The sequence below is a fragment of the Siphateles boraxobius genome, unplaced genomic scaffold (genome assembly GCF_051911475.1).
Source record: "Siphateles boraxobius isolate OS27281-9 unplaced genomic scaffold, OSU_SipBor_1 6, whole genome shotgun sequence".
Classification (NCBI taxonomy): domain Eukaryota; kingdom Metazoa; phylum Chordata; class Actinopteri; order Cypriniformes; family Leuciscidae; genus Siphateles; species Siphateles boraxobius.
In genome coordinates this window covers 18,136,213-18,424,570 of record NW_027509186.1, presented here as the reverse complement: position 1 = coordinate 18,424,570, position 288,358 = coordinate 18,136,213, and the positions used below count along the sequence as shown (strand labels likewise).

Here is a 288,358-nt window from a genome sequence, read left to right as displayed (position 1 = left end):
GGGGCAAACACAATAACGGAGTGTTTTTGCTCACACCCAAAAAAGGGCAAATTTGACAAGCTATAATAATGATCTGGGGGTATTCTGAGCTGAAATTTCACAGACATATTCTGAGGGCACCATAGATTTATATTACATCTTGTGAAAAGGGGCATAATATGTCACCTTTAAGTCTCTGAATGGATCCTTATTGCAGTGATTATTATGTTCCTAGCATGTCATATGTTTGGCAACAGTTCTTCTAACCCTAATTGATGGAGTGTAACTTTTCATTTCTTAAACAACCATGTAGGAAGACACATCATGTTCCTATTTTAAGGATGACAATGTCAAGATTCATCAGGCTCATATTATAAAAGAATGGTTGGCAGGGAGCATGAAGAATCATTTTCACATTTGAATTGGCACCTCTGAATCCAGACCCTAAATTTATTGTAAGTATTTGGAATGTGCTGGAGGAGACTTTACAGAGTGCTCGACTCTTGCATTGTCAATACAAGATCTTGACCAAACCATTTATTCACCTCTTGATGAAAATAAATATTGTGATGTTATTTCTGTCAAGAAGTGCATACATTTGTAGTCAAGATCCTTCATTCATAAAGAATATAAGCTATATAGAAGAGAAGATGCTATGAACACAATGACAAGGCTTGTCCAGTGGGAAAGCAGATAGCCTCACACAGACAGAAGGATACAAATAGTTCCTGACGCCATCAAGCATTCTGGGTAATATAATTTTCTCTATTGTTTCACAGCAATGTGATTTATGACATTTACCTATTGAAATGCATAATTATGGATTTGTAAGTTGTTGTGCCCAATTCATTAAAAAAATGTCTCAAAAGAGTCACACAAGGTCAGAAAATTACCATTGGGGTTAAATGTTCATATGTTTTGCATAAACAATGGCTGATGTAATCACCAAGATGAAAACAAAATCTCCAAAATGTTCATAAAAATGTGCACTCGAGGTGGAACCATATTTAATTAATTAAGAAAAGATTGACACACATTTATTCAATAAATGCCAACATGTAGATGTCTCCACCGTCAGCCATCGAAAATCCATCGAAATCAAAATCTATCCCAGACCAGAAGGCCATAGAGGAGTACATTGAGGAAGCTCCTCAACAAGAACACATCTATCCTTCGACGTACCCTACTGCTTCAAGCTTCTTTGTGGTTAAAAAGGACAAAGGCTTGCGGCCTTCTATTGACCACAGAGCTTTGAACATCATCACTGTCAAGTTCTGATACCCACTTCCCCTCGTCCCTGCAGCCCTGGAACAACTATGTGGAGCAACTGTGTTCACCAAGTTGGTGAAGTGGATGAGCGGAAGACTACCTTTGTGACTCCTACAGGGCACTATGAGTATCTCGTCATGCCGCATGGCCTGGTCCATATTCCAATAATTTATGCACTCCGAGACTTCCTCCACCAATTCGAACTAGTCTACATTACAGTTTTTCTCAATTGCTTAAAAACTATAACCAGGCTTTTGAACTAAAATGTCAAAAACATATGCCATTTATCAAAAAGCACACCCATTTCACTAAATTATAAACACTATTCCCTGTTTTGACACATGCGTCAGAATTGTTGAACTGTCACTGCAAAACTCTACACACAAATCCCTTAATATTTTATTGCCTAGACCATGTGGTCATTTAGAAAGCACTAGCATTCAATATTGTTCACTCAAGTCAGCATAGTTTCAGCTCAATTAGCACACAATTACCCAGGTGAAAACACTAAGAGTCACAATTCAACACACATCAATCAGAACTTTCAAGATACATAAAAGTGCCAGGGTCAGTCCATTTGAGTTTTGGAACAATGGATCCACAAAGAAATGAAGGAAGAGGTCGAGGAGGAGCGGAAGAGGACGTGGTGAAGGAGGAGGAAGAGGATGTGGTGAAGGAGGAGGGAGAGGACGTGGTGAAGGGGGAGGGAGAGGAAGAGGACGTGGTGAAGGAGGAGGAAGAGGACGTGATGAAGGAGGAGGGAGAGGACGTGGTGAAGGAGGAGGGAGAGGAAGAGGACGTGGTGAAGGAGGAGGAAGAGGACGTGGTGAAGGGGGAGGAATAGGACGTAGTGAAGGAGGAGGAATAGGACGTGGTGAAAGGGGAGGAATAGAACGTGGTGAAGGAGGAGGAATAGGATGTGGTGAAGGAGGAGGGAGAGGAAGAGGAGGTGGTGAAGGAGGAGGGAGAGGAGGAAGAAGAGGAAGAAAAGGACGTGGTGAAGGACGAGGTAGACGAGGTGGAGGTGGTGGTGGAGGAGGAGGAAGGGCAAGGAGACAAGCAGTCTCGGATGAAATTAGAACCACTTTAATTGATCATGTCCTTGTCCATGGCATGTTTATGAGGGAGGCTGGGCAACGAGTACAGCCTAATTTGAGTCGCTTCACTGTCGCCTCCATCATCAGAACTTTCAGGGAGGAAAACACATAGGTGTACTTACAGTAAGACTGCTCTGTACAGTAACTTGTACTGTACTCTGTGCTTTGACATCACATCTACTGTTGCACTATGTAATATGTACTAATGTAATAAAGAAATGCATCAAATTGCCTCGCATACAGATAGTTTCAGTATGTTTCCATTTTTCCTGTAAAAAGGATGTGTGAGAGTTACAGTAATGAGTGCTTCTATTTTTTTAGGACATAGAGACGACCACCTGGTGGAGACAGGCTAAGGCTTTTGTCGGAGGAGCAAGAGAGGGAGCTTGTAAACATGGTCATTGCCAATAATGTAATCCGCCTGCGAGAGATTCAAAGGAGAGTGATTGAGGGTAATAATAATTTTCGAGAAATAAATGCCATCAGCCTCTCCACAATTGACCGCATCCTCCGACAGCACCAGTTCCGGATGAAACAGGTATACCGCGTCCTTTTTGAACGAAACTCTGACAGAGTGAAAGACCAACGAGTGGAATATGTTCAGGTATGAATTTTGATATCGCATGAAGTATTGTGTACCATCAGAGTATAGCGGTTTATGCTGCCATTTGTGCGCTCTTGAACTGTGCTTCAGCATAGTGATTTACTCTACTGTGTTTCATGAGTTTTGCAGAGAATCTTTGAGATTGAAGGCTGGCCTGTTCCCCATGAAATTATCTTTGTGGATGAGGCTGGTTTCAACCTGACCAAAAGAAGGAGAAGGGGGATGAACATAATTGGCTATCGGGCTAATGTAAATGTTCCCTGGTCAGCGCGGAGGGAATGTCACTAAGTGCGCAGCCATCAGCCAACGAGGGGTACTCCACCGCCATGCCATTTTAGGACCCTATAACACTATGCTCCTCCTTGCTTTCCTTGATGGTCTAAGAGAGCATATGTTCCAGTTGGACCACAGGGAACCAGCACAACCAGACCACCCTACGTTGTTTTTTGGGATAACGTCAGCTTCCATCACGCTGCTCTGGTTCAAGACTGGTTTACCAATAACCCGAGATTTTCAAACATCTTTCTGCCTGCATACTCTCCCTTTCTAAACCCAATAGAGGAGTTTTTTTTCGGCATGGCGGTGGAAAGTGTATGATCGAGAACCTTATATGCGTGTTCACCTCCTCCAGGCCATGGAAGAAGCCTGCCTAGATGTATCAGTAGATGCGTGCCAGGGGTGGATCAGGCATGCAAGAGGATTTTACCCCCGCTGCCTGGCTAGGGCTAATATAGCCTGTGATCTGGAGGAGATTCTCTGGCCTGACCCAGACCAAAGACAGGAGGCTGAGGCGGAATAATCTTCTTTTTTTTCCTTTTTTTTGTATTGTACTGTGTAGTACATGAATGAATAAAAATGTGCCAATGTATCCATTGGTTGTGTCTTTTGTTCATCATGTGAAAAGGTTTGTGAGGAGGGGAACCACAAGTAACATAACCAGTTTTGGAAATGTTGTTTTGAATTTATTGCACCAGTGTGTTAGACTATGTTGTAGTGTATGTTCTTTTGAGGGCTTGTGTGTCCTGTCTGAGGGCAAAGTTTGGTTTCTCAGCAAGAGTGAATGGTTTTGAGTGTAGAGCTTCATTTTGACCTGAAAATAGGTTGTTTGGGAAACTGGGTGAGACGTTATGGATTTGTGTTTAATGTTTTGAGAATACAAGGCACAGTTTCAAGAAACATGTTTAAGCAATAGAGAAAAACTGTAATGACATTGTGTATTCCCAGAATATGGCCAAAAACCGCCAGCACGTAGCGGAGGTCCTCCAACTATTTCATCCAGAACTTCAGCTCCATCACCAGTCCACTGACTTATCTCCTCAAGAATTGGCCCATGTCTCAGTCCTGGACACCAGCAGCTACCCAGGCTTTCCAGAGCCTCAAGGAAGCTTTTACCAGTGCACCGCTTATGTTCCATCCAGACCTCAACAAACCCATCATAGTTGAAGTTGACGCCACCAGGGTAGGAGTGGTGCTGTTTAAGCCGCAGGGCAATCCAGGAACTCCATCCACGTACCTTCTTTTCCAAAACAATTATCCCCGGTGGAGAGAAACTACGACATTGGCAACAGAGAACTGCTCGCCATCAAGCTCGCCCTGGAAGAATGGAGGCATTGGTTGGAGGAGGCTCAAGAACACAAATCACAAGAATCTAGAATACCTCAGAGATACTAAGAGACTCAACCGCAGACAGTCAAGAAGTGCATTGTTCTTCGCACGCTTTAACTTTTCCATTCTCCTACCGTCCAGGCTCAAAGAATGCCAAAGTGGATGCTCTGTCATGTCTTCATGCTCCTAAGGAAAGGAGCAATGCCTCTGATACCTCTCCCCCAGGGTGCTCCCCAAGCCGCACCTATGTTCCCAGAGCACAACGCACCACTCTCATCCACTCTGTACACTCCTCATTGAGCACTGGGGCTGATGTTCCCTCTCATTGCTACAAGAACGCTTCTGGTGCTCAAGCATGGTCAGGGATGTGAGAAGGTGCTTTCAAGGATGTTCGGAATGTGCCATCTCCAAGAGCCGACGCCATCTTCCATCTGGCAAACTCAATCTGTTGCCGTTCCACAACACCCCTGGTCACACCTAGGAGTGGACTTCGTCACAAACCTGCCTCCTTCTGACGGTAACAAAATCATGTCGTCTGATTCCTCTCAAGGGCCTGCCAACTGTCATGGTCACCGCTGAACTCCTGTTCAACCATGTATTCCGTTACTACGGGATTCCAGAGGACATTGTATCTGACAGGACATCAGTTTATTTCCCATGAATGGAAGTCCTTTTTTACCCTCCTAGGTGTGTCCGTGAGTCTCTTGTCTGGCTACCATCCCGAGTCTAACGGACAAATGGAAAGAAAGGTCCAGGAGATTAGGCTTTCTTAAGAACCTTCTGACATGGGAACCAGAAATCTTGTAACAGAATGCGCAGAACTCCCTCTGCCAACCTACCACTGTACTCACTCCTGCCAAGTGCGTACTCTGTTATGAGCCTCCACTGTTTCCATGGTCCGGAGAACCATCAGATAGATCATTGGTTCAGAGAGGATGAGAGGATCTGGAACGCTGCACACCACCATCTGCAGAGAGCAGGCAAAGACTTCAAGCGGATGTCCGGAAGGCCGACACTCCCGTATTCCAAACAGGACAAAAAGTTTGGCTCTCCACCCATGACATCAAGATGTGCCTGGCCTGCAGAAAATTGAGTCTCAGTAACATTGGCCCCTTCACCATCATTGTTCAGATCATGTACCAACTCCAGTTACCTTCACACTACAGAATCCATCCTTCATTTTATGTTTCCCCGTTAAAACCATATTAGTAAACCATTTCTGTTTCTCCCACAAAGCCTGGTCCAACGGAGGAACCCCACCTTCCATTAATCTTGGAGGATGGAGCAGTCTACATTGTCCGTGAGATCTTGAGTATCTGGTGGACTGGGAGGTCTTTGGCTCTGAAGAACGTTCCTGGGTTCCCAAGGATGACATCCTAGATCCAGCCCTCCTTACACATTCCATGAAACTCACCCAGATCATCCTGCACCCAGTGGAAGAGGGTGGCCATCAATGTTGGGGAGGTGGGGGTACTGATATTGATCTGCTAGCTCCACAGTCAGACAATCACAGCAATCCCAATCACCAGAGTACTGATCACCCAAACCAGCTCATTCCCTCACCTATCACCCTCTGTATAAAAGCACACAGCTCAGATACACACATTGTCTGGTCTCTTTAGACCAATGGACTCCTTACCTTTTCTCTCCAAGTGACTTTGTGGATGTTGCACTTCTCTACAGTCTGCCTGTTCCCAGTGTTCCTGCAAAGCCATTACTTACCTGTTTAAGCAAACAAGGTGTGTGCTCCATCATTTCATCCATCCACGATCTCCAATCCATCAGCGAAAACAAAGACTGTCAGTATCATTTATCCTCGAACGGTGATTTATGTCTGCAAATACTCACCTGCATTACTATGTACAATACTCATCTCTGTAAATAAACCAACATCTCTTGATTTTATCCCTGTCTTGAGTCTGTATTCCATAACAGTAGGCCTATAATAAATAATACAATTATTTATACTTTCCTAAAGATTACATATCACTTCAGTGATGCAGAGTCCCAGTAAAGCATGCAAGATCTTCACAACCTATCGCTCAAAACAGACTGGAAAAATGGGAAATAGCACATGCAAATGTCATTCAGCACAATTCTTTTGGCTGTGTTTACATCGTTACCAGAATTGCATAATTTCTCTAGTGAGTCGGGTGTTAAAACACCAGTTTTTAACAAGCACAATTCATTCTTACTGAATTCAACTGAGTGATCTGTCTGCAGGAAAATGCAAAAAGAGCCAAACATAACGCAAACCATTGGTTGTATTATTTTTTTAAATGAAGCCCTAATGGAGAATTATTCCTCACACACTGACTTATCTACAGCTGTCAGCCATACAGACACATCCACCATGATCAATATGCCAACCCCCACAATCTGCCATAAAATATGACAGCACCTCAAGCAGGGTGCATCTCGTTAAATCTAAAAATATTTACATAACTCCATAAAGCACGGATCAGACCTGTTCCTCTTCAAAAAAGTACGCCTGAGTTGCCTTATTAGTCGTTGGTGAAATCTCTGCATTAGAATAAACTAGACAGGAAGTTAATATGGACCACAAATGCCTATAAAATGTTACATTGTACTATTTAAAATCCAGGTTTACATATTAGACTGTTGAATATAATAATAATGTTCTGATCACAACAAGCAAGAGAAAGAGACTTTAAACTCAAAAAAAGTCAAAACATTTGCTAAGTGGCATTCCATAGATTAATGTGAAAATGGTGCTATTGTGCCACTGTTTGCTCTTTTCTAAGAGAAGATTATGAAGCTTCACCCAACTAGTGTTAACAGAGAGACTAAAGAAAAGAGTGGAAACATGGAAAGGTATGTCTGAATATAGTTGGCAACATTGGAGTGTTGGAGCGTTTACATTAAGTCATGGGTGAAGAAAGGGACAGTCTGGCAAAACTCCAACAATGGGCTTTAACAATACTCTAACATCAGTCATGCTGAAAACAGGTGAGGGATTGGAATGTTTTGCCCAATATTTTCATGCTCAAATGGCATTTAACCTCCAGCACTTCTAACCAGCCTCATCCCACACTAAACCTTGAGATTCAGACACTTATGTAACATTAAACTGCCTCTAAAAAAGCACAAAAGACAAAGATGAATAGATAAAAACAGCCCGGCACCACAACTTGTTAAAACATTCCAGTGATGCCTTTATCTTTGACTCAATATTCCCATTCCGTTTCAATTTTCTGAAAGATTCCCAACATTCCAGAAAGGCAAGGCAGGTGTTCCGCATTATCTCCTCAAAACACACTTCAGTTCCATCTTCACCCTAAGACACTTGGCCTATCCTTATAAATCTAACCTAATGCCCTCAATGGCAACTAACTCCATCGGCCTTGGGTTTTGCATTTTGTGCTTCTGTCAGGCTCAAGAAGAGGCAATCGATCAGAGTTTACTTTGTTCTCCAAGCAGTTTACTAAAACATGTGGTTAAGGGTTGTTGTACATGAAAGGTGATGGTCTATTTGCTGATGAAAAAATATAATTTCAACAAGAGGAAATTACTGCACCCTTTCAGCCCTCTTTAGAAAACCACTACTTGGAATACCCTCATAGGAAGCAATCATTGAAACAATGTTGAGTCAATGTTGAGTTGACTCAACACTTTTACACCCTCAGTTACTTTTGAAACAATGTTGAGATTTCAACAAAAACAATCAATGATAAGATGATTGAACCAGCATTCACACTATGACTGATTCTACATCACTGATGTTGAATCAATATTGAAATTTAAAAAAAAAATTAATGTATAGAAAAATAAAGTAGGAACTAGATTTACATATAAATATATATACTCATAAAACGCTATTTAGGCTTCTGGAGTCATTTTTGTGAGAAAATTTTACTACCGCATCTGAAAACCGACAAACCGTAAGTGACGTAACAGGAGGGAGTGCGGTCAAAGTAAATAATAGGAAAGCAATGGATCGCAATGACAGTTTGGACACTGAGGAAATTGTAGCCTAAATGTTAATCGTATGACGGACACTAGCCATTTAATTATGAGCCTGCTATGCAGCCAAGATAACAGGGACAGGCCAGGATTAGACAAAACAACAGTCAGAGGAGAAAAATTTTGTTGTGGTGTGAGCAGTGTTAATTTCATTAACGAAAACTATGACAAAAAATGTTCTCTGACAACTTTTTTTTCCCTGACTAAAGCTGCCTTTCCACTGCACACAACAGCCGTCTGACCAGAAGTCATTAATTTCCAATGGAGAGTCGTACGGGAGCTGCAGGGAGTTCCGATCATATGCCTATGCGGAAAATTCGGATCCGATTTGAGCTTTGGATCCGTTGAAATATCTGAACTTCTGCGAATAGACCGTATGCGACCGGCCGACCAGATGTGATGTATTCCAATGTAGTCCAATCAAATCAGTCGGCGCAAGTTGAGAATTATTAATACTCTTTTTTTTAAACTTGATCCTTGATGAAAGTTCCGTGCGACTGCCACTAGGGGGCGAATTCCGACAGTCTTGTCCGAATGTGCAGTGGGAAGGGGGCTTAAAGACAAGACGATGAGAGACAACACCTACATCATTAAACGATAACTGTGAATATATCAACACATGAAATATCGTTGACGGTAAAAAAGACGAGACTGAAATGTGTTAAAAAAAACTTGACTAAAACTACTTGTTTTTGTCGAATAAAGGAGGACACAACACATTACAGACTGTGTTTACAAGTGCTCATGAGTGCTCTTACGTTTGACAGATTTCAATAATTTAAACCCCCAGTCTGAGCTTTTCTGTTAAAAGAACAAATGTTCTACCTGGTCTTTTCAATACGCTTATTTCACGCAGCCGTTATTTTGAAATCGAAAGCGAGGCTCCGTTGGGAAGACAACCGGAAGTGTCGGTTGTCATAGGAGTCTCGTGAATGCGATGGCATATTGTTGTGTTTAATGTAGAAATTAGTTATTCTAAAAATGTACATACATTTCTTTCATACTTTAGACTATACAGTGAAATTCATTTATAATTTTTTTTTTTCAGAAAGTAAAAAAATAAGGAGAACGAACTATATACATATTCTATATTGGATATTAACATCCAATAGTGTAAATCGCGGCAGCAGCTTCAGGTTGGTAGTCCAAGGCATTGTTGTTTATCTTTACTTCCGGGGTTCTTCCGTGAAATAAGCGTATAGTGTCTGGCAACCATGCGCTTTCTCTACACTGCTGAAGAAGCGTGGGGGATCTGAAAACAGAGAAGAGTTGCAATGCAATATTTCCCGAATATCCACATGATTTCAAATGTGACATTGATTTAACACAACAGTTCAAAGGGTAACATTAAGTGATGTGTTACATTTAAAACAGTATTGTCAGTCATTCTATTTTGCAACGAAAGCCACGGCTTTGAACGAATCGTGAGATTGACCCGTTCGTAAATACAGCCTCTTGCTTACTGAATAGATGAATTACTCGATGACTCACTCATAAAGACAGTGACTTACCGCCAACTACTGGCGATTTTAATTTAATATTTAAAAGTATCACTTCGTTTTTACCTTTATTGCATATTTATTGAACATTGGGTAACACTTTATTTTGATAGTCCACTTTAGACATTCAACTAACTATAAGTAACTTTGCAGCTACATGTCAACTAACTGTCATTAGAGTATTAGTAGTCTCTCTGCTTAATATCTACTAACACTTTATTTCGTTGGTCCCCCAACAGATATTCTACTGACTATAAGTAACTTAGCAACTACAAGTCAACTTGTTCTCCTAACCCGAACCCTAACACCTAACCATAACCTACCAGTCTACTGACAGTCTAATACAGTCTACTAATACTCTAATGAGAGTTAGTTGACATGTAGTTGAAAAGTTACTTATAGTTAGTAGAATGTCTAAAGTGACTATCGAAATAAAGTGTAACCGAACATTGTTCTATTTAAAGCATTATTTATTTTATAAAGGTAATTATAAAGGTAAAAAATGAACAGGAAACATCGATTAAAGGGGGCAAATACTTTCCCTTAATGGAAAAGGTGTGACTGCAGTCTAAGTGGAAGAGGGGTAACAGGGGGTAAGGCACTCTAAAAAAAATGGAGAACCACTGAACTAAGGAAAAGGGATATGTAGAATTGCACAAGTGCTACTGCTAAAGAGTGCAATGTCGATACAGCCTGTTATCTTGATTCTAATTTCATAAGCTTATAATTGAATTGGCCTAAAGAGTAAAATTATAATGACATTTTTAATAAAGACTAGCTACCAAAATTAATGTCGGTAACTGCAGTTTGACTAATATTAATGATTAATAGTTGACAAAAAATGCAATGACTTTTCGTCAACTAAAACTATGAAAGACAAAATGACTAAAATGTGACTAAAACCAATAAGCAATAAGCATAGATAGATAGAGATAGAGATAGATAGAGATAGAGATAGATAGATAGATAGATAGATAGATAGATAGATAGATAGATAGATAGATAGATAGATAGATAGATAGATAGATAGATAGATAGATAGATAGATAGATAGATCCACGTTAGCGACGATACGAACACTCAGGTCACAATATTGTACAGAATGTTAACATGTACAGTATCCGCCAATAGCAAAGCTAGTATTGGTGCCTTAACTGCATGTGTTGTGTCAGCCATTAGAAGTTTCCAGAGGAAGAGGGACTTTATAAAGGCTTTGAATGGTCCCATTTTGTTGGCAATGAATACAAAAATATTCACAATCACAACTGTCTTATTGTATAAAAACTGTATTATATGTAGAAACCAACACAAACATTAAAGTGTTTTTTTATAGATTGAAAATGAATTATAGAACATAATATATTATATAAATGACCAACAAAAATAATCAGGCAAACTATTAAACTTTTGACTTTATTTCACCATTTTGAATTGAAAATAGGCCAATACAATTTAAGTAACATTTATGTAATAATTTAAGTAACTGTAAATATTCGAGGAAAAGAAACCCTAATGAATGTGTAGCCTACATATTGTGAATAAATTTAATAAATTTAGTTAGCTTTCCTGGTAGACTTCAGTAAATTAACTTGTCCAAGAAAATTATTCATAAAACACATCATTATCAGTTGAGCCCATGTTTGCTTTCTACACTACCAAAGACGAAAATGAAAATACTAAAAATGAAAGCTCAGCTTTAAGAGGGGAAGAGATAGGACAAGATAAGGAGACAGAGAAAAACAAAGACTGATAGAGATGAGGAGGAGAGAGCAGGTATTGACAAAATAATCTACTGCCCACTGACACGGTTTTTATAGCTAGTCTTTATCCATTTTTTTGGCCTTCAGAAGTCTTAAATTGCACACATGTAGGTCAGAGAAATCAAAATGTTTGCGGGGGAGCATGCCCCCAAACCCCACTAATATTTGCGAGCTTAGAAAACCATGCCTATACTACAACTTTGGTAACATGGAAAAAAACATTTGGGGTGAGTTACAGTAAAAATACAATTTTTAAAATAATTTTGAGATATTGGATTTATGTGCCCTGGTGGAGGTTCTGGCTTTCTCGTGTTTTTCGAAGCAGATGCAGAAGTGAAGTCACGTCTCTTCACCTGCACAAAACATATCCAGGCACGGAAGATAGCACCGTCCTATTTCTTGTTCGGAAACCTGTGGACTAGATGTCCTGACAGGCCATAATTCCAAATAATTATATATTAAATATATATATATATATATATATATATATATATATATATATATATATATATATATATTCATTTTGAAGAAAAAAAAACTGCAGTATGCCCTTTAACAAAAATAATCAATTGTAATGTCAGGGGTTACTCTTTTACTGTAAGTCGACTTGCATAGGCCATCTGCCGGAAGCTATAGTTATTTTAGTTTTTTAAATTTTAAATATGGATTTTTTCTTTCACAAACACCTTGCTTCGCTCCAAAAGGCCTCAATTAACCACCCGGAGCCATATATGGAATACTTTTATGATGGACAAATGCACTTTTTTGGGCTTTAAAATTCCATCCTCCATTAACTGCCAGGACATTTTTTTTAATATATCTCCATTAGGATTTGTCTGAAATAAGAAAGTCATTTTTACCAAGGATGGCTTGAGGGTGAGTAAATCATAGGGTAATTAAAATTTTTGGGTAAACTATCCCTTTAAATAAGTCAAAACACCAGTCATTTGGTTACACTTTACAATAAGTTCCAATCAATTAACATTAGGTAATGCATTAACAAACAATAAGCCTACATTGGTTACAGTATCAGTATTTATGAATCTTTGCTAATGTTAATAATGTTAATTTTTGTTAGATATTAACAGATGTATTAGTAAATCTTGAAATTAACAACTAAGATTAATAAATGCTGTACATGTATTTTTATTGTTAGTTCATGTTAACTAGTGTAGTTTTATTACTTTTTAGAGGGTTGTTGGGGGCTACAAAAAATTGTGAGTAACCAGTTAAAAAGAGATCCAGATCAATGAAACAACAGCAGATGCATATGGCACTACAGATGACCTATCAGGAGAAATGCTGACTGATCAACCCCATGTCTTTAACTGGCATCTCTCAGTTTGAGTCCATCTGCTCAGTGGACCCAAAGTGTTCCCTGATGAGCAATGTTGGTAAATTATTAGTATTACAAGCATGTGTTGCTGACTTGTAAAAAGATAAGTTCACTTGAAAAAGCAAGCAATAACACTAATGCTACAAAACGTCCAGTAAGCATACCAGTTTGCTGATCTTACAAAGCTCCATTGTATCTATCAGTAGTTTTTCCTATTAGCAGTATTTCCGCATGACACATTTATTGCAGAAACATTTTTGAAATATCTCAGGTCTTAAATACTGGTTTTGGTTTACATTTACATTCCATCAAATCTCCAGCGTCCCATATTTTAAGCATTTCGCCCATATTTTAGGCCATGTGGCAATAGATGACAACATTCCACAGATTTATGAATAACCAGAGTGTCATTGCTCCGGCTGTGCGGCGGACTCACTCCTATTTTCATGACAACATGATTGGTTGGTGACTTCCCAAGAGGATTATAAGAAACCTCAGTGTTGATATTTTCCCTCATTTGTGCTTTTGGGGTTTACAGATTTCCAGATTAATTGCAAAACCAATAGCAGGGAACCGCTGGGGCCTCTAGACACCCCTCTGGCACCAGTTGAATTCACCAGTATTAAACTAAGCAACAGGAAAATGGCTCGGAACAAAAGGACTAAAAGAGCAAACGCTGCAGGAATAGATCAGACCACTAGTACTTTTATGGCTTTGTGTTAGAGGCGTTTTCTATGAGGAGGCAAGGAAGCAGTGCCGCCCCAAAAAAAATCAAGTGCAAAAATAAAATGAATATTACCAAAAAAATGAGTGACATTCACATCACTGCTACTGGCTATCAACACAGTAAGACCCATCTATTATGTTCAAAACTGTTTCACAGAAATGGACAGAAAAAATCAGTTACGTTCAAACTGAAATCAGCATGAAATGACTTGAAATAATGATATGTGAGCGAGGTGTTTTTACTGTGACCCTCATACCTACAATATTTCCCAATTTGTTGTTTTTCATGCACTGGTCAATTTTGACATACACAATTGGGATATTTGGCCTTTCATAACCTGTTGTTTCAGACTATTTGCATCTGTAGATTTCAATTACAATACATATTTTTAAAGACCGTTTTCTCAAATTGAGTTTCTAATGCACTGAACCAAAAAACTCCACTTCCGTAGCACTTACATACACCAAACTTTACAATATTCCTATCTTTATTAATTGCCGGTTTTTGCAGAGGGGTTTGTTCATACATAATTTTTTCCAGCTGTTGACAATATTTTCTGATTTATGGAGCGATAAAAGGAGATTTTAAAAAAATCCCTTCTGTAAAAACCTTTGACTCAATAAGACAACAAAATGAAGCAAGAGTTTGAACCTGGCTTCATCCAATTTTCAGATTTCTAATCTGGAAATGTATGCAAATTAGTAAACATTTAATTAGATAATGTATAATTTGCATATTTAAACATTTCATAAAACTTGTAAAAAAAAAAATTCCTTACGTAATCAACTGGGGCAGTATGGTGATATCTATTATTTAATGTTTTTTAGCTATTGCCTTTTTGAGAAATCTATTTTAAAAGGTATAAACCTGATGTCAACTAATAATTATCAAGAAAATATATTTAAAGTATTGTTATACTAATAAAAACTATTGGTTCCTTTAACTGGGAAACCATGTAAACATTAAATCAAACATGGATTTTATCCATGAAAATTTGGATTTTACTGAAAAACCCCAAAGAAACGGAGCAAACTTTCCCTCCTCATTTCAGACTTCCACCGCACGGCACTGCTTTGAGCATGTTTGTTTGTTGTACACAGCAGATGTCTTTTATGAGCAGATGACGGTGTGTGATGACGGACGTTCAAGTAGTGACTCTGATTATCAACACAAGAGTCATGATAGCAGAAACCTGTCAGAAACCTGTTATTTCAACCGTGTAAATTAGAGTCTCCCTGTGATTATCTAGCTATTGCTAGATATGGCGTGAGGAGTGGTTACGTGTGTTTATGTGACCTCTGCGGTGTTCATCTGAGAAAAACGCAGCATGTCAGGAATATTCAATGGAATGAGGAGCAAATTAATTCACCTTAAAAACACACTCCAGTCTCACCTGCCTTAACTTGCTCAGGCGGTGGGCAAAATCAGGGAGCAAATTCCTTCTACTGGAATAAAGTAGAAGTACGGCAGCAGCAGACGTGGGGAACATGGGCTGTGATGGCCAACAGAATCAAGCAGGTATAGTTTCCTAAAAAGTAGAGTTTAATGTTAATTTCATCATCACATGCACATGTACTTCTTTATAAGCAACAAAATATTTTTAAATTACAGTCCCCAATGACCACAACATCATAATTGTCAGGAATCAATCAAATTCATTCCCATCCACCACTCAAAGATCACTCTCCCCGGAATACTAACCACTCACACCTGTGCACCATCAATTACCTCATCACCCAGCTCTACAAAACACCCATGCACACTTCAGTCTTTGTCAAGCCTCCAACAGGAATAGACCATAACCCTCTGTCTCCTGAAGTCTCCAAGTCAACCTGAAAACCACCACGTAACGTATACTCACCTTTGAAATACTCACCTTTGTATCCTTGTCCCGCTGTTCCCAGAAGTCCTGCCTGGTCCCATGTTCCCCGAGTCCTGGAGATTCGTCTGAGTGTCCCACGTTCCCGCCGAGATCTCCGTGTCCGCTACTGTATCTGAAATAGAAAAGGAGACGTATCAATGAACAGTGTCTGCTCACGCCAAGCTAACTAAAGGAGGATCTGCTCACCTGGAATCCGCTCTGCACGTAGTGATCGTCACCGCACCTTCACCTGAACCTTGCCTATTCACCTTGTCACTTGAATCATTGTAAATAAACTCACGTTTAAATGCACTTACCTCCGCCTCTGTGCCTGTATCCTGACAGAAGGCTTGACCTACAAAGGAAAAGAAACAGCGCGATGGAGTCTACCCGCCATGGTGATAATCCTGTACAACCTACAACCGCTGTTGTGAATTCCAGTCAGCCGTCGCTCAGTCCTTCCGCAGGCCCCACTTCTTCTATGGTTTGCTTCGCCGATAATCTCATCCGAATTCGAGAAGGCGACGAATGGAAGACCGCGTTCATCACCCCAGCAGGCCATTACGAATATTTGGTTATGCCATATGGTCTGGTAAACGCTCCTTCCATCTTCCAAAGCTTCATGCATGAAGTCTTCCGAGATTACCTGAATCGGTTCGTAATAATCTACATTGACGACATTCTAATCTATTCCAAGGATCCAGTGGAACATCAACAACATTTCTCCCTAGTACTCCAACGGCTACGTGAATTCTCCCTGTTCCTTAAGGCAGAGAAATGTTCCTTCCACCAAACCTCAGTCGAGTTCCTCGGTTATCAACTCAGTGAAAAAGGAGTAGAGATGGACGATCGCAAGACCAAGGCGATAGCTTCCTGGCCAACCCCACAGACTGTTAAAGAATTGCTAAGGTTCCTTGGATTTGCCAATTTTTACCGGAGGTTCATTCACCAGTACAGCCTGTTAACTGCCCCTCTAACATCTCTCCTCAAAGGAAAGCCCAAGACACTGCTCTGGACCGGTGAGGCCGATCACGCATTCAAGTCTCTAAAGACAGCGTTCACCACAGCTCCTCTACTCCGACATCCTAATCCTGAGGAAATGTTCATTGTTGAAATTGATGCCTCCACTACTGGGGTAGGAGCTGTGTTATCCCAGTACTCCAACTCGTCCCCCAAACCTATGCCATGTGCGTTCTTCTCTCACAAGTTATCGCCTGCTGAGGTAAACTATAATATCGGCAATCGGGAACTCCTGGCGGTAAAGCTTGCTCTTGAAGAATGGCGACACAGGTTAGAGGGCGCCAAACACCCATTCCTGGTTCTCACTGACCACAAGAATCTCCAGTACTTAAAGGAAGCAAAGCGACTCAATCCACGCCAGGCCAGATGGGCACTCTTCTTTACTCGATTCCATTTCCAGATCTCCTATCGCCCTGGTTCAAAGAACGTCCGAGCGGATGCTCTGTCTCGTCTCCATGCCCCCGAAACTCACCACGAAGAACCAGAGAATATCTTGCCAGAAAGGATGTTTGTCAATCCCATTCAGTGGGATTTAAACGAGCAACTGATGGAGTTGTCCCGACACCAGCCCAGTCCTCCAGAGTGCCCAACCGGAAAGATTTACGTACCCGATGAATTTCGCATGTCACTAATCTCCTCAGCACACTCATCCGTTGGGACGGGTCACCCTGGAATAACCAAGACCTGCTCCACCCTCCAGACCCGCTACTGGTGGCCCAACATGCTCCGCGATGTCAAGACCTTCATCCAAGGATGCATCCTGTGCGCTATGAATAAGAATCCCCATCACTTACCCGCTGGAAAGCTTATGCCCCTATCTGTTCCACAAAGACCCTGGTCACACATTGGGGTTGATTTTGTGACTGACCTTCCACCCTCAAAGGAAAACACCTGTATCCTGGTGGCCATTGATCGCTTTTCTAAAGCGTGCAATTGATTCCCCTGAAGAACTTACCCACAGCATTTGTAACTGCAGAACTGTTAATGGAACATGTCTTCCGGAATTTCGGCCTTCCAGAGGACATTGTGTCAGACAGGGGGCCACAATTCATTTCAAAGGTGTGGAGAGCCTTCTTTGCATTAATGAACGTAACCGTAAGTCTAACTTCAGGGTATCACTCACAGGCGAATGGGCAGGCGGAACGTAAAATCCAGGATGTCAGCCGTTTCCTCCGTACCTTCTGCCATGCCAACCAGCATCTCTGGAGCCGCTATCTCGTATGGGCAGAGTATGCTCAAAATTCCCTTCGACAAACCTCCACCAACTTAACCCCGTTCCAATGCATTCTGGGTTACCAACCCCCACTGTTCCCGTGGTCCGGGGAGTCCTCAGAAGTCCCTGCAGTCAATGCCTGGTTCCGGAACAGTGAGAGGGTATAGAACCAAGCTCACCATCACCTCCAACAAGCCATAAACCGCCACAGTCACTTTGCAGACGCTCATCGTCGCAACGCCCCCGAATACCAACCTGGCCAACTGGTTTGGCTTTCGACCAAGGATATCCGGCTGAGACTACCTTGTCGCAAACTAAGTCCAAGATACATCGGTCCATTTCCCATAACGAGGCAAATTAATCCAGTTACCTACCAGCTCCGTCTGCCAAACCAGTATCGCATCCACCCCTCATTCCATGTCTCCCTTCTGAAGCCCCATCACTCACCTGTTCCAGTTCCCTCTACTGATCTGGCGCAAGATGAGAATCCTCCGGTACTCCCCATTGAAGCAGAATCCATCTTCGCTGTAAGAAGGATCCTGGACTCCCAACGTCGGGGTGGTCAACTCGAGTACCTGGTTGACTGGGAGAATTATGGATCAGAGGAGAGGTGTTGGGTGCCTCGTAAGGACGTCCTCGATCCCATGCTACTCACTGACTTCCATGAACAACATCCTGAAAAACCTGCTCCTCGACCTCGAGGTAGACCCCCGCGACTTCGGGGTCCTGGGTCCGCTGGCGCGGACGCTGGAGGAGGGGGTAGTGTCAGGAATCAATCAGATTCATTCCCATCCACCACTCAAAGATCACTCTCCCCGGAATACTAACCACTCACACCTGTGCACCATCAATTACCTCATCACCCAGCTCTACAAAACACCCATGCACACTTCAGTCTTTGTCAAGCCTCCAACAGGAATAGACCATAACCCTCTGTCTCCTGAAGTCTCCAAGTCAACCTGAAAACCACCACGTAACGTATACTCACCTTTGAAATACTCACCTTTGTATCCTTGTCCCGCTGTTCCCAGAAGTCCTGCCTGGTCCCATGTTCCCCGAGTCCTGGAGATTCGTCTGAGTGTCCCACGTTCCCGCCGAGATCTCCGTGTCCGCTACTGTATCTGAAATAGAAAAGGAGACGTATCAATGAACAGTGTCTGCTCACGCCAAGCTAACTAAAGGAGCATCTGCTCACCTGGAATCCGCTCTGCACGTAGTGATCGTCACCGCACCTTCACCTGAACCTTGCCTATTCACCTTGTCACTTGAATCATTGTAAATAAACTCACGTTTGAATTCACTTACCTCCACCTCTGTGCCTGTATCCTGACAATAATAAATCTAATTCCAACAGATTTTAATTTCCCAGTGCAAAATAACAAATACGCTCAAATTAACACAAAAGAAGCATTAACCATAGCATTAACCATTATTTACAAGCACTCCCTCTTAATGTTTTAGAAATGTATTCTGGTAATGAGTATGAAACTCATCTGTTTCTATACTCAAAAAGCATTTTGTTTGTATATAAAAAGCTACAGACAAATACAGCAGAGTTTCCAAATCCAACAAGGCAGCAATAGAGATTATCAAAATCCAGTAACTTTCTTTATTTCACACAGAATGGCTTTAACATTCTCCAAATTAACTTTGAAGACGTCTAAACTCTTTTACTAATATTTACAAATTTTTGGTGAAAATGTTTTTTCTCTTTACTCTTACACTTAATTGTAATGCAATGAAATCAATTACATATACCATATGAACTGAGTAAACGTAAGTAAAAAAGAAATTTAAGTAGATCTGTGTAACTGCATTTGGTAGGCTACATTAAAGGTCCCATATTGTCAAAACTGAAATTTCCTGGCTTTTTTCATGATAACAGCGGTCTAGGGGCTATGTAACTACCATATGAGTTTCAAACCATTCAATCCACAGACAAATGCACACAGCCTGGATAAAAAAGCTGTGCCTTTTCACAAGCCGTTGTGACTTCCGTATAAATGTGATGTCAGAACTACTCAGTCACCGCCTTCAGTCTCCAGCCCGAGCTCAGCCCACCGTCCACCCTCCTTTTGCCCAACCCCAGACAACATCGCGTCCATGCCGTTGCTCAGCAAAAACAACACGGTAACATGTCGAGAAAACGCTGTTCAGTCGAATGATTTCAGTAAACTACATCATTGCACAGGCTTCCGAACAGCATTAATATAAGAGACCAATGGCTATTGTTTATTTATTCGGAAATAACAGAGCAATTTAGTTCGACCTTAACCGTCTGTTCTGCACATTTCAAAAGTGACTGCTTCGTCAATCAAACACAGTTCAATGCCGTTTTTTCAAAGAAGCTTCTCATCAAAGTTGTAAACTTCTAACACATTTTACGTTATATTATGGAGCCAGCATAATCTGAAATTACAGTTTTTAAACGGATATGCAACACTAACATGTTGCTAAGTTGATGTTGAAGTTTTGTTTTGTACAGTCTATGGTTGCCACAAGCTTTGACAGAATATCTGTTGGAAACAAGACAAAACCTTGTTTGTTTTCCTAAGTTACAGACACACAGACCCTGTTGTTGTTGTTTTTTAGTAAAAAACCTAAGATCAAGATTTAAAAAAAAACATAAAATGACTTTTTACCGTCCACAAAATAAAAAGAACAACATAGAAAAGTAGTGATAAGACAGATACAACACACAACAATAAGTAACAAGCAACATCAGCACACAACATAGGCTAAAACATAATGAGAGATTTCAAAGTCTGACACAAGACAATCTGCTTGCAAACAACAATTCTCAGTAGGCAGTCAGTAGTCTAATGTGCACATATCTGATTATCAATTAGCCAGTTCTTAAGCTGACTAGTAAAAGAACGATAAGTGTTGGTTCCTCATATAAGCCTTGGCAATAGATTCCACTGTTTAGTTGCTGTTACAGAGAAGGCTGACTGACTAAAGCCACTTTTTCTAGTGGGAATGATACATTCCCCTCTTGTGATACCTCTGGTGACATAAGTACCTGCTCTCTGCATAACAAATCTCTTCAGTGGAGGTGGTGCCGCGCTATGCAATATCTTATAAACTAGACAAAGGTTACTGTAAGTGATCAAGTTCCCTTTCAAGGGAACTCGAGCTGCGTTTGAGACGCGGTGGGAACGCTCTGCGTGATTACGTCGTGAAGCACGTGTAAAATCAGTCCAATGGAAGCCCGCTACGACATAGGTGACGTCATATACCAGGAAACTATAAAGCAACCCTGAAATCAGACCGCGACAGCTTCTGCACCTTGAGCAAGCGCTCTCTGTATATCTGTCCTTGTCTATTTATTGTTGTCTGTCAAGCCCAATATATCTATCATTATTATGGCGAGCAAGCAAGATTATAGACGGTGTGTTGTTCCCTGCCCTCGTTATATACGGGTGGGGACACACACATCAGCTTTGTGTTGCTTGTTTGGGAGTGGAGCATGCCCAGTCAGTCCTCGAGAGGGCTGATTGTGAGCATTGTATGAGTCTATCTATGAAGACGCTCCGCTCTCGCCGATCGTTCCTTGAGGAGGACGGTACGGTTTGCGCTCCCCGCGCGGGTCCCGCTGTTGCCTAGACACGGCGGCGACTCGCATTGTGGGGTTCGAAATCGGATCTGACAGCGTGGGTTGGGACGGGCCCCGCCCTATCTCAGCTTTCACCTGCAGATCCAGTGTGCTGCGATTTCCAGTTCTGAGGAATTGGTATCGTTAGTGTTTTGTTAAGAAAAAGTGAACAAAACAAATAAAAATATTAAGAAAAAGGCAGATGTTTGATTTTTCAATAAATAGGCAGCTCATAACTCTGTTGAATAAAGAGGAGCTTTTAAAAGGAGGCTTTTCTAATGCTGTTGCTAGTTAAATATTTACTGGACAGCTGAACATTATGAGAGTGAAAATAAAAAGAGTTTATTAGATGAAATATATCTAAAAAAACAGGAAAACTCTGTATCTCAGCCTCCTCGTCGGGGACTACTGGTTTTTCCCTATCTTCACACTGAGGTGTCGAGATCGTGGAATAAACCGGTTTCTATTTTATGTGTTTAATACCCAAACGTCTAACTAGAGTAATGTTATGGGTATTAAGTATCATGGTATGACAGTGCCTTGGATTATAGAGACGCTTGCGAGCTTTCTCTCTCCCGAGTCGGCGTCATCATTTTTAACCCCGACGTTACCCACCAGCCATCTTTAATAATAAATAAATTTTATTAGGCAGTACTGGTGGGTAAAGTATTTAAGGACATAGATGAATGTGAGGATGTCAGCATTGACTCTATTCGAGAATATATATAGATATATAGATATATATATATATGTTTATATGTATACATTTTCTGATATAAAAATAAAGAAAAAGAAAGATGAAAATGTCTGTTCTTCTGGACGCTCCGCTTTCAAGAAAACTAAACCTTTCAGCAGCGTTCCAGAGGTTTCTTCCTCACCAATCTATGTTCCTGAAACTGGCATAGAGTACAAAGAAGAAGACCTGATGCCGAGGCTATCAGGCTTCTAAGGGTGGTCCCCTCCGGGGTAGGGACGGTTTTGAGAAATCGTTTCTCCTCGGCGCCCTCTGGGGTGCGACTCTCTGAGGAGGGTCGCAGCGCTGCCAGTTCGGTTGTTCCCTGCCGGTTCGCCGTTCAGGGCACCGAGGTGTCAGCATCCCCATACGATCCTCCGAGGAGGGTCGTAGAGCAGTCAGTTCGGTCTCCCTGCCGGTTCGCCGTTTCAGGGTGCCGAGGTGCCTGCTTTTTCCTAGGATCCTCCGAGGAGGGTCGTAGGAACTAAGCTAGTTAGAGGTAGGCAAGATCTGAGGACTGTCGTCATCTCTAATAAAGCTTAGAGAAGAAGTCCTGTCAAAAAAAAAAAAAAAAGAGGGACGGTTTTGAGAAATCGTTTCTCCTAACGGCGCCCTCTGGGGTGCGACTCTCTGAGGAGGGTCGCAGCGCTGCCAGTTCGGTTGTTCCCTGCCGGTTCGCCGCTTCAGGGCGCCGAGGTGTCAGCGTCCCCGTGCAATCCTCTGAGGAGGGTTGTAGAATGGTCAGTTCGGTTGTTCCCTTCCGGTTCGCCGCTTCAGGGCACCGAAATGGTTGTTCAATCAAATCCAGAGGCCAGTCTCGAGAGACTGGTTCCCTTATCGGAATTTCTGGCAGCGTGGAAACTTCTGCCAAATATTTCTCTATGGGTCCTGCACATAATAGAAAAGGGTTACAGAATTCAGCTCGGTTCTCGTCCGCCCAGATTTAAAGGAGTCCTCCCCACGGTGGTGGACTCACAGCAGGCTCTGGTAATGGAGCAAGAAGTACTGACACTTCTTCGAAAGGGAGCTATAGAAAGGGTTTCTCCTCCCAGCAGAGAGTCAGGGTTTTACAGCCGTTACTTCATTGTTCCAAAGAAGGATGGAGGGCTGCGTCCTATTCTAGACCTGCGCCAGTTAAACAGCAGGGTTCAGAAACCCAAGTTCAGAATGCTTACACTCAAACAGATTGTATCACAGATTCAGTCCGAGGACTGGTTTGTCACAATAGACTTGAAGGACGCGTACTTCCATGTATCTATCCATCCTCATCACAGGAGGTTCCTGAGGTTCGCTTTCGGGGGCGAAGCATACCAATATCGGGTTCTTCCATTTGGCCTAGGATTATCTCCCCGCACTTTTACAAAATGCGTGGATGCAGCTCTGGATCCGTTGAGACTCCAGGGCATCCGCATATTAAATTACATCGACGATTGGTTGATTTTAGCTCAGTCAGAGCAGGTGGCAGTTCAGCATCGAGATGCTGTTCTGTCCCACATAAAGAGTTTGGGGTTGCGGCTAAACACCAAAAAGAGTGTGCTCCTCCCTGCTCAGAGGACCACTTTTCTAGGTGTAATTTGGGATTCGACCACAATGCAGGCACGCCTGTCTCCTGCTCATATTTCTGCGATTCTCACAGCCGCAAAGAATGTGAAACTAGGCCAGTCACTCACTGTGAAACAGTTTCAGAGACTGTTGGGTCTCATGGCAGCTGCGTCCAACGTTATTACTTTTGGCCTTCTGTACATGAGACCCCTGCAGTGGTGGCTCGGGACCAAGGGGTTTTCTCCGAGGGAAAAAATCCGGAAGAAACCTTGGTTCCTCGCCCAGGGCCCAGTGTTGGGGGCTCCTTGTCGACGCGTCACGCTTTCGACGGATGCTTCCCTCACGGGATGGGGGGCGGTCATGAGTGGCCGCTCGGCGCAAGGTCTGTGGCAGGACCATCAATGTTCCTGGCACATAAATTGTTTAGAGTTGATGGCGGTATTTCTAGCACTCAAATATTTCCTGCCAGACCTGAGAGGCCATCACGTGTTGGTCCGCACAGACAACACTTCGGTGGTCTCCTATATCAACCATCAGGGGGGTCTGAGGTCACGTCACCTTTGCAAATTGGCCCATCAGATCCTCCTATGGGCCCAGGGGAAGTTACTGTCGCTCAAGGCGGTATATATTCCGGGGCGTCAGAATGTGGGAGCAGATATTCTGTCGAGACAGGGGCGGAGGCCCGGGGAGTGGAGACTTCACCCAGAATTGGTGGAGTTCCTGTGGGAAAAGTTCGGTCGTGCTCAGGTAGACCTTTTCGCATCATCAGATTCAACCCATTGTCCCATGTGGTTCTCTCTAACGCACCCAGCTCCTCTCGGACTGCATGCTATGGTGCAGGTTTGGCCGAGGCTGAACCTGTACGCCTTTCCCCCGATATCTTTGCTTCCGGGGGTTCTGGAGAGGGTTCGCCGAGAAGGGGCTCGTCTGCTTCTAGTAGCCCCTTATTGGCCGACCCGAGTTTGGTTCTCGGACTTGGTGTCTCTTCTGGACGGCTCCCCCTTGGAGATCCCAATCAGGGTGGACCTCCTGTCTCAGGCCGGGGGCACGATATTTCACCCTCGGCCGGAGTTGTGGAAACTGTGGGCCTGGCCTCTGAGGGGGCCAGGCTCAGGGAGACCGGTCTTTCGACATATGTTGTAGAAACCATTCTTCAATCCAGAGCTCCTTCCACGAGAAGGCTGTATGCGCTAAAATGGAAACTTTTCACCACGTGGTGTGTTGAACGTCAGTTAGATCCTGTTAACTGCCCTGTTGGTTCAGTTCTTGATTTTCTGCAAGACCGTTTCTCGGCCAGGTTATCTCCTTCCACCCTGAAGGTTTACGTGGCGGCTATATCTGCCTACCACACCCCTCTGGGGGGTACTTCTATTGGGATAAACCCTCTAATTACTCGCTTTCTCCGTGGTACATTGAGGTTGAGACTGCACTGCACGCTAGAGCACCGGCTTGGGACTTGGCCATTGTACTCGAGGGTCTGGCTTTAGCTCCCTTCGAGCCCATCGAGGAGGTTTCTGAAAAGTTCCTCACTCTAAAGACTTTATTTCTCCTTGCTATCTCATCTATCAAGAGAATTGGTGATTTACATGCTTTGTCGGTTGCTCCTTCATGTCTGGAATTTGCACCTGGTATGGTGAAGGCATTTCTCTACCACAGGCCGGGTTATATTCCTAAGGTCCCACTGAATGTTGGGGCCCCAATAGTGCTGCAGGCCTTCTATCCTCCACCCTTTAATACCCCTGACCAGGAACAGCTTAACCTGTTATGTCCAGTCCGGGCTTTAGATGCCTACGTTCACAGAGCTGCCCTGTGGCGTAAATCTGAGAAACTATTTGTTTGTTTTGGGTACTCAAGAGAGGATGCCCTGCATCTAAGCAGGTTATGAGTAAATGGATAGTCGAGGCTATTTCATTGGCTTATGAAGCGGCCGGACAGCCTTCACCTATGGCTGTGCGGGCCCATTCTACTCGGAGTATGGCGGCCTCTATGGCCTTAATTTCGGGAGTTTCCCTTCTTGACGTGTGTAATGCGGCAGGATGGTCCTCTCCGCATACATTTGTCAGGTTTTATGACCTTGACCTCTCCACTCCTGGGGCGAGGTTGCTTGCTTCTTAGTGTGCGCAGGACCTCACACAGAATGGGCATTTGTCACTATGGCATAGTGGGTATAGGGTTCTCACCGCGTCTCAAACGCAGCTCGAGTTCCCTTGAAAGGGAACGTCTCAGGTTACGTATGTAACCCTGGTTCCCTGATAGGGAACGAGACACTGCGTTTGCCTGCCATAATTCCTGCATGCCCTGATCGACTTGCTTCATGTTTTTCAGAAGCTGTCGCGGTCTGATTTCAGGGTTGCTTTATAGTTTCCTGGTCTATGACGACGCTTTAAAAAGAACAGGCTAACCGTTTTACAAACATTTAACGTTAGACATGATCTGTCAAGCCATGTTGTGATATAGTTCATTGCAGGTCGGGTGCCGACCTGGGGACCTTGCGGTTGTTCTAGAAGGTCTCTCTCTAGCACCGTTCGAGCCCATTGAAGAAGTTTCTGAGAAATTCATTACTCTAAAAACTATCTTTCTTCTTGCTATCTCTTCATTAAAGAGAATAGGAGATATTCAAGCTCTATCGGCCTCTCCCTCGTGCTTAGAATTTTCACCCGGCATGGTTAAGGCTTTCCTCCTCCCTAGACCGGGGTATGTTTCCAAGGTTCCAACTAATGTTGTCAGTCCTATTGTACTGCAGGCTTTCTGTCCTCCTCCCTTTTTGACGTCGGACCAAGAGAAACTAAATCTGCTCTGCCCAGTTAGGGCTCTAGATGCTTACGTCCACAGAGCTGCCCTGTGGAGAAAATGTGAACAATTGTTTGTTTGTTTTGGACCCCCTAGGAAGGGCTCTCCTGCATCTAAGCAGAGGTTGAGCAAGTGGGTGGTCGAGGCCATCTCACTTGCCTACGAGTCTGCCGGTCAGCCTTCTCCTTTGGCTGTCCGGGCTCATTCAACCAGAAGTATGGCTGCCTCTAAGGCTATTTTGTCAGGAGTATCAATTCAGGACGTTTGCGATGCAGCAGGCTGGTCCTCACCGCACACATTCGTAAAGTTTTACCATCTTGACTTCAGCTCCACTCCAGGGGCGCAGGTGCTTTCGTCCGAATGTGCGCCTTGACTACACACGACGGACACTTGCTCGTATGGCGACGTTGGTATTAGCGTTCCCACAGCGTTTCACGCAGCTCGAGTTCCCTGAAAGGGAACGTCTCTGGTTAAGTATGTAACCTTAGTTCCCTGAAGGAAACGAGACGCTGCGTGTCTGTGCCATACTCCCCAGCATGCCCGTGAGCACTTGCTTCAGTCTTATCAGAAGCTGATGTGCTTGTGTTTTGGGGGTGCTTATATAGTTTCCTGGTCGATGACGTCACCCGCCTATGACGTTCCGTCTTTTCATTGGACTGATTTCATAGATGCTTCATGACGCACTCACGCAGGGGCGTTCCCACAGCATTTCACGCAGCGTCTCGTTCCCTTCAGGGAACTACGGTTACATACGTAACCAGAGACGTTTTGAAGCAGCTTGCTGTTTTGTGCTGCTATGGACATAAATAACAGCATCATCAGCATATAATAGGATTTCAATATCAGGACAAACCAAAGGCAAATCATTAACATAAAGACTGAGCAACAATGGCCCAAGTATAGATCCTTGCAGAACACCAGTATTATTTGTATAAGCAGTGGATTTATGATTTTGAACCTTTACATAATTTGTTCTTCCCTATAGATATGAATCAATACACTAAATGGCATCATTGGAAAAATTAAAAGAAGCTAATTTGTTAATAAGTATTCCATGATTCACAGTGTCGAAGGCCTTTTTAAGTTCCAGGAAAATTGCCCCCACAATACCACCCGTATCCAACATTGATTTAATGTTTTCCAGAAAGAAAAGGGTAGCAGTCTCTGTTGAATGGTGATCTCTAAAACCAAATTGCATAGGATGCAGGCTAAAGTCACTGTTGTTCAAATAAAAGACTATTTTCTCTGAAACCCACTTCTCCATCACCTTGGATACAACAGGCAAAATACTGATAGGTCTATAGTTACTGATAATCTGGGGATCTCCTGCTTTAAAAATTGGTGACACAATAGCAGTTTTCCATGTGTTTGGAAAAATCCCTTAAAATCCCTTGAAATATTGAAAGGTTTATGATATTTGTAATGGATGGAGCTAAGCAGTCCTTTAACGACTTGAGCATTATAGAGTCCATTCTGTAACAGTCCTTAGCTTTGGAAGTCTTAAGTGTTTTAATTATCCTTAATACCTCTTGCTCGGAGATGTTACTTAAACAGAATTGGGGTTTAGAAGTTTGGAGCTGACAGTCCACTAAAATGTTATCCTTTGTTTCAGTGAAACTTTGACTAATCTCATTGTAGCAATCTTCAGGGAAGAAAGAGGCGGGAACCGGCAAACATTTAACAAACTTTATTTAAAATAAAATGAACAAACCAAAATACCGCCAGCAGCCCCTCGGGGATGACTGTTGGCTACCGAAAATAAACATAAAAGGAACTGCCAACAGCCCCTTGCGGACGACTGCTGGCTAAAATAAAATACAAAAAACAAAACACAACTAAAATACAGGCCTGTTCCCCCCTGTAATTTCTTAATATGCTCCCAGATTTGTGTAGTATTACCTCTAGACTCATGAATAATACTAATAAAAAATCTGTAATTCTTTTTAAAGAATACCTGTTTCTCTTGTCATCCCAATTTATGATAAAATCACCTAAGAGTAAGACTTCTTGTTTTGAATTACATTCTTTGAGTAACCTTTTATAGGGGTGGTTGATTGCGAATTCACTTTTTTCATTTTAAATAGTGTGTAATGTTGCTGTTGGTGCATGAACAGTATGTGCAAAGTTTCTACACTGAAATGTTCAACGTAAGCAGAGATATCGTCTTTTAAAAATAAGGAAGTTTAATGCCTACAAAAACGACTCGAATGGGACTACAACGAGATACTCCCGGGTTTTATACGTAACTAACCCATACATTTACATTAACCCTCCCTCCGGAATATTCAAAAAAGGGGGCGTGTCCAAATTTCTGCTGCTTTGTCGAAGAGGAAGAGTTATAGTGGAGAGCAGTAGCCATGCCGTCGAAAGTGTGTTATTTTCACCCAGCTGTCAGGTCTTCTGTGTTCGGGCTTCCTACGGACGCTGTAGTTTGTCAACAATGGCTACAATTTATGTTTGATTATGTTCCTGAAAATTACAATCGTAATTTAGCTCTCTGTGCTGAGCATTTTACGGAAAACAGCTTCCAGAATCTCCACAAATTCAATGCCGGATTCAACAACAAACTGTTACTAAAGCATGAAGCAGTTCCAACTTTAAAACCAGAGGCAGCAGTTGTTGGGCCACAGCCAGTAAGTAAGACTTAATCATTTTAAATGTATTTGCACGTATAATTTTAGTAATGCTTTAGTTTTTATCAAGGACGTAAACAAATGCCAGTGCTGGCTTTAGTAGCCACTTAGTTATGCTATTTCGTGTGTCTAAGACAAACGCGTACAAACATTTTGGACCTGAATTTGTAATTATGTACTAATTTTTGAAATGTATTTTCCATGTATAGCCTACTTTATGACGTAATTTTTCAATTTGATCAAGAACGTAAACCAATGCCAACGCTGTTTGTAGCTAGTTAGTTCTTTGCTATTTTGTGTGTATAGGACAAACGTGTATAAAGTTCAAAAAATGATATGTAATCGCAACAGCAAACTTCAGCTGCTTCAGTTGCCACATGTGCACCTAAAGAAAACGATACACAGAGTAAACTAAGTTTTGTGAATAGATAAACGGTTGTTCATTATATCTACAAAACAATTACTTTAAAAAACGGTATTACTCAATCATTTATTCAGTTATATTAAACATTTAATCAAGAGAAAACCCTATCTCAAAAGCTAACAAGCAGCAGTAGCATTTTCAAATAACAGCATATCGAAATTCTTATATAATAATAGCAGAATAGAATAATAATAATGATTCAAAAATGTACCATTCAGAAACGTTTTGTAAGAGCCGTGTTTGGGGAGGTTCTGCTTGACTCTCTTCATTGCCGCTTTCTGGGTCTGATTCTGGCTCAAGCTGATACGCAGTATTGACACCATTATTTACATTTGACCGGAGCACATGCAGCTTTCGACTGTAAAGGTAATGGGCGTGAAGTTTCCGCCACGCAGTTTAGCCAATTGCAACACAGCGGCCCAACTAACCAATCTGAGCCCATTGCCTGTTTATGAGGGAGTGGTTTCATAGAATCAGGAAGTCAACTGGTCGTTCAAATGACAGAGGAGAAAGCGACTTACAAACTTAAAAAAAAAAAAACACGAAGACATGTTATATTGCACCCCATAAACACAGTCATGCAAAGAAAAACAGCAGTAAACCACCCCTTTAAATTCATCATATCTTATAGGAGCTTATATCCTAAGAGCGTAGTGCTTCTGTGTTGTTGTACGTCTTTAATAACTTTTCGGGGCTGGCAAGTTTCAATCCCTTAGAAGCCTATGGAGGAGTGATCCAGCTCTCAGATTTAATCAAAAATATCTTAATTTGTGTTTATGAATTTATGAATGGCAGTGAAGCGAAGTAACTGACGCTGATAGGTCACATGATAAGGACACATGGTGTGTGTAGTACACCCAGATTACATTCATACTACACTTATACTATATAGAACGTAGGCTACTCAAGAGAGTATGCAATTTCGGATGTAGCCAACTTTTCCCAACACTGTTTATGACAAAGGTAGATTGCAGTGAAACAATGCGGATCCATCCATACTATAGACATCAGCCTGGACAGGAAATTCAATACATTCATGTTAGCCACTGAGATATGTTTGGCAACACATGCACATCTAGAGCCGGATCTCTCATTCCTAATGACTCAATAACAGTAGTGCAGGAGGTCATATAGAGGTGTCTGATTAGACAAGCAGCCGATAGCTTCTGCTTCTACTGAGTTCACAAAAGGCCAAGCTTGTTTCAACAGAGACCCAGGCACACGCAGCTCACAGCTGTGCACACTTGTAACACGCTTTTCAGTCCACAATGAATCTTTATTAAAGCATGAAGTAGTTGGCTGCTGATCAGCTGAGTCACATTTAACAGTCCAGTGATGCCCATAAAGACATCTGAATGAGGAGTCTGCATGACGGAATTTCATCCAGATTGTAGATTTCATTTTCAAGGCTAATTACTTACAAATTCATTTGTATCTGTGCCAGGCTGCAGTATGTGCAGCAACTACTCATACAATAAATTAATCAATCCATTCCTTCCAGGTGTATCAGAAAACGTCAATAAAAATCCTAATAATGGTAATGGCTTAAACATGAAACCAAAGGTCGCTGTTTCCACTTCATGTGGACATTTAGAGAGAAAAAAATGTTTTTTGTTAGAGGTTCAAGGTGATTTTCAAGGCTTTGTAAATATGTTGAGAAAAAGAGGACATAAATAGGGGCATTCATACCAGCTATTTATAATCTAAACATATATTCAAACATTATTGCATCAGTTTGTCACACTCTTTAAATTAATCGTTCACTGAAAAATGAAAATTCTCACTGAAATATTTTGTTTTCCACTTCATTGCTAGCTGTATGGTCTTGATTCTTCATAACACAAAAGGAAAATGTATTTATGCCCATGATGTCCGTTTCATGAACAAATGGTAACAGATTCACAAGAAAAACTTGTTAGTGAACTGGCCGTCTGAATCAGATTCAATCAATTAATTGTTCAGAGCACTACAGATTTTGCAACTGACTCCACCACTAAACTGCAACTTACTTTTAATTAAATATTTGTTCAAGAGAGTTTTGTTGTAATAAATGGTATTTTAAAGAAAATGTTGGGAGTAAAACTAGTTGAGTAATATGATGATCAACTAAATATTTGCACTTTTTGTTTTTGCCAAATATTTTTAGAAGTATGGAAAAGAAAAACATGTAGGCTACATTCTTTGAAAATTCTTGGAACAACATGAGGATGAGTTAACAAGATTTTTTTTTTTTTCAGGCAAAATTTTCCTTAAATCCATCATGTAATTGTGAGTGTTTCCCAATAGAAACATCTTTTTTTTTTTAAATGCAATCTTCCAGGCCACTAAAACAGCAGTACACAGTGCATGAACGGCACAGCTAGACTTGCTGATTCTGCTATAGACTGGCGGGGGAGGCATTGAGACGAAATGTGTGTGAGACTGAAGTGGAGCTGCCAGGCAATGAGTGCCAGGAGCGCAGTTGTACCAGCACCTGTCTGTTCTATTGTTCAATCCAGACCAACTGGACAAGACAGCTGCCTCTCTCGCATGTGTATCAAAGCAACGGCGTGACTCACCACTCCTAATGAGCGAATAGTTTGAAACCAAAACAAGATGCTGAGAATAAAAAGAAATAAAACGTGGATTACTTTTGTTAATTTGATTTGCAATAAGGTGGCACATCGATTGTATCACGCAGGGTTTCATTATGAGGCAAGTTCTCTGTGATTAAATAATTGGAGCATGCAAGGTGAACGTGAACGTGGCCATTGAATTTGCCGTTTTAGACGCAACTCCTCCACCTGAGACCATCTCAGGCATTTCACGCTTCAGAGGATTCACTTTCTGCACAAACAGTTTTTATCTTAGGCTAGAGCACACATACAGTATTGCAGGCACAATCAATTTCTCTCTGAATTCACAGAAGCAAGTTAAATATTATGCAGCATCTGTTTTTAAAAGAAGTAATAAGAAATGTTTCTTTAGCATTATATGGTTTTTCAAAGGATCATGTGACACTGAATACTGGAGAGTAAAGATGCTGAAAATTCAGCTTTCATTTTAAAACAGTAAACAATTATTTTCAAACATAATAATATTTCACACTATTATAAAAAAATGTAACCAAATAAATGCAACGTTGGTGAGCATAAAGCACTTCTTTTGAAAAATCTTACCAAACACCAACCCAAACTTTTGAATGCTATAGTAGGCTATAGTACAAATAGTAGAAACCCATTGCCTTAAAATTATTAAGTTAATAAATTTCATGCGTAATTGAAAAAAAAAAATAAGTTATCTGAACTTGACAATTCCAGATAACTTATATTATATTTTAAGTTTATTTACTTCATTTTAAGGCAGCGGTTTCCTCGCTTATTCAAAGTTAAGTCAACCGATTACGTTTTGCAGTGTTGAAATTAAGTTATTAAATGAGAATCTTCCCAGTTTGCTGTTAACCTCCACAACAGGATTTTTGAGTCACTTGGTCAAATCCAAGAACCGAATCACTCATATTTGGGAAAGTATCATTCATTTTTGTGAAACTGATTCTCAAAAAACAAACTCAAAAGAGTGATTTAATCCAATTGAGGGTCATGAGGCAGAAACTACACAGTATATTTACAAAATTAACATTAACCAAGATTAACGGTGGTGTAATAAAAAAAAATATTTGTTAATTCACGATAATGTGTTAACTAATGATAGCACAAACCATATTCTAAAGTGTCAAGCAGACTAATTAACCCTCAGTATAAGGAACAAAAATTGTCACTATACACTGAACATCAACCAGTTTTAACCAGATAAAGTGTCAAATTTCAAATAAAATATTCAGATTTACCACAACCACATTTGTTCAGTAACCTATCAGTTCCTCCAGTCTAACAAAGAAAATCCTACTGTGCCAAATTATACGGCTGTTTAAACATCACAACCTCCTTCCTCGATCCCTTATCACTTGCTGTATAACAATAATAATAATGCATGTTACTTACCACCATTTACTAAAGTGACGGTTTGATTTTGTCATCAATGTGTTCTCTTGGAAGAAATCTCTCCTCTTTTTAGTCACAATGAAGTGTTTAGACTGTTGTTATTGTGTCAGAAACAAGGCGACCACCCCCTTCAATCAAACCGATCCCTGATTAATGTGAAGACACAGAGGAGGGGAAAGCCATATGGAAGATAAAGGGAATTCACTTGGGACCGCTGTCACATGGTCAAAGCACACAGGCAAGGGGACAGATTCATCTGATTGTCCCTGTGGATACAGAAATGATGCTCAAATGAGAGCCTTTCACGGTTCTACAACATACAATGTTTTGGGAGTGAGACTGAAATGTTGAACTCTTTTAGATTCAAGAAGAATACTAACAAAAAGAGGTCATGGTCTCATTAGCCCATCACAGATTTAACAATACCAGCATGTGCACTGAAAGCAGACGGGTGCAGAAAGAGCCCTGTGGTGCATAGTAATGGATATATTATGCGAAGATGAAAACCTCAAGATCTGAAGACTTCTACATTATACATAAGTGCAGCATGGAAATGCAACACAAAATAAGTTGTGAAAAACTTTGTGGCGAACATCATAATTATAAGTAAACACAATTTTTATGTTGTAATACTATTACATTCTGCAATGTCGACTTAGCATGGAGAGACATCCATAAATCATTTATTGTTCTAAACCTAATATTTGTGACATCAGTATTACATTACAAAATGGTTTTGATTCAGTTCAGCGGTGGCTATTGTTCAATAAGCTTCTACTCAACAAATCAAAATCATTCTCAATGCTTTTTAAATCGAAACAGAATCCTTCTTTAGAAAATTCACTAAATATTATATCTATGGATCAAACTCCTATAAAACCTACTAGCCAGGTCAAGTATCTTGGCCTTTGGCTTGATTCTGATCTTTCTTTCAGCACTCAGGTGCATACTATAACTAATAAGCTCAACTGTTCTCTTAGAATTTTATACCAATCAATTAACTGTTTTAAATATCCTGTCAGAAAACGAATTGTTTCTCAACTTCTATTGCCAATTTTGGATTATGCTGACATTGTGTACCAAAATACTACTGCTTCCTGCCTTTCTGTCTCTTAATATAGTTTACAATAGACTGTGTAGATTTATACTTTGCTGCCCCTACAGAACACACCATTGTGAAATGTATCATCAACTGTCCTGGCTGACTGCACCAGATAGAAGGCGTTTTCATTGGTTACAATTTATTTTTAAATGTATTTATATGGATTACCCTGCTTATTTAAAACAGTATTTAATTCCGTTTAGGTCATCTTATAACTTGCGTCATAATAACCAAACTTATTTTTTCATTCCTCAGATTAAGAAAGAAATAGGAAGATATGCATTTCAATATAAAGCACCGTACGAATGGAATAACCTTCCAATTTCAATTCGTTCTTTAACTTCTTTTTCAATATTTAAGAATCACCTAGCTCAACATCTACTGAATATATGTAATTGCTTTTGACTTTTTTTATTTTTTTATTTTTTATTTATTTTTTACTGGTGTCATTGTAACCTATTTTGGCATGGCACATACATTTTTGTTTGTATATGAGTTTATTTGTGTCTAGATGTGTGTTTAGGTACATATTACATGTGTTTACTTTGTTTAGGGAGTAGTGCGTCACCTTTAGAGAGTCTTGGATGAGTGAATGTCTTGTTTGTATTGGTTTTAGTTATATATTTCTGTACTTACCATTATTGTAAAGAATGTTTTTTTTTCTTATTGTGTATTTGTTTTTTGTTTTGTTTTTTTGTTATGTCTTATTTGACAGCTGTTGTAAGGTCAGTTTTTGTATCTAGATTTGAGGACCCCCTCGAAAACGAGATGGTCCATCTCAAGGGGTTATTCCTCCTCAATAAAAATGTCAAATATAAATATAAGCCGTTTGGAAGTTGACTTGAGTGTAAACCAGTTTCAAAAGCTCTGACTGATGGCTCAACCAATGCCGTGAGTTTGGGGAGGAAATACCTGTTACAAACGAAGAGGGACAGGGTGTCCATTTTGCAATTTCATTTGGTGCCTCTAGTGGTACAGAAATTACACATTTTTACTTGTAAGTGTAACAATAAAATGTTATAATATACAATATACATATGTATATATAGAATTGTGACTTTGTATCTTAAATGTGTGGCTTTGTTATAAAATGTTATAATATTATAATATAATATTGTTTTCAATAAAATGTTATAATATATATGTATATATAGAATTGTGACTTTTTATCTTACATGTGTGACTTTGTTATAAAATTTTATAATGTTATAATAATATTCTTTTCAATAAAATGTTATAATATACAATATATATATATATATATATATATATATATATATATATATGCAAAAACGATGTGATCATCGCAACTGGCCCACCTTTACAGGTACTCTGCCCTGCCCCATCTGTGAGCCAGTGGGATCGCTCTCTCCTCTCCTTCTCCTTCCAAGCACCAACCTTCTCCCTGGGCCAGCTCAAGGCTTGGTTACATCTCTCAACACTACAAGAGTTAGGTGGTTACAGCCGGTCATCAGATGGGCACCCCCCTTCCTTGGTGTTTCGTCGATTTAAGCCCATAACACCTCAGAGCAACCCAGTCCAAGCCTACCCAGAGTTACTGTCCCAATGATGTCAGCATGATGCAGTCGATCCTCAGCCTCCGTCAATGCTCTACTGGCTGACCATTTACGACCTGTCCTGACCACAATACCTGCTTGGCGTACTCTTTCGTCTTTGCTGTCTCGCAGCATCATGGCCTGGCGTGTCTTTGTCGCCTTATACTCCTCGACCACTGATGTTACTGGCAGCTGCAGCTTGCTGCCTATGCTATAGAAGCCAATGGAGCAGAAGCTTCTTGGGACGCCCAGCCACCTCCTCAAATAGGTGTTAATCCTCCTCTCCAATCCCTCGACGGTAGAGACCGGTACCTCATAAACAAGCAATGGCCAGAGCAGCCTAGGAAGTACCCCGTGTTGGTAACCCCAGGCCTTATACTTGCCAGTTAGGCCACTCTTCTCTAGGGATGTCATCCAGGTATCTACTTGGATAATCATCTCCCTCACACTCTGCTTATCATTGAGGTCTGCCCTGTACCATTTCCCCAAGCTCTTCACCGGTCTCTCTTGGACCGTTGGGATGATGGTATCTTTGATCCTGAAGCGGAACCGGTCCTGGATACGCCCCTTCCTCAACACCAGGCTTCTGGACTTTTCTGGTTTGAAATCCATCCTTGCCCAATTGGTGAGTTCAACCAGATCCTCCAAGATCCATCTCCCTTCAGGTACCGATTTTGCCGTGATGGTGAGGTCGTCCATAAATGCTCTTACAGGTATCTGCTGGATGCCACTTGCCAACACTGCGCCTCGACGCAACTTCTCTGCTGATTTAACGAGAAGGTTCATCGCTGCTGAAAACAAAATCACTGAGATTGTGCATCCAGTGACAATGCCCACCTCTAGCCTCTGCCATTCTTTGGTAAAGTCTCCACAGGAGAAGCGCATGTTGAAGTTGTCATAGTAACGCTGCAAGAGCTTCTGGAATCGCTCTGGGACATGGTAGGTCTTCAACGTCAAATGCACCAGCTTGTGGGGTATCGTCCCAAATGCATTTGTTAAATCCAGCCACAGAACTGCGAGGTCACCACGGTTCTTCTTTGCATCTTCGATAATCTTGGTGATCATGCTGGTGTGCTCAAGACAGCCTGCCACCCCTGGAACTCCCCCTTTTTGGACGGACGTGTCCATGTACCCGTTTGTCCATCATAAAGGTGGTCAGTCTCTTCGCCAGAATCCCAAGAAAAATCTTGCCTTCAACATTAAGGAGTGAGATGGTACGGAATTGCTTAATCCCCATAGAGTTTTCTTCCTTAGGGATGAAGCATCCCTCAGCGACCAGCCAACTATCAGCAAGGAAGTCCTTCTTCCATGCAACTCTCAGTAGCTTCCAAAGTCGTCTCTTGAGCCTTTCACAATACTTGTACACCTTATATGGAATGCCATTCGGCCCTGGGGCTGATTTTGCTCTGGCCTTCCTGAGAAAGGTGTTCACCTCCTGCCAGCTCGGTTCCTCAGCTCTAAAGGGGGTAGCTGGTTCTGCTGGTTGTCTGAGTTTCTCCATCTCCTCCAGGCTGTCCTCCCTTCTGGGGTCACTGTGGATCTGATGAAGGTGCTCCTCCACCTCCTCCTTTGTTGCTTTCAACTCCCCTGATCTTACATCGCCCAGAAGTTTTGACATATATTTGAAAGGATTCTTGGTGAAATCTGTCCTCTCCTTCATTCGTCGCTTCCTGTCCCTACGGTGACATTCAGCTCTTCGCAAGATCTTAATGCGCTCCCTCAAGTTGTCACGGATTTCCTTGAGTGCTGGTCTCTCATCCCCTGCTGCTTCACGAAATGCCTTCCTCAGCCTCCGCAGATCCCCTCTAAGGATTGCTATTTCCTTCAAGCGTCTGCTTTCCTTTGGCTGGGTGTTTGTTTTAGCCTTCAGCTCTTTCTTTCCGAAGCGATCAGCGCCTATGCTCCAAATAATGGAAGCCATAGCTTTGAGCTTCTTGCCCACATCTCCTGCCAAGGCCGTTTCTAGCACGTCATCCACATCATGATCAAACCTCTCCCACTCCTTCCTTGCCACTGCAGCGGGCCAGTTCACTGATTCCTTTCGGGCCACTCCTACCCATATGTCCTGTCCAGGTCGTCTAATGTCCTGTGTACCCTCCATCTCTGTCTGGTGCTTTGTGTCCTCTGACACATCAGTGATGCCGTTCCTACTCCCGTCTTCATCGTGTGCCTGGAGATTCGGGGGACTGTGGTTTGCCTCCTGCCCCGGCCTCTCCTCCGTCTCACCAGGTTTCCCTGTGCGTTGCACATTATGTTCCGGTTGCAAGCACTTCATCTTTGACTGATGTATCTTCAGACCCCTCCCATTTTTACATATCTTACCACATCTGCAGACCCGGGATAAATCATTTACCTGTTCCATAGTCAAAAGTCCATCATGAGTGGTCATACCAAAGGTCTGTCCTGTGGGCCGATCATCCTCCCCCGCTCTCGCTCGACCCTGGGGGTATCTTATAATGTACCTTTCCATAGCGATTAGCAATGGGTCCCTCCTCGCGAAGGTTGTGCTTCGGCCTGCCAAACCTCCACACCCCCGCTTTGGTCTTTCCCAAATGTCAGCAGTCTTTCCTAGCTGTCACCGTTCTTCCTCGGTCGCCAACTTGTCTTTCCAAGTAGTCACCGGGTCAACATATATATGTATTTATAGAATTGTGACTTTTTATCTTACATGTGTGATAAACTTTATCTGACAATAGCCTAAATATTACAAAATAAGTTTGATTATTTTCTCATGTAACTTTATGGACTTTAATATTTGAATAAATGCATTGATCATTCATGATCATTCATAGATCCTGAATATAGTGTTGTGGAAACCAACGTCCTCTCGATTGGCAGTGAAAGACTCTAACATGGTGATGGAAATTAACATAACATTCATGATCTGTTCAATGGGCAACAATTCCAGAGCACGCTTTGAGCAAACAGGGCAACGTTTCAACATGTACAGTAGCTGATACATACCATGGCGGATGTGCTGGGGGGACTGAACTGTGACAGCTCATCCTCAACACATCTGAGGAGATTTCCAGCAAGCTTGACTTAGGGAACTAATGTACTTAAAATGCAATTTGTCATTGAGAAGACACCTTCTTATCTAAAGGAACCACTAGAACACTTAGAACAGGAACAGGCCCCGGGAAAAAAACTAAGGGTTAAGCATTTTGCTCAAGGACAGTAGCGAAACTCTTGGTTCATTCATTGCACTTGCAGGCTATGAACCTACAACCTTTGGGTTACCAGGTCAAATCTTTGAACATCAAGCTTTCACAAAACTCTTGTACTTTTGCTGAACTGAAAAGTCAAATAACTTTGACAAAAACTACATCATCTACTCACATCACCCCAAACCCATTCAACTTTTTTTCTTCAGTGGAACAGCATTTTCCTCACATGAAGGCTTCTGAAGACTTGGAATACTACTTATGAGTCATATCAAATTAATTACTTTTATGTTGCTTTTACTTTGCGTTTTTGTCGGTTTCGGAGCTTGGTCCCAATTCACTTTCATTGCATTTAAATGAGCAGCTTGAACATTATCCTAAACATCTCCTTAGGTGCTCCACGTATGAAAGACTAAACTATTTTTATTTTTTTATTAAAGCTGACTGTAGAACAGTTCACATATACTAAGCAAATCCTTAGCAACTCAATAATTTCACTGAGTGATGCTGCAGTAAGTTTACATTTACAGTATCTACATTTAGTGAATGAACCTGGTCTTCTCTCTCATCACACAGCTGCACTCATGTGTCGTTGTTGACTGGTTGTGCATGTGAAGAATCCTTTATGTAAGCGCAGTGTGGTGGTATACACTATTCCGCCAGCCTGCTTGAACAGATGCAAGACACAGACTGGCTGTATGATATAATGGCAGAAGTATCTGAAGAATGGTATTTTGGATTTAAATCAACAGCCTTAGGCAAGGCACAGGAAAATCTTGAGCTTCTTCTGAAAACAGAAGGCCCCCACTCCAGACAGAAAGCACTGCAGAGATAATGCCACAAGAAAAGCTGTAAAAAGAGGATGCACATTCATTTCATTTGTGGCTAGACTGAGAATGTCAATATTTTAGGTATGGTGAGAGCAGCGCATTATGGATCACACGCTTCTCAAACATTTCATTTCAGGGGAAATGATAAAATATGAGAATTTGAGACGAATGCCACCTTGAGAGTGGGTGGATGATTGACATTTAGGCCTGATGATACAAGAGATATATGTACAAATATGGACTGCACAGTTTATCAATGTAAATTCCTGTTTGCTCACCATACTTTTGATATAGATACGTATGTTAACAGACAACACCAAATAAGACACACAATTTTACATATTGCACTTACTGAAGAAAGCTAGCTAGGTTGTACTGTTTTTTTATTATTATTATTTTTTAATATTTTTTTTATTGAACAATATATCATGTAACATAAATATATATATATATATATATATATATATATATATAAATATATTTGTACATAAATATATACAAACAACATAAATATATAATAACACTATGACAGTAGGATCAGGTGCAAAAGTGCATTACAGAAAAGAAGAAAAGAAGAAAAGAAGGAAGAGGTTTACTTTTCAAGTCATATTCTTCTATTATAGCAAAATGGGTTACACTTTATTTTACAGTGTTCTTGTTACATATGTTTCATGTAACTACCATAATAATAACAGTAAATGATGCACAAATCCTAATCCTACCCTAACCCAATAGTAAGTACATGTAGTTAATTAATAATACACTTTACTTAAATATTTAATTACATGGTAACAATGACACCTTTAAATAAAGTGTAACCGCAAAATGTTTCATAAAATGTGGCATTTGTCAAAGAAAGGGCATTTGTATAAGAAAGAAACTCATTGTGAAATACACAGAACTTCGGTTCCCTTTCGTTGTCACTCCGAGTTATGTCGGATGACGACGAATGGGGTTTCGCTTAGAACACCTATCGACTTCGAGTATTACAAAACGAGCCAATGGCAAAGAAATGCCATGGGTCTGCGGAATTTGCATAGCGTATCTCCGCCCCACCTCGTGGGTATAAAAGGAGGACGCCGGCAACATGCAGATATGTTTTCGCTTCGGAGCCAAGAGTATTTCTTCACTCCACAGTCATCTCTGACTTCGCTCTACGAGACGAGCTTCTCTCTCCGGTGTTGGTGTGACGGCGATCTGCAGCGAGCTCACAGTGCCTGCTGATTTGTGCAGTGATCTGCCAGTGTGTGTGTGTGTCTCCCTGTGCGCTTCAACATCGCAGAGTTTTTTCTCTCCTCTAATAAAAGAGCTCGCACACTCTTTTTAAAGACGGCTCGCCCGTGCATTTCTGGTTGCAGCGGACTGGTATCGGACTCTGATGGGCACGAGCGCTGTCTAGTGTGTTTGGGCTTTGATCATGCTTGAACAGCGCTCGTGGGTGACTCATGTTCTCGCTGGGAACGTGATCATCGCGTCATATATAGGTCGAGACTCGGTGAACTCGCAAGAGTGAGAGTCCCCTCATCCACCTCCCGATCTTCGGCTGGTGGCCAGGGTGACCTGAGGGTTACGGTCTGGAACAAGGCGCCGACTATGTGTCCGCGACCCCAGCCCCCCTCTTCAATGACGGTGCCCGCTAGTGAACTGCTGATTCCCGCGAGTCTACCCTCTGGTGGCCCGCGTGTTTCAGTTGAAGCTACAGAGGAAGATGCCATGTCTGTTGCAGCATCACTAGGTGGGTTTGAGTCTTCTGGAAGTGAGGGCTCGTCACAGCTGCCACCTTCCGGTGTGCATACGGCTGTGCCTGAGTCTGATCCGGAGATGACGGCCATGCTTTCCTGGGACGATTGGTTTTGGGTAAGGTCGCCGACCCTCGTCCACGGCAAACCCCAATACCCATGAGCAGACTGACGTTGATTCTGTCCCGACGGCCCCGCCGTCCGCTCAGATCCCTCGGTCTGCCCACCGGCGAAGGCGCCCACCCAGAGACGGCCCGGGTGAACGGGCGGGGTGGGAGCCGCGGGCGGACGCCACAGCCCTCTCCAGCCCCGCCCCCCGCTACACGCCGGGTTAAGCGGGGCTCTTGAGACGGGCTCCTCGGGGATGGAGCAGGCTGAGGTTGACTCTGTCCCGACGGCCCCACCGTCCGCTCAGATCCCTCGGTCTGCCCACCGCCGAGGGCGCCCCCCCGAGGCTCCCACCCCGCCCGTTTACCCGGGCCGTCTCTGGAGGCCGCGGTCGGATGCCACAGTCCTCTCCAGCCCCGCCCCCCGATACACGCCGGGTTAAGCGGCGCTCTTGAGATGGGCTCCTCAGAGATGGGACTCAGTTCTTTCCAGGAGTTGGTAGCAGGACCACTCCTTTCCCCGGGGGAGGGCAGGGGAAGAGTCCTTATTCTCCAAAGAACTGACTCTCCCGTCTCTGAGCACAGAGAGTTCGGACGTCACAGAGCGCCGCCCACAAGCCGTGCTCTCCTCGTCCCCCTCTGTCCCGGAGGCGGTTGACACGGCGTGCCGTCCACGGGCCGCTTCGCCCCTGTCCCCCTCTGTCGCCAGACCCCTGACAGAGCAGGCCCCCGGGGAACGCTAGTCCTTCCCTGGCCTCCTCTGTCAGGGTGCGGTTTTGACCTTGCCCCCACACCGGGCCGCTATGCCGTCCACGTCTGGGCCGGTCATTCCGCTTCGCTGCACCACCGGGGGGACGTCTGTGGTTCTTGACGCCGCTGGCACAGTTGGGAGCCTGCCTAGAGCTTCCCTATCTGTTCCGCTGGGTCGCGCGAACCATCGGCTCGGCTATGCGATTCAGTTCGCATGGTCTCCTCCCCGCTTCAGGGGAGTCCGCTCCACTTTGGTCGATGGCTATGCCCCTATCATGAGAGCGGAGGTTGCTACCCTACTGGCGAAGGGTGCGATTGAGACTGTCCCTCCAGCCGAAATGAGGTCCGGGTTTACAGCCCCTACCTCATTGTCCCGGAGAAGTCTGGTGGGTTACGGCCAATCCTGGACCTACGCATTCGAACCGCTCCCTTCACAGGCTGCCGTTCAAGATGCTCCTGGCCAAACGCATTTCTGGATGTGTGCAGCCACAGGATTGGTTTGCAGCGATCGACCTGAAGGACGCCTACTTTTATGTCTCCGTTCTCCTTCGACTCAGACCATACCTACGGTTTGCTGTCAGGGCGCGCGCATATCAGTACGCTGTTTTCCCATTCGGGCTAGCCCTGTCTCCTCGCGCCTTCACAAGGTTGTTGAGGCAGCCCTTGTTCCTCCATGGAACACGGGGTTCGCATCCTGAACTATCTCGGTGACTGGCTGTCTTAAGCTCACTCCTGAGACCAGGTTTGCGAATACAGGGAACCAGTGCTCCGGCACCAAAGCTCGTCTGGGCCTTCGGGTCAACTGGGGAAGGAGTAAACTTTGCCCCGTGCAGAGGAGCTCTTTTCTCGGTATGAACTTGGTCGCCTTCTCCACTCAGCCATTCCTGACTTGCCTGAGACTATCAAGCGCAAGAGTGCGGTTCCACTGAAGTTCTTTCAGAGGCTCCTGGGGCATATGGCATCTGCAGCCGCGGTACGCCGCTCAGATTGCTTCATATGAGACCGCTTCAGCTTTGGCTCCGCGACCGAGTCCCGAGGTGGGCATGGCAACACGGCACCCTCCGAGTACCAGTTACTCCGACCTGCCGTCAGTACTCACCCCGTGGTCGAACCTCAGTTTTCTACGGGCCGGGGTGCCCCTGAAACGAGCTTCGCGGCATGTTGTTGTAACGACAGATGCCTCCTCCACGGGCTGGGGTGCCATGTGCAATGGACGTGCTGCTGCGGGCTCCTGGACAGGACCCCGACGCCTCTGGCATGTCAATTGCCTCGAGTTGCTGGCCGTACGTCTTGCTTTGCGCCGCTTCCGGGCCGTGCTCAAGAACCAACACGTACTAGTCCGTTCAGACAATACCGCCACTGTAGCGTACATCAACCATCAAGGTGGTCTACGCTCCCGCCGTTTGTCACAACTCGCCCGCCACCTACTCATATGGAGTCAGAAGCATCTGAGGTCGCTTCATGCCATTATGCCCTGAACTGTGCAGCCGACGAGCTCTCACGGCTTCAGCCCCTCCCGGGAGATTGGCGACCCCATCCCCAGTCAGTTCAGCTGATTTGGGACCAGTTCGGGGACGCACAGAGATCTGTTTGCCTCTCACGACTCGACCCATTGCGAACTGTATTATTCCATGACCGAGGGCACGCTCGGCACGGATGCACTGGCGCACAGCTGGCCGCGGGGCCGCAAATATGCGTTTCTCCCAGTGAGCCTTCTTGCGCAGACCCTGCGCAAGGTCAGGGAGGACGAGGAGCAGGTCATTCTGGTCGCGCCGTACCGGCCCGCCCGGACCTGGTTCTCCGAACTAGTACTCCTCGCGACAGCACCTCCTTGGCCGATTCCCCTGAGGAAGGACCTCCTTTCTCAGGGACGGGGCACCCTATGGCACCCTCGTCCCGATCTTTGGAACCTCCACGAGGCAGGTTTGAGTACCCTACCACCAGCGGTGGCGGCTACCATCACTTCCGCTAGAGCGTCGTCCACTAGACACGTCTATGCGTTGAAGTGGAACCACTTCGTCAACTGGTGCTCTTCTCACCGAGAAGATCCCCGGAGATGTTCGATTAGTGTCGTGCTTTCCTTCCTTCAAGATGGGTTGGAGTGGAGGCTGTCTCCCTCCACCCTGAAAGTCTACGTTGCCGCTATTGCCGCACACCATGACCCGGTCGAAGGTAGGTCTGTTGGGAAGCACGACCTGATCGTCAGGTTCCTGAGAGGAGCGAGGAGACTGAATCCTCCTCGCCCTCCTCTCGTTCCCTCTTGGGACCTCTCAGTGGTTCTAACTGCCCTGCAGAGTGCTCCCTTTGAGCTTTTGAAATCAGTGGAGCTTAAGTTCCTGTCTATGAAGACAGCGCTCCTGGTTGCATTGGCCTCCATCAAGAGGGTAGGGGACCTGCACGCATTCTCCGTTGACGAAGCGTGCCTGGAATTTGGGCCGGCTTACTCTCACGTGATCCTGAAACCCCGGCTCGGATATGTGCCCAAGGTTCCTACCACTCCCTTCCGGGACCAGGTGGTGAACCTGCAAGCGCTGCCCCTGGAGGAGGCAGACCCAGCCTTGGCACTGCTCTGTCCAGTACGCGCTCTCCGCGCCTATGTAGACAGAACGCAGTGTTTCAGGACCTCAGACCAGCTCTTTGTCTGCTATGGTGGGAAGCTGAAGGGGAAGGCTCTCTCCAATCAAAGGTTGTCTCACTGGATAGTGGACACCATTGCCTTGGCATACCAGCAGCAAGGTCGACCGTGCCCCCTTGGCGTGACTGCCCACTCCACCCGGAGTGTGGCGTCCTCTTGGGCTTTAGCGCATGGCGCCTCGCTAACAGACATCTGCAGAGCTGCAAGCTGGGCGACACCTAACACATTCGCCAGATTCTTCAATCTCCGAGTGGAGCCAGTGTCCTCTCATGTACTCGCTTCAACCAGCTAGTACTGGACCCGCTCAGGTGTCTTCGCTTGCTCGCCATTCCACTCCACGGACTGGATACGTGCGATATTCTCCTCAGGTGAGCTTCTCCGAAAGCCCTGAGTTCCTTCAACACTCCTGACGTCGGCGCCAGTGTCTATTGCCTGCGCGTCGGCTAGGTGCCTCCCGTGTGCATGGTCCCTCCTCTGAGCGACCCCCACATGTGTATTTCCACTGTAAGCCTCTCTGAGCATGTGTCTTTCCCTTGGCAAGCCACCTTGCCACCCCTGGGGTTGAAATATTCCACCTGCGGCTGGACACCCCAGTGTTCTCCATATGCATCCCTCAGGGTCATATGTGTACCATCTAAGTCCCCCCCTCTGGGTTGGCAATAATTGCATATTTCCTCTAAGCTATGGGATATGCTCCCAAGTGTACCTTGGTATTCCTGTGCTAAATAGGAGTCCTTCATCCGTGCCAGTCTCACGACAAGGATCTCAGATTTACGCAGGGCACTGGAAGACAGCCGAGAAGGTGGCGTGATTAGACTGGTAACCCCATTCGTCGTCATCCGACGTAACTCGGAGTGACAACGAAAGGGAACGTTTCGGTTACGTATGTAACCCTCGTTCCCTGAGTAGGGAACGGAGACGTTACGTCTGCCTGCCACTTTCCGCTGTACCGCGGGGATCGCCTGAGCTCAGTCTTGGCTCCTCAGCGAAGAAACATATCTGCATGTTGCCGGCGTCCTCCTTTTATACCCACGAGGTGGGGCGGAGATACGTTATGCAAATTCCGCAGACCCATGGCATTTCTTTGCCATTGGCTCGTTTTGTAATACTCGAAGTCGATAGGTGTTCTAAGCGAAACCCCATTCGTCGTCATCCGACGTAACGTCTCCGTTCCCTACTAAGGGAACGAGGGTTACAAACGTAACCGAGACGTTTCACTTTTAGAAATTTAGATTTGTGTTTATAAAATTTAACTAGAATATGGATGTTATTAACCAAAAAAATGTTTTCCATTACGAGTCCATAAATTTTGTCCTTTTGAGAGAAGACTTTGAGATGAGGAACCTTTGGGTAAAGCCAGTCATGAATATAATACCATAAAGCATCATACATACAATGAAAAAATAAATGGTCAGTAGTTCGAATATTATCTCAGAAAACACAATAACTAGTTTCAAATCTACTACTAGTTGTACAAATTCACTAGATGGATATACACCATTAATAATTTTAAAAATGGATCTAACTTTGGGAGTTAATGGGAATTTTAAGTAAGTTGTTTGTAACCAGTGAATAATTTTGTATTTTTTTTTTTTGGAAGAACTGAAATCAAGTTTCTACAGGATGCTATAGGGAGTAATGCTAGCGTTGCACTGTTTGGACATGATTTATAGTTTCCTGATTTGTGACATCACCCGCTTCTGACGTCTCATCACACCATTGGACAGGATTGACACAGTCAATCGAATTCCCTTGAAAGCGAATCAGGTTCCTCACTCAATTCAGTCATGTGTTTTTGGATTAAGATCATTTATAGAGGAAACTGGTTTAATACGTTTATAATGTGCTTTCATGTCTCGTACCTTTCTTTTTTAAATCTACTTCTTTCTTCTGAGACATAGCCTACTGTTGATTACCTGTAGAGCGTAGGGGAGACTGGGGACGGCTGCAACACTTTTTGCATTTCTCTCAGTTACTCAGAGACTATTTGGACTAGACCAACCAAATTTGTATATATTAAGCTCACATCTGTCTGCTAATTACCCATACCATTTAAAGATGATTACATATGACATATCGTTCACAGTATTTATTTGAATGGAAGAAGCCATATGTTACAACTGACCCCAACCCAGGGGACAGTTGCAACACAATCAGGGACGGTTGCAACGTGTTAAGAATACCTTAAATTTCACTAATTAACTTTAGCTTTTGAGCATAGAATTCTGAAAATATTAACTGTTTTACTATAATATTATAGTATTATTTATTTATTTAACAATAGTATTGTATTATTTATTTATTTAGTTTGTTTATGTGTAGAACATAGGCCTACATAGATTCGGTGTGCATGTGTTACAGATGCTATTCAATCTCTCCATATTTCAGTGTCAGACAGGAAGAATTGAACAATTTGCAATGCAACAAACTTTTATTAAACATGTATTTATCGTACAAAACTGCAACTGTTTGAGAACACTTTTCTGCTGGTCCAGTAGCCTGCTCTCGGTAACTTATCCGATCCCTCGCCTGTAAGTTTCTCTCTTTTTTTTTTGAATCGGAATAAGGTGGTGTGACAGATGGCGAAGTCCTTGGCCACTGCCCTGACTGTCCTGCCCTCATCCCTGATTACATCTGATGCTCGTTCCAAAATATTGAGGGGAACCCCTCTGTTAGTAAACCTCTTCCTCACTCTTGGTATACTGAAAACAAACAGAATAAAACTATCCTTCTTACTATCCTTTTATGTACCCCACAATGACTTGTTTATGTTGACTGGTTGCAACCGTCCACAACCCTATCAGCCATGACAGAACATCATGTGCTAGCTAGACACACAATGACCTTGACACATGCTAACCGTGTCACTTAGAAGTCAACAAAACAATAATTTAAAAAAATGTAGGCCTACTTTCATACCTCCAAAACAAGTTTTGTTCAATCAATGCAGCAGCAGATATTGAATATGTCTTCTGTCTTCTCGGTGGGGGGAGGGTCTAACTGTGCATGTGCAGTATGAGTGGCATCACTATAGCATGTTTCTGATTGGAGGAATAAGACTTGTTGCAACTGTCATCTGTTGCAACTGTCCCCAGTCTCCCCTACTTTGGACAGTAATGTTGGCATGCTGACGCCAAGTGTTTGGTTCGTGATCGAATGTGTTTTTGGATCCAAGAATCGATTCACTGATTCACTTCCATGTACTAACTCATATTTTTGCTCACTGAAATCGCCCACATTTCACAAATAACAAATTGGCTAAATAATTGTGCATGTGTAAAACTAACTGATGACCTTGCAGGCTATAAATAATATGAAGTACGTCATTAAAACTAGTTGAATAAAATAAAAATAAGTCTCAACCAATTTCCAAGGTAATCAAACCAACCATTGTTTCAAAATTTAGCAATGTCATATCTGACCAGAGGCATCACTAGATCCTTTTGAAATTCACACTGTGCCCCAGTATTACTGATAAATGCTTCTCTGATGTTGGAAATTACTTTATTCCAACCCGTGATTTTTTTCTGATCATGTCCTCCTTTGTGTTTTCTATTTCTAATTCCAGAATAGTGAATTAATCACTATTGATCTAATTAAACCGGTTTAGAAAATGGTCTGAAATTGTTCATTATTCAGTTTGATTCGTTCAAGCAGTTCACTCAATCACTGATTCGTTTCAAGAGGTTTCTAACATGAAATAATGGGATATACATGTATAAAACAGAAAACAAAAAGAGCCCTGGATGAGGTCCATATTTGCAATTCATTGAAGGAAACAAACATGCAAATGTCTTCTTGGTCAATGATGAAGCAGCTGTAGCATACCTAAACCCCTCCCTTGATGATGACATCATTTAATGCCATTCTAATAACCATATCCTCAAACCTTGCTACACAGTATTATATTTTTATATACATGAATTTGATTGTCCAAAATGCACATTATTTAATTTATAAATGATTTTATTAAAAGAGAAGAGTGTTTTAGAGAAGATATTAAAGTTTAGAAGAGATTTGATTTCAGAATAAAATTTAAAAAGAAAAAATGAAAAGATAAGATCAGAAAGTAAATGCAGTTAAATCAAAGTAACTGTGGAGCAGCGTGACTGCATATGGTCTCACATGTTCTTAACGCAAACATAGGACTTTGAGATTGAACAGGGCGCATCGTTCCAGCAACGGTTAAAGGCTGTGGGGTGAAATATTGAAATAAGTTATTCTGATCATTATAGAGGTGTTAGAATCAAAATAAAATAGAATGTTCAACTTAAGGCACTTTGTGAAAACCAAATGAGTCATTTCATGTTATGTATGATATGAAATTGTAGTACTGTAAATTATTACTGAAAGTATTCAAAAAAACAGAATCCATTCTTACAGGGAAAGTTGATCTCCAAACAGGTCTCAGGACCACGATGATTGTTTGGTTCTCCAGGGCACCAGTTGGTATACAAAAACTTAGTTCCATCACTCCACAACCACTGTCCTCCCTTAATGAGTGAAGAGAGTGAATACAAAGATTGCACTATGCTGTCAGACTTCAGGAAGAAGTCAAACCATCTTCTTTAGAAACTTCTTCATTCGTTAGAAACCATCTTCATCTTTACTAAAGCAGACATTTTTTATCAGACAAACAAATAGGAATCGTTAGGACACACAATTTGACTTACTTGTACACCTTCATGAGCACCAACCCAAGAATGTGTGGAAGAAGAAGGCAACAGTTTCAGCAGGAAATCATTTTCCAGTTTATTGTGCACAGATGCGAGATTGGCACCATGACTTTGACAGTTTCTCTAAAGAGACAGATTTTTTTATTGTCAATACAAAATCTAATCTTTTTAACATAAAGCATAAGTGACTTTTTAAACAACAGTTTAGTAATTTGCAAACAAAGTCTGTTCTTATTGATTATTTGCTTATAGCAGTCCTGTATAATTTATTTGCAGAAAAAAAATAGAGTCGTGCTCAAAAGTTTAAATTCTCCTTGCAGAATCTGCAAAATGTTAATTATTTTCACAAAATAAGAGCAATTACACAAAATGCATGTTCTTTTTTTATTAACCCCTTAAGCTGTGAAGGCATTTTTAGAGTTGTTTTTTTCTGAGTGACACACAAAAGTAAAGACTCGTAACTCCAAGACTATAGCAAGGAGAGTCAAAAGGTAGGTATCACATTTTTCAGATTTTTCCAAAATATAAATTACATAACATTTGAACATTCTCATGCTGAGAAACTGCTGAGATAAAATATATATTTTATTATTATTTTGTATATCGTTCTTATTTAACTCAGGAAAGAAATAAGGTAGGAGGGAAATTCTTTTTTTTTTTTTTTGGTGAAGTTCCCCTACATGTGAGCTGCATCTGGATAAAATTTTGTGGTGATAGCATAAAGTAATCAAAAGTTACAGCATTTGGAACCAAGATAACCTTTTTGTTTAGCCCTTGACGCCCCCTAATGGGCATTTTTTAAATTGTTCCTCCATGAGGAATATCTTGTGATCAACGCAATGGATTATCTTGATTTTGGGTTCATTTTAATTGTAAGAATTTGCTGTAAATAATGCTGTGCCATTTTCTACGATCTGGGCATGTCTCGTGCGATGTAGGCTATGATGTTTTTGGCACATTGCAGTACATAGTACAAAATTTGTTTTTATAAACTAGGGGGGAAAAAATCTATTTATCAGCAAATGACTCAGCACTACTTAGGAGTTCCGACTCAGCTTTCAGGTGACACCTGTTTTGGGTTGATCAAGTCAGTAGTTAAAAATTTTTTTTATTTTGTTGCTAGGTGGTGCCAGCGGGTGGTATACTCCGGTTTAGAGGGACTTTCATCATTCGTTAGAAGTTTATCAAAATGGTTACATGATGTATATGCATTAAAAAGCTGAGTTTTGACGCTTTAAAATGACACCTGTGTTGTTCCATTCAGTGGTTGCTTAGTAATTAGATTTTAAAAAAATACGGAGGGGGTTTACTTCGAGTTTAAGGGGTTAAGTACTGTCCTGAATAAGATATTTTACATAAATAATGTTATATTCCACAAGACAAAAAAATGCTGAATTTATAAATAAAAAAAACCTGTTGAAAAGTTTATGTAGGCCTTAATTCCTGTTGGATGTAGGATTATGTAGGATTCTTAATACTGTGTGTCGGTACCTGGAAGATCCATGACTGTTTTGTTTTGTGATGGTTGTTTTTGAGTCCCTTGTTTGTCCTGAGCAGTTAAACGGTCCAATGTTCTACATAAAAATCCTTCAGGTCCTGCAAATTCTTCGGTTTTTCAACATCTTTTGCATATTTGAACCCTTTCCAGCAGCATGTTTCCACATTTTGTCTCCTTTAGCATTAGTGAATTTTTGAATCTTTTTTTATAGTTGTGTGTGAGTCCTTCAATGGGGGCAATGCAAGTATCTTCTGTTGCTTCCGGAGGGCAGTACTAAATTAAATTGTTTTTAATTTAAACAAAATGAGAGCAATTTGAACATCTTCATACTGTTCAAAAGTTTTCACCCCCAGCTCTTAATGCATTGTGTTTCCTTCTGGAACATCAGTGAATGTTTGAATCTTTTTTTAATAGTTGTGTTTGAGTCCCTCAGTTATCCTCAGTGTGTAAAGATGAATCTCAATATCATACAGTCACTGCTGGAAAGGCTTCAAATATGCAAAAGATGCTGGAAAACTGAAGAATTTGCAGGACCTGGAGGATTTTTCTGAAGAATATTGCGCAGTTTACCTGCTCAGTACAAACAAGGGACTCAAGTAACCATCACCAAACAAATTGTGGATCATCTGGGTACCGACACACAGTATTAGGAATCAAAGGTAGTCTACATAAACTTTTCAACAAGTTTTTTTTTAATATAAATTAAGCAAATTTTTTTTTGTCTTTTAGGCTATATGTAAACATAATTTTTGTAAAATATCTTATTCAGGACAGTACTTATAAAAAATAACATGTATTTTGTATGATTGCTCTTATTTTGTGAAGAAAAAAAAACATTTTGAAGATTCTGCAAGGGGTATGTAAACTTTTCACCATTCCCACTTTATATAACGTCAGGTGTCTTTTACTAATGTTTACTAACATTTAAGTTAATCATTTGATAGAATACACTTGTGTACATACATTTTTTTTCATTGTACTTGTTATCTATCTATCTATCTATCTATCTATCTATCTATCTATCTATCTATCTATCTATCTATCTATCTATCTATCGTTAAAGACACCTAATATAAAGTGTAACCAAATCACCTTGTTGTAACTAACACATTACCTCTGCTGTGAGCCACACAGTCGAAAGAGAGAAGTACTTGTAGCAGCGGTGTCCAAAATATGTCCATCCAGAGCGGCATTTTCTCACTAAATCAGCATCCAGTACATAAACGTTAGGGTTTTTGTAATATTCACAGCCAAGAATGTTTTAATTTTTATTTATGTAGCTTATTTTATGTTTGTGTGATTATGTGCTGAAAATATGTGTATTTTAGACACTGTAATCCTCTCATTAGTCATGCAAATATTAGTCAATGGAATATTGTAGGCCTAAATTTCCAAAAAAAATTTAAATAGTAAATGTTTTTACAAATAAATGTCTTGGTTACCTCGTGCATTCCCCATGGAGAAGATCATGAAAAGAAGCAGAAAACTTTTCAGCATCGCCATGATGAACCTGAAATAAATAAACAGGGAAAGTTAAATGTCTGCATGCACTCATATGCTGCACACTGCGATTCTCAATGCATTAAAGGACAAAGCATGAAAGTACTTTAGGTAGAACATTTATTCAGTTGGTCTCTGTTCCAAAAACTCACCTTAGTTTTCAAATTGTTGACTTTGTGTGAACTTCCAGAATCAGCTGTGCTTTGCTTTTATAATTTACTTAATGTCAAGTGTGTATAGGCTGTGTTAGATCAATTTTCAGGTAGACTATCTGAATCCTCAATGCTATCAGTCATCAGTTGAAAACAGGCACCTCAACCTGATGTGTGGGAGCAGCAGCATTCTCATATTTATTGAAGGAAGGTGGGTCATAAGAGATAAGGCAATTACATCCAGGATGTCCTGGTCAACCAATCATACTCAAAGATCAAATCTTACCATATATGGCATATTAAGAATTATAGTAAAAATTAAGAGAGGTCAAATGTTTAAATGTATGTGCGTGTCTTGAGTTGCCTTTTGCATGCGAGTGTGTCAGTGTTCAAGGTATAGTTCTTCACTGAAAAAATAACAATAAGTAAAATTTAGAATTTTAGAAATTTAGTAAAAGTTATTTGCACTCATATTTTTAAAGTAAATTTCACATATGGAATTAACTAAATTAAGTCAAATTAACAAAAGAGAATAACTAAATTTAACTTGGCCAGTTAGAGTTTGTGGAGTAATTTCTACTCACTCGTATGAAGTTTACTTTGCAATACGTTTCAAGTACATTTTAATCACTGAAATAAGCCATGCTTTTAAAGCATATGGTTTTCTTAAAAGTATTTAAGGAAACAACACAGTAGATTATGTGTTACACTTTATTACACAATAAAGGTAATGAGGTACCCAACCAAACAGAAACTTACTTGATACACAACACACAATAACGGTAACAGTCAGTTGATAGTAAGAGGATGAATGGGTCATTTTTAGAAGAAAATGAACTCGTCACGAACCCTAACATAAAAGCAACCTACTCAACTTTTTTAGCAAAAATTTGAGGTAAGTTTTCCTTAATTTAATAACTTGCTTAAAGAATCATTGTAAACATAACAAATAATTCCAAGTAAAATATACTTATAAATTCAAGTTTTAATTTCTACAAGCTTGAATTGAGTAATAATATAGAATTTATTTTTATTATTCTTGCCTGAACTTTTGTAATGTAGAAATTACTTTTTTTTTATTCACTTCACCACAGAATAATTGTTATCAGTGGTCTGGTGTGTCCACGATGTGCACATAACGTAAAAAAGTTACACAAGGGCAGTCTAACACAAGAACAGTCAAAAGTGAAGCTTAAGAAATAAGAAAATATGAACACTAAGTCACTGTCATGTCAAGTCAAGTCACCTTTATTTATATAGCGCTTTTTACAATACAGATTGTTTCAAAGCAGCCTTAAAGTGATAACAGGAAAATAATGTTATAATAATATGGTTAAATATAAAATGAAATGTCCCCAACTAAGCAAGCTAAAGGCCAATGGCGACAAAGGCGAAAAAGGCGACAGTGGCAAGGAACCAAAACTCCATCAGGTGACAGAATGGAGAAAAAAAAACCTTGGGAGAACCCAGGCTCAGTCAGGGGGCCAGTTCTCCTCTGGCCAACGAACGAACAGTGTATGATTATGATCTACACAGATCTAACAAGACTAACAATGAACAGATGGGAACAATGATTACGGGGAACAGCTGAGTGCAATGGACTGTTAGTGACAGTGACAGACAGAAGCTGGGAAATGAAGTCAAATGTGACGGACACCGTGAGAACGAGGACCTCTAGTGACAAACAAGGGAAACACCACCAGACACTGTGACACCCCCCCCCCTACGGAGCAGCTACCAGACACTCCACGACATAACAACAAACACACAGGAGTCCAGGCGGGAGGTGTAGTGGTGGAGGATCAGGGGGAGGGATGGGGGGCCAGGTCCATGCAGGGAACAGAAACAGGGGGTGATAGTTTAGCCGGCGACCAGGGCGAAGCAGACAGTCCATCGGGCGGCCAGGGCAAAGCAGACAGTCCACCGGGCGGCCAGGGCGAAGCAGACGACCCATCGGGCGGCTAGGGCGAAGCAGACGACCCATCGGGCGGCTAGGGCGAAGCAGACGACCCATCGGGCGGCCAGGGCAAAGCAGACGACCCCTCGGGCGGCCAGGGCGGTGAAGACCCCTCGGGCGGCCACGGCACAGAAACAGAACCTGGCTCAGGAACAGACACCTTCTCAGGAACAGACACCGGCTCAGGAACAGACAACAGAGCAGTAACAGCCACAAGGACAGACACAAACACAGAAACAAACATTGGCTCAGGAACAGCAGACACTGGCTCCGGCTCAGGAACAGCAGACACTGTCTCCGGCTCAGGAACAGCAGACACTGGCTCCGGCTCAGGAACAGCAGACACTGGCTCCGGCTCAGAAACAGCAGACACTGGCTCCGGCTCAGGAACAGCAGACACTAGCTCCAGCTCAGGAACAGCAGACACTGGCTCTGGCTCAGGAACAGCAGACACAGGCTCCAGCTCAGGAACAGCAGACACTGGCTCCGGCTCAGGAACAGCAGACACTGGCTCCGGCTCAGGAACAGCAGACACTGGCTCCGGCTCAGGAACAGCAGACACTGGCTCCGGCTCAGGAACAGCAGACACTGGCTCCGGCTCAGGTACAGCAGACACTGGCTCCGGCTCAGGAACAGCAGACACTGGCTCCGGCTCAGGAACAGCAGACACTGGCTCCGGCTCAGGAACAGCAGACACTGGCTCCGGCTCAGGAACAGCAGACACTGGCTCCGGCTCAGGAACAGCAGACACTTGGTCCAGCTCAAGAACAGCAGACACAGGCTCCAGCTCAAGAACAGCAGACACTGGCTCCAGCTCAGGAACAGCAGACACTGGCTCCAGCTCAGGAACAGCTGGGAACAATGATTATCTCAGGTGAAAATTTTTATTTTGACCACCCTCGACAAAACAGTGGATTACGCAATAAATATACATCTGTGACATTTAATATTTTGGCTTTCATCACTATTTATGTTTCTATGCCTACAGAAAAAAATTATCAAAATCAAAAATTTGAGCCGGGGTCCTCTAGGTAAGTTGACACAGAATGACATAGACTAAACTGCAGTGGAAAGGCAAACCAAGCCAAAGTAAAGCGAGCAAACCGAGTCGTACCACGCAGTGGAAAAACGCCGAAATCAAGACACCTTAAATTTAAACATAACTGTAAAGTATATTTGCTTCTGATCTACATTTACTATCGACATCACTTCAAAAAATCTCCTCCAATATAAAAGCTTTTAAAACATCCCATCTTATATAAAATTGTTTTACATAGATGGAAACTTTTATTTTCATTATTTATACTGTAAGCCCGTATTTTGTATCTAATCTTTTTTTTTTTTTACTTACAATATATTTAAAATATTTAAGTTTATCTGCATTACCTATAAAATACTTTTCTAGTTTAAAAAATAAAATAAAAAAATAAAAGAATGTATACATTGAACTAGGACATTTAACTTTGAACTTAAATATACTAATATAATTACCCTAACTAAGTAACCCTAAGTAAATTGAAGATGGGTCAATTTATATTTATACACATACAATCAGGCAATAACATCCATGTCCTAGGCCTCCATTCATATTCAAACATTAAACCTTACCATATATGGCATAATTAAGAATTATAGTAACAATTAAGAGAGGCCAAATGTTTAAATGTGAGGCTTGAGTTGCTGTGTGCGAGTGTACAGGTAGTTCTTCACTGAGAAAAAACAATAGGTGATTAAGTTTTTGCACTCATGTTTTTTAAGTAAATTTCACATGTATGGAATTTACTAAATTAAGTCAAATTAACTAAAGAGAATACGTAAATTTAACTTGGCCAGCTAGAGTTTGTGGAGTAATTTCTACTCACTCATTTGAAGTTGACTTTGCAATAATCTTTCAAGTACATTTTACTCACTGTAAAAAGCCATGCTTTTAAAGTTTATGGTTTACTTAAAAACATTTAAGAAAACAACACAGTAGATTTTGTTACACTTTATTACAGATTTTATCAAAGAGTTTGCTGATTTTCTCAGAGATCGTATTGGCTGCAGATAAAGTCCTAATTGTTGGTGATTTTAATATCCATTGTAGATAATGAAAAAGACACATTGAGATTAGCATTTACAGACATTCTAAACTCTATTGGAGTTAGACAACACGTGTCAAGACCTACTCATTGTCGTAATCATACTTTAGATCTAATATTGTCACATATTTCAAGCACTTCCAGCACAGTTGCTCCATTGCGCTTAAAGAAGATTAAAGGAAATAGTCCAACACTGTGGTACAACTAGCACTCTCAGGCCCTTAAAATAACAGCCAGAAAAATGGAACGTAGCTGGAAGAAAACAAAATTTTCGCATTTTGTTGAGAGAGAGCAAAATTGCGTGCATGAAAGGCCTTAAAAACTGCTAGATCTGCTTATTTTTCAACACTCTTAGAAGAAAACAAACACAACCCTAGGTATTTATTCAAAACAGTAGCTAAATTAACGAAAAATACAACTTGACACTGGACGTATCCAAACAGCACAGCAGTAATGACTTTATGAACTTCTTTACTTACAAGATTGATAATATTAGAGAGAAAATTATAACTATGCAACCGTCTACTACAGTATCTGTACTTGAGCGAGCTCTTAATGCATTATAGTCATTCACATCTACTGCGATCTCAAAACTCTGGCCAGTTGATAATACCTAGAATATCAAAATCCATTGCAGGCGGTAGATCCTTTTCCTATTAAGCACCTAAACTTCGGAACAGTCTCCCTAACATTGTCCGGGAAGCAGACACACTCTGTCAGTTTAAATCTAGACTAAAAACACATCTCGGTTACCTGATGTAGCAATGTTCAGGGAAGAAGGAGGCGGGAACCGGCGAACAATCAATATATACTTTATTTCAAATAAAATAAACAAACTAAAATACCGCCAGCAGCCACTCGCGGACGACTGCTGGCTTACCCAAAATAAACATAACGGCCAGCAGCCCCTCGCGGACGACTGCTGGCTAAAATAAAACACAAAAACCTAACACAACTAAAACACAGGCCTGTTCCTCTTTCGATCATCAACGTCGTCGCTCCCCCTTTATGCTTCCGCTCCTCCGTGAGAGATGCGAGACCGGTGTGCTTCACAGGTGCTGCTCATTAGCAATCGCACCACCGGCCTCGCGCCGTTCTCTCACGTCCCTCGGCCGTCCTGTTCGCCACATACCCCCATCGCCCCTCACAGGCCTGGGGGTACCCACGAGCCTGTGCCTACTCCCCCCCGGCGGCGGCGATCCCTGGGGGGTATGGACCGACAAGCCGAGGGAAACGGAGACGGAAGCATGAGGAGCGACAGATCGAGAGAGGGGAGAGAGGAAAAAAAAAATTTGGTCCGGTTCCCACAACGCGCTGCCATCTGGTCCCCCACCAGCTGGGCGATCTCCTCCGCAGTGCCTGGCGGTGACGCTGGGTAGCCCTCGGTGGACGGCTCGATGCTCCTCCGCCACCCGGTGGACGGCGACGGCTCCTTGGGTTCCTAGGGCAGTCGGCAGGAGTCCCCCACTCCCTGCTCCTCCCCTTCACTGGTGGACGGCAGCAGGCTCCGGCCCACGGCGAGCGGCGGCGACTCCCCCGCTCTCTCCCGGACGGCAGCCGCCCCTCCAACTCCCAGGCGGCCGGCAGCGAGCTTGACCGTCCCCCCGGCAACTCACTCCAGCGCACCGCCTCGAGCGTCCATGCCCGCGAGTCCCCCGCTCCCTGCTCCTCCCCTCGTTCGGCGGATGGCAGCAGGCCCCGGCCCACGGCGAGCGGCGGCGACTCGCACACCATGCTCGATGGCACCGCGGATTCCACACAGCAGCGAGGACTCTCTGACAGCGCGTTCCTCCCTCTTCCTGGGTTTCAGCACCAGTGTAGCAATGTTCAGGGAAGAAGGAGGCGGGAACCGGCGAACCATCAATATATACTTTATTTCAAATAAAATAAACAAACTAAAATACCGCCAGCAGCCCCTCGCGGATGACTGCTGGCTTACCCAAAATAAACATAACGGCCAGCAGCCCCTCGCGGACGACTGCTGGCTAAAATAAAACACAAAAACCACAACTAAAACACAGGCCTGTTCCTCTCTCGATCATCAACGTCGTCGCTCCCCCTTTATGCTTCCGCTCCTCCGTGAGAGATGCGAGACCGGTGTGCTTCACAGGTGCTGCTCATTAGCAATCGCACCACCGGCCTCGCGCCGTTCTCTTACGTCCCTCGGCTGTCCTGTTCGCCACACCTGACATTCACATAGAACATTATACATTTCTATTATTCAAATCAGTTAAATGATTATTAAGCTGCATAGATTAGGTCAGCCGGTACCAAGGACACTTCCCATAACACCCGATGTACTTGTTACATCATAAGAAGAATGGCATCTACGCTAATGTTAGTCTTTCCGTTTATTCCAAGGTTTACTGGATCTGAGCGGTATAGATCAGATGGTGGGCCTGTGCCTGGACACGACCCAATGCATTTCTGAAGTGTCAGCCTCATCCGCCCTGTGAAGAGCTCATGGACACCCAACAAACTCGTCTCCATACCGGCACGATGACTCCGACCTCTAACCAGATGGATCTGGATAAATATTGTGAATGTTCTGATCCCATCTGACTTCTGACCTGTAATGCTGCCTGAATCATAATCATACACTGTTCGTTTGTTTGCCAGAGGAGAACTGGCCCCTGAACTGAGCCTGGTTTCTCCCAAGGTTTTTTTCTCCATTCTGTCACCTGATGGAGTTTTGGTTCCTTGCCACTGTTGCCTTGGCTTTTGGCTTGCTTAGTTGGGGACATTTAATATTCAACATTATTATTGATCTGCCTTACTTCAGGTGGACGATGAAGCAATTTTTTTCTAGAAACAAACTTTGTTGTATTATTTTCATGTTATCACTGTGAAACTGCTTTCATACAATCTGTATTGCAAAAAGTGCTATATAAATAAAGGTGACTATTACACAATAAAGGTAATAAGGTACCCAACCGAACTAAGAAACCTCAATACTTGATGCACAACACACAATAACGGTAACAATCAGTAGATAGTTTGAGGATGAATGGGTCATTTTGAGTAGAAAGGTTTTATTTAAGTAGGTTTTATTAAATTGTATAATTTTGATACTTGTTTAAAGATTCATTGTAAACATAACAAACAATTCCAAGTAAAATGTACTTATAAGCTTAAGCTTTAATATCTACAAGCTTGAACTGAGATCTAATATAGAATTTCCTTTTTTTATTATTCTTGCCTGAACTAACTTTTGTAATGTAGAACTTTGAATTTTTTTTTTCCTGTAATATTCACTTCAACACAGAATAATTATTATCAGTCACAAAGGCAGTCTTACACAAGAACAGTCAAAAGTGAAGCTTAAGAAATAAGAAAATAATTACACTAAGTCACTGTCATGTCACTGTCATTATTCCTGTCTTGTGTTGTGTTCCCCTGTCTTGTGTTTAAGGACTCTTATGTTGAAGTGTGTTTCTGTCCCATTGTTTCTGTCTTTTTCTATTCCCATGTTCAGTTGCTGTTTCCCTTGTTGTCTTGCCTGCCTTGTTAGTTTCCATAGTTCCTTTTCATTCCCTTTCACCGACGCCACGCCGGTGACTGACGGATAGGAATCTCGCTAGAGGCCAATCTACTTCGAGTGAAACTAAACGAGCCAAAGCACATTGGCATGCAATCCTTTGCAGCAGCTGCTCTTCCACGCAGATCGGGTTTATAATGATCGCGGGATGGTCACGAACGCTGTATCGCGTGTCTGGGCATTGAACACTCTGAGGCAGCATTCGTGGATGAGTCATGCACCTATTGTGGGAAGATGACCATCTTGCAGCTACAGTCAAAACTCTCGTTCCTGCAAAGGGGCGGAGTCCCTGCGCCTCTGCCACGATCTAACCCTCCTCAGAGGGTTACTTTAGGCAGTAGTGTAGGTGACCTGAGGATCACGTAAGGAAGGATCAACCTTCCTCCCTCCCATGCTCCGCAGCCAGTAGAGCCGCCGAGGGAACACGCTGGACCATCCACGAGGTGTAGAGCGAGCCTTTGCTATGCAACTATGCCCTAACTCCACCTAGCGGGGAGAGACGTGGAGAGCCTTGTCGGACTTAACCGGCAAGGCTTAAATGGCCTGTGGGGAAGCCACTTCTGCTGTACATGCCATGGAGTTGTTGCAGGTTCATCGGGCCAAGGCACTAAAGGACCTGCACGAGAGTGGTCATAATCCCCAAGTTCTCCAGGAACTTCATGCCGCGACGGACCTCGCACTTTGTGCGATGAAGGTGATCACACGGTCGGTGGGTTGTGCGATGTCCACTATAGTGGTCCAGGAACTGGAGAAGAGTCCATCTCTGGCTGTGTCTGGCTGACATGAGGGAGACCAACAAAGTCAGGTATCTTAACTCCCCCGTGTGTCAGACCGGCCTCTTCGGCAATGTGGTCGAGAACCCAGCAGTTCTCGGCTGTACAGATGCAGACTGAGGCGATCAAACATACCTGATGCGACGGTTAGCTGCTGCCTCCACCCCACCGCCGGCTGCCCCTCAGTCTTCCTGCGACTGCCCTCGCTCCCGTGCCGCAGCAGCAGCCTCCACCTTAGCAGCGCCGAGGAGCCAGTTGTAGACAGGCCGCTTACCCTTGGCTGCCCTTCTGCCAAGAAGGGCAACAAAGCCTAGAGTTACCGGCCCTAGGACGGACGACCCGGAGATGCATGGGACTTCTCTTTGGGAGATGGTGATCGCACCACTCCCTCCCCCGGAAGAAGGCCGGGTGGTAAATCTTATGTTTCCTTTTGTTTGTGTTCTGCCGCTGGCATCAAAACCAGGAGTACCCAAATTTTCAATAAAAAAAAAGTTTCTTCCATCTCAGGGTCCGAAGAGAATCCCCACCACTCTCATTCACCTCTTTTATCACCAGCGGGTATCAGGGTAGGTTCGAGAACGCAATCAAGCCTCCTTCTGCCTCCACTGGCCCGTGGAACCAGGTAAGTGTTGCACAGCACACTCAGTCCCCGCTACGGGCCGCCTCCGAGAGAGAGCTGCACAAGCCGTCCCTGCATTCCACCTCGAAGCTATAAGTTAACGGTTGATTAGGACAAGATGCGTAATGTACCGTGCACAACAACAGCACACTTGTTTGTGGCTACGGCCTATGGTTGTAGGCCAACAGTAGGCTACTTTGTCACTGGAACTATATTTAACCTTACCAATATATCGCTCGACGACCGAACGAGTCTGCCAGTTTATGTAGGCCAGGTGTGTGTCTCAATCAGCTCGCTAGTTCAGTTTTCCACAAAGGGAGTCGGCCATTTTAAGGGCTGTCAATCGCAAAATCCTTCCAGTGCACTGAAACTTTCACTCCCTAAAAGGTTAGTCGTTAGACAACTCATAGCTAGACAGGTAGTGAACATAATGTAGTACAATATATAAACATTTATAATTAAATTTACGGCTGAAATGTTGCAGGGATATTTAACAATCAAAGTAGTTATCTTAATGTACTTTTAAAAAATATAAACAAATAATGGCTATATAGAGATATCTGTGCTGCTGTTGTTCATAAATGCCAGTACGTTGTATGAGGAAATTGCAACCCCGCAGAGCAAGAGAGGGGTGTGAGCAGTGCGTACACAAGCGTGATTGACACTGCTAAGACATTCCTCCTGGCTCTGATTGGTTGTTTCTGACCGGGAGCGGTTTATTTCTGCAAATGGCAATAGGACCACTGGGAGGAGCCAGAGGAGCTTGATTTTTTCACAGATAATCTGTCTCATATTCTACTGTCAGGACATAATGACAGTTTTAACAAATATGTAAAAAAAACTTACCTACAGCAGCTTTAATAGTTGCTGACTGTGTAACTGAATGTTTGTTTAAACAAACAGTGGTTACGTATAGTAGATTTTAAGGCAAAATAATTTTCATTGCATGATTTATAAACACCCACCAGTTTGAAAACACCCATTTACAATTTAAGCTAAAACGGCTTGCCATAATCCTTTCGGCACCATGTATTTAGGACACTTAAACTTACTTGTTTGTTTGTTGTGCCCATTCTCTCCTTCAAGTGGACAATATTATCTTGAATAAATGTAGAATAGAAGAAAAAAGAAAATAAATAAATTTTTGCACTATGACAATTCACCACCTTTGATGTCCTGTTTGTTGGTGTCTCACTCCTCAACAGAGGGTGGCAGTAGCACACTTCCATTACAACAAGAAAAATACGAGTGTCTAATACACACATTTGATGGGCTGATGATATTTTGTATTATTTTCTTACGTGCGTATATTCAAAAACATTCTATCTGATCCAGAAATTAAGCGTTTTAAAATGTCATGTATCTCTCGATCGTTATTTTATAGTTGTTGATTGTGTAACTGCACGCTATTTGCAAACAAACAGTTGTTACGTAGTTGATTGTAACTAAGGCAGCAATGTTTCATTTATGTCAAAAACCAACGTATAGAGTTACTATTAAATGCAAACATGTGGTCCAAAATGAAACGCTTCTGAAACGAAATCCAATGCATGGTGCATGGAGGAGGTATTTCAACGCTGAACATGTAATGTTTCCTCGATATTATCACATTCAAACCCCCAAAGTGTAAAACTAGTCCAGACATGACATTTACTAACGCATGTTTTTCTCAGGTTTGCCTTGAATCAAGAGCACTTCCTCTAGTTCATCATGTCAAGTACATATGTGACCTCCCTGAAAACCACAGGTTTCCCATGGGAAAGTTCCCCAAAGTCCTGGAGAGTCTGTTCAGAGATCAAGTCATAACAGATAAACAGGTTAGACATGTTTAGTGAATCTGTAACTTGCAGTAATACACATATTTGAATATGCATGTGGAATATGAATAGGCTACTTGACAAATCTTGTAGGTGTGGGCTCCTAAGATTGCCTCTAAAGGGCTTTTAGGATGTGTGCATACTGAGGAGTACCTGTCCAACTTCATTGGTGGAAAAATCAGTGAGAAAGATCAGAGGCGGACTGGATTTCCTTGGAGTTCTGGTTTAGTTCAACGCTGCAGATATGAAACAGGTATGTCATTTAGTATGTGCTGAAACTGTCGTGTGTACCTCAATAATGTCAGGGCCATTTTACCTCAAAATACAAATGTGTATATATTTTTGTATTCATATATTATTATAGCATTTATTAATATTTTGAATTAGGTTTTAGTTTAATCTAATATTTATATTTTATAGTTGCACCTTTATTTTATTTCGTAATAACAACACTGATATATATATATATATATATATATATGTATATTAGTTTTCCCTAAATACATTTAATTCCCTTAATATTACTATAAACATTTTTTTAAACAAGCATATACTACTGTAACATACATTTAAAATTATACTTTACAAATGAACTTTAAAATGTTGTCATCTTTTAATGTTTTTATTTTTTGCATTACAGTAGATCCTTTTTGTTATGAAAATAATGTCACAATGGAAGAAATCTTAATTTTCTTATGCAAAACGGGATGGAATATTAGACTTTTTTGTCTTTTTTTGCACTATGTGTTGATTGTTTAATCAATTCATTCATTTTGTTACTGAGTACTGAAGTCGTACTAGATTTGTAAAGCTACTGTATATTGCCATCTCCAGGTGGCACTGTGCTGGCAGGAGAGATCGCCATGCAGAGGGGACTGGCGTGCAGCACAGCCGGAGGGACCCATCATGCCTTCCCAGGCTACGGCGCAGGCTTCTGTCTGCTCAATGACTTGGCTGTGACTGCCAAACACTTGATGGGTGAGTCCGCATCCAAGAGGAAGATTCTCATCGTGGATCTGGATGTACATCAGGTACAACTTTTTTTTTTAGGAAGAATCTTTTTAGTCACCATAAAATAAAATAAAAATTGTATTTGTATGGAATATTGCAGTATTTATTATACATTATTTATCCGTGCACATTTTTTTTTTTAATGTGCCCTCATGGTCTTATAGTGACAGCTCTTCTCTTGATTAATCGGTTAAAAGATCACGATCTCCATTAAAACATTTTATTCCTAAATGACAACGATTCAGTAATGTCTATAAACCATTGACAAAATCATACTGGAACATTCAAATCTTCTTTGGCGCTGCCTCAGAGAAAACAGTTGTCAAGTTTGGGTATGAAACAGCTTCACAAACAGATAGGTTATCACAGAAGTACTGGAATAAAATTTATAATTCGGATATAAACACTGATGTCTACAGTAGTGATCAAATTGAGTAAATCACCTTTTGAAAGTAACATGGCGCTTTAAATAATGATGGTGTCCATCACATCCTTACACCAGTAGGTGGCGACAAGTGAAAAATGTATTTGTCATTGAATCATTCATTCAAGAGATTTGTTCAAAAACTTCATCTTTTTCATCTATGAATGATTCATTTATGAGTGTGTCATTGAGTCATTCATTCAAATTCTAATTCATTCTAATTTTCTTTAAAACAATTAATTCAAATGAATTAAACATTTTTAAATAGATTGTAGCAATTAAAGAATTAGTTCACCTCAAAATGAAAATTTCCTAATAATTTACTCAACCCAATTCCATCCAAGATATCCATGTCTTTCTTTCCTCAGTGGAAGAGAAATTAAGTTTTTTGAGGAAAACATTTCTGGATTTTTCTTCGAATAATGGACTTCAATGGCAAACACTGTTTTGAAGTCCAAATCCATGCAGTTTCAAAGGTCCTTAAAAAACTTATTTTCTCTTCCACTGAGGAAAGAAAGACATAGATATCTTGGATGGCATTGGGGTGAGTAAATTATTAGGAAATTTTCATTTTGAGGTGAACTACTCCTTTAACATTTTGTCAGAACCTCTAGTAAATTACATGTTATCTTGTTTGTTTGTTCAGAATCGGTGGAGAATCGTTATCTGTATTTGAAACCAAAATAATTGTGATTCTCAGTTCATCCAGAATCGTGCATATTCTCTGATGACGTGTTTACTGGCGGGACAACCTGTCACTTACATCAGATCGACCAATAGCAAACAGCAACAATCCAACCAACTAATCAATTCCTGATGGACAAAATCAAGTCCCGCCTAAGTTTCTTTCTATTTTGAGAAGCCCTTTCCCTCAGATATATGTCACAATAGGGAAGACAATTCTATAACAACGCCCATCCCAAATTCTTTTTTTGTGCTGACCAAAATGCTGTTGTTTTCCTGAATTATAGCAGATGTTTTCCTTTCCTGCGTTCACTAGGGTGATGGCACAGCATTCATCTTTAAGGACGAACCCAATGTTTTTACCTTCTCAGTGCATTGTGGGAAAAACTTTCCTTTGCGAAAGCAGCAGAGTGACCTAGATGTCAGTTTAGAGGATGGCACTGAAGACAAAGAGTATCTTTCCAAAGGTACTGTTTATTTCACTCTGACTCGCTTTGCACCTACACAAAAACATAAGCAGATCAGTTTTGACTTTTGAATACATTTGAATACATTAACATATATTTCTATTAAATAAGCCTATCTGTGGTACTATGGTAAAATGCATTAAGTCATTTCCTGTACAGTCCAGGAACACCTCTCTTGGTTACTGGAGACATTCCACCCGGATCTGGTGCTGTATGATTCTGGAGTGGATCCACACTGGGAGGATGAACTTGGAAGACTTCGTCTCACAGATGAAGGTCAATCATTCCACTCTATTATGCACATAGATCATATATCATAATAATCAAAGCAGTATTTTATGTAATTGACCCTTCAATGTCTGTCCATTTTACCCGACTTAGGCCTTTACCAGAGGGATCTTTATGTACTTCAGACAGTCATAAAAAAGGGCATCCCTGTGGCCACTGTCATTGGAGGAGGCTATTCAAGAGATATTGATCGACTGGCACGCAGGCACTCAATAATTCACAGAGCTGCTTCAAAGGTGATCGCAGAATGTATAATGAAAGTAACATGGTATTTAATGGACCTGAGTGAAATGAACATGGATATCATTGGTGTCTTGTACCAATATATATACAGTATTTATTCATTTTACTTTGTTTGATTTGAGTATTTTAATTGTTTTATTATAGCTTGCTATTATTTATTTAGTTTGACAATTGTTTGTCTCTTGATTGTGAGAAAACGTATGCTTTGTTATGATTTTTTTGACTGTAATTGTTTTTTTGTTCTTTAAAAAAAAACAGGGAAAACCGTTGCATGCTATGTTGCCGTTTTTTGTGTTGATGCTATTATGAAACAGGTGCTTTCTATAAACAGCAGTATTGCACTGTCAGAGGTTTATATGCTTTTAATGGTTCACATTTCTGCTCTTAGGTTTGGAGAGAATATGGACTTTAACTCCAGGATGGAAATGGACTGTGGATGCTAAACAAACTGAGATCATTGGGTACTGAGAGGGACCATATGAACATTTGCTGTGTGCCAATGCTATTGGATGCAATAGATTTCATGAATAAAAGAATTTTAAAAAATTCAAGCGCTAAATTATGTTGGTCCTCATTTAGTAATGTATTATATATATATATATATATATATATATATATATATATATATATATATATATATATATATATATAATATAGGTTGGGTTTTACAATGTTTAAAAAAATTTTTACTTGTCTGCTAAAATTACATTTTTGCTTATTATTATAAAAATAATATTTAAATAATTTCAAAAAATGATAGTGAAGTAATTACATCTGAGGGGCTGTTTACACGACACCATTTTCAACAAAAAACGTAAAACTTTTTTTAATTTGTTTCATTTATTTTACTGCAGAAATACATACAGAAATGTTACGTAACGTAAAACTTATGCGTTTTGGCCATTCATTTACACGGCAACGGTGTGTTTGGTAGCTGAAAACGTTAAGTGCGCGTTTTTAAAAACGGTCTCAGTGTAAACAACAAAATAAAATAATTTCTGTAAAAATGATGACGTTCTCCACATGCGTATTATGTGTTAAATCTATAGCATTTCATCGCCATCTAACGGCTTGGCAGCAGAATACAGCTTTTTTAGTCATTTTCGCGGATCAATGTGAACGGGATCGTTTTGACAAACGTTTTGCTTTTGTATGTGGGAAAAAAACTTATTTTTAAGCATATCGTTGTCATGTAAACGTACCCTTAATTGAAGCCAGTGGGTCAGATAAAAACAGTGCTTTTATTATTTTATTTTTTAATAATAAAAATAATTCTTAATAAAGCAGTTTCCCATAAGCTGTGTTTTATAAATTATATTATAAAATACTTTTAAATACATTTTCACTAAAAAGTCAATTAATTTTTGTAGGTCTGATTAAAATAAAAATGGTCTTATATTAGTTTTAATATAATACATGCATTTTCAAAAAAGAGTATTCTACAAAGTTTTTTGACTCATTATTATTATTAAGAAGAAGAATTCAAATATTTCAAGCAACTGTAAAAAATGTCCTCTGTTACTAAAAAGACAGAAAAAGCCAATAGGTCAGATAAAAACAAAATATACTGCATTTATTAAATTTAAGTCAAAAATACACATAAAAATGGTTCCAGTTTATAGGAAAATTAAAGACATTTGTTGTGACAATGATATAGTCAGGTTACACAAATACAAACAATTCACAACAAGACGGCACAAACATGTTTCAATTGTTCAAGTTTTCAAGATGGAAATCCATGTGCAATCGATTAAAAAGCAGCAAACTAGTTAAAATCGTGTTTAAAAGCTTCAGACCACAACACAACTGCTTTATGGTAATACTATCAACACAACAACTACACAGACAAACTAGCGAAGATAACTCTAGTTATGTGCTCACATTGTTTGGTTCAGAAAAATTATGTGCTATGCTTTCTGTTCCAGGCAGGCATTGCTTAAGACAGTAAACAGTGATACACCATTAAAATCAGTGCAAGTTAAGTAAATTATTTGTAACTTTAAACTGAATGCAACAAAACTAGACTAATGCCAAATTTAGTATAGCAGTTTTCATAGTACAACTAGCTTTAGTGTTACAATCAGGACCAACAATGGTCACATCAGAGCATCAATACCTCGCTTGTTATTGCCATTGATACTGAACAGCTAATATTTAATATTAGCTCTCTGGTCCCAATACTTAAAATCTCAAACTAAAATGTTAAAAGACATCAAAAAAGATATTATAAATTAAACCAGACCTTTAAAATGAGATTTAAACCTTCCAAACTTGGACCTTCTCAGCCACCACGCACCAATTGGCGTGGTCCAAGTATGTGTGCAGAACATGGAGCTCCTCAACGTGGTTTTGGATCAACTGCGTTAGTTCTCCTTCCCTGAATACATGGTAGTACCGCAGACAAGAGTCCTTCATCTGTTCGCTGCTCCGTCCATTCATCCCCTCGGTTGATTTTCCATCTACCTCCACGTGTTCTTCAAGATTCGACTGATCCTCCTGGTAGGACACCAAGTCGGGCAGTGGAACTGAGGAACAGTCATGGACAAGCTCCACAGGAACAGTCTCATTTCCATTCCCAACACTTCTGTTGTTGATTTTCTGGACCCGTTCGTGAGCGTCTGAGATGAAAACGTCTTCTTCTAGACTGGTCCTGGAAGAGGAAGAAAAGAGGCTGGACATCTGCCTGAAGAGGCCTCTACTACTAGCTCGTCGGCTTCTGCTTTCCGTCGCTTCATCGACAGGAGTTTGTAAACTGCTGGAAGAGGAGCGGGACATGGCCAGGCTGCCGAAGTCCAGCACAGAATCCAAAGATCTGGAGAAGAACCAAAGCCTTGGTTGTTTCTGCTGACTGGGGCTGATCAGGTCGCCCTCATCCACCATGGAGGATGTGCTCTTTACTTTCCTGTGCTTGTCGCTTGAAGCGCTGTCGTCGCTGATGCTTTGGGTTCCGTTGACTCGCTGTCTGGTTTGGCCGAGTACTCTGAGAGCAGGAGATAAAGGTGGATTGGGGTTCCAGGGAACGAAGATGTCCTGCTTTTCAAACTTGCGCCTCTTCTGCTCCATTGCCCAAACGTAAATCATGATCCGCCCTCCCACGCGCAGGGTGCGAGCCATCTCTTTTATTGCTCGGATACGCCGTTCTTTGGTGGACATGTGGTGGATGACTAAGCAATTGAAAAAAATTGTGGTTATACTTTATTTTTGATGGTCCACTTTAGACATTTTACTAACCATAGGTAACTTTGCAACTACATGTCAACTAACTCTCATTAAAGTATTAGTAGACTACTGGGTTAGGTTAGGTGTTAGGGTTAGTCAAATAAGTAGACATGTACAGTAGTCAACATTTGAAGTGGATCAAAACCTTTAATCAAAGTTATACATGAATTTTGAACAAAACCCATTCTTGTCTTAGGATACCTTTGATCCACTTCAAATGTTGACTACTGTAGTTGCAAAGTAACTTCCAGTTAGTAGAATATCTGTTGGGGGAGCATCATAATAAAGAGTTAGCATATATTAAGCAGACAGTCTATTAATCTCGAAATCACTAGACTGTAAATCAATGACTTATGAATACCATTTCCGTAACACTTTATTTCGATGGTCCACTTTAGAAATTCTTCTATAATAAACTTTGCAACTACATGTCAACTGACCATCATTAGAGTACCAATAGACTGTCTGCTTAATATCTGCTAACTCTTTATTATGATGCTCCCCCAACAGATATTCTACTGACTGGAAGTAACTTTGCAAATGTCAACTTATTCTATTAACCCAAACACTAACACCTAACTGAACCTAGCAGTCGACTAATAATCTAACGAGAAGTAGTTGACATGTAGTTTCAAAGTTACTTAAAGTATAATGTCTTAAGTGGACCATCGAAATAAAGTGTTACCGAAATGGTATTCATAAGTCATTGATATCCAGTCTAGTTATTTTGAGGAATAGCTTGCCCCAAAAATTACATTTTGTTATTTTGTATTTCTAAATGCTTTTGGCATGTATGCAATACATTTTATGAAACAATATGTTATTTAGTCGAGAGATATATTTATGTCCTCTTTTTAAATAATGTAATGTATCCTAATAATGTATACATTAACTGTTGGGTTTTACAAAGTAGTAGATAATTAATTATTAGTCTGTTGGTATTGCATTTTTGTCTCATTTTTATTATTAATCATCTTCATTATAATAGTAAATACTAACAACAATAATATATTTTAATTAAAATAATTAAATTGAATTTTTTTTAATTATTATACATAGTGAAAAGGGTCATTATTAGGGTCATAATTTTCAATTAAATTTTATTTTAAATATATTATTTAAAAAACAAAAATATATTGATTCAGTAAATCAATTCCATCTTAAAATATAATTCAATTAATTTAAATTTAGCGTATTATTATTATCATCATTATTTTTATAATTATTATAAATAGTGAAACGGTAATTATTTCAGAGTTACAAATTCAATAATAATAAGCAGCACATTGAGATTGAGAGGGGTTGCCAGGTGACCCAGCAGTAAAGCCTGACAACAAATACTCCCAGGCCTCTTCCAAGAACCCCTGATCTCCTGTAGCCTAGTAACACCTCTTGTTTCCTCTACCTCATAAAGCTTAAATAAACCTATATAACTGCTCCATTTTGAGTTAATAGCATCATTACCAGCAGATTGAAATTAAATGGCTTGATCAAGGAAATACTGGTATGTTAATTTGGTTGTATCACATGAAATGTGCTCCTATGAACATACATCCTCAATGATCATTATGCTAATTATCCCATCTCAGAGCTTATCAAGCTGTAATGTACAGAATATGTCTGCACTAGATGTTCCTTTTAAAGCAACATGACCTTTTACAGTTCCAGTACATTCTGCACTAAAATAAAACGAAGTCAATAAAAAATATATTTTAATAAAATGTGACATTCATAATAATAATTTCCAAGTTAGGAATGAAATAATTTTTTACAATAATTGGTGTAACCAGATCTACTCTCCGAACGGGATTCGAACTGGGATAAATGGCATGGGAGTCGGGCGTGCTAACAAGGACACTAAAGACCGCAGCTGCTAGCATCAGTCGCTAGCGCGCCTCTTGAGGCCCGGGGAGTGAGGTTTACATGCACAGCTCTTACTGGCCTAAATCCATACACGGGGATGGGAATTTAGAACCATCTTGGAACTGAATGTTTTTAAGTTCTGTTAATGCTAGCTGGTTGCACACAACAAAAAACACACACAGTGCCTTTTATGAGTTGATCCCTCCATTGACAGCTATGGGACTACTACTTTGATAATTCAAAAAGTTCATAAAGAGATAGTAAAAGTAATCCATATGAATTTAGAGGTTTAGTTCAAATTTTCAGAAGAGACATGATTGCTTTATATGAAACAAATTGAATTTAGGTTTTTATTTACATATAAACATTTATGAACTCAAACATCAGCTGTGGTAAACGGAAGCTCAAGCATGTTCACTTGACGCGCTACAACCAATTAAGTTAATTCTCGTGTTACGCAGCACCTTTGAGCTTCAGCAAGAACCAACGAGGTTCATTCTCGAGTTATGCAGCACGTTTGAGATTCAGCAAGAACCAGTGAACTAAATCATTAAGTGGAATCAAAATAAGAACCTAAATGAATCCACCTGAATGTTTTAGGACATTTATGTTGATGCATTACCTGCAATGGAGAGCACGGAGTCAAAACAGCCGTCTCTGTAGGGTAAACGCAGGCCGTCGCTGAGCTGCACCTCGTGACCTTGACTCCATGCAGAGTCCACCAACGGACGACACACGTCACAGCCCAACTTGAAGATTTCCTCATTGATGTGCAGATATTTGCCATTTCCACATCCTGTAATAATTTTAAAAAGAATCAGTGCATAAAATTCATAAAATAGTTCATCATGAATGATTAACTGGGCTGTTTTTCCCAGTGTCGTACTGTAATAACTTTGGTGCCCATTCATCCTTATTAAACTTTAATATGAATAATTGCATTTCCTTTCAGGCAACGGTGAAGTAAAAGCTGTTGACAAAGTCTCTGTGAGATAACGGGCCATTACTCAGAGGGTTTTTTTTCCAAGCAAAAGAATAAAGACAAGATTAAATGGGTTTCTTTTAGCAGTAGGAGTGCAAATCATCCGTTAAAACGTGACAACGGTCGTTTACAAAGCAAGCGGACTGTAAAATGCTTCTGAGAGTTTTAGTTCTCATTTGAAAGAAAAATATCAAACATGAAGCCTTACCGATGTCAGCCACGATGCTGCCGGGCTCCTGCTCTAACAGGAACTGTTTGACCTTGGGCCAAGCTTTGTAGCGGCTGTCGTTGAAGTAGGGTGCGATCCTCTGGTACACGCTGTGAACATGGTCTCTCTCCAGCTGGCTGGCAGCCTCGTCCATGCTGCTCTCTATTAAACCCCACCAAGCATCTTCACCACTTAGCCAGACAGAGACAGGAACAGAGAGGGAGGAGGCGAGACAAAATCAGACCTAAAGATTGAGCCGCCCTGTGTTTAATGGTTTAGTTCTGCAGCTATTTAAAAAAAAAAAAATGAAACCAATATGCCACTTTGATTGGTTGCTTCTATACAGCAGCACAATCTTATATTTATATATACCTGGGTGAACAACATGAAAACTGTCAAGAATTCTTATATTTCACCACAAAATGAAAGAAATAAATAATAAAAAACAACCCTACTTTTAGGGCCTATTTATTAATATTTTTTGCATTGAGATAAATAGCTTAATCTAAAATGTTATTCTAAATGTACAACAAATTATGATGTATTTGTTACCATTTGTTTGGAAGGAAGGAAGGAAGGAAGGAAGGAAGGAAGGAAGGAAGGAAGGAAGGAAGGAAGGAAGGAAGGAAGGAAGGAAGGAAGGAAGGAAGGAAGGAAGGAAGGAAGGAAGGAAGGAAGGAAGGAAGGAAGGAAGGAAGGAAGGAAGGAAGGAAGGAAGGAAGGATGGATGGATGGATGGATGGATGGATGGATGATTGGATGGGATTGGATGGGATGGGATTGGATGGAGTTTTTCTGATTTTGATATTAAGCAAGCGCCTGTGTACTTTGGAAATGTAATCAGAAACTGAAATGTTTCTGATTAAATCTTTATTTTCCTCCTTTTCAGGTAAAATCGTTTTGTAAATTGTTGCTCTTCTGCCACTTGACTGCACCAGCACAGACAGATGCGGACGTCGCCTCTTCACAGCAGCACATCTGTTACCAGATATCCAATACAACAGCATCATGCTTCACAATCAACACACAGCTGTTCATCATTTCCCCACCTCCAAACACACACTACACCTCCCTCAACAAGGACCTCACAAACAAAGCTTTGAAGAAGAAACAGTCAGAGATTTCTGTGCTTCTATCATATCCCGTAATTGAAATGCAGAGTGGACGCCTCTTTTCAAACCGCGCTGATCTGTTTACAAAGCCTTGACTGTCATATAACCGATGCTCCTGAAACTAAACGCATCAGCTTTGCAGGTTTTGTTTATTCATTTATTTATTGTCAAGTATGTGACATATGACATCAGATGAATTTGAAACAGGGATGTGCTCAGCTGTAAAAGTAGACTAATTGCCTTTGAGAAGTGAAGTCGTGGATCAATAAAAGAACATTTCGAAGCAAATCCACATTCAATGCTGATCTACTCTCCTGCATTTCAATTGGCAAGGTTCAGTCAATAATCACATGGTCTGGCCAGCAAATTGATGAGACCTTCATGTGGGCCGCCAGAAGGACATGTCTGCAAAGGTTTTTATACCATTTTCACAATTACAAAAATGACCAGAATCTATAAAGGGTGCTTTTTGATTGTGTAACAAAGCCATTGTGAATAAGTGATTCACCTTTTGGGATACTTTTACGAAAAAATGATTATCTTGTTATTTCATAATGCCTCAGTGGTTTGGTGTAGTCTGATTACTGATATGTAAAAACAGAAAGGCTCTTCGGTTGAATCACAAGCTGCCCTAAAGGGGAAACTCCACTGCTGAAATCACAGATGAGCCATAAGAGACAAGACAACAGCATGTGGGCTGATCGTATATGTGTGCAATTTGGTGTGTGATTTGCTGACTGAAATACGGAAATTAAAACAGAAATGGAAGAAAAATTGGCAAGCAAGATGATGGTTATTTTTGGAAGTGTCTTGGCTTGCATAATGTATCTTTTAAAGCCAATATAAATTCACAATGCAATTTCGTAATGCATGTTGCGAACTTATCATCTTCAATTTAATGATGTGATCACAGCTACATGCTAAGAAAGTTATTTTTCTGTGGTCACGAAAAATATCCTTTCTGAAAATTAGCCTAGTAGACGATCAACACTGAGTGTTCGCTGGACGAACAGATTAATTGAGCTAATTTTAATTAATTTAGCCTTTTGAGCTAATTTGCTACACAAAATGTTCCCTATTATGCTTTTTCGGATATTACCTGTCATGTAATGTGTAATATGGCTGTTTGTTAATGTCAAAATCTGCCAAGTTTAAAAAATATATAAATGCCGAGGAAGCTCCTGAGCAGAAATCAGATATGGTATTGGTAATGAGAGTTTCATTTCCGAGACCAATCACAACAGACTGGCCAATCAGAGCAAAGCAGGCTCTCAGAAAGGAGGAGTTTGAAGAGACCGAATCCTTGATTGAACCGTTTCAGACACTGTGAGAAAAAAAGGGTGATGCTGCAGTGTACATAACGAATGAATTATGGTGTTTTTTAGACCTTGCATGCATCTAAACCTATTCAAGGAGATGTCCAAAAACAAAATTAGGAGCCTTTAAAATAGCATAATAGAGGCACTTTAATAGAGCCCTTTTAGAAAGTAAACAATAATAACTGAAAAAGGCTGCATTTACATAGATTCTCTCTACTTGGCAAAATATCCGTTTTCTGAGAAGTCATTTAGACTTGTGCTGCCTCTCTGGCCTTGAGAGTCTTGTCAACAAGCAAGCAATATTAAAGGTCGTCCAGCACACGCTGCATCAAATAAAGAGATAGCGGATGCCGACCTTAAATGTCACCTAACTGAAAGATGTCAACTAGTGTCTCTCAAACACACCTTTGGAAAATATCAAACCTCCATCAAAGCAAAACCGTTTCGGTGACTTTCTCAAGCCCTTCCGTTTTGAGCATTATGATTTCACCTCTCTTAGTACCCTGCCGTTGAGCACGCTGAGGGTCCCTCATTACGAGACTATTTTAAGATCACACCCGCTGACAGAAGGATGGGAGAGTTAGACGAGACGTAGATTGCATCTGATTGTCTCTTCAATTCATTAAAATGCTCAACTCGACAGGCCTTATTTAAGCAGCTGCAAGGGGGATGTTTTCAGCATACTGAACAGCGGCATCTAAATTTAGAAACAGGCAATACCCACCTGACCACTATTCTCTTACAGAGAAACAGCGGGTCTGGCTCATGGAATGAACGATAAAGAGTTTTATTGTTCAGTAATATATCCGCTGATAGATTTACTACTCCATGCAAGTTTCCCATAACTGATGATTTAGAACTTAAAAAGCTCGGCCAAGATAAATCTAAGCATTGCTTATTCTTATAAGATAAGAATGCTTTATATTAAAAACATATTAATACAGTGTAGTACGCCTATAGATACTAGCCCGAGTATGCATGTCAAGCCTGAGTAAGATGTCAGGAGCTGAACATGACGAAGCTGAATACAGCAATATTTCCCAACTGTTCAAAATAAAAATGCTAAATAGGGTGGCCATCTGTCCAGTTTTAGATCGCACAGTCTGGTTTTAAAATGTCCTTCTACCTGCACACCCGGACACTCATTTGTCATCCTTATAAGATCATCACTATTTAACACTTTATTCAATGGTGTATAATTAATCAATTAAAATGTAATAATTTAAAACATAGACAAGGTTTAAGCTAATATAGGTGACGTACATTTTAGACACAATATCGTCAAAATTGAGTGTTTTGCTCCAAAATAGTTTCAAACGGAATCAGAGCAAAATGTTTCCATCTCTGATCAACACCGTTGTGTTTCGTTCCTAAAATGATTGATTCAATGACCCAATCACATATTCACTTGCTTCGTTCCTGAATGAATCAGCTGTTTTGAAACAATCAGTTGAATTAACCAATTCCTACATCTCAATGTCCATAATATCCATCCTAAACAGTAAGTGAGATTAAACAAGTGTGTCCCAAAGCATAGCAGTATGTTGAAATGGCTATTTTGGTGGATTTTTAAGGCGTTGATCCGTGCTCACTATAACAGCTAATATTGCCCACAACCCATTGTGCTTTGGAGGAGGATTTGGTTCAGAACTACAAAAAAAACTACAAAACATGGAAGATGTGCGAGAACTACAGTTAAGTAGAGAGGTTTAGATAAAGGGGTTTGAGTGACTAATAATAAACATTTAAGCTGATAAAAAAATATTTATTTAATGTTATCCGTGTTAGATTTCAACTGCAACAACAACGTGAACTTTTATAAAAATCCGTTTGGCCAATAACTTTTAAATGCATCGTTATGCATGAATATGAGGAGTCTCCGCATGAAAGACAAGCGACAACAGATCAACGTGCTTCTGGATTTCTCTCTAATACAGTAGGAAATTTAATTAAATGGAGGATTTTGTCTTTGACAAGATGATTGACAGGTCAGTTTTCGTGACAGGATGCCTGTAACTAAGCGACAGAGAGCAACCATTAAATACGCTATGTTATGATGTGATAGTATGTCCCAAAGCTTGTAAAAAGTATGTACTCAAAAGTATGTACTTTTTCTTCACAAAAAGAGTATATACTTTTAGGGCGTATTATAAGTAGGTGAATTGAGAAGCAGCAAATTAATTAACGATTCATTTATTAAAAAGTGACTTGTTGCCAACTACTGGAGTACATTTTTTTCCAACATTTCACATTTCTATATTCAACATATTTTTATTTAAAACTTGATTAATCGTATTACACTATTCTGTGTAAATCATCTAAATGCCACTTCAGATGCAGCTTCCGTGCCACATCTGCAGTGAAAAGATTGATTTTGTGTCATTTCATTAGATAGGTAACAGCCCTATAATGTCTTATGCTAATTGCATTTATTTATTTATTTGTTATTCATTTTAATAAGCACAAAAAAATTATTTATTTCAGTAAAAATTGTAAATATCATGTTATATTTTTATGTAAGTAAGTGGTGTAAAAATTACTCAGTGCAAAATTAACCATTGTGTTATGTTTGGTGTGTTGCAGACTGGGTACCGTGGGCCGCTCTGTGCCAGAAAGTCTGGGGTCACTTTTTAGTCCCAGTCCACCCCTGCATATAAGACATTTACAGCAATCAGTAAATGTACATGATGTCATCAGTATTCTCAAAAGTGCTTGATTAACATATGTAATTGTGTGAGTGAGTGAGTGAGTGAGTGAGTGAGTGAGTGAGTGTGGCCTGGTAAACCCTACATTATGGGGACAAAATGTCCCCACAAAACGAAATCCGTCTCCTTGTGGGGACCTTTTTCGGTCCCCATGAGGAAAATAGCTCATAAATCATACTAAGTGGTGTTTTTTTGAAAATGTAAAAATGCAGAAAGTTTTCTGGGATGGGTAGATTTAGAGTAAGGGGGTAGAATACAGTTTCTACAGTATAAAAATCATAATGTCTATGGAAAGTCCCCATAAAACATGAAAAGAAAACATGAGTGTGTGTTATGCACATATGTTTATAACACACATGCGCACATGTACATGATCTCAGTTAAATATCAGGAACTTGATAATTTATTCATTCATTAATTCATGTTTGGGAATCATTATGAAATGGACACATCATCATGTTGATCCCTGACGAACCTGTATGACTAAAGTTTAAAAGCCAGCAGAAGAGCTTCTTCAGAAAGGTAATTTTCATTAAATAAACATGCATTTCACAAACAGGCGTTTCTGTTTATCTTCATGCGCAAACTACACAAGACCGTCATTCAGCGTGAACGGATAACGACAATCAAAGCATTTGTTCCAGTCGAAAGTTTTATCCAATGTATATTTGCAACGCAAGAATCAGATCCATATGAATCAAACCTACCTTTCCCCTCTCAAGGCTGCAGTCGCAGAGACATCAAAACCGACGGGAGGTTGTTCCTGTAATTCGCCACATAACATTCACTTGAAAATAAAACACATGGATAAAACATCGACACCCCACACAGACTGTGTGCAACCGACCGGTTCAGGGTGCACACTGGGGATGTGTTAATAAATACATGCTCACTACACTCGACCCCTAATCTGGAGTGATGTCCGATTCGCGAACAAATAGTTCATATGAACCGGTTCTTTTAATGTTTCGGTTGAACCGATTCTCAAATGAATACATCTCTTATATTAAAAGTTGCTGATTTTTCGCCAGAGTATCTTGGAAGTTACTGAATAAAGTGTGAATAAAATGGTTGACTGACTAAGTAGTTGTTGGTATAATATTACTCAAAAAGGTTGGGAAAACACTTTTCAATATACACCAAACTGGAGCACACAGATAGACTACTTAACTACAATCTAAACACAGTCAAAAACGTAGTCATACACGGAAGTATTTAACTGTAAATGTCACTTATGAGATTTCCGGGAACATTGTGATGAATCAAACGAATTGAATAATTTCAGCAAACCGAAAGAATCGACTCGTTTAAATGAATCGGATATCGCTATGTACTACTAGACGGATGAGAGAATTTAATGAGAGCGCAGGGAACACAGGACTAGTCCGCGGCGTAACATCCCCACTCCGATTGGTCAGCACAGTCACGTGACCCCAGAACAACAATAGACACTGTGACACATGGCAAATGATTAAGGCTAAGCAGGATTTTCATCTACTTAAGGATGATTCAGACTTTTACTACAGTGTGTTATGCGAGACAATGGTGTAAATAAATAATAGTTAAACAGCTAAAAAAAAAAAAAAAAAAAAAAACTAACTGTGATTTGTAGGCTACATACTAATAGCTGTAAAATATTATAGATAGATAGATAGATAGATGGATAGATAGATAGATAGATAGATAGATAGATAGATAGATAGATAGATAGATAGATAGATCAGTCAGTCAAATACACTAACAGTGTGTAAATGGCCGTTAAGAGCCTTTGCTTTAACCAACACTGTTTGTCTTATTTAATTCTCAGTTGCAGTTGGCAGCAAGAAGAGTTCTTCTTAGCTACATAGTGTGGGTGTATAAATGCATGTAAATAACAGTCCTGTACAAAGTTGTTATAATTGTACAAAACGGCTTTATGTTTCTAAGTTAAATGCAGTTTAATTGATTTCCAGTTGTAAAGTACCGGTAAATGCCACACAGCAGCTGGTAAGCACAGTGGACTCAGAGGGTGCATGAAAAACAATGTTACCTCTTACAAAAACATGTTCTGTTAACTGTTTACTTACAGATCAACGAAAAGTCAGTTAAAAGCATAGGGTTCATCATTCGACAAAATGGATTCCAATTGGATTGAAACAGGTTTTGCCTAACAAGACTGTATTCCATACGAGACAGTGGCCGAACAACTCAGTACTTGTAGATTCTGTCTGAACTTATGTCTTCATTTATTTGAATTGCCACAATCAACTTTTTTTAAACCGAATCTTCTGCACAGACATCCGCTTCACAGACAGCACGCCAGTTCTCTTTTGCATCTCATGGCGCGTTCATGTTTTAAAAGCACTTGAATGATGCCAAATAAATGATTAGCTGATCATAAATTTGGTTTACATGTGGACCATCCTCGGTCTGTCGTTATTTCACTTCGCAGAACCCAGATGTGATCTTATAATGTAAGGCAGTTCACACCAAGGACGATAACTATAATGATGAAGATATAGTTCTTAAAATCTTTATAAGTTTAAAAGAGTCCACACCACAACTATAACCGGCACAGAGGATCTATCACAAAGATCACTTAAAGAGCTCGAGCATTTAAAGAGACAGACTACAAAACTGTAGCACGTGCTCATAATAAACAAAACGTTATCTTGTGTTGGTGTACACCCTAATATAGTTATCGTTATGTTATCCTTAAAGACATTAATCACAATTAATTGATTCCATTGCCAGCCATAGGTTTGCATCCGAGTTGAAATCTAAAAGTACTCTGAGTAATAATAAAATTCTAACTATATATTTACCAGATCATATTTTACTAAATATACTATAGTATATTATATATAAATATACTAAATATACATTTTTTCACAGTATAAAAAACATTTACATGAAAATATATAGCTGCCATTATATTTTAGAAAGATGATTCCTCAAAATGGACTCATAATATTTTGAGGTCAGTGGCATAAAAGTTTTTAAAAGCCCTGACTAAATGAACACTACATTACCAATAAACAAATACGCAAGTTATTTATACAGAATATTTTATTGGTTCAGCAGACTGAAAAACTGATTTTGGTGGTTGGGGAAGAATCTTCAGTTGTTTCCCAACACGGCCAATATTAAAACCAATGCTCTGTACCATCTCCTCCCTGTTTCAAACACTGATAAAATCAATACTGGGCTGTAAAATGTAACAAAGACATGAATTTATCATCAGACCAGTGTTTCTTTTATCTGCAGAGGCACATTTGCACATGCACAACCATATGCACACAAGAATTACACAAATGAGTAGGGTTAAAAAAGGAAAGGATAAAATGACGAACAAATAATAAAAAAAGGGACCTACAAAATGGTTATTTGTGTAGCACAGTACAGAATGATATACAGAAGACACAGGACACATACAGTACTGCTAAAAGTTGTTCAGATTTTTTTTCCTTTACTTGGACAGATCAGCTGGTGCAATATATTTAAAGCTGGAGGTAAAAGCTATACAAGTTGCCTCCCTAACCTTGGGGGGGTGGGGTGGGGTGGGGTGGGGGAGTAAGAGCCCAAAAACTATTTACACTTTCTCATAAGATTAAGATCACATGGTCTGCACACATAACAATGGAAACGGAACCACAAGTCATGGTGGATAGGTGGGGCAGAAGCATACGGCAGAAAAGACAGCAAAATACAGCTGAAGCAGATGCATGGCTCCAAAGTCCAAACTTTCCACAAGTTCACTCCTCTTTTTGGGACTTTTTCCTTAAGTATAGCAATCTCCAATTAATCTTGCGTTTTGTGTCTGTAAGCACTCATCTTCTGTCCCTTCTTCCAACCTTCCGTCGCACCTATAAAACATGTCATTAGTACATATTCTCAACAGTTTCAATCTTTCTTAACATTTATGGTCATTCATGATTACTAGATACAAATTTCTGGAGCATATTTCTACACGGAAATAATAGAGTTAAATAGTAATACATTTCAAGATTTCTGACCAATTCATTTATATAGGAAGTTATTCATGATTTTAATTGAATTTTCATACAGATTTCTGAAGAGGATTTCTATGTGGAATTTATATATTTAAACAATTATTATAATTCTGGTACGAATCTCCTGTCTCCAAGGATAGACTTTTAAGAGGTTTATCTTCCTTGCCTAGATTCAATTCAATTCAATTCAAATTTATTTGTATAGCGCTTTTCGCAATACACATTGTCTCAAAGCAGCTTTACAGAAAGTGCATTTCGGAAATGTACATAGAAAAATACAGTTAGTTAATCATGTATTAATTTATGGCATAACATATCGCCGGCTTTGAGTCGTCTCTTGACAGGCGTCGAGTCGTCTCTTCACAGGCGTTGGGGCATCTGAAGTCTCCGTGAGAGGCTGGTTCCCAAAATGTTTTTCAATGCTTTCCATGACTGAGAATTCAAGCTAAAGGAAACTCACTTTAGGCGAGTCCATTAGCTCGTCCTCTTCCTCTTCACTCTGTTGGGCTGTCTCCATCTCCTCTTCAGATTCCTCTTCCTGGTTGGCGGCAGCTTTTGATCTCCCACCACTGAAACAGATTATGAGTCGAATGAAACCCATGAAACAGACCTAGACACACATGTAGACTGATCTTTTAGCAACATGGGTCTGTGTACCTGGCTTTCCTTGCTGCTGTCTGTGACTTTGGAGGTCGTCCTCTCCTTTTCTGAGGTGTGGATTCCACAGAATCGCTGGCGGCCTCTGATACCTCCACTCTGCGAAAAAAACATTTAGAAACAAATGTTAAAAAAGGCTATGTGTGTATTCAGGAAGTTCCAGTAGTAGTTATCCTACATTATCCATAGTACAGACTCAATTTCGTATGCAGTTCATGAATATTATTTAGGACTTTGACAGTGGCAGAGTGAGTTAATACAAATATCTAATCAGAAAATCCATTTAGACATGTAGATGGTCAAGACGATCTGCTGAAGTTCAAACAGCCTCCGAATGGGGAGGAAACATGATTTAAGTTACTTTAAAAGTGGCATGGTTGTTGGTGCCAGATGGGCTGCTCTAAGTATTTCAGAAACTGCTGATCCACTAGGATTTTCACGCACAACCGTCTCTAGGGTTTGCAGAGAATGGTCATAAAAAAAAAGAAAATGTCCAGTGAGCGGCAGTTCTGTGAGTGAAAATGCCTTGTTGAAGTCAGAGGTCAGAGGAGAATGGCTAGACTGGTTCAAGCTAATAGAAAAGGCAACAGTAACTCAAATAAGCACTCGTTACAACTGAGCCAAGGTCTGCAGAAGACTCATGTCAGCTGAGAACAGGAAACTGAGGCTACAATTCACACGCAAGATTGATAAAACTGCCTGGTCTAATTAGTCTCAATTTTAAGCTAGGTGTACCTAATAAAGTGGTCTCTCACACACACACACACACACACACATACATACATATATATAAACGTGTTTATTTAAGCACTTCCATCAGTGAAGCAACATACTACAGCCTGTAAAACATTGAAATAAATATCAGTAAATAATGGTAACCTAAATATTATTTAGTCAATAATATAAGAAAGTTGAATAAAAAAAACAACATTTGTTTAATATTTCCCCACAAAGATAAATGCGTCACCATAAATAGCACTCAGAGAGATTTGGGACAGATACCATCTCTTGTCTAATATCTTCATGTCTTCTCCCCAAGTTCCAAAGCAAATGACACTGGTTGTAAAAGGTATGAATAGTTAATTTGCATGCGAGAGACATTTAGGCTATTTAGGCTCCCAGAGAAAGCAAAACTAAATTACAGGGGTGTGTGATATGCGCTACACAAATAAACTTGATGTGCCTTACCAAGTCTAACAAGCACAAACTGTTAAATAGAATTTGATGTGCAAGTAAAGGCCCGTTAACACCACGAGCAATAACTATAAAGATAACTATATTAGCGTCCACACCAGCGGACGATATTGTTCTATTTATTCTGAGCGTGTGCTGGTCTGTCACTTCCTCGAGCTTGTTACAGCAGGATGGATTCTGAATGGCTGTCAATGTTTTTATCATTTATCAGCTGGATAAAATTTTTCTAAAAGTAATTTCAACGATATCGTTTCTCTGTGCCATTATCGTTATAGATGTGGTGTGAACCCTGCTATTCTTTAACACTGAGAATGATTTTTAGAACTATATCTTAATCGTTATCGTTCTTGGTGTGAACGGGCCTTAAAAATGTATCTATCCTACAGCGTTTTTCTACTTTAAATTCGTGGAAAATTGCCAGATCGCAAAACAGAATACAAAGCCGACAAATGGCTTAAATGTATGGGCTCATGTGCCTTTCTCATTCAGCACGAATCCAAATCTTTCCATGGTTGCAACCTCTACTTTCTTTTGTAAACAAAGCTTTGTGCTTCCCTCGTGTTGTAATATTCACGTAATATTCACGTAAAACAGAATTCACATACAAAAAAAGGTGTTTCTGTTGTACCATCGCTAGTTGCTTTGCAACATTAAAATTTCCAATATTAGGTTGAAGGTTATATAAACCTTCAATTCTCGTCAAAATTCTTCATGTCTTCTCCCGATGTTCCAAAGCCACTGACACTTGCTTGTCATATACAGTATATATGATAGATAAACTATAATAAGATGAAGAAGAACAGAAGTGCATACAGGCAGCCACTCACCTTGGTTTCCGTCCTCGTCTGCCTTTGGGCTTCACCTCCATATTCTCACTGCATGCCTCATCCTCTTCCTCCTCCTCTTCCTCTTGCTGCTCTTCCTCATTCTCCTCATCTACAGGTGGAGCAGCCTTCCTGCGACCTCTCCTGCCCTTGCTGGGGGTCTCGTCCTTTGCGGCTGCTGATTTGGGGGGCCGTCCCCGCCGCCCCTTCTTGGGTGGGCTGTTCTGTTCGTCTTCAGTCTCCATGGTCGGCTCTGCCATGCTGCTGTCCTCGCCCCACTGGTCCTCGGCATCATCAGTGCTCGTGTTGGCTGCTTTCTTCCGGCCCCGCTTGGGTTTGGACTCCTGGCCCTTGTCGTCTTGGCTGGCTGCAGCGCCTCGCTTGCGCCCCCTGCTGGGCTTTTCTGTCTCAGACGGGCTCTTCATTGAAATGTCTTCATTCTCACTGTGGTCCACTTCAGCCGAGTCCAGTCTGGAGTGAGAAAAGAAATGTACATCCAGTGCAAGACATGTTACTCTTTGAATTTTTTTTTTTAGAAATCTTGTTAAAAGGCATTAGCAACTAATTGAAGAATGTGAAGAAACCAATAATAAAAGACTCATTTCTAATTTCTCATCTGTTTGTCTTGGTCATATTATAAAGACAGCTACGAGTTTGGCCATTGTAAATCTAGAGGGACGGCATGAGTCATCTCAATGCCATTGAGCAGTACATCTCCAGAGTGCTCTTTCAGTGTAGCACAGGTAAAAGGCAACAGCAATTATTGTACCTTCATGACGCAGATACATAAAACACTCCATTCGAAAGAATCTCAATGACACCTATTCAATAACCCAGTGACTTGGAGACAGTCACCGAACACCTACCTTTCCTGCTTTCACTCATGTTGAGGCTGAAAGGCGGTATGATTACAAAGCACTGTGACCTCAATAGAGCTTGTTTAGTCCACAGCAGGATGTTAATACCACAGCCAGACTTTGCAGTATGAAAAGTTTTGTTAAAGGGATACTTTTTTTGGAAATAGGCTAATTTTACAACTCCCCCAGTGTTAAACTGTTGAGTTTTACCGTTTTTGAATCCATTCAGCCGATCTCCGGTTCTGGCGGTAAATCGAAACTCTTTGGTCATTTTTTTTTTTTTTTGAGAAATGCTAATGGTCTTTTCCACTTCAATGATGTATGCTAAGCTATGCTAAAAGTGGTACCGCCAGAACCGGAGATCGGCTGAATGGATTCAAAAACGGTAAAACACAACAGTTTAACTCTGGGGGAGTTGTAAAATGAGCCTATTTCCCAAAAAAGTGGAGTATCCCTTTAACATAAAATGGATTCAGATGAGGCTTGAGATCAAACTTCAGACAGCTCAGTGTTAACAACAATATTACAGTTTTAGGAGAGGGAGTGTCAAATGTTATTTATGCACACCACCATTGGTTTTACAGGACATCTGGATCAAATGTATGCTACTGAACAGATCATGCAACAAATATGTGGTTGTTAGGAATATGCTAAACTACATATTTTCAAAACTCGCCAGTTAGATGGGTTGTTTCTTGCTTGTGTAATTTGCATGCAAATGTAAAGAATCGTAATGAATCAAAAACAACACACTGAAATAAATGACCTTAAAATGAATGAGACTTACCATCTCTAATAAAAAGGACAATCTTTCGTAGTCCCGAGTGCTACCTTACCTTCCTCCCCAACTCAAACACAATTATCTCACATGTATGTGTGTTTGTGACACTAACCGTCCTTTACTGCGGCCGGGGGAGCTGGGGTTGGAGTTGCTGCTGGCGTTGCTGTTGGTCTCCATTCTTGAGAGTTTGGTCTGCAGTTTTCCTGTGGCGGACAGAGGCTTGTTCACGGCGCCCAGCACGTTTGCTGCCTTAGGCTGCGGAGAGAATCAGGCAGTCAATCTCACAGTCCTATTGGACTGAAGAAGGTTAAAAGCACAGAATAGAAGGCAAATATGTACCTTTCCTGGGGTGAAGAACGACTTCATCTCAGGAGGCAGATAGTTTTTTGTGTTACTGAAATTCTGAAAGGCAGCGAGGACATTGAAAGATATAGTGATTGAGTGGGAGAAAAATCATTTTGAACAGACATTTTTTTGAAACTGATATAAAGTTTGTACCAGCAGCAGGTCTTCCACACCTGCTAACCAATACAAATTAACTTGACTAGATGAAGATGTTAAGATTTTTTTTCTTTTTTCTGACATTGCACCCAAAAAAAGCTCCACAAGCTCAACAAGAAAATGTTCTATACAGTACAGACGTTTCAATTACTCTAAGATTTCATAAATGTCAGTGACTTTTCCACTCCAGGGCAGAAACGTGTATGGTTCATGATACATAAATAAAGAGCTGCTGTTTATGGGAGATATGGGTTCAAATCCAGTCACAATCCTATACTGACTCTCTCAGACTATCCACTTTCCTGTCCCTTTTCCAGCAAAAATAATAATAATCCCATAAAAACTAAGTCCTGCAGCAATTCAACAGAAAGGCAGCAGTTAAGCACCTTGTCCGGTTGTGTGAAGTAGCGTGCAGGCAGTACAGGATCTTTAGGCGACTCTAGACTGTATGTGGTGCTCTTGGAGATGACGATGTTCATGGCAACATCACACACTGTGTACAGTTTCTGGAGAGGAGTAAGAGAGAGAAGAGAGATAATTGAGCACAGTGTAAATAAAAACATTTATATAGGCATGGGCGATATAACGGTATAAAATATTTATAATGACTATAGACAATTACAAGTTTTGTTAGTACTTCATAAATGTCCAATTCTGAAAATCATTTACATTTCTAAGGTTTTCCCTGTTAGAACAACTTTTGAATAGCCACATGAAAAAAGCAAAGCATCCTTGAAACAAGACAGACCTCATTAATCTTGGGATCATCCGGACACTGTCCATCTTTTGTCTGTTTTATGTTTTCCACCATTTTCCTGATAAACGCATGGCTGTTGTTTTCATTTTTGGCCATTAGGATTTCCAAAACGAACCATAAAGCCCTGAAGGGAAAGAGAAGATATGAGAGAGAAAGGAAGGGAGAGAGAAACATCATTTTCAAGATTAAAGGCAGATGGCAACTCTGGAACACCATTTATCAGTGTTTTCGGCAGCCAGCCAAACATCTAACAAGCTGCACATTTTCTCAACTGTTTATGAAAATTTGAAGGGCAACATATCGATAACAAATATCTCATCCAAAGCTTGAAATGACAACCTAATGAAGAGATAAACATTCTCAGATTAAAGATGGAAGAGAAGCCGGTGGAGCTCGTGTGGACTCACTCTTTGATGTCTTTGAGCTGCTCAATGTCCTGGACTTTCACGTAGTCTGGGTCATGGACCAACAGGTGAACTGCATATGGCACCACATATTCCGGCAGGAGTGATATCAGCTTCTCTGCAGTGCAGTACACACACACACACACACACACACAGACACACACAGACACACACAGACACACACACACACAGACACACACAGACACACACAGACACACACAGACACACACAGACACACACACACACACACACACACACACACACACACACACACACACACACACACACACACACACACACACACACTATGTGAGTATTATAAAATCCTGGGCATTTTCCAGGTCCCACAATATTTTACAATAGCATGGTATATACTGTGGCAATAGCAATAGTACTGTGGTTCATGAATATGAATTACAATTGGAACATTCTTAAAGGGTCTGAGACTAACAAATTAAAACAAAATGCTGACATGCAATGAATTAATTCCAGAAGCAACAGATGAAGAAAAACCAACACAACGGACTGGCAAATCCACCTGACAGGACAGACATAACAGAGTCTTCTGCATAATGACCCTGATGAACAGTTCAGCAGAGCATCTCAAGATTTCCCTGTGCTGGACGCGTGAATATTAACTAATAAAGATCACTTGCACACAAACACACCAAATGTGTGTGCCTCTTTAATAAGGAATTTGATTCTGCTTCTGATTCCGGAATGATTCTTTTAGCTTTTAAAAGCGCCCTAACCCTCACCTCAAATAACCATTCATAACTAAAAACGATGGATTCATTGCAATTCTCTTTGGAAGGACTGTGGATCAACCCCAAAAAAGGCATTTTTTACATTAATTATTAATAACTGATGTTGCTGAAAGATTAAGATGCACTGAGAATAAATTTGGAATGGCATTGTGACCTGAATCAAATCTAAATGAATCGTGAGTTGACTAAAGATTTCCAACCTTATAATACAGTAGTGGCTTAAGGGATACTCCACTTTTTTGGAAATAGGCTAATTTTACATCTCCCCCAGAGTTAAACTGTTGAGTTTTACCGTTTTTGAATCCATTCAGCCGATCTCTGGTTCTGGCGGTACCACTTTTAGCATACATCATTGAAGTTGAAAAGACCATTAGCATTTCTCAAAAAAAAAAAAAATTACCAAAGTGTTTCGATATTTTTCCTATTTAAAACTTGACTCTTCTGTAGTTACATCGTGCACTAAGACCGACGGCAGAAGTAAAGTTGCGATTTTCTAGGCTGATATGGCTAGGACCTTTACTCTCATTCCTGCGTAATAATCCAGAAACTTTACTGCCGTACCATGAGTGCAGCAGGCGTAATATGACGCAGCGCCTGAAAATAGGCTACCTTCCGTCAACTGCGCTGCATCATATCATTGCGCCTGCTGCACTCATGGTACGGCAGTAAAGTTTCTGGATTATTACGCATGAATGAGAGTATAGTTCCTAGCCATATCAGCCTAGAAAATCGCAACTTTACATTTTCCGTCGGCCTTAGTGCACGATGTAACTACAGAAGAGTCAAGTTTTAAATAGGAAAAATATCAAAACACTTTGGTCATTTTTTTTGAGAAATGCTAATGGTCTTGTCCACTTCAATGATGTATGCTAAGCTATGCTAAAAGTGGTACCGCCAGAATCGGAGATCGGCTGAATGGATTCAAAAACGTTAAAACTCAACAGTTTTACTCTGGGGGAGTTGTAAAATTAGCCTATTTCCAAAAAAGTGGAGTATCCCTTTAAGTAATCTTTTTGTACTGATTCATTGAAAGTCTATACACAAGTTTACGCGGCAAATCGTGGGCGGCGCCATAACTCTACACATATGCACTTCATTTCCGCCGGAAGTGGTTTGCACAGCGTCTGCCGGTGTAAACACAGCTATTAAGATGCTAGCTTGGGAACACGGTTCCACTACTTTAACTGGAGATGGCGTTACTATCCCCCACCCGAATTCAGTACAGAACTGGGAGGATAACATGATGACGTGGCCCAGGATAACGTACAGTAATATTTGCTCCTACTTTATACAATCCATGGCAATAGACGGAAAAGCAATGGACAATCTGAAAGCCTCCGAGGCGTACCAATATCTGCACAGCAACAAAGTCGGTTGTGTTATGTCATACAAACATGATCACTTTATTAATCTTAAAGCACATGTAGAGCCTAGCCAGTGTTTGAACAATGCGTGGCATAATGCTTGGGTGCTGGTAACTGAAGCTGGAGAAGTTAAAACTACGGGATGTACGTGTGTTGCTGGACCAGGTAGATCTTGTTCCCACTCAGCTGCGATTCTGTGGAAGGTAACTAGATTATTTGACCATTGTAGCCTAGGCCTTTTTTATTGTTGGTATCCGAACTACATCATAGGCGACTTGGCTAGAGTGCAAAGTGTGTGTGCCATGATGATAATAATTAGGCGCGTGAGATGTGCGGGCGCGAACGTAACTGTGTGTGTGTGTGTGTGAGAGAGAGAAAGAGAGAAAAAAAGAGAGAGAAAAAGAGAGAGAGAGAGAAAACTTTACAGGCATGTTATTTTTTATTGTAACAAATACTTTTTATTAATGTGAATACATTTTTTATTCATGTGATGCAATAAATGTGTTTTTAATAGATTTTAATTGTATGCATTTTCATTGTAAATGTATTTTAATTAATTGTGTATAGTGTTTAGTGTATATCTGAAGTTAATTCAATAAATACGTGTTTCATACACCTCAATGTAGTCCATTGTTGATTATTATGATTATTATCCTATGCCCTGATTCTGTAAACCCTACAATATAGGCCTGTCTTTTTAGCGCAGGGGATTAGCTAAGATGCAAGTCTGCGTTTCTTTCTCTGGGTGGAGACAGTGGTCCGCTGGGTGAGTTGACGCCTCTTTGGCTGGGGAGGGCGATTGTATCCCAACCACAACTCTGGGAAAGGATTATCCTTGGTTGGTTTTTGGTCAACAAAGTGATAGGAACAAACAAAAACGGTGCGGGGTGGTTTCTTTAGATTCAATGCCTTCAGCCAGGTCCTTGATTCCGAGTCGGTATCAGGCTTGCGAAAAAATGTAAACAATGGAGCGCATGGACATTGCCTCTTCGTAGCTGGTTTGTGGTCGTAACACTCTCAATCTAACCACTCGTTCAGGTGCTTTCGCGAGTTTTTGCACCCAACTACCGCACACGTCGTTCCCGAACCACTTTTATTCATGTTGTAAGTTAATTGTTATCCTCTTTGTCACTGCTATATCAGTGCTTTGTCGGCACAACGGAGCTAGGTAGCATTACCAGCCCGCCAGAACGGAAGTGGATTGCATAAACGGGAGGAGTTTAGGATGTAGAGCGGAAACGGCTCAAAAACTTGTGTATACAACTCGACTTAAAACACTGTAATAAACAGCACACAAACCAAAAACTGTTTACTACTACTACTACAGAAAATCAATAAGAAATGCTAAAAGGGACAGGAATGAATCTTTTTGTACAGTTTTATTAAAATAACTCAGAGGAGTCATTTGATCAAAGACTGACTGACCAGTGGTGTTGTATGCTTCTTTTTTATAAAAAACAAAAATTAATTAATATTTGTAAATGAACCAAAAAAGTGATGCTGAATAAGAACTGTTTCTTGATTCTAGCCCTTGTCTTTAGAGCAGGATTTAGACGGACTGTCCTTACCGCTGACTGCTGCGTGCTGTTTCAGGTACTCCCTGCGCAAGTTGATGTTTTTGACCAGGCACTGACGGGCGTGCGCCCTGCGCTCCTTCACCGGGTCTTTGGCACACAACGTGAACACGGCCAGGTACTCCAGCGGCAGACGCAATCTGCACAGACCTTTGTGCAGCTTCTGGGCGAAGGCCTGTCGCACCTGATAGCACTCATCCTGAGAAAGACAAGAGCACTCAGTTCCTAATGAGTCATTTAGCTGATGCTTTTCATCAACAGTTTACAAAACACTCCAGGAACAATAACCTTGCAGCGACCTAGGGTTAAGTGCCACCACCAGCTTTGTGCAACACTGTCCATTCCTGCAGGGTTTAACCTACAACGTTTTTGTTTCCTGTACAGATCACTGTGAAAATCAAAATGGACCCCCAATCAATTTCTTAATACACATATTTAGGCTTGCTGTGAAAGACTGATCGGTTTCTTCCTCTGAAACCGCTTTATTTTTCTTCTGATGTCACCTTTTGACTGTCGGTTAGCAATATTATCTAACAGCCTGCACATCCTGCTTAAGCTTTGGTTTTGGTCAAACATACATTTGGTCTGGCTCCATTTTAATATGAAACGCCCACTTTCAACAATCCAATTAATCCCACCCTGTTTTTTTTCTGCTTAAACATCCAGTTGTACTCTGAAATAGTCATCCATCTTATAAAAGTAAAATGGATTGTGAATGACAATTCATACTGAGGCTACATCTGCAATAAGAGAGGCATTATTTGAAAGCTGACTTCTGATTTTAACGGTCGGTTTGCAGCCAACAGTTAAGTGACCCTTAGTGAGGCTTCCTCAAAGATATGTTTGTCATAACCTGCACATCAGATAATACTTCAAAGCATGGCGGGTAACCAGGAATAAAGTGAATCACTACAAATCCAACCGGCCTGTTAGTCAGAGCAGAGTAACCCATTAAAACAATGTTAAGATCTTTTTTTTTTTTTACATTGGACCAATATGCAGTCAGATGAGGATCTGGGTGATGGGTCTTACGTTGATGACGAGGGCGCAGAGCTGGTACTGCTCCAGGGTGATGATCTCATGGTAGCATGGCTCCTGAGCGAGACGAAGAATCGCACAGCCGGCTGCTAGCCGCAGACGAGACATGTCCGGCTTCCTGTACACCCACACACAGAAATCCAGCACATAAAATCACTCCCACATCACAACATACATGGCAAAACATTACTGATGCTTTTATTTGTATGTCATCATTTTCCCACCAGTGTTCATGAATTTATTGTGATGTTGAAGTTTCCTATTAAATTGAAAGTGTAATTTTTAATAAGACTGAAACCTCCCAGTATTAGTAGGGGGAAACTAGTTTTTTGTGTGAAAAAAATTATAATGAATAAAAGGGGAAAATTAAAAAACAAAGAAATTAATACTTTATTCAGTAAGGATGCATTCAATTAATCAAAAGTGACAGCAGAGAAATGTATAATGTACAAACTGTTTCTGTTTCAAACAAATGCTGTTTTTCTATTCACCAAAGATTGCTAAAAAAATGTATAATGGATTCCATAAAATTATTAAGCAGCAACAATTTCTTTCAACATTGATAATAAGAAAAGTTTCTTGAGCCCAAAATCAGCACATTCAAATGATTTCTGAAGGATCATGTGACACTAACGATCACATGAATACATTGTATATTAAAATATTTTAAAATAGAGAACAGTTATTTTAAATTCTAATAATTTCAATATTTTTGATCAAACAAATGCAGGCTTGTTGAGCATAAGACTTTTTTCAAAAACAGCCAAAAATCTTACGGATCCTTTACAAACTTTTGAACGGTAGTGTTTATTTGTCGGATGTAAATGCTGTTTTTGAGTGCTCTTGAAAACCATGAAATTGACCTGTATTTTTTTTATTTTACATCATAGCTCATGATAGTCACTAGTGAAGGGTTTGGAACTATGCATTTAGACAGGGCATGTGTGACTGACTCAAAGTGCCACTCACCCCATCTTGCCCTGCTCCGTCAGATCGCCGTCGCTGCTCAGGATAGCCGTCAGCATTCTCAGAGTGGAGTTGCCAGATTTACTCTGGTTGTTCTTCACGCCGAGCAACCACCTGACCATCAGTTTCAGACCCTGAATCTGAAACGCACAAAGACAAGAGGAAAATTAAACTCATAATTTACTCGCTAGTTTCATTTCCTGTGACTGCAAGTTTAGGTGTCATTTATTTAAAAAATAAAGGTGAAAAAAAAACTAAAAAAAGAAAAGAACCTGTCTAGCCATATTTGTTGGGAATCTATGCAATACAGGCTGAGATGTGATTCACTCTGGGAAATGAATAATAAATGGCAAAAGACAAATCTTAGCTGAACTTGTGATTTATTTACTGAGAGTCTCACCTTAGCCAATGTTTCAGGAGAGACTTCATCATCTGGGACCCACAGCTTGGTGGTTTTCTTGCCAGCAATCTTTGCAGCAAACAGAAAATCTAGATCAGTATCAGATTTCTCCAAAACAAGAGAGTGTGGAGAACCCTTTATTGCTTGGTCTGAAAGTTTGCTAACAAGGTTACATCTAAAAATAAGCACACCGCTAGTAATAGAGGCGAGGAGACAAATGATGTGTCACACGTCTATGTGTATTAAAGCACACGGCTTGATTTAAAACTACTGCAAAATTAAATAAATCTGTGCCCACAAGGTCAATCAAATGAGATTAGTAAACGGGATCTCATTTGTTTGATACGGTCTGAACTTTCTCACGCATTTACTCTCATAATTATACTGGGTTGATTTAAGTCTTAAGCAATCACACACCCATAAAATCACATTAATTAAATGAGTCTAAATTAGTTCATGCTACAGGCAAATAAACAACACATGCATATTTAATGCTGCTCTCTTGACCAACTATGGTATTCATTATCAGCAGCACTTTTACAATCATGAAACTTTGGCTTATGATTCATTGTTATACCAATAAGTGTGATTAACAATTTAAATGTCTAATGTTTTTGTTATTTTTTTCCATTTTCCATGTTAGTTCACATTAATACTGACCTTAAGAACAGTCATTATTTATATTGAAGTTAGAACACACACACAAAGATTTTCCTTGAGATTTTATAAACAAATATTAACATTTAATCATTTTAAAATTATACTTTAAATGAGAGTTTAATCATATGAATATTCTATTTATTATTTTTGGCATATTTTTTCAGTAACATTTTAATCCAAAATATACTTTAAAAAAAAGTACACAAACCATATTAATAATGTGCGCGTGTGTGTATATACAGTGTGTGTGTGTGTGTGTATATATATATATATATATATATATATATATATATATATATATATATATAAATAATGTAATATTTATTATTGGCATGATGATATTGGAATATATTGTTTTTAATATTGGAATATTATACATTGGAACAGTAATATATCCAAGTCAAAAATCTATGTACAATAATTTATTTACTTTTAATTTATATAATTTAAATTCTAATTTTATAATTTATGCCCATCCTGTAATGGCCAGAAAATACACAAATGTTTATTTACAAAAAAGAACTTTGGGTTCACAATGTATGTTACAGTGAAGCAATCCAGAGGTTTTTATACAGCAAGTATCGGAGTTTATTTTGAGTGCTCGCATACTGCACTACTTCACCAGAAGGGGAGACATAAAAATGTGCATTTCTATGCAGTGCATCACACTGATTGCTGTGTCCTCATCAAAATTCAGGCTTTATTGCGGAAACAGTAATGAGCAGTGCTGTAATTTACCCGGTCGTTCATTAGCAGGTCTTTAACGATGAAATTGGCCACTAAAGATTTGAGCGGAGCTGCAAACTGTTCCGGGGCCAGCATGGCCAGGTGTCCCAGTGTCGTTAAAGGGGTGATGAGCTGTTCCATGTTGTCTGTGTCTAGACTCTTATACAGAGGCTGTGGCAGATAGAAAGCAATTGGTTAGAATGTCAGGCATCCAGGTAAAATTTTAAAGTGAATATGTGGAGGTCTTGGTCACGTTAGCCAAAAGGAAAGTCATATCAGAGCAACTGCAAAATTACAAAAACATTTTTCCAGACATATTTTAGACACCAAGACTATTCTTCACAATCTTACCTCAAATATCTGTGCAAAGTGTGTATCTCTGTTGGAGAACATGGCATGGATACAGTGGATGGCATATTTGGCCTGGCGAGGAGGACCCTTCTTTGCTTTCTGCTGCAGTACTGGTAACAGGACTCTAGGGGGCAAAAAGAAGTAAAACAGGCAGAAGTGAATGGCAACATCCACTTTATGGATGACTGTACAGCACAATAGAAAATGGTTTTCCAATTTCAAGAGGCAGAGCATCTCAGAAATCACAAAATAAGAAACAGTCTTCAATAAATATAAGCATGTTTAAAACCTTTGAAGTGGTGGAACAATTCAAGCAGCATCACTCCTCTAGAACGAAAGCCCAAACGTGCTCTTCAGAGCACATCCATGAGACGGTCTCAAACTTACGATTTGATGTGTGGGAAGCTCTCTTCCAGTTTGTTGCCAGTGTTTTTGAAGATCTGCAGTGCGGCCTCTGCAACCTTTTCATCGTCCATCTTCAGACAGCCCAGCAAAGACTCGAAGGTTTCGGCAGAGTGAAACGACACAGGGTGGGTGAAGGACAGGACCTGAGGGGCGTAAAGACACTTCAGTACAGCAATGAAAACATACCAACAAACTAATAATAAAAAAAAAAGTTTACATTCTATTAAATGTGTATGTTAAAGGCTGAGTGATATTGTCTGCTGCCATTTTATAGGGCCATTAAGATTTCTAAAGATCTGTTTCTCATTTAAAATATAGAAGTAAAAATGCTATAGTATTGGCAAGTTTGATTCAGTACATGAATAGGTGAATCAAGTTTTAATCAATTAATTGAAACCGTTTGCACAGATTCATATTAATGTTACCAGATGTTTCATAATGATTTAATTCTTATATGTAACATTTTGAATCAAACAAAAACTGTTTGGTTGAATTAATGGTTCATCTGAATCAGAGGAATAAAATAAAATAATACAATGGTCTACCATTATATTTATATTTGATTGTATTCTATGGCGCTAGCACATAAACTGATAAAATGTACCCTTAAATGCAATGTAAATCGCTTTGGACAAAGACACCAAATGAATTAAAAATAAAAATAAATAAATAAAATGAAAATACACCCAGTAGCTATATAGGAGCAACAAACTAACTAAAAAATTCTGACTTAAATCCAAATATTGACATGCATGTATGTTTCTGTGCTAATGGGATTTAACACCAGCATGGACACAGTCCAGTGCGGTAATGGGTCTAGTAGAGGTTTATTTACTTTCAGAAGCTCCAGGCCGGCTCTGATTGCTTGCTCAGTCGGGACTCCCTCATCTTCATCATCAGCAGTTCCTTCTATAGATTTGTTCACTTGCTTGATAAGTGCACTGCAGAAAGAGAGGAAGCAGTGAGACAGCGCGCAAATTATGGTATATTTATTCCCGGTATTTAAAAGTCTTAATGTACCTGATAGACTCAGTGTCGATATGAACGGGTGCTATCCTCTCCAATAAAAACTTCACCATCTCTAGAAAAGGGTTGCTGGGCTGTTTGGGGCTGCCCAGTTTTTTGGTGATTTCTTTCTGTGGAGTGCAAACACAGCCACAAACTGAGACAACTTAAACTACAAAAGGTAAAAAACTGATTTTTCTGCAAGGTGAAGAAATACGGTTCTTACCACGCAGATCTCGGCCTGCTTACACGAGCAGGATGGGCTCACGAGAGTCTCCAGCTGCTTTCGGATCTTCTCGTCCTCCTCGAGAACCTGAGCGAGCTTCTTCACAAAGTCCTGCGTCTTCCCCGGGTCTGGCAGGTTTTCTTTAACACAGAGATGGAGATGGAGAGATGTGTCCTCCTCAGTGAACGTTCTTACACAAAAATATAAAATACTGATTGTATTTCGCAGGAGATTAATCTAACAGCACTGCAGAGAACACACACGACTTACTTGTGATAACCATGACCTTTGAGAACACGGCCTTGTTGTAAGAGTCAGACTGGGGGGATAAAGGAATTCAAAAATGTTCAACCAGAAGTACAACATGTAATATAGAGAAATCAGAAAAGCTATAACCAAAACCAAACAAAGAGGAACTGAGAGGAAAACCAACTTTTGGCTGTTTAACAAGATCCAGAAGATCTTTGACATGGTGTCTCAGCATGTTCTGACACTTCCACATTTCATTCAGAGCTCTATAGGAGAGATAGACCACAACAACCACAATCAACATTCCATGTCTGCAAATACATCTTCATAGGTCCCATACACTCTTTTCAGACCCACAAGCAACTTATTAAATCCTATTTTCCATTAAAAACATCATGAAACAATTTTACATCCATAACATGATGGATTTCTAAATTAAACGATATTTAACAGAATGGGGCATTTTGTTTGCAGGTTGCATGGTTCAAAATCATCTACTCAATTTCTGCACAAGCAGATGTTTTAGAGGAATAAAACAAGAATTACTGCACCTACTTGACAGCATTTCCATCCAATGTGGCGTACAAGTAATACAGGCACTTCATCCGCTCTGTAGTCTCTAGATTGTGAGGCACGAGATATTGGGCGAAGATCCTCTCCACAAGCAACCTAGCGAACAAATCAAATCAGACTGAATCTCTTACATATATACATTTTTTTTTCTTTGAGATTGCACAGTTTTCTTTGACATTTCATTACCCAAATTTAACTGAGCTTAGACAGCATTCAAGAGAGCTCAAATCTCAAATTGACGACCCAATCATAACACGAAATTGCATTTGCACACAGTTGTCATCACATGCTTTAATAATTCAATAACATTATAAACCAACTCATCAGAGAGGAGTTCAAATGGGTAATCTGAACAAGCTGCATGCAACATGCCATGAAAGCTTGAAAATGAAAAGTACTTTGGTTGCAGAGCACAATAACATCAACAAGGTCAGAAATGATTACAAGACAGGATAAGGAATCATGTTTCAAACAATAACCGCAAATTAACTCAGCATGTGCATTTAAATTTAAAAAGAAGTGAAACAAGTTGTGAGCCCGAACTGCGACCATCTCTGCATTTCATCCTGTGGCTCCATTCTTGGGTTTAGCGTGAAGAGAATCTGTGGTCATCTTTGGTGGATTTTTGCAGCCGATACAGACTACCGATTTCTTGTCATCATGATCAGCCTATACTGATAATTCAAGCTTTATATAAGTGACTTGTAAGCTCTCTGTTGACTAGCACAATGAAGCCATTTTTTATGATTTCATGTCTTATTTAGCAAAGACATGTTAAATTGATCAAAATAGTTCTAAAAAAAAACTAATTTAAAATAAAATGCTGTTCTTTTGCTGTTCTAAATGCGGTTGTTTTCCATTCATCAAAGAATCCTGAATGTATTATGGTTTCCACAAAAAGGTAACACTTTAGTTTAGGGTCCAATTTTCACCATTAACTAGGTGTTAATTAACATTGTATATTACTAGGATATTGGCTGTTTATTAGTGCTTATAAAGCACATATTAATGCCTTTTTCTGCATGACCATATTCTACATCCCTTAATCCTTAATCCTACCCAATACCCAAACTTAACTACCTTAATTACTATTAATAAGCAGTAATTAGGAGTTTATTGAGGCAAAAGTTGAAGTTAATAGTTAGTATGAATTGGATCCTAACGTGTGAACAATGAAAATATTAAGCAAGCAGCACAACTGTTCTCAACACTTATAATAATGATGTTTCTGGAGCACTGTGGGATTACAAATTTAAGAATCTGTTTAACATCTGCTGCTTATGTCCTTACATAACATGAAAAAATAAGGTAGAGTACATTGAATTTAGCATTTAAGGTTGTCAGCCTAGTGCTTTGTCTCCATTTCTAAGCACTGCCTCCTACAATCTAAATAAACTACAATGTACATTGCCTTAGTTAGACTTGAAGACTGCAGCTACCGACAGCTCGTCTTCTCAATAAAGAAACCAGCACCAAATCAGCATATAAGAATGATTTCTGAAGGATCGTGTGATACTGACAACATTACTGTACTGTATTTATCTATTAAATAAATGCAGCTTTGGTGAGCACAAGAGACTTCTCAAAAACATTGCAAAAAATCTTACCAAGCCACATCTTCAAGATATAGTTAAGTAGCTGGTTAACCTAGATCAAGTTTACCTCAAGTTTTGCAAGTATGATTTTCAATTTTCTTTGAACAATTATTTTGAATGATATGGAAATAAAATCAATATGCCCTTATTTTTCAGCAAAAGAGTTTATGAATATAGCTACCATAGTAATTTTATCTGTATACTTTTTAGCCATCACTGCAATTTCAAAATCTAATAATTTAACTGCTGTAACAATTTTACCAACTATAATTAAAACCCTTTATAAAAAAGACAATGCATTAAAATGTGTAAAATATTCACATAACCCACAATGTGCAATATAACAGCTTTATAATGCATTATATAAACAGGCACCGAGCAATGAGTTACTGAATCTGTGTTAGCAAGCGTCTGTCTGGTTACATAACTATTCTTTCTTTATGACTGGCCTTGTCTTCAGCTCTGCAGAATCACTCAACACAGGTTCAAGCTGAGGATTTTCACAGTCCTCTTGTTTTTAGCCAAAGCATACAGGCTCTTAGAGGTCATTTTTCTATGTTCTCATTTGAGAAACATGCCCACTGGTTGTCAATGAATCTAAAAGTCGCCTCAAGCCTTAAAAACATGACTGGATTTTTAATGTCAAGGATGTGCCATGGCATCAGTACCGTCGAAGGAGGTTTCTCTGTAAACGGCACAATCTCAAATCCTCTGTCCACCAGTGGTCCTTAAATTCCAACAACCTGTGAAATATCTTATAAAGTTCAATTACCCAGCAGAGCTCCTTCATACAGGAGATTCAGCTTTATAACAAGCGCTTATTGTAGACTTGCTGGGGTAGTCGGTATTACCAGTGTTACAAGGTGGTAGGCCATACACAATTACATCACTTGGCAACCGTGGCAAAGCCCCCACTGTCTTTTTGCTTCTTTATAGAAATAAAAACCATTTAGTTCAGTTGTACATCAGACACTACAATTTTAAACTGTAAGCACCTGCTCTGCCCCTTACAGTATGATATCTTTTACAATGTGTGGTCAGTAGTACCACCGCTCCCAATACACTGAGTACGCGTGACCGGGAATTCAATAGCGAAAGTGAAAAGCGAGTGCGCATTCAAAACAACCCTCCCCCGATGTTATCGGTAATTCCGGTGTTGTGTTGTCACAAGTTTAAATTTCCTCACTGTGACATAAATATCATATATATATATATATATATATATATATATATAAAACAAACATTCAAAGCCTGTCAAAAACCAGCACTCTTTTTCAATAGCATCTTAAACCAACACCGAAAAAAACTTTTAGAAAAATGTGTCAATGTTTTGGTCCTACAAAAACTTTCACAAAAAAAAAGTTCAAGCATAATTTCAGGTTCCGAAGCACATTCAAATATTTGATGATAAACCTCACAGTTTAAAGAGCCTAGGGCCATCACAAAGACAGGTATGATATCTCAGGACACCCATTCTGAGATATCCTTCAAATGTGCATGAGTGCGAGCACAAGCATCAAGTTGCTGGCTGCAGTCCACTTATCATAACCGATGGCGATGTCTGAATTCTACATATAGGCCTAGCCCCTTTAAGATTTGGGCTATTTAAATAAGCACTGAAAACATAAAAAGATAGTCAAAATTTGTAAATAAAAATTTGAGTCAATTACTTAGTGCAACAAACTATGATTTAAGGCTTAACCCTTTCACACGTAAGTTTAAAATATTCTAACTGACCCCCCTGCGTGAGTTTTTCAAGGCGACCATTATTTAGAACTTGTCACTTTAATGTTTCGATGGTGACGCGTCATTGCTTGTCACATGACACAGCACAACCAAAACACAGCGCTGAATGAATGAGGATCTGCTTTTATGTCATTTTCCCTTTTTTATTAAAAATATTCACAAATGTATTAGCTATAGCATGAAACACTGATATTCCGATTGTCAAATATGTGCAAGTGGAAGTGTTTTGTTGTTTAAACACCTTTATAACGATCGCGTTAGTTGAGCTGTATGCGCGGCGCCATGTTAGTTTGTTTCACAGTTCAGAGAATCGGATCTGTTGGATTTACACGTCAATTCCTCCACTTCTCACGAAATGCATGAAAGTAAGTGGCCAGTGAACTGGGAGAAGAATAGGGTCAAATGTAAAGCTACTTACACAATATGTATCTGATATGAATAAAACGTGTTGTCTTATTATAATGTAAAGGATTATTATTGCCGCTTCCATAGACATCAGTGTGTATGTTACAAACTCAAAATCATTGTTTTGCTAGTACTTGTGTGTATTTAAATGTCTGAAACCTAAAATAAACATTATGTGGTTGAAAACACTCAATAGTTGTGATATATGACAGCACTGAGTGCGTCCTTCTCTGGCTCAGCGCCAGTCAACGCACGAAAGCACGTTTGAATTTAGCAGTTGATCACATGATGCACTGACCGTTCTAATCACACCGGTGTGATCGTACGCTCCAGGGACCAGCCAAGACTGATCACACCGGTGTGATCGTACGTGTGAAAGGGTTAATTAATTACAATACCGTAGATAACCATGTATATAATCCATCAAAGACCAATTTTGACCAAAGAAAATCGAGACTTAATTGCCAAGTACTGAATGGAAGCAGCATTCACAATTGACATAAACCACTTGAATTTAAAATAGCCATGGACATCATACTAATTATTAAAAGACCTCCAGCTTATCTTTACTCACCGGTCGTCGATGCTGTTCTGGTAGTAAATATGGAGCAGTTTGTCTTTGATCCAGGAGATCTGCTTGGCTGCCTCTTTGCCGGCCTCCGCCTGTAAGGCGTACTTCTTATAGATCTGAGCCAGGCCCATCATAGCCTCCTTACGGACCCGCCACTGCAAGATAACACACAAGAAACTCTACTCAGTGAGATTATTCTACTCCCGTGTAAAAATCATACCCTTAGAGCCAGGGACAAGATATTATTGTATTGTGGATTTTTAAAATTTATGCTTTAAAAAAATGATTAAATAAAAAAAAATAGAAAACTTTACATTTTATCTGAAGCAAAAAGTTTCATTATCAATCTTATGCTCACCAAGGCTGCATTTATTTGATCAAAAATACAGTAAAAACAGTATTATTGTGAACTATTAGTATTAAAATTAAGTGTTTTCTATTTTAATGTTTTTTTTAAATGTCATTTATTCCTGTGATGGCAAAGCTGAATTTTCAAAATCATTACTCATTATTCAGTGTCACATGACCCTTCAGAAATCATTCTAATATGGTGCTCAAGAAACATTGTTATCATCATCATCATCATGAAAACATTTACTGACCCAAAACTTTCGAAACATCTGGAATTCATAAAAGAACCTATAGCCAATTATGATTAAAATTTTTGTCTTAGTGGGCAGCTTACTACATTTGGAACACGTCTATACAGTAAAACAGTAAAAATGAATTTTGCCTCAGCATGAAACATGAGAAATGACTGCTTTTAAGGTTTTACCAAGTCAAAAAAACATCCATTTAGCTACAGCTGAAGCTAAATAGCCCGATATAACATTTCCTGCATATAAAGCCACAGCTTATGTATGGCAAGCAACAGAAGCAAACAAGGTGTAATAGGATGATATGGAAATACGCCTTGACTACTGCGGTGTCATTTGTCCAGGAACACAGGGGGCTCTTCGATTAAATTTCTCCCTGAAAGCATTTTGAAAAGGCTGAGAAATGGTTATAGTCCAATTTATATCATTCCGTCCCCTCCAGCTCGGGTGGCTAAAGGAGACTGCTGATTAAATTATAGGGAGAAGAAATGGAGTGTGTCTGGAAAGAAACAAGAAGCTAATGTATTCCCAGCTCGACTCTGCTGTGAATGCGAAGATGTCAAAGTCTCTGGTTCATTTGGGGTACTAATGGGAGAAAAGGCCCTCAGATATTATGCATGAAATAAAATGACTGCAGAACTAATAAAGATTGTTTAGGAGACAGCAAACAAACATGCACAAAGAGAGCCTGGCGCTTACCCGTTTATCTAGAGTCCTCTCCTTCACAAAGTTCAGCAGGTGATCGTTGACGAGTGCGAGGTCCTTTTTGGAGGCAGTCACAATGGACACAATGACGTCGTGTCGAATTGCCTCCTCTGGGTCATGTGACCTTACTTTCAAATACTCTGCACATTAAATCAAATTGTGCATGTAATTATTTCTTGTGCATTCACATAATTTTCCTTGAAAATTTTATGGAAATTTTTAAATAATAAATGAACAAATATACACAAACATATTATATATATATATATATATATATATATATATATATATATATATATATATATTTAAATATATTAAAAACATTACAAAACAAAGCATTGTGTGATACCTTTAATATATATAAAAAAGATATAGATAGAATTCAATATATTGTTAAATGTTTCCAGTGGATGAATTTTTTTTTTGTCAATATATTTTAATATAAATATGAATTAAAGAGTTCCATTTCGGTTTCGTGTTGACTTTTATGCTCATTTGTGAAATAAAAGGGTAGTGAAAGTTATTACGGGAACAGTTTGTACCAGTGAGATCTTTTGCCAGGTCTGGATGGTTCATCAAGCAATGGCTGGCAAACTTCACACATTCCAGTCGAACAGGGACATGGATGTCATTAAACCTAAGGAAACATAGATGGTCAAAATCGATCAGCTTCGTCTTGCTGTTGAAATGTTTATCAGTTTGTGTAGAGAAAGAAGCAGGTAATTGGATGTGTGGTGTGTGAGCTGTACCTCCCAAGGTAGCACTGCCAGAGAGGTTTGTTCTGTGAAGCGAGCTCTGAATCTTTCGCACCAAACATCTTAGCCAGGAGCTTCACAACTTGCAGGCGTTCATCGTTATCATTGCTCTACAAAACAGACATGAGGATTTCCTGGTGATATAACTGCAGAACAAGGCCTATGGCCATTAATTATAACACAAACCCCCCTCCCGAATGAACCCATTTAGCCTCGTCATCATTGTGCTTTGCATAAAAACAAAAGAATAAAAGCATGACGTCAAATACGGTACGTGGAACAACAAGCTCCTAACATACATATAACATTCATTCATACGCTAATCACAAACTCAACCGGCTTTTGTCAGTGTATACAAGTTTAATAACATGACCAATGCAATAGAAAATAATCGCCTTTGCTAGTTTTTTGAAAAATGCTGTGCTTTCAGGCCACGCTGGATTAAATCTCAAGTGAAAGAAAATGAAAGAAAGGATCGTTGACTTGGCTGAAGTGTAATCATGTTCACGCAGCATGTCAGCATCTTTTCACTCAGGAATGTCAAGGATTTTATTGCTTAAACGTTTCTATTAACTTCCAGTTAACTCACAAACAACTGAGCTGAATTTTCCATTTGTGAGAACGCCACATTTATTCTCAAGTAAGCCACAGAAGGCAGAATTAATTTGGTCATTTAAACACTTCTCCATATGTCATCAGGTTCTGACCACTGTTAATACACACAAGGTTTGTGACCCACACAGGCCACAAGAAATGTTGTAAACAAGCTTCCGTGGTGTTGAGATGTTAATCATGAGCTATCAAACATGTCCTAAAGCCTCAATTACAAGGCTACCATGCATTCTTAGAAGTAGCCTAATAACCATCCAAAACTAGACCAATAAGCAGCCTGACATTAGAAGGGGAAAGAAAGATTTAGAAGTTCAACTTTGTCCTATTCTAACAAGACTGTCAAATGTCAATAAATTACACCCAATTATATGGTTTCAAAAATTTGTTTCAAATATTGAGGGCCAATTGCTGATATAATGCATAAGAAATGTAATATAAACAAAATTACGCTATATTCAGTTGCTCACTATGTCATATTCCTGTTAGATTTATTTCTTAATACATTTTCAAATTATATGTTATTAAATATTAATTCAAATAAATATATATCGGCTTTATATCGGCCATCCTGGCCCAAGATATCGGCATCGCCCATCAAAAAAACAATATTGGACGAACAATATTTATTAGTACTTATAAAGCACATATAAATAAATGCCTAATTCTGCATGTCCATATTCTACATCCCTTAATCATACCCAATACCTAAACTTAACAACCGTACTAACTAAAAAGCAGTAATAGTTTGAGGCAAAAGTCATAGCTAATAATTCGTTAAAAGTGAGAATTGGACCCTAATATGTGACCATTTTTCCTGCTGTATCCAACTCATATCAAACATGACCCCAAAACCAAGGTACTTTCGGAAACGCGATTTATTTTCTGTTAACCGTTAGACCTATCATTTAAGTAAAACCACACACTGAGCCCCCCCAAAAAAGTTACTTTCAAATAGCTAATGCCATTATCAAGAAATCAAAGGGGCCACTGGCTGATATAATGTACAATAATTTTATCAATAAGTAAAATAATAATACTAAAAACCAAAAATGGGGGGGGGGGGAACACTTTTCTCTGAACACCATTTCGCTAAAATATTTTGAAAACAGGAATTCTACATTCATAATGGCTGTTGTTAGATTTTGGAACAGAGAAATAGATCTTTTGAAAAACTCAAAATTTCCAAATATCAGTCTGTCACAACATACAAAACACTTATACATTTTTATACACAGGCAAAAAGACCTCAAAGCACATACAGACAGTTTTAGGAGATCCCCAAAAACAGCATAATGCCATGTATCGTTAAAAAGACATCTTACCTTAAGCTTAAACTCCAGCTGTGGCAGGACAGACAGCAGTAGATGGCTGTCGATATTGTAGAGCTCCAGGATTAGGTCAAAAACATGTTCCGACAGATCACTGACTGAAGTCTTCCCCAGCATCAGCACCTGGTTAAAGAACTGAGACACCAAACTGCACATCACATACACTCGCATCCATCAAAGTCTACCATGCTGCATTGGAGAACCCTCTAAAACTCACTGCATATCCGTCTGGCAGCAGCTCTTCACATGCTGTTGATTAGAGACTAGTTTGAGGAAGCTGGTATTAGATCAAAACAAAAAAGTAAGTGGCTTCATCTTTGGGCTGGAGACCTTTCTGATCTATTAGAGTTATTGAGAAGGATTCTCCTCTGGTAAGGACCTCCGCACTATCTCTGGCACTTTTAATGAGCACTGCAGGGAATAAGGTTCACAGCATAACAGCGCTGCATGCTCCTGCGGGTGTTAATGATAAATGTGTTTAAGCTCAACACGCCATTTGAGTGTGGAGAGGCACTCTTGATCTCCGGTTAATGTTGCAAGCCTTAACGAGTTTTTGAAAGCAAAAGAACTGGAGTCAAATCGAGGCTGTTCATTAGGAATTATTCACGATTTGAATAAATGAGAAGAACTTACTCGCACCCTTGTAAGTCAGCATGTTTTTGGCACAGCAGACAAGAGATAGGGTGTATGTTCTATGCCAAGTTAACTATTATAAATCACGTTTACTCACGTTGGTAATGTATGGCTCTATGGCCTGAGCGGTTCTCTTCAGCAAGGCTTTGGCCAGATCGTACGCTTGCTTGTTGAGATTCTGCAAGACAATATGGAGGAAATGAATCATTAAAAATTTCCTATAATGACAGATATGTGTGTGAATCTCATGAAACCTGTCAAGAACATGTCCTGGTCTTATTTTAAATAATAATATTAATAAATTAAAAATACATTTCAAACATACATTTCAAATAAACATAACTTGAAGATAATCAAATCAACATAGAAAATAATCATTTAGGGGTAAAGTGTGCTAATTTACATGGAAAGTATTTAATGAGCCTTATTTTCTTTACGTAAATATCATTATAAAATGAAAGACAGTTAAAACAAATACCAACATGTTATAAAAAAATTTAATTTGCATCACACATTAAAATGTGTTACATTTAAATATGCACTAAACAAAAACAATATTAAGTTAACTTCAAACAAAACTAAACCCAAGAAGCTACAGTTCTGCTAAAAGCTTCATCTTATTATCCACATTAAAATTCATTATGTAAAATTAAAATGTAATGTAAAGTACATGACTTTTCATAAGTAATGACTTTTTAAATGGCTTTATAGACTTTATAAAAGTATTATAGACATGCAATTACAGGCCACCCACACGTGTATGTGTGTGTGTGTGTGTGTGTGTCTGTGTGTGTGTGTGTGTGTGTGTGTGTGTGTGTGTGTGTGTGTGTGTGTGTGTGTGTGTGTGTGTGTGTGTGTGTGTGTGTGTGTGTGTGTGTGTGTGTGTGTGTGTGTGTGTGTGTGTGTGTGTGAGACAGAATTGTGTTCTTTTTTTTTAATGAGAATCAAGTTTATTTGTTCTCTGTACCTTGTGCGCTGGGACCAGGTTAACCAGAACAGTATCCAGGAGTTCCTGCGAGACAGAGTCGCCCTCACAGACAATTGAGCTCATGAGATCCACCATATGCATGTGGACTTTCTGGTTGTGTCCATTGCTAAAAATAAATAAATAAATCATGGTAAAATCAAGAACTGACCTAAAATCAGGTGCACCAGGCAATCAAAGTGAAGAAGCGCAAGATGGAAAGCAAGCGCAATGGGGCAGAGAAAACAGAAAAACATCTAGGTTTTTCCATTTACACATGAGAGCCGAGCGCTGTAGTGTCCCGCTCATAGAGGACATTTCCGACTGAGTGAACATCAGTGGCTGAGATGAATCGCCCCATATGCAGCCTTTATAGCGCACATGCAGTGAAGGGTTTCCACCTGGGAGTCGCACGCATCATTGTCATCTGACTGAATGCAGGGAAATAATACCGCCGAGCAGGAGGCTGACAGTTCATTAGGACATAACAAATAGGCTGCAGCTTCACATTTGCATCTCAAACAGAAAACAGCAAAATAAGGTTTACTGAATTATGACAGTTGTTATTGCAAGATTCAACGTTGCACTCTCTAACCAAATGGCAACACTATTACAGGATTACAAAAACTACTGGGTCATGTAATTAATGCTCACAATAATATTCTTGGTGATATAAAATTAGCAAATATAACTCAAAACATCAAAAAGTTTCCCAGAAGTCTAAAATATCTTAATGATTCTAGGTAAAAAATATATATATGTTGGTAAGTGCGTTTGTTCATATGACTATGCATTTTCATATTCAACTCACCAATGACTTTAAATTATCATTTGGGGGTAACATTAAGGGTGAATATTACATAATATGAAAATTAATGATAATTTTTATTTTTACATTTTCCTATTTTGTCAAATAAGATGCTAAGCAAAAGAACTGTATAAATTTAAAACATGGATGAACAAAATATCTGGGTTGAACTGGGTTTTATTTTGACGGTTTGTCATGAACATCTTTCAGTTTTAGTTTCATCTTTGTGCGCAAAGGCTGCCTACAAAGTCATTGCCTGATAAGGCAGTGAGGCAACAAGACAGCTGCCCACGTTTTTGAACACAGCCACTGAGTCATTAATTTGATTATTTCAAACAGCTGATTCATTCAGGAACAAAGCAAATTGCTCTCTTTATGAATGGGTCATTACATCATTGGTTCACCCAATTCTTCAAAATGTGGATTCATTCAGAATTTAAACACCACTGTGTGTTACTCGGAGATGCAATTGTTCTGTATGTATGTGTATATGCGTGTATACACACACAAACACTACAAAGAAAATTACAAAATACTAAGATATCATTTTCTTACTCTATTGAATGCTTCAATGGTTAGACGTCAACAATAGACTCACTTGATCACTTGAAACAGTGTTCTGTAGAGCTGAGTAAAGATCTCATTACTGTCCTCCAATTCAAAGCAGATGTTGTAGGACTTCACCCAAGCGATGTTCTAGGGAGCCAGAGGGGGAAAGACAAGGTCAGATACTGGTTGAAAAACCATTGTAAGACCTTGCTTCAGAGTATATTAATTGGGTGCCATACCTCCAGAAGATAAAAATATCGATTAAACTGGGCGCTCTTGGTGTCCTCCAACCCTTTTAGCTGTCGAGTTATGAACATGAAAATATCCTGAGTGGAAAAGAAGAGCAGACAGTTTTAATATTTCAAGACTTCCCAATGCATGAGAGACTGCAGTGTTATTTTAGTATTTTCTGCAGAACAACTTGATCCCTTGCTGTCTTTTGTTTAAGGTGAAGAAATAGACACATGCGCACACATAAATATCAGCCTCAAATTTCATTTTTAATGGTATACCAATACAATCTAATCGTTATTTCCCAAAATAAACCAGAAATCACAAAATTGTACTTAATGGGGCCATAAAAGACTTAAAAATATTAGACTGCTCATGTGATCTCACTATGACAGCCACCATGGAGGGAAATTAAAATGTAATCATACTATAAATGTTTAAATGTGTAATCATACTATAAACTATAAATGTTTCTATGCAAGAACTAACATGGCATTCAATAGACTGAGTTTTCAAACCTTAAGTTTATCAGGTGATGTGTATGGTGCCTCGGGGGCGTAGATGCGAAATATATCTGCAAGACAGCAGGCCACGAGCAGTCTGACATCTTTGTCTGGGTGTTTGAGGAAAAAATCTGAGGCGAGATGCAAGGCCAAGTTCAGATAGAGTTCCTTCTCCTCCTCTGAGTCCTGGTCCATATCCATGAAGGTTTTCACCACCATCTGAGGTTGAAAAACACCATAGAGTCATGTGTCAACCACACATCCAGCTAACAGTGTGATGTAAGACACTCTAATGGGAAACACACTTTCACTTGGCAGTCCTACTTAAAAATAGACATAAGTAAAAAAAAAAAAAGCCACAGGAGGAGGAAACTGTATCTACAAGCTGTAAAAACAGCTTGAAATACGTGCATAAAAATGATAATTTCATTCTGTCTGATAAAACTTCAGCTGAGGTTTACGTTTGTGTATCTGGGTAAGTGCCCTGTAGAGAGTGTTACAGGTTTCTATTTACAACTGGTTTTTGCAGCATTGAGCTTTATAGCCAAATCACAGGGATGTCTTTTGAGCATGTGAGTTAGTGACTAACTCACTAAATTAAAAAGGGGTGGGGCAATCGTTAGATAACTCGATTAATCGGGAAAAATAAACGCTAGAAAAAAAATAATTGTTAATACCAGCCCTTGTAATAAGTATTGCAAACTGTTTCTGCATTTATTTTTAATTTATACATGTACATCCATTGTATATCTAACCGAAGAGTGGTACAGACTAGGCTCGGGCGGTAATACGGTAATATCGTATACCGCGGGATCTAAAAATAGCAACGGTATCAGTTTCAATACCGTCATAAAAAAATACAATGCACTTATATAGGAGACAAGGATTAAATATTAAATATAATTTATTTAATGCCTAAAAATGCGTGCGTGGTAGTCATCACGTGACAGCGTGGAGGAGAAAGAGATAGAGAGAGGCGGAAAGATGGCGAGTCGCGCACCGAGTGACCTGGTCTCGAAAAAGAACACAACTTCTGCAGTTTGGCAGTATTTCGGGTTTCGACCGAACGAGAATGGAGAGGCGGTAAATTCGGACGAGGCAATTTACAAATTGTGCCAACAAAAAGGTGACCGCGAGAGATGGAAATGCGAGGATGGACACGTGTTCACTCAGTGCAACGTAAGCATGAACTCTACAAGAAGCAAGTGGACTTGGGACTCCCAGAACAGTCTCATAACGGTAAGCATAAAACGTGCGGAGAGTTCCTCAGGGGCAGGGGCTCAAATTTAAAAAAAGGGGCATATATATGCTTTGCATCACATAAATAAATTATATTTAAAAGAAGGCTATATTAAATAGAGAACCATTTTTTAAATTGTAATATTTTTTCCTGTCTTTTTAATCAAATAAATGCAGGCTTTAAGCGCATAAGGGACTTATTTAAAAAAATGTGCATGCAAATTTGAACAAATGGAATAATACATTAATGGACTTTATGCATTCATTTGTTTATTTAGGCCTATTCATTCATTCATTCGTTTATTTAGGCCTGTTAATTCATTCATTCGTTTATATAGGCCTATTCATTCATTCGTTTATTTAGGCCAATTAATTCAGTCATTCGTTAAACGAATGAATTTTCTGGTGGAAAAATGCTGCCGGGCATTTTCCCCAGATGTCGCGAGCGGCATGAAAGTACCTGTGCGTCTGTGCCACAAGCACACCATCGGAGCGAGTTTTCAGCACGGCAGGTAAAGTTGTCTGTCCAGCTTTAACAGGGCACGTTGTGGACCAAGTAGTCAAGTCATCTTCATTTATATAGCGCTTTTAACAATGTAGATTGTTTCAAAGCAGCTCATTTCAAAGTAAACATGCTGGTTTTTCTAGTGAAAACTCTTGACTAGATTTGATGCCACTTGCCATTCGTTCCTATTCGCACTGTGTTTATTTTTATTTATTTAATTGATTCAGGTATTTTTTGTTATTAAAAGTTGTTTGGGCGGTGTGATTTAATTTAATTGATTTGTGTGCGTTTCTCTGCGCAAAAACTGTTCTGGAAGTTTATGTAAATTATGTTTGACTGATGTATTTGCACTTTTTTTTATAAGCTGCTATTTGTTTTTAATAAAAGTTGTTAATATTGTTGTGCATGTTATTTTGTTCAAGTTTTCAGTATTAGTGTTAGGTATTCAGTTTCTGTACGGTTTAGGCACAAGCCAACAGTTTGGTGACACTGTCTGAGCCTTACGTCATAATTTTTAATTATTCACGGTAATACCGTATACCGAGGTAAAAGGAGGTTTGACTGGATCAAAATTTGGATACCGCCCAAGCCTAGTACAGACATGCGTCAGTACCCATTATTCATTGTAATTACATTGGAAAAAAAAATATTTTCACCACTAATCATAAACTCTTTCAACTTTGATGAATGACAGATTGTTCCTCACCTTCAGTCTCCGAACCATCTCCTCCTTGGAGATCTTATCAGAGATCTCCTTCACCCCCGGCGGGTAGGTGATTTTGCCGTCTGTGGCTCGATTCTTGGAGTGAGCCATGCTCTCCAATCAGTGATTGCTGAGAAAGAGAGAGAGAGAAAAAAAAAAAACATGAATATCACATATCACTTATAAATGAATAGGGAATTTACATCAATTACTCTTTTGGAAAATGTGCTATTAAATAAGTGATCTAATGGATTCTGTATAAATCCTGGATCTCCCCCTCAAAAAAAGTTCAGGCAAAATCTCTTTTTATTTTTTTAAATTGCAGGATGCTGGCAAAACCTCACCTCCTGTGGAAGGTTAAATATTGACGCCTCTAAAAAAAATCAATTTTAGAAAGAGCAGTCTCATGCATTTCATTGCCACATAGACATTTAAATTCAAAGAAATGCTACACTTTCAACTCAAGCTGATGTGCACAGAGGTTTTGCGGATTATCCTATTAAAACACTACACCCACATATCAACTATAACACCAAACATTCTAAATCTAAATAGACAATTCAAAAATGCAAATGAATCTAACTGCATAAGTGAAGTGTTGTGCATGTTCTTCAGCTGTAATTCATGTTACAAGTTATAACAAGTTATAAACAGCACATTTAAGCCAATTGGCATAATGAAGAGTAAAGATTAAATAAGGAAAGACACTATCAAATGCTTCATCAAGTTTTTATCCAAGTAACAAGAAGATGGAGAAAGGATTGATTTTTTAAAAGGCAAATACTCTTTAATTTCCATCACAACAATTAGGGATATACCGGCGGACACAATTAACCGGTAGGGATTTTGGAATCCCGCGTTGGCGCCCTCTAAAGGGATTTGTTATAATACATAATGTTCATAAGTTGATTGTCTATATATTACATTATGCATTTTAACAGTGTTTTTCTATAAAACTATATGATTACTTGATTTTGATATTTTATTTGAAACAAATATTATTTTCTCAGTGCAAAATGTTTTTTATGTCAATTTAAAGGCTATTGTTTGCTTGGGTCTATGTATGGATCAGTGTTGTGTGTAACGTGTTACAAAGTAACGCGTTACAGTAACGCAACTACTTTTTTCAGGTAAAAAGTAGTGTAACGCGCTACTATTGAAAATTTGGTAAAGAAACATAGTTCCTTTTTCAATTGGGCACAACGTCATTTTTCCCAGAGACAGATTTGACAGCGACACTGCCTTCTCAGCTGCGTGCTTGCCCACTAGTCACAAGCTCCACATGGTACTTGACAGATGCTGGTAGCAGTGCAATCAACTCTTTGAATTACACTGCGCAAACCAAAAGTAATACTACCCACCGGATGAAGAAAGGCTGGCTCTCCACAGAACTCAAAATATTCTTTTTATTTTATTTTTCGTTCGCATTTATGAGGAAAAAACAAATGTTACGGACGTGACAGTTCTCCTTTACGGACGTGACCGCTCTGAAAGCGGCACTAAAAGACTGCTTTAAAACTTTCACAGAGACTTGAAACATTTAAAACACCAAATATTATGTATTTATATAATGTATTATATAATGTTCAAAAATCGTACCTCTCCCCCCAAATGCTCACCGGTAAGACGGTGTTTGTTTAAATCCACTCCGACATAAAATTTCTCTGTACTGTAGGCTAATAGGCCTACGTGTCCTGGTGGTGCGACCAAAAAATTGTTAGCAGTCGCGCTGGCGCGACCACCACAACGTTGCCCAACATCAAATGGCAAACGTAATGAAAACGGAATGAAACTGCGCTAGGGCTGGACAATAATTCAATATCAATATATATCACAAATTAAGTCCACAGATCAGCAACATTCATCACAGACTTAATGTAGTAACACTAACTGTAACCATGGAAGTTTGGCAGGAATAGTAAAATGCTCAAGTACGTCACACATATTTTTCCAGCACTTCAAAACTCAAATATTAACATAGGCCATTTAAAATTTATTTTTTAGTATTTACCAAAATATTTGTTCATCCTTCAAAGATTACCCTCATATATAAAACAAAGTATCAAGATGTAGGCAAACTCACACTTTAAAACTAATTTGTCTTTGAAATAAACTGTTTTTTTAAATCAAGGAAATTTCTCTGGCATTTCTTTCTTTTTGCTGTATTGAAAATGTATCGTGTCGATTCGAACCGAACCGTGAATTTTGTGAACCATTTCACCCCTACTACTTATGTGTCAAAGTGACCATGTATATTCAAGTAAACACATAGGCCTAGTCATTTATGTCTTGAGTGAACATAAACAGTTGAGAAAGAAAACGAATGAATAGATCAAAGCAGTCGGTCTTAAAGTGACCGCATCAAAATGTACCTGCTGTTGGGGCTGCAAAAATCGCAATTAACGATTTAACATTTTTTAGACAAACTTTACATTATCGCACCTAAATGTTTGTTCACTCATTGTATTTTTGTTTTTAACATGGGGTAATTTTGTTGTTATAGAGTTTACACAACACAAGGAAGCTTGATTTCAAATTTTGAATTAAAATGAAAAAGTGGCACAAATAAATACAATAGAATAAAGATACAAATGTGTTTTCACACCTATATATTGTTTGTTTTGTTCCAAAACAGGGACTAATTTTACACAATGTTGCAGTTTTTTCTTGGTAAGGTTCGCTTTCACAAGGCAACCTTTCAAAAGCATACCAAAATGTGTTCACACAATCACATGCGAGTACAACTGTCATATTGGTCAAAGTTTCCTCTGAGAGTCATCCATTAAGATGCTTCCTGAGCTTATTGTGGCTTTATTTGTAAATGTCGAGACACACGCAAACACTATAAGGATGTAGCCGGCATTGCCCCTGTTAAATTATATACTACATCCGGATTAATACTACAGCAAATTTATACACGGTGCGGCTCTCTCTGGATCTCCGAGCGCTGTCTAGAGGTGAACAGTGTCAAGACACATGTATGCAAACACTATCGGGACAGCATTCTCGCAGACGCGCAATTATACAACATTTTAAGATGAAGAGGTGCTATTTTGGTTTTCAACTGTGATAACTGATGTGCTCACTCACAGAATCAGTCACTACTGCCATTTTTATAGCACATTTCCCGTTATGAATTATAATACCATGTTTCATTGGTCCGTTAGGTCGGATTGCCTTCACACCTCAAGCGAACCGCCCCAGAGTTCGTTTGTAATCGTTCGGTGCGTATCCAAGTGTGATTGCATGAATCGAACCAAAACAAACACTCATGTGTGAAAGCACCCTAAGAGAAACACTTTTTAGGTGAAGGTCTAACAGTATTCAGAAATACCACAGACACTGAGTAAAGTAATCAAATATAAAATAACTAGGGCTGGACCCCAATATTCGGATATTCGTTCAGTGGGTTGGCATTCGATTTGAAAATGTCACATTCGAATATTCGTTTTTGTTTTTTTGCACACCTGGCATCCCCCTCGAAACGGTTCTCATTCACACATGAATATGTTTTACACTATAAAATCTGGTGAAATATAATACTTATTTCATATAACATATAAAACATATAACTTCGTTATAGCTACTTAATAAATATAGGCCTATTTGCTTTTCTTGGACTACTAAAAGTGTTCCTGCAACGGGAGTATTCTCTGGCTAGAGCGCAGAACAGCGGAATTTGTATGGACAGAAGTGCATGCCTAAGCTTTTATTTTGGGTTAAGCTGTGTTGCTTTGACATTGTGGAAAATAGAATTATAGAAACAAAATGTATTACCCTTTTTACCCGTCATTATCAATCTAAATTAATCTACTGCGAAATATAGGAGAAATTTCGTTTTTATTTATTTAAATCTACCTTACTTTGTCAGTGAGAAAAATATTATAAGACTACCTGTGTGTGTGTGTGTGTGTGTGTATAAGTGTGTGTGTGTGTGTGTGTGTGTGTGTGTGTGTATAAGTGTGTGTGTGTGTGTGTGTGTGAGTGTGTTGTGTTGTGTTTTATATCACTAGTGCAGTGTCGATTCTCGGAGCATATAATCCCTGTTCGCGTGATGCTCGCCACTTCTTTATTTAAATCTACCCTACTTTGTCAGTAATTTGTTAGTGAGAAAAATATTAGACTACCTTATTAAAAATATTGATTAAGTTAACATACCTGTGTGTGTGTGTGTGTGTGTGTGTGTGTGTTATATCACTAGTGCAGTGTCCGTTCTCAGAGCATATAAGCTCTGCTCGCGTGAGGCGCGCCGCTTCCCGCTCGCGCTGTTCTGTAGTTTATTAAAAGTTTATTAATTCTGAACGTGTCGCGTCTCGCCTGTCTATCTATATTGCATCAAATACGACACTGCACTCCCTCGTGAAGTCGTTTGGATGAACGGTTCTCGAAATAATCAAAATGCAAACGGACAGACAGACACACGCACATTTGCACACACACGCAAGGTCTCTCGCTCTCTCCCTCTGTCGCTCTCTCTCTCTAGATTCCGGAAGATTTGAACAAATTTGCGGGCATCAGGGAGCCGCTATCAATATGCGGGAGACTCTCGGAACTTCCGGGAGACTTGGGATGTCTGAGACATATAGAGACTCCGAAGCTTCGAATATTCGATGTTCATTACTACCGAAGCTTCGAAGCTTAAAAAAATGGTATTCGGACCAGCCCTAAAAATAACACTGGATAGTTTTTTTAGTCCTGTATAAATTGAATACATATTCCTGCCATCTTTTGCTGTTTTATCAACATTAAAGTCCCTGTAAAGGCAATTTAAAAAAAAAAATTCTAAACATTATAAATGTTAGAAATGTATTGCTAAAACATATTACAAAGACTGTGAACTGTGAAGTACTGAATTGTGGAGTTAGACCGTTAAACAGTTTTTCACCATTGCCATTTTCCGGATTTTTTGGGCGGGTCTAAAACAGGGCTCGATGATGCACTGGAGCTCCTGAGCTCCTGGACACGCCCCTACTTGATGGAAGCACTGGAGCTACAGAGGCTGGACGCTCCCCTAACAATATAAATAGAGCACATTCACATCAGTTTGCCGCTCAATCGCGAGTTACTGTCAGTATTATTAGTTGCTAAAGCCTAGTTTGCTAGCTAGCTATGCGTTCGTCACGGAAATGTGTACTCCCTGGATGCGGTCACGTACAAAACAGATCGGTGTCCTTATTTACATTTCCGAAAAACTATCACATCAAGAAGAGGTGAATTCATTTTGTGAAGAGCCACTTTGATAGAGCTGAGGAAGACCGCAAACACCCGCCTCTGTAGTGATCATTTTACACAGGATAGTTTTATAAACCTTTGTCGGAGACAACTGGGATTCACTGATAATCCGCTGTTACTGGTGAATGGGGCCGAACCGACTATCTCCCGCCTCGGCTTTCATCCTCCCGTCGCGCCGACGACTGGTGAGTGCTTCCCGTGAGTGGGCGTGGTTTCAGCGCAGCCAGCGGACACGCCCCCAGCGTTTGAGAGCAGAGACTACTGCTCATTTTTCAAGATTTTGATAGCCTTTATGTACTTGCTGGCTTTTTTTATCATTCAAATTTGGTTGGGTGGTTAATAACACATTTTTCTGTGGTGTGACAAACTCAGAACACATACTTAATTTTGACTTTACAGGGACTTTAATGACAGGCACATTAGGCTGCTGTCACTTTAAGAGCTTGTGCACGGATCCATTATAAAAAGCGTGCGATTCCAAAATCGATTGAATGTTTAAATTTAGGGATGCACCGAATGTTCGGCAACCGAAATGATTCAGCCGAACATCGCTTTTTTTGCAATTTTCGGCCAAATAATTTCGGTTGCCGAACATTCGGTGCATGCCTAAATTTAAACATTCAATCGATTTTGGAATCGAGCGCTTTAATAAGTAAGAAGACCAAATAAATTTCACAGAACAATGACGTTTTTGATGATGCAATCAAATAATAACAGCGTAGAGTGAAAGCTTTATAAATGCAGCAAACATGCCCCCTTTGAGCAGATAACAAAAGAGAAGCTCATCTGATGCGTCGGTGGCAGGCGTTATAGGGTAATTCCAGCGTTATGGATGTGACATTTGAACTCATAATGACAGGTGAAATGTCTCAGAAAAAAAAACTTCTTACAATATTTAAATTGGAAATGCATATTCTCAGAGCACCCAATCTGGGGAATTGATAGGCAAAATATGTTTTTCTAAAATATATTTAAGCACCCCCAAAAAAGGAAAATATGCATGCGTTATGGATGTGACGGGAAATGACAGAGTTTTTGGTATACTGTTCGATTTCCTTTAAAGTCTGTGAACTTTTAAATCCAATGTATAAATATTGCTATCCACACGATGAAGGGGTCTTAGCTGAACATAAAAATATCGATGTATAATATATATATATTTTTATGAAGTGTATTATGAGGAAAAACCAACGTTATGGATGTGACAAAAACCCTGTTATGGATGTGACGCGTCTGAAATACATAGAATCTGTTTGGAAAATCAACAATCAAACCATCATGGCACTTTGGTTGACGCATAATGGCTGTGTTTTTACATTAAGAAGACTGTCTGAAATGATTCTGAAGACTCCCCCCCCTTGATCTTGAAACAGATCACAATAGTCACATGATTTAATATGAAACGTCCGTAACGGTCACGTCCGTAACGCATTATTATGGTTGTTCAGAACAAAGTAGTGAGATGAATTGTCTATCCTAATAAGCATAAACATAATTTAGCTTTGTAAATAAAGTTTCAAGTTATTTGCATTTATAATTGTCATATTAAATAAACTAAACCTTAAAAACGTTATGGACGTGACAGTGCACTGAAGCGTCAAGACCTCTTTATTATAACCCTTATAAATTCAACAGGCAGTGCTGCTATGACCAAATTAGTATATTTATTTCTCAGGCATGCCTCCATCTTTCTGCAAAATGCTTACTGTTAAAATAAAGTTTAAAAAGGGGGGTCTTTGATACCTTTTTTTGAAAGCATGAAATATGGCTGGTTGAAAATGTAATTTAAGCATTGTTGCTCACCTCATATCTGGTGGATAAACAAGGCAATTTTCTTAAAATTTTAGTTAAAGCACATTAATACAGTATATTACAGACCTAAATGGACAACTTAAAAAGGGTTTTGTTCTTTTGGTTAAAACTTTATTTTTTCATGGTAAAGATGACCTTTGCATGGAATTGCCCTATACCCTTACTTGCAGCACCAAAGCGTCTTTTAACCCTCTGGGGTCGACAAACGCACCGGCGCGTTTTGCTGTATTTTTTTCACATAGCAGCAAAACAGACTTAAATACTGCGTCATTTATGGTCATACAGACTTAAGAAATATGAAAAAATAAACTGTTAAATGTCTACTTGTGTCCACTTACAATTGAAACAAAACATTGTGCTGATAACCAGCCGTTCAGCGTGGTGGAAGACGTTGGCTTCAGCAGGCTAATGATGTACCTAGAGCCGCGGTATGTTATTCCTAGCCACATTTGATAATATGTTAGTGAAATAAAAAATAGAAAGAGAACGACTGCATGTCGTACTACGTGACAATGCCCGTAACAGTGTTGACAGTGAACGGCTGTTTAGCGTTGCCTCTGATGTGATAGACGAAAAGAGAAATCGAATGGATGGTGAAAAAGCAGAGGTGCTCATTTTTGTGAAGAAAAATCTACCTCTGCTATTAAAAAAATATCTGAACAGAAGCCTACTGGTCAGCTGAAGTTGTCACCCTGAAACAGTTGGACTGAAAAGGCACGACTCAAGTTCGAGTGAAGGATAAAATGTCCTTGTATTTTTTTTGCAATACAGAGCACACTGTTTGTCACCGAGTTGTTACAGCAGCACTGTCTGTGGTTTACAAGACAATATATGGAGCTTGGTTTTAAGTTTGATTATACTTTAAAGTGGGTCCTAAGGACTGAAGAGTAGGTCTGGACTACAGCTGCTTTTTTTGTGCACTTGACCACTGTAAATTTCAGTACAATGTCCAGTACAACGTCAACTACTATGTCAGGGAAGCATTTGGCAGACCTGTTCAAGTAGGAGAAACTGTCAGATCAAAAAATATTATTAAAAAAAATTTAAATAAAAAAAATATTTGCTTTATTTAAAAATGTATTTTTATTTATTTTACTCCTAAGGACTGAAGTTTGAAGTCTAAACTTAAAAATAAAATGTGGCAAAGGCATATCATTTATTCTCCTCATTTATTCTAAGTGAAATAATTGACCTATTTTTCAGGGGTGAATGTCAGTCTACATTTGTAAAATGATAGATTTATGGTAGAATCAAATGTTGTTTGTCTTGTGTATTGCCTTATCTACAACACATGAGTGTAATAAGGTAAAGGTAGTACAGGAGAGAGACTTTGATTTCTCTTCAGTATCATCAAAGTTTATTTATCAGGGGAAAATGTGTACATCGGTATCGGCCAAAATGAGTTTGAAAATATCGGAATAGCGAATATCGGCCAAAATCCAATATCGTGCATCCCTACTTTATACAAGTAATAATTAACCTCTCTAATGAATGTTAGTGTTTTTCCAGAAAAGTCATACCACAGATTTTATTTACAGTAATGAGAATCGAATATGAATTTTACAATGAACATTTTAATAGGCCTTTAAAAACAGGGCTTATGCAAAACACTATCCATATTATGGCGCTTTTCCACTGCACGGTACGGCTCAGCACGGCACGGATCCACGGTTAGCTTTTCCACTGCAGTTAAGTACTGTAAAAAAACAGGGCCACACATACGTGAACCACCGTAAATTCAGGTAGGCTTTTGCCCACTATTAGAACAATTTATCACTGCACACCTGCGAGGCATTTTTCTCCTTTTTCAATTTTTATTGATATTTAGCATTATTGAGCGGGACATTGGTTGTTGTTTTTTAAGGTGGCAATACTATACCATATGTATCCTGTATTTCCTAACACAAGAATAACACAAGTACTCAAATTCAATTTATTTTCCGTGTAAACTTTCTGGTCCCGCTTCGGATGCCACGATGCCATCAAGCGGTATCTCTGGTCTGCGGAAATCTGAGATTTCTCAACGGCAATTGGGTGAAAGAGACAAATTTAGCCGTCTAGCTCCATAGACTCCCATTCATTTTGCACTCATGGAATGGTGTTCTTGATTCTCGGCATGCGGATGTTTTTCACTACAAGACGAAGAAGTTTGTTTGTTTGGGTTCGCATCAAAATTGATTCATAACAAATAAAACAAATTCTTACAACACAGTCATATTGGACTGGTAGGCCTACAAAATGAATAAATAAATAATAACCATGTCTACTACAGAACAGAACATGTTTTACTGGTTGTACAGTTTAAAAATAAATAAAATTAATCTAAAAAAACAAGTAAAAAGAAAATGTCAAGAGAAACCAGGCCATCAACAACCGTGCAACCACCTTTAGAAGGCAATTTGCACTTTCCCTGGCACCCGGCCACTTCATGTCTTTTCTCAGATCGGATCTGATTTATCAAAATGATTCCATTTACACCTGGTCACATAAATGTGTTTTCGCAAAACGGATATAAACCCAATCTTCAATTCCCGCGCTATATGCAGATTTAATGGAGTTCACGTTAGGCCTGTCAACGAATATTCTAAATTCGAATAGTTTTAAAAAACAGAAATTCGAAGGTGAAAATTAATATTCGAAAGTGGGGGGAAAAAACGCGGTAGCGGAGGCGCGCGCGCGCTGCCTGAAGGATCAGGAACAGGTCACGGGAGTCGCACTGGCACAGCGTCACTGCTGAAAGTAGATTTACATGGAAGATGGCAGAAAGTGCAGAGCCCAACTCGACCGCAGCAGAGAAACTGATTTTAACTCCCCAAAATCTAAAAAGCCATGTCTGGAAGTACTGTGGATTTTGGTCGATGGATGGTAACATTGTGGAGCCGCGAGATAAAGTTGTATTGCTAGCTATTTAAGCTTTTTTTTTCTTCCTTTTTTTAATACAAGCACCAAATAATGTAAGTAGCCTTTTTCGTTTGTAATAGCACTTTATTTTTTATGAACCTCAGGGTAAAAGTTCGTTGTCACATTTCTCGGAATTGTATGCCTCATTTTATTTAACGTTAAACAGAAACATTAGTGTACTGTACTGACTGATTAGATATTGCAAGCGCGAGGGAGAGTGAGGTCTGCGGTCTTTGCCATTAGTTGTTTTACTTGTTTTTGTGTAGGTAATACGTTGTTAAATTTGTTTAAATTTAAATAAACTACTTTTACAAGTAGTTATGTCTCTTTGTGTTAATTTGTCCTGTTATTGACCTAATGCGCGTCATTGAAAAAATGCGCAACGAGATATTCGAATAGTTCGAATATGTGTGTTTTTTAGAGGGAATATTCGAACGTCATTTTTGAGCAATTTTGACAACCCTAGTTCACGTCAACGAAAGCAACAGAAATGAGCTGCATTTTATTGATCATCAGCTAAAATCAAAATCAAAGACTGCAATAAGAGAGAGCGGCAACAGCACTGGTAAGATCATTTCGTTTCTTTACTTTTAATGAAGATGATGATGATGATTGTGTGTTAAGCATCTGCAACTTACTTTCGCTTTGATTTGCGACTGTTTGCACGTTTGCTTGATGAATAGATGCTCAGCTTCTCATCTGCGGTAATGCGTGTTGCAGTAGCACCGTCATATCTGACTATAACATTACATATAGCCTATTACATGCTCCCACATGTTTATTTTTTAGCATTTTTGAGAAGAGTAAAATTTACATATGTGGTTTCAACAACCAGATACATTTACACTTGTCCAGTTTCGTCTGGAACAAAAGTTTCCTCTTCAATCTCTGTTATTTTGTCTTCTCCCTGAGCAACACTCATTTTCTTACTTTTGTGTTCTTTCATTTGCTCCCTTTGCTCTCTCTTTAGGTCCTTTCTTTTCTTTCACTTTGTTTTGTTGTCTCTGTCTATTTCTTCACTGATTTATGTTCCCGCAGAGGCTCCACGCTAGCCCGGCTCCGCCCTCCTACATACTTCCGCTCAATTTTCTTTTTCCTTCAGTACTCCGCCTGCATGTCGGACGGGACGCATAAAAAAATATTGCATAATTATCGTGAGACTTTCGATAACGATATCGGGCAACGTGATATCGCGATAAATATCCGCGTAATATCAGGAAGATCAGGCCTTTCCTAACTGAGCATGACACACAACTTCTCGTCCAGGCCCTGGTTATTTCTAGGCTTGATTACTGCAATGCTCTTCTAGCTGGACTTCCATCATGTGTTACTAAACCTCTACAAATGATCCAGAATGCTGCAGCCCGCCTTGTCTTCAACGAGCCCAAAAGGGCTCACGTCACTCCTCTGTTCATCTCACTGCATTGGCTACCACTCGCTGCTCGCATCAAATTCAAAGCTTTGACGCTTGCTTACAGATCTACCACAGACTCAGCTCCGTCCTACTTTCACTCCCTACTACAAGTCTACGTCCCTACCAGAAGCCTACGATCGGCCAAGGAGCGACGGCTCGTGGTGCCATCACAGCGAAGCACTAAATCACTCTCCAGAACATTCTCATTCACGGTTCCATACTGGTGGAATGATCTCCCCACCCTCATCCGTAATGCAGAATCCCTGACAGCATTCAAAAGACAACTGAAAACTCATCTCTTCCGTGAGTACTTAACATAAAAAAAAAATAATAATAAAAAAAAAATTCTCTTCTCTTTTAAATCTTCCCTTGTCTGGCTTTTGCTACTCTGAGCAATGCCTGAATTTTGTATTTTGAGCACTTCTTGCGTCGTTCTTCCCTCTTCACGATGACTCGCTTGCTTTAGTCCTCTGTTATAAGTCGCTTAGGATAAAAGCGTCTGCTAAATGACTAAATGTAAATATATTGATTCGATATTTTGTGCACCCTACATACCATGCAGTGAAAAAAAGCCATATCACATGCTTTTCTGCCTTTTTTTTTCAGCATTTTTTCGTTTTGTTGTCTGTCTATTTCTTCACTGATTTATGTTCCCACGGAGGCTCCACGCTACCCCGGCTCCGCCCTCCTACGTACTTCCGCTCAATTTTCTTTTTCCTCCAGTACCCCGTCTGCATGTCAGACGGGACGCATAAAAAAAAAATATTGCATAATTATCGTGAGACTTTGATAACGATTTCAGGCAACGTGATAACGATATTGATTCGATATTTCGTGCACCGTACAAACCATACAGTGAAAAAAGCCATATCACATGCTTTTCTGCATTTTGGGGAGGTTTACATTTACTTAAAGGGATAGTTCACCCAAAAATGAAAATTCTGTCAGTATTTGCTCACCCTCATGTTGTTCCTTCACCTTCGGAACACGAATTAAGATATTTTTGATGAAATCTGAGAGCTGGATCATTCCTCCATACTAGTCCATAGGCTTCTTGAGGGATTGAAACTTGCCGGCCTCAAAAACTTATTACAGACTACGTTAAAATAGTCCAAGTGACTACAGTGGCTCAATATTAAGTTTATCAAGCGACGAGAATACGTTTTGTGCGCAAAAACAAACATAAATAACGACTTTTTTTCAACTATTCATTTCCTTCTCTTTGGGCCTCTAGTCAGTTAAACTAGTGTAATTGCATAGAGCTACGTCACAAGTAGGCTCACTATTGGCCAACGCTGGTCATGTGGGTGATGCGTGTGACGTACAACAGATCATACGCTGTTAAACTAGTGAACTGACCAGAGAGGTCCAGAGAGAAGGAAATAAATAGTTGAAATAAAGTCGTTATTTTAGTTTTTTTGCGCACAAAAAGTATTCTCGTCGCTTGATAAACTTAAGATTGAGCCACTGTAGTCACTTGGACTATTTTAACGATGTCTTTAATGACTTTGAGGCCGGCAAGTTCAATCCCTCATGAAGCCTATGGAGGAGTGATCCAGCTCTCAGATTTCATCAAAAATATCTTAATTCGTGTTCCGAAGATCAACGAAGGTCTTACGGGGTTGGAACAACATGAGGGTGAGTAAATACTGACAGAATTTTCATTTTTGGGTGAACTATCCCTTTAAGACATAGCCTAAACAACCGTGTTTACGAAGATACTCACAAAGACAGGCATTTTGACACATAGGCTAAGTGTGTGTATTTGACTGTTCAAGCCCAGTAAGATACGTACTCGCACACTGTATGAGCAGCAGCTTTATGTGCGCTGAATCAGCGCGTGCTGTCTGAGAGACTGGTTCCGAGTGCATTCAGCCTGAATGCACTCGGAACCAGTCTCTCAAACAGCACGCGCACAAATCGAATGAGCACTGTTTCACTGCTTACTGCGTGAGTGGTTTCAAATCACTTGTTCTCAAATGGCAAGGCATAAAACGCATTGTTTCTTGAGACCGTGCAATAACTCTTTACTCCGACCGTGCAATGCCTTTTACTTAAAATGGTGTGCATAATGACATCATCCCAAAAAAACTGCATTGTTGTCGCATTTTTTTTGTATCATTGTTTTGTTGTATCGCTAAAAAATCTGCCCTTGAGCCATTTCCATACATAATTTCACATAAATCGCAAATTATATTGTATCTTTCACATCTCAAATATTTGTAAAATCTAGAGTAATGAGACAATTGAAATTCACTAGTTTACAGCTTACGATTTTCACAAATAATATCATTAAATTAGGAAATATCAGAAGACGACAGCAAAACTTTTCTGCACATAACTGCCTTCATGTGACGAAGCCCAAGGGTTTTTGGACACAGACATTTTTAACATTGGTATTGGTTTAGAGAAATATTCAGTACAACAACAATTTTTAAAGTAAGCTATGTGAATGCATAGACCTAAAGCCTAATTCAAAAGCAAAAAAGTTATTTATTCTGGTTTCCGAGTTCAATAACATTAACCTTTTTTAAATGCGTAGCCTAACCTATGCGGTCTTATTTTCACATAATTCTAAAATTCGGTTAGAACTTTTTAGATTTTATTTTCCTCATTTAAGATAAAATTACATTACATATTAACAAATTGTATAAAATTATCATATATTATTGTCATGTTTGTGATTAGCATTTGTCATGTAGCCACAGGATAGGCTATATGACCATGGCATGAAATCAAAACAGACTTGCAAATTTTACATAATTTTATTAACTCAGATACAGTAACATGTTATTTGTGTATTTTACCTTTATTTTGTCAGCAATCAGCATTGAAATCTCCAATAGCCTTAATTAGAGATTTTCACAAAGATGCTATATTTTCCTCATCCATGCATTTTGAACCAAAACGTTACTATGTTATTGAACTATGGGCTACACATAATAAAATTATTTATATGAACAAGTGTCACTTTTGGCGCTTTTCCACTGCATGGTACGCCTCGGTACGGCTCAGTACGGTCCGGCTCGGCGCGGCACGGTTCGGCTCGCTTTTCCACTGCATGGCACGACTCGGCTCTGCGCGGCACGGCTCGGTTCGCTTTAGCTTGGATGCTTTTCCACTGCAGTTAGTACCGCTTCAAAGTGGGTGGGATTATGACTGATCTATCCGCTCCTCGGCAACTAACAAGAGGAACGTCTGCGCTTCTCGTCCACCGACCACGATTCAACCATTTCTTTTTTTGGTATTTTTTTGTCTGTCACATTTTGTATGTCTCTCTTATCTGACACACACAGTTCAGATCAAGGAGTCTCTCCTAACGAGCTGGTGATCTGAATCAGGTGTGTTAAATAAGGTGACATAAAAAATATGCAGAGCAGTGGGTCCCGAGGACTCGAGTTGAGAACCACTGTGTTAGACTATTTAGATCAGGGATGTCCAAACTCAGTCCTGGAGGGCAACTGCCCTGCAGAGTTTAGCTCCAACCCCAATTAAACACACCTGGACCACCAGCTAATCAAGGTCTTATAGGCTAGAAACTTCCAGGCAAGTGTGTTGAGTCTGGCTAGAGCTAAACTCTGCAGGACAGTGGCCCTTCAGGACTGAGTTAAGACACCACTGATTTAGATCATTACTTAATCATCAATCAATATTCAGGTGCAGTTGTATTTTTTGTATAGACTGTAGATTGAAAACAATGCTTGGTAATGGGAATATTATTTTTAAAATGTGAGAAACAACCACCCTTTTCGAATTCATACACTGTATAAATTTTGTTGCAATTAGCTGTCACTCTCACAGCTTTGACCGATTTAACTAGTAGAAATCTCAAAGTTGTCACATAATACAACCCCACAATTTATGTAGACTAAACATAAAATTAGGGCAGCATGAACACTTTGCCTACTTTAAGAAGAAACAACCATTTTGTTACATTGTAAAGAATGCAATTTGATTTTTTTCATCTTCAGATCAAAATGAATACACACTTGCAACGTTACAAAATATGTGTAATCACAAACCAAAAATATATTACAAAAATAAGGATGATGTTTGACTTTGAGGTAAAACATCTTTTTCTTACCAAATACAAACAGTAATAAAAAAATACACAATTTAATAATATGAGCATAATAGATTAATTAAATGTACCATTGAACATTACAGAGAAACGGTGCTTTAACGGGAGCAACACCATGAACACTCATGCTTTACATAAGCTAATTCTGTCAGGTAACCACAAGTATTTACGTTAAGACCTTTTTTTTTCAAAAAAAAAAAAAGTGCTACCAAACTAATTATTGTAACATTTTTCAGAATTTATGCGCTAAAGTTAAATGAAAAAATTGTGTAAACACTTGAGAAATTCTGTCGATAAATCAGCTATATCGATAAACCATTTTGAAGTGCTAAACCTTTTTTCTGCAACAAAAACAAAAACCTTGAATGGAAACCTGGCTATTGATAGTCAGAACAGGCTGGTATTAGGGGGAGGGGCATTCTCATTCTAGAAAGCATTTGATTGGACAAAAATATGCAGTTGCAAGTCACCAATATTTTGGTAAATTTTTTCCAGGAGAAAAAGACTTTACATTTAAAACGTGTTATATTAAATCTGCTTAAAAACCATTTCCAAAGTTTACATTAGAAAAAATCTGTTAAATTTCCATGAAATGGAAGTAGTGATATATTTACATTCATGCTAATAATCACAAAAAATTACAATACATGTATTTTTATTCTGCAATAATTGTTAGAATTGTGTCAAAATTGTATAATATACACTAACATAGACTATTTAAATAAACAGTACGAATAAATGTTTTGCATTCCCAGAGCGAAGTTATAACAGCACAATTATGCAAGAAATTAGTAATGCAAGCTGAAGTGAAAATAGCTGTCATTTCTAAAGGAGGATCAAGACAGTGCAGGTGTTTCAAACTCCCTGCAAACAACAAACGCATTTCACAACACCTCTATGCATGCAATTAGTAAACAATGCAACACATTCCAAGACACCATAACAGACGTACAATGATTTTGCATGGAAAAAAGAGAGGCTTACACTCTGACAGCAGGTTGGCTTTCTCAGCTGATGTCTTTTGTGCTCCTTCACTGCTTTTTCTACAGCCACCACAACCAGGACAAAATACAGTTTTGATCACACATCAGCTGTCATTTCATTCCTTTGACATTGGTTTATGCCGTGCAAACCCAGATAACAGCCCTAAGGGGGTGTTTAACGTTACAGGCTAAAATTCATTGCACACTAACGTTACTACAGATCTTCCGTTACTATCTAGATCCAATGCATAACAGCGCGTCAGATCTCAACACGCAAAGGACTAACGTTATATTAACCCATAACAAAAATGAATGCTAACTGCAGTAGTAGAATCTGAAATAGGTTCTGAATGAGATTTAAACAGAGGCTGAAGCGGTTTACGAGCAGCTAAGCTAAGCTAACAGAGCTAAAACACAAACACACTCATATGCATGTTACACATACACGAGGCATCAGAAAAGTACACGGCCCTCTTTTGCAATGAAAACGACCATGAGAACACACGTTACACGTAAACCAACAACAACAACTGTCATTGCCATTGGGATTTTGAGTTAAGAACGAACAGATTTGGGGGGAAAGACAGTGAGAGTCAGATGCCCTCGCATGGGTTAACAGAAGAATATGGTTAGACAACCAACCGCCGAAAAGGGAAAAAGCAGCACCTAAAACAGCCACGAAATGATAATTCCCATTAACGAACTCCCATCGGCGGAGGTCGATTCCAGTCGCGTGCGATATAAATGTAAATAGTCGTTTACCTTTTTGGAAAAAGTGCGCGCTCCACTCGCTTCTCCCACTACTGTGATCCTCCTGTCGGCTTCAAAATGGCGCCAATTTGTCCCTATCTGCACCAGTCAGTGCAGCTCCGCTCAATACAGACCCTTCACTTCCCTCCTCCACTCGAGTTTACTTATTTAAGTGCATGACTGTGTCTTTTTTGTGCCAGTATTGCGGTATTGTTTGGGAAAAACAAATAAACTATAACAATAATGTAAATGGTCAGTGCATAAACGAGCGTTTATGTTGAGTCGTTTAGCAGGCTGGAGAGTGTGTGGTGTAACAGCGACATCTCCAGGTCACGAGCAGGACGACAGTCAGTCTCCGCCTTCATTCATATACATTTATGACAGCTATGGATGCAATCAATCAATGCAGTGTGCACCAGTGCTGCTATTGTTGACTAAGCCCAAAAAATCGTTTCCAGTAATTGAAATAAAGCTGAAATAAAATATCATGTAAATATGAAATGAAAAGCTTAAACTAAACTTAAACTAAAGGCTACTAAATTACTATAGCTAAAACTAAAATAAAATGTAATTAAATCTCTCTCTCTATATAAAAATGAGTGTGTGTGTGATGAATATATATATATATATATAACTGATACTGTATATAACTAATGAAAAGGACAAAAGCACTTAACAAAATGTCTAAAAACTAAGATTAAAACAGATATAAAATTAATAAATACTGTAAAATAGTAACACTGGGTCATTCTTAGAAGTTGGTGCACTTTGAGCTTTGGGAAAAAATGAAGCCTAGCTTTGTAGGAGTCAATGTTTCATCACAAAAAAGTTATGATACAAAAAATTTTAACATTTTTACCATCGTATACATTTCATGCTCAGTTACCTACCTTATTTCAGTTACTGCCAAGGCCACATTTATAATATTTTAAGGTTTTACCATTTATTTTTCTGAAATAGGTTTAAATGCTGCTTTGGGAACATAGGACAAAAATGTATTATATATATATATATATAATAAAAATGGTTAAATGAGTTATAAATAGATCAAATGAGTTTTAGGCTCAAAGCTGTGTGTAATAATTTTTTTTAATCTTTTCATATTTTTGAATAACCCGCATTATAAATGCCACAGTTTATAATGAGTGGAAAAGCATGCAACCGCAATGTCCCATGTGCATTCTTTTTTTTTTTTTATGAATTATTGGCATCATATAAGAAAACAGCATTTATAAAAAAAAAAAAAAAAGATTTAAGAAAAAGATATTTTGTTCTGTACATAAGCCATCAACAATGTACAGCACCATCAATTGCAAACCCTGAGATTAGATCAGTGTCTAGTAAGTAGATTGAGCTGCTGGTCTTTGGAAAAATAACAGAGAATGCTTAAAAATACATAGACTGTATGTGCTGCTCCTAATTCAGCAGGACACTACAGATGTTCTTTTTAAATTTATTCTGCCTTGGAATGAATCTAGAAGCTCAGCACGAATTGTATGTGCCAAACTGCATAAAAGGCAAAGGCTTTATCAGACTCTTATGGTCTTGTCTTACCAATGGTTGACACTTATCAATGTGGTGATTTAGACGTCACATTTCTATATTACAATGGGAAAAACTAGGACGGCAAAGAACATTTTCATATGCACACTAGAAGAAAAGTGATACTATTTAAACAGACATTCTACATTGTTCTCAAAGTTCATTAAACCACTAAAACCACCACATAGTCATTAAAAACCTTTAGCTGCATCAACATTAAAACTGAAGAAAATAAACTTATTATATTCTAAAAGATCATATGAAAATGTTTGTCTTTCAATAACAGCCAAACGGCATCGGTTCTCTGTTAATGGCCTTTGTTTTTATGGGGCGGCACCACAGAATTCATCACAATGTTAACGTTCATCGGCCACTCGAAACCATCCAGCATCTTTGCTATTGTTTCTCGAGGGACTCCGTGCTTGTTCCTCCTGTTGATTAAATTAATAGACAGGAAATTACCAGGATGACCAAGCTCTATTAGACTGCTATACAAAGCCTGTCATAAATTAAACAAATAAAAGAAAGTAACAATGTCTCTTAATCCTATTATAGTCAGCTCGTCTTATTCACGAGGATTTGAAAGATACTCACTGATCCTACACTATAAAACATTTTATCCACTTAAACACAACTGAATTCCGAACCTCTGTACCGTAAGCCAAAACCTGATCCAAAGTCAATAGTCTTTCTCATTCCGTGATTACAAAAAGTCCCTGTGTTCCTGACATGAGAATCAAAGCTATTACCAGACTTACTTTTCTAACTGGGCAGGATCATATTTCCAGCAGGTATCTGGCTCAAAAAAGTCCACTCTGTATCCATTCTTTAAAGCCTGTGTGAAATAAAGGAAAATAATAAAAATGTGTTACTAAAGAGAATCCTCTTTATGAGAAAGAGAATTACTAGCCAGAGAATCGTAATGTAATGTAATACAAGATATCTGGATTCAAACATATGGAAATGTTTTTGCATTTGCAAGAGGTTGGTTGCATTTCAGACAGTTTCCAGAGCCAGTTTAAAGCCTAATTTGTGTTTTACAAAAGTATTTTTCAGGCATTTCTGACAACAACTCACCAATTCAACATAAGGCTTCATCTCCCAGGCTTTAACATTTGTGTTGTCGATGATAACGGGTGAGCGGCCCTCCAACATCACCTGCTCAGCTTAGAAATGACAAAGACATAAATAAAAAATGTTTAAACTTCATGCTCTTTCTCAAAACATTAAATGCTCAAATTTGTAAAAATGCTCAAATTCTTAAAATTGTCTGAATAATTTCGTAAACAGACAAATCTTACAAAAATGTCCTCGCCCCCCAAAAAATCAATTATATTTTAGATGAGAAAACTAAGGCTATAATAGGATTTTTTTTAGGTTTTTTTTTTTGCATTGTAACATTATTTTCATGACAATTAAGCTATTTAAATATAGAAATATAAATTCCTGCCTTTTCATAATTCATATGGCATTATATGTATTTGTATATCATTAATGTTTGATAAAAAATAAAAACATTTATTCAATCTTTTTTTAATCTTTGTTTTACAGTAATACCGTAAAAATGACTGTATTGCAGCCACTGAAAAAGAATTACAAAAATAATAGTCCTAAAACTGATTTAATTTAATTTACTTCATCTAGTTTATTAAAACTTTATTTATGTATTTATTTTGGGCTGAAATATGACCTGGACATATTTTCATAAAAGTTGATAAATTAATGTTAAAGGGTGGTTGATTATGATTTCACTTTTCTAACTTTAGTTAGTGTGTAATGTTGCTGTTTGTGCATAAACAACAAATGCAAAGTTAAAACATTAAAAGTTCAAAGCAAAGGAAGATAATTTGCTTTTTAAGAAATACAACAAACGGCTGGTAGGGAGTACACAAGCTTCCTACCGGGTTAGGGACATCACTAACCCTAGAATGTACATAAACCCCGCCCCCGGGAACGCGATGTGTAGATTATCACGACAGAATATAATCAATGACTAGAAGATAACTCCACATCAGCTGCTTAAATTCATCAACCAACCATTTCAGAAATGTCCTGTTGCAATCTACATGTCGTCACTTCTTCTTGAGTCTCTCCATCTTTATCTGACTCCAGTTTGAACATAAAAGGCTAAAAGTTTTTGAAATTTTCAGTGCATGTCTGTGCGAGGTAATCAAAGCTCCGCCCTCTGTGCCGGGAGCAGCAGCTCATTTGCATTGAAAGGGACACACACAAAAACGCTGCGTTTTTGCTCACCCTCAAAAAAGTGACAATTTTAACATGCTATATAAAAATATCTGTGGGGTACTTTCAGCTAAAACTTCACATACACACTCTGGGGACATCAAAGACTAATTTTAGAGAGTCGCGTGGTTATGACGCAATCGTTAGCCTATTCTTACAAAAAATGGTTTCTACGGGGCCATAACGTAAGATACAAAGTAATGGAGCCTTTTATACATTGTTGTGTTTCTTTAGAAATAAACAATGGACAAATGAAGTCTTTGGACGCCTCAGATGTAAGGTTATTCGCTGTCAAAGTGATGCCAAAATGAATGGGAGTCAATGGAATGCTAACAGCAGGTGAAGTTCTGCTAATGGCGGCCCCCAGGGAGGCTTCAGTTTCCGGCTGATGGATTACCCCCTTGATTATACCACCCCTTTAAATAAACATGTAATATAATCACATGATGAAAAAAACCTTCACCATACCTAGAGATTGGTATGGTGTTATTTCAGTTAGGCTAATAGCTGGTTTGATTTGCATTGAGAGATGCTCTTATGGAAAGTGCCCCATGCCAATCTCTAGGTATGGTGAAGGGAATGTGATGATGTGGGGTTATTTTAATTCCAAAGGCCAAGGGAACTTTATCAGGATGCATAGTATCCTGGATCCATGAAATAACTGGCCTTTAAAAATAAAAACCTGCCTGCCTCTAAGGGAATTTAACATAGGGGTGTCCTGACTTATGCAACCTGTATTTTAAGGAAGAACATTTATTTATTTACGATACATTATTCATTCACAAAGAAAATTAGTGTCCTTAAAGGTTGGATTTTTCCTCATTTAAATTAAGGCATTAAGATCAATTTACAAAAAAAATTTTTAATTCCTCTTTTTAGTCAACTTAAGCATGGGTGTGTTCACTTATGCTAGGCACTGTATATATATATATATATATATATATATATATATATATATATATGATTGAAGCATTTTCAACCTACAACTTAATACTTTTAGTGTCCAGCGTATAAAGAGATGTAACATATAGGCTTTCCTCACCTCTCTTCTGATTCCAGTCGTGTGCGTCCCCAAGCAGAGCAGAATCAAACACATATCTGTTGTCTTGGAAAAAGTAGTCATCTGTGCTCAATATTACTCCATTGTGACCAGTGGACAGGAGCTCTCTAAAAGACATGCAGTGTTACATTAAAAAAACAGTTCTCTGCGTACCTAAACCAATCAAAACATATGTTACAATGTTAGCAGAACTTAAATCAATACAAGTATTATTTGTAATACGTCTTTAGTATTTAATCAAACATTTGGCCACTGATTTGGTGTAGAAAAAAAAAACAATGAGGTATTTTCTCTACATATTTAGTTTTACTCACCTGCCCAAAGTGGATTTACCAGATCCTGGGACTCCCCTCAACAAAATGAGCTCCAAATGTTGATATTGGGCTTTTTCATGATCGTGCTGCCAGTGTGATAACGGTGTTTCATATTCCTCAGAAAATGTATGATCCTCCTGTGACTGGAAACTGCTACGTTCATGGCATCTGTTTGAAGGTAATGGTGGCCCATCCCATGGGCCCCAGCTGTTATTTTTGTTGTTCGTATGAAGACTGTGGAAGTTCTCCTGAGGTCTCATGTCTGGAGGATACATGCTTGGACCTCCAGAGGTTGGGGGAGGTAAGAACTGAATCCTTGGGTCTGGAGGAAGCCATGGTGGCGGAGGCGGATACCGTGACTCTGGATGTCCTCTTCCACCAAAGTCATCCGTATTCCATTGTAAGCGAGGTCTCCATCTCTTTGGGTCTTTTTGGTTGCGTTCATGTGGATCCGGGTAGGGTCTGTAGGCTCTGCCGTGATCAGTTATGACAACAGGACAGTCCTTCCTGTTTGGTAGGTTGCTTTCGGGCTTCCAGGATGAATGGAGGCCATGCTCTTCAACCGATTTGGTGTCGCCATCGACCTTATCTACTTCCTCAAGCTCTTTGTAAAATTCACAAAGCTCCTGCTCGATACAAGGTTCAGGGCGACACGCAGGCCCAATAAATGCAGTACTAGTGACACCTAACCTTCTAATGACACGGTTTCTGTCTGTTTGGCTTGTACTCTCAATGGAACATGTGTTAACTTCATTCACATTAGCATTTGTTTGCATTTGTGTTGAAGGATCCAGTTTCCCCCCATCTGGATTGACATCCTTTTGCGTTTTGAAATGGTAAGGTAAATAAGCAAATTCAGTGTGGTTAATCGTCTGATTATTGGATGATTTAGACAATGGAGTCACTCTGACAACATCTGAGTGAATTTGAGTTGTTGTTTTATATAGTTCCTCTACATTTCCACCATTAGGTGGAGAAGTAGATTTACTGGTGTTCACATCTGGCATCTGTTGAGAATAATACAACTGAATAAAGACTTTTAAAAAATCACATGGTATGGCAATATTGTGTGCATTTAACGTTATAGATTCATTGATTACAAAGATTAACAAATCAAAGCAGGTCAACCTTTTAAGCATCAGATGACAGATTAGTCATAACATAATGTATAGACGTTTATATATGTCTGCTTGACAACCATCTTTTACTATTTAACGTAAAACAATACGTTACAGAAGCATTTTCGATAGTCAGGTTCATGTTTCAATGACTATCATAGTCATGACTATTCTACGAATGATCTTTTCTGAAATCGATAAAATTGTGCTGAAAAGCTTTAAAGTTACCTGAAGTGTGGAAAAACTTGTAAGCACAAAGGTTAATTAAACGTTTTGTTTATCGACGTATATCTGATACAGTAGAGGGAAGCCAGCCGCCTAGATACACCCAACACCATTAACGGGAAATAAAAAGGTTTCAAAATAAAAGTCGCTTAAAAATAAAATAAAAATGATTTTAAATGTAACATGTATGTAAACATATATTGTACAGTTAAAAAGTCTGTTGTTACATTTATTAATCTTACCCCAAACTTTTCAACGGTACTGTAATATAGTGTATGTATAGTGTGATATAAAATAATATAATAGGCTATGGCTTATGTTGTAATTTATATTACTGTGCATGTTTCATTGTCGTAGGATTGGTTGGATATTGTCAACCAGAAGTAATTACAAATTTCCCTCAAACCTGAAGTGTGCTCCTCCAGTTTAACCACAAAATGTGTCAGTCACCACTTCCTCTTATTAAAGGGGTGGTAAAACTCGATTTCACTTTTCTAACTTTAGCTAGTGTGTAATGTTGCAGTTTGAGCATAAACAACATCTGCAAAGTTACAGCGCTCAAAGTTCAAATCAAAGGGAGTTATTTGCTTTTAAAAAATTCAATCTATAAGGACTACAGCAAACAGCCGGTTTTGGACTATACGACATTCATCCGGGGTTGCTGACGTCAGCAAATCCAATGATTTACATAAACCCCTCCTCCGAGAATACTTAATAAGCGGGGCGAGGCCATTTTATATTGCTGTTTTGGAGATGAGTTGTCGCAATGCCGTCGAAACGCTGCTGTTATTTTCATCCCGGTTGCAGGTCCACTTTGTTCAGCCTTCCTAGGAATGAGGGAGTTAGGGATCAATGGTTAAAATTTATTTTTAACTCGGTCCCTCATAATTATGACCCAAATCTCGCTCTCTGTGCTGCACATGTTACGGAGGAAAGCTTTCACAATCTTCGCGAGCTCAATACATGATTCGCACAACGGCTTGTTCTGAAAGATGGAGCAGTTCCAACTTTAAAAACAGAAGCTTTTGTTTACGGGCCACAACCTGTAAGTATGATTTATTTTTCATCGATGTGTTTTTCTGTAATAGTTCGTATTGCAATGTTAATTGTACGTTGTAGCAAGGAAGTAAACAAATGACAACGCTGTTTGGTTCTTCTGGTTTGTTAAATGCTCATTTATACTTAACGTTATCTGACAAACACCTAACGTTACAAACTTTTTTTTAATCTCAACAGCGAACTTGGAATTAGTGTAAATTATTCTTTGATTAGAGCTTTTATGTTTATCTACATGCGTGTTTATCTACAGGCATGTTAAACATGGTTCTGTGTTTGATTTGGCAGCCGATGTTTATTGTTCGTTTTGGGTTAATAGTTCTGTCGACAGATATTTGTCTACAATCGTTCTAAAAATACAAAAGTAACGGTGTGATACAGTCAGAAACGATCACTATAGATCAGCAGTCTTTACTCAAAAAAATCCCTTTGAGGACTGTAGTATAATTTGTTAGAACAATTATATGAAATTCTTTTTTATGAAGCTTATTTTTTGTAATTCTATAATAATTAGTACAATTAAATAACAGCGTATCTAAAAAGTAATGAGAGAACAACAAAAAACAAACCTTTCTGAAACGTTGTTTAACAGCCGTTCTTGAACAGGTTCTGCTCGATCATCTTCACTAACGTTTCCCCGGGTCCGATTGGTTTTATTGATGCCATTGTTTATAATACAGCAAAGCACAAACTACCGGTAAAGGTACGGGGCGTGACGTTTCCGGAAAACGTGCACTAGACGGTTAGCGAATCACAACACACTGGGCCAGCTAACCAATCTGAGCCCATTGCGTAGTTTTGAGGGACTGGCTTCATAGAACCAGGAAATCATCAGACCGTTTTTACAAGGAGGGGCAGAGCAGTGTAGAATAAAGGTAAAATATATGAAAAATAATGCAATTTTAAAAAAAACGAAGCATGAACACATGTTACAGTGCACAATCACAATCAAGCCTTCGAAAAAATGCGTTTTACCACCCCTTTAAGAAATGTGAAGTTCCGAGTCTACAGAGCTAGCACTTTTTGCAGCCTACTTATTTAATTAATTATTGCCAAAACCATATTTTGTTTTGAAGGATGACCTATACAAAATACACATAAGGAAGTAGAAGATCCTCCTGTAGACTGCTGGTAAACCGCTGGAACTAAACTAAAACTTCATTTTGAGTAAGTTAAGTCATTTCTTAAAGTCGCATTGTAGTCAATCATTTTATCCCCTAAAACTCATCTTTGATCACCAAAATTACACATAAACGTTTTTCCTTGATAATAAATGTCTTCAGGCCATAAAATAGCTTGAATGTAACACGTCGCCTAATTTAGTACGCGGTTCTATGAAAGTGCAAACTGGCCCCGTCTACTCACTCACACCAACTCCCTGATCGCACGTTGATGTGATTGGTTACAAGTTAGTTTGTGACGTCTGAAACATCAGCAATAAGCTTTAAGCTGTTTGGAGTTAATAAGGCTATACTGTGGTATAATTCCAAACGCATGATAAAATATGATATTTTATTTTTTTTATTCCTTTTTTAATAATGTTTTAAATAACAAAAGGTGGAAATACCCATATTTGCTACACTGAATATATATACATAAAGACATTTTGCTAAACTTAAACTTCTCAAATTCACCTACATTTTTTTTTATAACCACCAAAGCGACCATCAAGGAACTGAGTTTTCCTAAAATCCCCAACTAAGCTCACAACAGGAAAGGTTTGGCACTGTACATCAGGCACATAAGTAAACATATGTGGTAATATGTGGGTTTTAACTGAAATCCCCTGTAAACATTTGAGGCAGCTTGGTAGGAGTAATTCAGAGTAGCTTTTGAGAATGTTTTCACTACATAAATGTCATCTCACTTCCAAAAGCATTTAGCCATAGACAGGGTCTGATGGAAAAGAGAATAAAAACGTGTGTCCATGAAGGGACTTGTTTTCATGTTTATTAGTCATGACAGAGACAAATAATCCTCTTTGGATTGCAATTTGTGATTACAAGCATATTGTTCTTCTTTTTATTTTATATTCATGAAATGATATTAGGTAGTGTACATGTTTTTTGTTTGTTTTTTGCTGATTTTACAGTCAGATCACTTCAATTTACGTACTACTTCTTATCATTCACTTTAATTAATTTTAATATCCATTATTTATTGTTTATTCACTGTATTAATTTACTAATGCATTCTCTGTAAACATAGCCTAGAAAGAAATCTGTTCATTAACACTTATGTGACAAATTCATACTAATAACTCACCTTGAACATTTCTGTTTATTTTTTTTAACAGTGGTATTGTATAGGGCATAACACATTTACAGTTTTTAGTTCAATCAATATAGCCTATATTTCACTTTCTTTGCTTCCCATTGGATGCATATAAAGAATCACACAGAATTTAATTTTACCAAAATATCCCAGACACGATTCCAGAATCATGGTCTATAAATAAATGAGAAAATAATGGAGACTTTCTACTGATTTACCAGCTCAGTAGTTGAAAACACAGAAAAAGGAATGCTTATTTTCACAGCAGTTGATAACAATTGACAGTTTATGGCACATCCACTTTGTAAGTGCTCAACAGTTGAGTATAGAGTTGGCCCTCATGATGCGCATGACTTTCCGTGAGCTGTAACTGTATTCAAACTGAATATGGTCATGGTAGAAGTACAAATATCCTGTTAAAAAAGCGAAACAACAATTATTTTCATTAAGTCATTAATGCCTTGGAGAATCAGTTCAAATACATTAGCTGAAACAATAGTTATGATACCAAAATGATAAGCAGCGGCATCCACTTCATCTCCAATTCCGGGAAAGTCTTCCTCAATGGATCGTGGGTATTCACTATCCATGGTGCCTGTCTGCTCATCATAACTGGAGAAGAGATGCAGCTTACATTAGCTTTTTACATTAGCATCTTATTGACTATTTGTTGTGTGTGTGGGGGGGGGGGGGGTCCTCAGAATATTGTAACATACCTCCAGTATTCCTCGTCTACAAAAAGTAGAGTCTTGCCCGTATCTCGGATGTTTACAGCTGCATCTATTTTGCGGACGGTCTTCGGGAGACCCAGTTTGTGGATGTATTTTGGATAGCCGTCAACAAGATTGTAACCATTGAGAGCCCACATTTTGATACCTGTAATATTTTGATATCATAAAAACATTAATATGAGTTTGTTAAATCTAACTCAAAAATGCATCTGCAAGTGTGGCAGTGTTGTTATTGTTCATTTAAAAAATGGCTAAAACTATTAAAAATGGTTTCTGTTAATTGAAATAAAAGCTGAAATCAAATAAAATATAGATATTAGATGTAAAACCTATACAAAATGTTGCCTTGAAGTACTGAAATTACTAAAACTGAACAAAAAATGACTAAAAACAAACTTAAATTAAAATAAAAAGTGATACTATACTGACTATAAAAATCTAATCTAATTTAAAATATTAATAAATACTATAATAGTATTTGATAAATAAGTGTTGTAAAGAAAACATTCACGATAAGTTGAGCAAAATAAAGATAAAATAACATAATCAATTTGACATTTGAATCTCAAAACTAACCACTGAATATGATGACAATATCTTTCTCTGGGTTCTCATAGGCAGCATCTACTTTGTTTGGTATTTCAGGCCAGGTACTTTTAATGAGGGTTTGTTCAGGCTCAGGCATTTGTGTATGTAGCCTCCAGTAAAACCTGCCAACAAAAATATTATCAGGAAACCTATGAGGTTATATAACACATTATACAAGAGTTTTAAAATTCTGCAAGTGCAGCCAGGGACAGTTTTATCAAAACAATGAACTGTGGACTATTTTTGCACCTGTCTTTGAAAATGATTGTCTCTCCACGGAGTTCAGTGACGGCATCAAAACTCAGTTCAGGGTCACACTTGCTTGGAGCGTCGGGTTTGGGCTTGACCCTTCCATGGTTTGGGTTTTCACCTTTGATTAACCCAAAAATAGGTAGAATCAGGACTATGAAGACTTCTAGAAAAATCTATTGGTCGAAATGATATATTACTCACCATAGAGAGACTGGATTCCCTTAATGTCATCCTCAGAGAGCGGGTAACCCTTGCCGTAGGAGTACACCGGGTACATCAGTGACCCAGGGTCAGAGGAATGGGCCATACCGAGAGCATGACCAAACTCATGGGCAGCGACCAAGAAGAGATTAAATGCTGCAAAGAACATAGTGAAGATTATATGATTAGAAATCAAGATGTTTTATATACACTACTGTTCAAAAGTACAGCACAACTGTTTTCAACATTGATAATAATGCTTCATGAGCATCAAATCATCATATTAGAATGATTTCTGAAGGATCACATGACACTGAAGACTTGAGTAATGATGCTGAAAATTCAGCTTTGCCATCAAAGGAATAAAATAAATTTTAAAATATATTAAAATAGAAAATGTAATAATATTTCACTGTTTCTACTGTATTTTTGATCAAATAAATGCAGCATTGTTGAGCATAACAGACATTTAAAACATCGTACCGACCCCAAACTTTTGAAAGGTGGTGTAGCTACTGCATAAATGTGGTATTTGTACCATGAAAGTCTTTGGTCCATGTTTCGTCCTCATCAAAGTGTGTATCACCGCCAATGCCATTTCCAGGGGGGTAAGCATGAGCAAGAAGCCCCTCTGGCCCATCAAACGGGTTGAAATCTCCATGTTCTGTCATTTGCATTCAAAAAAAGAATGGAAATTGATAGAAATTTAAAAAAAAAACAGGAAGAAATAGCCTTCATTTAATTCCCACTTCAATGAATAATAATAATGGGGGTAGGCCTACCTCTTGCTCCAAAGCTGATCATGATGTCAGCATTTCCCTCATACAGTTTCTTAAACCTCAGTGGAGTCACCCTGCTCCAGACATTTAAAGCATTTCGGACGGCTCTGTCCACATCCGCCTTCTTCATGTCAGGAGTGTAATTCAGAATCCTAAAGGTGAATAAAACACATATTTTGAAAATAAAACGTCCTCCTTTTTTATCATATTCAATTATTTAAATGTACAAACACAAACCTGAAGGTCACATCTGTGGTTTTCCATTTGAGGTTATTTGGAAAGTGATTATATTCGGCCACATCTGGAACTCCGCAGCGAGCCATTTCCATTAGCTCCAAAGTGTCGTCGTCCAGCTTTCCCGTAACGTCCAACCTAAAAAACTCTTGCATCTCTTGAATTTTCTTGTGCATGACATCGGATGTTTTTCCTTCTCCACGTAGACCAGCTGGCATGCCATAGTACCTTCGAAGATATTTCTAAAAATAAAAATTAATACAATTTAAAGAATAGAAAATTAAGAAGCAAAGATTTATCCCACAGAAAAATGCTCGCCATACCTCAGCTAATAACACCTCGTCTTTCTCCTCACTTGAAATAGGTTTTGCTAAAGCGTGTGCAGCGATCACCAGCAATACCACAGCCGTGAGCTCCATGTTGACCGGATGATGTTCTGCTCGGTCTGCGGGGTTCTTTATAGTGCTCTCTCCTGTCAAAATTGTTTGTGATTCATGTAAAAAGTACCTTGGCCAATCCGCCACTTCCTCTAGCCGCACAGCCAGCAGAATGTGGTTAAAAACTGCTTTTAGGACACCTGAGTGAGCAATGATATCACTGCCCCGGTGCTACTTTTAGCTTGAAGCGATTTGTTGACTCATTTTGGTGTAGGACATGAGTAATGAAAGGTTATGAAGTCATGTTAGTGCTTCTTGTTTTGATAGTTTTTTGTGATTTTAGGGTTTCAGAAGCCCCAATAGTACATACCTCTCAGACTTTATTTAAAAAATACAGAAGAAATCTATTTTAAGGCCTAAATGATGGCAATTATTATGCCAACTTCATTTCAAGATTAGACTACTATTAATATTTCCAGACTGCTGGAAAGGAATATGAATCATAGCCATTCAGTTTTGACTAAGACCTGGCATATGACTTCAAAACCTGTACAGATGATAAGACAGAGTAAGTTTAGTAGCTAATATAGAGCCTAAAGACACCAAAGGATGTAGTCTACATCTTTCACTACACAATTCCCAATAAATTAAATTAATCAAAAGCGACATTAAAGACATGTATAAAGTTTCCAAAATATTTATTTTTCAAAATAAATACTGATCTTATATCAATCAAAGAACACAATATATCAGTTTCCACAAAAGTACACTGTAAAAAAATGTTTTAAAGTTGCTGCCTTAAATTTTTAAGTATAATAAACTTGGATGTTTAAGTCATTTCAACTTGAATTACATTAAAATGACTTTAAAAAAAAAATGAATCTTGAAAACATGTCATAACCATGTAATAAGATTTATTTCGCAGTGTATTAATAAGCAGCATAACATTAATAATACTAATAATTGTTTCTTGAGCATCAAATCATCAGAATGATTTCTGTAAGGATCATGTGACACTGAAGAATGGAGTAATGATGCTAAAAAATCAGCTTTGCCATCATAGCAATAAATGACATTTTAAAATATATTCAAATATATTTCTATAGAAAACAGTTATTTTAAATTGTTATAACATTTCACTGCTTTTATTGTATATTTTATAAAATAAATGTTGACTTGGTGAGCATAAGAGACTTCTTTCAAAAACATTTAAAAATCATACTGACCCCAAACTGAAAAACAAAATGCTCTGCATGTTTTGCACAGCTGTTAGGGGCTTTTTTCCAGCTTTGCAGCATCATCACATGAAAAACACTCAAACACTCATGTTGGTTGAACCCATTAAGCAAAGAAAGGACACTGCTGTGAATGACTGTTAATAATAGATTGACTATTTTTTTCATATTTCCATTTGTTTGTCTCTAATTTTGTTTTGAGAAAAAAATAGTATTAAGATATATTATTAAGTCCAAAGTTTCAACGAGCAAAATATTTCCAGGGCTGCGAGTGTAGGCATGTCCTGTTAATGGCAGCTGTCTCATATCACGCAGTATAATGGAGTGACAGAATTCTTGAAATGTGGCTTTACAAGCAGCAGACAAGTGTTTCTAAGTAACAACACTGATTTTACTTGAGGTTTGTTAAGAAAACCGCTGCTCAAAAGCACTTGGTACACTTGAGACATAATGAGGCGCAGAAAACAGTTTAACAGCACAATATACTTCATGTAGTTTTCGCGATTATAGGTGATTAGGCCGGTATGTAAAAATGAGCACTGCATGTGGGCATTTTATCATCTGATGTTTTGTCTGCCAGTTACGCAAGAGAACAATATCTTGGGCAACTCTGGAAACATAATATATATATATATATATATGTCATGCAATATATATATATATTACATTTGAGTGAAACCATTTGTCCAGATATTGTTTGGGATTTTCTTCAAAATGAGCAATTCAATCTTTTAGAAGACCATGATGTCTCAAATACTGTGCAAGGGAATTAATGAAAGGAAAATGATTATATAAATGTAAATGCAAGTACAAACTGACCAATTAAATCCTTAAATATGATGATGTTGTGATGATGAATATAACTACCTGATTTGGCCATTAAATATTTATTTTTTAAATAAAAAAAAATGTTTTTTATTGGTGTAGCCAACTCTAGTTAGGTTGATTCAGTCCTAAAATCCTATTTCTGACTTGATTACAAATCACAAAAGAATATATTGATTTTAAGGTTATTTCAGTGCCATAAATGATTCAAAATCTCATCTGTTTTAGATAGAAGCGAGCAGAGACATGTACAATAAAAACACTAAATAAGGAAAAAGCACGAAATGTGATGGCTGTAATTCATAACCTGGGGGCAAAACCTACAGGCTTTTCGACATTTCAACAAAGGAGATGCAATAAACTTTTCTGTAGATGATGGGCACCAACTAAATACAGGAGCTGAGATCAGATCCTTTAGTCAGAGGAAATACCCTCAAGTTGAAAAAGGTCTAAATTAATCTGTCCTCTCAATACTTATTGTGAAAGAATGCAGCATGACATGATGTTTATGAATAAATACGCTTTTCAAAATTAGCCATGAAAACGATGACATCCTTGGAACTGTTGAAAAGGGAGCAGGAGCAAAAATATAAATTCAGATATGCTGAATGAGTGTGAATCATGTCAGAATGAGGCCACGGGGAAATTCCCAGGTTTATAATGTGGATCATATCCCACATCTGCCGTGAAGATACAGTATATGAAGAAGGCGATGTCAGGACTCAGGAGAGCAGCTGGCAGTACTGAATAACTTGTGATTGGAGTGCCATTTATTAAACTGTTTGCTTTTCGATTCATCCTAAAAAAGCAATAAACACAAGAAGTGCCAGTAATAAAAAGTTTACAGGGTCGCTGTGATTTTGCCAAGCAAGACATGTTCCTGGATCAACATTCCTGTCCAAAAATTAAGTCCTAAACCTATCCGTATCTCTAAACAAAATCAGATGGAAATGATAGGTGAATAATACTAATGTAGATAGAAGCTCCTAACACTGGTTGTAAGCCATAAACTGTAAACCTGTCCCTTAAATCGGATTGGTTGATTTGAATGTTGTTCCAGGATGAACAAAGATGTTGATCCAGGAACATGTTGTACTTGGTGAAATCATGTTCACCATTTAGGGATGGAGTTGGGTATTTCACCAGCAAGGAACAGTGAATGAAAACGTCCTTGGGAGTGATGTTTTGCCTATCTGGGCTGGAAGCATGAGCCACCGCTCACTTGCCGATCGCAGGCTTCTGGAGGGATGTAGATTCGTATGATAGAGTGGAGGTAGGAGGGTGCAGAGCCCGTGGCTGTTCTGGGCAAGCACCAATGTCTTCAACTTGATGCGAGCCGCAACCTGAAGCCAGTGCAGAGAGATAAACAGACAATGGGCTCTTTTGGGCTCATTGAGACAAGACGTACCACTGCGTTTTGAATCATTTGCAGGGGTTTGATTGCACATGTTGGAAGTCCAGCCAGAAGAGCATTGCAATAGTCCAGCTTAAAAAACAAGGGCCTGTAAGTGTTGCATGCTCTGTAGGAAGGGCCTGATCTGATAATGTTGTGCAAAGCAAACCTGCATTGTCATGCTGTTTTTGCAATGTGATCCTTAAAGGTCAGCTGATCATCAAAGATTACCCCAAGATTCCTGTCTGAACTCCTGGATTATCGTTGAAGAACCTAGCCGGTAAACCGGTGCTGTACTGACCGAATGGCTTGGAAAAGGAGAAGCTTTGTCTTAGCTAGGTTAGGGGATGATGTTCTTTCATTCAAGATGTCCAAAAAATCTTTAGATTTCCATGGACCCCTAACATTCCCTTGCATCCCCTGGGGGTCACCAGGAAGACCCACTTTAAAGTTTAAGATTCACTAAGTTTAAAATTTGGTTTAAAATATTTAGTTTAATATTAGTTTATTTTTATAAAAATATATTTCACAAAACCCACACAAAATAATAACCAACTAGGCCTATTATTAAGTACAAAAAGTTAAACAAAATTGTAATTATTTAAACAAAAATGTTGTTATGATTTGTTTCCTACAATTGTTCTTGAAGGTACATTTTGCTCAACAAATGCAATCCCGTTTTTCATAAAAGTACAGTTGGCTCCTTAAATGAAAATATTTTTTTCATTAGAATTTTATTTTTTGAAATGCATGAAGCACGTTTATTATTCACTGTATTTTATTTATAAAATGATTTTTTTTCAATTAAATATATAAAAAACTATTAGTTGATCACGAAGCACAAGTTGTGTTATTTTCTGTGGAGTACAACAATTTCATGCTACAGATTTCATGTTAAATTCACATCATTTAAAAATTAAACGGTTAAATGCACAATATAAAATATTTAAATTTGATGAATGAAAAGAATAGGCCTATTTTATTACCTTTAGTACCTCTCGTGTGTGTCGCACATCTTTAGGACTTTTATTTTAACTTTCCAGCAGCCATGGATGGCTGAGTAATGTTGTGTGTAGTTTCACACACGCTCTCTCATGTAAATACTGTGCACAGTTCGTGATGTTACAGGATATTTTTGTCTCCACTAATTGTTGAACACCACAGAGGCTTTGAGACTGCGGAAGCGAAGACAAACGAAGTTTGTACGAGGTAGTTTGAATACTGTTTTCAACGTATTCACGTTTGATTTTGTTAATATTTTGCCTTATTTAAGATATTTCAGTATGTAAAGTGATATAAGAAGTGAATCTGTACTTTTATTTCAGATTATTGCATGCAATTTGACATTGTATATAATCCTGACGTCATACTCTTGACTTCACAATATTATAACGTAAATATTATCTTGTGATGCACATGAGATGCAGAACAGGTTCATGAGATTGAGTTAACGTGTTCTTACGACTGACAGGTTGGCGAAGATGGAGGAAGATTTATCACATGCTTTGAATTCTGTCACCCTGGAGCCTAAAGACAGTCAAATGGACACTTTTGGGTAAAAAATCGTATTTTTCATTTAGCACATGCTCTCTTATCAAAAGTTATTGATATTGTATTTTGCCATTGCAAGAGGCTTGTTCAAGTAAACATAGTGATCAAGAATCATCCCATCTGGAGTTTATATCTATAACCTTTGGATTTCCATCAAAATCTTTTAGCACCAAGCCTCAAACTTTTACTTTTATCATATATTCTCATTATGTGAATGCACAGATATTGGTAAACAATTATCCATTTAGAATTTCTCATGGAGTAGCACAAACATGTATTGTAATAATTTTAGATGTTGAAATGTTGTCACAAGATTGTCGATAAAAGACCGCAAGAGCTTTTTATGTTTCAACATCCAGAATTCTCAGACAAGGTGAACAGTTTAGTCTCTTGTTTACTGAAATTGTGAAATAATAAAGCAGGGATAAGCACTCAAGGATTAGCTTTCTCAACACACTTACATGTGGGGGTGTCAGTTGTTAATGGAAAACCAAGTCGTTTTACAGTTCTATAATTTGACCTCTAGTTGGATTTAAATATGCAAATGCTTAAGAGTCTTTGACTCTTATAGATTATTTTTGGAGTGATTATTATGTTTCTAGCATGGTATATGTTTGGCAACAGTTCTTCTAACCCTAATTGATGGAGTTTGTAACTTTTCATTTGTAGTAAGACACATCATGGTCATATTTCAGGATGACAATGTCAAGATTCATCTTGCTCAAATTGTGAAAGAATGGTTGGCAGGGAGCATGAATAATCATTTTTACACATGAATTGGCACCTCTGAGTCCAGACCTTAAATTCATTGTAAGTCTTGGGGATGTGCTGGAGGAGACTTTACAGAGTGCTGGACTCTTGCATTGTCAATACAAGATTTTGACCAAACATTGATGCACCTCTTGATGGAAATAACAATCACAACATTTATTTCCATCAAGAGTTGCATCAATTTTTGGTCACACATTTTGTATTGAATGCAAGAGTCAAGCACTCTGTAAACTTAATTGTATATTTAAGAGCGGGTATTTCATCTTTCACAGCAGCGCCATCTTTGAGGTTGTGCGGAATAAACATGCATTCCTTCAATGGGTTGTACTGTTATTTAATGTGGGAGGTTTCAGATGCAGTTCAGTTGCAACAATACCTCCATTGCATTGGGTAGATGCAGCATTGAGCTTTCCTCTTGTTTAAATTGAATGTGTTGGGGTGGGCCAAGTAAATCCTTGATAAACCAGATTAGGATTTTAATCTAAAAGTCCGCCTACGCTTCCACCTCCTTCTACTCCCCCCTACAGCATATATCACACACTTTACTGTATTAATAATTTCTGGAATAACTGCCTTTGCTTCCCTGGTGCTCAAGACGAAATAGCCTACCTGTCAAGACAATTGAGTGCTATTTCCATGTTACCAGCATGGATAAAATAGCTGATTATTTGATTAAAAAGCTACGAGTGCGCTCCGACAGCGTGGCCATGCTCATGACCTGCGTGGATGATCTGCACCCCGATGATAAACTGCACGCGCAGGTGCTTAAAACATTAGATGTTTAGTAGAGACATTTCTCGTCTGCAGGCAGATTGCGGGCAGACCTAAGAAAGACCAGTTCAGGTTTTGTCTTTCACTTCTCTTGTTGTCGTGTCTGGCAGATCTAAACCTGACTGCTGGTTTCTAGTTTGGTTTTGTGGCAACTGAACACCTTTTCTCTGTTTTTTCAGAGAGTATCTTGTTTCGTCAGTGATCTTCAGGGATGAAAAAAAATAGTTTAACGGATGGAGCCGTTTAAGATGTTAATCTGCAATTTAATATGCTTAAAATAGCTCGGACCAATTAGTTGAAATGGTTGTTATTGTTAATCTGAGCAGTTATGTGAGGAAAACATGGAGATTTACTCAGAGGTTTTCCAAATGGATTACACAAGCAGAAGGAATGAACTATTATTTTATTGAACTGCATACATCTTTCTTTCTTATACCCACAGGCTGTATGTCGTCACGTGGAATGTGGGCACAGCTGAGCCTCCTGAAGATGTGGACTCTCTGCTTCAGCTCAGCTCCCCGAAGAAACCCGACCTCTATGTGATCGGGTGAGTTTTTATATCTTGAGGTCTGCGGACCCACATAAAGGAAACAATTATAGGTATCTGACCTCAGAAGTATGTGGTCTGAATGTCCTAATGTATGTGATGCTGCTCTTGTTCAGTCTGCAGGAAGTGAAGGCTGCACCTCTCAAGTTTGTCACAGATCTGGCCTTCGAGGACACCTGGAGTCAGCTCTTCATGAGCACTCTGGCTCCTTTGGGTTATATCAAGGTGCTGATTCTGTCCGCCTCATACTAACATGCTTTTGTACATATGCTAATCATGTGATTCTCTATGAACCAGTGGATGATTGGTTATATATATATGCATGTCTACCTGTGTGTGTATATATATATACAGATAGACATGCAATTTTAGGTGATTTAATGATGAAGTATATTTACAAACACGTATGTATTAATTGATTATAAATTCATGATAATGATATATATATATATATATATATTATACAAGATAATAGTTATTTGGTAAAATATGCAGATGATACTGTGCTGCTTTCCTTGCTTTCACATTCAAATCAGGAACATGGTTCAGTTTATATCTGAATGTGTCAAAAACTAAAGAGATAGATAGATAGTTAGTTAGTTAGTTAGTTAGTTAGTTAGTTAGTTAGTTAGTTTTGTTTGTTTTGTTTGTTTGTTTGTTTGTTTGTTTGTTTGTTTGTTTGTTTGTTAGTTAGTTTGTTTTAGTAGGAGAACACTTACACTAGTGCTGGGCGGTATGACCAAAAATCCATATCACAGGATTTTTCAAAATTATACCGGTTTCACGGTATATGACGGTGTTATTTTTTTTCAAGCATGACTGGTTGTTAACCACATTTTCTACTGACTGAGAGAGGAAATATTTCAGTAGATTGACTTAGAATGCCCTATTTTTCTGTCATGAGTGAATATTGTAGAAAAATCCACACTATTAATACAGGTTTGCAGTGTTTACAAAGATACAGCGGTTTCCACGGTAACGGCTGTACGCTCATAATCGCTGCTTTATCAGGAAAGATTCAATTGAAATAACATTGAAACTTTTCTAAAAACCGTCAGCTCGCTTCAGATGCATTCATATAAAAACAACCGCGACGCGTTTTGACTTTGAAACACGCAGTGTTCATGTTTATTCAACGATGTCAATGCCAACCACAAATAGATTTTCCAAAAGGCTGTGTTGATATTGTGAACCAATGTATGGGAAACACATTTTAATATGATTTGACAGCTATCAATTATAGTTTAACCTATCCATCTTCACTGTCACGTTTAGCAACGCACACAGTGCAACAGTGAAAAGACCCTCTCAAACAGTGTGCACAACGTTGTTAAAGCGACATACACCGGTATTGTGGTATATTAAAAATTCATATCATAACAAAAATAAACACTGGTATTGGGTATGGTATGAACCGGTATACAGCCCAGCACTAACTGGCACTTCAACCTGTGGTCATTAATGGCAAAAGAATATTTGTGGATGTACAGGATGTATCACAGGTGGATGTAGTACAGTAATGTAAGTAGGAACGTTTTCTGATAACAGGTTACAGTTTGACCAAATTTCTGATGCATTTATTAAAAAGTCACATGATCAAAAATTGTTTGTGCTGAGGAAGCTTAATTCTTTCAATGTACAGAGAGATGTTCTCAGGTCATTTTACAATTCATTTGTTGAAAGTATGTTCTTTCTCTTTTATTTGTTGGTTTTCTTCACTGTCTACAAAGAACAAAAATCGTTTGCAGGTTATTGTTAATGTGCTCTAAAATTACGGGTGTTCCCTTAAGAAGTCTTACATCTTATTATGAACAGCAAATGTTGAGGATGGCTCACAAAATAATAGGAGACAATACATACCAGTTGCACTTGGACTTTGAGTGGATGCTTCTGGGGCGATGTTAAAGGACAATCAGATGTTCTACAAATCGCTATAAATTTACTTTTGTGCCTGAAGCAATTCGTTTATGTAATACATTTAGTTGATTGTCATTGTTATTATTATTTTATCCCCCCTTTTTTCTCTCTCTCTCACTTATTTTTTATTTATTTTTGTGTGAGTATTTGAATGTATATGTGTTAAAGCGTTATATGTGAATCACCATGACAGTTTAAACTAATTGCCCGATGGGGATTAATAAAGTCCCCCTATATACTAATTGGCTTCATCACTGTCTAACCAGTAAGCTGGTGTGTGGTGGGCGTTCTGGCGCAATATGGCTGCCGTCGCATCATCCAGGTGGATGCTGCACATTGGTGATGGTTGAGGAGATTCCCCTTCCATGTAAAGCGCTTTGAGTACCCAGAAAACTGTTGGCCAAAATATGGAACTGAAAGAAACGTTTGGTTTTCCATATGACTGAACAACTGAAACCCCCACATGAACAGAAGTTGAATCTTGAAAAGAAAAATGCAATAAATAAATATTCTTGCAAATTTATAATATAGGCTATATATATATTATATCACTATAGGATGAATTTTGCACAGAAAATAGTGCACACTTTATAATTATGTTGTCTAATTTCCTGTTTTACTGTGGCCTATTCAGGTGTCCTCCATACGGATGCAGGGTCTACTCTTGCTTTTCTTTTCCAAGCTGGAACACGTCCCCTTTATCAGAGACATTCAGGTCACTTACACCCGCACGGGACTCTACGGCTACTGGGTAAGACCATGGAAATCCAAATACTTCAGTGAGCAGCTCTTGATATACCTACTGAAATTTGCATCTTAATTTCATCTTAATTTTCTTAAAATGAAAGGGTAATAAAGGAGGCGTGTCTATCCGTCTGTCCCTCTACGGTCACATGCTCTGCTTCCTGAACTGTCACCTCACCGCTCACATGAACTACGCCTCTCAGAGGGTGGATGAGTTTGAGTATATCATGGATACTCAGACCTTTGACACCAAAAACACACCACACATTTTGGACCACAAGTCAGTCCATCATGATATATTTATAATATAAATGATAGCGCAATAAAAGGATACTGTATATTTTGCATATTCTTTTATTGATTATGTTCTTATTATCGATTTTATTGATTGTCATGATTCCTTATCATTTCTGTATTGCTCTTTATTGCATATGAATTCTGTCACCTCATTCTCTAGGGTTGTGTTCTGGTTTGGGGATTTGAATTTTCGTATCGAGGACCATGGTATGCTCTTTGTTAGGAACTGCCTCACCAGCCAGCGTTTCAGTCTACTTTGGCCTAAAGATCAGGTACTGATCACTCTTGAATCTTTATTAGTGACATAAATTATATGACACTCTCTTTTAGATGTAGTAACAATGTCTATACATGTAATTGAAAAATGTATTTATGAATGAATCATTTATTTGCAGTTCCAGAATTAGTAACTCGCTTAATTTGCATCATGTTTTTTTGTTTTTTTTTGCATCTGTGCATGTCAATATCTCACTAGCTCACCATGATGAAACAGAAGGAAGCTATTTTGCAGAAGTTTGAAGAGGGACCTCTGGACTTTCAGCCCACCTATAAATTTGATTTGCATTCGGATAACTACGACACAAGGTAAATGACAAAAGTTCTTTCAATATATCCTATAGTATAGGGCTGTCATGATTATTGATTAATTGTACGATTGTGGTTATTCTGTCTAATCACAATTATTTGAGATAAGCGCAATAATTCTGCAGTTCAAATTTCAATTTAGTAAAGTAAAGAATAAAGTACAGAATAAAGAAAATAAAAACACTGTTATTAAGTACACAAAGTCAGTCGAAGGTCTTCCTTTATATGAAATGAAGGCTTGTGTGTTTAATCAGACTGCATTATAATATAATTTTATATAATATAATAATTAATTTTCACAGCATTAAAGGTGCAGTGTGTGATTTTTAGCGACATCTAGCGGTTCGGCTGCGAGTTGCACTGAGGGCTCAGCCCACTGCTCACCCCTCCCTTTCGAAGAAGCTACGGTGCCAAAAACTGGACAAACATATCGTCGTCTGAGACAGCAGAGAATAGCCAGAGTAAGCCAAGAGTGTGTTACATTGTCACAGTTTCTGTACCACAGTCCATTATAAACCACATCATGGATAAATTTTACAAAGCCATAGTCAGGTGAGGATCAAGGGTCTTAATATATAATATAATAATAGTAATCAGCTGATTGTCTCACAAACGTAACCAGCACATTTCCCCCCACATAGCAAACCCATAATATAGCGAAGAAGAAGAACCACATGAAACTATGCAACTACATATTGTTTCTAACAGGAAAGTAAAAGTTTAGCTGGCTAATATGAGCTGTTACTGTGGCTGAGCTGGTTAAAGCGCAAAGCCTCGTTTAAACTCGACGCGTCCGAATGAGCCCAAAGGTGCGCGCGGCAAAAATGCCATGATTGTAACAGCGCGCGCGCCTCCGCATCCCCTAGACACCATTTACTACACACAATAGGCTTTTTTTCTCTGATTTTGAAAAATCTTCGCGATCGACTTAAAATGCTTCCAAGATCGACTTGTCGACCGCGATCAACGGGTTGGTGATTCCTGTAACGTTACTGTTTTACGGTCAATGACAAGACAAGAGTACTAATCAGCTGTCTCACGAACGTGCAGCACATTTATCCCCACATAGCAAAGCCATAACACAGCGAGGGAGAAGAACTAAGTTACATGAAACAATCCAACTACATATTTTACACCACTGACAAGGGAAAAGTCACTACTCACGGTGTTTATGTCTAGCTTCTAGCTTTCTGCTGCTTCTCTTTCAAGGTTGTGACGAAACGCGCTCTGTAGCGCAGTTTGTTCGCTGTCGGCTACGGTAGAAACATGACGTCACAATATGTCGACCTTCATAGAAGGGGATTCCCGCGGTTATGTAGATATAAATGTCTCATTCTAAGGTAATAAAAACATTACGGTTTATTAAGTAAGTTCTTTATACAACACTGAAAACATAGTTATGGATGTCATATTGCATTTCTGTTAATAGATACTCAAAAGTTTTACACATTGCACCTTTAAAGTAAATCATATGGGCAAATATTATTATATTTTGTATTATACAGTTCAAAGTAAAGAAAATTAGGCTTACACAAGTGACATGAACAAAACAGAATTAAATCATTATTCGCTATTATTTGTATGACTTTGCATTGTACTTTTATTGTCATTATTTTTGTGTTTTTGGTTTTTAAGGTTAACATGAAATTAAAATGTCTTAATGCACATTCCTAGTCTTATGAAAATAAAGTCATATAAGGATAAAATCAAGTCCTGCTATTTTTTTCCCCTCTTTGAATATTTTGTTTTACTTAGAAATAGATTTTTTAATTATTAAAATAATCAATTATATTATTATATTCAATTATTAGAATGGATTTCATGTTGACTTTACGTTTTCTGGATAGCTGTGAAGGAAACGGTAATCACTACAATATCCTGAATCTCCCTCAGCTCCTCTGCGAGGGCTGTTTTTAACAGATGTTCACACGTGCTCTCTTTTCACCCCTGCAGGGTACAGAAGACATGGTTTGGTTTTAAGTAAGCTTTACATTTCCCATGTGCTTCTTAACATGAACCTTCCTCCCTTGCTTGTCTAGCCTTATGTCAGCATTCCTTGAATCTTTTCATAATTGTAGCGTTTCCATCAGAGAGCGGATGGGTTTTTTTTTTTTGCACTACTTGCAAGTTGCACTTGCTAGACTTCATCCACACTTTAATGCAGACCAGTGCATTGTGTGTCGCCCATCCCGTCCTGTAACATCCATTCATCTACTGCTGAAATTAAGAACCAGAAATAAACCATTATTAACATCCATATACATCCATTCTCTGTTCGGACTTAATTGGTGTTGTGTGTTGCAAAGAGTTTTCAAGTATTAGTATAGTTATATATATATATATTTTATATATATTGTCTTTCTCTATATATAGCCTGTATTTATAGACACTATTTATATATATATATATATATATATATATATATATATATATATATATATATATATATATATATATATATATATATATATATAATATAAATTTTTATTAGAATTATTTTCTTTTACATGTTTTTTTATACCTTATTAGAATATGTAGTATATTAGAATATTACATTATCCAAATAAATTTTTATTTTGTAGCACTTGTAGGAATAAATCTTGTTTCAAACAACCGTGCCATTGCAAGGTTTTTTTCATAAACATATATGCTATTTTTGTTTTTTATTTGTTGCTGTTAAAATAGTTTTCATAAAATCCTTTCATCTTATGACTTTCATAGTTATAAAAGCATGCCACATAAATTCATGTTCACAAAATGAATGATGGCTGTACAGAAAGATACGCCAATGTTCTACCAATTGAACCAATCTAGAGAAGGTATTCAAATCCACAAGTTTATTCTATTATACATTTGATTTAATATTGTTTTCCTCTCTTTGTGATTGGCTAGTGGTAAGAAACGCAAGCCTGCGTGGTGTGACCGGATCCTCTGGCGAGTGAAGCCCAAGTCCTCGCCTCCGGAGGACACTCAAGAAGACAATGAAGATGAGCCAAAGAAACAACTGGAGGGGGAAGATGACGATGAGTTCCCTCTGAAAATGACCCAGGAGTATTACACGAGTAAAATGGAGTATGGCGTTAGCGACCATAAGCCTGTCATTGGCAACTTCCGCTTGGAGGTGAGTTTATCTAAAACAATAGTCATTAACCCATTGTGCTATCAAATAAAATACTACAAGAATGACCATTTGTTAATCTGTTAACAGTTGAGAAAGAAGTACGAGACTCCTCTGGTGCAGGTCTGTGCTGAAGGAGAGTGGAGTGCAGACTTCGACGTCCTCATAACCTACAGACTTCTTCAGTCCTTTCCCTCCAGTGCCTGGGACTGGATCGGTTTATATAAGGTGAGAGAGGTTCCTAAAATGTGCTCCGTTCTGATGGGGTCACAGACTGCAGGTAAAACAAATAATGATAATGGTAAATGCATATTATAAAAGTATATCATTGTGTATTGTTACAATAGTAATAGTAAAATATTGTGTACTAGATATTATCCAGGGTTTCTTTAATATAGAACTTGTGTTTGTCACTTCACAGGTTGGTTTTAAAAGCGTTTCAGACTATATAACGTACACTTGGGTGAAGGATGACCAGGTGTCTTTCAATGATGAGCGCTTTCAGGTTTGCAGCATTTGCTGTCTGCATTTCTTGTTAAATAAAGGATATTTTTTCTTCACATAATCAACTGAGTACCTTTCTTCACAGGTTTATGTGAACAAAGATGAAATTCCAGTTCGTGGGGGAGAATGTGTGCTGTGCTATTATAGCAGCAGCCTGCAATGCATTGTGGGTATTAGTCAACCTTTCAGGGTGAGTAAAATTTTACTAATATATTTTGCTATAATCATTATCAGTGTTGGGTAAATTACTGTAAAAAAAGTCATTAATTACTAGCTATCAAATACATTTTCAACAGTGTTATTATTACTGTACTAATTACTCTCTCTAAAAAGTACGGCATTATTTATTTCTAATTACTTAGAAATTAGTAAGTGCTATACTTAATTATAAAGTGCTATATAAATAAATTTGACTTGACACTGTTATGGCTTTATGTTTTGAAAGGCATATTCTCAGTTGGCTTCAGTGTTTTACCTCTAGTATGGTATAAAAATCAAATGAATGTTCACTTCAGGTGCAGGAATCCAGAGCGGCGATTGAAGAGGGTTTAGTGTCTGAAAATGTCAATGGACTTGATGAAACGGTTGCCAGTTAATACCAAGACAAGATGTCAAACCAAACATTACCTGTGGATTTAAGCAAGTGCAATTTTAATCCAAAATTTGAGCTTTTATTGTTATGTGATACAGTAACATCAATGTGTTTTTTTTTCTCTTTTAACCAAGAAATATTATGAATCGCAGCCAGTATATTTTAAATTGCAGCCAGTTGGTGGGACCCGTCCCAAATAGATTGTGGTATTCTAAGTAAGCACATTTAAATTCAATAAAAACAGTGGTTACAAATTAAGAAAAGCGTACCAGTAATGTAATTTATTTAATTATTTAATTAATGAATTCTCACCAAAGCCTTACTATTACCACGTTCTTTTAAAAAAAACATTTAGTCTGCATTTAACTTGTAATATATTTTGTAAAAAATGTTTTATTAATCCACTGTACATCAAAATGTCAATGTTTACCATTTCCGCTTATGCTGTCCTTTTCTCATTCCATTCAAAATTAATGCAGACTGTTACACTGTCAAGAAAAGGCTGCTTTTGCACAATATATTTGAGAACTTTTATGGCACATGTTTACTTTGTTGATATATTTATGACTCATACTGAAGTGGTATTATTATATTATTTGTGTCTCACTGAAATTGAGTGCGAATAACTGAAGGATGTGATGGAAATACTTTGACCAATTCTATTTTTGTGGTCAGTACAATTTGATATTATTTTTATGTTTCAAGTATAACCCGATTATGCGCAGAGTGCTTTTTGTCTTAAGAATGTGCTTTTGTTTTAATGTTAGACTAATGCTAATGTATAAATAGAATACATTTGTATCAAATTTTACTGTATAAAAGGTAAAAGACTGTCAGAAACTAAATGTATCTTCTCTGTAAACAAAGAGTTTATTTTCCAAACAACTAAATGCATACTGTTGACATGAAATAAAGTTATTTAAATAAAAATAAAAATGTATAACAGTCTTGTCGATCTTTTAAAAATCTTGTTAATTTTGATAATGAAAATAATAATAAAAACAAAGTTGTGTGAGAGATAAACGTCTATGACTTTTTTAAATCTTATTTGCTTGTTTATATCTTTATTTTGAGTATGTCAGATGGGAAATTTTTGTCAATATGTAAATTGTTTTGTCATTCTTGATCGACATACACAGTAGTACAATAACACCATTTCTGGTACAATCCATTCCACTCAACAACACACACACACACACACACACTATATAAAAAGATATGTATGTATGTGGCATCTACCACCCCCTAGCGTTGAAACGGTTACGTTGCCATAGTAACCGTGTGTTTACTTGCCGGCAGAGTGTCAGCAGCACAGCAGTCGTGTTTTATAGGTAGTTGCATATATCTGACAGGTACGACACCTTATTTTCGCTTAATGCTTTAATTCTACCTATTTATAATGTTTCTCTTATTTGAAACACTGAATAGATTAAGACAAGAATTGATGGAGAAAAATGTTTGTTTTATAACAGGTAACGTTAACGTTAGGTTAACTGATATCCTGACATGGTTATAACGTTATATCTGAATTTGGTCACACTTTAGATTAGGGTCCAATTCTCACTATTAACTATGACTTTTGCCTCAATAAACTCCTAATTGCTGCTTGTTAATAGTAAGGTAACTTAGTTGTTAAGTTTAGGTATTGGGTACGATTAAGGGATGCAGAATAAGACATTAATAACTTATGTGCTTTATAAGTAAGTTACTAACGTTAATAAACAGCCAATATCTTAGTGATATCATATTCCAATTCTCACTATTAACTAATAGTGAGATTTGGAGCCTAAACTAAAGTGTTAACCTGAATTTTTTATAATATGATTATAATATATACGTTTTGAGAAATATAATGTTGTGTTAGTTGTTTTTTGGCAAAAGCTGGCCTATGACTTTAATGCAAGTGTTTAAAACAATAAAATAACTACGTATTTTATATTAGTTATCATTATAGTCTAGTAATTATAAAACAATGACCTAAATGATTTAAAAACCAAAGAATGACTTTCTTTCTCATTAGAAAAATGTCTAGGCTGATGGGACCCCCTGATAAGTTTCTGCCATCCGAGTGGAAGCATGCAAACCAGGTGCATTTCAGGAGTTCGGAGGCAGAACGAGCGCACTCAGAGAAACTGAGAGCAGAATGTCAGAGACTCATAGAGGAGAGCAACAAATCTACCAAACACATGCAACAGGATGCACAAAAGAAGTTGGGTATGCAATGCTCAAAATGCATGTAACTGGAGGCCTTGCATGAGATGTGCAGTAAGACAGGAAGTGTAATGATGACACTTGACTTTTTAAAGATAAGTGATAGAAATGATGAAGAGAGGAAGTTATTTCAGATAGGGTTATATTGATTTCCTTAATAAAGACATTTATTTGTTAAACTGTTCTGGCCTACTTAGTCTATATATTCTCCCTCCCTCTTCTTTAGAGCAGAGAATCCAGGACATCAAATTCTGGAGGCAGGAACTGGAGAAGAAGTTTGAGGAGATGGTGCAGGAGATCGAGACCCTCGTCATCTTCAAGAGCCGTGTGGAAAAAGCCTTGGAGAGCTGCTCTCAGCCTTTTCAAGTGACTTTGCAATGTCTGACTGAGAGGTACCAGAGGATATTTCTAAAATCAAGTGTTGAACTACATGACCAAATGGATCAAAAGTGACAGTAAAGACTTTTACATATTTCAAATAAAAGAACCCTGAAAAAAAAACTATCATGGTTTCCACAAAAAATATTAAGCAGCACAACTGTTTTCAACATTGATAATATTAAGAAATGTTTCTTGAGAAGCAAATCATCATATTAGAATGATTTCTAATCAGTGGTCTAGTGACCCCAACTTTTGAATGATAGTGTAAGTTATAAGCCAAATTAACCCCTAATTTTGGATACGGCCGACATCATTCATTACAGTTCAAACCTTTCACAAAATGTCTCATTGGTAGCCTAATCATGTGATATGTACGGGACATCCTCAGAGAGAAGCGTGTGGCGATTGACCTGGTGCATGATGGGGTGGAAGAGGAACTGTTGAAGGAGAAGGAGGTGATTGAGGGTGTGATGGTTCTTCTACAGCGAACACTGGAGCAGATCAACGAGCAGATCAGGTTAGTGGGACCGTGGCAAAACTCCAAGGACTAACTTATGAGGAATTCAATTGTCCTACATACTGTAGGATTTGAGGAGTAATTCAAAAGTGTTTAAAATATGGCGCTGAATCCTTGAATAATTATTATTTTTTTATAATATTTAATTTATTTTAAATTTATAAATATATTTTATCTAATTATATATTGTGTTGTTCAATAAAATTTTCTCTAGTTATAGAAACGTCAATTTGCTCAAAACTAAATTGTAGTTTGTGAATTATTCCTGTGCTTCTCAGGCTTATTCGTTCAGTGAAGTACTATCTGGAAAAGGACTTGCAGGACAAATTCCAGGCCGAACGCATCGATGGTTTCTGCTCTCTTCTCACCAACACATCGCCTGATATAAACGGAGGGAATTCAAACTTAACAAGTGTTGGGTAAGATAAGATGTTTATGATACAGTATTTAAAAATCTAATTCTGTTTTATAAATATATTATCAGACTATTCAAATGTTAACAGATTTAGGTTTTCCAACTTTTTTTCCCCCTTTGCAAACCTATTTCCTTTACCGTTTGCAGAATTGCAGTGAATCCTGAGGAATGGGAGAGCCTCTGCAACTTAAACGTTAGCAAAGCTGAGAATGAGAAGAAAAACTCTCTTTCTCTCAGAGCTCTTGTGTCAAGTTTGCTAGAGCAGACGGCTGCAGACATGCGCAGACAGTATGAGGCTACAGGAAGGGCATTTGAGCTGCGCATACAGGAGACCAAAACTGCCAAAACACAGCTTGAGAACCAGCTCAATGAGGTTTGTTGCACTTGAGAATTGAAGGGATAGTTCACCCAAAATTAAAATTCTCTCATCAATTACTTACCCTCATACCTTCCTAAAAAAAACGGAAGTTCAAAGACAATATTCTAAAGATGGCGGCGCCCTCGTTTCTCTGGTGCATAAGGTCTATATAGTAGGGAAGTATTCAATTTCAGATGCAGCGAATGGCCTGAGTTGGTACTTATTTTGAATAAGTAATTACTTCACGACCACTAAAAAAGTGTGTTCTATATTATAAGGATGTAATCTGGACGTACTACTTTCGCCATGTTGTCAGTATCATATAGTAGGGAAGTATGCGATTTTGGATGAAGCCAATGACTTCAGAAGTTAGACGATAGGTGTGTGTACGTTTACAAGAGGGTCGTTGTGACACGTGATGTGAATGCATTGTGAAGCTTGCGTGAGAAGTGGCGGTCCTATGTGCTTCCGTGTTACTGCTCACACAATTTCAACACGTGTCACTACGGACTCACAGAGATTGATTATTTTCCTAAAAATCTGACTAACTTATTAGGGTGAGGAAATGATGAGAGAATTAAAATTTTTAGGTAAACTATCCCTTTAAGGCATCATAACATTATAATGAACAGTCATGGAACAGTAAAAAAATTCTATTTACAATGAGATATGTTAACGATTATATTTAACAGTGTCATTAAATATGTGTTTTTCTTTATGCGAGTGTTAGATGATGGCAAAGGTAATCTTAATGTTAAAATAGGGGAAATAATCATGAACAGTTAAAGAATAAATACAGAGAACAAATATTGGCAGAAATTATAAATTAATATAATTTAACATTATATAATTAATAATATTTGCTGATTGTGGATTCCCAGCTAAATACTGTAATAAGCTGGATAATTCAAAATCAAAAATGTATATTTTAAGTAAAAAATTATTTATTAATTTACTTACTATTAAGTAAATAAGGTCACTTGTGATCTTTTGTTATTTATAGGGTTTTGTTCTAGGTTTTGTTGTTGTTGTTATAATTTGACTAGTGTTATATGTCTGTGCTCTCTCGAAGCTGCTAGCAGAGATAGCAAATCAAGAAAAGAATCTGGAGGCTCTAAAAGTGGCCATCGCAGAGAAAGAAGCTCCAGTGAAAGTGGCTCAGACTCGACTGTCCGCTCGCAGCCAAAGGCCCAACGTTGAGCTCTGCCACGACCCAGCTCAAACCCGACTGCTGGCAGAGGTCAAGGAGCTCGCTAACAACATCGAGAGGTAAAGGAAAGGGTTTGGATGTTATCAAACATATAACATTAATTGCATGTCCTAATATGCTAGTATGTCCCCAATAAAAGCATTTTCCCTCTATGGTTTCTGCATTAGACTAACCGAGGCGTTCCAGCTTTCAGAGATGAAACTGAAAGCTCTAGCAAGCAGCCAGTTGAGCCTGGAGGAGGAGATCCAGGTGAAGACCAACTCTCTGTACATAGATGAGGTGATCTGCCTTCAGCAACGTCAGCCTGTCGTTATTCACAACTTCTGAACAGAGCTCATGTATGACGGAAATGCCTAGTATAGTTAATGGTGTTTTGGATGAAGAGTTTTTTTTGATGGTTTCAATACAACATCCAATGTCTTTAAAAATCTCTACTGGGATGTTTCCTCTTAGAATCTGTTTGTTGCACACAGCGATGTTTTGATAAAATGTCTTTAAAAAAATGCAAAATTAAAAATATATACAAATAAAAAAGATGATCCCAAGTTACTTGGTTCTAGTCTTCAAACATGAATTGATGGTTTATAATAAAAAATAAAAATGGAATCCTCACAATTCATTATGCAGAAATGAACAAATAATTAGGTATAAAGAAAATATCCGTTTTTTAGAAAATAATTTCAGTGCTGACAATACTGGTTTCTGTATTAGTTTAGTTTTACTGTTAATCATCATGGGAGGAGGTAGTGCAAGTACACACATCTCTATGGTAATGATAAATCAGTCAGACTGATTTATCAAGCAGGAAACGGATCTTAAGAAAAACTGCTGTCACATCACCTCTTCAAATATGAGGGTAAGCGACCATTTTAACACTTTTGAAAATAAAGATGCTGTTGTTGTCTTTTTTGTAACTAATAATGTCAAATAAGACTGTTTTTTAATTATTGTCATAGTTGTGCTTTAAAAAGACATGATTTCCGTATTTCTCTCATTATATTAGTCTGAGATGCTGCAAACATTGCTGTTCATCTTAACGGTCGTTCAAATGGCAGACAGTTATGGTTTTGGTGAGTGTTAACTTGTGTATTGTAATTTCATCATGGTTTTATTACTCAATTTATAGAGAAGAGTACATTTTATTTGGACTTTTTAGTCATGAAAACATTCCAAATATTTAAGAATCAGCATATAAATGGTCAGATTAATTGATTTGACTATTGTTTTATACAGTTTTCTGAACTTGTCAAGTGTCTGAAAACCCCATCATCTGCTGCACTTCTATGACTTTTACAGATATTTATGTATGACTTGTTCTGTTTTTTCCAGGCTAAGAAACATAACTGGGTATAATAAGTAAAAAACGATACTCGGTTACTAACGTAACCTCGGTTCTCTCTAGAGAGGGAACGAGTATTGCGTAAGTTTAGCTTACGCTACGGGAAAGATTCATCTTCTCGAGATACTGAAGCCAAAAAATTATCCTTAATTTTGTATTCCTTGTCAACGCAGTGCAGCAGCTAGCAGACCTAGAGCAGGCCATCTCGCGTGCTCATTGGCTGCCCTGCGGGCAACTGCTGCAGCCTACCAGTGAGCCCGGCGTGACGTCACGCCCAATGAAGGGCGCCCGCGCCAGCCACGCGGGCCATCACTTGTACATAAGCACACATAGGGAATACAGAGCAGCGCGCCGGTCTGTATAGGCACATGGCACATACCCTACTAGTGCAGCTCAACCAGGAGAGCTGAGTCATGTTAGAGTGATCTGAGCAGGAGATCTGGGCAGAATACACCTCTTCTTCAAACTGACAACAGTTTAGCCTGCAAGGCAGGAACTTCTAGGTTATAAAACCTGACAAAGGTAGACGGGGAGCTCCAGCCCGCTGCTACACATATGTCATGGATAGAAATTCCACTGGACCATGCCCACGAAGAGGCCACGCCTCTCGTGGAATGAGCCCTGATGCCCAGAGGGCATTGCAGACCTTTTGACGCGTAAGCAGCTGCTATAGCGTCCACTATCCATCTGGACAGGCTCTGTTTCGAGGAGGCGAGACCCTTGGTGCGCCCACCAAAAGAAACAAAAAACTGTTCCGAACGCCTGAAGGAGGCGGAGCGCGTAATGTAAAACCTCAGTGCTCTGACAGGACAGAGGAGATTCACATCACTTTCGCTGTCAGATGCTGGGAGAGCTGACAACGAAATAACTTGCGCTCTGAATGGAGTGCCCATCACTTTAGGGACATAGCCATTTCTAGGTCTGAGGATGACTTTAGAGTCATTCGGCCCGAACTCAAGACACGACGCGCTTATAGACAGCGCATGCAGATCCCCTACACGTTTTACTGACGACAGTGCAGTCAGAAAGACGGTTTTCAGTGATAGATATTTCAACCCCACGGAGTCTAGTGGTTCAAATGGAAAAGCTTTCAGGGCCTCGAGGACCAACGAAAGATCCCACATGGGAACCAACGGGGGGCGCGGCGGATTCATCCTTCTAGCTCCTCTAAGGAAGCGGATGACCAACTCATGTCTTCCTAGTGACTGGCCGTGCGTCGATTCTGCGAACGCTGCCACGGCCGCCACGTATACTTTGAGCGTGGATGGGGACCTTCCCTTATCCAACAGCTCTTGTAGCAATCTGAGCAGATGCGCCACCCCGCATGTCCGCGGGTCCAGACCTCTGACGGTGCACCATCCAGAGAACACCGACCATTTAGACGCGTAGAGCCTTCTCGTGGAAGGGGCTCTAGACTGCGTGATCGTGTTCATCACTCCTTCTGGCAGGGCAACGAGTACCCGTTGTTCAACCATGCATGCAGAGACCAGCGCTCTGGATGGGGATGCCAGATCGTGCCGCAAACCTGAGAGAGGAGATCTGCCCTCACCCGAATTGGCCACGGAGCTGTATGTGACAGCTGTGCTAGTTCCGGGAACCAAATCTGATTCTCCCAACGCGGGGCTATGAGGAGCACCGAGTGGCGCGTTTCCCTGATTCTCTTGATCCCCTGTGGCAACAGAAAGACCGGAGGGAAAGCATATAGCGGGAGGCTGGGCCAAACCTGGGCCAGCGCGTCCTCGTCCTTCGAGAAGAACATCGGGCATTGAGCGTTGTCTTTTGAAGCAAATAGGTCGACTTCCGCTCTGCCGAATAGGCGCCACAGTTTCTGGACCGTTTGGGGGTGCAGGGACCATTCCCCTGGGGGAACATTGTCCCTGGACAGTTTGTCTGGGCCGTCGTTCAAATGGCCAGGCACATGCGCCGCCCTCAGCGAGCGCAGGTGCATCTGAGACCAAATAAGGAGGCGTTCCGTCAGATTGCAGAGATTTCTGGATCTGACACCGGCCTGACGGTTTACATAGGATACCACAGACGTGTTGTCCGAGCGGACAAGAACATGCTGGTCCTGTATGAACGGGAGGAAGCACTTCAGCGCGTTCTCGACCGCTATCATCTCCAGACAGTTTATGTGAAAACCCTTATCCCGGTCTGACCACTGGCCAAAGACCGGTCTGCCCACGAACAGCGTGCCCCAACCCGAATTGGACGCGTCTGTTGAGATGACTTTCCGATAAGAGATGGTTCCCATCATTACTCCCTGCTGGTACCAGTCGGCCAATAACCAGGGCTGCAGAGCCGCTATGCAGGCCTGAGTCACTCTGATTTTCTGGTCGCCAGACACCCAGGGTCGGCGGGACACGCGAGTATTCAACCAGCATTGGAGCGAGCGCATGCGCAGTAGGCCCAGCTGAAGCACCGCTGCAGCTGATACCATACAGCCCAACATCCTTTGAAATGTTTTCAAAGGGAGAAAGCTGCCCTTCTGGAAAGATGCGGCTTGGTGGCGAACACGGCGCGCGTGCTGTGTCGATAAACGAGCCGTCATGGTCACCGAGTCCAGTTCTATTCCTAAAAAGGAAATTGACTGGCTGGGCAGTAATGAGCTCTTGGTCCAGTTGACCGTGAGACCCAAGCTTTCCAGATGACTGAGAAGCACTGTTCTGTGAGATAGCAGTTCTGTCTCTGACAGTGCCAATATCAGCCAATCGTCCAGATAGTTCATTATTCGCAGCCCCTGACTTCTCAGGGGGCCGAGCGCCGCGTCCATGCACTTCGTAAATGTACGGGGTGCTAGGGACAGGCCGAACGGCAGGACGGTGTATTGATATACCTGACCATCGAAGGCGAATCTCAAAAATTGCCTGTGACGGGGTACTATCTGAAAATAGGCATCCTTCAGATCTAGAGAAATAAACCAGTCCCTCGGGCGAACGTGCGCGAGGATTTTCCTGGTCGTAAGCATTTTGAACGGTCTTTTCGCAAGCACTTTGTTCAAATGTCTCAGATCTAGGATAGGTCTGAAGGCTCCGTCCTTCTTGGGTACGAGAAAATATCGGCTGTAAAAGCCTGACTCGCCCAGAGAAGGTGGTACCTTTTCTATAGCCCCTTTGCACAGCAGCTTTGCTATTTCTGCGTGAAGTAGGTGTGCTACTTCCGCATTCACTATCGTCGCGGTCCGGGCTTGAAAGCGCGGGGGACGGCGAATGAATTGAAGTGTATAGCCCTGCTTTATTGTGCTCAGCACCCATTCTGAAATCCCTGGGATAGTTTCCCACGCAGCTATGTGAGCCGCTAGGGGACGAATGGCCTCCGGGTTCAGACCGCCGCCATTTGTGGGCTTGTGAAACTGAATCGGAGCCGAAACGCGGCGCACGCGCTCTCGGTTCTGGTCAATGGCTGCTCGCTGACAGCCGAAACCGGCTGACTTATGTGAGATGTCCCAATCATAAGGGATGGGGAACATACTTTTACCACACTTTGACGCGCGAGCAGCGCTCCGGGCGGAAAAGCTTTCTGTAAGCGTGAGCGCGTGTACGCGGGCACGAGACTTACAACTGTATCTGACGCCCCGTTCATAATGGATGGGGAGTGTTTTATTAACGCCCTGAGTTTTGTGATAACACTTAAACGCGCGGGCGGGGCCCACGGGGAGGTTTGTGTTAGCAAGCGTGAGCGCTCTCTGGTGGGCACGAGACTCACATTCATAACCTGCTTTTTTGATCGTGTAACAGAGCGGGCAGATAGTGGGCACAGACCTGTGGACACATTTCTTACATTCAACACTCGAGCGGCTTTTCTGTGCTTTATGAGAGTGTGCTCTGTGAGTGACACGGGATTCGGAGTGCTTATGTGTAGGGGTGAACACTGGGACGTGGGCACTTTCACTACACTTAAAACACTGACGGCTTGAGCTGGACCAGACATTATACTCTTTTTGAGATTTCTCTGGGTCGCCGTGAAAACGGCGTTTGTGTGCAGGCGAGAGGGTGAATAAAGCTGCTCGTTGGCTGCTAATTGAACCACTGCAGTAGCCTGTTTGAAGGGGACTGACAGGGAAATTAACTTTGACGGTGGTCCGGCCGCAGCGGGACACGCGCGTCTTTTCTCTCTCTCTGTTAGGAGGGCTTTGCGTGCTTAGACTTAAGCGTAATTCTTTGCCGAGGCCCTCTGGGGGGCGGCGGTCTGTGACGGCTGTCTGAGCGCAATCTAGGGCGGCCGCCCTGAAGTCGCTTGCTTAGGCTGAGGCCGTATTGGACGCTGGGTGCTGGTTCGCACAGTAGGCTGGCTTTGTCTCTCGCGAGAGCGGCCTGTTGCGGAACTCGAGCGTCGCGGCAGGAAGAGGTTCATGGCCTGCGTGGTCTTCTGCACCTCAGAGAAGTGGTCAACGATCCCGTTTACCGCTGGGCCGAAGAGACCAGTGGGGGAGAGCGGTGCGTTCAGGAAGGTGGCTCGCTCAGTTTCCCTCATATCCGCGAGCGTTAACCAGAGGTGCCTCTCTGTCACAGTTAACTAGGGCTGGTCCGAATACCATTTTTTGAGCTTCGAAGCTTCGGTAGTAATGAACATCGAATATTCGAAGCTTCGGCGAGAGGGGGCTGAACATATTCTTTTCACTAATAAATGCAGGAATCTCTGTGTTGGTCTGTCTTTTTGCATTTTGATTATTTCAAGAACCGTTCATCCAACCGACTTCACAAGGGAGTGCAGTGTTGCATTTGGTGCAATATAGATGGACACGCGAGACGCGACACATTCAGAATTAATAAAATTTTAGTCAGCTACAGAACAGCGCGAGCGGGAAGAACAGCGCGAGCACCTCACGCGGGCAGGGTTTATATGCTCCGAGAACGGACACTCCACTATGATATAAAACGCACACACACAGGTCTGTTAAATTAAGCAATACTTTTAAGGTAGTCTAATATTTTTCTGACTAACAAATTACTGACACAGTAAAGGGTAGATTTAAATAAAGAAAAACGAAATTTAAATAAAGAAAAAAATAAATTTAAATAAGGAAAAACGAAATTTAAATAAAGAAAAAAATAAATTTAAATAAAGAAAAACGAAACTTAAATAAAGAAAAACGAAACTTAAATAAAGAAAAACGAAATTTAAATAAAGAAAAATGAAACTTAAATAAAGAAAAAACGAAATTTAAATAAAGAAAAATGAAACTTAAATAAAGAAAAAACAAAATTTAAATAAAGAAAAACGAAATTAAGTTAAATTAAAAACGAGATTAATTTAGATTGATAATAACGGGTAAAAGGCTAATACATTTTGTTTCTATTAATTGTATTTTCCACAATGTCAAAGCAACGCAGCTTAACCCAAAACTCAAGCTCAGGCATGCACTTCGGTCCATACAAACTCCGCTGTTCTGCGCTCTAGCCAGAGAACACTCCCGTTGCAGTTAGGCGTCGGTTCTATTTCTAGCATGCACGCATTTTCCGCGTAGCTCGAGCCGCGCCTGAGACGCGTGTTTCACACAGGCAGTGTGCAAACTCCAACCTATTAACATGGGAGCTGAAATAAAAACGTACATGCCACACAGCTGAGACGCTCACGCCATGCAGCCAGTGTGTCGCCGGCCTTATTCAAGCGCGAGTGAGAACCGTTTCGCGGGGGATCCCAGGTGTGCAAAAAACCCCAAAAAAAACGAATATTCGAATGTCAAATTTTCAAATCGAATACCAACCCACCGAACGAATATTCGAATATTCTGGTCCAGCCCTACAGTTAACGCGGCCATGGCTCGTCCGATGGCTTGGGCTGCGGCTTTGGTGGCGCGGAGAGAGAGATCCGTCGCACTTCACAGATCCGTAACCGCAGCTGGATCCCGGCCCTTCTCATCCCATTCACGGAGGAGGTCGGCTTGCAGGATCTGTAGCACAGCCATTGAGTGTAGAGCAGACGCGGCCTGGCCGGAGGCGGCATAAGCGCGGCCGACCAAGGCGGACATGGCTCTGCAGGCTTTAGACGGGAGGGCTGACCGTGAAATAGCCGTGTACCCTTTCTCGGCGGCGCCGTCCACTTGGGAGAGCGACGCGGAGGCCTGTGACTGAAGTCTCGAAGAAAAAGGTGTGTTCCACGACTTCGTCAGCTCCGCATGAAGTTCTGGCAGGAATGGAGCGGGCCTAGTTGCTGAAGCTGCGTGGCTACGACTCTGAAGGAAACAGCCGTCGAGCCTGTTCGGCGCGGGTTCCTTTAGCAGCGACCACTCGAGCCCGAGACGGTCAACAGCCTGTGTCAGCAGGCGCATCATTTCCCTATCAGCTCCAGCGCGGGTACGGGTGGATTCCTGGATCGACGAGTTGGCGGAATGAAGCGACCATTCCTCACTGTCCGATGCCAGGATGGAACAGCAGTCTCTCGTGGCGTGTCCCTCGGCCTCGGCAGTGAGGCTTGTAAGTGGCAGCTGCGCGTCAGTGAGGAGAGGCGGGGAAGGCGAAAGCGAGGCTCGAGGGAGGTTCTCCGGCGAGCCCGTCGCTGTGGCCACAGGTTCCGGCTGTCTCAGGGAACGACGCTTCTTCCTGCGCGTTCCCACAGAGGGCGGAGTGACTGCTGTGGTGTTAAAAGCCTCGAGTCGAGCCCGCAGGGTCGACAGCGGAAGCTCCTCACAGAGCTCGCAGCCCCCGGACGCGAGGGCGAGCTCTACGTGTTCCAGGCCCAGGCAGAGAGCGCAGATCAGGTGGCGGTCTCCAGCGCTGAGCAGCGCTCCGGCGCTGAGCAGGGCTCTACAGCAGGAAGTGCGAGGCATCTTTAAAAAGACACTCGCTGCTCTTTTAGAATATTTCTTTTAGCGTAGCTCGCACGGATGGCTGAAGGTGGCGAAGACGGCCGGCTTCCTCAGCGCTGTCCTAAGCTGGCTGTTCGCTGTTCGACGGTGGCTTCTCTCAGATCCAGCGATTCGAAGAGCTCGCTGAAGAGACGAAAAATCAGGGAAGTCAGCCTACAGCCCCTACTTTTATACGCTAAGCCACGCCCATTCTGGCGGGCTGTGACGCTATGAAGGCGCGGGCGCCCTTCATTGGGCGTGACGTCACGCCGGGCTCACTGGTAGGCTGCAGCAGTTGCCTGCAGGGGAGCCAATGAGCACGCGAGGTGGCCTGCTCTAGGTCTGCTAGCTGCTGCACTGCGTTGACAAGGAATACAAAATTTATGGCCCGTTCACACCAAGCACGATAACTATAAAGATAACGATAAAGATAACTATATATCCGTCCACACCAACAACCGATGTTTTATTTTATTTTAAGCACGCGCGCGCCCGCGCTGCGGTTTCAAAGTAGCGAAAATGGATTACCTGCTGCTGCTTTACGTTACAAAAAAATATCAAAAGAAAAACAGGCGCTTTTGGGTACACGATATCCTTAAAAGACGAGAGGAGTTGGGAGAATCCGTCACACTGATTAGAGAGTTGTCGTCTTTTGAAGACAAATTGTATTCATATTTTCGAATGAATCAACAACAGTTTCATTCAGAAAAACGTACTACAATAGCTTTAATGATATTGACTGATGTTATAGATTACATTTTATTATAATAGTTGTTTACAACATGTCATTGAATATGTTTTTGCTGTTCTTATTGCCTTTACATGTCTTTGCCAGCAGATGTCCTCAGCCAGCATGCTATGTCCCGAGCGCATCTAAACAGTGAATCTAGCAAGTCTAGTGTAATCAATCTAATCTAACTGTGAATTTAGCTGACGAAGTCAATGATGGGATAAAAACATCGCCTAGTCAACACCTTTATGTATACAAAGCCTTTTTCACTGCAACTTCAGCAATGTTGTCAAAACTAGCGCTGGATAGCCTACCTGAAGTAATTTTGTCACACTATGCTAGACTGCATAATATCTCATCCTTAATATTTCTCACCATTTATTCCCAGGATACGACCGATTGCTTTCCATATATCCATCTTTTTTAACGTATCCTCGAAAAGGGGTTGACTTGTCAAACAGTGGAGGATGTTTTTTTACCTCGACGATTAATTCTCTGCAATGTCAACTGCCATTTTAAATGCGCGAGACCTTTAAATTAGAATGGATTCTGATTGGCTGTCAGTGTTTTATCGTTCGACAGCAGGAAAAAAATCGTTCTGTAAATGATTCCAACGATATCGTTCCTCAAATCTTTATCGTTATAGTTGTGGTGTGAACTCTGTTATTCTTTAATATGGAGAACGATTTTTAGAATTATATCTTTATCGTTATCTTTAGTTATCGTGCTTGGTGTGAACGGGCTTTAAGGATCATTTTTTGGCTTCAGTATCTCGAGAAGATGAATCTTTCCCGTAGCGTAAGCTAAACTTACGCAATACGAGAGAACCTCTCGTAAGAGAACTAAATAATCAATTAATAATGTCAATAATCTAAAAATTATGTTTGTCCTTTTGATATGAGCCATTGATTTTAATATCATGTTGTAAAAAAAAATTTTTTAATTTAATAAAACTACAGTATTGCAAAAGTTTTTATTTTGGTTTTCATTTTTATTTGTTTCATTTCAGACCCTAATGAACCGACTAACTTCTCCATTAGCGTAGAAGACAACTTCACTGGAGAGGCTGGTTTGTGCATCTATGTATTCTGTTCTTTCACTGTCCCTCAAAGTGTCTCAGAACCCATTAGAAGAACCTGGTTCAAAGGAGATCCACAAAACCCAAATGTTGAAGTTCCTTGTTTAAACATTAGACCATCGTTTGGGAAAGAATGCAGCTTTATGCTGAAAAACTTGGTTCAGGGTGAATCTGATGGAGAATACAGATTGAAACTGGAATGGGGACAAGGAAAAGAGTATATCTTTCCTCAGACAATAACAATTACTATAAAAGGTTGGTTGTGTGTGTGCATTTTAACAGAGAAAGTTGCACACACATCCAGATTCATTTATAGCATTTCTGACTCCAATAAATCATTGTTTTTAGAGCTCAACCAGAAACCAACTATAAACGTCCCAAAACTCACAGCGGGAGAGAAGGCAGAGATATCCTGCGAAGTTCCAGGAGATTGCATGAATCCCTTAGCAGATATTGTTTGGACAGGAATTGAGCCTGATGAAATTGGACTTAGAGCTTTTGCAGTTCCTGGTAGAGCACAGCACTATTCAGTATTGACTTTTCATCCTGAGCCTGAACATCACAATACTAAGCTCAACTGCACAGTAATTTTTCAAAAAAGCATACAGACTGAAAGTACTGTGATCCTTAAAGTAAGACGTATGTATTATTTCACTTATAACACATCATAATTTCAAATTTTAAGTAAGGTGCTGAAGACCATTTTTTAAATAAACTTGTCATCATTTTTCTTCAGATGCCCCTAAAATCCTGAATAGCTCCTGTTGTTTGGTGTGGGGTGATGAATTGATATGCATGTGTGTCAGCAGTGGTATGCCGTTACCCCAGATACACTGGACGATTCTGGACGGTGAATATTACAGTATTGCTTCAGCAAAGAACACCAGCAGCAGCATCACCATCTCCATTGCTAGTTTCAGGAACCTCAAAGCTACCATTGAATGTGTCAGTAAGAATCTCATTGGTATGGCAGAAATGGAAATCCAAGTGCACAATCATGCTGAGAAACCCAAAAGTAGGCAAAACAAAATCATGCGTTTTACAAGCATTTGACATTTTCTGCCATAGTGACAAACATCTGTATGAATTAACTATCATTCTGGAGTTGGCTTCTTGTATGAAATTTCCTTTATTCTTCTCTCATTTTTCTCATGTTTTAGTAAGTTGGAGTTTGTCCACCCCTTGGATATTATTTACCCTTTCAGTTGTTGTAAATGTCATCTTCATTTCCTGTTTGACTGTCATCCTACGGTAAGAACTTCATAAACTCAAGAAAATTATGTTGGCTGGCCATTTAGTGTTAAATGTCTGTATTAGTCACTAATGCCACACTTTCTACCATTACCATTTTGGCAGAAGGAGAGAAAAACATAAGAAACCAAATAATGACAACCATTTCTACATGACTCCAATGAAGAGAGAGGAATCTGTGTATGATACTGTTAAAATGTCTTCAGAGAGATCTTAGTGGTTTGATCAACACATTACAGCTGAAATAAAGCTTTTTGTTAAGTTTATACATCAAGTGGCTTTTCTTATACATTAGCATAATATGAAACAGCATGTATTTAAGCACGTGCTAATGTCCTAAAATCCCAAATTTAACATTTGTTTTTATGTCCTTTTTACTTTATGCCAGCAAAATGCTTTAAATTTTTTTTCTTATTCCACTGTTTTAGAAAAGATTTGTAATCTTTTTTAAGACTTTAATTTTAATTAAAAGTTGTGATTGTATTCAAAGGTCTTGTTTCAATTCATTTCACGGCTTTAAAAAGAATGTGTTCGTTTAGTGTTTTACTGTTAAGGATAGGCGGTGTAACGCAAGTATTGTGCAACAATAGACATCACCGCTGCTGATCCTGGAGACAGATCAAGATCAAGAAAAACAGCACCAATCTGATCGCAATAAATACTGCTGTCACATCAGCTTTTATGAGCTCTTCAAATATTGGGTAAGTGTTTTAACAGTCTTTTTAACAGTTCTAGAAAATATTTTTTGTCTATTTTCTTTGTTATGATGCTATTTCACTGATACATTTAAAATATATTTAGACAATGTAGAAAACAATTATTAAACTTAAGTCCACAGTCTGCCTGATTTCTTGCTTTGATTTTGTTTTTTAATTTCAGACCCTAATGAACTGACTAACTTCTCCATTAGCGTAGAGGACAATTTTTACTGGAGAGGCTGGTTTGTGCATCAGTGTATTCTGTTCTTTCACTGTCCCTCAAAATGTCTCAGAACCCATTAGAAGAACCTGGTTCAAAGGAGATCCACAAAACCCAAATGTTGAAGTTCCTTGTAGGGCCAGTTCTGCTGGACGCTTTCGTGGCATGTCTGTTCGTTTTGCATGGTTTTAGATGCATCAACTTTCAGGTACCTATCCACTTGAACTGCATCCGAAATTGCATACTTCCCTACTATATAGTAGGTGAAAAATAGTATGTGACAAGAGTACTATGTCTGAATTCACAGTACCCATAAAAGAATAGGCAAAAAGTACCCTGATGACCTACTTCTTCCGGCGAGATTCTTAAGTGTGCATATGATGAACACTTTACTATCCCCTGAGGGATACACAGCCTTGGACACACTGATGAATTATAAAATAAAAAAATCTTGATGCCAGTAAAATGCTTTTGGAAAAAAAGCAGTTTCTTCAAGTAATGGCGAACATTCGAATACAGCGAATGAGCCAGTTTAAATTTTTTTCACTTTTAAAGAAGATTGGCAACATTTGTGGCTGGAAACTTTTATTAAATAAAAAGAACGCAAGCAAAGAACATCATGTAAATTATTATTTAAATAACGATGGGAGATTTTCTGTTCTGCATTATTATGTCAATTAGGAAACAACATTACTTTGTTCATTATTATTGCCATCACACAGTCAGATACATACAAATATTCTTTACAACACTTAAAGTGAAATGCGCCCCCAAATCTTTTTGCTTACAAATAAATATCTGTGTATATACCTTCAAACATGGACTGTCTGTTACTAATTGTATATGCACATATAATGTCAGTTTTTTTGTGTGATTTTCTGCAAAATATACACCATTGTTGCACAATGTATGTTCTTGTTGTGCAGTAAAAGCTTCACAACGCAGAACTATATATCATGCAGAGTATTTACATACATTGGTATCCTACCAAGGTGCATTGAATGCTTTATGAATGTAAGATTCAATTAATTTAACATCATAAGGACTCATTAATCTGTTAGTCAAAATGCATTTCAAGGGCTAATTGCATATACTGACCATTTAACAAACATCTATTGGACACAACCTTACCAGAGGATTACATGATTACATAAAACATTACATTTATTTCAAGCACCTTAGGTAAAGTGATACCTTCCTATATGTTCCAAATGGTGGTTATTTCTTATTCAGTTTCAAAGGATGAGCTTCAACCATCCATTATTAAATATGACTTTCTATTGGTATCAAATGTCAGCTTGACCCAATTGGATTGCAGTGTGTACCGGGGCAGGGATGGCCATCAGGCATGATCATATACTACTTCCTACCAGATTGGCTGAATAATTAAAAGGGTGATTTTGCTCCTCAATTTATTTGGAACATATTTTAAATAAATATATATCTGAATAAAAGGGCACAAAGTAGTTGGGGCAAACTAAATCCAGCAACCATTCAATAAACCAGTTTTGAATTCAGTTACTGGCCTGTTTTCATGTACAAATACAAATTATTAAGATACCGTATAAACTGAAATGAAAAAACAGTACAAATGTAAGCCAAAATTAAGTAATACTTCACCCAAATCTGAAAAGTTTGGTACTTACTCGCCTTCATTTTGTTCCAAATTCACATGACTGTATCTTTCTGTGGAACATCGAGGTATATAAAGAATCTTTATGCAGCTATTCCATAGAATAGTTCAGACATCACAAACTATAAAAAATGGATGAAAAAACTTAACAGCACCATAAAAGCAGTCCATACGACTCAATATTCCACGTTTGAGTCCAGAAAAATAGTGGCTTCAAAACACTTGGAATATAGCACACAATGGTACTTTAATTATGTTTTTTTTGCCTTTTTAAAGTTTGATAGATGTAGATGAACTGTGAACTGTTGTTGTATGGAAATAACTGAATGGAGATTCTTGCAACATGCATTTGGAATGAAATGAGGGTGAGTGAATTTTCATTTTTTGGGCGAATTATCCCTTTAACAATCACTTGTGGGTATGTGATAAAGTATCAATGTACACATAGTCTGGCTATATTTGAGAGTATTAGTCTCTCTGGACAAACCCAGAGTTGGGGATAGTGCTTATTCTATATGTCGAGGCGCACAGAACACCTCGTTCCCTGATGCTTTGACTTACAGCGGACACAGTGAAAAGGACCACTAGTGACGGAGTCTCTCCCGAAACCATACCATACTGTAACTCTTTTTGGAAAGTCTTGTCTTTTAAACCAAGAGAATCCTAAAACCTCTAATTTCTGACTGAGAGACAAATATCTGGTATAGTTACAAACAAGAATGGGTATAAATAACCAAAATGAATAAATATAAAAAGAAACTCTATTGTATCTTTTACAGGTAAGGGAAAGTGTCATTGCCAGAACCTCAGAGGCGCAAGAGAGTTCAAAAACCTCATACTCTGACCAAAATAATTGCACATTGTCCGCTAGCTGTTCAAGACCGTTTTCCCCTCAAAAGGCCACATTTAATATGGGTGAAATTTTAAATTTGTGGGGCATGGGGAATGATTGGGGCCTAGTGGCCACCATGTCCCGTTTGGCCGAGGCATCAGGGAAGAATCGCGGTTCATTTGGCCTTAATTTCAGTATAGTCGCTGCCGTCACCATCAGCCCTCCTGAAGCCTCCCTCCCGGTGTCGTCCATGGAGAAACTCTAGGGCGGCGTAATTCAGCTCTTGCCTCTCCATGCCTGCCATTGGGCCCACAGATTGGTAATCACCGTCGTCTCCCTGTGAAGATAATGTAGGAAAGATATTTAAGCCCAATTTTAGGGGGAAGAGCAGGTAATGTCAAAATAAATGTTCCCAACAAGACACTCAAAAGTACTGTTAGCAATTAGATGCTAAACATAATGAGGTAGCACAGCGCATGAACTATTAGCTTCCAGGCAGCAGTGTTAAAAACAGAAATAAATCTGAATTATTTATTGTCGGAATTCGATTTTTTTTTTTCTAAAAAATATTCCATATTATACTTTTATTGTTCTCTTGTGCCAGTTCATTTCAACTCCACCCATTTGTTTACATGCTCATCTTAAATTTCAGCCTTACCGTGCCTTCCTCTAGGATGGAGTTAAACTTTGAGCCCAGGAGCTCAGTCTTAAGCTATGTTAGGGGAAGAAAAAGAGACAGAGAGTGCAGAGAAGCAATGAAAGAGGAGAGAATAGAGGTCAGGAAATGCTCTAAGCATAGGCCACACTGGGACTCTCAGTTGTGACGCGCCATCCACACTTGGCTTTTGTAACAGTGGCTATATTCGGAACAGTATAATAGCATACTACCGTTTCTGCACAATGTATACTGTGCACGGTATGCCACTTTTTGTATACACTGACCTACACAGATGATCTACTATAGTTTGCCAAAATATGCAGCATACAACACAGCACACTGTATCCCACAATGTAATGTATTTCACTTGAACGTCCATTTGTAGCGTGATTATTAAACTGGAGGTAATTTCAGCCATCTCTTTCTTAATTAAATTTTTGATTGGACTTACAAAAGTTAAGACATTTTAGACGAAATTGGATTACAAATGAAACTATTTATTTAAAAGATGATATCTGCATGCATGCAACATACGGTCATGTGACAATATGTGTTAGCATACGTCAGCTTGAAAAGTCTACCGTTCCATTTGCTATTTTTTTAATAGTAGTAGCATAAAGTGTTTAGGCCTACTCTGTAGTATTTAATAAGTAGTTTTCTAGCATACTATTCTGAACATAGCAGATGATTTTGTCAGGTCTGTGTAATAGTATATAGCAAAACTATACTTTTCCCCTCTTTAAATCATTCTTTAAAAACTTAGTACTGAGTATGTAGCAATTAGCAAAAATGAGTAATTCTTTTTAATACGTGGTTCCTGATTGTTTTAAATGTTAATGCTAAGTGTGGAAAGCCAATTACAACTAGAGAAGAGCCAGTATATAATATCATTTGCCACATGTATGCATGGAAAAGACTATAGAATGTTGATTAATTTATTGTATTTTTATTGTGTTCGCTTTCATTTCGTATTATCATGTGTGTGCAAGTACTGTATGTAGGTGATTTATTTATTATTGTGATATCTCACCACTTTTTTCCTGAGACTCTGTTTGTCCTTCTTGACTGCGCTGTAGAACATTGAGGGATTCTCCACTTTAGATCCCACGTCCTGCCCAGGGTTACCATTCTCTCTGGGGGAGGGGGTGGAGTCAGAGAATCAGACTCTGTCTCACACTCAACCACACTGTAAACTAATTGGCTAGTGGCAACACTTTAAAAGGATAGTTGAGCCAAAAAAACTAAACTTCTATCATAGTTTACTCAACCTCATGAAAAACCTGTATGACTTTCTTTCTTCAGTGGAACACAAACCAAGACATTTTGCACAATGTCTAAGCTGCTTTTTTCAATACAATTGAAATGAGTGGGGTTGAGCTTCATTAATGATATGCCACAATTAAAGTCATTCATGAGGTCACACTGTCCGCTGGTCACACAGAGCTCGGAATGTGGCCCGAGCACAAAGTACTCCCCATATCCCTGGCTGGGATAGGAACTAGCTGAGAGTGAGGAGTCAGGGTGGCGGAGGGATGCAGAAAAGACTGTCGAGGAACGAAGGCGAGTCAGCGATATATATATAGGCCTCTGATCATACTGATTGGGTAGATAATCTGAACGTGCTCCTCCTGAATGTTGTCAATAAAACATCACGATTCCCCAGTGTCTTTGTTCATGAACTTTTATTTTGATATTCTTTTGTCTTGTATAGCCTGTGTTCAGTTCCTGTGTGTTTAGTGCCTGTTACCTTGGTTGCCATAGTTATTTCTTTGTTTCATTGATTAGTGTCTCACCTATTTCTCATCATCCTATCATCATTCTATGAATGGGTCTTGATATTTATAAAATGCAATTTCATTGTTCATCTGTGTCAAACCTCTTTGAATCTGGATTATGAAGTCAAGCTAGTATGTGGCATTGCCTGTAGGAAACTTGCAATATAATGCACAAAATCATTTTGAACATTTTATGGATTATCTTTTTGTCACTTTCGGAAGTTGACAGTCCTCATTTTTTTCATTGTATGGAAAAGATTTGCTTAGACATTCAGAAAAATATATATTTTTGCTTTTGTTCCTCAGAAGAAAGAAAACCATACAGTGAGTTAAAGACAAGTGTAATTTTTAGGTCAACTATTCCTTTAAGCCTGGGCATCCATTTTAACACAAGGGGATCATTGAAACCCCTAAATAAAAATGGCATTGTGCCACAGTGTCAAGTTTGGGATCGTTTCATTTTGATATCCAATGGGACGTTTTATTTTTTCTTGCAAAATGAGATAGGAGCAGGATGTTTGCTGCAGAGCTCAGCAGTTTTGAGGCTGAAAAGCAATAGCATGGGGCAATTGAACCTGCAATAGTTTTGTTAGTCTGCAGTTTCATGCACAATGTGGCATGTTTACCATCTTACCAAGCAATCAAATTGGATAATCTGTGAGTGGGTTATGGCTTGAAAACCAAATGCCAAAAAAAACAAAACAAAACTGAACATGGATGACTAGGCTTGGGTGTTTTGATACCTACAAACCCCAGTCCCAACCCACAAACTCCACCAAAATGTTCTTCTCCCCAGTCTTTCTTGTGAGGGATACTCACTTTTTATTGTTATGACCCACATATCTCACAGCTGCGATGATGAAGGCGATGACCGCCACACCTCCGATAGTCCCCACTATGACAGCCATCATGTACTTTTCTAAAAGAGTGCGTAGAGTTAATTGATGATACCTCAAAATCACATTAATGATTGGACATGTGGTTTCAGTGAAAGTCTACTTACTCTCCTGCTGCAATTCCAAGCGGATGGTCTCAGAGCCGTATATGTTGCTGATACTGCAGTGCACATGGACAGCGGTATCACCATTGTTTCCCCTTTCACCCTTGTCCTGGAGCTTGATGATGCCCGTGGACGTGTACCCATCTGAGTGCGTGTAGTAGTTGAAACGGTTGTTGGAGTTGTTGATGGTGATGTTGAGGTCAGGCAGGTGGAATTCGATCGCAGGCTCAGGGTTTCCTGAGGCAATGCAAACACACTGAACGCCCTCACGGACTATAGTGCACTTAGAGTCGTCAAGGAGGACAGGGGCAACTAGGAAAATTGAGAAGAAATAATCAGAAAACACATCTTTCAGTGTTGTAGTACTTCAGTCCGGACAAGGCTGTACTTGGAGTCAGAGTCCAAGACCATAGTTTCAGGAGCATTTGAATTCAGCCTGGATTCTGACTTGAATGATCTGATCTCGACTAGTCATAGCAAATATTGTGTTGGGCTTGAGATGGACTTGTCCGGACTCAAATACTACAACACTGACATCTATCCTGTACTTGCTCATCTGTTCATCTATGCTCATCTTGCCATCTTAAGGCTTGACCCAAGCTGAACGCAAACCAAAACCAACTTTTCTTTGGAGAAAACATATTTATAAACTGTCCCTGAGCATAATTACAGTCTACTGGATCAATGTCTTTACTTAAAAATGGTCAAACTTTCACAGTGACTTACATTCTACTGTAATGTTAAGTGAGCTGCTGGCCCGTCCGTGTTCGTTCTCGGCTAGACAGCGGTAGACTCCATCGGCCTGCGGTGTGATCTCGTGCAGCTCAAGCACAGACCCCTCCTCAGCTGTGATGGTGCCCACCAGCTCCCCATCCTTCAGCCAGGTCAACGTGGGCATTGGATTACCCCTGCTGGTGCACTTTAAAGCAACTGAAGATCCCTCTACCGCTGTCAGAGAGTCATTGATCCATGGCTCCCGTGGAGGAACTTCCAGTTTGAGAGAAAAGAAAGAAGAAAACTTGATTTCCTGATTAATGTTCAGATGGATAATGGAATGCTAGCATACAGCTTATACTGCCATATGACTTATTAACACAAAATGGAATAAATAATGCAAACATCTTAAGCCGTTATCTTTATCCAAAATCACAATTGCTTACAGCAACTTTAAGAGATTTATTTTTCAATCTGCAGAAGTGCATGAACTTTTACTTACAATTTACTGCCAGATACATGGATGTGTTCATGCTGCCGTAGCCATTGTCACCAACGCAGGTGTAGACACCTTCCTCCTCCGGGGTCAAGTTGTCAAGGGGCAGTGAAGAGTTTGAGGCGGTTTCTGACATCAGCTCTTTGTCTCCAAAATACCAAGTTATCGTGGGGACTGGATTACTGTCCACATCACAGTGCAGGACCACCGAGCTTCCCTCCATCACTTCTTGAGACACATTCACCCACACGGTTCGAGGGGCGTCTACAGAATAGAGGATAAGTCGGTAGATATTGTCTGAGAAAATTATGCATCAGTTTTGATGAAAGTTAAGCAGCTAAACGTTTAATAAAATGGTGGAACTTACACTTGATGTCCAGAGAAATGAGGCGTTCATACACGAAGGTGGTGTTTGGGTAGTGGACCCGGCAACCCAGCAGCTGGCCGTTGTGCATGGGTTTGGGTGTGAAGGTGAGGGTGCTGGACAGTACAGCAGTGTTGCTCTCCTCAACAGTGTCAGGGGTGAAAATTGGGTCGGGCAGGTAGTCCGTGAACATCCAGTGGATCTCTGGACTCATGTCTGGACAATTGTCTGGGACATAACAGGTCAAGTCCAGGCTTAAGTCACTAACAATCTCCTCTGGAACATCGATGTTGGGCTGATCTACAGCAGGGAAAGACATACAAGTCAATATGAAGTCAAAATAGACCTGTTTATTTGATACTTTAATCAAGCCAAATTATAATTTATGTATGGAATTAGCAAACCTGCATTTAGGTCTGGTTCCATTCTTCTATACAACACACACTTTTAACAGTACAAAGTCTTGCCCTACATTTTTACTCATTAATTAAATATGCTGTTTGATCCAGAAATACATCTTATTGCAAAAGTAAAATTGTTTGTGGCTGAAAATGGTGTTTCATGTCGACTTAAAATTCTAGATCGTTTCAGTAACCACACTGAAAAAAACATGTATCTTAGTGTAACTTTTCAGTAAAATATCTAAAAACCCTTCAAATTAATTTAATAAACTTAAGAAGCAAAAAGTGAAAAAGTCTTACAGTCTAGTAAGACAAAATACAGTTATGTTCAATATACCATTTATGAAAACAAGAGAAGTCAAAGTCGTCCAAAACAACATTGGACAAAAACACTTTTTCAAAGACATTTTTCAAAACATCCTCTTACAGGTTTGGAATTACATGAGGGTGAGTAAATGATCATAAATGTTACATTTTTGGTTTAACTATTCCTTTAATCTTAATCCTATGCAGTGTTGCTTCTCAAGTAAATTTGCATTGTTTTAAGGATTTGGGGATATTATTACTGGAAGACATAAAAAGGTAATTAAATAATGTTTTTTCTGTTTTTTTCATAATCTGGCCTGCATACTTACTCAACACCTGTAGATTTGTGAAGTCAGGAAAAGTGTAGATGTTCGCTCCGCCCAGGTCTGCACGGAAGTAATACCTCCCAGAAAGTTCCTCGCCAATGTTTTTTATCAGCAGTGTGCAGTTTTTTTGTGTCAGGTCGCCCAGTAGCCTGCTCCGTCCCTTATAACTTTCGTGAACAATTTCTGTGCGTGACTTATACACCACTGGGGGGAAAAGCTGGGGGTAGGGGTGGCCAAAATACCAGATCCCGTGGACCCCCCTATAAGGCCTGATACCAGAGGGGTATGTGAATGAGCAAGGTATAACCACACAGGAGTTTGTCATGGCTGAAATGTCTCTGGGCATCCACACATTCCACTGAGCACTAACATCTGTCCAGAGAAAGAGAGAAGAGGGCAAGAAATGTAGTTAAAATAATCTAATCTTTTAACACTAATATAAAAAGTATTATGGTATTATTATATTTTTGGGGGGATGTGTACTAATAGTGATAGTATGTTTTTGGACATGCACCATAGTATCTTAACATTAACAGAACAAACCACAGTAATAGCATGTTTAATTCAGAACAATCAGAACAAGTTCTCACCTTTTAGAAAAAGCAGCAACAGCAGCAGCTCCAAACCCTTCATCGTCTCAGTTTAAATCTGGACCATAAACCTGTTACAAAACCAGCACATGCATAAGCAAGACAAAAGAGACATCTACTAATACAACTGAGCTTGTAGCGCTCTCATTATTGTAGTTTCACTCTAAAAAAAAATATTTTTAAGAAAATATGCTGTTTAAATCAGTTGTGTAAGGGTTTTTTTATTTATCTGTTGGCATTTTTATCATTCATAAAACAGAACAGATGGGGACAAAAGTGGTGAAGATTCAGGATGACAGAGCCTTGGCGTAAAAAAAAAGTGTTTTAAAAAAGTTTTATAGAACTTTCACCCCACAATCAAGGGGGTGAAACATTAATTTTAGAGAAAATTAATCCTATTTTTATGACAAATCATATATAATTGTTGTACTGCTTTTAATGTAGGCCTATGCTAATTTAGATAATATATAAATATAGGGCCTATTCGGTATAGGCTACATCTTTCGACGTAGTTGTAGCCCATTAACCCAATTGTATCTAGCTCTGTGTTTGCTCTGTGTTTGTTACTTTCGATAAGAAACAAAGTCTCATGTCTCAAATTTTGTTAATTTTATCACGAAATTCAAACAATAAATGACGTTTTGACGCTTTTTGGTGTGGCGTAACAGATCACTAGACGCCTCAGTTCAAGCGGCAGCGCGGTGAGTGAACGCGATCATCCCTTCCTGTTTAATGCTAGTTATAGAATAAACAACATTAATGAACATCTGAAGGTATGTTGAAAGATACAATATACAACTTACCGAAACTTATTATATCTAGTGTAATCGCTCAAAAAGTAAACAACATAGCATTACATTTACCTCAGGCAAGTCATTCAGTGTCCACAGATTATTAATCAGCTAGAGAAATGAACTCGTTTACTAAATAGATGCTCTATGTTAGCCTATAGCCTATTAATTATATTTTAATGAACCTGTCTTAATTATTTAATGTATATGTGTAATATAGGTTTTAATAAATATGTCATGAAAAAAGTTATGACAGCCACTGTGTAAATTATTAGCTATATTTTAATAACGAATTGGAGTAGAAACATAATTTTATAAATAGATTTAGAAGTTGCAAAATCTGCCTTATATGCAATTTACATGTTTGCATAATTTTTATGCGAGTATCATTAAAAAATAAATAGCAACCTAATTTCATAGTTATGGGCTAAAAAAAAAGGGCTCTGTTGTTAATTGCAGTAATGTGTAAGTAAGGGCTCCCTTTACTATTAGTTTACAGCGTAAGCAGAGATAGAACATTTTATATAAAATAAACTATTATGTTTAGTTTTCTCACTCCTGGTCATTTTTGTGTAAGTTACACCCCTGATATGTGTGTGTGTGTGTGTGTGTGTGTGTGTGTGTGTGTAGGCGATAGATAGAGCCTATACACACATATATAAAATATTGCTTCATTGCTATTGCTGATTATTTCTATTTTGTTCACTTAGCCTACGTAATAACTATTTGTGTTTGTTTCCAGGCAATCTTTCGGGCAATACCTTGAACTGCTGGCAGAGTGTGCTGAACTGCGACCAACTTTAATTCCCCCTCTCCAACGGTGTATCCTACTATCCGCTGCAGTTCTTCCCTCACAAACAAGGGGGCTTTCTCTCACAGCACATTAACTCAGCTTCCCTTCTGATTTGTCTTAAAACAACAAAAATTACATCAGTATCAAGAAGCAGCATTATCTCTGCTCTTAACCCACACAGACACACACTCTTACTCACGCACACCGTACAGGGCCGCAGTGTGTGGGAGAGGAGAATTGCTCATTATGAGTGTACGACGTCAGCCCTTACGTGTCTGGCAGTCATACAGACATCACTGTTCATAATATGACACATTATCCATAGCACATTCATCCACGCTTACACAGCGTCACCCAGCTGCCCTTGTTGACTTTATTCCCACGTGTCAGCGGTGTGTTTACACACACGTGCATCTCCTCAAGACTTTAGGGCAGACGGAGAGTACAGATGGTGGCTGATAAATGGATTGTTCTTGAAATCTCAAAGATTATTATATCAGAAGATTCTCCTGATAGCTCACGAGTTTGACGCAGTTATTGAACGAATAGACTTTGCGAGATGACAGAGGCTCTTAATATATAAAAACAGTCAAGAATGTTGACAAATGCCCCTAATATAGCCTACATTTACAGTATCCTAGCAACTAATTGCCATCCCTTCATAGTAATTTTTTCAGTAGTAGTTTTCTTAATTAATAGAATAATAATAATAAATTATTTTAAGTAAATATTTGATTAAATGATTAAATAATGCTGTGGGTTGCCATGTAATTCCAACCTGGCAAGACTTGTTTATGTGAAACACAAATAAAAATGTCCCTACAGTGTTTTGGACCCCATTGACTTTCAGTGCAAAAACAGACGATTGAATATTCTTTAAAATGACTTATTTTGTGTTCCACAGAAGACAGAGAGACATACAGGTTTGGAATGACATGAGGGTGAGTAAATCATGATATAATTCTCATATTTTTGGGGTGAACTATACCTTTAAGGCATGGCTTTTAAAATTACATATTTTTACAAAACTTGTAAAACTTGTAAAAAACGGTCTTATACACCCATAAATATTAAAAAAATAAACAGTATTTTATTATAATGAATGTTGAATCTTGTCAATCCTGGCAATATTTTACTGAACATACTGTTACAATTGAAACCCTACAGAAATGTCTCATTAAACAAACATCCCTAGCAGCCTTTTTATTCTTGTTAATCATAACCGAATAATTATAATGACACCAGCTGTTCCAGAAAAACAGAACTAATTTATATGCCCATCACACAAGATCTAAGAGGCAGCAAACTGCTGTTGCTTGGAGCTGAAACCCCTGGTAGCACGCGTTAGAAAGCATGAAGCAATTCCCAAGCCAAACAAACAGACCATTCATACTCCACAAACAAGCCTTGCAGCATCCAGGACACTTGCCTCATTCCAGATCCAGATTCCACTCTTGGGCTCTCCTGAAGGGGAAGAACTGGTCTCTCTGCTCCTGGTTCTGGTTCTTCAAAGTCCTCCTGTTCTTCGTCCTTCCTCAGAGGTACAGGAATGGTGGGAAAAGACAAAGAGGGAGGGCAATAGAGATAGACAGATAGGGAGAGGAGAGGATAGAGACTTTTAGCTATAAGCTGGGCAAATGTGTGCCGTGGGCAGCCTTGAATATGCAGACATTTCCCTCAGTGCATTCTTCTTTTCTAGCCCACATCGTACATTCCTCTCCATGACATCTCTCCTTTCTACCCTGGTCAAGCTTTCTTGTTCCAGCCTGTCTGGGTAACACTGTTCCTCGTGGATTTCAAGTATACTTCTGCTAAGGGTCATGAGTTGGAGGACCCACTATATCCTGTAAATCTGCTGAAAGTCATCTTTGATGCTTGACTCAGCTTATTAGCTTAATCTATGAAATATTGTTGCCTCAATTGTGGTTCATTTTAACTAAACATGAAATCATAATGGACCCCATTTCATTTTTAATGCACATTCATTGTCTTATTATGAATGATTCATCAGTGCATGTTATTCCAACAAAACCTAAAAAAAAAGTCTCTGTAATCTTTCATCAAACTGTAATGGCTTACTCTTCCTCTGAATCAACATCACTTTTGTTTTTTTCTTTCTTTGAAAGATATACTTTTATTCTGCAAGGACACATTAAATTGACCAAAACATTTTCCTAATTTTTAAACTTTCTATTTATCAAAGAATCCTGAACAAATTGTATCACAATTGCCACAAAAATATTAAGCAGTACTGTTTCCACCATTGATAATAATAATAATAAAGGTTTTTTTGAGCAGCAAATCGGCATGTGACACTGAAGACTGGAGTAATGATCCTGAAAATTCAGCTTTGCCATCACAGGAATAAATAACATTTTAAAATCTATTAAAATTGAAAACAGGTATTTCTAGTTGGTTTCTAGTTAGTTTCTATTTGTTAAATTACAGGTCAAAGTTAAAGGAGTCCACCTCCAACTTCTCTGTAGCATTCTGGACTATATATGTTTCATGGGATTCTTCAACAGTGGACGTCTGGGATTTTATGGTCATAAAATTTTTTAGCTAAATTTTGTTTGTCAATACTGTAAATCTAAATACTAGTTATGATGGACAGTTGCCATAGGGACTCCCATAGTTAATGGAGGGGGCTGTGTGGAATAAATACACAACAGGGAGCCTGTGTGAAATAAAGACGTACGACATGCCACAGCACCCCACACACACGCTATGACACACGCACGGTAACGCACCACCTTCCCACCAACACACACAAATGAACAGTGTAGCACATGCCAACACACTCATATCGCAATGTGTGCATTACATCAGTAAAGCTGCTAAATGACCTTTCTATTTTTCTGCATCCTTCACTCAATGTAAAGTTTGTGTTTGAGTGTCTGTGTGTAAGCGAGTGAGCAATCCATCTAATAGTAAAGAGCATTATTTAATCCAAAAACAATGAGATACTGGGACCATGCTGTACGGTCTCGTACTTCTAATGGGCTGCTCAAGTGGGTGTCGGAAACAGCTATCAGCCAATGCAGCTCAGACAAAAAAGAAGGAAACCCTGTACTTTTCCTCATTCAGAATGACTATACACAACAATATTAATGATAATAATGTGTTCCTTGATAACCAATCACATTACAGCCTTGAAGTAGCCTAATTGAATTTCGTTGTGCGACAGTCAGTCGCTGTTTGAATGAGAAGTGCCGTAAACGGTATACCTGTCGCGCAATTATCCTTGTTGTTCTAGCATGCAATTTTGCTTTTAAAAGACGTCAAATAGGCGTCCAAACACAGCCGTGCCACATGTTTAACATGTGGCTAAAACAAGGCAAAATTTGAGCTGTCAGTTAAAGTTTAATAGACGTCTAACCATAGCCCAAGAACCGACTACAATAGTTAACCGAGACTGAAATGATGGCTATTGCTTGCTGGGATCACATATAAAACAGATTTTTTTCGGTGTAAAAATAGATGAATCTAAAGCGAATGTGAGCAAACATGTTGAAGATTAACCAATGGACTGTCGATTTATTCAATGATAAGCCATTTTCCCACAAAAGCAGTTCAGCTTAGGGAAGCCTCTCCTTCACTGACATCCATAAAAAACAGCCTCTTGTCTCCTTCCCTGCGTACCGCACTGTTTGCAAAAAAATGTTTGCTAACCTTGGAGGCTTGTATATATATTCAGAGAAGAAACCCATCTCATTTAATGATGCATTCAGTATATTGCAAACTGGAAACTGACAACTTTTAGTGTGGTAGTGTTTTTCTGATGCCAGAATGAGCAAAATTTGTATAAACACTTTGTGTTATACTGGTTGAAATTGTTAGCTTCAGTCCGAATGCAATATGTTGTCCTAACTGCCTGTCAAAATGCATTTCCATACCTCCACGCACCCGCTCATGCAGACATCACACGTCATCAAGGCTATACAGAGTTGTAGACAGACCTCAGTCACCGAGTGCCACAGAGAAAACAGCAGTAGCCTTTTAAAGTTCCTCCTGAACCAAAACAATTATGCTGCATTCACGCCTCGTCGTAACCATTACTACGAGATGGCAACCCGTGACGTTCTACCCCGAGCCATTCTCAGATTTATGCCTTTCTATGTCAACACTATCAACACTGAAATTAATCTGCAGCAGTCTGAGCTCTGTAAGTTGTTTCAATTCATTATTATTGTAATGTTATGTGCTTTGAGACACGAGACATTTAATGCCTTTTGTGCCTAATGTTTCGTGACGTTTTGCAGACTCTGCTGTGTGTTCATGTGTTTTGAAGGAGCCGTGACTTTGGAGATGCTCTGAGGGGAGGGTGGGATCTCATGCTTTCAAAGCTAGCTTGCTAACCTCTCTGAAATTGCCTACCCTACTCTAGTCCAAAAACAGGGAGGTTACAGAAGGCAAATATTATTCAGCAGGTCATGTGATCTCAAAATGGCCGCCCCCATGAGGCAACCTACTCCATGTAAAATGAAACTCTACTCTATCAAATCATTTTAAACATTGGTAATGCATAATTGAGGTAGTCAACAATGAATTGAGTGCAATTCATTTATGTTTAAATTAGGGAAAATTACTGACTGCACCTTGAAACATTGCTAGTGCACATCTTTCAATCGGTTCTGTATAAATGTGCACCTTGGGCTATAGATCTCTTCAGAACAGGTCTGTTCACAGCATGCTTTGCTGTCCGCCTGTGACGCGCCCTGCGTCCATACGCCTGGGCACCCTCTAAATTTACCAGAGGAGCAGATGGTGGTAAGAAAACATGACTGCTGGCCCTCCCACACTGTTTGCTGTATAAGCGACTATGGCTGAGAGTGTTTATGAATGTGCACTTAGTAGGGCATATTATTCGCAGCTTGTATAATTTTGGTAGGAGGGATTACAAATGCCTGTGACTCAAAACACACAGCATACAAAGATAAAACTATCAGCATCATCAGCATGGAGTAACAACTTTGGGATGATTAATAAATCCCAAATGTTGGCAAATCTCAGAACAGAACTCTCACAGCTTGTAAATTAGCAAGGCAATAATGGATAAATGGCTAATGTGAGCAGCAATCCGTCAATGAGTCAGTCTGTAAACATCGCTCAGATTCAAAATGATCTGCATGTGTAAAGATTCATGAAGCAGCCCACCCACAACCGGGACCCACAAGAACGCTGCCAGGACGGGGGATGCTAATTGTCAAAATGTCTAAAGTTTGAAACAATATCCTGTTGCTGCGTTATTAAGTTTACCTGAATCAGTCAGAATTGCTTCCATCGACAGAATACAAAAATGGTAAGATCCTCTATTCAAGTATAGAGAAATATGCATTTAATTTGTAATATTTTATTATTTTTAAGTGTATTATAAATATATTATATATTATTATAAATATAATTTTTTGTTTTATTTTTACAATTTACTAAAACTATACTATCCTAAACCTAAAAATGTACTATAAATATATATTATTATTATTTTTGAAAAAAAAAAAATATATAGCCTATATATATATACACACACACACACACACACACACATTATATTAACTAAGTTAATAGAAGAATATATTCATATATTAAGACGTACTCTTGCACATATAAACATAACAATTATGTTTTCTAGGCTGAAATATTCCATAGCCTGCTATATTCATCATTCCATAGAGGCAGATGGCAGTCTCAGTAGTCTACTTTCACTACATAGCAGCTTCCTGTCCACATTTCAGACTGGGAAGACAGAGGCCCGGGTCCAATTTAGTAAAGCTATGCCCGTCCCACCCTCTAGGGGGAGAATCAATGCTAATCCACTGAAGTTACTCCTCATTTTTAAAACCGTTTTTATTCCCTGTGCCAAATTACCCAGTACCCAGAAAATCTGTTCGGAGCAACTGGAGGATAGAGAGTATTTTAGACTATATGGAATAGATTAGGGAGCTATGAGGCATTTGCTCAGAACAATGCCTATGAGAGCATCTTGAACTGCTTGGTGTTGTCATGATTTCATTATTTGGTGGGCATTGGCATCAAAAAGTTGATCACTAGCTCACTTCAGCTCTGCTGAAATTATCAGCGCCAATAATTACAAACAAATGCTGCTGTTCAATAGCAAAAAATTTTTTTATGAGTAATCCAGAACAGATCCAACATCACGCCACTCTGCTGCTAACCTAAAGTGGGATGTGATGAAGCCCCACAATGTTGTTCCAGCGAGTGATTGAGGAGCTTGGCAGGAGTATGTTGGCACTGCATGACACATATCCATGCATGACTGAACCACCATTCCCTTCCCTTCTGTACCTGTACATCTCTCTCTCTCTTTAATCCTATTCTTTTTTACCTCATTCTCATGACAATGTCTTTGAAATCTTCTCAGTCCATACACAATTCATTTACTGACAGCAACGGCATGAAAAACACATTTAGTTACTAAACTAAAAACCAACAGCAGCAACGATCAGCCTCGATTTACATCTCTAGTTTTCTTACAAATCCAATACACTCTTATGAACTTATCTGCGCAGCCAAACACATTTGAAATATATAAAAGTATAAAAAGCCCTAATGTAATGAATTAATAAACATGGCATTAAAGATGACCTAATCCATATAAAATGCATTAAGACTCACCAGTCACAAGGTTCCAGACCTCCTCGGCTGGAATCAAGCATTAATCAGCAGAGAAAAACCGTAGCATGACAAACACTCACAATGACATGCACACATACGGATGGAGGCCTCTCTTGTCACCTTCTGTACCAGGCGGGGCGGGCAGGATGGGGGCAGGAGGAGGAGGTGGGCTCGTTTCTCTCCTCCTTTCAACTCCTCCGTTCTATATGAAAATGTCAGAGGCTCAGAGCAGGGAGCATTGTTCCATCCACTCAGGCCATTCATAAACAGACACCCACTCTACTCAACCCACAATGCACTGCACTGTTCCTCCCGGCCCAGAGCACATGGATGTGGCAGCGCTCACAACCTAGGTCAATCCAACCAAGAATCAAGATGCCCCCGCACACTAGTATGCATCATTTACATGGGTGACATGAGAGGAATGCAAGTATTATCATTAGGCAGCTGCATGGAGTGAGAGAAAAGAAAAAACTAAACAAAAGAGCGAGAGAAAATGCTCTTAAAAATAATAAAGGTTCTTCAGAGGTTATTTTGAAGCACATTATGTTCAACAAAAAGCTCTATTCTTATCAAGAATCGTTTTTCGCTTTTCATTGGTTAGCATGGATATACACAGAAAAACTATTTTACAACAAAGTTATAGAAGAACAAAGTTTTTCAGGCTCTTTATTTGCATCTGTTTCCATGAAGAATCTTTATAACATCCACACTCTTAAAATGGAGTATTCTATAATGGCATCGATGGTTCCATGAAGAACACTGTAAAAAAAAGTTACTGCCTTCAATTTTTAAGTGCAATCAACTTGGATGTTTAAGTAATCTCAACTTAAATTACATTAACTTTAAAAAATGAATTGAATCTTGTATAACTTATAAAAAAGAAGTTGCATTATGTAAAATTGCATAACTTATTTTGATGAGTTAAAGCAATGCAAAAACATGTTTTCATACCTTATTGATCATATAATTTTTTTACGTGAGCCTTTAACATCCATGCAACATTTCCATTGCACAAAGGGTTCTTTAGAGTGGAAAAGGGTGCTTCAGATTATTGTTCTCGATAAGAAGTGAAGAACCACCTTTAAAGAGAGTTCATTGGATGTTCTTGAGGTCATATTTTAAGCTATTCTAATTAACATATTGGCTTATAAGTTCTTTAAAGCACCAGTGCATAGATGGTTTTCTAAAGAATTAGAAAATTCAAAGTTCTTTGTGGAATTTCAAAGATTTTTCAATGGAATCTGGCTTTACGAACTTCTTGGTTCTAACAGGAACCTTGATTTTTAAGAGTGTGTGGGACACAAAGATATACAAGACTTTTCTATGCCAAAACACTAACCACTGCACATCACCAAAATCTTAAAAAAAGAAAAGAAAAGAAATGTAAAATCGAACATAACAGAAACAAACACAACTGAGGTGCCACTAAAGGCTAACTAAAAGACATATAGACCTGTCTAGTTGTCATTTCCAAACAAAGTGATTAAATTAACAGCATTGTGTCCAACTGTCTTGATGAAAACACACTGTTCCACTTATTCCAGTTACAACACTCCGCACCAGAGATATAAGTCAATCAGCATAGACGTAAATGCTCCAGAGCCTCGACAAACACTACACAGACACACTCCTGCCCCTTGTGCTTCTGTACATAGTGCCTATTGTTTAGGCCGTCCCGAGGAGAGAACAGAACGGCCAGGCTGGAGCCTGACACCACACATCACAACATAACACAACACAGGGAAGTCGATGCGCACAGCTAATTGTCTAAAAAATCACGACAATCACCCATTCACTCTTCCCATTTCACTGCCTTTCTCTCGTGGATGTTACGGTCATAATTAAGCACTGATGTATGGGAGGCTGTACTGTACTGTCAATAGTCACGATTAACAGGCGTAAGCTTGAACAGACAACGGCGGTTACTGCATAATCATTTTTAAATATAAAAAATAACATATAAATATATATGTATTCAATTAAGGAACATCCTCTTGCTAGAACCTCAATTATTGTCTACTAATTTCATTAAAGAATATTACATTAAATGTAATATTAAGTTAAAATAATTAAGTCAAGCAGCTAAAAAATGTTTTATTCATTCAATTATTATATAAAAAATATAAATAAAATGCTTACATTAATTATTTTTCAAATGTAAAAAATTAATTAACTAACACTATATCTATATATATATATATATATAGGCAAAAATATATATAGGCAAAAAATATTGTAGGCTATCTTAATCAGTGAAATGCATTATTATACTAATAAACATTTTATATGGTATAGATAGATATAGATATCTATTCATTATATACTTATAATAACATTATTAATATGCATTAAAGCGTTGCAGATCCATCCCACTGACCCTGCCTATACAACCGCCCCCCCTCTTCTCAACAGGGTGCTCTTATACCCACATGAGTGAGGCTTTTCCCCATTACTGCTGCATCTATGATCATACTCCACTATACCAGTCTCTCACACACACACACACACACACACACACACACACACACACACACACACACACACACACACACACAAACACACACACACACACACACAAACACACACACACACACACACACACACACACACACACACACACACACACACACACACACACACACACACACACACACACACACACACAGGCCTACAGCAGGCCTCTGGTTCGAGCCATGAGGTCAGCGTGCCTGGAGGACTGAGCTCTTGCACTGCTGTAGATATGGGGTGAGGGCGCTCAGCGCTAGGACAAAGAAGGATCCATTGTCCTCCTTTTGTCTTTGGGAAGACAGACAGTATAGATGGTTTGTGGCACAACGGAAAGGTATGATGAGAACGGGACACGAGGAGTCATGGAACAGGGTGACTCTGATGCTAATTAATGACTCCTGTCTGAGACAGGGTCAGAAAAACAAACCTAAAACTACTGTCCAGCAACAACAAGGACAGCAGATAAAGATGAGTATTTTTTTTTACTCGGATCAACAGAGAAAAAACACAGAAGGAAATGATGACTGTATACTGTTGAGTAACAGCCAGATTGTCATAAACTGCATCTTTTCAACAGAGAAAAAACACCAAGACTGGTGGATAAGCGCAGTGACTCGAAAACATATTTAAGCCACACTTTAAAAAAAAGATGTCATTGCATGAGATAAAATATATTAAAGCAAGTGTCACTTTTAGCCAAAAAGTAAGATTTTTTGTGGATTTATGGGCCAAAAGCTGAAAAATGCCGCCTTCGGAAGATGCATTCCAAAGCAGGAGGGCATCAAGGCCCGTCCGAATCCAATGTTAGCTTCACTTCCTGTCTCCTGAGATACCTTCATCTGCTCGATTTTTGAAGGCAGCATAGATGTATCCTCTCTCTATTTTGTTTTAGATCATTAAACAGATAAGCTGCCTCAAAGTCTGTAAATCAGTTTCGTGAGGGACCTTCGTGCAAAAACGCTGCCTGCAAAGTCATTGGACACAGCCATGAAGTCAGTTCTCCTCACATTCACACAGACGTCCCAGCCAGCAGAGAAACCACAGGTGTAGAGAATCACATCAATAATGAACACTAATCTTTGACAAACAAGATGTGTCACAACAATACTCCCTTTTGAAAAGTAAGATCTTTAATTTGATCGTTTAAAACCCTAACAAACTTATTTTTGTTAAACGTTTCCTTGAAAAGTGTGTTTGTGCTATCTATACTTAAAGTAAATGACATTTGGTTAGAAATGTTGTTAAGCATCAAAATATCTTGTGGGACTACTTAAAAAAATGACCAAAGCAAATGCCGCTTAATAAAGTGTAATTTACTGAACTGAAGTGCACAAACAAACAACTAAACAGCCAATGAGGCAGCTGGCACTGAATAATAGGTCATACAGTTAATATTGTGCACTTGGACAAGTGCTAATGCCAGATGACAGCACACTTCACATCTCCAAAAACTATAGGACATTCATCCACCGTGGGGTTTGATTCACTGCCACGTAACCAAGAGAGGAACTGGCCAACATAATAATCACTCTAGAGAAAAAAATCATTTTGTTAGGCATTGACTTGAGCTGTATGACCAAAAACAATGCATTTCACTGGTTGGGATGCATGATTATTTCTGCCTTGGCTATCTAGTGCCATTTGTCATCAGTGCCAACACATTTGATGCTCTGCAACAATAACGAAACAACTGAGAAGCTTTTGTGTTAAAAAAGAAGGGGAACATGGATTTCATAAAGTAATAATAAGTGTTTATAACACATTTGTCTATAAACTACTGGCACACAATATAAAATAAAAAAGTCTGATAAATACAAATTTATTAATAGAATTAAAAAATATATAGAACACTCAAAATAAATTGTGACTTTCCAAATAAACATTTTTTAACCTCACGTATGAGTCGCCTGGCATATCATGTATGGTTGCTGGCTTATAAATAATGACTTACCTTATCAGACGGTCTTCACTGTAAACAGGCAGACAGAATGCCGATAAACTCGAGCGATTCCCGTCTCTTTTCCAATTGCATCTCAATCCCTCCCACCCTGCCTCTCTCTCTCTCTCTCTCTCTCTCTCTCTCTCTCTCTCTCTCTCTCTCTCTCTCTCTCTCTCTGCCACCCCTCAGCATGGTGGCATGTGCCACTGACACATGATTGTTATTGTGATTTTACATTAGCACTCTGATTAGTAATGCTTTGATTTCACAAACAGAAAAACATCACTGCATTAAACCGAATCTCTACAAATGTTACTTTATTTAAAAAAGAAACTGGACACAAACATACCTCAAGTTCTTGTTTTTTATTTCTCCATAGATTTTCAACTGGATTTGATTAGTCTTCTCGTGTAGTGTTACACTCAACTCAACTCTGCAATGTAATTGTTATAGAAAACCGTATATTTCTCAGATTAATTTACCAGCTGTCTGAACTGTGGGGGCCACTTGGCCTTTTGCTGATGCCGTTTCTTTAGAAAGAAAGAAGGAAGGTGAGAATTTCCTAAGGAATTGCTGCTTTAAGACACCAGATGGATGAAAGCATTGATGGCTACATCTCTGCTGTGATCTTGGCATGCCACCAACGGTGGATTTCAGAAAGTACGTCTCACAGAGGCAGTTGTTGGTCTGATCTTCTCTATCTGGGTTAGAAAAGATGCTTTGTTTTCTAATAAACCCACCAGGCAGAACACAATAACAGTAGAAGCACCTAAAAGCAAGCACTCTTTCATATACATACGTCAACTTCTAGTCTGTAAAGACAGCAATGTACAGGACCAATGACATCAGAACAAGCTGCCCGAAACAGGAACTTTAACTTCACAGAAACATTTCTATTACATGCATATTTGAATTGCAGACGTACAAATGAAATACCTTGGCTCAATAACAATGAATGTTTTTGTCACATGCAAATTAATTCTGTGTGTCATTCCCTGCTATTATTGTACATGAATAGTAAACTGCCATCTAGTGGGCACAATTCAGAGACATTGAATTTAAAAAAAGGATGTCACATTGATCCCTAACAAGACAACAAACCTAAATACAACAGAAAAGCTTTATTGAAAATTGACATAACAAGACTGTACAAAAATAGCAAAATGACAAAATGACAAATGACTGTATGACCAAATCTCAGATTAGAGTAAGTATTACACACATGTATAAAATAAAAACACAACATTAAATAATAGCACACTCCGGGGTATTTCTTGGAGGTTCTTGAATTTGTATATGTGCATAAATTTTTTTTAACAATAGATTATATAAATCCCCCACTTGCAGAAACCGCATGATGCCTCAAACTCAATAGAATTTCAGTCCATACAGTTATCATTTCTTTGTTACATTAATTAAAAATCAATACCTGAAAAACTAAAAGGCTCTACAGTTCATCTTTTCCCCGGACACAAATTAACATCTATTAAAAACACATTCAAATACAGAAATAGACATATTTGCACAGTAAAAATAACTGCTGATGCCGAGTGGCAGTTCGAGCATTTGCTGTTAAAAAAAAGGTTCATGGTAGGAACCAAATCATTAAAAAAATGCCTAGAATCTGCGATTTCATGTTCATAAACGAGGCTATACAATTATTATCATTAAAAAAAATCGTATAAAAATACATGATGTATATTAACAAAAATTCTTCTTAGCAATCAACCTAAAACTCAAACACACAAGTATTGTGAAAGAGCAGAGGAAACACACACTATTTCCAGCTGAGCATTCATTGCCGCGTCACACCACAAGACTCTCTCGGCTCACAGCTCCATTCTGGCAAAAGAAAACAGCAAAACTTTGTATTACTATTAAAACTATAACATGACTGAATATTAAAGCATTCACAGTGTCGTCTTCTGAGTTTCACTTAACATTGACAAAGAGAAGCCAGAATTTGAAACGGAAAAAATTCCGAAAATGTTTCAGCCAAAGGTGGAAGCTAACCACTGTAAAAACCACTATGACCACCTAAAGCAAGCATGACCTTTTTTTCCCCAGGGGAGTCATTGAGTGGCTTGCTGAACTCTGTACACAAACTAGTTAACTAAAATACAATTTTGTACATCAGCTGTAAATATCCTTCTCCATTTAGCCTACTTGTTTATTTGTAGTATCAGAGCTCCTCCCTGCTTTTTGAATATCTTATTATTCCATACCAGGAATATGTATATTCCTTTCGTATAGATTGCTTCACATGAATAGTGCACAACAATGATTGCACTTTACAATATATTTAAATTTAATTCGGTACCAACAAACCAGCATTATTTTAATATTACTTCTATACTGCTATAGTTTTTTTTATATTTTGAATTAGATTTAATTTTGAATATTTTTTCACTTTGGTTTAAGTTTTAGTCTTTTTGTTATGTACTTTTGTCATTTTTATATTTCTATTTAGCTTATTTCAGTTTTAGTAATTTTAGTACTTCGGCTCGTCTAATTTTTGTTTAAAGCTTTTAAGTTTAAGTTTTTTTTTATCTAATATTTATATCTTCTTTTATTGCAAAACTATTTTTAATATGTTTAGTTTTAGTTAACAATAACAGCATTGTAAGAAACTGGTATTTCAGCTGGTGCTGACCAGCTTGCCTTGTTGTAAAGCTATATTTGGTTTTAGCTGGATTTTCAAAAAGCTTTCAGTTTGGAATATCACTGTGAATAAAAACAACCAACAATAACCTAAAAAATAGTAATTAAAGAAACAATACATAATTCATACGTTTTAAAGGTACAGTATGTAAGTTTAGCTGCTAGAGGTCACTTATTCAAAACAATAACAAAGGCGTAGCTTGATGATGCCCGTAAATGAGCGTGGACTCATGGGAGATGTTGTCTTCACCTCCACAGCCGATGGAAAGCAATCCGATGGGACCAGGGCAGAAATCATGTTCATGTATGTGCTAATGTATTATAGTTTTATTAATGTTACTGTGGTATGAAGCAGGGCAGGGATGAGAGCCTCGAGACCCATGGAGGAGCTCCGGAAGGATATAAGAAGGAATGAAAGCAGTGAAGGACGAGAGAGGACCAGGCCTGGGACAGTTTCCATTGCTATTTTCATTATGCTTATATGCCAAAGTCAGATATTGATTATGTATATTACAATTACATTTTTCTTCCCTGAACTGTTACAGTTTACTTAAATTCACATTATTTTATCTCATTCAAATGAAACAGCCAGGAGTGCTGAATTACTTCTTATACAGGTCACTTTATTTGACAAATTAAAGTTGTGGGGTAATGCAGCACTGTTTTACTTGGTCAAAACAATCCTACTAAAATATAATTAATAAAATCTGGATGACTTGTGTTGCTAAATGGCATGCAGTTCATTTTAAAATATATTGTATGGTGGAGAAAATGCAGTATTACTGTTACTACAAATAAACCAAATAAGACACATACCCATTTACACCTGGTATTTTAATCAGTCTCTTTTGACCACTTTCAATCACTTCTGTCCAGATTTCTTCGCTGTGAGGGTCTATGGGTGGGTAAATGTATGGGTTTTAGGGATGCTCCGTTCGATCGGGCACAGATCAGTATCTGCCGATGATCACATTCTATGACACGATCGGGAGTCACTAAAATAGGCAGATCTCACTAAACGAACACAAATTGATGATGTCAGACTTCAGCGCCACAGTCATGTCATCACCAGTGTGGAGTTGTAGCACGGTCTCAAGAAACAATGCGTTTTTATGCTATGCGATATGCGAGACGGATCTGAATCTGAGTGCAGTCAGTGCACACACCTGGAACACACGCACATAAAGCTGCTTATCATACAGTGTGTGAGTACTTCTCTTACTGGGCTTGAACGGTCAAATACACACACTTATGTGTTAAAATGTTTCTTCGTAAACAGTTGTTTATGTCTTAAAGTGAACGTGTATTTAGCATTTTCCGCCTGTAATCCGATCGACCAAAACGCATCTTAATACCAGGTGTAAATAGGACCTAACCGTTTTGAGCAATATAACAATAATTCGTTTTCTGTCAATAAAGGTATCCAAACAGTTGCTCACCTGTCTAAAAAAAAATAATATATTAAAGCATATTTGGTGTTTCCATGGTTTTTACAGAAGTAGGACCAGAAATCGAGGGTAACATGGATACGATGTCATTGACAGATGACGCAATGGCACGGGCCATTACACTGGTTAAAATTGCGAATTTCTCTTGATTTAAACATTGTTGGAAACATTTGGGACAATGCAAGTACAAAACTGAACACAATGTATAACACTGTCCAAGTGATTTTGGGATATTTTAATGCAAAATTTTTTAGTTTTTTTTATCTATCTTACTTTTGAATCTGGCTCTTACCTTTTTTAAATTGCTCTTTTTGGATGATGGCAAACTGTCAGTGTCCTCAGTGTAGGAAGGAGGAGGAGGTGGGAAGTTGCTGTGATTGCCACGGCGATCAGGGTTTCCAGAGGGCGGGGCGAGTGGCAGAGGAGGCGGTCCGCCGTGTGGCCCCCTGTAGCGGTCAGAGCAGTCGCTCTCGCTGTCGAGCCTCTCGCGGCTGCGGCCTCTCTGCTGTTCGCCCAACTTCTTCTTTTCCATGGCCTCCTTCAGGAAGCTGTCATCGTACGCGTCCCGGCCTCCGCGGCCACGATCTCGCTCCAGATCCATCAGGTCATCACGACTACGGCTGCGGCGGCCCTGGAAACCGACCCCACGGAAGGAGTCTCCACGACGAGGACGATTGTCAGGAGAGTAATCTCGACGTCGACGGTCATCGGCGACACGGTCGTATCCTCGTCCGCTGCTGCTCCACTCGTCATCCGAACTAGACAGAGTAAAGTTTTAAAGTCATGTTTTAAGAGGGACCGAACGCATTCATTTAGCATGATTGAACGATTAATTCACTAACCCTCTTCTGTCGCCCTTGGCCCCAGCATCTCGACGAGCGGGTGGATAGTCATCTCGGTAATTGCGGCCAATATCATCTAAGTATTCCATGGAGCGTGCGCGTCCTCGATTGTCAGCTCCCCGCCTGTACTCGTCCCGTCGGATGTGCTGAGACACGCTGCTGATGGTGCTCATATTCTCGTCCACATCATCGTACACCGTGGTAAGCTGAGGTGGTCTGGCCCGACCACGATTTCGAGAGTCTGGACCGTCGTGAAGTGAGCTCACCTCACTCATACCATCCACTGGAGGACAGTTGAGAAAAGCAGAACAAGACCAAAATGTTTTAATAAACGAACGGATTTCAAATAAATCATCCCCCAACCTTGGAAAAATGGAGAATCTACAGGAAACAAAGTTAAATCAAAATGTGTTTCCTTTAGATTGCCTGTGGACTTTCACACACACAAGTAGGACATGTTTGTGAATCCCTAACCCCGTCAAAAATTGGTTGATTTGAATGTTGTTCATGGATCATCAGAGTATCTTGATCCAGGAACATGTCCTACTTTATTTTAAAGCGGCTATATGTAAGAATTTCCATTTATTAATCCCTTTTTTTATTGCCATATGTCAACAGCTTGTAAAAAAACTTTAAAAAAAGACAACTTCCCCGACTTACTAAATGGTCTTTGAAAGCCTGTAAACTGATTTTTTAAGGTTTTTGTTTGGGAAAATGAAATTGACGTGACATTTACGCATGCTCCTGAAATCCTCTCTTCCGTTCTGTGACGCATGATATTAATGCTTGTACAATGTTCTGGATGATGCTTAAAGAGCCATTCTGTACTGTATGTCAATGTGTCATGCAAAGAAAAGAGATTAACTCAAACTATAGTCTCGCATAGCCAGATCTGTATAGACTATACAGTACCAAATGTTCTTTATAATCAAACTATCATAACAGTGTCATTTTAATCACCTCATCTGTCGACATGATGCCGGTTAGTTGCAGAGCTTGTGCAAACATATCCACGTCACTGGGATCTGATGCTTTCTTAACTGCTGTTTCTCATCGCTGTCATTTTTGTTGAGCATTTATTTAGTTATTGAAAGAAAAGTGCACAGCACATATTTACATATTCTAAACATCGCTCTCAGCAGCGTTGACGACGTCCGGATATTTATTCACAGTATATTACTACTAAGTTATTTCCTAAAACTTCTTTTTACTTCCAAGCAAAGAACGAAAATGAACACTAATCAACTTTGTGTTCACTTTCAGTCTCTTGTACGGCCACCGGTGTCGCTAATAACGAGGGTTTCGGAATTCTACATATAGCCCCTTTAAGCACCACTTTGTTATAACCCAACCCTCAGAGTGAAAGATAGTGCCCATCTCCAGAACTCACGACGACTGCATTTGCCTGGAGTGTTCCCTGGGCGACTCGGGTCAAGGTTAGCTAGTTCTCGCTCCATATAGTAAAGCACCCGTGTTGGGTTTCCATCTTGGTCAGCCTGAACACGGTATCCACTACGGTCTGAAAAACAATACCAACATTAGATTTAAATCAACCAACATTTAGGTTTAAAATCACTTAAAAATAAAGATCAGGGGTGCCCAATCCTATTCCTGGAGATCTACCTTTCTGCAAAGTTCAGCTCTAAACCCTGCTCAAACACAAGTGAACCAGCTAATTAAGATCTACAGGAGCTAGTGTTGAGCAGGGCTAGATCTGAACTCTGCAGTTAGGTAAGTCCCAGGAAAAGGATTGGGCACCCCTGATTTAGATGGATTAATAAATGAGTAGGAATAACTACTAGATAATAAATATATCGCAAATTAATTACATATGTTCTACATAGTATTTTAATGAAAAAAAAAGAATATTCTAATTAAAAAATATAATATAAATCATAAGTCCAAAACTGATGTAGTAAAGATCTCTCGCGTACTTCCTCCACCATCGTGGTCTTGCAGCAACGGCACTTGAGATCCTTGGCCAACTGTAGTGGGAAGAACAAATGATCAATTAATTAGAATTATTTATGCAACTATGCATTTATGTAACTTATGAAACTATTTTGTTAAACTGCAGTTTTTAGGGCAATAAGAGGACGAGTTGACCTGAGCTGGCCCCGTCGTAGTCTCTGCCGTAGCCATTGGAGGGAGGACCAGCGACACCCATCGGCATAGGGAGCATTGGTATGCCATGTGCAGCTCCGCCAACTCCATAAGCTGGCTGTCCATACATGCTTGGGGCATAGACGGTGGGTGCGTACTGACTGGGGATACCAGACTTAGCCATTTTACCAGCCTCGTATACTGCAAACATTTTTAATTTAGTGCAAGTTATTATTTAAAACAAAAATGCAATAAAATGTGTGTTATTGTTTAGAGGCTTTTCTCTGCAAATATTCATGCATGCAAATGTTTACAATTGTGTAACAGGCTCAGGGCTGTTGCCATATTTTTTCATATTGAGTGTACTACTACACACCACCAGAGGCACTAGGGTACTCTAGTAGATGGTATATACCCAGGTGGGTAGTAGAGAAAGTTAGATTTGTTGGACAGAGGAAGCGTGGCTTACCTGCCATGTTACCACAAACCACTCTGAGTCCTGATTGGAAAACTTTGGTTTTAAGCTCAATCAATGTAAGGAGTATTTTATTTTATTTCATTTAATCTACATATTTTCTGCTGTGGTTTTTGTATTGGTTTATAATCATTGCACATGCTTTTTCTGTGTTATTTAAGATTGTTTGTTTACTGGTTTCACTGCTAATGTTAAGTTTATGTCTTCTGTTGTAGAAGGACTTTTTATTGCTACTCTCATTTATATGGCTTTTATTCATTGCTTGGAGATCAAAAGAGGATTTTCATTCATGAAATGTGTCATTACTTCACCTTGTGGATCTCTTGGATCTCAGGCACAAGGATTGCAAACATGTAGCTTTGCTTTTTGGGATTACCTGCACGTTGGATTTATTCATTTTTGATTGGAATTATTCTATGTCCAAGACCACCATCTTCATCTTCACCAGACTGGCTTTCACACTCATGGACTATATCAGATAAGGCTTTCAGGTTCATTTCAATTCATGTACTGTTGGTACACAGACTCCATATCAGGCTGTTTTTTTTCCTGCTTATGTTTCAAGGACTGTGGGTATTTAAAGCCCAAGCCTGCCTACATCTGTACAGTCTTTCTTTCTCGTATGCCCATTGTTGGTTTATTATAGTTTTTTTGTCGGTTTGTTTTTTTACATAAAATATCAAAACACATTTGCATTGCCTGACTGTGTCATATGATTTATGCCTGGTTTTGTTTATGTCTATGTAAAAAGAAGTTAAAGACTTAAAGCAGTCTTAGACTTAAAGTGGTTAAGGCAGTTGTAAATAATCTGATTAATTCATCAGCATATCAAGTAATTAATTAGATTATTTATTTTCAATCTACTGACAGCACTAATAAAAAAAACAATTCACACAAAGGGGAATTTTGAACACACAAATTTTCCATTCCCCCGGGTTACTATTTTTAACTTAAAGTAAAACAAAAACATTTGCTAACAAAAGCTTGAATAAAATATGAAAACTGAGATAAGTTTAAGTGGAAGCACTAAAATTACTAACTGGAAATAAAAAGAAACTAAAGCTAAAAATAAATTATACATACATTTTTTTTTTTTTTTTAAATGAAAGAGATGACTAAGTTTTACTACATTTTAAATCAAAATATAAATTCTAAATCAAAATATTTAACTACAATAGTATATAAATAATACAAAAATAACACTGACCACTTCCTCATTTTTACTGTCTTTTCATTCAGTTTGATTTACTTTCATCTTCCTCAATGAGGAACAGGCCCATTTGTGTCTAAAAGGGGAAGGGGAAGTGGAAGTGGAGGAGGTGTGGACTCACAGGCGCGGGGACAGCAGCAGCGCTCCGGGCAGCAGGGGCATCTGACGTAACAGCAGCAGGTGTGAGGGCAACACTGACACCAGCAGATACCGATCAGGAGCAAAAACAACAAGAAGCCCAGGACCACCAACACCACCAACAACCAGTCTGGAGAACAACAACAGACACAAATCGCTTGCTTCAGATACTAAACGGAGGACTCAGGGAATTAAACAGAAAAGACTGAAGAGATACCCATGTAAAATCAATATTGGTTTAATTTCCATTTCATTAGAAGACTGCTCAGAAGACATAAAATTGGGATATAATTGGATTATATATAGTTTACACACTTTAATTTTGGCATGTCATGAGATGTTTTTATCTTCGTGTGTACACATGTCTGTCAGTTCTTGCTGCTGGCAAGCAAAAAAAAAAAAAAAGAGAAGTATTTGACGCATAAAAAAGAACCAGCCGGACAGGTTTTGCCTCACAATACTCTGCCAGGGCTTGATTCCAGCATGCACCATAACAACATCCTACATGCACAGACACAACATGACTCATGTGCAAAACGCAGATCTTAGAAACTATTCCACAATCTGACAGAGAAAACCACCAAATTATAGAGGCTTATGTAAATCTAAGGCGGCAGTAATTTACAGTCAGGAATCGAACTGTAAATTACCCCACTTATTCCTTAGCTACTTACCAAATAAATAAATTAATGGACGTTTAATATTGTTTTACTGAAATTGGTTTATTACATGAGAAGAAAAAGGTTGTGAAGTGATAAGACAGAATGCTGCCAATCAGATTCAAGTACTCAAATAAAAGACGCATAATTAATTAGTAATTGACCTCAGTCAGAGTAGACAACATACTTAAAGGTACACTATGTAACTTATCAACACATCATTAATCCTTCTTCCAAAATGTGTTTTTGTCTTACTCTGACTCACTATAGTAAACCTATTATAAATGTTAAATGTCGGGATGATCCGTAAATAGAGAAAAGTTGATGGCTGCTTTGATGCATGTATGGTGTGGGACTGTCAGAGGTTAGTTGTCACAACGAGTGAGAAAGATTGACATGGAGCCGCTAAATCTCAAACCTCAGGGGAATCACCCTTTTTAAACAAATGCAGAACAGAGGAGAGTCTGCTGGCAAAAAGAGAACGCGACAGAGCTTGTAATAAAACTAGAATCAACATCGGCTTGGCTTTTCGGAGATGGCGGAAACTGAGGGTTTGAAATGTTGTAAAAAGTGATGCAGAGATGGCGTTTTTTATTACTCAACAGGTGAGTAATGTATTTTATTAAACAGTTAATTTGCATATGTAGCTCTCTAACAGAGTTGATTTTGAAGCATCATCTATTGTAAAGAGTCATTTCATCAATAGGATAACCATATTCATCACGCAGAGGCAAAGCACAACCAAAACAATGTTTTTCTGCAAAATGCATGCAATGTTTTGTTTTTTAACCGTTAGAAGGCCAAAAGTTACATAGTGTACCTTTAATTTGATACAAATAAAAACAAGGCTGTGGATTCATTTAACATGTTGTACTATCGTAAAATCAAATTTTCAATGTTTTAGAGGCTGGACACCATTCAAGGACACAGTGACACACATTGAACACACAGTTCTTCGGTCCCTCAAAATCTTGTTTATGCATCAAATTCTACTCCAAGATCTACAGTTTTAGTCTATAGTTTCTAGCCTAAGGCTGGAGTGAATGAGACCTGGCTGTGGCTGGTGAAGGATTCAAGTACAGCTCCAAACTTAACCAGACCTCTAGAGAGAAGCACTTATTCTACCTTCCATGATCAGTAAATCAATGCCAGGCAGCAGGTCTGTAGTATTTGACTTTCTCTCTGTGAAAGAAAGACAAAGCCATAATTACTGAAAAAGGCCTTTCGGCATCGGCCCAAGGAGAGAAAATAGCCTTTAAGTTAATAGAATTACTACTACTGTTATTAGTCTAATTATTAATATTAGTATTTATCCATATATAATTGTTTTCTATAACATTAAAGAAATGCTCTTGAATCCTTCACAAGCAAACCGTGACCTTCCAGGAGGAAATTAATGAAAAGTTAACACTTTAGATTAGTGTCCAATTCTCACTATTAACTAGACGCTTATTAACATGCATATTACCAGGATATTGGCTGTTTATTAGTACTTACAAAGCACATATTAATGCCTTATTCTGCATCCCTTAATCCTACCTAATACCTAAATTTAACAACTACTTTACTAACTATTGGACCCAAATCTAAACTGTGACCATTGAAAATAATAATTTTTAATAATAAAAATACAAACAAATAGTAAATGAAAAAACACAAACAACTTCCAAGATATCATCTAACACAGCCCTAATTGCTCACATGCACACAAAACAACCCCAAAAAACACAGTTTGAACGAACAAACGAACAAGTGTGCAATGCAGGTGTTTAAAATCAGACATAATGAAATGTTTGGGTGTCTATCAGTCTGAGATTGTTTGTCAAAAGGTAAACACTTACCAAGTACAATGAGCTCTGTAAAACACTCGCCATTCCCTGAAAGGTCCTGGGCTGAGGCGACTGCACAGACATACACACCGCTGTCTCCCCAAGCAGTCTGAGCAAAGTTAAGATCTGCATCTATAAATAAATAAAAAAGTAAGAATAGGTTTCAGAGGTGCTTAAATCATTCCATATATGTACATATTGAAATCTTAGCAGGGATTTAGCCAGGCTAAACTTGGCACATTGTTAGTGAAAATAATGAAGAAATAGAATATAAAAAAAAAAAAAATACACATAAATAATAAATAAACAATGTATATGTATTAGGGCTGGGAAAAGATTAATCGCATCCAAAATAAAAGTTTGTGTTTACATAATATATGTGTGTGCACTGTGTATAATTATTTTGTATATATATAAATACACACACATGCATGTATATATTTAAGAAATATTTGCATGTATATACTGTATATATTTATTTATAATTTATATTATATATAAATATCATTTTTTATATATAAATATCATTTTTTTCTTATATGTATATATGCAATACAAAATACTGACAAAATACATGAGTTATGTACAATGAGTGACTCCCTACATTATTACAGGATGGCGGTACAGTAATCACATGACATTTTTAAGAAGATTTCTGTGCGCAAACATCCCAGAAAACTGCCTCTCAGAGCGCACGAATAGCCTATTAAATTAAGTCTGCTTTCATGTCTTCTTGCATTTGATTGGACAAATTCACACATAATTATGGCAAAATGCCCTGCTGTGCACGAACATAGCTGTTCCTCAATTTGTGTGTTTCCCATTTGAATGGTCAGCGTATGAGGCGGCTGCTGCTTGCGCTGGGACTATAGGCTTTAGCTTCAATTTTTATGAAATTATTTGCTAATCGGTTGCATATTATGTCGTGGATATATCCCTTGAATGCATACTGCAGTCCCTTTTGTCTTGCTCTCTCAGATGTTTCACATGTTCGCCAAAAATTACTAATTATCTCATTGGGAATGTCTGACACCGGTGCATACACACTGTAATAGACGTGCCAGGACCGAAAGCTTGACAGGCGTAGCAACAGTAACTAGGGAGGGCGGGGCTTAGCAAAGGGTCAATTGCAGTCATTTGCTGAATTATCAACTTTACGTGGGTTGTGCCTTGGCACGGCACAGCGCGGATGAATGTTTTGAGGAGAATGTACGGCTGTCAGTCACCGCGCCGGTGTGGATACTGGCATTCGGAATCACAGATTCTACTTTTTGAAAGTATGACCAACATAATAATTTTCACAGGAAAATGTCATCTGAAATCATATCTGAAGTAATTAACATCCACTTTTATACTGACAAACTAAGGGGAAAAAAATCATTGCAGTAAATCAAATTATACTTTGTTCTCAAATTGTTAAAGCAGCACTATATAGTTTTTCAACCTTCATAATATATTCCCAAGACCCTTGAGATGGTACATCGACTTACAATAGGTTGAATGACACGTCTGCCGTAGCCTGACAGTGTCTGTATCGCTTTTACTGGCACTATGTAACTTCGTGTTTCGGGTAGGAACCGGAGCACAAAAAAAAAACTACAAAATTCGACTGCTTTACGGCATACGTCACTTCCCCCACCACCCCCAACTTCCTCAAATTCTGACGTGAGAGCCCAACTAGCGTTTGATACCCGTCTGTATGTTGTTGTCATGACCGAAGCAACAACTAAAAGGAAGAAGGCAAAGGTTTTGTCAGAGGAGACTAAAAGAAGAAAAAGGGAGAGTGACAAATTAAAAGGCCGGACGAGGATCAATATTGGAGGGAGAGCAAGACAGTTTGAAGAGGGTGAGAGTGCGCGCGCACCGGCTCTCTCTCTCTCTGCTCGTTCTTTCAGTAACATGTACCCTGTCACAAGCGCAGCAGTCAGTCATCTATAAAGTGTTTATACATTTATAAATAAATCAGGGAGTCAGGGAGCTGACTACCGCGCGAAATGTAAAAGGCTGAATAACATGGCCTGGCCATGTTACGGAATCTATCTGGTCCTCCATTTATCTTCATGAATCAAGTAATGCTAGTAGAGTAGCGAATTATCAATCTGGTAGCTACACTAACATGCTAGTTTACGATGGTTATAATAAATAATCTTTCAGGATAACTATCCTAATGTCTGCAGGCTGATAGTTATGTTTGTTTATTTATTTTTCTGGTGAAAGTGTCTTGCCTCTGGCTATAATGCAAATCGATTTTCAAATTTGCAGATTCATCTATGGTAGCTTGATATCATAATATTGATGATATATGGCTATTACCTACCACACAAACATTGAATTGAATTACCATATCCGTTATGTAAAACAGTAGACAATAGGCTACTATAATGATGCTGGCTTGTAAACGTGAGCAACGCAATCTTTTGACGTTTGAAAAAAATAAAACCCATGAAATTATATTAATATGAGATGCTAAAATATATGCCAATGTACCTGGGATGAAGACATTTCACACACAACGCTGGCAGACCGGCTTGTCAACAAATGTACGTGTATCCCCTGGTGTAACCATGACAGATTTTACGACAGTAGTAGAAGACAATACTGTTTCCCAACTGTAGGGGGACCCCATGAGCAAAAAACGACATAGTGCTGCTTTAATGTTAACAACATCAGTATTGCGTTACTACATTTATGCCCTTCAGATATTTATCCTTGGTTTCGCATGGGCCCGGTTGCAGTCTCTTTTTTTTCTGTAGCCACTCCGAAGTCCAAAGTCTTCTGCATTTTACAACGGGTGAATCTCCAGTTGTCACTGGTGATTGTCGTTTGAACCTTTCTGGATCCACCATCAAATTAATACGTTTAATTGTGTTAATGCTGTGAGAAAGGCTATAAATCTCCACTTCAGACATTCTCACAAGCAATATAGCTTACTAGCCGAGACTACTTCTTTATGTGTACAGATGTGACGTAATGACGCAAAGACATTATCGAATTTCCCGTGGAAATCCACCAGTATCACTGGAATTAAAAACATTATTACAAGCTTACCGTTTAGATTCAAGGTAAGGCAAGCAGATAGTTTTGAACACTGGCTGGTTATGTACTTGCTCAAATTTATTTTGGACCCAAAAAAGTTACGGACTGCAGCTTTAATAAAAGACAAAGAAAATCACTCCGTGCTCTTGACTGAATAACTTTTGTAACTTTAATAATTTATTTTATACAGTGAAGACTATGCAGTGTTATTTTACATTTGATTACTTGAAAATTATGACGTTTCAATGGTATCTAAAAATTTCAACTACTGGCCTGGTTTGGCCAGTAGAAAGAAATACCCATGGCATTGATCCCTGCTGAAGCAGCTTGCAATATTCAATCTGCTATTAATTTAGATAAAATATAATAGTGCAATAATATTAACAGTGAAATTAACAGTAGCTCCTACAATACATTTTTGATTAATTAATTGTATTCATATTCTTTTGGTTTCTTTGCCCAAAGATGACTTACTATTGGTGATGCTGATCTGACGGCCCTGGTACTCCTTAGCAAGTGAGACCGCCGTTTGTTTCGAAGCCACTATGCGAACGGTCCTGGCACTGTCTGCACACTCTATGTTGGGGTTGTAGTTTGGGTTGGACTGAGCGATGGCATTGTCAGCACTGCTGGGGTTTAGAGCAGCTTGGATCGGGTCTCTGCAGTAGGACTTGTACTTCCAGGTGATCAGTGGAGGGGATGTAGCCGTGGTACTGTAATCACAGCGGAGTGTGACCGGCTGGAATAATATGACCACATAGCGTGGGTTATTGCAGATCACATTGATGGCTGTGGTGAAGCCTGTGGGAGAAGAGACACATTTGAATATAACAGTATCCACAAATAGATGAAACAGGGAGGTTTAAGACATTGCCATGAACTTGGACAGGAATTAAGAATAAAATAGAGATCAAATACCATCCAAATTAAAAAAAGGAAAGGATTGAAAGTCCTTAACGCAATAACAAAGACTCAAGCTATTTCAAAAGACACCACAGTACATTTAAAGAGCCTCTTTTATGAGAAGTCTTAAGACACAGACTTTCTCTAAAAATAATTCTTAAAAAACACAAGGAAACAACAGATTATAACAATCCAGGTAAACCACATAACAATGACTGTGAATGTGTCAACGAAGATGCAAAACTCATCTTTAATCTGTTCAAATAATAAAGTGACTTTTCTTAGGCTTTAGATTTATTGAAAATGTTTTGAATGCACAGAAAGCAAAGGATCCTTTTGAAAATAATCTTTCAATCACTTAAAGCAGGGGTGTCCTCTGTCCTGGAGAGGCACTGTCCTGCAGAGTTTAGCTGCAACTTACTTAAAACACCTGCTGGAATATATAATATGCTTAATAAGACCTTAATTAGCTGGTTCAGGTGTTTAATTGGGGTTGGAGCTAAACTCCTTTCAGGACAGTGGCCCTCCAAAAATTAACTAATTGAATTTAGGCTTGTATTCACATATAAGCATTCATCAACTCACACATCAGTTATGGTAAATGGAAGCTCAAGCATGTCGAGAATCAATGAGGCTCATTCTTTTGTGTTCCACAGCACATTTGAGCTTAAGCAAAAACCAATGAGGTTCATTTTTGTGTTACACAGCATGTTTGAGCTTCAGCAAGAACCAATGAGGTTCATTCTCGTGTCTGCAGCAAGAACCAATGAGGTTCATTCTTGTGAGTTTCCGCAAGAGGTTTGTTCTCGAAAGTTAATTTGAGCTTCTGTCAATGTTTGCTGATCAATGTTTATATGTGAATAAAAGCCTAGATTAAATAATTCTGTTCATTATATAAAGCGATTGAGTCTCTTCAGAAAATTTGGACTAAACTACTCTATTAATATGGATTCGTTTTACAATGTCAGTTACGTAGCTGTCAATGGAGGGGCAGAAAGATTTCAGATTTCATCAGAAAATATCTTCATTTGTGTTCCATAGATGAACAAAAGTCTTACGGGTTTGGAACAACATGAGGGTGAGTAATTACAGACAGAATTTTCATTTTTAGTGAACTATACAATCATTTTTCTTACCATGATATCAGCAGTGTTTAAATCAGAGCATTATTCTAGTCAAATTTAGAAGATATGTTGTATTGTAATATTTATTAGCCCTGAACTTGCAGCAAAAGTATTTTTTAAATGTATATGGGTTACATTTAGTTATATGTAGTTACAAAACTACAAACAACATCTGATGATTCTTATAATTTTGTCAGGAACCCTTTAATTAAACTGTATTTTTATTGGTGGCTTCCTAAAAACACTTTTGAGGAAAATAAATATCTCGTCACACTTGACTCTCTGAGGGTTAAGGTTATTATTGCACTACTTCCTACACATAATATGTAAACAAACAATGTGACATTGATTCCATGCTTCATTATTATGCATATTCCTGTTGTTAGTCCTCCACCGATAGTTCTAAAATAAAGAAAACCCCAAACATACAGATCAAAGAACAATAGCCTTTCACAAAAGCAATAATTAAACAGTCTTTTCATGCACAGCTGTTTAATGATGACTTAAAAACGATGTCAGATGACATTTACTACAAAAAGACTACAAAAGGCCATTTTAAGCAATGTTTGGGATTACTAAAACAGGGTAAAAAAACTTTTCACATAGGTGACATCACATTATGACATCAGGCTGTGGGTTAGCCTAAATATGTTTTTACAAAGATTATCAGAGGATGTGACTCATGTGTCTGACCGAAACTATTTCAGTGTGAAGGGGACATGACCACCTCCTCCCACACAATCCACATTACTCATTCCCTAAACAACAAACACTTAAGACAATACAAATAAGACAAAGTGAAACCATACAGCACAATAACTACCTGAGATCCATTTCAAAATGGATGTACATTTGTACTAAAATCTGATATTTAAATCGATTTCGATTAGTAAGCTTAATTATCTGATTAAAAGTTGGGAAGGATAAATATGCAATGATTATTATAGCATTTGACCACTTTAGTTAATTGTGAGACAAAACAAGTAACTACGAATATGACCTTCATGAGATCTAGTGCTGTAATAAACTCAAATCTGATAATCTATTGATATTTTCCAATACAAATCTACAAAAAAAGTGAAAACAGTAAAACATAAACCGTCACATCTGAGCTTTAGTGAAGAAGAAATAAAGCACTTACCTGTGAACAAGGAGAGGGTAAAGATTATACCCTGCCACATATTATCTCAAGATCTTTTAAAACACACCCAACATTAAATTCCCCCAAAGTAGGTAAAGAAAGTCCGAGTAGTCATATGTGTCGTAAATGCAGCTGTGTTTGTCTCAGACAGGTGCGTCCACCATTTCCTCTTGCAGCGAGGTATGAGTGTAACCCGAAACTCAGGTGAGATCGACGGGCCACTGCAAACACAATACGATTACAGTCATAGGGGCCCAAAAGAGGACAATAGTTTGCCTGTTTAAAAATAAGGACTCTTATACATTTCTTTTGCTTCTTAAACAATCGGACACCATATTGAAGAACATTATTTCGTGACTGCAGATCCGGTTTGACGAGATTAACCCAAACAGTTTAATAATACAACGCCCTGTAATCCACCTTTGATGAGAGAAATGGTTTAGTCCACTGGCAATCTATGAAGGCCGAGTTAATGATCGCCCGGAAGGTTTTTGTTAGCTTCGAAGGCTCGAAATACTTTCATACTTCGCATATCTTTTCCAAAGTAACCTAGATTTTCAAATCTAATTAAACATTTACTGGTAACTACTAAAGTTATTTTTAATGTGTTGGTAAACTACAGAATTAATCATTCGTTATGTTTGGATAAACGTTGATCCTATCCGGTTTCATTATGATAGGCCTATCACGACACGTTTTGTTTGTTTGTTGTTTAATTAATTTTATTAAGAACAAAATATAATTTACATACAAGAGTATAGGCATATATGTCAGGATTGGAGAAAAAAAAGGAAGACCACATAGTTTTTATTATTTTGAAGTTTTTACTTTTGGATAGGCTATTGTTTCTAAATATATTTTAACATCAATTTAAAAGTTAAAAATTTTGCATTTTTTGATTCCATTTGACTTCATGAATATAGTAACGGGCAATTATAACAATGATGAAATAAAATAAACAAAATATTTTTTTCACCATCAACTGAAAAACATTTTTAGCATGTTTTACTTTTTAGAATGTTTTACTTAACATCAACTTTTTCAAAGTTAATAAGAATAATAACTTTTCTTTGTAAGTAACTATTAAGTTCTTTCCAAAACAATTTGGGACAAAATATCTCAGGGGAATCTTTACAAAAAACACAAATATCTTCCATGTTCACTTTAAACTTTTTTTAATTGTGATGCAATACTTATGAGGTGTCATCCAAATTTTACATAGAAAATATTATTACATCCAGAACTTTTGAAACCCTTGCCCTGTAACTTAATACAAGTAAATTATTCAACTGTTTGTAAAGAATAATAATTATTATTACATACTAATAGCCTAAAAATGTCCTTGGGAATTGCATGTAAAACCAGAAAATATTGGATAGGATTAACTGAAAAGTTATAAATATGAACAAAGTACAATTTTAGAAAACACCATTTGATCAACTGTTTAACCCAAATTATCAACAAATTCTCAAAAAAAATATTGATTTGTTTCTAACCCTTATTACAAACGTTACATTTATGGAGAAATTATGACTACATGAGAGAGATTAATGCTTGTTTGTGGAAAATTATTGTGTGAAACAAGTTTAATGGGTATTTGATTAATATCATAAACACATTCCAATATGAACTCTATACCACCTATAGGGTTTTTGAAATATAAAGTTACTGTATATAGGCCTATACTTTGCCTATTTTTTAAATAATTGTGGAGCCATTTTATTTTAAATATCAAGTTAGAATCCAAAACATTCAATCCTCCTTCAATTTTTTACCTACAAATGTTTTCTTTTTTAATATAGTTTGATTTGTTCTTCCAAATAAATTTTAAAAGTTTGGTGATATTATTTTATTGAATGAGGGGGGTGTATCTAACACTCTCGATACCCAAATATTTGACAACTTTTTATATGGGAATATTGCATAACCTTCTGTAAAGTTACAAGAACCTATAGAGCCATAAGCTCACATTTATATTCTGGAAAAGACCAGATGAAAATAACTGCAGACACTTAATTGATTTTTTAACTTCCGTATAGTCTCCACACGACATGTTAATAGACCTTATATTAAGCTGCTTTGATACAGTCTGTATTGTAAAAAGCGCTATATAAATAAAGGTGACTTGACTTGACTTGACTTATAGCAGCACCATTTTTGATTTTTAGCAGGAATGAAACCGAGGCTGTGAAGGACATCTCTTCAGTGGCTTGTACAGTTTTGGAATTGTTCTGCAGACGAAACACTGAAAAAAAATTAAGAGAAATTTCAGTAGACAAAAAAACAAACAAAAAACAGACAATATGATCGGTGGAAAATTATAAGTGATCTATGATTTCCATTACACGAGAGTAGATGTTAAAACTTCATGCTGATTTGTACTCGGCTTTCAACAAGATAAGCACCAACTAAGATAGCTTTACAGTAACCTATGCTTCTCCATCAATTTACGCTTCTTTCCAAATGATGATGTGAATCTCCTTCTGTCTGGTGTTAATAGCTGCAGTGTATTTGCACATACAACGGCTGCAACCACAGTGTGGTCCCCTCATGACAACCGTCTGGATTGAGCAGAGTAGGGGACATCTCTAGGGTCTTCAAGTGGGCACCTTCCGTCCTTAGTGTGAGGGCTCGACAGTGACTCTGGGTTCCCAGAGTCACCCCCCTCCGTCCCCCACTCAACTCAGCCCAGCTTACTGACCTTTACATCCCTCCTGCTGCTGAGGCTGCTCCTTTGACCTAACCACAATCTCTCACAACCTCTCCACAACCCGACCATACGCGTCAACCCGTTTGACTAAGGCTGTCTAGCCCCACTGCGGATGTTAAAGCGGTCAGTGGCAACAGTTCCGTATGGCATACTACCGCAAAACACAATATCTGTCGAAACACCAAACCTCATTCACACAAAATACACAGGAACGTAATAACTGCAATTACTATGCAAACTATACAAAAAACCAACAGACTCATCAAAATTTCCAGAATTTTTCAAAACCGTAGCATGGCGGCCTGTACACAGCCAGCCAGACTCTTTCCGTCTCAACCACAGCCAGTTGCTGCTCCTTTCTGCTGCTTCAGATAAGTTCTTTACTGTGCGACGCAACTCTTGGCCACTGAATCCGACGTCTCTGAGGAACCGGGTTGTGGAGTATGCCACAAATCCTCGACAACCCACTTCCACTGGAAAAACCCGGACTCTCCATCCTCGCTATTCTGCTTCAGTGGCCAGATGAGCATACCGCAGTTTCTTCCTCTCATATGCCTCATCTACCGCATCCTCCCATGGCACTGTTAACTCTTATCAGTTGAACAATGCGTTCTGATCCAGACCACAAAACAATATCTGGTCGTAGGTTAGTGGTGGCAATCTCAGGTGGAAAAATCAGCCGTTGATCAAGATCAGCCAGCATTTTCCAGTCCCTAGCAGCTTCCAGTTGTCCTGAGTGAGAATTGGTTTTAACACCTTTTCTTGGTGGTTGCTCGCCTGGGCGGAGGAATATTGTCTTCTGTGTGTAATGTTGCTAGAACAGGTGGCAACTTATTGGTCATGTTACGCTTGTCTTCCAATGCTAAAGCCAAACATCGGAGTACTTGGTCATGGCGCCAAGTAAACCGACCTTGGCTAAGAGCCACCTTACATCCTGGCAAAATGTGCCTTAATGTGGCAGGTGATGAACACAAAGGACAAGAGGGATCCTCTCCTACCCAGAGGTTTAGGTTCTGCGGTGATGGGAGAACATCATATGTTGACCTGATAAGGAAACTGATCCTACTCTCTTCCATTGACCAAAGGTCTTGCCAGCCCATCTTGCGTTGTTCCACACTCTCCCATCTCATCCACTCTCCCTGCTTGGCCTGGGAAATGGCCTTTATATGAGCTTTATACCGCATTTTACAGCGACGCCATTGAAAACACGGTAGTTTATCCCGCACAGCCACGCTTTCATACTTGGCACTGCTCTGAATAAGGTCTAGAGGGAACAACACATCAATAGGCAACACTGATGCTAGATGTGACACTTTTACTAAAGTGAGTATTTCTCAGTGTTGGTTTATTATTGAAAGTCAGTTACATATGATATATATTACTATATATTTGAAAATGACATAATATTATATATTATAAGTAGGCCAAAATATTCAGTGTCAGTTTCATGTCACTATTTTGTTCATTATGGTTGTCTGATGATATCTTTGCAGAGCCTGAAACATTAGAAACCATTTTGAGAAGTGTTAACCACAGGCCTACTTGGTTGGACGCTTTTTTTTCTTATTCTGATTGCACAAACAACTCACCAAAGTAATAAAAACGCCCTACAAAAGTTTTGCCCAACCATTCTTCCATTCCTGCACTCTCCCATCACTCTGTCAATCATTATACTTGTAAGAGAAAATTAAATAAAAATGTGTAAAATACACATGCCTACATTCATGCAATGGGCAAGTGATGTCATTAGTAGCCTATTTGTTTATTTTGTTTATTATTAATTTACTTTAACATTCAATTTAAGATCCAATGCTTGAATTTTTACTTCTATATTATGCAATATCTACAACAGTGGGATTCATGAGCACATCTGTATTCAACTGTGGTTTTAGACTAAATAAAGGAAATGAGGCCCAAAGCAAAACATTGCACATGTAAATATACACTCAGCCTTGAAATCTGCAGTGCAACTATCAACAGAGAGGCATGGCTTAGAGAGTGTCAAGCCGACAAATCCCGCCTAATATAATATGATTGGCTTGTAACAGTGTCGTACGAAACTATCGTCCAATCACGCGAGTTTTACAATGCAGCGTCATGTCACTCATTAAACCAAGAGGCGGGACTTGTTGAAACACGGCTTGGGGAGAATAACAACACAGTCGGGACAGAGTTACTTTACGGCATTGTAGCAACTGTAATTTTATACAAACAGAAGGCAGGACCCTTCAAAAAAGGTAAACTCATCCATATCCTATCCACTATATTTTCATATCGTACCTTCAAATAGGATTTATTTCGTATGGTGCTTGATCAGTTTTTAGGCCCATTTGCTATTACATCACAATCTAAACCGTGTTCGTCGTTTGCGTGACAGTGTTAACAATGCTCTTTAAATACATCGCAATTATTGCATTATTTTGTCAATGCAGTTAAAGCATGTTATTGTTACACAGCATCAGTATCAAGAACACGAGAACGTCGGCCGTAGAGTAGGCCTACATAGTGTTCTCAGCTGTGTGTTATTATTTGCATATCATCACACATTAAGCATGTTTATCAGATGTTTGTCAGGAATTGAAAATATATTGTTTAGTTGAGGAATTATTTGATTGCATAATGAGATATTAACATAATGCATATCTAATATAAAATTTCGTTAGAAAACAGCCTGGAGCTGCATGCTTTAAGTCACGTGGAAAATATGTGCAAGTTCACCAAAACATGAAGATCTGTACTTGATGGTCTTTCATGACTTGCATTGTAATGCACAAAATATCACAGATTATTTCTTTTCTCCTTTTTTAAGGCAAGCCCAACCATGGGAAAGTCTCTATTTTCCTTGCCAAAGCAAAAAGAGGACCAGGAGAACCTGACTGAAGACTCAAAGTTGCAGACTGAGGACAATAAAGACGATGTGTCACAGTTTCCATATGTTGAATTCACAGGCAGAGACAGTGTTACCTGTCCTACTTGTCAAGGGACAGGGAGAATACCAAGAGGTAAGAACAGATCCGTCAGTCATCCATCCATCCATCCATCCATCCATCCATCCATATACACAGTAGGCTACTTTGTATCCCAAAAATGTAATATGTAAATCTAAATGTTTAACATTATTAAACTGTTCTCTAACAAAGGGGCATCAATAAATTGTATAAATCATTATTGTAATCATGTGTACTTCCTACCCTGGATATTTTCACAGACCAAGAAAATCAGCTAGTTGCTTTGATACCATACAGTGACCAGAGGCTGAAGCCAAGACGAACGTAAGTTTGTTTAAATATCTATTTCACATAAACATTGGGCTCACAGTTTAATTTAGGGTCCAATTCTCACTATTAACTAACTATTAACTACGACTTCTGCCTCAATAAATACATAATTACTGCTTATTAATAGTTAGTAAGGTAGTTGTTCAGTTTAGGTATTGAGCAGGATTAAGGGATTTAGAATAAGGTCATGCAGAAGAAAGCATTAATATGTGTTTTATAAGTACTAATAAACTGGCAATATCCTAGTAATATGAATGTTAATAAGCACCTAGTTAATAGTGAGAATTGGATCCTAAAGCAAAGACCCTTAAAACCAACATTGTGTATGTATATATAAATAATGACCGACTGTGTATTCTTGCACTGTTCCAGGACATTGTACGTGTCTGTATCCGTCTTTCTGTGTCTGCTGCTTTGTGGTCTGGCTGTGTTCTTTCTGTTCCCTCGGACTATTGACGTCTCTTATGTTGGGGTGAAGTCAGCCTATGTCACTTATGACCGAGACCAGCGGATAATATACCTAAATATCACGGTAATATCTATAGCAAGCCCTTTTAATTTGTATTTCAGGATTGTTAACCAAATATTACCTGTTTCCTTTATGATTCTATTCTTTCTGTAGTGGAGGGATTGGACTTGATAATGAGATTGATCAGACTTTTGCCAGGGTATTTTCAAATTTTTGTTGTCATGTGTAATTTTAAATAACAGTATTTTGTTTTTCTCAGAATACCCTTAATATCACAAACAATAATTACTACCCAATACACGTGGCCAACATCACATCCCAGGTGCAATTCTACAAGACTGTCATTGGAAAGTCTGTCGTCAGTAATGTCACCACCATCATCCCCCTGGATATGCAACAGGTGCGTGGTAATTTAGTCAGATTTTGTCAGTTATACTTCAGCAAATATTACTTGACTAATAATTTTATATTAATATTTAAATAATGAATATTTTTCATAAACACACACACATAAACTGCTGTTCAAATGTTTGGGATCAGTAAGATGTTTTAATGCTCACCAAGGCTGCATTTATTTGATTAAATTTGATTATACAGCCTAAATATGTATTCATAGTGAGGAAAATCACATGGGAGTAAAGCCAAACATTAAGATAGCAGAAATAAAATGACCTGTATCCTGCCAATAAAGCGGTTTCATTTAGTCACATGACTTTGCAATTTGAGTTTCTCACCATGTGTTTAATTACTCAGATAACACCTGTTATCAATGTCATTGTCTCATTTTTAGGTTGATTACACTGTTCCCACTATCATAGCCAATGAGATGAGCTACATATTGTAAGTATTTGCCAGTCTGGCCTTACATCAATAAAACTTTCATAAAGACATTTTATCTTACAGTGTTCTAAAATGCGTACTGTGATGATTGCATATCTGTTTTTACAGTGACTACTGTACCATGCAGTCAATTAAAGTGCATAACATTGTTGTTATGATGCAGTAAGTATTCTTTTAGTGAAACGGTGTGCTTAAACAGTTAATGTAAATGAACATAAAAAGTATTTCAATAGATAAATATTTAGTAAAATGTTACTCTATTCAGTTTTTTTGTAGTTGTATTTAGTATTTTTTGTGTTTATTTTAATTTCCAAGTTTAGAATGGTAGATCTTTATTAGATAATATAATTAAAGGTGCAGTAAGTGATTTCTGAGAACCGCTGTTGAAAGTGGATCGGACCGAGCAACACAACATGCTTGTAGCAAATCAGCTGTAGGGGGCGTGTCCACTGATGATGGGGGAGGAGAGAGTGAGCCAATCAGCTGTAGGGGGTGTGTCCACTGGTGATGGGGAGGAGAGAGTGAGCCAATCAGCAGTAGGGGGTGTGTCCACTGATGATGGGGAGGAGAGAGTGAGCCAATCAGCAGTAGGGGGTGTGTCCACTGATGATGGGGAGGAGAGAGCGAGCCAATCAGCTGTAGGGGGTGTGTCCACTGGTGATGGGGAGGAGAGAGTGAGCCAATCAGCAGTAGGGGGTGTGTCCACTGATGATGGGGAGGAGAGAGTGAGCCAATCAGCAGTAGGGGGTGTGTCCACTGGTGATGGGGAGGAGAGAGTGAGCCAATCAGCAGTAGGGGGTGTGTCCACTGATGATGGGGGAGGAGATGATTGATGATTGGGGGCAGGCAATGAATGGAGGGGGTGTGACTCTGGGTTGATTTCAAATATCAGCAGTGTTTCTCAGAAATCGCTTACTGCACCTTTAACCAAAAAATGGATAAAAGACATATGCAGTCCGGTTTACACATTTTTGAAACAGTAAGAGCAAAATATAATTCCTTAATTGCCTTAAATGCCTATGTTCTCCACTTCAACTAACAAAGAAAATGTCTCTCCAGAACGACTGTAACCGCTGTGTACTTTGGCCATGCTGAGCAGGTGTCTCAGGAAAAGTACCTGTACGTGGACTGCGGCTCAAACACCACCTCTTCACGCGGACGCATGAGTGTGATACAGTGACGCACCTACGTATGACCCACAATTCTTAATGTTCTCATGTGGTGATAAAAAAATGGCTTTTCCTGAGTGTTACGAATGTTTGAAAATGAAGTCTGTACTGTTGGGAGGCTACATCAGGATTGATCAGCGAGTTATAGTCAGAGAGCTGATATCCTTTCTACCACATCATTGCTGATTCTTGAGCATTGCTCCGGAGGTTTTGCTTGGATGGACAGAAGCACTTTAGTATATTTTGGGAAAAGGAATGACAGCAGCAGAATATTCTACATAGATCTGCAAACACTTAAACCACTCCGACTTTACTCCATTATTCTTTTGGCGTGTTTATTTTTTCTTTTAAACATTTTAAACATTGAGTCATGCTTGTGTCATTCTGTTATTTAGCTCTTTGTTGAGCAGCTATTCTGTAGATCTGTATTTTGAGGGTGTTATTAACATATATCATCAAAACCATTAACAGATGCTTTCATTTCTTTCATTGATGAGATGTTACTTGCCTGAAACCACACTCCGACTTCAGTTTATGGGTATTTTATATAACTCCATATTGTGGATTTTCAACCTCTTACTGCAAAGAATTTTTGCTTGTTTTACTTTAAAAAAAATGTATGTTCAAAGGGAATGTTTAGAACGAATGTCTAAACTACTTTTGAAATTATGAAAATTAAAAAAACATAGTGGGCTATTCTTAGGCAAGTACAACACTGACCATGAATCAGGGGTCAATACAATATAATATACATTTACTTAAGCAGGAAGCTGTGCAATATATTAGTTAAGAGAAAAGGGAATAGAAAAAAGGCAGTCAATTGATTCTGTATTAAGAAATGGACTTCTGTTAATTGATGCATTTTTGTTGTCATATTTGACTAAATTCAACCTTTTATTTTCTTGGTGTTGGTGTGTAGATAATTGATCATGTAGATGTTTCTCGTTCACTTTAAACTTTAATTGTGTTTTGTTGGAATGGCACTTTTACATCATTATTTTTGAATGAAATTTAATTTTAATGTTGGAAGGATTTATCAGTAAATAGAATTTCTTTGATGAAATTTGTGTCCATGAATATTTTGACTTAAAATATTTTGTGGCCTTTTCAGCACTCACCCAAGTAAAATATTATAATATTTTTTTTCTAGTGTTCATGTTATGGTGAATTAAATACGGAGTAGCCTGAAATAACACCTTATTAAATAACCTTTTTTTAAAAAATTTTTTTATTAAACTGGGTCTCTTATGCTTTTAGTCAAAATGTTCATTCATTTTGTGGAGAAAATTGGTGTGACTGTCACAATACTCCACAAGATGGCGCTTACAAGATGCGGTACTTCAAGAATAGACCAGGCAGGAAGGCTACGCGAGCGAGGTAAAACACCATGAGATGTTTTGGAGGGTAAAATAATGGTTTAAGTTTAGTTATGATAAAATAGCTTTTAGTTTTGTAACCACTTACAATTGGGCGTGATAAATAACTGCCATGGAAGAAGTCATAATAATGACCACTAATAGCCTATTTGGGACGGTGTCTTGCCATAAAGCTCAAATGTTCAAGCTCAAATGGTAGCCGTATGCATTCATGTTCTCAATGTGCTGTGCGTAGGTAGGCCTAATATATGCCGTGTTTACACTTTCTTCTGAAGAGAAGAAGGATTCTGCACATCTGTTGATGTCATTAAAGTTCCTGCTCACTTCCTCCTCTCATGTCTCAGAACAGCAGATCCCTCTGGTCCCACTTTAATGGGCCTCTGAAACAAAGACCATGGAATGTTTCTGCATGCCTTTACCACGAATGAAAAACCGATTTCAGACAGATTGAGATTGTTACAATATAACTCCTTGTCTCCTTCCCTTACAGAACAATAACTAAGTTTGACATCTCGCATGCTGGAGTCAGGCTTGCAAACAAAGCACATAAAAACTACAAATAACCACTGATCAAAAATCTACCCGTTACCTATCTACCCTTTTTAGTTCATACATAGCTACATGTCATTCAGAGAGGGAAACACGTTAGCCGTGGTCTGAAATCTCAGTTGGAATTTCATTGAGGAGGAGGGAAATTCTCAAGACATCTGCAGTACCCATTTCCTCACATTTCCTGGGATCACCGACGTGAATATATGAGACAAATTTATTTTAAACGACAGCAACATACGCATAAAAAAAGACACAGTTTGGACTTCATAAAAGACTGCAGATACTCACAATAGCTCTTAGAAATTCTGCTCTACTGCAACAGATTCAATTGTAATGTGTCGTCGTTTTCTTCTTAACTCTTTTAGAGATTTTTTTACAAAGATGTATATTTAAAAAAATATATACATTTATATTTTGTTATTTTTAATTTAAGTAGCAGTTTCAACATTGATAATAATAAAATATCTTTTTTGAGCATCAAATCATCATATTAGAATGATTTCTGAAGGATCATTTGACACTGAAGACTGAAGTAATTGATGCTGAAAATACAGCTTTACCATCAGAAATAAATTACATAGTAAAATATATTAAAATAGAAAACAGTTATTTTGATTTGTAATAATAATATTTCACAGTGCTACTGTTTTTACTGTAATAACAAATAATCAAATAAATTAATTTATGGTGATCATAGTAGACTTCTCTGGAAAACATTAAAAAATCTGACTGACCCTTTTGGTAATGTAATTAGGCTATATATATATATATATATATATATATATATATATATATATATAACTACTGATCTGTGGCATATGCAAACACATGGTGCTAGACTTTACTATTTAATTTAAATTATTCCTAACCAAATGGTGTCAGTGTTATTTTAATGGATGTACAAAGTTCCCATAACATTAACTAGGGAACATTTTCCAATAACTGTTCAATATATCTGTCATTTTAAAATGAAAACAACCATATTTTTTTGTGAAATATGTCACTTAAAGAGTGTGATTATTACACTATCTTTCTCAAATTACCTTTTGGGGACCACTTGTTGATGGACTTTCAGGTACAAACCTTCAAAGGACTGCTGTAAACCACAGACAACCACATACACTCCTCAAAACACACACTCTGAGCTTGTCTGTCTCTCAGTCCTGTCTCACACATTCCTCAGTTAGTACTTTTCCAGTTGTGGCTCCCTGCTGTACCATATCTGTCCTGTAGGTGATTTACAGTGCATTCTGTTCAAACAGATGTTCACCAGCACTAGTCTCAGTCTTTCTGGTTGCTTGTAAGAGTGTGGATATGAAAATGGCAGTGCTTTGCTGTATGTCCATGCAGCTCTTGCTGGTGGCACTTGCCGCTCTGGCTGGCATCTGTCTGGGAGGGTCCGACGGGCCCCGTGGGGTGGCTCTTCCTTTTGTCTTTGACCTTGAAGCAACGTGCGACCCTCCTTGCAAACATGCTGGGATTTGCATCCGAAACAACACATGCTTTTGCTCAAGAGGATACGAGGGAGAAACCTGCCAATATGGTGATGTTTCAAGTTACTTTCTATGAAGTGAATTTTAGTGGAATGTGTTTGTGTGAGTGTCAAACTTGTGCTTTATATGTTTAAGGGGCCTCTGCTCACATGATTTGCATGTCGATTTCAGCAAACTGTTATCCAAAGTGTAAAAATGGTGGAGTGTGCCTTCGACCTGGAAAATGCAGATGCCCTTCAGGATTTGGAGGAAAATACTGTCACAGAGGTAACTGATTTAGCTTACATTGTTTTTTAATGTTGTTTGCAAGTTGAAGAAAAATTAACAAACAAAGTCAAAAATTTAAAAGAACTTTAGAGTCCAACAGCACAGAAAATTCACAGTCGGTGTGTGTGTGTATTTATCAGTGGTGTGTGAAAGTGGCTGCTGGAACGGTGGTGAATGTATTGCTGTGAATGGAGAAGCAAAATGCATCTGTCCCTCCAGCTGGACCGGCTCCAGATGCCAAGACGGTTTGTTGATCCCATTTTGTTTTACTAATATTTCACAAATCCATAATGACAATATATTTTATATAAATTAAGCATTATATATATATATATATATATATATATATATACACACACACACATATATATATATATATATATATATATAAACATATTTATAACATCATATATATAACTTTAATATAAATGATGTGGAAAATTTTCATAAACAGAATTATCATAAATATCAGTTCGTTCTTACATTGAAAAATGTGAAACACATCAAGATGAAAAACTTGTTAAATGTTAACAAAATGTAAAATGTTTTCATCTGTTTGACAGCACTAACTTACAATTGTCAAACACTAATTATTTTAGTTACTCGCGTCTTGTCTCCGCTAGATTACATATTGTCAACTACAATGCTTTTCTCTCGTGCTAATACCCCAGACAGCAACATACTGTCGGCCCAGATCCGGATACCACATCATACCAGATGTGGGCCAGATCTGGGCCGACACTATGATGCTGTATGCGGTATTAGGGACCTGATAGGCTGATGGGCTCATAAATATTAATCTCATTTCCTGCATTCGGCTGAAATCATTTGATGAATCAAAACGAAGGTGGGGACATTTGAGTGCTAACCAATGAAATTAAGGATTTTGCGTTAGTTCCACCCATTGCCAAAGCAATTAGCGCAGTGTCAGCTACATCACTTCACTGCCATTCCGAAATCCTCTCTCGTTGCCCCATTGGATAGTAAAGTGTTCATCATATGCACACTTCAGAATCTCGCCGGAAGTAGTAGGTCATCAGGGTACTCTTTGCCTGCTCTTTTATGAGTACTGTGAATTCGTAGATACTTATGTTACATACTGTTTTTTTGCCTACTATATAGTAAGGAAGTAAGCGATTTCGGATGAAGCCTTAAAGTTTTTACGGAGTGCTGCAACCCGAAAGACTACTTCGCCAGTGGTTCCCTCGAGATTTTCCTATGGGGTTTTATAAATGGGGGGGGGGGGGGGGGGGGGGGGGGTTCAATTTATGAGTAAAATAAAGTCTGTGGTAAACATAACTTAACAATACTTGAATGTTTTGCTCTACAATGTAAATTACCCCATACAGTCTTATCTAAAGATAACATAAATCACTGGCAAATTAATCTTCGGGGGTTCTGAAGCCACGACTGCAGCACTGTATCAAGGTTCTGGATGACCAAACTTTAAAACTGTTTTATAGATACTACTGAAAGTTTTTTTTGTTTTCTGGAAAGATGTTTCGTCAGCTGAACAATCGGTAGGGCCTATGTTGTTAAACAACCGTATTAACCATTGAACTCATTCCAATTCTATCCCTCACAGCCTAGTTTTCAGTCCAGTCGAAAATTAAATATGGCGCCACCCTGGTACTGTTAAGTAAATGTAAAACAATTAAAAACTGTTTTTGTTAATCGAATCTTTATATTTTAATTTATTTCAAATGGAAAACTTAAACGTTTTCAAAAGTTGTCTTGGCAACTAAAAATAGCTACAACTAAAACTGAAATAAAAATAAATGATAGACAAGCTGAATAGAAATATAAAAAAATGAAAAAAGACAAAAGCATGTGACAACGTTACTAAGACTAAAAAATAAAAGGTAATTCAAAACTATTCAAAAATACCATAAAAGTATATTAATAAATAATTATCAAATATATATAATCAAATCAAGTAAATAATAATCAAATATCACTGTTTTATTCTAACTGATATATTATTTCCTCTGTCATATCATAATGTAGTGCAAACAGTTCATTTTAATGTTATTTATATGATCGGTCTAAGGCTAAGCCACATAAAATACACTCGTAAACCCATATGTGTGTTTTGCTTTAAAGTTATTTTTTGCTAATTAATCATCATTTACATGTACATTCTTTTGGGTTGTTGTGCCTAGATGTGAGTCACGTTGATAATTTATCTCTGTCTCCATAGCGATCTGTCCGCAGGGATGCAGGAATGGGGGCATCTGTGTGGCTCCTGGAATCTGCAGCTGTCCAGACGGATGGGTAGGCGGAGCCTGCCACACAGGTGGGTGACGACACAAAGATCTAGTACACTCTTATATGCATATGCAAGATATGCATCTTATATGTATATGAAAGACTCTTCAACTACTCTAGAATTAAATTTTTGTCGTGCAGTTACTTTATGCTGTTGTATGTGTTTAAATCCATAAGTTTACTCAAAATTGACAAAATGAAGCCTGTGATATCTCCTCTGTTTGTCTGCAGCTGTGTGTAAAAAGCGGTGTATGAACGGGGGGAAGTGTGTGTCTCCAAACACCTGTCGCTGTCGAGCTCCGTTCTCAGGCGCACAGTGTGAAGAGAGGAAGAAGCTCTACTGATGTCAGAACAGTCTGACCTCCGACCCCAACGCTCCCTCAAATTGGTGCTAAAGTTACTTGTTTGTTTGTTAAAGCCAAACCGAACATGTGTGAAGTGTGATGTTTTCTCTACGTTAACATTGTACATTAATGGCATTATGACTTTTGTATTAAGTAGTGTTTATGATAACTGTTAAATTTCCTTTAGCATACAGTGCAACTTATTAAATAAAGTTAAAATCTAAATTGTGTGTGCAAATTGTTTTAAGGTTTTAAAAATCAGAAATATGATTCATTACCGTTTTTGTTGTTGACGACTTGTTTTTAGTGAGGAATGACACTAAGATGTATTTGTATGATTTCAAATGTACTGTTTTTTTTCTTTAAAAGCAATTTACTTAAAAAAATAACAGGATAATAGTTTATCAACACTATAAAATGTACACACATTGCAAAAATCAAATGAATATAGTAATTGTCAGAGCTGTATAAGAGATGTAAAACACCCACACAAACATAACACTCCTGAAATTCTATAGTAAAGAGACAACTAAAGTCTAATAAATGTATTTTTTTAATAAGTTTACCTCACTTTTAAGGCACTGATGCTTACAAACACCAACACACTCACACACACCATTTATTTTTTACAGAGCGATAGAAAGTTGTCTTCAGTGTCACATTTTCATCGCCTAGTCTGTGAATACAAAGTTTACAATCAGTTCGTTTGGCCATAAATTACGTCGAAAATGTTTTTACAAAGATCATTTTAGATGAAATCAATGATGGCAATGCGTTTGTGAAATGCTTACTTTAGTACCACAGGAAGGTCCAGTGTAACCTTGTCGACAGTGGCAGAAATTTGGGAAAACACATCTCGCCCCATTGAGGCACGTTTGTTTACAGATCGCTGTTAGGGAAGAAATTAAAAAAACAAATTTCAAATAAAAAGAACATATATTTTTTAATAACTACACACACACACACAAACACACACACATATATATATATATGTGTATATATATATATATATATATATATATATACATATATACAGTATGTATATAATATAAAGTGCAGTTTAAAGTGCAGTTGCAGTTAGGAAACAGTGTTTGTTTACTGTGCTCACGAGCTGAAATCTCGTTGGTGAAGTCTCGTTTGGTCGTGTTTAGTCAAGAGGTAAACAGTTTCGCTAGTGAGGCGTGTCCAGCTGGATACAATAACGACATTTCAGGTGAGTATAAAGCAAGTAGTATACCGCGGCAGCCCTCGTGTGAAGACCGAAGAGTGTAGAAGTGTAGAAGAGTCGGGTGAAGACTCCACCGAGCAAGGACACCGACAAGGCACTTGAATATTATTTTCTTGTTGTTTCTTCTCTCTTCTACAAAACTTTTCTTCTCATCTTTCTATTTGTGACCTCTCTTTCACTATCTGTTTTTAAATCCCAACTCTTACTAACACACGTAAATCAAATGTCACACGTAGGAGGCAGCACAATCATAGCAACCTGCGTACCCCTCTGCGTACCCCTCTCTTTTCCTATTGGTCTCTGGAATTGCCAGTCTGCTGTTAACAAAGCTGATTTCATTACATCTATTTCTAGTCATTCGGGTCTCAGCCTATTGGCCCTGACTGAGACCTGGATTAGACCAGAGGACACTGTCACACCTGCTGCCCTCCGGAAGGGGTGCAGGTACTGGTCTTCTCATCTCAAACGATTGGAAATTTTATCCTTTACCACCTCTGTGTGACAACAGCTCATTTTAATCGCATTCAATTACCATCACTAGGTCTATTAAAATCCATTTTGTAGTTTTATATCATCCCCCAGGTCAACTTGGCAGTTTCTTGGAGGAGCTTGATGTGCTACTCTCATCCTTCCCTGAGGATGGTACTCCTCTCATAGTTCTTGAAGACTTCAACATCCACCTAAAAAAAGCCTCAGGCTGCTGATTTCCACACTCTGTTTGACTCATTCGACCGCAAACAAATATCTACTGCGGCTACTCACAAATCACACGCGCTACTGCTACGCTGCCCATACACTGGTCACTCCACTATACACCTCAGATCACTTCCCCCTCACTCTCAACCTCAACCTGCCTCAGAACACAACACACACTCCTCCACAGGTCACCTTTTGGCCAAACCTACGCTCACTCTCGCCTTCTTGCCTATCCTCTTTGGTCTCATCCACAATTCCTCCGCTTGATCAGGTTTCAACTCTAGATACTAACAGTGCAACTGATACTCTTTTCTCCACTTTAACATCCCGCTTGGACAACTTCTGCCCCCTTTCCTCCAAGCCAGCCTGCGCCACACCGTCTGCCCCCTGGTTATCTGATATTCTCAGCGAACATCGTTCTAAACTCAGGGGTGCAGAGAGGAAGTGGCGCAAATCGAAAGATCCTACAGACCTGGGTCTTTATCAATCCCTCCTCTCTTCCTTCTCTGCTAATATCTCTACTGGTAAAATGACTTACTATCACAACCAAATTCTGACTATCGCATGCTTTTCAAAACCTGCTCCCCTCTTCTCAACCCTCCTCCTCCTCCTCCATGAACCCTAACAGCTGACGATTTTGCCACATTCTTCATACATAAAACAACCACAATCAGCGGCCAATTTACCAAACCACAAACTGACACACACATCTTATCAGCTATACGATTAACTATTAGAAACACGTACTGCGTTAGATTAAACTGGGAAGGGTCATAACACTTGCATATTGTTGTCCTATTGTTAGTTCAACTGCTTCTATTGTTCTCATTTGTAAGTCGCTTTGGATAAAAGCGTCTGCTAAATGAATAAATGTAAATGTAAAATATATATATGTTTTTAATGCCTGAATGTTTATGCCTGAACATTATTTTTCACATATTTAACTAGTAGGTTGCAGCACCTCTCTTCGCAGTCTGTCAGTAAAGCTCTGTTAAGAAAAGCCCTTAATTCTGAAAAGCTCAATGAGCTCTGATTGGTCGCTCTGATTGGACCAGTGAGTTGTGATTGGTCAACTGCTTCAACCCTGTTTTGGAAATGTCACACCCGTTACCATAACTTCGAGTTTCAACACACTATTAACGCAATTCGACCAGGCTTCATCCCTTTTATTTAGCGTATACCTTGGGTGAGAATTATTGTGTAAACGTTCCTGGAAGAAAACTCAAGACCACAATTAAGGAGTTTCAGGAACTTCAGAGACAGTACGCACTGATATATAGAGTGGACTTAGTTCTTTGTAACTTTGCAGAATATTTTCTGGCTCACACAGCAACATTACACACTAAAAAGTTAAAAATGTAAAAAAGCATAATAGGAGCCCTTTTTGTGCATTTAGGCTTAATCAGGACTTACGTGTTTGGCACTGCAGACCCTCCCATCCAGCTGGACATTGGCAGGTGTTTGGCCCGACACACTCACCACCATTTTTACATTTCTGTAAACATGCCGCTACATATACAGACAAGACTATATGTTATGTTGCATGCATTTGATATTTCAAGACAATATATAAAGTTTGTTCAAATGTTTGGGGTCAGTAAGAGTTTTTTCAAAGAAATTGATACTTTGATTCAGCAAGGTTGCATTAAACTGATCAAAAGTGACAGTAAAGACATTTATAATGTTACAAAAGATTTCTATTTCAAATAAATGCTGTTCTTTGGAACTTTCATCCATCAAATAATTCTGAATAAGTTCCATAAACTATTGAGTTTTGAACACTGATAATAATAAATGTAACTTGAGCATCAAATCATATTAGAATGATTTTTGAAGGATAACGTGACTGAAGACTGGAGTAATGATGCTGACAATTCAGCTTTGCCTTTGATGAATACTTTTCATTTGAATATATTAAAATTGAAAAGTTATTTTACATTGTACAATAATACTTCACAACATTACTGTCGTTTTTACTGTAATTTGATCAAATAAATGCAGCCTTGGTGACCTTAAGGATGTTGCAAATCTCTTACGGATGTTGCAAATCCCTCCTCTCCATCCAGATGGACAGGAACAGGTGTTTGGACCGACACACTTTCCGTTGTTCATGCACATGGGGTCACACACACCTAAACACAGAGCATACAGTCCAAACATATAAAATGATAGAATGCATGCTGGATATAGAAACAAATCACAACAACTGAAATGAAACAATGTAGATTCTGGAGAAAATGACACCAATGAACACTCACTTTTCTGGCATCTCTTCCCAGTGTATCCTTCAGGACAGGAGCACACGTTGTTTCTCATGCACTGGCCCCTGTTTTTACATGGAGGATTGCACAGAGCTACAAAGAACGACACACAGCTTAATTAATTATCAATAACTCAAGACAATTATTAATTGTGCAGAATTGTTTACAAGAAATAAGCATTCGCTATGAAACGGTTGTACCTATCTGGCACTGTGAACCATAGAAGCCACTGGGACAAGCACAGATGTTTGGTTTAATACAAGTCCCTCCATTTAAACACACAGGTTTACAGTCGGCTGAGAATGAAAACAGTTAAGAAATTTATTCTAAATCACGTTTATTAAATAGATTTATGAATAATATTTAAAGTCACCATGAAATCAAAATGGACAATGCACTATTTTTTATAAATGATTTATCTGTGCAAATCATTACATATACATTTTAAATTCACATGTCCTCGTAATCTTCAAAAAAAATTACTTCCCCCTCCCTCTTGCAATGACATCTCTTTTCTTCTCTGATGACGTTTACTTTCGCAAGGGCAGGACAACCTGTCACTCACATGAGATTGACCAATAGCAAACCACAATGCTCCACTGATCCAATCAATACCCGAAGGCCTAACTTTTTTCTTGTTAAAGAAGCCATTCACTTGGATATGTGTCACAATAGGGAAGAAAAGACTATCACAACTTCTGTTTCATGCCGATTTTAAGGATGAAACAGCGCACCTGAATTACACGTTGGTCCGTACCAGCCAGGTTTACACTTACAGACATCAGGCGAAACACACTCTCCACCATTTTCACAATGTCTGTTACACACCACTGAAAAAACAAAGCCAATGACTCACAATCACTATAAACAAATTCCTTCACATTTAGAAATCATTTGGAAATATCTGCTCACTAGTTTCACATCTTGGTCCCACGTAGCCATATGTACAAGTGCAGTAATTTCTGGACAAACATCGGCCACCATGTTGACAAGGCGGATCACAGCTGGCTGAGAGGCAAGATAAAAACATGTACGTTATATTTTTACATAAAGTTACATAAAAATTACATTACATAAAGTTCACATAATATATGTAAATGTATATTTTTAAAAAAATACATAATATTTGAAACCCTCATATTAACTGGAGTCATACAGCAAAAAGTGACTTTTAGAAAGAACTTGTAAAGGAAGAATGGAGTAAGACACTAAAGATAGAGTTTACCTTCCCCACAGGTGGGGCCGTTGTACCCTGCAGGACATTCACACACATTGGGCTTCACACACTTCCCTTTGTTCTTGCAGTCTGGTCGGCAAACGGCTGACAGGACAAGATATATCAAGTGTGAGTTTGAAATTAATCATAGACATATTAGAATTAAAATGAGTAATTTTAATTAAAAAAAGTCTTTCAAGCTAAAAGAATATCATGGCTGTGACTGACCAATGTGGCAGTTGTATCCAGTGTAACCTTCTTTACAGGTACAAGTGTTGGGCTGTGAGCACTCCATATTCTGACCACAGGGGTGACGACACAAAGCTGTATACACACACACACACGTTTTTACTTTATTATTGTTATTATTTTGGTGTGAAATATGACCCAGAAATTTCTTGCTGTTTTTTTTTCTATAAGCGTCAATGAGCAACGTTTTATTTTGCTATGCGTCATTTATCAGGATAAACTGCTCACGTTTGCAGGTAATTCCGTTTCCTCTATAGCCGTGTGGACAGCTTCCACATCTGAAGGAGCCAGAGGATGTGGCTTCACACGGTACTCCAAAAAAACAGGGGGAGTCCCCACAAGTTCGGTTGTCCTCAGCGCGTTCAGAGTTAAATTCTTCTTCATTCAGCTGCTCTCTGGTTGAACTGCCTTTTGCTTTCGTGTTGGTCCAGTCTAGGGTGCGTGTGATGGTCTTCCTATCAACAGATGAGGTCCACTTGTTGCTAGGAGATAATCTTTCAGCTCCAATAGAAGGTTCAGCTGACTTCCTAATGGAAGAAGTGACATCAGAGAGTTTGTCACCCTCCCTCAATAGTGTCTGTCCTGCAAAATAGTAAGGGTTAGAAGGTCGAGCCTGAAGAAGAATCTACAAAAACACAAAAGGTATTTATTCTGGCTTCACTGTAATGTTTCTTGTAATGATAATGTTCGTATAAAGAAAAGCAACTGACTGTTTGCTGTCCTTGACGTGCATGTTTGTCCATTGCCGTTGAGCCCAGAGGGACACGGACCACATATGTAACCAGCAGACGTGTATGTGCTCTCAAAGCACTGGACTCCAGGATAACAGGGCCGACTGGCACAAGGGCTCCGCCCTTCAGAGGCTGCGTACATATTTACAGTCAACGGATACATATTAGAGTGTAAAAAACGGTGTAGTTATTTATTATTCCTACCTGGAACAAGCTTGGGTTTGAAGGAGCCGAGGTTAATCTCACTTGTTGAGGTCATTTTATGACTGCCTTCATTAATTTTATCCACTGTCTTTTCTATAATAAAAAAATCAACAACAAAAAAAACCAAGTAAACAAAACAAAAACATTGAAATTATGAGATAAAGTTTTTTGTCAAAATTTATTTTTTCCCCCCTTAATTACGACTCTGTTTATCATTATTTTGACTTACCATAATTATATTTTTTATCGTAAGTTTGACTTTTTGGTCATAATTATCACTTTCTATCTCATATCACTCATATAATTTCTTTTTTTATAATTGTCATTATTTTTACTTTTATGTCATAATTATGACATCTCAATTTCTACTTTTTGTCAATTGACTTGTAATTGCATTATATCAAATCTTTGCCGACTTTTTTTTATCCAAATGTCGACTTTTTATGTAAGTTTGTCCGACTTTTGTCCATAATTATATATTTTCACCTCACAATTTCAATTTTTTGCCATAACAGTTTTTTGTCAATCTCAACTTATCTCATAATTATGACTTAGTATCTAATAATGTTTTATTTCATAATTATGACTTTCTCTGTCATAATTTACCAAAGCATGACTTTTCTTTCTTATGCGGCAGAAATGGGCTTCCATAGTACCGATGCTTTTGAAGCAGTAAACTCATGGGTATAAACTCATCAAACTCAATTATTAAACTCACACGGTAATTTACATGGTTAAAATTACTAGACAGCCTCAAGATTAACATGCAAAGAATAACGTTTCAATATAAACACTGTTATTGTACGCAAGAAATGTTAAAACAGGCATAAACAACTAGTCTTGGTGCAATATCAGGTTAACATTACTTTCAGTATCTACAAAATGGATGGTGTTTGAGAAAGTGTTAAATTCAAGTAAAGTCAAAATTGACATAATTCACTTATATTAACCCTATTTACTTAAACACATTCATGGTTTGAATTCACATGTTACTATTCATGCTGTTCCAAAGAAGAAAAAAAACCCTACTTTTGTAATATTTCCTCATAACGTAAAAATTCTCTGCCTGACTATTTGCTCATAAACCTTAAAGTAATTATGAGATATGGGCGTACGGCTGCAGGTCGTCCCATCTCCAGTGAGGTATTCAGGACAGGGTCCACACACATACGAGCCCATCATATTTCTGCAGGAAACGCCTGGGTAACATGGAGCTGATAAACATTCATCAATGTCCTCATCGCAGATTACACCTTTAGAACACAGCAACAGAAGGCTCAACATATAACAACTACACCAGTATTATAACAGATCCACTTCTACATGAATAGATTGTTTCTACAATAAGTGAACTGACCTGTGAAGCCCACTGGACAGTGGCAGGTAAAGGAGTTTAGTCCATCCACACATGTGCCCGACAGGCATGGGTTTGACCAGCAGTCATCGACATCGACTTCACACCTGTCCCCCTCCAGACCAGCAGGACAAACACACAGGTATTCACCAGATCCCGGGGGGAAGTTAATGTTAGTCACACAGGAAGCTCCGTTCTGGCATTCACATGGGTGAACTGACACCTGGGAAATATAAAATGAAACCATATATTAAGTACATGTAACACACATTACCGTTCTAAAGTTTAGAGTTCTAAAGTTCTAAATGTTTTAATGTTTTTGAAAGAAGTCTCTTATTCATTAAGTCCTTGCATGAGTCCGAAATTTCCGCATGTTATGTCAATCACGCTTACACACTGCCTTCGAAACTTTCGTCCGTCATACAAAAATTCGGATCGCGTTCGATGTTCTGCGTTTTTTGGAATCAGTGTCACATGATCCTTCAGAAATCATTCTAATATGATGATTTGCATCTCAAGAGACATTTCTTATTATTATCAATGTTGAAAGCAGTCGTGCTGCTTAATATTTTTGTTGAAACTGTAATACTTTTTTTTTTAAGTTCAAAAGTTCAAAAGAACAGCATTTATTTGAAATAGAAAACCTTTGTGACATAAATGTCTTTACTGTCAGTTTTGATTAATGTATGCTTGCCGGATAAAAGTATTCCTATTTTCTATATATATTGTTATGTATATAATAATAATAATAATTTAAATTATATACTGGCAATATATTATGAAACGGAGTTACACATATCTAATGATTCAGAAATGTTTTTGGAAGCCATTTCGCACCCCCCAGTGGACAACAATGGAGACACAAAAGTGTACTTCAGCAGTCTACAATATTCTGAAAGACATAATGTAAGATTTTTGAAGAAGCTAATTTTTGTTGACGCAACATTTTACCAGATGCTTTCTAGAGCTCACCTTCGCTTCTGCGTATGTCTCTGCATTACAGTCATCAGTTACAGCCAGTTCAAAGGTCACTGGTGTGGTGGACAGTGCTTTCCAGATAAGCAGGCCAGCTGGCGAGAGAACAGCGTCTCTGGGCCCTGACCTGAGCGTGAGGAGAACTGCAGAGCCCTCTGGATCAGTGGCTGAGAACTGATAGACAAAATTCTCTCCGTAGAATGTCTTCAGACTGAGCTGACCCGCGTGAAACACCGGTGGCTCATTTTCTATGAAACACACACAGAACACCAGACCGAGGACTGTGACACGAGAGCATCCGTCAACATTATGTACATTGGAAAATACATATAAAACAATATATAACATATGACAAAACTGTTTTTCATAATTTATTGTGAGCTTCTATGCATAGTGTGATATATAACTGTTGCAGGTGATTGACAAAATAACATATTAAACTATAAAACAAAAAAATCAAAAGAAGACCAAGTAATAAGCAAACATGCATCTTTGTGGAAAAATATGACCGAACAAGACTCGGAGTTAACAAGGAAGTCATTGCAATAGCAGAAGTAGTAAGTTCTCCAGCTTTAGGAAATATAGGAAATAAAGACTGAAATGAACATACTCTCAGCGATGGACCAGCCGTATTTGGACAGATCCGGTCTGCATGTCAGACACGGGCTGCTCGGGCTGTGATCGCCCTCCTTATAACACATTCCATCAATGTTACATGTCCTGTCCTGAGGGGATATTCAAGGAAAACTTTTAAAACTTCAAAAATCTGTAATTAAATCTTTAGGTTTTTGTGGTTGTTTAAATAAACCTCTTGCATGCTGTAGCAAAGCCGGTGACACGAGTGTCTCGAGTCCCACGGAGGAGCTCCGGAAGGATAAAAGGAGGAGTGATGACAGTAAAAGACAAGAGAGGACCAGGCCTGGACTTTATGTTGCTGTTTTGCTTTAGTGGTTTTGTTGCTTATGTTTATATTACTATTAAAGTTATGTTGAGCGTTCGTCGGTTCCCGCCTCCTCCTTCCCTGATCCTTTAACATTGTTACACATGCTTATCAAAAACATTTCTTGCTGGGTTCATCCAGTGTGAGAGAGCCCCAGTTTTAGAGAACTGAACAATACTAGCTTTGTTCGACTGATTTTGACCTGAAATTATTTGGCTGTACAAAATTACAAGGCTGAATGTGAAATTGTTTCCTGTATTTAAAAAATCTAAGTACACATAATGATAAATGATGAACAGTGCATGTAAACATTTCAAGATAAAATGTGCACTGAATCTGGGTCAACTGATCAAAAAAAGTTTAAAGAAACACCATTTAAACAAATTACAAACAGATCATGGTGGCGCATATGTTTTTCTTCTTCTTCTTGTGGAATGGTTTACAGTGATGTACACTACCATTAAATATTTGAGGTTGGTAAGATATTTTAATGTTTTTGAATGAAAGGCACATGCTCACCCAGGCATTTATTTGATTTAAAAAGTTAAAAAACAAAACAAAACAAAAAAACGGAAATTATGAAATATTATTGCAGTTTAAAATAACTGTTTTCAGTTTTAATATATGTTAAAATGTAATTTATGATGGCAAATCTGAATTTTCAGCATCTTTACTCCTTCAGTCTTCAGTGTCACATGATCCTTCAGAAATCATTATAATATGATGATTTGATGCTCAATAAACACTTCTTATAAATATAAATTTTTAAAACATATTTATTAATTTTTAATATAAATGTATTTAATATTTTTTTAATATATAATATTATTTCATATCATATTTAATATTTTTATGGAAAACATTTCATGTAACATATTTTGTTCAGGATTCTTTGAGAGTAGAAAGTTCTAAATAACAGCATTTCTTTGAAACATAAATCTTTTGAAACATTATAAATGTCTTTACTGCCACTTTTAATCAATTTAATGTGTCCTTGCTAAATAAAAGTATTAATTTCTTTATTAAAAAAAATATTTTAGTGACACTTTAAAATGGCAGTGTATCTACATAGGAAACACAGCAAATACAGACTTTATATTGTGAGCGTTTTTATTTGTCTTATCATCTTATTGATCTTGCTCTGGACATCTAGATCCTTGATATGGCTATATTAAAGCAGCAGTCCATAACTTTTGTTGTACAAAATTTATATAATAAGCGAGTACATAATGAATCCATTTTCCAAACCGTGTTTTTATCTTATCTGAATCACTATGTTACACCTATAATAAGTGTTTATACTCAGACTATTTTAGACTGGTTCGGGTCATACCACTGCAGAGTATCACAGTACCTGCATGACTCGTCATAGACATAAAAAGAGAGAAGTAGCTCTGGCTACAATGTTCTTCTCCATGATGCATGCAGTTCTGTTTATTAACTGCTAGAGTGCCAAAGTTACTGACTGTAGCTTTAATGAAATATTTTGGAATTTGGCGGTCATTTGTGATTCATAGGACCTTGCCATATAATGGGATGCTTTGTATCAAGAGAGTGCAGCATCCAAACCTAAACAGAACTGAACAAGAATGGATAGCACGGACCTTTAGGGCGCAGATAACCGAGGTGCTGACTGTACAAATCTGACATGTGCCGTCAAAAAGAGTCAGTATCTTTGCATTGCTGAAGCTGTGTCCATCATTAGACACCTAGAAGACAGATAAACAAACAAATAAATTTCATTTTCAATACATTTAAAAACACTTTAGTTTTACATAATAGTTTATAATCAAACTGACTTTGATTTGCCAGCGCAAGACCGGCTGGTGTGCAGTGGTGGAGGATTGTGGGTCGTCCACAGGAAGCTGGCACTCTAATGAGGATGAACTCTGGAAGGAGGCGGGCATCAACTGAGCATCATCCAAAGACCAGTCACCATTTACTATCTATGTTGACAGAGCAATATGTATTCAGGTTAATAATCATTTACCTTCATGCCCAATTGAATGCTTGACTGGCAAATGCGCTGTCACCTTTTCCTTCACAACTTCACACTTGAGTTTGTAGGACTTTTTAAAGCCTTGACCAAGAATCCTAACAGAGGAACAGACGCCGTAACGGACATCACACAGTCCTCCGTTTCCCAGTTCTGTGATCTCTGGAGTCTCATCTGCATCAGGAAAACACATTAACTGGCTAAAAACAAATGAAATGCACATCAAAGTTTTCTAGATCAACATACATTTCCATTTACTCATATGCAAATACTTAGCAATGATTTTATAAAAGAAATACTTGTAATAGTAGAGATAATCATTTCATTTTTTTTTTCTCCACTTGAGATTAGTTTTACTCTTTAGAATGAGTAATTGATGCATAATATATCCATGAATTTAAAACAAAATCATGAAAACAGGCAGTAATTTATATGAATGTATAAAGAGAAGTGTATATTTTAGGGGGGTGTAACGTCAAATTTTTTTCAAACCTTTTTGACTCCCCTAGTATATTCCCTAAATATCATGTGATATTTAAATACATAATAATCGTTAAATGAAATAAACCTGAGATAAAATAAAATGTAAATATTAGATGAAAAACTTAAACACAAAAAACTAACATAAAAAAACTGAAACGACATAAATGAAAGCTAAATAGAAATAAAAAAACTAACTAAAATATAATAAAAATCACAAAAGCACTCAAACTAAAACGAGAATTAAAAAGGAAAATATAAAAATAAAAGCTAATTCAAACTAAAAAAATCAAACCCATATACTTAAAAATACTACAAAAGTATATAATAACAATAATACTAAAACAAAAAGTGCAAATGTTCCATGCAGCCTCTTAATTAATGAGCTCATAACCCCTGCATTCATAATACTTATTGAAACAAAAAGCTGTTTAAACTAATTTTCGATAGAGTATAGTATGTCCCAATGCAGAACATGTGAACTTACAGTGCTGGTCTGAATTATTTGCCCCCTTGGTAAATATGATCAAAGATGGCTGTAAAAAGAATGGCTGATGGAGGTAAAAGAACTGAGTGAAAATGAGCGGGCTGAACTGAAGAGAAGAAGCGCAAACATGGATTTGGGAATCTGAAGGATCTGGAGAGATTCTGTATGGAGGAATGGTCTCTGATCTCTGGTCGGGTGTTCTCCAAACTCATCAGGCATTATAGAAGAAAACTCAGAGCTGTTATCTTGGCAAAAGGAGGTTGCAAAAAGTATTTAATAAAAGGGGGGAAATAATTATTCCCCTTGTGTTTTGGAGAAAAACATTTATTTCATAATGTGAATTAAATTGTTTTACTTCAATAAAAGGTTAGATTTGTGCATTTAAAAAATATATATATATCAAAAGGATAAACAGTGCAGATTTATTTTTTACAGCCATCTTTGATCATATTTACCAAGGGGGCAAATAATTCTAACCAGCACTGTATATTTTAATTATATAAAGTACCCATATACAGAAACACCCACCAGACACCTGGCTGCAATCATAAGAGCCAAATCCAGGGAAGCACGAGCAGCCCCACTCTGTGCACTGTCCATTCCCGCTACACAGGCTCGGGCACCTGAGGGAAGCCAGAACATCCTGGTTCTCCTTCTTCCTGCCAATGTCCTCTACCACCATCCTCTCACACTCATTCTCCAGAAGGGGCACGGTGGCTCCTTTCCAGGCCTGATCGTCCTTTAGTAGTTGGTCTATCACACACATTTCCAATGCCTGCTCCAGCATCTCGCCCAGAAGATGCCCACAACCCAACCCCACCGTGGAGTTCCTCAGGGTTCCCTCGCAGAGGAGCCGGACCTCGGATTCCGTCAGGCCTGACTCAGTAGGCCAGGATGGTACCAGCGGTTCAGGGGAATTCGATGAAGAATGGTCCTCTGGGAAATTATACGTTGACTCCTCCAGGTCTGACTGGTGTGGAGATGATCTGGAGTTGTAATATCCACTTTGACGTCTGCTTCGGCTTGTGACACGTCTCTGAGTTTGGGATCTCTGTGGTTTTTGGACACGTCTTTGACTCTGGGATCTTTGGGGATTCATAACGCGTCTCTGAATTTGGGATCTCTGAGCATTCGTTCTGCTTCCCTGAGCTTGACGGTGTTGCATGGGCCTGCCGGGAGGGGTGGACGACTCTCTATGAAGTGGGAAAGACCTGATGTATTCAGCTGTTACATCCAAAGTAGGGATGATGGAGGGAGATTGAACGCGGGTAGACGAAGAACACCTGGAGGAAATGGTAGACTGGGGCGATGTTCCACTGGTTGACTGGTGTTTCTCTTGTTGACAATGGCAGTACTCATGGAGACTGGAATTGCTATCATAGATGGGGATCTTGTCAAAAAAGCTGTTTCTGGGTGCCAACCTGATTTTAAGAGAGCATAATCCATATTAAGGAAGGATGCACAACAAATCAGCACCATATCAGTAAACAGATATTTTTTACTTAATTTATCAATAGATACTGGATATACACTACTATTCAAAGGTATGGGGTCAGTCAATATAAACTTATATTTCCCAAAGACGCATTAAATTGATCAAAAATGACAGTAAAGAATTTTGTATTTTTTCAAAAGATTTCTTTTTTAAATAAATGTTCTTTCCATTCATTAAATAATTCAGAAAAAAATGACCAGGGTTTCTCCAAAAAATTACAAAATATTACGTAATTCTACAAAAAATATTTCCTGCTTTCAACATTGATTATTAATAATAAATGTTTCTTGAGCACCAAATCAGCGTATTAGAATGATTTCTAAAGGATCATGTGACACAGGAAATTCACAGCAAATATTACAATATATTAACAATGAAAACAGTTATTTGGAATTGTACTAATATTCAAAAATAAATGCAGCCTGGATGAGCATAAAAAAGACTTCTTTCAAAAACTTTGAAAATATTTTTATCATTAGTGTATATTATGACAGATATTGTATATTTAATTATCTACACTAATTTACTCAATTTTTACATTTATATGATCTTTTCTTATATTCAACTCGTGTTCATCATTTTTTTCTTTTCTTTTTTTTACAAACAATTTAATAAAGAAATAATACTGTGAGGCCTAAATTCACTTTTAAAACAGCATTTAAAACTATTGATTTTTTATTTTTAACTGCACAAAATAACTTTTCAGACTTTTCAGCTTATAAGCTATTTATTGAATCTCAGCCATAACATCACAATTATTATCGCCCATAATTTTGATATTGGTGCATCCATAAAAATAACCTAAGGCAAGCATCAATAAAACTACTGCTCATGCTTACAGTTATGTATTTGAATAAACGCCAAACAGTAAGTATTAAACTTTAAATACTGATCTAATTCAACAGGGTGAGTCTCACCTCCACGCACTGATAAAAGAGCTGCTGTCCTCCACAGTCTCTCCACCCTCTTTATGGTAGTCATTCATTGGCTCTCCATCAAAGGTTCCACACAGGCCTTCAGTGTGGCCTTGATCAGAGCCCGGGGCCCTTACAGTCAGACTCATTCCCCAGTCAGCCACGTCCGCACGCACAAATGCCCCAGACAAGAACATAATCTGGGGGGAAAAAAGCATATTTATCAATTTATATGGACTAAACTGTAGGTATAATAATTTAAAATAAATAATCAAAGATGCATACTAATATAAACCCAATACTCACGGTGACTTTGCGGCCCTGGTAGGACTCAGTAACACGAATGCCACTCTTTACCAGATCTCCGTTCTTCAGAGAGAGATGTGGCTTTGTCTCTCCCGCCAGCCCGTTACACATGTCATAAGTGACCACATTACTACCATCCCTGGCTGCAAAGCCACAGACACACGAGGTGGGATGGGCGGTCGTGCCGGCACATTCCCACTGTCGCACATGTACCTCAAACAGCCGAGCAGTGCTCCTGTACAGTACAAAGGTGCCTATCTGGTAGTTATCATACCTCCTGTGAACAAACAAGCAATGTTAAATTCAATTCTCACTGCATTTTTATAAATTCATATGGTGATTCCACATCAAAAAGTGTTTTTAAAAGAGGATCTATTGTGCCTTTTTATAAAATCTTGATTTAGTTTTTTACTAGAATACCTTTTCATGCTTGAAAGTTTAAAAAACACATTATTTTACACATATTTTACAGGGTTGCAGCACCTCTCTTCACAGTCTGTCAGTAACACTGTTTATAAAAGCCCCTCCTTCTGAAATGCTCATTGTGCCCTGATTGGCCGCTCTGATTGGACCAGCGAGTTGTGATTGGTCAACTGCTTCAAGCATTTTTTGTAAATGTCACATCCCTTACCATAACTTCGAGTTTCAACACATTATGAACACAATTCAACCAGGAATCGCCCCTTTTATTTTGTGGATGCTTTGGGCGGGAATTATTTAAATGAGGAAAATTGTGACAAACGTTTCCGGAAGAAAACTCAAGACTACAATCGAGGCATTTCAGGGAGTTCAGAAACAATGCGCACTGATATGTAGAGAACAACTCCCTTTGTAGTGGACTTTGTGCTTTGTACCTTTGCAGATCGTTTTAATGCTCAAACCGCAACATTACACACTAAAGAAAGTTGAGAATGTAAAAACATATAATAGGTCCTCTAGAATACATCAACTTTTATTATTGGACTTCCAGGCAAATGGCCTCATGTTCTCAGAAGGTGTAAACTCAATTCAAATTCCCATAGCAAATGGTTCCATGTAAATCAACTTCTGCCCCCAGTAAGTCTGGGATGTTGATTAATGTGAATTCCCAGTGTGAACTCATGTTTACATTTGAAATGAGGTCTGTCTATATAATGAAATGCAACTAGAGCTCGGGGCGTTTTCTGTAACCAGACTAGCCCGTGATGCGAAGTGTACGCAAAACACTTCGCATCATGTATCTTATAATGTCAAGGTATTGCATCTTCTCTCCTTATTTCAGAGCATTTGATGTTTGCACCTATTATATTTGAACTGATTATGCAATTGGCGTGATACATTTACTTGACATAATAAATTGTAAACATTTGATTTTATTCAAATCGACTCGGATATTATTTTCAGTAAAGAGTTAAAAAAGAATAATCAAACATTTGCACACATGCTTAATGATGTAGATATATCATTAAAACCTTTTTCATTTATGGAGTCAGATGAAATAACAAGTTAAGACATAAGAGAAAATGTATTTCATTTAATCAAATTACTTTGTCACGCGGAAAGACGGTAACGCGCAGAGACCTTCACCCGCTGATCAGAAAACTTTGGGCTGATCTTTGGGCCGATCCAGCCGGGCTTTACAGACTACAGTTTGAGTGTAGAGATTTTTACCTGCCATCAAATGTGATGATGTGAGGGTCCGTAAAAGTGTAACAGTGAGCAGATGGAACGTCCTTCACAAGAATCTGAGAGGAACATGCATATATACATGTACAGTATACACATGAATACATACACAAATTGTATTCATATATATATATATATATATATATATATATATATATATATATATGTATGCATATAATATTACATAGTATTATTTATTCATAAATATGTTTTACCTAGTTTTCTAAAAATGCATTTAGACATTTTCTTGGCAGATGGTTTTTGACATAAACAACAAGGCATTTGATTATATGCATACTAAATATGGATATGCTTACATAGTGTCAGGACAATCACCTCTTTTACAACTACATGCATATATATTCCAGATGGTATAGATATTCCTAAACTATATTGCATATATAATCAAATAAGGCCCACCTGGACACTTTGAGGAGTGTACCCATTCCACAGGAAGTTGGTGCTGATTATGGGTTTGATGTGTATTTCTGTGCTTCTGTCTCCATCCTTCCATATATCAGTCACTGGGCTGTAGTGCACAGATGCTTGGCTACAGAATCCATTATGACAAGGGGTTTGAAACAGCTCGACTTCACAGGAGGACAGGACTAAATCAACACCTAGGTCCTTCTCACCTGCCAGTGGAGACAAATCGTTTAGTACAATTTTCAGTTATATGTGACATGGTGCAGCTGTTTCTTACAGTTAAGAGATATAAATCTGAAAAATTCATTTTTAGGGTAAAATATTACAAGTTTAAGTTAAAGGGTGAAGCACATAAAAGTCTCCCCCCAAAACATATTCACATTATTGTATTAAAGCAAACAAAAGAAGAATTAAATTATTTTTATTCAAATTAATATATATTTAAAGCGGTAAACAAATACTATTGTAGTATATAAATAATATTTATTTGCATATACAGTAATGAGAATAGGATTCTGGGTGACACAATGCAAAAAATATTTAATACAACATATTAATGCAAATATCTTAAGACTGCAATTTTTGACTACACCTTGGCTACTAGCAGTAAGATGCAAAGGCAAAGTGCATCTCTCTGAGGAACATGGTAAAGGTACAGTGCTCTCCACTGTTAGTTTATACTCTCTCCCATCTTCTGAAATAGACACAGCTTGTGGTTTCATCTGGAAAATATGCATAAAAATATAATAAGTCTCGCAGAAAACAACTCTTTACTAATACCAGCCCAACGAACTGTATGTCACTGGACGAGAATTGAGACATACTTGGATCCCTGCATAAAACTCGTCACTCTCCACAGGAAGGCTTTGTATATTGGGAGACTCCAGAAAAAAACTAGTGCAACTGCAATGGATCTGAGACATAGATATATAGGTTAAGATGCATAAATATGAATTTGAATTCATGTGAATACTGAATATAAAGTGGCTACCCTGTCTCCCAGTCTGAGGTTGATCCCATCCAGCTCGATGAGAGCAAAAGTCTCTATTGTAGTGTCTTTCCTGAGCTCTTCTCTGTTGCCCTCGGGCAATAGTCGCCACCATGTCACTACATATCCCAGAGAGCTGTTCCCACTCCTGTCATCAAACGTACACTTCAGGTACACACTGCTGTCGTACAGCTCAGCAACTATCAGTGGTACTGCAGAAGAGGGAGGCTGGAGTTCTGAGGGATAAATGACAAATACTGCATATATACATATACAAATAATATATGCTTCAAACCATATACTAAGAATATCCAAATATATATATATTTTTTTATAAATATTTGAAGAACATTAAAGTCATTAAAGCCAGAGGGTAACAGATAATTTGTAAAATTTAATGATTGGCTGACTATGCTGATTCCCCATAGCTGTTTATAAAACCAAAATGTTTTCTAGAACATGAAACAGAAGAGTTAAGCCATCACCATAGGGAATTTGGTGAATATTAAAGCCATTTTATGTGAAACAGAGGGGGGGTAACAGATTTCAGCAACCTCTAAAGCTGTCCAGTCAAATTTGGTGAATGCTGTGTGTCTGTAGTTGTTCAAACGATATCAAAATGCAAAATGCCATTTTCTCTGAAATAAAGGATGTTTGGCACTGCTTCAGCTTTAAAACATTAAATCCAAAGGAATGACTGACCCAAGACCCAGATGCCCGGCCAAACTCTTAATCATTATGTCTATTTCACTTCCAAAACATGCTTTATCATGCCGGATGAAGGGTTTAGATTTTTTCGTTTTGAAGATGCAGTTTTATAATATTGGTGGACAAGTATGGACTACTCACCACTGCAGGTTCCATCACTGTTCCTTTGTGTCCCGTCACAGCTGGTTTGATTGGATTCTGACATCTCTGCGAATATAATAAAATGTAGTGATGAGGACTGAAAAGGACTGTCTTATTCTTATATATGTCAACATGTCTTATTTTTCACAGCCTTTGGGATGCATGATGCAGAACCAATGGATAATCATACTAACATTTCAAAAAGGCCTACTACTCAGTGAGGTTCATTGACTTGCCTTCAGCGCAATATCCCATGCACCCTTGCGTTGGTTGGAGAAAGTACACATAAAAGTCCCCACAATTGCGTACGGTGACAGGCAGGCGAAAAAGACAGCAGTCTTTACTGTCGCTTCCCAGGAACTGCCAGGTAGCGCAGGCCGTCATCTGCTTCACCTCTAGAGGCTGTGGGAGAGTCTCTCCATCCGCCAGAGAGAGCCACACTGGGGCTTGTGTTCCACACTGATTCACCTGTAGGGGTTACCGTCATATAGAAACATAACATAAAGGAGCCATTGTTCAGCAGGCTGGACCTATTACAGAGATGCACTATACTGTACCTCCACACATTTGGTGGGCATACGGGCCGGCTTATCGAAGATCTGGAACTGAAACCATCCGGGAGAGAGTGAATGATCACAAACGAGCTCCTGCAGGGCAGACTGGAGCAGCTGCTGTGAGCTGAAACTGGTGCTTCGGTACGGGCTCTGAAGCACGGCGTAACCCCCCCGACTGCATTCAGGGGGCTCCACTGTAATAATACAGACAAACACACACACTTAGTTTTGCTCAAAAACATACAACATAGACAAGTTTGAAATTAAATTAGTATTTCATTGATAGTAATATCACTGATAGTTTTTTTTTTTCACTCCATGTTTTTTTAATTTTTTTTAATGAAGGTGTAACATTGGGAACAAACGTGTTAAACCATCAATATACAAACAAACATTTATACAGACAGTCAGACATAGCATACCAGAGACAAAGAACAAAAAAAAACAAAAACAAAAAAACATACTAAATAAAAGTGGAAAAATAAGAAAATTAAGAGGAATTGGGGAATAGGTCATAATATTGACACTAAAGTTTTCCATTCTTCTTGTTCTTTACAAGCTTGTGTGATTTAAGAACCATAAATATCACTGATAGTAGTGGAAGAAACTGCAGCGCATGTCACGTCAGGTGATGTCAACAAGGCGCCCTTGGGAATGCTACTAGAAGGCTTCATATCAGCGTATAAATAACAGCTTTTTCTATTGTCTTCATCTCGTGGGAATTTACATATTTTTATTGCTGTTTCTCAAAATTGCTGTTAACTTCATTAAGAGTAGGCTAAAACTTTATTTAGCAAGAAAAAAAAGGCGAGTGCACCTTTAAGTGTGATGAACATACATACGAGGTAATTAATACATTTATATTAATTGTATACAACTATTAATAATTAATTTAATAATATTAAATAATGTTAAACAGCAAAAACAAATAAATAAATAAAGCAACCAAAACTGTTGCCCAAACTTGCTCTTACGCAACCATAATAATTAATATAGCATTTAGTCCAAGGTAGAATGTTTATCCATTCACTTACCTTTTTCACAACTGACAGTGTTTAAAATAATAAATATAATGGCAAGGCAATACTCCGCACAGACGTTTAAATACATTCCGTCTCTAATGCTCTTTAGAAAACATTTAAGAGCGTCTCCAACCCAATAACAGAATCCAGGATAATATCCCGACCGATAAGTCCCGAAATGAAAGCTGGCAAAGAAATATCTGCTGTGTCTTTGAGGAGAACAGCGAGTGTTTCATGGGCTGCTGTCCAGACCACACACACACCTCCTCCCGCTGGAGCATCTCGAGCTGACTGTCCCATTCTCCAGTGCAGCTCGTTTAATATTACACACATCCTCTACATATTTTAACCCCATCTTTTCAGTTAAATCTACTAATACAAAGGACATGTTCACGATTGTGCATTGAAATTACCACCATGATGAATGTCTTTATTCAAATTTGTAAACAACGTCCCACAGCGGTGGCGTCATTTCCACTACAATGAGTAACGACCCCCCCCTCTAAGGTTACTGTTCTTATTTACCAAGGAAGTGTACTTGTCAGTAAGGACAAGTATATGCTTGAAAGGAAATTAGAAATGTGAGGAAAATAAAGAAAAATCAATTAGTAGCCTACTTGATATTTATTCACCTCGCATATTTAAATAGTAGCCTAGGCTACTTTCTTCATTTTCAATCAAGCAGTCATTTTATAAAAATCGCAACATATAAATTAAAATGAGACTTATGAAATTAGTAGCATGACAAATGAGTTTGAGCCATTTATAAAAATGTTTCAAATAGCACAAGTAGGCCTACATCTCAGAGACGTCTGCATTTAGATCTGCAAGATGTATTTTTTTTTAGTGTTTACTCATCTGCAATACGTCTCCAGGACGTCCCTGTTAGATGTCATATGGACATTTAGAAGATGTCTTTAAGATGGTTAAGATTTAGAATGTACGTAAAACTGCTTTTCTAAGACGTTTATGAGATTTTTATTTTTTTATTTTTTATTTAGCATGCTTTCCAGATTAACATATCTAGCAGACATCTTACAGATGTACCTGTGCTATCTGGGATAATTTTCACCACAAAATGCTAAACATAATGCTAGACATAATGCAAATGTTTGTGACATTTGTTTGTTGTTAGAAAAGTAGTTAGTGTGAAAATTGTGTGTTCAAAATGTCCACAGGTTCAGAAGTGCCCACAGATGAAGAGTCCAATAATAATTCATTTTATTGTCCCGTGATATGCAGTGTATCTTTTTCCCAATCTGAATAGAGAACCATCTGTAGCCTAGGCTACGTCTTTTCAAGAAATGTGGTTGTTTTTTTGCTCTTCTTGCCTTTCGCCTCTTATTAACATGTGATGTAAAAGAGAATGTCCATCGTGCACCGGTAGCGATATTAAGTAATGTAGCCTACTTAGTAAAGTAAGATACTAACTTTGCCCTCAAAATTTAAGTCATGACATATCTGTTGTTGGATTAATTAGACTCATAATGGCTTTGCTAATGAGCAACATCTTTCTAATTTAACACTGACCTTACCGAGCATTAACAATCAACATGACGATAATCAGCCAAAGTTCTGCTCTGAGAAAGTTAAACACAGTCTGTTGTGGGATGGCTCCGAGACTTTGTGAAGGAATCACATAACCAGAGGCCATCTGTTAAACTGTTTTTATCAAGGGCGTGCCACTCCTTCTCAAAGAAGATGTGAATAACATTCGCGGGATGAAGATTGAGCACTGGTATAACACCATCTGTTTGTCTACGAGGGGTGTTGACACTGTATGAAATAATTGAATTCTTCCTCCACACTGTATATTTTTACTGAATGATACTCATTAGGCAGAACAAAACCACAACATATTCCTAGTGTTTTTACTTTGATTTAGATAATAGGGGTTAATGCAGCGTAACCGCTGTCACACCTAATGAGAAAAGCAGATTGTTAAACAATCTAAAGACTTTTCCGTGACCCAAAGGTGTGATATAAGCAATCGAAATAAAACAAAGTCTAAAAGCTGCAAATGTATAAAATTGAACTAAAGTGTTGGTAGCATGAAAGTAGATGCTTTAAAGGGAAAGTTCGCCCCAAAAATGTGAATTCTGACATTATTTTACTCACTTTCAAGTTATTCTAAACCTATGTTGCTATTTTTTATTCTGGAAAATAAAAGGAGAATCTTTGAAGAATCTTTACAAAATCCTTTATATGTAATGATCAAACTCCAAAATTGCATATAATTGTTTTATGGCATCAGAAGACGTGAAATATAGCATATGAGCTGTATGGACTACTTTAAGGATACTTGTATGCTCCATTTTTATAGCAGAAGAGTGTAAAAAATACAAATGTAAAGATTCGTTTGTAAGTTTTCCTTTTTGAGTGAACTATTCCTTTAAAACAAAATTGAATAGTCCATCTGATCACCTGTCAAATGATGATTTGTACTTTGTATGTGACAGAACTAAAAGGAGAGTGATTTGTCTGAACTTTTACAGGGGTTCTGAGGTCACATGCCCCACATGCTCTTAAGCTAAGATGCTCATTTCCATTGTTCATCTTGCTGCATTTCAAGACGAAGCAGCTGTTTATAAAGGGTTGACCAACCTACCAGCTGGACATATGACTTGTTCTATGTGCAATAGACAGTTTGTGCTCTTAAAAAAACATAACCCATGTAAAACCCAGCTGTGCTCTTTGAACCACTGATTCGACCCTTAAATTTGGCTGTTTTTCTTCTGGCCTGAACCGTTCATGTAAAGTTCATATGAAATTATAGTCAAGGTCAAGTCAACACCCTTCTACTCTAATGGCACGGTTTACTGAAGGCTTTTAAGCACTTAATCTTTTAGAATCCTTTTTTGTTGTGGTTGGTCTGTTAATAAAGTTATATATGATTATATTGTATTTACAATCATTTAGCGTCCTCTGTTTTCTTCATCTATTCCCCATCCCAACCTCTATCTTTAAATTAGTTGATTGCTACCCTCTGCTGGTTTTGATTTGAAAGTACAATTTGAACTTTTGATTCAACTTACTGCAAAACACAAAAACAACGCGCAACACACAAAAGCAACGTCCAAAACATTTAAGTTAACACCAACGAAATTGGAGTAATTTAGGTCAAAAAGCCCAATTGAACATGAAAGAGATCCATTTTTTTTTGCAATTGCTAAAAACTTTAAAAAGAATAAATATAAACCTGAAAAAAAGTTCCACCATATACACATTATTATTGATAGGATTATTATTTTATTCATTAATTCATAACTGAAGATATAACTCATAGGTATTCCTTGCAATAATATGTTTCACAAAGTATTTCATACTCAAAGTGGCTTTAACTAATAGTTTGATGGTTGCTAAGGCTTCTCTTTGTTTCCTCAACAATGTCCCCTCTGTGCTCTGTCCACATGCAGTCTCTGAATGAGAACTTGAAACTCTTGCTGCCTGGCAACCTCTTTTTGTTGTATCCATTGCTCCATGCTGAGCTGGCTTAATTTTTTGATCAAGCACAGGAATTCGAACTCTTCACTGTACTTAGTCATAGCTGAATGACAGCCACTCTGCTGTAAGTAAGTTGACCTTGATTTTAAGAAATGTCAGGTTGATAGAAATAGTTCATACTCCTATGTATGTATATGAATTTATCTGTCTGTCTGTCTATCTATCTATCTACCTATCTCTCTGTTCATCTGTCCATCCATCCACGCATTTAGTTTTGTTTTTACATTATTTAATATCTTGTTATTAAAATTATTATTATTATTACAGTAACAAAGATTTTAGCTATTTGTATACAGTAAATAATTACATTTCTATCACCCAAGTCATCATCTTGCTCCTGGTTTTGCATACTGTAAATACTGGCATTTATCTGATAAGATTCAATGAAATTCATGAAATTGTTGGTGCACTAAAAAGAGTAACCATTTTATTCATTATAAAGTACATGTTTGGTCTCAGATCATTGCCCTGAACATGTGGATGTGGCTGATTCACAATGAGTCTTCCTGAGCCTTTGGATACCACCACGTCTGTTGACTTCAGAAGAAAGCTGCTCTTTTCTGTGAGTCAAAACTTGATCTCAAGCCGGAGTTGTGGACTCGTCCCGCCACACCCTGTTCCCCTTGATCCATGGAACATGAAAGCTCCTGACTTCACCCCAAAACTCTACAGATCTGTGGGTTTGCCACGAATCAAGAGCGAAAACATTCACCTGGTTAAATCAAATGATAGTGTGGAACAAAAATCTTTTGTTTTGGAAAAGATGAAGGATGGTACTTCAATATTATCTCGACACAAAGAACAATCATTTATCACATTCTACAAACCACCAGATTCTTTAGAGACTAAACTGCTGTTTGTAAGAGCAGGGACAAATCATGTCGGGCCTTACAAAGATCCAAAACCTCACAACTTCAGACCTGTAAGTTTTTATAGTAAAACAATTATTGCCAATATTATCTGCACTGCACTGTATCAACACTAGATGACAGCCTTTATAATACATTTAAACACTCCTTATCCGATTGCAGAGTGCTGAGGGAATGCCAGACATGGTGACTTCTTTAGAAAATGATCCAGACTACTTGTTCTTAAAGTCTCAATGCCTAAAAGCAGGTGTAGTATTTTCATTAAGACATCATGACTGAAAACAGAGAGAAATTTGAATGTTTTTTTTCCAACACTGAACATTGGGTTGGTATAACTTGTGTTGCATATTATTGCCCTTGTGTTTGTACAAGCAATCTTGTACTTATCTAATAAAAAACATTGTATAGAACAAAGGTCTTTGAAAACACCCAGTAACCCAACATGCATTACTGATAAGCATTGCATTTTATTTCAATGTCTCAACAGTCACTGGCAGCCTTCCTGACCTGAACCCTTCTCATAGAGACAAAATGGACACTTTCAAACCGGCAGAGCTTAAATGGGACCCAAGGCTCATACTACCAAAGATGCCATGGCCTCCAAAATCTGCATCTTATACAGTGAGCATGTAGAAAACACCCATATTTATCTTCTACCAATTAACAGATTTGTGAACTTTTTTGGAAAAATTTTACTTTCTGTGTTACAGAGATATCGCCGCAGAAGAGATGTGTATAGTGCCTTAATGGACCGAATTGAAGTAAAGTTGACCAACTCCTGGAGGAAATAAATCTGTTTTGTAGTTTGCTGTTTATTCACTCATGTTATAATAAAGATAGGCTATTTATTACACACTTTCTGTTTCTCTTTCTTTTTTTGTTGATAAACTATACAAACAAGCAAACAGGCAAACAATTTTGCTTTTATATTGCATAGACAAAGTAAATGTAAGCATTGCATTAAAGCTACAATATGTAAGGTTTTGTAATAAAATATCCAAAAATCACTTGCACAGTGTGATATATTTCCTGCAGTTGTGTACTTATAATATCCCAAAAGTTCACAAAGATGTTTAATGTCCGAGAAATTCCAATTTTAAATAATGGCTCGTCCATGTTCACTTGTCGCCTGTCAGTCACGTAATATCAGCGTTATCCCTGGTTTCCGCTTGTAAAACCATAGTAGTAACCATGGCGACAGATGTGGACAACTGCATACTTCTAGGCACGCTCAAGCTGTTGTTGTTTCATTCAAACATTATGGACCACGGCAAGCAGACTTTGGGACTAAAGGAGAACTAAAACAAGGATCAATGAGTGGCGTTTTCGAGATGCCGAGCTCCCATCCGTGACAAACTTTGACTTGACAGAGACGCAACTGTTGCATGACTTTATTAGACAGGTGAGCAAATGTAGCAACATAAAACAAATCAATGTTATATAAATCAAAATGATGAAATGTTAGAATATGATCAGTATGTTATTCTAATGTTGATCTAGCTTACTGCTAGTCTCATACAGACAAACTAACACATAATAACATCTTTCAACAAACTCAAATGCAGTTTAGTGTGATAGTGTAGACCAAGTGAAACAGCGCTGCGTTACCTCACAAGTTTAATTTGTCTAATAAACTGACCTGTGTGAGTATTAATTCAGAACTTGCGGGTAGTAGTTTAATAGAATTAACTTAATGTCCTTATGCCTTTATATCCACTGGACTCACGTGTGGAGCTGATATCTGTCATTAGCTATCGCGACCTGCTTCATACCACAGTCATGTTAAAAACATCAATGTATTCACTCACTCATCCATTGACATTATTAGATCCATACTCATGACGACAAGTTCCATAATTCCGCTTATGCATCATCAACCTAGGCCTTTGTTATTGTAAGAGGTTAGCGACCCCTAGCGGCGAAAATACATTTTAGCTTTAATATAAATAAAGATACAATTTTACAAACGAGATGTTAATTGAATTTTGTTTTAATATTATTAAATGTCTTAATATACATTTGTATAGCACTAGAAATTTAATCTATAAACACTCTCATTTTTCTCATGTATCTTTTTGTATTCATTCTGGACGCATGACCTCCTTTTGCGTTGACCAATCATTTTAAAGGTAAACAAATGAGCTGCTGCGTGTTCGCGTGAGTGCAGGCGCGCGTTGCGTCAGTCAGGCAGCAGCACGCACGCAGAGCAGAGCCACTACTAGGGCGTTTATGAATGAAGTATGAAGTCTGAACGGTAAGTTGAATGGGCGACTGTGAGTTTAGTTTTAAAACTTTTAACTAAAGATAATGGACACAGACTCATCTTTATTTTCTATAAAAGCTCATTTTGTCAGCGCGTCGTGATTAATTCATTAAACTGGCCCCAGGCGCGAGCTGCAGTTCATGCGTTTTAAACATCCACGCATTTTCTCCAGAGCTGCTGTCACTTCCATTTAGGTAATATTTGCAGAATATACGGATGTAGTCACTGTTTAGGATGGATAAGTACGACGTCTGCGTGGACTTTAACGTTAGTTGCATTGAGAAAAGTTTCGATTCGACAGGTGGAGTGACTTCCAAAGAAACTACGTGCTCAGCAGAACTCTCTTATCGCGCTTGCTTTCATTGTTGGACCTCCCTATTTATCAGTTTCTAGGAAACAATATTGCGTCATGAGTTAATTCTATTTCATACTGAGATCTTGTGGGTTTACAACACACTCATGTTCATATTAATATAATTTTTACCTTAATGAAATTAACCTTCTCATAATGTGTACTAGTTTGGTGAACTATGACGAAGTATTTTGAAATGGGCGAGATTTTTGTCGTAATGCAGTATTGATATATAATTTTATATAGACTTTGAGTTTATGATACTATACTCACCTAGGCTAAATGTACTTTAAATATATAAAAATAACATTTAATGTACACATTGAGGCAAAAATGAAAATTGTCATCACTTACTCACCCTCAAGTTGTTACAAACCTGTATGAGTTTCTTTCTTCTGTTTAACAAAAAATAAGATATTTTGAAGAGTGTTGGTAACCAGACAGTTGACTTTAGCCATTGACTTTTATAGTATTTTTTTCCTACCATGGAAGTCAATGGCTACTGTCAACTGTCTGGTTAACAACATTCTTCAAAATATCTTTTTTTTTGTTCAACAGAAGAAAGAAATACAGGTTTTGAACAATATGAGGGTCAATAAGTAATGACAGAATGTACATTTTTGTCTGGACTATCCCTTTAAGGTGGTCACATTGTGACCAGTGTTTGGAACATTAATACTGGTTATTCAGTTGCGTAAAGTGGTTTACCAGCACTAACCAGTTTGAGCAAGGTCTACCATGTAGTTTAACGCTTACCAGCTGGTGGTCCAGTCTCAATTTAGATCTGTTTGGACCAACTAAGTTGAAATCATTGCTTGAAATGGTCTATGAAAGCTCATAACAGTATATTGGTTTAGGATCATGTGTCAGAATTATTTAAAAAAGTAACCTTCTTTACCTGGACGTTTCATTTTGTTTGACATGTTAAGATAAATTGTGACAGTATTTAAAACGGATTCTCACAAATAATTAATTGTCATTATGTAACCATGCAAATTGTTTTAGATCATTCAATCACCATTTAAAAACCACCATGTGCCTATGTATGAACTTCTAGGCACGCATTGGATGTGCAACTAGGATTTTGGACCTATGGAACATCATCCTAAACTCCTGTTGATCTCACACTCCTGAGGGAAATGGGGAACGGAATGTCAGAGCAACCCAACTTTCTTTCCAGTCTTCCGTTCTGTAATTCTCTTCACATCTCTATTCTGGGTCTGGACTCAGCTGGCAAAACAACTGTGCTGTACCGTCTGCAGTTCAATGAGTTTGTCAACACCGTCCCCACCAAAGGTTTCAATGCAGAGAAAGTCCGATTAGCTGTCGGGGACTCGCGGACGGTGACGTTTCACTTTTGGGATGTCGGCGGCCATGAGAAACTGCGCCCTCTCTGGAAGTCCTATACACGATGCGCGGATGGCATCATGTTTGTTGTGGACTCTCTGGACTCGGAGAGGATGGAAGAGGCTAAGACGGAGCTTTACAAAATCGCCCGCTCCTCTGAAAATCAAGGAGTGCCTGTGCTGATTATTGCAAACAAGCAGGACTTGAGACAGGCTCTGTCACTGTCCCAGATAGAGACCATGCTGTCGCTCAAAGAACTGGGACCCTCTACGCCATGGCACCTGCAGCCCACCTGCGCCATCATTGGTGATGGTCTCAAAGAAGGACTCGAAAAACTTCATGACATGATCCTAAAACGAAGAAAGATGCTCAAACAGCAAAAACAAAAAAATAGACCATAAATGTATTATGTAAATGGGGGGGGGGGGAGAACAATAGTTGTGAACTGTCATTTATATGTGCACAGAGTTGGTTAAAACCAACATGCACTTTAGTTGTTAACTTTCTTTTTGTTTACTTCTGGTTGTTTACTATCACTTAGAAATATATAAACTTAATATAATGTTTTTTTTTTAATTATCACACTGAAGGATGATTCATGTTGTAGGTTTTATTTAGAATGTTTATTTGCAATAAAAGGGCTTTCTATGTTTAAATTGTAATATGTTGTAATACTTGCGCACACACTGAGACTTTAATGTCTGACAAGTCATTTTAGGGTCAGGTAATTGTTCCTTATACTATCATGTAGAGTAACAGCTTGCCTAAGAATGAAAAATCTGTCATTTACTCATTCATGTTGTATTTTACTGAATAATGACTTAAATTTCAGTGTGTTCCTCACACAAAGCTATTGCATGTAGAGATGCACAATATATCTGTACCATATTAGTTAACTGCTGAGATTTGGGCATGCTCTTTTCCTTTATTCCTTTTACATTATATTACCATTACATTATGCTCACTTAAAGATAATCTTTATAAACACTAATAATATAATAAAACCGTTAAATATAATCTTCAACAAATCTCAAAATGAATATCGACTTTTCATATGGCTTTATTGCCTAAATGATGCCTCAATTGATTTGATTTTTTAATTTATTCAATGGTAAAGAATTTCAAGATTGACCATTTATTGGTTTTGGCTACTAAGTATGGGCCAGAATTTTAATATCGGTGCTTTCCTTATTGTATGGCTTTAGGAAAACTGATAATGAACAGCAGTTCCTTTTCAGTCGATAACGTCGGACGTAGTCCACGCCGACTGAAATGGGATCACGCTAGGGAGCCTATCGTCTTCGAGTATTATTGAACGAGCCAATACACATTGGCGTGCGAGATTTGCATCACACACTCCGCCCCGCAGCGCGGGTATAAATACGGAAGTGGATGCACGCACCATTTGCCTTTCGCTTCGGAGCCGAGCTTCATGTCTGGATCTGAAGAGTGTTGTTGTACAACGAGCAAGTGTGTCGGCGCTTCTTTGGGAAGTCTCTCCTGGTGTCGGTGGTTACAGCGCGAGTGCAGCGGTGATCGCGAGCTTTAAGCTCTCAACTGCTGTTTTCACAGCAACCAAATTTCTGTTTGTGTTTGTTTGTCTGACGGTCGGTTGAGGGCGAGAAAGTGAGTGCTTCACTAGCACAGGGTGCACCATTCCTGTGTTAGTGTTGCCGCGGTCATTCCCATGTGTGCTCCGGCACTGGTGAGAGTTTTTCACTTCCTAAAAGAGCAACACGGGTGCGTTTGCGTCTTTTTCAAGATGTCATTCCGCCCGTGCGTTTCTGGGTGCGGTCGTTCCCTGTCTCTCTCTGATGGTCACAATTGTTGTATCACGTGTTTGGGCTTACAGCACGCTGAGACAGCTTTTGTGGACAGCTCATGTTTTCACTGTGGGAACATGACTGTCGCAGTGTTGAGGGCGAGACTCGCCTTCGTCCGCGGAGAGCGAGTCCCCATTACCATGCCCCACCCCCGGGTGCTGCATGGGATGGGTGACCGGAGGGTAGTGTTGTATGTCCCGCCCGGTAACCATTCCCTGTGGGCTCCTCACCCCTCCCTTCCACTGCTACCATTGGAGCCTCCGGTGTTATCTGCTGGTCCATCTGTAATGGGTGGGCCAGCGGTTTGACTCGGGGCTCCCCTGGAGGACAGGATGTAGATTGCAGCATCGGAGGGTGAGCTGGTGTCTGGAGATGACGACTTGGCTGCGTTGTCTCCCTCCGGGAGTTCAATGTTGCCCGAGCCGGATCCAGAATTATCAGCTATGCTGAAACGGGCCGCCGAGGCTGTCGGGCTCAAGTGGAACCCTCCACCGTGTCCTGTTCAGTCTCGGTTGGATGATTGGTATCTCGGGGCGGGCCGTGCTGGTTCTCAGCCCGCCGCCCCAGTGCCCTTCTTTCCCAAAGTGCATGAAGAGCTTACTTGGTCGTGGACGGCACCTTTTACTGCTGAAAACGACTTAAGTAGTTCTTCCTCCCTCACTACCCTTGTCGGAGGAGCGGTGAAGGGTTATGAGGCTATCCCTCCAGTGGAGCGGTCTGTTGCGACTCATTTATGTCCAACGGCCGCTGCATCCTGGGTGGGGGATCCTTGTTTCCCCTCGCAGGCCTGTGAGTTCGCGTCAGGATTGGCGGTCAAAGCTTACAGAGCTTGCGGGCAAGCCGCTTCCTCTTTGCATGCCTTGGCGTTGTTGCAGGTCTACCAGGCCAAGACACTCATGGACATGCACGAGGGTAGTTTGGATCGGGCGCTCATGAGTGAGCTCCGCACCGCCATTGACCTCGCCCTCCGGGGTACGAGCGTCGCGGCGTGTGCGGTCGGTCTAGCGATGTCCATCTTGGTGGTCCAGGAACGCCATCGTTGGCTCAGCCTGGTTGAGATGGCGGATGCGGACAAGGTTCGGTTCCTGGACTCCCCAATTTCCCAGGTTGGGTTGTTCGGCGACGTGGCGGAGAGCTGCGCCCAACAGTTCTCTGCCACCCAGGTTCGGACGGAGGCTCCCCGACACACCCTATCCCGGCGGCCCGCTGTTGCCTCCACCCTGCCGCCGGGGATAGTCCCTCCGCCCGTTCGTCGCCGAGGACGCCCCCCTGCCCCTGCTTCCGGTTCCGCGGGGTCTCCGCAACAGCCTTCACCCAGGCCCCAGCGTAGAACCAGCAGCAGGCAGGCCGCCCAGTCTGTCTCAGTCATTGCCCAGCCAGGGGGCGAGTGTCAGAAACGTTCCTGAGACAGGCAACCCAGGGATGGGGGGACTAACTCTTCAGATGGTTACCGTTCCACCATTGGCTCTCCGGAGTCCAGTGGTACCCAAATTATCAAAAGAGCGAATTTCTCCGTCCCTGGGTCCCAAGAGGGCGAGGCTGGCGGTTTGCGACCCTGTGGAACAGCCTTGCCCCCCCCAGCCCCCTCTTGTTCGCCAGCCGGCAACACGAGGCGTTCGAGGACCCGGTCATCCGCCTTCTCTCCCATCCTCTGTTGCCCCGTGGAGACAGGTAAGTGCAGCACGGCTCACTCAGACCCCGCTTCGGGCCGCCCACGGGCCTTCCGAGCCGGGTCCCTGTCCTCCACCTCGCTGCCCCACCCCGGGTATGCCTGTGTTACTTTTGGTCCCCCTGGTCCGGTTCGTCGAAGCCTGGAAAGTGCTCTCCAAGCCGTCCAGCTGGCTCCTCCGTACCATCAGGCTCGGCTACACGATTCAGTTCCGCCGGAGTCCGCCCAAGTACAGTGGCATTCGCCACACTTTGGTGTTGAGCAAATCTGCTCCTGTCATGCGCGCGGAGATCGCGGTCCTGCTGGCGAAGGACGCGATAGAGCCGGTGTCGGTAGCCGATATGAAGGCCGGCTTTTACAGCCCGTACTTCATTATACCCAAGAAAGGGGGTGGGTTACGACCAATCCTGGACCTGCGAGTCCTGAACCGGGCCCTTCACAAGCTCCCGTTCAGAATGCTGACGCAGAAACGCATCTTCCAATGTGTCCGTCCCCAGGATTGGTTTGCAGCGATCGACCTGAAGGACGCGTACTTTCATGTCTCCATCCTGCCGCGACACAGGCCATTCCTGCGTTTCGCGTTCGAGGGTCAGGCGTATCAGTACAAAGTCTTACCCTTCGGGCTGGCCCTGTCACCCCGTGTCTTTACGAAAGTCACGGAGGCAGCCCTCGCTCCCATGAGAGAGCAGGGCATTCGCATTCTCAACTATCTCGACGACTGGCTGATACTAGCTCAGTCTCGGGAGCTGTTATGCGAACACAGGGATTTGCTGCTCCAGCACATCAGCCAGTTGGGTCTTCAGGTCAACTGGGAGAAGAGCAAACTCGCCCCTGTGCAGAGGATCTCTTTTCTCGGTTTGGAGCTGGACTCGGTCCAACACACGGCGCGCCTCACAGAGAATCGCGCCCGGTCGGTGCTGAACTGCCTGAATTTTATCAAGAGCAGAACAGTGGTTTTTCTGAAACATTTTCAGAGGCTCCTGGGGCATATGGCAGCCGCAGTTACGCCGCTCGGCCTGCTTCATATGAGACCACTCCAGCACTGTTTTCGCGACCGAGTCCCGAGGTGGGCGTGGCAGAGAGGCACGCTCCCTGTGAAAATCATCCCGGCCTGCCTCCAAACCCTCAGCCCGTGGTCGGACCTTTCGTTTCACCGGGCCGGTGTGTCCCTAGAACAAGTGTCCAGGCATGCTGTGGTTTCCACAGACGCCTCCAACACCGGCTGGGGGGCCACGTACAACGGGCATGCAGTAGCTGGCACCTGGACGGGGTCCCACCTGCATTGGCACATCAACTGCCTCGAGTTGTTAGCAGTGCTCCTTGCTTTGAGACGCCTCAAGACGACGCTGCTCGGCAAACATGTACTGGTCCGTACGGACAACACTGCGACCGTTGGGTACATCAACCGCCAAGGTGGTCTACGTTCCCGTCGCATGTCACAACTCGCCCGCCACCTCCTCCTATGGGGTCAGAAGCATCTAAGGTTGCTTCGTGCCGTTCACATCCCTGGCCTGCTCAATCGTGCCGCCGACGAGCTCTCACGACAGATTGTGGCCTCGGGAGAATGGCGGCTCCATCCCCAGGCGGTCCAGCTGATATGGGACCACTTCGGGGCCGCACAGAAAGATCTGTTTGCCTCTCCGGACTCGTCCCATTGCCAGTTGTTTTATTCCCTCGAAACGGATGCACTGGCTCACAGCTGGCCCCGGGGCCTCCGCAAGTACGCGTTTCCCCCAGTGAGCCTTCCTCCCCATCAGGGAGGAAGGACCTACTCTCTCAGGGACGGGGCACCATATGGCACCCGCGTCCAGACTATTGGAGACTCCATCTGTGGTCCCTGGACGGGACGCGGAGGTTCTAGGTAGTCTACCACAGGCAGTCGTAGATACCATCACTTCAGCGAGAGCTCCCTCTACGAGGCTTGCTTACTCCCTGAAGTGGAAACTGTTCGTTGAGTGGTGTGCTTCTCAAGGAGAAGACCCCCGAAGGTGTTCGATCATTTCCGTGCTTTCTTTCCTCCAAGAGGCTTTGGAGCGTCGGCTGTCCCCCTCCACCCTCAAAGTGTATGTCGCCGCTATTGCCGCACATCACGATGCAGTAGACGGGAAATCCCTGGGGAAGCATGACTTGATCGTCAGGTTCCTGAGGGGAGCGAGGAGATTCAAATCCGCCTCGCCTCCCCTCTATACCCTCTTGGGACTTATCTCTGGTGCTAACCGCACTGCAGAGACCGCCCTTCGAGCCTTTGCAGGTAGCAGAGTTAAAAATTCTGCCCCAAAAGACAGTTCTCCTACTTGCTTTGGCCTCCATCAAGAGGGTAGGGGACCTGCACGCATTTTCGGTCAGCGAATCGTGCCTGGAATTCGGGCCGGCTAACTCTCACGTTATCCTGAGACCCCGGCCTGAATATGTGCCCAAGGTTCCTACCACCCCCTTTCGTGACCAGGTGGTGAACCTGCAAGCGCTGCCCCCGGAGGAGGCAGACCCAGCCCTGGCTTTTCTCTGCCCCATTCGCGCTCTGCGCTTGTACGTGGACAGAACGCAAAGCTTTAGGACCTCAGAGCAGCTCTTCGTCTGTTATGGAAATCAGCAGAAGGGAAAGGCTGTCTCCAAGCAGAGGTTGGCCCACTGGATAGTGGATGCCATCATCTTGGCGTATGAGTCCCAAGGTGAACCCTGTCCCCCCGGACTGCGAGCTCACTCCACAAGGAGTGTTGCCGCTTCTTGGGCGTTGGCGCAGGGTGCCTCGCTGACAGATGTCTGTAGAGCTGCGGGCTGGGCGACACCTAATACGTTTGCTAGATTCTATAGCCTACGTGTCGAACCGGTTGCTTCCCATGTGCTCTCTTCTCATAGAAGCCAGTAACACCGTGAGCCCCGGTTCAGTGTCGGCTTGCTGCGCCATTCCCCTCTTACGGACCGGATACGTGCGCCGTTTCGCTCCGGTTGAATTCCCTTGTCCGGAACCTGTTGAGCTCCTCCGCACCCCCCCAACGTCGGACGTGGCGGAACGTCTGGTGTTAGGCCTACCACTCGTATGCAGTGTGGAACCCATGTTAGGCTGGGTCCATATGTTGCGGTCCCTACGGCGACCCCATATGTGTATTCTTCCACGATACGGCTCCCCAAAGTGAGCCCGTGTCTTTCCCTTGGTAGAGTCCTGCCGTCACTGTAAATTGGTGTGTCTCCCCCCTCTCTAGGCTGGAGCCACCCCAGTGACATTCCATATGTTATACTGCCCGGCCCTCCGCCCAGTTCATATGTGTATCCCCCCCCCCCCTTTCGGGTTGGTTGGGCTTCCGCAGCGTCCCTTCCTTCCAATGTTGGGCACGCTTTCCCAGTGTTACCAAGTCTAACTGAGTGGGTCTTGTGGAACAGCAGCGACTTCCTGGCCTAAGCCCTGTCCTTTTCCGCTAGAACGTCGGGAGGATCAGAAGGCTTTTGTCTAGGCACTGGAAGGTGGCAGCGTTAGTGGCGTGTTCAATGGTTGATCCCATTTCAGTCGGCGTCGACTACGTCCGACGTTATCGACTGAAAGGGAACGTCCTGGTTGCGTATGCAACCCACCGTTCCCTGAAGGAGGGAACGGAGGACGTAGTCCCCTTGCCACTACCGCTGGACCACCGCTGACTCCGAGTTACGCTCGGCTCCTCAGCGAAAAGCAAATGGTGCGTGCATCCACTTCCGTATTTATACCCGCGCTGCGGGGCGGAGTGTGAGATGCAAATCTCGCACGCCAATGTGTATTGGCTCGTTCAATAATACTCGAAGACGATAGGCTCCCTAGCGTGATCCCATTTCAGTCGGCGTGGACTACGTCCTCCGTTCCCTCCTTCAGGGAACGGTGGGTTGCATACGCAACCAGGACGTTTTATGGAGAGCTTTTATGATACCTTTTAATGGTGCTTTTTGTGTCACGTTTAAAACATGAAAACTTCTGTCCCTGTTTATAATTGCATGGTCTTTCATAATTTCTCCTTTTGTGTTTCATGGCAGAAAGTAAGTCATACAGCTTTGGAACGACATGATGGTAGGTAAATGACAGAACTGGTATTTTTAGGTGAACTATCCCTTTAACTCATCCCTTTAAAAAGCATGAGTACTTGGAGCCTTGCACCACCACATTCTTCTTTGGTTCAGTAACATTAAGGTGAGAGTGGAATGCATCGTACATTACAAGACTTTGGGCCCCTCTGTTGTTATCAGATTAGAAATGACCCTTTATCTGTGATGCAACCCCCTTTGCAGGCATCAGAAACAGAAAAAGCCCAACTGGATAAGGATTTATAGGATTTGCCTGCTGTGTCACATGCGTCCCTAATTCCAGTCCTGCCTCATAAATCCAGAGCGACTGGGTCTGGGACTCTTCCCACCATTCCATTGATGTCAGTAATGCTGAGCTGGGATGGTGACAGACTGGAAGAAAATCTGCAGTGGGCAGTTTTCTTTCCCATACTTTCGCTAGACTGATACTGAAATGCACGTCAGTATAACACTGGCAAGTTTTGGAAACCTTTTGGTTCTCCAGTAGTGGTCCCATATGGAGGTAGTTTTGTTTCTTTATTATTCAATCAAAAAATATATTTTCAATTAAAAAAACCTTCACTTCAATAAAAGAAAAACTTTTTAATCAAAGAAAAAAAGTATTTGAATCCAAAAATATATTTGAGACTCAAAAAATACATTTGAACACTGCTTTTCTTTGATTGAAAATGTTTTCTTTGATAGAAGTCCGTTTTGTTTTGTTTAAAGCAACCTTTTTAATTGAAGTAACATTGTTTTTTGATTGGACCATATAATAGGTAGGACATTTGTGTCTTTATCATTCAATCAAAACAGAAGTTGCTTCAAACAAACAAACAACAGAATCAATAAAAAAAGTCACTTCAATGAAAAGATAAACATTTTCAAATATAGAAAATCGTTTTTGAATACAAATAAAATATTTGAGACTCCAAAAATTGCATTTGAACACTTTTTTTTTATTATTGAAAATGTTCTCTTTGATTGAAGTAATCTTTTTTGTGTTTGGGCCATACATGGGTAGGACATTTGTGTCTTAATCATTCAATTCCAAAAAAGTTGTTTCAATCAAAAAAAATATTTTCAATCAAAGAAAAAACTGTTCAAATGCAAAAAAAAAAATTACCCCGTGAATAAAAAAGTATTGAAGAGAATGTGTTTTTTTGTTGTTTTTGTTTTTTCTATTTGAAGTGAAAAAATTTTAGAAGTTCAAATTGTTTTGATTGAATCATTTTTTTTTAAGTGAAAAAAGTTTTGAAGTTCAGATTTTTTCGTTTGAATCACTTTTTTTTTGAAGTGCAAAAAGTTTTGAAGTTCAAATTTTTTTGATTGAATCATTTTGACACAAATGTTTCACAGTGGGCAGTGCTTCTCTATTGGTCAGACATGTTTGATTGACAAGTGTCTACACCAACGACATCTTTCTGACAAAGTCATGTTCGCCACTCGCCAGCAAGCTTTTTGGCTGCAAGTGGAGGGAGTGGAACTTCACGTTGAGGAATTTTTGTGATGGTGTTAGGTTAGGTATCTAAATATATTCAGACAGGATAGCAAAGTGCGCGAATGGCTAGTTGATAACGTTCGCCGATATGTTATGTTCTACTATGTAACGTCATTAGTGCTCAACTCATTTGGAACACTCATTTGATCATCAGTTCACTTCCCCCTGTACTTGGCCGCTGCAAGGCTCACAGAGATAGATCTGTAGCTTCAGGAAAATGAACTTCACGGCTGCTCCCAGCACCTGCTGGCAAAAAGCTTGCTGGCGAGTGGCGAACATGACTTCTTTGTCAGAAAGATGTCGTTGGTGTAGACACTTGTCAATCAAACATGTCTGACCAATAGAGAAGCACCCGCCCACTGCGAAACATTTGTGTCAAAATGATTCAATCAAAAAAATTGAACTTCAAAACTTTTTGCACTTAAAAAAAAAAGTGATTCAAACGAGAAAATCTGAACTTCAAAACTTTTTTCACTTCAAAAAAAAAAAAGATTCAATCAAAACAATTTGAACTTCTAAATTTTTTTCACTTCAAATAAAAAAAACAAAAACAACAAAAAAACACATTCTCTTCAATACTTTTTTTATTCACGGGGTAATTTTTTTTTGCATTTGAACAGTTTTTTCTTTGATTGAAAATATTTTTTTTGATTGAAACAACTATTTTGGAATTGAATGATTAAGACAAAAAAGTTCCTACCCATGTATGGCCCAAGCACAAAAAAGATTACTTCAATCAAAGAGAACATTTTCAATAATAAAAAAAAAGTGTTCAAATGCAATTTTTGGAGTCTCAAATATTTTATTTGCATTCAAAAACGATTTTCTATATTTGAAAATGTTTATCTTTTCATTGAAGTGACTTTTTTTATTGATTCTGTTGTTTGTTTGTTTGAAGCAACTTCTCTTTTGATTGAATGATAAAGACACAAATGTCCTACCTATTATATGGTCCAATCAAAAAACAATGTTACTTCAGTTAAAAAGGTTGCTTTAAACAAAACAAAACGGACTTCTATCAAAGAAAACATTTTCAATCAAAGAAAAGCAGTGTTCAAATGTATTTTTTTGAGTCTCAAATATATTTTTGGATTCCAATACCTTTTTACTTTGATTGAAAAGTTTTTCTTTTATTGAAGTGAAGGTTTTTTTAATTGAAAATATATTTTTTTGATTGAATAATAAAGAAACAAAACTACCTCCATAGTCCCAAAACACTTTTGTACACTTCAACCAAACTTGTGAATTTCATTGCGTTAGATAAATTATCAAACCAAATGAAATCTGCACATATATGTTTACATGCTCTCAGAACCAACTATATATTTGTTGTATAGTTAGGTAAGGTAATTTTCACACAGGTGTAGTTTGACAACCACAAAGTGTCCAACCACAAACTCCTTTTGAACAGTTTAAAAACTAACAGACTTTTTAATATTTTGCTTGTGTGTTTGTTCGCTCATAAATGCCAGTGGATTTGTTTTGTATCTATTGCATTGATACATTTTTATACGTTGTTATCTAGCCCTTAGTTCATTGTGCAGACTTATGCAAAACCTATTTTTCTGCAAGCTTTTCTTTAGACGGGGGTAAAAAAAAGAAGAGTAGATTACCATGTGACTGCTTGTAAAAGAATAGTGTAAAGAGGGAGTCTTTTTTGTTATAATGGCGCTTTTCAAAAATTTTAAAATGCTTTTTGTTGCTTTTGAACAATTGTAGGGGACTTTCACTTGTCAAAGCAGTTTTAGACATTGTTTCAAGGCAAACTGTGAGCTTGTGTTCAGTTATCTCAGATACCCTGCAGTGCAGTTTATGAGATTTTGTGGGAAAAAAAGAGAGGTGTAGCGACCTGGCTCTACACGCAGGCCCCCGTCTTTATCTGATGACAGTTTGCAGGCTGCTTTTGTTCAGCTCTGCTCTCATCTCATTCCAGCTTGAAGGATGAGCTCGGGGTAGATGGGGGGGGGGGGTCTAGTAGATGTTTTCCCTGTCCTTTTGTCTGAAAAATAATTCTCAGTGGGTTCAAACTGAGCTCTTATTAGAACAAGTGTTCATTCTGACAAACATTATGAGATTAAAAGACTTTATGGGCTAAATAAGTAATGTTTTGGTCTTTTACAAATGAACATCTGTAATCGCAAGTGTCTGGTTTATATCAGTGTGCTGCCACAGATAATGTGATCACCACAAAGATCTTAATCTTGTTTAGCGTGGTAAATACTGATTGCATTTAATCCTTATGGCTTTAGTTGTCATAAGGTCTGTATTCATCCTGATGCTTGTTAGTCCAGCCATGTTTGATCCAGTCTCAACAATAAATTACTGAATTGAGAACTAGCTGGTGCTTGTCTTAAAGAAACATGGGTATCTGCGTTCCCACGGTCATGGAAACCTGGATTTTTCTATTTAAAATAGCGATTTCCAGACCTGTGAAAATGGGTAAAGTCAGAATAAACATCTTTTTAACTGTATAGGTTTTCATGCTAATGTATATTATTGCTTTTTTAACGATTCAAAAGTTTGGGGTTGTTAAGATATTTTTTTAAAATGTTTTTAAAAGAAGCTTATGCTCACCTAGACTGCATTTATTTGATCAAAATACAGTAAAATTTTATTACAATTTAAAATAACCCTTTCTTTTATTAATATATTTTAAAATGTAATTTATTCCTGTGTTGAAAGCTGTATTTTCAGCATCATTACTCCAGGCTTCAGTGTCACATGATCCTTCAGAAATCATTCTACTGGTTTGCTGCTCAAGAGACATTTTCTTATTATAAATGTTGAAGCATTTATTAGAAATAAGTTTTCTTTGTAACAGTGTAAAAGTGACTTTCAATCATTTGGATCCTTGCTGAATAAGTTTTTTTATAATTTTCTTTTTTATCCTACTGACCCCAAATGTTTTGTTTATCCAGAGTTCATAAATGAATTCAGTATTCTTCAGTAAATAATACCTTTATCTATCACATGGCTTCAGAAGAGAAGATAACTTATAACAACTTATGAAAAAGATATGGCATAAACATTTCAAGTCCAATCTCTTCATGTCCATCTCGCTCAGTAAGTGTATTGATGGTATTTCCTGTGATTTACAGTATTTCCATTGCCACAATGGAAGCTTTTTCTGTACAATAATAGTTTACATAGTGGTGCATTTGTCTTTGTGCAGAAAGTGTTTCTAAATAATAATAATGATAGATGATGTTATTTAATCTGTTCTGCTGCCTAATTGCTGAAAAGAATTTAGCCTAACCAATTAATTAGCGCTGTAATATGTGGAAAGTGTTACACTATAGTGCATGTCAGGGAAAGAGCTAAGCAAAAGCAACCTCATGTGAATAAAAAACAACTCAGTCAAGTCAGACTAGTTTTGTTCTTCATAGGAATGTGTTTTTTTTTTTTTGTAATGCGAGTTCCCCCACCCTATTCCTCATTGCTGTTTATGTAGAATGCTTTCCTAAAGTTAGTTTAGCCCATAAGTGACAGTCTCTTAAAATGCAATTTTTTAACCTTTGGTTCAGGGGAAGTCAGGAAGTTTGGTTTAAAAAAAGCGAGTTATCAGATAAATGACTTCAGGACTTTTGCCATGGAAAACAGATGTGCATTTAGCCTTTTTTCCCAACAATGTGGCAATTTTAATAGTACAACTGAACTAAAAAGTGGATATTTTTTCTGTTGACTGTTAACGACGCAATAGACAGGTCTCTACAGATCTCAGCAATACCAAGTATTTAACAATATTGCAATACATATTCACTTTAAGAGTGAGTCAGCATGCATGTAGAAACATGCTGAAACATACACAATCAGCTTTTCAGACAACAAAATCATTTTTCACACAACGTGGTGTTAAAAAAGGTCTACAGGTACAGTTTGCATTCCATCAAAGGGTTTTGGATGCCTGTATATTTCATCCGAGATCACAATCAAAGGAATGTCATGAATGAGATTATATCCCATGTTTACTCATTTTCTTTGTGGAACACCAGGTGAATTCAAAATGAGAATAATACACTTAAAAGTTTGTGATCAGTAAAATAATTTAATGTTTTTGAAACAAGTGTCTCATGTTCATCAAGGCTGCATTTTTTTAAATGAAAAATACAGTAAAAACAGCAATACTGCGAAATATTATTATAATGTAAAATAACCGTTTTCAGTTTTAATATATGTTAAAATGTAATTTATTCATGTGATGGCAAAGCTGTGTTTTCAGCATCAGTACTCCAGTCTTCTAATCATTCTAATAATGTGTTGCCCAAGAAACATTTATTATTATTATCTCTGTTTAAAATAGCCTGCTGATTAATATTGTTGTGTAAACCATGATACATTTTTTCCCCCCAGATTCTTTAATGAACAGAGATCTAGAAATATAAATGTTTTGGAGTTTCACAGCCATATAGTCCCCTTTCACTTTCATTTTATGGAAATATAGAAAAAGGTTTTCTTCAGAAATGAATATTTTGTGTTTAATGGAAGAGAGACCGTTTGGAATGACATGAGGTTGAGTATCAACGAATTTTCTTTTTTGAGTAAACAATGTAGTTTTATCATACAATTTGAATACCTGTATTGAATCATAACACAGGTATTGTCTACTTAGAGTTTGTACTACTTTATCAGTTACCCATTAGCTACAGGAACTCCTATAGTCAATGTGTAGGCTAATGTATCTTTATTTGTTCTACTATTGTTAAAGTGTGTCATGTTTACCTTCTAACTAGGCCACTCAATAATGTTTTCTCAGTCACTTTCTAAACCGCAGCTGTTTGCAGGTCTTTTCCAGACTGCTGTTCTCGCCTCTGGAGCTGTGAGTTACTTGAGCTCGTTCGTCTGTGCAAGCAAAATCCAAGAGTCCTTTGGGGGACGCGTGACGTGGGCACTGTTGTGATTTTCTGTGTGCTGTGGCAAAACTTTTTTTCCACAGGGTACAGGTGCTTCCTTCTGAGGAAATCAGAGGTGTCCCGAACAACACTGTGTTATCAGCAACTCTCTCAGTGAAGAATAAACAGCGAGCGATCACATGGATAACAGGAATCTTGCTCTGTCGGATGCACAGTTCCCCTAAACGCCATTCTAAGGTCAGTTCACCTTACCTGGATTCAAAGCTTCAATATCACATCAGAATATTAAATTGCATCAGGGGCAAGTTATCTAAAACTGCCTAGTTACAGGGAGGAAATCCTGTTCTTTGCAATTTGGTCACATGGGCTGTGTAAATAAAGACTCCATGCATATCACTTGCAAACGATCTATCGTGTAAATAATCATTATGACTGCATGACTTCCAGTTCTTTCTCATCTGGTCTCTTGATAACACTAAAGGAAGTACATTTTTTGGTTTCATATGTCTCATGAGACCGGTTTTGCTTATCAATGCCATGTGACTAAGAATATTAGATAAGTAATTCTCTTTCATCAATAATTAATATTCAATAAAAAATAATATCTCACTTGATACAACACATCTAAATAGATTTATTTTCCTTGACACAGGTTGATTGTACGATCTTGATTAATGTATTATTAATAATAGAATATAAGGCTTTTCTATTCTATAGTGATTTATTGTCACTGCAGATTTAATGTACAACTAAATTTGTTGTGCAGCTCCTATATTTAATAACGCACACAAACATACCCATACCCACAAACATATATAGTTCAGTGTAACGTTACACCACTAATATGTATATATATAGCCTATATATATTTACACAGTAGTAATAATAATACTAGTACATTTAAATATAATTTAATTTTAGTAATGAAAGAAATTGCTTATATAATCAGGTTTTCTCTTTAGTTTTCTTTAATTAGGAGAGTTTCTCATTACACAATGTTTTAATTGCCATGTCCTGTGTGTTTGTACACTCTTAGAATAAAAGATTCTGTAAAACCTTAAAGGGTTCTGCAAGACAGGGCCTCATATATGGTTCTATGTTCCCATCATTGAATCATTTTATGGATATAGTTTTAATTCATTTTTAATTAAAATTTAATATTATGAATTAAACAGCTTGTAAACACTTAATACTAGATTTTTTTTTTTAAATAACCTATTAAAGTGAAAGGTTCTGACATAAAGGGTTCTTTAAAATTGTGTCAAGAACCCGGGTTCTATATCGAACCCCATTGAACCTTTTTTTCCCTAGAGTGTAAGTTGCTTTGGATAAAATAATTTGCTAAATGAATGAATGTAAATATAAAGTTTGCAACCCCATGTAGGTACAAATGCATATTTTCTAGTCTAACACTCTCACGGTGTGCACTGTGAGTCACACGTAAACATCAAAATAACAGTGACCACAAACATCTGTCATAACATTTTTAAAGCTATTTTCTAAACGACAAACAGAAAGGGGGAAAACATCCCTATCAGTCGAGTTTTGCGTAATGGCTCTGATCCTCCGTTTCTGCAACATCCTGCCATGTTAACAGGTCTCCATTACCAGTGACTCATTTCCTTTGAGGATGTTACACGTGGTGAACATGACTTGATTAGCGTCGCACACACTCGCACACTCTGATACAATTAAGGGAAAGAGACTTCTGACATGATGTTCTGTCAGATGCCCCACAGTGCCTGCAGTTTACTTTCCCCTTACTGGAGAGGATGCAGCTGCTAATGTAAAAAATAAAAGGGAAACGGTTCATTCCAGTTTAAAATTAAGTTCATCTCGACTCAAAATATTCAAAAAGAAATCAGTTTAGGATTATTTTAAAAAAAGGTATAAAAATTCAGCTTTTTATGTATGTAAGGCCATGTTGTTTCAACAGATCCCAGAATCCTGAAATTTACATTATATGCCTTTATCCAAACAGGTTACAAATGAGAAACTCTGTAAGCTATTTATCATTACAGCCAACAATATTTGCCGTGCATGCATAAGCAATAGTGCACAAACTGGATGCACTTGATAGGAAGCTCCTTTATACCTACCACATTTCTTGTTTTATCCAAATAAATGTATATGTCTGTCCACATATTTACATAAGTTAAACATATAGTATAGATCTGTTTAGATATTTGAAAAACAAGACAAAAATACTAAGCAAGATTTGTTTTCTTCTTTGAAGTGTTGATTACCAGCCTTATTGTAAAGTAAAGTCAAGATACAATAACCTGAGAAGTAAAATGACATGGCAGGTCTTATTCTCTGAAAAATATCAAAATTAATACAAATGTCTGCCAGTGGGGTAAGAAAAATAAATACATTACATACTTTAAGTTTATTTTCCCATTTTTCTATTTAAGCATAGTCACTTCATTTGAGTAGGCCTACATAATTAAAAAAATATATATTTAGCTTATCAAGTAAATGTATCTTGATCTAAGAATGTTTAGATATTTGTTTTGGAAAACAAGACAAAAATACTGAGGAAGAAAATTATTTTTGATCACACTTACCTCCAATTCTCAATATTAACTACCTATTAACTATGACCTTTGCCTCAATAAACTCCTAATTACTGCTTATTAATAGTTAAGGTAGTTAAGTTTAGGTACTGGGTAGGATTAAGGGATGTAGAATATGCAGAATGGCATCAATATGTGCTTTATAAATACTAATAAATAGCCATGAGCTAAAAATGTATTATGTTTTTTTTTTTTTTTTACATAATCTAATGCATTGTACAGTAAAGATATTTTCATGTGACAACGATTAGGCCTGTTTCTCTCATATCAGTAAGCTCAACTCCTAAGCAGCTTATGTGTCATATGGCACACTGAGAATTCCATATATTTTCGGAAGTGGGATCTCTTCTGCTTAAACTTTCCCACAGAATGCAGTGGAATGTTTGTTATTCATGTCACTAGCTGCATAGTATTGACATGTAGCTAGCTTTATTTTATTGATGATGTGGCATTAAAAAGTTCTCTAGCAATGTAAAAGATTTACTGTACAATTAAATGCGTTCTTTTTCCTGCAGAATGACTACAGTGGAAAGCCTGATTGTCGAGCACCTTACCAGGAGCCAGACATAACCAACCACATTTCCTCAGCTCTGATAAAGACCCCCTGGAGACCCGAGTCTCCTGTTTACAGTGAGCAGTTTTGGTGTAATAAATGTTGATTTTGTTCAGGACGTAATTAGTGCTGTGCGCTTTGAAACCATGAGCGTGGGCAAACATGTTCACCAGTCTCAACAGTGCGCTGTGACGTCCTCCAGGGATTAAAGTTACTGCAGAGTCCCTACAGCACAGCAATTATGCTATATGCTAATAATAATTACATCTCTCTGCTTCTTTTGCCTCTTAATTTGGCTGATTAGACTGTCAGCGTCATTGCTGCATTACAACTAAACCCACAGTCACAGCCTCCTCACAGAGAAGAGGATTTTGTCTTTTAACTTTTGTTTTTCAAAAGAGACTTTTCTATAAAACACACTCACACAAAAGCTACTCATGAGTCTTGCTTTCAGGACCATTCCAGATTACACATTTAATTGTTATTCTTGTGTGAATAAGATTAAGAGAACTATATAAAGTATCTTCACAAGGGACACAGTTCATTCCAGTTTAACATTTAGTTGTAATCTCAAAATATTATATATCGATGTATATGAATGTAGTTTATTCTTGTTTTAGAATTGTTAACAAAATTTGCTTTTTATGTAAGACCTTATATAATGTTTCAACATTTCAGAATCCTGACATTTACACAATGCGTCCTAAGCAGCTTTTAATTGTTGGTTTGACTTAAAGGTACAAGATGTCAAAATATCCAAAAACCACTTGCATAGTGTTATATATTTCTCTCAATTGTGTACCTCCATTATCCTAAATGTTTCCAAGAATTTGTAAATTCAGAGAAATTCACAATTTTAAAAAGTGCCCGTTCCTGTTCACTTGTCGCCTGTCAATGACATAATATCCGCGTTATCCCTGGTTTCCGCTTGTACTGCCATAGTAACCATGGCGACAGATGTGGACTGGACAACTGCGTAGTGCGTAACATCTAGCGGTTGCTTTATTCAAACATTATGGACCACGGCAAGCAGACTTTGGGACAAAAGGAGAACTAAAACGAGGGTCAATATCAGCGTGGCATTCTCGAGATGCCGAGAGCTCCACGTCCGTGACAAACTTCGACTTGACAGAGATGGTACTTGCATGTAGACTTTATTAGACAGGTGAGTAAATGTAACGTTACATAAAACAAATCAATGTTATATAGGTTAACTCAACATGATGAAATGTTAGAATATGATCAGTATGTTATTCTAATGTTGATCTAGCTTACTGCTATTCTCATACATACAAACTAACACATAATAACATTATAACTTTCAACACACTCAAATGCAGTTTATAGTGTAACGTGAGACCGTTGTAAGTGAAACAGCGCTGCGTTAAGTCACGAGTTTAATTCGTCAAATAAACTGACCTGTGTGAGTAGGCAAGTAATTTAGCACTTGCGGTAGTAGTTTAGTAGAATTAAATGTCCTTATTCCTTTATATCCACGGAACTCGCGTGTGGTGCTGATATCTGTCTCTTATTAGCAATATAAAATTTAGTTTATACAATCGAGATTGGTTTAAACATCAGAAACTTAAAATATTATGTTATCTGAACCAAAATAAAAATTGTGATAAAAAAGCAGTATATTTTACAGTATTTGCAGTGCACAATGGCTAGCTTCACGTGTAAGCTATAGAGAAATGAGTACTTATGGGAGTTTTAATTGGGAATGCCTTTATTTATACCAACCACACTTTTTGTTTTATCAAAATAAATCTGATCATCTTGTCTGCATTGAGACTTTTTATCCGCCATTAGTTTTGCATTCGTGGGACTATTCCCAGTTATTTCATTGTTATTCTCCTGTAACATGTTATGAATAAGATAATTTAATCTAATAATCACATATTAGATATAATCATATACAACACAAATATATGTTGCTGTAGAAAGCTGTATTGCCCTCTAACGGTGATAAGTTGTCACTGCTTTCTTCAAATTGCTGTAAACTTAATTATTTATTGCAATATAATCCTATAAAAGCTGCTGGTGGAAGGGAAAATACATACTAGGCCTACTATTAGTTTTTTAAATGGGTTTAAAAAATAAAAAAAGAGACCTCAAAGACAAAAGTTTGTTAGATTGAGATGACAAGATCATTTTTTTAGAACTTTTCGAAATTTAGAAATTCATAATATTGTCACGTTCAACAGCAAAAAATGCACAAAGTACTAACCAGAATTTTTAAATGGAAAGTGTTTTTGTAAAAAATTTTTTTTTATAAAAACACTCCAAATTATGACATCATCACCTCCTCAAGATCAAATCTGTGTGTGTGTGTGTGTGTGTGTGTGTGTGTGTGTGTGTGTGTTTGTACACAGTACATATAAAAAAGTCATGCAAAAGGTTCCCAAGGTTTTTCCCATATTCATCTGGATGCAATAAGCTTTTCCACGTTCTCCTCATGAAAATCAATATGCCCTACGTTTAACAACATGGATGGTGTTACCTTGGTGTTGTACTATAATTAGTTTGTGCCAAATACAATTGCTTTTAAGCCAAAGAGCTCAACTTTAGTCTCATGAAACCACAGTTGTCTTCCAAATGGTTTCACTTTTGCCACATGGCTTCAGCGGCTTTCTTTTAGCTCTCCAAAGAAGCCTGTATTTTTTTTCTTCTCGCCCACAGCGTCTCCAACTTTCTCTTTGTAACAATGGCTAGTTATGAGACTGTGATATTTACTGTGCAGTCATAAATTGAGCATTGCTGAATCTTGAAATGATCACCCACTGTACCTTGTTAGCATCTTTAGTGTGACTTCCCATGATAATTGATTTCCTCACCCAATTAAGATTGCCAAAATACAGCAGGATGAATACTTGTCAATTAAGCCACTTTTATTTTTCATTTAGTCCATAAGACCATAACATTTTTCCTTTTTTTTCTCCAATTTAAATGTGGTTTGATTTGTTGGCATCACTGGAGACTTAATAGTGCATTGACATAATAAACTGTGAATTACTCATAACTTCTTAAATATTTCTTTTGTGACCCTAGATTGGGAAAAACAGCATATTCCTCATTATTTTTGATATTGTGTTCTCCACTTTTATTAAAACATGTAGAAATTAATTTATATATTTTTTAAAAATCTATTGCATACAAAGAGCAAAAAAACATTTAAAAGCTGAAAATATCAATCTCTCAACACAAAACTTCCTTAAATCAGATGATCAGCTAAGCAATTTTTTTTTCTTTTTGTTTAATTCTGAGCAGGCTATATATGTTGCCGTTCATAAAGAACTAGCCGTCTAAATATGTCACTACCAAACTGTCCAGATGCAAACAACAACAACAATAACAAAAACAACAACAACAACAACAACATCATCTTAAGTTATTAAACCCCTTAGTTATAAAACCTTACAAATATTAATTAGGGTTTTCGTAACTTATAATAAAGGGGTTTGTTGCAACTGTGCGCTTATTCTTACATCTTTTTTTATATCAAACAGAGAAATAATGCCAAAAATAATATGATAATATTATTTGAGTGTAGATGCATGTACCAGTCAGGAAATAATATTTATGGTTGTATGAAATATAAGGTCCAGTACGTCTGCACGATTTCGTTCTCTAGATGGCGCCATTGCGTCTCGTATATAAAGGAAGCGTCACGCAAACTGACAAGAAATTATAGTCAAAAGTGTAGTCCATCATCATTATCCATACTCGAGCAAAAAGTAGACTGTGTATCTATAGCTAAGAGCATGCTTGATTTGATGCTTAGCCTACCAAATCTGAATAGTGACCAAAACTTTTTAAATAATTACAGGAAAACATGTCATGAGACAACTTTGCAAATAATCTCAGCTTGCAATTTGTTTTCCTCTCTCACTCTCTCTGTCTGGCTCTACACAAATAACACTTCGCAGCTTGCAGCGCGCGCACTCTCACGCTCGGCACAAACAACAACACTTGTTCGGGCGCGCGGCGCGGCAGCCTGCTTGATATGCACGCTCACAGCCGCACGCTAGGCCATCGCTTTCTGCCAGCCTTGTGATTAATTAACATCCAGTTCGTAACCCCCCAAATTAGCGCCGGAGCACACGGGCTAATGAGCTCACTGTGATCCTGTAGGTTACAATAACTCCATCAGACCAAGCACAGGCAGTGCGCGCTCACCGGACTGGAGCTCATCATGCTGTAGTTGTACGCAAAAGTTGGTAGGCTACTTGATAATTAAATAGGCCAGAGAGACCAAGGCTACTTGTCACACTTTTGCTCCGGTTTATTTTTGAAGTCAATTACTGTATAAGCTCTAAAAGGCTATTGATCATTTCCATCATTGTTGGCCAGAAAAAAAAAAAATTAATTAAAGGGACGGTTCACCCAAAAATCAAAAATGTCATCACTTCCCTCAAGTTGTTCCAAACCTGTTTGAGTTTCTTTCTTCTGTTGAACACAAAATAAAATATTTTGAAGAATGTTGGTTACAGTTGATGGCACCCATCGACTTCTATAGTAGGCTCACTAGGCTGTTTTTTGTAACACTTTATTTTACACAATATCCTTGTTACACATTACATTGTACTTACCATAGTAATAACAGTAAATTATACATAATTACACTAACTATCCCTCAACCAAATCCTACTCAATCCCTTTACTAAGTAGTTGATGAATATTACACAGTGCTTAAATATATAATTACACTGTAACAATGACACCTTAAAATAAAGTGTAACCTTTTTTTCCTTCTGTGGAAGTCAATGGGTGCCGTCAACTATTTGATTAACAACATTCTGTAAAATATCTTATTTTGAGAAGAGAGAAACTCATGCATGTTTGAAACAATTTGAGGGTGAGAAAATTATGACAGAATTTTCATTTTGGGTGAACTATCCCTTTAAAAACAATAAACTGTCAACAATAGTGGGGCATGTTATCACACTGTATGGGGTAGGTTATTAAATTGTAGGCTATATGAAATGGATTTTAGACCTTTATTCTATGATTTTTTTATAAATATTTTCTTAAAATTAAAGCAAAAAATGTAAGTGTAACAGAAAAATATCAAGCTATTGTTTCTGTGCAAACTGTAAGTAATGAATTGTCATTTCTTTTGAACATGCGCTCACGTGTCCATATTATCCCTCGGGACGCCATTAATCCGCCCCACGTCCGTCGGCCATTTTCATTGGGTGAGGGGGGTTATTCAAGTTTTTAGTTCACTCTTTAAAACGTGAAATGCCATATTTATAAGCCCGTATTTATAAACACATTTGCATAGATCAAGATGAAAAAGTTGTTTGAATTGGGGGGCCATTTGCATTTGGCGAAGCATATGGCAGAGCTGCGGAAGCCACGGGCCATGCCTTCATTAAGCCAGCTCCATTTCATCAGAGCGGAGCGCTCCCCACCACGCTCCCCCGCCGAGCCGCCTTCTGTCCCCGAAGGCTCCACTGACAGGGGACAATATGTCCCCAAGGTGAAACGCACCCCGGTCCCAATGATTATTTAATCTGACTCACGCACCGCTCCTTAAGGGGAAGGGACAGAGAGGGACAAAGTGGTGCTTTTTTTTTTTTACTTGTCGGATGGAAGTGCTGATCTACAGGTGAGGCGGCTGACACGTGTTGGCTGAGGATAACGGGGTGTTTAGTTTGGCTACGAGTGCGTGCCGAAGGAGTCGTGTGAGTAGGCAAGAGCACGTTTATGGCACGGGCCTCTTTTGCTCTTGCAGTGGCTCAGAGACAGACAGCAGTACACAAGCACATTGTTCACAAGCATGGCACGTTGGATTAAAAACAAGTTCACTGAATTATGTTCTTTACATACTGTAATTTTAGGCCTGAAGGGCAAATAAGTTCTTTATTGGCATGTATGGTTCCTTGAAGAACCTTTAACGTCCTTTGAACCGTTCCTGCACAGAAAGTTCCTTTAAGATAAAATGGTTCTTTGGTATTAAAATCTTCGGAAACGCTTCATTTTACAGTACATTACTTACAGTGTAATTACCTAGAAAGTACTGGGTAATATAAGGTAAGTACATGGGTTAAGGTTAGGTTTAGGGTTAGGTTCAGGGTTAGTGCCTAGTTATTACCCAGTTATTGTAATTACTATAATACGCACATATGTACATGGGAAACAGGTAACATGTTGGGGTTACCAAATGTAACATGAAGCGTTACCAAATGTTCTTTACACTAAGAAAAAAACATTTCTTTTAAGAACGCGTCACTGACAGTTTCTTTGGAGGAACAAAAATGCTTCTATGGCATCGCTGAGAAAACTCCCTGGACAGAGCTTTCCATTAGCATTCCCATGTTCTGCCTTGTAGTCTTAATCATAAAAATGTTAATTGGTATCTTTTATGGCATTATTTGCTAATGTCACATATTACCAAAGACAAAATTGTCAAATTAAACATTTCCTGCTGTGTTTTTGGTTAGCCTTTTTCGGAACTTTTTAGATTAGTCGGAACACCATATCGCAGTAATATTAATAATTTTTTAGGCAGGAAGGATCTTTTTTCCTGCTCTAAAACCACCGGAAAATGCTGATTGGATGATGGAACAGTAACCTGTGAAACGAAACCCCGTTTAGACCCGTGTAGCCTACAGTTTCGATTAGCCTAGCTGAGCTCTAATAAAGGAGCCTCTTTAACAGGATAAAAAGGATATGTTAAATCTTAACACATTTTTCTATTGTGTTGACTATTTTACTATTTTAACACGTTTTGTGCCATTTTGTGTGAAAACAACGCAACAGTGAGTACAACCAACTCCCAAAACTTTTCTGCTTGCGTCACACTTCATGAGCCTTCAGGAGCAACTTGCAAGTTAACTTGCGCTTCAACTTTTTATCATTGGTGGATATCTTTGATGCGTGGAGGTAAGAAACATGTCTGTAATTGGCAATCGAGGCTTTCAAAATGCCTTTTGTGATCATTTGTAGACAGTCGAGTGGCATTTTATAAATAAACTCGGTAAAGTTAGCCGGTTAGTCTCGAATGGCGGTGTGAGCCGGGCTTGTGTGCCAAAGTCACACGAATTCGGTGGTGTTTACTTATTTTAACGAGCTTCATGGTTTCATTTGTTAGTGGAAACGCTTCTAATTAATCAATGACACGTTATAGTCATGCCGCGATTCACGTGATTTACTTTCATTGAAAATGAACCGAACGTTTTAATTGGCTTTCTAGGAAACGTAGGCTTGTTCGTTGTGTAGGCTTGCTGTATTCGTTGTGCATAAATAACAAATGTGTCTTTATTTGCCCTATTGCAGCTTTGAATGGAAGGAAGGCGCGAGAGGCTTCATCTCACCGACCCTCACCATCACTGTATGCTGAACTCGGACAAATCTGTAAATAAAATATTTAGAATGAACGAATCGTTCATGAATGACAAATCACTACTATGTAAAATTCATAAACTAGTAACTACACAGTTGAGTACGCGTGATTTTTTTTCCCAAACCACTTCAGCGGAAATCCCGCCCTGCAGCCGATTTCATTGGTTTAGGTTACAGTGACGGGTAGGTTTAGGGATCAGTGTTTGGTGTAGGCAATCAGTACAGTGATTGACATGACCAATGAAAACTTTAGAATCGGCTGCAGGGCGGGATTTCCGCTGAAGTGGTTTGGGAAAAAAAATCACGCGTTGAGTACACAGTGCATAAGTACAGTGTTATTTTGGCTGCGTCCGAAAGCTTAAAAATGCTGTCTTAGGAGGATACATTACAAGGTAGAAAGGCATCAAGGCACGTCCGAATCCAATATTAGCTTCACTTCCTGTCTCCTGAGATACCTTCATCTGATTGATTTTTAAAGGCAGCATAGATGTATCCTTCACTGCCTTTGATATCCCACAATCCTGTGCTTTCCATTCTGTGAGAGTTCAGCTAAAAAAAGAAAGATGGTGTCAGAAAGTTGTGGTTGGTGGTCAGTTTGAGTGAAAATGTACGTTTTCAACCAACATTTTCTACTCCTGATGTCAGTTATAGTGAGAAATTACTATTACTATTACTATTAGTAATTAAAATTTCACTATCACTAAAGCTTGCTCTATTTTTGTGTCGATCATTAAACCATTACTCTGCTTCAGGAGTCTGTCCGTAATCAGTTTCGTGAGGTTCCTTTGTGGGCAAATGCTGCCTGCAAACTCTTTGCAGTGAGGCAACAGGTCAGCTGCCTTAAGTTTTCGGACGTAGACATTCTCATTCAATATTGGAGTCTGATGCCCATCTCCCTCTGTTACATAATTAAAGCTGTGACATTTGAGTGCATGAAGTGTCCAACATTCCACAGGTTTTTTCCGCTTAATTAAGTGCATCATCCGGGTATTTAAAGTTTACTTTTTCTATTTGGATTTTTTTTTTAGTGGATTAAGTGGATTTTTTATTGTGTTTTTAGTGCATACAAGTTTTGTTCGATTGGAAAAAAAATAACATGGCACAAATTGTGTAACTATAACACATTAGTCTGTAAAGTATTACAACACACTGTTATAAGAGGAATAACACATTGGTTGAGTCAAAAGTAACACAAAATGTGTTGTCCTTATCTTGACACAAAGGTGTGTTAAGAAACAACACAGGTTGTGTAGCCTTGTAAAGCCATGTGTTATTCTCATTGCTAAAACTCACAAGAAGAGCCATAAATAGACTCTTCTCTCTCCAAGTTTTGATGCTGGCAGATTTCTTGGTATTTGCAGAACTAATTGCATTTTCAGAGTTTCTAAATTTAGGCCCAGGTGTCTGTTATAGCATGCGGTCCAGATATATCTACACATGACCACCTGTGGGTTTAAAAAAAAAAACACAGACGCAAATGTTGTTAATACGGTTTCCATTTGGGCAAGACCACCTATCACCCGTTTTATCATAAGAACGATAATTCAATTAGGAGAAAAGCGTGTGAAAAGTGTTTTGGCCTTGTAAAGTTGATATTTTTTCCGGCATGGTTGAAACCAATAAGTGAATATGATTGTAAGAAGTTGAGCTATGATAGATGGATAGATAGATAGATATTAGTATTTTGTATATTTCATCATATTTAATAAAATCATTTTTAAAGACCAAAAAAAGAACACTGTATTTCCCAGAATCAATTACCTGTGTTTATTTTTTTTATTTACTACTTCTGTAAATTGCTCTTCCTGTCCTTCCAGTTCAATTTCCTGTGAGGTGTGGCTAATTCAATTCAAATTCACACTTATTAATTTTAAGAACTGAATTGCTGCTCTCATATGTTAGGAAGTGTGATTTTTTTTTAACATGTGAATTTAATTTAATTAGTTTAAGTCCATCTGATTTGACGGTTTTATTTGTCGTATTTGGAAAATTAGGCTGACAGCATCACACAAATATGAATTTATTGTTGCAAAACCCTCTTGTGCCAGAAAGATATTGTCTGAATAAATAGCTTCAATGTAGTTAACTTTAATTAACCTCTAGCATTAACAACTCACAAGGGTAGCTTGACTTAGTTAAATTACTTGAGCTTGTTGTAGTTAGTTTAAAAGTAGTTTTAAAAAAAAGAAGTAATTTTCAGAAATTATGTTTTAGAAATATGACCTGTCAAATGTCGACTGAAACTTTTCATGGAGAGTTTTCGTTCTGACGGCATGATAAATGAATGAATGCACATGAGATGGCGTCAGCAGCCCTCATTGTCGCCAGAGCCCTGGAGAAACAGACTTTATAAACACTGGGCTTCTCCGTTAAATACACATCAAATTCAAAATACTAGTTTAATTAATCTGCCACTATGATAATGAATCCAGTTGAACCAATAACTAGACTTTTGCTCGTTATTCAGGGCGGCAGTGGCGGCGAGTAACCTAATATTTTCTTGTCGCTTAACTGAAGTTTAGATCTGAGGGCTTGCGGTATAGCTGCTTTATTAAGCCACGATTCTACATATTTCAGCTGGGAAAAAGCATCCAGTCCCTTTAATAAGTAATGATCGCCGAAGATCAGAGGATCCGTACAGTAGAGCAAAACAAGTTAAGCGCGAGTTTTGATAATGATGCTTAATAATTCAAAGTGTGTAATTATCCCTTTATGGGGAAGCACAACAGCGGCGGGATGCTGAAGGCACTTTGGCAATTAGTGCAAGATCGAGGTCAACAGATCAGACCTGGACGTTAAGGGTGAGGGGGTGACCATTTAAGAACAACACATTTGAATCTTGTCCTGTAAAATATACAGTTAATGTTTTTTCTTCTTTTTAGCCAGAAAATGTGTTCATTCTCTCGACCAACTATGAAGTGCACTTGGGATGCCATTTAAACTGTATGTAGGGAGTTCAGAAGTATGCTGGATTTGGGTTGGCCTTTATTTTATTTATTGCTGCTCAAATCTTCCAATAAATTGCTGTTAAAGATTCATTTTTGTTTTGTTTTCAATTTAAGAATTACAGTTTTATTAATTTCTAAGAGTATGAGATTTAAAATTAGTGGAGATGTTACCTCTTAATGGAGAGAGAGTACTGTGAACCAATTATGACTTTGAAAAAACGTGAAATCTCTTTGCAATGGAATGTAAAGTAGCGCTATATGTTTAGCTGCTTTATTTTGTCTGACCTTGAGCTCAAGATTATTTTCTTCTTTGTTTGGTCTTTTAGCTTATTTTGAATTTGCCCAAGCCTCTTGTTTTTTTTTATTAATTTGTCAGGTTTCAAATTGTTGTGTCTTCATGGAGTGACAGTACGGTTACCTACTTTTGGCTGTGAGAAATCATTAGAAATCTCTTTTGTACTGGAATGTGTTTGTAAAGTAATTCGAGGTTTCGCCTCAAGCTCAGGGTCTTCTTTCCTGTTTTTTTTTTTTTTTGTGTGCCACTCTTGACTTTGCCCAGACCTCTTGTTTCCCACATTTTGGTGTTGCCAAAGGTCTTGAATTTGCAACTCAAATAATTGGGATTAATCGTCTCGCTAATCACTGTATTTGTTCTCCTTCCATTTGTGTTTCACAATACGTGGGGAGGAGAAAGAAAAAAAACAGCTGAAAAGAATCAGTTCTCCTATTAAATCACTATCTTTCAACAAGCAGCTCTCTCTCTATTCACGCGAGAGGGCATTCAACGAGGGCTGCTTGGCACTCATTGTTTGGTTAAATGAGTAATCATAACATCAATGAGCCGCTGAAATGCGACGCAGAGCGCATTGACAACCTTTGTGCCCCGTGAGGAGGGGGAGCTAATTTGATCACTGCGATCTGGGCTTCTTTCAGCCACGCGCCACCACAGCCAACAGCTGGAGGGGGTCCGTGCCCCGAACGCAGCCAAAAAGATGCTACAGAAGAACCATGATCAATCCTCTATTGAAAGAATGAGAGATGCGCCTCAATAGCCCCAGCTTTTACAGGACGCCACTTTCAAAAGCTGTTTGTGGGCTTCAGGCCAGTATCAAGCACCGTTTCTTGCTAGTGTCATGAAGAATTGTCTCACAATCGGTTGTTCAGCCCTGTGAGCCCTAATTGCCAGATGGTGGATATTTATCTCCCCCTTCTTCTCTTGAAAGTTGCATTAATTGCAGGGCTGCCCGGGGGCTGAGTCGCACTGATCAGAGTGATAGGAGACGCCATGACCCTGATTAAACCCCTCCACCCGCATCCAAACACCCCCCTCCTTGCCCCGGTGCAAGGCCTTCCCTGCAAAGGTGGTGGTGACGTTCTGAGGGGGTTGGTGCGAACGACTCACCCAGTCATTTGCCTATCAAGCCACCTGGGCATTGACACTGGAGGGGGTTGGGAGCGCGCGGTTGCAAATACGGGCGAGGATCGGGGTGAACGACTCCGGTTGATCGGCTCGGGAGGGTTTTAGCCCCCTAACGGCTGCACCCTCTTTCCGAGCCTAGGCTCGTTTACATATCTCCCAGAGATGTAATTGAATTAAATGAAGCTTCTGGAGGGCAGCTGTGGCAGCTGCTGTTTGTGGCATGTCAAAAGGCCCGGCACTTTAAGAGCACTTACATATGCTCCAAATTAGCAGGTCAGATAGGCGCACGCTCTCGATGACAGGGGCAATGCTGCCAGCGCAACAAGGGGCCCTGCAGCTGTGGGCAATTCAGCCTGATGGGTCTTTATCACGGGTGCATTATCACTGTGAGTGTGTGTGTGTGTGTGTTTGTTAAAGGGCGAACCGCATGCGAGTGTGCTGCAGGTCACTGATAGTACGGAGCACTAACTGTCCCACTGGAGACTAATTATTTGTGTGGACCCTGGGTCATCAAGTGATTTGTATTTGATTTGACAACATTTGATAGGTGCTAACTGCTGTTTGGATAACTGAAACTG

At 38.9% G+C, this 288,358-nt stretch overlaps 15 protein-coding genes and 1 long non-coding RNA gene across 35 annotated transcripts; 9 read left to right on the top strand and 7 right to left on the bottom strand.

The window, feature by feature from the left end:
- The first annotated feature begins 63,551 nt into the window (after window positions 1-63,551).
- hdac12 (histone deacetylase 12) lies at window positions 63,552-67,821 on the top strand. 3 transcript variants are annotated; one of them, XM_077208035.1, is made up of 8 exons: window positions 63,552-63,913; window positions 64,002-64,145; window positions 64,239-64,398; window positions 64,980-65,176; window positions 66,581-66,731; window positions 66,891-67,007; window positions 67,113-67,255; window positions 67,651-67,821. In XM_077208035.1, exons 1-8 carry the CDS (start codon window positions 63,785-63,787, stop codon window positions 67,672-67,674), a joined length of 1,065 nt encoding a protein of 354 aa, XP_077064150.1. In that variant the 5' UTR covers window positions 63,552-63,784; the 3' UTR covers window positions 67,675-67,821. The 3 variants fall into 3 exon arrangements, with proteins under 3 accessions (XP_077064150.1, XP_077064153.1, XP_077064152.1); XM_077208038.1 differs by having other exon boundaries at window positions 63,553-63,629; XM_077208037.1 differs by having other exon boundaries at window positions 63,644-63,913; window positions 64,980-65,123; window positions 66,636-66,731.
- Window positions 67,822-68,809: 988 nt separating this feature from the next.
- Window positions 68,810-79,588, bottom strand: trmt9b (tRNA methyltransferase 9B). 4 transcript variants are annotated; one of them, XM_077208032.1, is made up of 5 exons: window positions 79,378-79,523; window positions 78,558-78,612; window positions 73,535-73,725; window positions 72,967-73,140; window positions 68,810-70,426 (listed from the first exon to the last, which is right to left on the bottom strand). In XM_077208032.1, the coding sequence occupies exons 3-5, from the start codon at window positions 73,686-73,688 to the stop codon at window positions 69,519-69,521; spliced, it is 1,236 nt and encodes a 411-aa protein (XP_077064147.1). In that variant the 5' UTR covers window positions 73,689-73,725; window positions 78,558-78,612; window positions 79,378-79,523; the 3' UTR covers window positions 68,810-69,518. The 4 variants fall into 4 exon arrangements, with proteins under 4 accessions (XP_077064147.1, XP_077064148.1, XP_077064146.1 ...); XM_077208033.1 differs by having other exon boundaries at window positions 73,535-73,717; window positions 79,378-79,498; XM_077208031.1 differs by lacking the exon at window positions 78,558-78,612 and having other exon boundaries at window positions 79,378-79,588.
- A 2,112-nt stretch (window positions 79,589-81,700) lies between these two features.
- Window positions 81,701-130,874, bottom strand: pds5b (PDS5 cohesin associated factor B). 2 transcript variants are annotated; one of them, XM_077208030.1, is made up of 35 exons: window positions 130,575-130,874; window positions 129,814-129,872; window positions 113,393-113,519; window positions 110,958-111,161; window positions 110,448-110,534; window positions 110,258-110,355; window positions 108,855-108,981; window positions 107,985-108,065; window positions 107,249-107,389; window positions 105,309-105,424; window positions 105,102-105,196; window positions 104,554-104,699; window positions 103,262-103,413; window positions 98,924-99,037; window positions 98,553-98,634; window positions 98,390-98,438; window positions 98,120-98,259; window positions 97,909-98,024; window positions 97,724-97,829; window positions 96,871-97,031; window positions 96,484-96,607; window positions 96,145-96,303; window positions 94,747-94,815; window positions 94,350-94,486; window positions 93,375-93,498; window positions 92,337-92,541; window positions 88,641-88,755; window positions 88,225-88,357; window positions 87,863-87,982; window positions 87,315-87,377; window positions 87,088-87,230; window positions 85,341-85,808; window positions 83,320-83,418; window positions 83,123-83,231; window positions 81,701-82,515 (listed from the first exon to the last, which is right to left on the bottom strand). In XM_077208030.1, the coding sequence occupies exons 3-35, from the start codon at window positions 113,498-113,500 to the stop codon at window positions 82,480-82,482; spliced, it is 4,227 nt and encodes a 1,408-aa protein (XP_077064145.1). In that variant the 5' UTR covers window positions 113,501-113,519; window positions 129,814-129,872; window positions 130,575-130,874; the 3' UTR covers window positions 81,701-82,479. The 2 variants fall into 2 exon arrangements, with proteins under 2 accessions (XP_077064145.1, XP_077064144.1); XM_077208029.1 differs by lacking the exon at window positions 129,814-129,872.
- A 759-nt stretch (window positions 130,875-131,633) lies between these two features.
- n4bp2l2 (NEDD4 binding protein 2-like 2) lies at window positions 131,634-137,191 on the bottom strand. The gene is made up of 6 exons (XM_077208012.1): window positions 137,066-137,191; window positions 135,720-136,726; window positions 135,388-135,512; window positions 133,182-133,270; window positions 132,863-132,939; window positions 131,634-132,535 (listed from the first exon to the last, which is right to left on the bottom strand). Exons 2-6 carry the CDS (start codon window positions 136,724-136,726, stop codon window positions 132,412-132,414), a joined length of 1,422 nt encoding a protein of 473 aa, XP_077064127.1. The 5' UTR covers window positions 137,066-137,191; the 3' UTR covers window positions 131,634-132,411.
- Window positions 137,192-140,379: 3,188 nt separating this feature from the next.
- On the bottom strand, window positions 140,380-143,644 carry mmp13b (matrix metallopeptidase 13b). Its single transcript, XM_077208010.1, has 10 exons — window positions 143,501-143,644; window positions 143,181-143,419; window positions 142,947-143,095; window positions 142,703-142,828; window positions 142,165-142,320; window positions 141,961-142,081; window positions 141,700-141,833; window positions 141,109-141,268; window positions 140,901-141,004; window positions 140,380-140,805 (listed from the first exon to the last, which is right to left on the bottom strand). Exons 1-10 carry the CDS (start codon window positions 143,594-143,596, stop codon window positions 140,705-140,707), a joined length of 1,386 nt encoding a protein of 461 aa, XP_077064125.1. The 5' UTR covers window positions 143,597-143,644; the 3' UTR covers window positions 140,380-140,704.
- Window positions 143,645-148,051: 4,407 nt separating this feature from the next.
- inpp5ka (inositol polyphosphate-5-phosphatase Ka) lies at window positions 148,052-159,340 on the top strand. Its single transcript, XM_077208009.1, has 13 exons — window positions 148,052-148,216; window positions 148,479-148,562; window positions 150,543-150,647; window positions 150,764-150,872; window positions 153,199-153,315; window positions 153,413-153,588; window positions 153,766-153,877; window positions 154,081-154,190; window positions 157,083-157,311; window positions 157,399-157,536; window positions 157,730-157,813; window positions 157,898-158,002; window positions 158,328-159,340. The coding sequence occupies exons 2-13, from the start codon at window positions 148,489-148,491 to the stop codon at window positions 158,406-158,408; spliced, it is 1,440 nt and encodes a 479-aa protein (XP_077064124.1). The 5' UTR covers window positions 148,052-148,216; window positions 148,479-148,488; the 3' UTR covers window positions 158,409-159,340.
- Window positions 159,341-160,404: 1,064 nt separating this feature from the next.
- Window positions 160,405-164,041, top strand: tekt1 (tektin 1). Its single transcript, XM_077207388.1, has 7 exons — window positions 160,405-160,618; window positions 160,842-161,007; window positions 161,385-161,513; window positions 161,792-161,932; window positions 162,076-162,301; window positions 163,359-163,555; window positions 163,664-164,041. The coding sequence occupies exons 1-7, from the start codon at window positions 160,405-160,407 to the stop codon at window positions 163,821-163,823; spliced, it is 1,233 nt and encodes a 410-aa protein (XP_077063503.1). The 3' UTR covers window positions 163,824-164,041.
- Window positions 164,042-164,453: 412 nt separating this feature from the next.
- On the top strand, window positions 164,454-175,056 carry LOC143715605 (sialic acid-binding Ig-like lectin 14). Its single transcript, XM_077207386.1, has 6 exons — window positions 164,454-164,566; window positions 173,359-173,682; window positions 173,776-174,066; window positions 174,164-174,442; window positions 174,588-174,678; window positions 174,784-175,056. Exons 1-6 carry the CDS (start codon window positions 164,506-164,508, stop codon window positions 174,893-174,895), a joined length of 1,158 nt encoding a protein of 385 aa, XP_077063501.1. The 5' UTR covers window positions 164,454-164,505; the 3' UTR covers window positions 174,896-175,056.
- A 1,108-nt stretch (window positions 175,057-176,164) lies between these two features.
- mag (myelin associated glycoprotein) lies at window positions 176,165-197,503 on the bottom strand. Of its 11 annotated transcripts, none has more exons than XM_077208017.1 (13): window positions 197,374-197,502; window positions 187,705-187,805; window positions 186,244-186,391; window positions 184,692-184,762; window positions 184,105-184,473; window positions 183,072-183,368; window positions 182,711-182,968; window positions 182,221-182,481; window positions 181,498-181,806; window positions 181,314-181,413; window positions 179,750-179,852; window positions 178,720-178,773; window positions 176,165-178,398 (listed from the first exon to the last, which is right to left on the bottom strand). In XM_077208017.1, the coding sequence occupies exons 4-13, from the start codon at window positions 184,732-184,734 to the stop codon at window positions 178,237-178,239; spliced, it is 1,956 nt and encodes a 651-aa protein (XP_077064132.1). In that variant the 5' UTR covers window positions 184,735-184,762; window positions 186,244-186,391; window positions 187,705-187,805; window positions 197,374-197,502; the 3' UTR covers window positions 176,165-178,236. The 11 variants fall into 11 exon arrangements, with proteins under 11 accessions (XP_077064132.1, XP_077064134.1, XP_077064133.1 ...); XM_077208019.1 differs by having other exon boundaries at window positions 187,705-187,809; window positions 197,374-197,446; XM_077208018.1 differs by lacking the exon at window positions 197,374-197,502 and adding an exon at window positions 192,912-193,187.
- A 964-nt stretch (window positions 197,504-198,467) lies between these two features.
- Window positions 198,468-215,396, bottom strand: lsr (lipolysis stimulated lipoprotein receptor). Of its 4 annotated transcripts, none has more exons than XM_077208013.1 (11): window positions 214,931-215,340; window positions 212,237-212,563; window positions 208,739-208,858; window positions 208,023-208,079; window positions 206,222-206,368; window positions 204,419-204,616; window positions 204,247-204,297; window positions 203,703-203,831; window positions 202,313-202,595; window positions 201,763-202,228; window positions 198,468-199,203 (listed from the first exon to the last, which is right to left on the bottom strand). In XM_077208013.1, exons 1-11 carry the CDS (start codon window positions 214,968-214,970, stop codon window positions 199,168-199,170), a joined length of 1,854 nt encoding a protein of 617 aa, XP_077064128.1. In that variant the 5' UTR covers window positions 214,971-215,340; the 3' UTR covers window positions 198,468-199,167. The 4 variants fall into 4 exon arrangements, with proteins under 4 accessions (XP_077064128.1, XP_077064129.1, XP_077064130.1 ...); XM_077208014.1 differs by having other exon boundaries at window positions 203,718-203,831; window positions 214,931-215,291; XM_077208015.1 differs by lacking the exon at window positions 208,023-208,079 and having other exon boundaries at window positions 214,931-215,396.
- A 4,317-nt stretch (window positions 215,397-219,713) lies between these two features.
- On the top strand, window positions 219,714-224,459 carry tmem106ba (transmembrane protein 106Ba). Its single transcript, XM_077208008.1, has 8 exons — window positions 219,714-219,877; window positions 220,450-220,642; window positions 220,849-220,912; window positions 221,291-221,450; window positions 221,647-221,787; window positions 222,178-222,227; window positions 222,336-222,389; window positions 223,287-224,459. The coding sequence occupies exons 2-8, from the start codon at window positions 220,462-220,464 to the stop codon at window positions 223,405-223,407; spliced, it is 771 nt and encodes a 256-aa protein (XP_077064123.1). The 5' UTR covers window positions 219,714-219,877; window positions 220,450-220,461; the 3' UTR covers window positions 223,408-224,459.
- Window positions 224,460-226,554: 2,095 nt separating this feature from the next.
- Window positions 226,555-229,921, top strand: seraf (Schwann cell-specific EGF-like repeat autocrine factor). The gene is made up of 5 exons (XM_077208007.1): window positions 226,555-226,867; window positions 226,989-227,084; window positions 227,225-227,329; window positions 229,285-229,380; window positions 229,584-229,921. Exons 1-5 carry the CDS (start codon window positions 226,639-226,641, stop codon window positions 229,694-229,696), a joined length of 639 nt encoding a protein of 212 aa, XP_077064122.1. The 5' UTR covers window positions 226,555-226,638; the 3' UTR covers window positions 229,697-229,921.
- A 310-nt stretch (window positions 229,922-230,231) lies between these two features.
- vwde (von Willebrand factor D and EGF domains) lies at window positions 230,232-251,028 on the bottom strand. The gene is made up of 32 exons (XM_077208006.1): window positions 250,745-251,028; window positions 249,714-249,904; window positions 249,393-249,624; window positions 249,157-249,222; window positions 248,311-248,543; window positions 248,144-248,233; window positions 247,912-248,041; window positions 247,314-247,528; window positions 246,879-246,952; window positions 245,229-245,505; window positions 244,926-245,122; window positions 243,042-243,934; window positions 241,584-241,720; window positions 241,350-241,496; window positions 241,155-241,259; window positions 239,221-239,335; window positions 238,608-238,858; window positions 237,639-237,858; window positions 237,397-237,534; window positions 236,282-236,374; window positions 236,057-236,209; window positions 235,575-235,928; window positions 235,326-235,421; window positions 235,107-235,202; window positions 234,794-234,889; window positions 234,616-234,711; window positions 234,082-234,177; window positions 233,879-233,974; window positions 233,657-233,752; window positions 233,034-233,129; window positions 230,488-230,585; window positions 230,232-230,372 (listed from the first exon to the last, which is right to left on the bottom strand). Exons 1-32 carry the CDS (start codon window positions 250,818-250,820, stop codon window positions 230,361-230,363), a joined length of 5,265 nt encoding a protein of 1,754 aa, XP_077064121.1. The 5' UTR covers window positions 250,821-251,028; the 3' UTR covers window positions 230,232-230,360.
- Window positions 251,029-254,195: 3,167 nt separating this feature from the next.
- Window positions 254,196-256,075, top strand: cunh7orf78 (chromosome unknown C7orf78 homolog). The gene is made up of 5 exons (XM_077207385.1): window positions 254,196-254,304; window positions 254,696-255,158; window positions 255,268-255,352; window positions 255,593-255,726; window positions 255,816-256,075. Exons 2-5 carry the CDS (start codon window positions 254,733-254,735, stop codon window positions 255,894-255,896), a joined length of 726 nt encoding a protein of 241 aa, XP_077063500.1. The 5' UTR covers window positions 254,196-254,304; window positions 254,696-254,732; the 3' UTR covers window positions 255,897-256,075.
- A 1,185-nt stretch (window positions 256,076-257,260) lies between these two features.
- arl4aa (ADP-ribosylation factor-like 4aa) lies at window positions 257,261-259,490 on the top strand. Its single transcript, XM_077208005.1, has 2 exons — window positions 257,261-257,359; window positions 258,778-259,490. Exon 2 carries the CDS (start codon window positions 258,860-258,862, stop codon window positions 259,466-259,468), a length of 609 nt encoding a protein of 202 aa, XP_077064120.1. The 5' UTR covers window positions 257,261-257,359; window positions 258,778-258,859; the 3' UTR covers window positions 259,469-259,490.
- Window positions 259,491-272,795: 13,305 nt separating this feature from the next.
- Window positions 272,796-279,084, top strand: LOC143715603 (uncharacterized). The gene is made up of 3 exons (XR_013195831.1): window positions 272,796-272,899; window positions 273,017-273,170; window positions 276,025-279,084. It is a non-coding gene; the product is annotated as an uncharacterized LOC143715603 (long non-coding RNA).
- Window positions 279,085-288,358: the final 9,274 nt, after the last annotated feature.

Excerpts from the sequence above, each read along its gene's own strand:
- hdac12 (XM_077208035.1), top strand. The coding sequence starts at position 63,785 with ATGTTTCATTTATGTCAAAAACCAACGTATAGAGTTACTATTAAATGC. Across the intron at positions 65,177-66,580 it reads TGGATCTGGATGTACATCAG|GGTGATGGCACAGCATTCAT; the intron begins GTACAACTTTTT and ends TGCGTTCACTAG. Across the intron at positions 66,732-66,890 it reads CAAAGAGTATCTTTCCAAAG|TCCAGGAACACCTCTCTTGG; the intron begins GTACTGTTTATT and ends TTTCCTGTACAG.
- trmt9b (XM_077208031.1), bottom strand. The coding sequence starts at position 79,454 with ATGTTATGTGGCGAATTACAGGAACAACCTCCCGTCGGTTTTGATGTC. Across the intron at positions 73,726-79,377 it reads GCAGCCTTGAGAGGGGAAAG|TGGTGAAGATGCTTGGTGGG; the intron begins GTAGGTTTGATT and ends TGTCTGGCTAAG. Across the intron at positions 70,427-72,966 it reads CTCCGTGCTCTCCATTGCAG|TCATCCACCACATGTCCACC; the intron begins GTAATGCATCAA and ends TCAATTGCTTAG.
- pds5b (XM_077208030.1), bottom strand. The coding sequence starts at position 113,500 with ATGGCTCACTCCAAGAATCGAGCCACAGACGGCAAAATCACCTACCCG. Across the intron at positions 105,425-107,248 it reads AGCTGGAGTTTAAGCTTAAG|AGCAATGATAACGATGAACG; the intron begins GTAAGATGTCTT and ends TCTGTTTTGTAG. Across the intron at positions 93,499-94,349 it reads ACGGAGCAGGGCAAGATGGG|GAAGCCGGACATGTCTCGTC; the intron begins GTGAGTGGCACT and ends GTGGGTGTACAG.
- n4bp2l2 (XM_077208012.1), bottom strand. The coding sequence starts at position 136,726 with ATGCCAGATGTGAACACCAGTAAATCTACTTCTCCACCTAATGGTGGA. Across the intron at positions 133,271-135,387 it reads CGACTGGAATCAGAAGAGAG|CTGAGCAGGTGATGTTGGAG; the intron begins GTGAGGAAAGCC and ends GTCATTTCTAAG. Across the intron at positions 132,940-133,181 it reads TGAAGCCTTATGTTGAATTG|GCTTTAAAGAATGGATACAG; the intron begins GTGAGTTGTTGT and ends TATTTCACACAG.
- mmp13b (XM_077208010.1), bottom strand. The coding sequence starts at position 143,596 with ATGGAGCTCACGGCTGTGGTATTGCTGGTGATCGCTGCACACGCTTTA. Across the intron at positions 142,082-142,164 it reads GGGAATCCAGTCTCTCTATG|GTGAAAACCCAAACCATGGA; the intron begins GTGAGTAATATA and ends GGTTAATCAAAG. Across the intron at positions 140,806-140,900 it reads TGCCGCTGCTTATCATTTTG|GATATTTGTACTTCTACCAT; the intron begins GTATCATAACTA and ends CTTTTTTAACAG.
- inpp5ka (XM_077208009.1), top strand. The coding sequence starts at position 148,489 with ATGGAGGAAGATTTATCACATGCTTTGAATTCTGTCACCCTGGAGCCT. Across the intron at positions 153,878-154,080 it reads TACTTTGGCCTAAAGATCAG|CTCACCATGATGAAACAGAA; the intron begins GTACTGATCACT and ends ATATCTCACTAG. Across the intron at positions 157,312-157,398 it reads TTGGCAACTTCCGCTTGGAG|TTGAGAAAGAAGTACGAGAC; the intron begins GTGAGTTTATCT and ends ATCTGTTAACAG.
- tekt1 (XM_077207388.1), top strand. The coding sequence starts at position 160,405 with ATGACTTTCTTTCTCATTAGAAAAATGTCTAGGCTGATGGGACCCCCT. Across the intron at positions 161,514-161,791 it reads CAGATCAACGAGCAGATCAG|GCTTATTCGTTCAGTGAAGT; the intron begins GTTAGTGGGACC and ends TGTGCTTCTCAG. Across the intron at positions 161,933-162,075 it reads TCAAACTTAACAAGTGTTGG|AATTGCAGTGAATCCTGAGG; the intron begins GTAAGATAAGAT and ends TACCGTTTGCAG.
- LOC143715605 (XM_077207386.1), top strand. The coding sequence starts at position 164,506 with ATGCTGCAAACATTGCTGTTCATCTTAACGGTCGTTCAAATGGCAGAC. Across the intron at positions 164,567-173,358 it reads GGCAGACAGTTATGGTTTTG|ACCCTAATGAACCGACTAAC; the intron begins GTGAGTGTTAAC and ends GTTTCATTTCAG. Across the intron at positions 173,683-173,775 it reads AATAACAATTACTATAAAAG|AGCTCAACCAGAAACCAACT; the intron begins GTTGGTTGTGTG and ends CATTGTTTTTAG.
- mag (XM_077208017.1), bottom strand. The coding sequence starts at position 184,734 with ATGAAGGGTTTGGAGCTGCTGCTGTTGCTGCTTTTTCTAAAAG. Across the intron at positions 179,853-181,313 it reads GTGGGTCATAACAATAAAAA|AGAGAATGGTAACCCTGGGC; the intron begins GTGAGTATCCCT and ends CCCCTCCCCCAG. Across the intron at positions 178,774-179,749 it reads AGAGTCTCAGGAAAAAAGTG|CTTAAGACTGAGCTCCTGGG; the intron begins GTGAGATATCAC and ends CCCCTAACATAG.
- lsr (XM_077208013.1), bottom strand. The coding sequence starts at position 214,970 with ATGTGGCAGGGTATAATCTTTACCCTCTCCTTGTTCACAG. Across the intron at positions 212,564-214,930 it reads TACCCTCTCCTTGTTCACAG|GCTTCACCACAGCCATCAAT; the intron begins GTAAGTGCTTTA and ends CTTCTCCCACAG. Across the intron at positions 206,369-208,022 it reads TGATTTACTGATCATGGAAG|ACTGGTTGTTGGTGGTGTTG; the intron begins GTAGAATAAGTG and ends GTTGTTCTCCAG.
- tmem106ba (XM_077208008.1), top strand. The coding sequence starts at position 220,462 with ATGGGAAAGTCTCTATTTTCCTTGCCAAAGCAAAAAGAGGACCAGGAG. Across the intron at positions 221,451-221,646 it reads TAATATACCTAAATATCACG|AATACCCTTAATATCACAAA; the intron begins GTAATATCTATA and ends TGTTTTTCTCAG. Across the intron at positions 222,228-222,335 it reads AATGAGATGAGCTACATATT|TGACTACTGTACCATGCAGT; the intron begins GTAAGTATTTGC and ends CTGTTTTTACAG.
- seraf (XM_077208007.1), top strand. The coding sequence starts at position 226,639 with ATGAAAATGGCAGTGCTTTGCTGTATGTCCATGCAGCTCTTGCTGGTG. Across the intron at positions 227,085-227,224 it reads AGGAAAATACTGTCACAGAG|TGGTGTGTGAAAGTGGCTGC; the intron begins GTAACTGATTTA and ends TGTATTTATCAG. Across the intron at positions 229,381-229,583 it reads AGGCGGAGCCTGCCACACAG|CTGTGTGTAAAAAGCGGTGT; the intron begins GTGGGTGACGAC and ends GTTTGTCTGCAG.
- vwde (XM_077208006.1), bottom strand. The coding sequence starts at position 250,820 with ATGTATTTAAACGTCTGTGCGGAGTATTGCCTTGCCATTATATTTATT. Across the intron at positions 241,721-243,041 it reads TGATTGCAGCCAGGTGTCTG|ATGAGACTCCAGAGATCACA; the intron begins GTGGGTGTTTCT and ends TTCCTGATGCAG. Across the intron at positions 239,336-241,154 it reads CGGTTATCTGCGCCCTAAAG|GACAGGACATGTAACATTGA; the intron begins GTCCGTGCTATC and ends ATATCCCCTCAG.
- cunh7orf78 (XM_077207385.1), top strand. The coding sequence starts at position 254,733 with ATGAGTCTTCCTGAGCCTTTGGATACCACCACGTCTGTTGACTTCAGA. Across the intron at positions 255,159-255,267 it reads AACCTCACAACTTCAGACCT|AGTGCTGAGGGAATGCCAGA; the intron begins GTAAGTTTTTAT and ends ATCCGATTGCAG. Across the intron at positions 255,353-255,592 it reads GTCTCAATGCCTAAAAGCAG|TCACTGGCAGCCTTCCTGAC; the intron begins GTGTAGTATTTT and ends ATGTCTCAACAG.
- arl4aa (XM_077208005.1), top strand. The coding sequence starts at position 258,860 with ATGGGGAACGGAATGTCAGAGCAACCCAACTTTCTTTCCAGTCTTCCG.